This window comes from Pseudophryne corroboree, chromosome 7 (assembly GCF_028390025.1).
Source record: "Pseudophryne corroboree isolate aPseCor3 chromosome 7, aPseCor3.hap2, whole genome shotgun sequence".
Taxonomy (NCBI): Eukaryota; Metazoa; Chordata; class Amphibia; order Anura; family Myobatrachidae; genus Pseudophryne; species Pseudophryne corroboree.
The window spans coordinates 376271686-376560043 of NC_086450.1; the positions used below are offsets into that span (position 1 = coordinate 376271686).

General features: G+C 46.9%; 3 protein-coding genes across 3 annotated transcripts; 1 reads left to right on the forward strand and 2 right to left on the reverse strand.

Annotated features, from left to right (window-relative positions):
• The first annotated feature begins 18070 nt into the window (after positions 1-18070).
• On the forward strand, positions 18071-196123 carry LOC134945329 (cytochrome P450 2K1-like). Its single transcript, XM_063934533.1, has 9 exons — positions 18071-18334; positions 39397-39559; positions 42320-42469; positions 72695-72855; positions 126361-126534; positions 165841-165982; positions 174465-174652; positions 177610-177751; positions 193819-196123. Exons 1-9 carry the CDS (start codon positions 18146-18148, stop codon positions 194004-194006), a joined length of 1497 nt encoding a protein of 498 aa, XP_063790603.1. The 5' UTR covers positions 18071-18145; the 3' UTR covers positions 194007-196123.
• Positions 61920-69748, reverse strand: LOC134945328 (uncharacterized). Its single transcript, XM_063934532.1, has 2 exons — positions 69668-69748; positions 61920-69468 (listed from the first exon to the last, which is right to left on the reverse strand). The coding sequence occupies exon 2, from the start codon at positions 65542-65544 to the stop codon at positions 63286-63288; it is 2259 nt and encodes a 752-aa protein (XP_063790602.1). The 5' UTR covers positions 65545-69468; positions 69668-69748; the 3' UTR covers positions 61920-63285.
• A 7061-nt stretch (positions 196124-203184) lies between the features above and the next one.
• On the reverse strand, positions 203185-208320 carry LOC134943734 (putative nuclease HARBI1). The gene is made up of 7 exons (XM_063932409.1): positions 208213-208320; positions 208024-208130; positions 206791-207658; positions 206335-206707; positions 206042-206063; positions 204408-204986; positions 203185-203273 (listed from the first exon to the last, which is right to left on the reverse strand). The coding sequence occupies exons 3-5, from the start codon at positions 207533-207535 to the stop codon at positions 206060-206062; spliced, it is 1122 nt and encodes a 373-aa protein (XP_063788479.1). The 5' UTR covers positions 207536-207658; positions 208024-208130; positions 208213-208320; the 3' UTR covers positions 203185-203273; positions 204408-204986; positions 206042-206059.
• Between the last annotated feature and the right edge of the window lie 80038 nt (positions 208321-288358).

Below are 288358 nucleotides of genomic sequence, written 5' to 3' on the forward strand. Positions count from 1 at the left end.
AGGAGGCACATAGAGGGAGGAGCCAGTTCACACTCTAGAAAAGTCTTAAAGTGCGCATGGCTCCTGCGGAACCGTCTATACCCCATGGTACTGAAGTGGACCCCAGCATTCTCTAGGATGTATGAAAAAAAGCAACCAGTGTTTACCCTGCACAGAAACAAAATAAGCCACACAAATCTAAATCTCTCTGCACATGTTATCTGATCATTTTGACACCAAGCATGACATGTTTATCTTGTTCCGTTCCAATAATACATATATATCTGATGTTATAACTCTCTTATATAAATACATTATAATGTCTGGTGCTTGACATGTTTAATTTATGTGTTGTATGAAATATGTGTTGAATATATCTTTGTGGCTTGTCTGTGTGAATGCGTATGCTACCATATATCGCTATGCACGCTGCGTGTATGCAAACACACAGAGACTCATCTATTTGGAGTTTGTATGTGATGTGTATGTAATATTTTCTGACTTCGACAGTCCACTCTTTGACAGTAGACAATAACTGTCATAACTGTCACACTGAACATAATTACAAAAAAAATATTTAAAACACATAATCAGTGACCAAGACACATGTATGTATTAATTTCACAAATCAGACATTGACTATATTTGGGGAAGACAGGGAGGAGGACGGGACATCCTCTATATACACTCAGCGGTCACGAACGTTGTTGCACACATACATGCACCTACGTCTTTGTACACTAATGTTCGGATTCAATAGAGGTTTTGCTGGGTAGAGGGAGAAAACACAAACAAATCGTGAAAGAGACATATAAAATTTTCATGGTATATATTCCTATCACTCCCGGAACATTGTTTCCATTTCTGGATCGTATGCTAGGTCCATGTATGGACACTGAGGAAGCCGCTGAGCTGTATAACTAAGCGGGGAAACGTGTTTGTTGGACGTACTGCTAATGAGTTTATATGAGACATCTCTACCCTATTACTGGCTGGCCAGAGACAGCTGTACATGCGGATAATATCCGACACTATACCTGCCATCCACCAGACAGTGGACTCCGGATAAGGCTGTATTTGGAAGCGACAGCCGGGAGAGGTATCAATTTGACGCGTGTAAAGCTGAACACTCTTGCGCAGATAATTATCCTTACTAAAAGCCATAATCACGATATATTTTAAGTGGAGTTCACACTGGTTGACAACTTAATGGTGTGAGGAACTTTATCTGGAGAGTATATCTAATTGGCTGCATGCTAAAGAACCGTAACCTGTGAGATTAATCCAGGCTTGCTGAGTGACCGGACAATTTCCTATTATAACAATTAAAGAAACAGAGTCAGAAGTCGGACATATGCATTGAATGGTACCATTCAGCTTAAATACTCAGCTGCACATATATAAGTAACTAGTGAGGGGCAGTTTAAAGTTCTTTGGTTTGGTATATAAAGCAGGATTTATCCTGCAAGTTATATAGCTTAATTGTCATATACTTTAATTGTTTTATATGGTATGGGTGTGTGAGATGTATTTTTATATATGATATTAAATCAATAAGTTTGTAGTGTAAAAGTGCCAGCGCTGTTCTTTTTTGTGTTTCTTCTTTGTGTATTTTAAGGCTATGAACCAAGCCTTTGGAACGTAGCAGCAGGCACTCTTACAGTAACAATAGCGCCAGACTATCTCTATGTATGCTAGGTCTGTTTCATCATTGAACAAGGGTTATTATTTCAGGTAGTGTCCTTCCTAGAAAACATAAACCTTCAGAGTTCGGGGAGAGCCATTCGAAAACTTTTCTTCCACATATATTAATGAGCTCTTTATCTGCTATGTGTGAATAGCCATTGTCTGATTGTTCCTGAATTACCTCCCAATTTCCTGATTTCCTGAAATTGGTGAGATTTAAACATACCAGGGATTTATCTATGGTACTGGTGGATCTTAAGACGGGTGTAGCATTGTATGCCGGCGTCCGGGCTCCCGGTGACCAGCATACCGGCGCTGGAAACCCCTGGTATACTTTGCGCCGGGATCCCGACAGCCGGCAAACTGAAGACCACCCTCTTAAGACTAGGGGGTCTAGTTATATTATATTCCTTGTCCACCGGTCCCCCCCCCTCTTTCCGTGTCATTCAAGTACCTCAGCTAACTCTAAGGAGGGTGGCACTAGTCCTGCATTATTTTATCTTAGAGGTACATGTGAGCACATCCAACATTCCGTTTGGTTTAAGACCTTACCTACTAGTGAGTGGTAATCACTCAAGGGATGTCTGTCAAATGCTGCCTTATTGATAGACTGACATCTCTGGATGCACTCATCTTCAATTATAGGGTCCCAATAACTACAAAATGCAGTATTCCTCAGACAATAGCCTATCACATTACCTCCAAACTCAGTAACTACTAGACCTTTGATTTTCTCTGGCTTTAACAAAGTGATAGGCTGATCCTGGGATCCTATAAAGACATCACTCCTTTCTCCAGAACCAGTTCCAGTCCCACACTCGACTCCTCATGAAAACCTCACAAAAATAGAATGTCCTGAAAAAAAAAAATGTTTGTCAACGGGAAAAAGAAAGACAGAACAAAACAAATCTTGCCCATAGCAAATCCATTACAGCAACTAGTCTTTTTGTAATCCTTTAGTACGCTCAGGTAGTGTTCAACAGTGCCATCTCTCAGTCTTCACGGAACAGACTCTCGGGTGATACTTCTGCGATCTCACTTCATTTACGAGTTCCTTCAGGACTACAGACTTTCCTGCAATGGGAATCGTGGACCCAAGTCTCCCTCTCGGCTACTTTCACTGGGATCGTGTTGTTGACAAAACTTGGGGGGTCATTCCGACCTGTTCGCACGCAGCGGTTTTTCACTGCGGTGCGAACGGGTCCGGAATGCGCATGCGCGGCAGCCGCTGTGCGCGTGCGTGATGTTGCTCGGCGACAGAGGTCGCCGGGTTACATCGCGGCTACCGACGGAAGCGGTCGCAGAGGCGACCGCCAAGAAGATTGACAGGAAGGAGGCGTGGCAGGGCGGATTCAGACCGTTGGAGACCGTTTTCGGGGAGTGGTGAGTAAAACGCAGGCATGTCCAGGACAACGGAGGGTGGAGGTGTGACGTCAAAGCCGGGCCCATCATCGCTGGATCCATCGCACAGGGTAAGTATGTCCAGGGCTGGTCTACATATGCTTGAAATTTTTTTAGCTTAGCAGGGCTGCACAAGCGATCGCAGCCCTGCTAAGCTAAAATACACTCCCCCATAGGCGTGGACTATTGATCGCAGCAGCAGCTAAAAGTTGCTGGCTGCTATCAACTCAGAATGACCACCTTGGTACGGTCCTTCCCACCTGTTTGTTAGGCAACCTGAGCATAAGAACAATCACACAGTCTCTTGGTTCAATATATCACGCTCCTCTGCAGGTTTTTACCTTGAAAAAACACACACACACACTACGTGCCTCAATACCAATAAAACGTAAGGTCGCTAAACTTCACGCCACCAAGCCTTTGCTAACTCAGTGTCTCACCGACGAGATCCCGCTTTGTCCTGGTTCAATCCACTCACACTTACTTTCAACACCCCCACACTTTTAGATTTTCTGTACAGAAAAAAGTCATTTAACAGTGAGTGATAACATCCCCTTAAAGGTATTACACTTTAAACAAAGTATTATAGTAATGTGCTTTGAAGTCGGATAGTTACCTGTTAAAATGTGTTTTATCCCACCTTAACAATCAATTTCTATTATGCGGCTAACTTCCACTTGCGTAAATACGCACTCACGTTTCCCGCCTGTGCGTCGCTATATACTATTGTACTATGACACGTGTATACTTGCGTACGCAAATGTGTATCGCTGCGTACCTTTGCACGCAGCTTGCCACACTCTGTTACCCAACTCTAGTAATACAATAAAATAAAATAAAATAAAAACCACTATTTGTATTGTGTTGCAGTAGTTAGATAAATGCTTCCACGTTCCCTTAAAGCACCAGAAGTTCCCTCACGGAAAGCTTCCACTACGTGCTACCTAAACTTTTAGACAGGAACGGAATTTCACTTATGAAATGCAAATATTTTGCGAATTTTCGTTAACAATAACACTTTAACATTCAATTTTAAAACACTTCAGTATAATACGGCTATTGACTATAATTTAAATGCTATAATTCAGATTGTATAGCTATCTTGCAGAACATACGCTGATATAAATACCCATATAATAATAATTATAAATATATATATATATATATATATATATATATATATATATATACATATACATACACTGCTCAAAACAATAAAGGAAACACTTAAACAACACAATGTAACTCCAAGTCAATCACACTTCTGTGAAATCAAACTGTCCACTTAGGAAGCAACACTGATTGACAATCAATTTCACATGCTGTTGTGCAAATGGAATAGACAACAGGTGGAAATTATAGGCAATTAGCAAGACACCCCCAATAAAGGAGTTGTTCTGCAGGTGGTGACCACAGACCACTTCTCAGCTCCTATGCTTTCTGGCTGATGTTTTGGTCACTTTTGAAAGCTGGCGGTGCTTTCACTTGAGCATGAGACGGAGTCTACAACCCACACAAGTGGCTCAGGTAGTGCAGCTCATCCAGGATGGCACATCAATGCGAGCTGTGGCAAGAAGGTTTGCTGTGTCTGTCAGCGTAGTGTCCAGAGCATGTAGTACATCAGGAGACGTGGAGGAGGGCAACAACCCAGCAGCAGGACCGCTACCTCCGCCTTTGTGCAAGGAGGAACAGGAGGAGCACTGCCAGAGCACTGCAAAATGACCTCCAGCAAGCCACAAATGTGCATGTGTCTACTCAAACGATCAGAAACAGACTCCATGAGGGTGGTATGAGGGCCCGATGTCCACAGGTGGGTGTTGTGCTTACAGCCCAACACCGTGCAGGACGTTTGGCATTTGCCAGAGAACACCAAGATTGGCAAATTCGCCACTGGCGCCCTGTGCTCTTCACAGATGAAAGCAGGTTCTCACTGAGCACATGTGGCAGACGTGACAGAGTCTGGAGACGCCAAGGAGAATGTTCTGCTGCCTGCAACATCCTCCAGCATGACCGGTTTGGCAGTGGGTCAGTAATGGTGTGGGGTGGCATTTCTTTGGGGGGGCCGCCCAGCCCTCCATGTGCTCGCCAGAGGTTGCCGGACTGCCATTAGGTACCGAGATGAGATCCTCAGACCCCTTGTGAGACCATACGCTGGTGTGGTTGGCCCTGGGTTCCTCCTAATGCAAGACAATGCTAGACCTCATGTGGTTGGAGTGTGTCAGCAGTTCCTGCAAGACGAAGGCATTGATGCTATGGACTGGCCCGCCCGTTCCCCAGACCTGAATCCAATTGAGCACATCTGGGACATCATGTCTCGCTCCATCCACCAACGCCACATTGCACCACAGACTGTCCAGGAGTTGGCGGATGCTTTAGTCCAGGTCTGGGAGGAGATCCCTCAGGGGACCATCCGACACCTCATCAGGAGCATGCCCAAGCGTTGTAGGGAGGTCATACAGGCACGTGGAGGCCACAAACACTACTGAGCCTCATTTTGACTTGTTTTAAGGACATTACATCAAAGTTGGATCAGCCTGTAGTGTGGTTTTCCACTTTAATTTTGGGGGTGACTCCAAATCCAGACCTCCATGGGTTAATAAATTTGATTTCCATTGATAATTTGTGTGTGATTTTGTTGTCAGCACATTCAACTATGTAAAGAACAAAGTATTTAATAAGAATATTTCATTCATTCAGATCTAGGATGTGTTATTTTTGTGTTCCCTTAATTTTTTTGAGCAGTGTGTGTATATATATATATATATACACAGAGGCGGATCGGCCATAGGGCCTACAGGGAAGATCCCCGGTGGGCCGACACACCTGTGGGGCCTGTTTTGTTTGAGGACATGTGGTCCTTTTTATAGACATAATGAATAAGATGCTAAATAATTTGCATATATGAAAATTACTTTGCCACTTAGCCTGTAATTGCAGATGATCTAGTCTAGTGCATGCTCTGTCTGCCTGCTTGGCTGACATATAAGATTGAGTGAATAGTGATTGGGATACGGTAGGTGTAATAAGCAAGAAAATATATCTTTCTAAAGGATTATATAGTTTCCTAAATTCTAAAGGTGTATCATATAATGTGCTCATAACATTTAATTTTATTTCCTTTTAATTTCCCCTTGATGCTGGACATCCCCACTATCTGGAAAGTCTTGGGGGGAGGGTGCTGCTGCCATGGCCCATGGCTAGACCTTACACCTCTGGTGCTGCCCAAGTGGGGCCACTAGTACAAATTTTTCCAGGGCCGCTTTTTGTTCCCAATCCGCCCCTGTATATATATATATATATATATATATATATATATATTTATATACATATATATACACGGTGAAAACAGCACGGCACTCGGTCGTGAATCCAAAATTGCCCTGGTGCCCTCAGTGTGAAGTCCAATAGCATACAAAGAAATCTGCGGCACTCAAGGTCTTAGGTAAAGATCAATTGTATTTAGATGGTCTAAATACAATTGATCTTTACCTAAGACCTTGAGTGCCGCAGATTTCTTTGTATGCTATACATATATATATATATATATATATATATACACACACACATTATTTACTACTCTTCTATGAAACCCCTCACCCCTACAGAGCCTCTAATTTGCATATCAACAGATGTTCACCTGCTTGTTATACCAAAGTGGTTGAACAGGTTCATTAACATTTCAATAGCCTATCCTACCCTAGCAGAGGGTTAACAAATCCTGGAGAAGGAAAAAAAAAACTCTTCATCTGTTTGTAATTCTTACCTCAAGTATTCATCTCACTATTAACTCTCACTAGGCCCAATTGAAACACTATTTGTAATTGACTATGGCATGGGTTAGTTAAATTCATTGGTAGCTTTTAAATGCTGTTGGATTTGTACATATATATTGTTTATTTGTGACAAAGGAAACAGATTGTTTAAACACACTGAAAGTCAGCTGTTAGCTAAGTGGATAGAGAGTGGCCTTATGTAAAATGGGCACTGCTCCTCCCCCTTCCCAAGCCATGTGCATGGACAAAATGGTGGTCACACCATGCGGCCAGAAATACAAACACTAGCTCTTTTGTCACAAATAAATCCCAATTTATACAAGCACCGGAAGTTGCCCTAATAGACAATTCCCACTGCATGGTAACAACGCTTCTACACACTTTTTCAGCGCGAACAAAGCTTTGCTACTTTAGGCCTATGTTAGCAGTATGCGAATAGGCCTCAGCATGCTAACACAGCACAGTGTACCTATGCATCAACTTTTAAATGCACTTTAAATTTACTTAACAGATAAACAATCCAATCTGAATCAAACTCAATATGACTTATTTGAACCTTGTTTAGCAACAATAAAAATACGCTGTAGCATTTCAAATATTGTGCAGTTTTTTCCACACTCACACAACAAAGAAATATATTGTCCCTTGAATTTCATATCAGCGCCTTACTGATAACACAAAAAAACAAACAATCGGCATGCGGTTCAGCAGCCTCTAGATGCGTCCATCTTTAGGTGGTAGACCACAGCAGCGTCTGTACAGCGCATCATTAAGTACGTGATATCGCGGACGCAGCCCCAACTGAGAAGTTCAGATTATTTCTAATAAATATTTAAAATGCCAGCGTTAATATATGCTGCGGACGCACGGCACATCTTATTACCTTATACAATAAAAGTGCGCTGCACGTCGCAAACACCACATCCCTTAAGAGAAAACAAGTACTCGCACACATTGTAGATTGAGGTCCAACGCTCAGAGATGTATATATTTGATATTAAAAGGATGCATACAATATAACACATGTACAATATATATATATAGTTACAGAGTTACAATTACACAAGAAGCAGTTGTGGTTACCAAAGAATCCATTACAGCCAGCATACTTCACCCAATTTGCTCAATGCACAGTCCGCTCCATCTCTCCCTCTCAGCAAGCAACAGCAACTAACAGCAGCAAAAAAACAGACCTTCATGGGTGAGGTGAAATACCTATATACTGTGTATTGGGGGAAGTACATGTCTGGGACTGAGTCTTCTGTTATTGGTCCAGGGGATTAAATCTCTTATTCATGATGTGTTATTGGTCAGTTCATATGCAAGCAACGTCCAGCTTTGAAGATGACATTATAGGGATTAGCCATGCTGTCTTCCAGGGAGATTCTTTTGTTCGCTTTAGAATTGTGGCTTTATATTCCTACATTTAATCATAACTAATCGTTGCAATGTGCTACAATCTAACCACAGCTATCAAACCAACACACTCATTCCCCTGATCATTTTGACACCAAGCATTACATGTTTATCTTGTTCCGTTCCAATAATACATCTATATCTGATGTTATAACTATCTTATATAAAATAAATACATTATAATGTCTGGTGCTTGACATGTTTAATTTATGTGTTGTACGAAATATGTGTTGAATATATCTTTGTGGCTTGTCGGTGTGCATGCGTATGCTACCATATATCGCTGTGCACGCTGTGTGTATGCAAACGCACAGAGACCCATCTGTTTGGAGTTTGTATGTGATGTGTATGTAATATTTTTTGACTTCGACAGTGGATTTTCCAATTTTCTCTTATGCCCCCACCGTCTCCTCCGGCGCTGCTCTCCCCATGTGCCCCCACCATCTCCTCCGGCGCTGCTCTCCCCCTCTGCCCACATCTCAATTCAACTTTTTTAAAGTCGAATTGAGATTGCTTTGAATATCCCAAGTAGGATACATTCCGACAAATGAATGTCGGATTGGATCAGACTTCAATTGAATATACCCCTAAGTACCCTGATAGGGGACTAAGGGGTCTATTTACTAAGCCTTGGATGGAGATAAAGTCGCTGGAGATAAAGTACCAGCCAATCAGCTCCTAACTGTCATTTTTCAAACACAGCCTGTGACATGACAGGTAGGAGCCGATTGGCTGGTACTTTATCTCCAGCTACTTTATCTCCATCCAAGGCTTAGTAAATAGACCCCATAGTACACTAATAGTCGCTCCCCCCCCTGCTATGACCCCTGGTACCGCTGAGGTAATTTGGAGTCACATCGGAGGAGCTGCGCGTCCCTGTCAGTCAGCGTCTGTGTCCACTGCAGAGGGAAAATGGCGCTGGTGAGCTGCTGGATCCTCTCATAGTGAAGTCCCGCCCCTTCAATGCTGCTTTTTTATACTGGCTGAGGTAATTTTTGTGCTTATAATGGAGCAGAACTGTTTTAAGGCTGTATTTGCCAGGGGATCCGGACTGAAAGTCGACAGTAACTAGGTCGACAATGTCTAGGTCGACCACTTTTGGTCGACAGTAACTAGGTCGACAGGGTGTCTAGGTCGACAGGGTCTTCAGGTCGACATGTTCTAGGTCGACAGGTCAAAAGGTCAACATGAATTTTTCACAATTTTTTTCTTTTTTTGAACCTTTTCATACTTAACGATCCACGTGGACTACGATTGGAACGGTAATCTGTGCCGAGCGAAGCGGTAGCGGAGCGAAGGCACCATGCCCGAAGCATGGCGAGCGAAGCGAGCCATGCGAGGGGACGCGGTGCACTAATTGGGGTTCCCAGTCACTCTACGAAGAAAACGACACCAAAATAACATTAAAAACTCATGTCGACCTTTTGACCTGTCGACCTAGAACATGTCGACCTAAAGACCCTGTCGACCTAGACACCCTGTCGACCTAGTTACTGTCGACCAATAGTGGTCGACCTAGACATTGTCGACCTAGTTACTGTCGACTTTCGCTGTTGTGTACTGTGTCTGGAGACGCATTCCACCCCGTTTAGAAGCCGTGCATCTCCGTACCCTCATGCCGCTAACCGGGATGCTGGCTCAGTACTCACCACTCTTCTGGCTCTGTTATGGGTGGCGGCGTGCTGCGGGAATGTACGCTCGCTGTGGAGGGGCTTGCGAATAGTTCCCTCAGGAGCTCAGTGTCCTGTCAGCAGGGAACGGGACCATTAACCCTTCAAGAGGTTGGGCCGTTCCCCCCACCCCTAAGTCCCACGAACCAGGCAGGCTGGTGCCAAGCAGCCCTGCCTGAAAATAACAAACATAGAAAATAAATGCAGAAAACTCTTCAGGAGCTTCCTTCAGCGTGACCGGCTCCTCCATGCACATTTTCTAAACTGAGTCTGGTAGGAGGGGCATAGAGGGAGGAGCCGGCCCACACTATCAATTTCTTAAAGTGCCCATGGCTCCTAGTGGTCCCGTCTATATCCCATGGTACTAAATGGACCCCAGTATCCTCTAGGACGTAGTAGAAAGGGTGGTTACCACCTCTTGCTTCAGTTGGTAGCATGGCAAATGGAACTTTTCTTGCAGCAGCTGCAATCTTCTACATGCGGTTGCTGAATGCCAAAAAAGTCCAGTATTTTTTCAACCCACTGGCAGCATCCCCTGCACGCCTGTTATTTTGTTTTAGGAAATGCTGCCTCTTGAAAAATCTGCTGCTTGCAGTGAAACCTGTTGAGCTACACAGAGTACCATTCATGGGACACTTACCATTTGTTTGCCACATCCTTGTGCCTTCTAGCATCATCTTTGTGTAAGGAGACCTCCCAAAGGCACAGCAACTGAACTTGCGCAGACCGCTACCACGAACCAAACAGGAGCTCACAGTGGTAACACAGCCTGAATGCGGTGCTAGAGCTTTCCTGGCATATGAGATGGTCTCAGCGCTGCATTAATATTGTGATCTTGCTGTTAAATTCTGGCTCCTGATTGGGATTAATATGGACCTTGCCACCTTATCTGCATACCATGAGCAGACACCAGAAGAGTTACCTGCTTAACCAGTGGTGAGTTTCAGCTGCAGATTCGCCTACATTTACAGCCACTGTGTCTGTTTTTACGGGGAAGTACGGACGGTGTAATGGTTAGCATTACTGCCTCACAGCACTGAGGTCATGGGTTTGATTCCCACAATGGCCCTATCTGTGTGGAGTTTGTATATTTTCCCCGTACTTGTGTGGGTTTCCTCTGGGTGCTCTGGTTTCCTCTCACAATCCCAAAATATACTGGTAGGTTAATTGTCTCCCAACAAAATTAACCCTAGCATGAATGTGTTTGTGTGTACACGTATTAGGGAATATAGATTGTAAACTCCACTGGGGCAGGGACTGATGTGAATGGCCAAATAGATCCCATTCCTCTTTACACATTATTGCTAACCGCTCACTATCACCTACTAAGGTTATTTTTCAGCATGTGTCATATACTGTTATGTTTATAGGAAGCTAATATTCATCTTGAGTTTGTGCTGATGATTATATTTTTTATACTTTGAATTTAATACATTCCTGGAAGTGTTGTGTTGTTTTATACATATCTATATGTGCTTTTTAATAAATGTAAGCAAGTTATCTTGTTATTTTATTTTTATTTTGGCTGATGTGTGCAGTGCCACTCACTACCTATTTGTCTGTGTATTTTCTATGAGAGAAGTGGCAATTCTGTCAGCAGGTGTGCAGCAGCTACTACTTACATCTATCCTATTGGGACATCCATTGAAGTTTGGTGCCTGGATTATTTTTTCTGTTTCTCAGTAATTTTTCAACCCACAGACAGCATCTCCTGCATGCCCTTGTCCTGTTTTAGGAATCTCTGAACCATCAAGTTTATTGTGTGTGCAAAACATTGTACATGTTCAGATTCACTGATAATACTTCTACAATGTTACTTGTGTTTATCAGAAATCACAAATGCTGATGACAGGGGCATAACTGGAACTTTGTGGGCTCCTTAGCAAAATCCTGACAATGGCTCTGAGGGGAGCAGGAGAAAGAGTGAGGGGAGTGTGAGACAAAAAGGGTGTCAGGGGAGAGAGAGAGAGAGAGAGAGAGAGAGAGAGAGAGAGAGAGAGAGAGAGAAGCTAGAAGATAGGGCGGTCAGGGTGAGAGAGAGAGAGAGAGAGAGAGAGAGAGAGAGAGAGGGTGTTGGCTGGAAAAAGAGGGAACAAGAGAAAGAGAGAGAGGGTGTCGGAGAAAGAGAAAGGGAGAGAGGTCATCAGGGAGAGAGGGTGTTGGATAGAGAGAGGATGTCGAAGAGAGAGAGAGAGAGAAGGGGTAGGAACAAGAGAGGGTGGGGAGCGAGAGGCAGTGAGAGAGATATTAAGTGTAGGGGAGGGAGAGATAAAGAGGGGAACAAGAGAGAGTGTCAGGGAGAAAAGAGGGAAAGGGAGAGAGGGTGTCAGGGAGAGAGACAGTGCCAGGGGGAGAGAGAGGGAGAGAGAGACAGTGCCGGAGAGGGAGAGTGTGTCTGAGAGAGAGACCGTGTCAGGGGGAGAGAGAGACACAATGTTGGGCGGCCCGGGAGGGAAGGATACACACTGTGTGATATCGATCACGGAACGTACCCACCTTAAGTGTATGAATATGTGGAACTTACAATAGATCTGATCTCACAGATTTTTGTGTACAGCCTCATACAAAAATCTGCCAGTCTGAGGCAAGAACGAGGAGAGTTGATGCGCCATTGCTGGATCTCCATGACATTGCCCATTGCCCTGCTCATAATGGTGCGTACACACTAAGCGATCCGAATGATATTGTTTGGTCCTGAACGATATTGCATAATGTGTACACATGATCCGACACACGATGCGCGCTCCTGCGGGTCACATGTGACGTCGGACTGCATGCAGTCTAGCTCAGAACCGGCCTTAGGCATAGGCAAACTAGGCAAATGCCTAGGGCATTTGGTATGCTTAGGGGCACCAGCAGCTTCTGCTGATTAAAATGATATGCAGCATGCCTATATTCTGTGTGTGACTGCGGCTGTATCTGCATACAATATACTACATTGCAGTGTATTCCTGGAAATCACTGTAATGTAGCATTTCGTATGCAGATACAGCCACAGTCACACACAGAATATAGGCATGCTGCTTATTATTTTAATCAGCAGAAGCTGCTTGTGCATCCTAGCCACATAGTAATGCAAATAAGATGCATTTTTAGAAACAAAAGGCGCCAGATGTTAGCAGAGCTGCCAGATGACTCATGCCAGGCATCTCCTGCAGAACTAGAGGCGGTGCTAGGGGGCACCAGCCAAAATCTTGCCTAGGGCATCATATTGGTTAGGGCCGGCTCTGGTCTAGCGGAGGTGATATTGTGTGGTTTTTAACTCGAGTGGTGACTTAATTTTTAAACTTTGTTTGACATTGTTTGTAGTGTGTACCTCATTCCGAATTGATCGCTCGCCAGCTGCATTTAGCAGCATTGCACACGCTAGGTAGCCGCCCTCTGGTAGTGTATCTTAGCTTAGCAGAATAGCGAACGAAAGATTAGCAGAACTGCTAATAAATAATTCCTTGCAGTTTCTGAGTAGCTCCAGACCTACTCCTAGACTGTGATCACCTCAGTCCATTTAGTTCCTGGCTTGACGTCACAAACACGCCCTGCGTTCGGCCAGCCACTCCCCCGTTTCTCCAGCCACTCCTGCGTTTTTACCTGGCATGCCTGCGTTTTTTTAGCACACTCCCTGAAAACGGGCAGTTTCCGCCCAGAAACACCCACTTCCTGTCAATCACACTATGATCACTCGAGCGATGAAAAAAATGTCGCTCGAGCTTGTGTAAATCTACAAAGTTTTGTGTGAAAGTACTAAGCGCATGCGCGCTGCATACCATGCGCATTTTTGCCATTTTTTTTACTGCGAAAATAGGCAGTGAGCGATCAACTCGAAATGACCACCATGATCCGATCCGATATGAAATCGTATACGATATCATACAATATCGTATTGTATGGGATCGCATAATGGGGGTAATTCCAAGTTGATCGCAGCAGGATTTTTGATAGCAATTGGGCAAAACCATGTGCACTGCAGGGGAGGCAGATATAACATTTGCAGAGAGAGTTAGATTTGGGTGGGTTATTTTGTTTCTGTGCAGGGTAAATAATACTGGCTGCTTTATTTTTACACTGCAATTTAGATTGCAGATTGAACACACCACACCCAAATCTAACTCTCTCTGCACATGTTACATCTGCCTCCCCTGCAGTGCACATGGTTTTGCCCAATTGCTAACAAAAATCCTGCTGCGATCAACTTGGAATTACCCCCAATGTGTACATAGCAAAACTGATTGAATGAGCATTGCACAGCAATGCAGACATTAATAGCAAATATAAACTTACTGTATTTACAACAGGGGCATGTACAGCAAAATCCAGTAGCTGAACATAAGAATGAAACAAGCAAGATACTAAAAACAGGATGCGACCAGTCAGATAAACAGTGTTTGCAGCGGCAGGGAAGAGAAGGGTTCCTCTGCCTCCCTACTAGGGAGGCCAATCCCGGGGCATTTTTTCAATCCCGGGATTCGGGATTGAAAAATGCTCAATCCCGGGATTCCCGGGATTGCAGTAGGGATCAGTGTAGGGAGCAGAGAGAGTATATGTGGAGGGCAGCGATGGGTGGAAGGCAGCGAGGGAGGGAGGGTGGATGTAGGGAGCAAGGCAGGGTGGCAGTGGCGTAACTACTGCCCCCGCAGTCCTCGCGGTGGCTTGGGGGCGAGGGGCTGCGGGGGCGCCACTGATTACAGCAGACTGACATGCGGACGAGCGCCCGCATGTCAGTCTGCTTTTCCTTCCCGCCGCCGCTTGTTGGAGGGACACGGACGGCACAGCGTGTGCCTCTCCTGTGTCCCTCCTGCATCATCTCCGGCGGCCGCGGGTCTAATAGGGGGAAGTGCCGTCCGTGAGCTCTAATTGGCTCACGGACGGCACTTCCCCCTATTAGACCCGCGGCCGCCGGAGATAATGCAGCAGGAGGGACACAGGAGACGCTGTGCCCTCCGTGTCCCTCCAATAAGCGGCGACGGCGGCACTGGGGGGAATATCTGGTACTGGGGGGGGGGGATGTCTGGCACTGGGGCATATATGGCACTGGGGGGGAGATGTCTGGCACTAGGGGGGATATCTGGCACTGGGGCATATATGGCACTGGGGGGGGGGATGTCTGGCACTGGGGGGGATATCTGGCACTAGGGGGGATATCTGGCACTGGGGCATATATGGCACTGGGGGGGGGATGTCTGGCACTGGGGGGGATATCTGGCACTGGGGGGGGATGTCTGGCACTGGGGCATATATGGCACTGGGGGGGAGATGTCTGGCACTAGGGGGGATATCTGGCACTGGGGCATATATGGCACTGGGGGGGGGGGATATCTGGCACTGGGGGGGGGGATGTCTGGCACTGGGGGGGATATCTGGCACTGGGGGGGGGATGTCTGGCACTGGGGCATATATGGCACTGGGGGGGATGTCTGGCACTGGGGCATATATGGCACTGGGGGGGGATGTCTGGCACTGGGGGGGATATCTGGCACTGGGGGGGGGGATGTCTGGCACTGGGGCATATATGGCACTGGGGGGGGGGATGTCTGGCACTGGGGGGGGGATGTCTGGCACTAGGGGATATCTGGCACTGGGGGAATATCTGGCACTGGGGGCATATGTGGCACTGGGGGGGAATATATGGCACTGGCGGCATATCTGGCACGGGGGGAATATCTGTCACTGGGGGCATATGTGGCACTGGGGGGGAATATCTGTCACTGGGGGCATATGTGGCACTGGGGGGGGGTATATGTGTACCTGGCACATGGGGGGGGCTATATTTGGCACCGGGGGCATGTGAGTACCTGGCACCGTGGGGGAATATCTGGCACTGGGGTCATATGTGGCACTGGGAGCACAGCCCTAGCAACAAGGACTACCTCCTAGCAACGAGCATGACACCCAGTGCATGAAACACCTGACAACGAGCATGACACCCAGTGCATGAAACACCTGGCAACGAGCATGACACCCAGTGCATGAAACCCCTGACAACGAGAAGGTAAATGAAAAGTAATTAGAAGCCTTACTGTAGGACTTAATGTGTAATGGGCATTACGGTGTGTGGCATAATGTATCGCGGACATTGCGGTGTGTGTCATAATGTGTCACAGGCATTACGGTGTATGGTATACTATATCGCGGGCATTGTGATATGTGGTATAATGTCTCAGGGTCATTGCAGTGTGTGGCATAATGTATCACGGACATTGCGGTGTGTGTCATAATGTGTCAGGCATTACGGTGTGTGGTATACTATATCACGGGCATTGTGGTATGTGGTATAATGTCTCAGGGTCATTGCAGTGTGGCATAATACATAACGGGCATTGCGGTGTGTGGCATAGGGTATAACGGGCAGGGCATTGCGGTATGTGTCACAGGCATTACGGTGTATGGTATACTATATCACGGGCATTGTGGTATAATGTCTCAAGGTCATTGCGGTGTGTGTCATAATGTGTCACAGGCATTGTATGTGCTATAATGTATCAGGGGCATTGCAGTGCATAGCATAATGTATAACGGGCATTGCGATTCCTGTCATAATGTGTCGGGGGCATTACGGTGTGTGGCATAATGTGTCACAGGCATTACGGTGTGTGGCATAATGTGTCACAGGCATTACGGTGTGTGGCATAATGTGTCGGGGGCATTATGGTGTGTGGCATAATGTGTCATGTGCATTATTGTGTGTGGAATAATGTCTAAGGGCCATTGCAGTATGTGGCATAATGTATACTGGGCATTACTATAAGGAGGAAAAATGACAAATAATGTAAGGGGCATGAATCAGGATTATTTTTCTTTCCTGTGGTGGCTAACGTCTGGGCGTGCAGGTTGCAAAACTGGGGTATAAGGTAGTCTTTTCCTGCAATACCACGCCCCTTTATGAGAAACCACGCCCATCCCAACAAAACCACGCCCCTTTTTTTGCAGCGCGCGCCTTCGGCGCGCGCATATTTATCCCTTTCTTGCTCCCAATTATGCGGCGGGTGGGGGGGGGGGGGGGGCGCCAAAGAATTTTTTGGCTTGGGGGAGAAAAATTTCTAGTTACGCCACTGCAGGGTGGGTGTAGGGAGAATGTAAGGAGCAGGAAGGGAGGGTGGGTTTAGGGAGCAGCGGGACAGTGGGTGTGTAGGGAGCATGTGAGGAGCAGGAAGGGAAGGTGGGTGTAGCGAGCAGGGAGGATGTCAGGAGTAGAGAGAGAGAGGGAGGATGTCTGGAGCAGTGAGGGAGTGTGGCTGTAGGTAGCGATAGTACTTACTAATTGGGCGGGCCATGGACACACACACACACACTGACCGCGCTGGCCGCATTTCAAATGTAGCGCTGGCCGCCAGCCAGTCAGAACTGGCAGTCCGGCAGCCAATCAGGAGCCGCGGCCGCTGCCGCGCCCCTGTTTGGCTGCCGGTCTGCCAGCTCTGATTGGCTGGCAGCCGGCGCTACATTTGAAATGCAGCTAGCGCGGTCAGTGTGTGTGTGTGGAACTACCTCGCTGACAGCCGGGCAGCGCTGAGCTATAGTGCTCAGCGCTGTCCGGTAAAAACTGCGCATGCGCACTCTAATCCCGTGAATCCCGGGAATGGAAGCTCCAATCCCGGGATTCAAATCCCGGCATTTTTGGGCCCAAATCCCGGGATCCCGCCGATCCCGGGATTGGCCTCCCTACTCCCTACACACTCCCCCAGTGTTTGCCGTGCTGACGATCACTGCTGAAGGGAAGTGTAAATGACCCCCCCAAGTTCCCCCTGTGTACCTGGTGGCTGTCCAATGAAAGCCGCACTGGTCGCAATGTTTCCGATGGTCATGATTTTGGTGACTGAGTTTCCGATGTTAATGTGGAAAAACTTTTTTTTTTTTTAAATATAAAAATATATATATATATTTGTCATTATTTTTTAACTAAAACCATTTAGAATAAGGTCAAATACATGTTCTACAACTGATTCACTCATAACACCCCCAACTTGTTCTGAGCGTTTTTTTCGGAAAAAAAAATGTAAGTGGTTAAATTGCCAAGGTGAGTTACCTTAAAATACCCTAGGCGATACAGCAGATGAAAACAGCTTTGTGACCTCACAGTGAAGTTCAGCTAATTCTGTTTTATTGCAGCAAGCCAACCAGGAAATGGGTGTTTCCTAGTAAAGAGCAACATATTTTAGGAGAGCTAAGTCCAGTGTAAAAGTGTCTATATGACAGGAGAGTAGGAAAGCTCCATAACAGAGCTGCAGGATGACTTTTATAACTGACTCTCTGTCTAGGGCCGATGTGTTACTGTGCCTGACAGCCTGCATTGCATTCCTCATCTACTGGATCAATGGCTCTAAGAAGAGAAATATGCCTCCTGGACCTACCCCTCTCCCCCTCATTGGGAACCTCCACTCGATGGACATGAATAGACCCCACAAGTCATTGATGGAGGTAGGACACTGATCATCTCTCTCTCTCTCTCTCTCTCTCTCTCTCTCTCTATCTCTTTAATGCTTAGTATATATCAAAGCCTTTTTATTGGGGTGATGCTGTATACTACTATTGCCTAGGTCTAGGATGATTTTTATTCACTAATATTTTCATATGACTAAAATGTAGGTAATACCAATATATGTTTCTGAGTCCTACCTGTGTTACTATAACCTCATGTGACTTTAATCTATGAAATTAGCATACTATACATGTATCTGCAGTTTCTGCAGCGGGGTACACTGGTATTCCACAGGGAATAACATCGGGGTGTAGAGTTGGATCTTGATCCGAGGCACCAACAGGCTAAAGCTTTGACTGTTCCCAGGATGCACTGCACCGCCTCATCTATATCCCCGCCTCCAGGCACTGGATCTCAGTTTGTAAGTTGGTGCCTGCAGTGCAGGCAGCTAACAGGGAGGGCTGCATTAGGCAGCACTGAAAAGAGCTTTTCTGAGAAGAAAGAAGACTTCAAGGGCCGCAGCATAGGCACCTGGTGCTATATGTCATACTGACATATTGTGCTGCGGGTCCCCCACCTCCCCCAGCGGCACTGTATACTTCCACGCCGTGGTTGCCGGGTACTTACAGCGGAGGCGCTTCGGTCTTCTCAGGCACACACACCACCGCTGCTCTTCAGGATCGCGTGGCCGCACGATAGGGAGGAGGTAAGAGGGTCCCCCAGGTGGGACGCGGTTTCCGGAGACGGACCGTGCCGCTGGCATGGACACTGTGGGCGTGCAGGGCCCCACTATATCCACCAGGGCAGGGAGCACAGGTCGGATTTACTGAAAATCTGTTTATTACAGGCTCCATAGTACCCGGTGGTGAAGTCCAGCAGAGGGGATAAGGTGCTGATCTGTAGCCCCTCCCCCAGCCCCAGGCGCCAGCAGATGTTCCCGCCCTGGAGCTGCATCTCTCTCTCTCCGTCACTCCCTGTCAGCGTTTGGGCGCCATTACACAGAGATGCGCTGATTCTGGGACTGCTGGACACTGTCTCCTCTGTAAAGCCACCTGCCTCATCAGCGCAGAGCTTTTACAGGACACTTAAGTATTCTACATGTCATTTAGACCGTGTTAGTTAAGAACAAGTGCATACCTACAGGAATATTTAGTACAAGTATTCTGTGATATACATCCAGTATTTACTGTGCATTGTTGTATCTGTATACATACATAGTTTAATGTAGTATTACTAGTCCAGTGCAGACTTATTGTTGTGTGTTATAATTTCTGCATTGTACATGTGTACATGTGATATAGCTGCTGTGTGGTTTCCATTCCGTGTATCACATATTGCTATCACTATATTCTGTACCCTGAGGGGGCTAAGTGCGTCAGCAGGCCCGGCGTTACCCGCTCAGCAAAGGGATGCAGTGCAGGTAGGCGCTGGGTAGGAGAGGCGCTCTGCCTGCCCTGCATCCCCACTGCTGCACCGCCTGTCCCCCTGCTGCTGCCGGCTACTGTGCCTGTCACAGTGACAGGAAGTGGCGCCGGCAACTTGTAACCTCCTGCTCTCCCTCCCCTGTTACATCGGAAGTGTTGTCTGAAAAAGGGGTGGAGCTACACAGAGCTGAAGGGGCGGAGCTACATGGGACCAGGCTGCTACAGTACAGATCCTGCCTGCCAGACAGCTTGGTAAGTGAATGAAAAGTGAGGGCGAGAAAGAAAGTGTATGTATATGTGTGTGTGTGTGTGTGTGTGTGTGTATGTATGTATGTGAGCGTATGCATGTACATCTATATCTGTGTGTGTATGTATGTGTGTATGTATGTATGTATGTATGTACATCTATATCTGTGCATGTGTGTGTGTGTGTGTGTGTGTGTGTGTATGTATGTGTGTGTATGTATGTACATCTATATCTGTGTATGTGTATGTATATGCGTGTGTGGGCCAGTAGTGGAACTATAAAGGGGCCCATTACCAGCGGCATTACAATGAGTCAGATTGACTCATGACATGCCGTCCGTCTCTGATCCACTGGCCGCAAAAGAGAGTATCCCAGAGCCCAAGTAGAGTAGTTAAAGGGGGGTGGGGGAATGTGGGCCACAGCGCTTTTATCGCCCTTCAAGACAAGTCAGCACCACTTCACCTCTCTCAGCTGGCCGCTCACACACACTGCATGCTTGGAGGAGAGACACATTAATGGCATGAACAGCTGCAGGGAGATCCACTGTCTAGGGGCCCAAAGCCAGCGTGACATGTGCTGCGGGCCACCGCCGCCTGCCGAGGAGAGGAGCAGCAAGTATGCAGCAGCCACGGGAGGGAGGGAGGAGGAGGAGGGTGGTGGAGGAGGGAGCCGCATCAGCGCAGTGGAATTGGTGGAGGTGCTACTTCAGCTGTCCCTCTCCTTCCACATAGGCTGTCCTCCGCTGCTGTGAATGCTGGGATGCGCTTCCCTCATCACAGCAGCGGCGGGCAGCCTATGTGGAAGGAGAGAGACCGCTGCGGTGGCACCTCCACCAATTACACAGCGCTGCTGCGGCTCCCTCCTTATTCTTTTCCCCTGCCCAGGATCATCACCTGCCAGAAGCTGCTGCACCGCGGAGCCTGACTGCCAGCGGAGACAATAAGTATAATCTATTCTTTCTTTCTATCTATCTGTCTGTCTGTCTATCCTGTCTGTCTGCATTAATATGTAAAAAGGGGATGATGGCTGCCGTAATGTGTAAAAAGGGGACGCTGGCTGCCTTAATGTGTAAAAAGGGGACTCTGCCGCAATGTGTAAAAACGGGACGCTGTCTGCCGCAATGTGTAAAAAGGGGACGCTGTCTGCCGTAATGTGTAAAAAGGAAAAGCTGTCTGCTGTAATGTGTAAAAAAGGGGAACTGTCTGTCATAATGTGTAAAAAAGGGACGCTGTCTGCCGTAATGTGTAAAAAAGGGGACGCTGTCTGCCGCAATGTGTAAAGAGGGGACACTGTCTGCCATAATGTGTAAAAAGGGGACGCTGTCTGCCCTAATGTGTAAAAAAGGGACGCTGTCTGCCGCAATGTGTAAAGAGGAGACGCTGTCTGCCGTAATGTGTAAAAAGGGGACGCTGTCTGCCGTAATGTGTAAAAAGGGGACGCTGGCTGCCTTAATGTGTAAAAAAGGGACGCTACCTGACGCAATGTGTAAAAAGGGGACGCTGTCTGCCTTAATGTGTATAAAGAGGACGCTGTCTGCCTTAATGTGTAAAAAGGGGATGCTGTCTGCTGTAATGTGTAAAAAAGGAGACACTGACTGCCGTAATGTGTAAAAAAGGGGATGCTCACCCCTTTTGCGGACACGCGTCTTAGGCACACGCTATCACTTTGTAAAGTGTGAGAGGGCGCAAATTTATTGTTTGCAGGAGGGAGCCGAACACCCTAGCACCGGCCCTGTGCGTGCGGGTCCCATATATATATATATATATATATATATATATATATATATATATATATATATATATATATATATATATATAGTTTCACAGGATATACTGTTGTATTTTTCTCTGTGTATTTCAGTCACCATATACCACTTAAATCCTCTGTTTGTGTTCTGCATTTGCAGTCACACTCCACAGGGTTTTTTCGTCAGTTACGGTGTCTGGCTATATTGTACTGTTACGCCCTAAGGCTATCTTTCCATATAATGTCTGCTACACAGGTCGGGAGATCCGTGGCTGATCCTGCATCATGCAGTGCTGATGCCGCGGATTTATCTGAGGACATTATTCCAGCTGAGGGTCAAGGTATTGGGGGTTCTGTACCTCTCAGTCAGTCTGAATCATCGGGGGCACACCAAGACCCACCTTGGGCTGCTTTTTCTAATTTACTGACTACGCTTGTAATGAGACTTACGCCCCCTGTGGGACCTCCTGTGCCATTACAGCCACATATTGTCCTTGTAGTTAATCCACCATGGGCGGATACTCTGTCAACTCAGTTTCAGCAGTTAAATCAGTCTTTGGTTAAACAAAAACCTAACCCTCACCCTCTAAGACCAAAGGGTCATCTAAGCGGGCCATTTCTTCCTCACAATCCACTCATGTTTTGGATACTTCATCTGATGAAGATGGGGTGTATACTGACCCATCACTGATGCAGATGCTTCTGATGAGGAATCTACAAAGCAGGTTGATGTTCCTGACCTATTGGAGGCCATCAAACTGATTCTTCAGATTGATGATGAAACTGAACCTCCAGATACGTCTACAAAACCTGATAAGTTCAAACCTCAGAAGGTTACTAAATTAGTTTTGCACATTCTGACCATTTAGTTGACATATGTCAGGAATCCTGGGAGTCTCCAGGAAAGAAATTCTCCCTGTCTAAAAAGATGCTAGCTCGTTATCCCCTGTTTGCAGAGTTAAGTAAGAATTGGGAAACACCACCACCGGTGAACTCACATGTAGCGCATCTTGTGGTGTCTTCTATTCTGCCTGTCACTACCGTCACCTCTCTGAAGGAACCAATGGATAAGCGTATGGAGGGTTGCTTGAAGTCTATTTACACTCTTGTGGGTGCCGTACATAGACCCACTATAGCAGCTTCTTCGGCTGCAAAAGGTATTGAAGCCTGGGTTCAAGCTGTTGAGGCAGAGCTACCTCTAAATTTTTCTGATAATGACAGACAGTGTCTTTCATATATTACCACAGCTTCTCATTACATTCAGGAGGTGGGCCTATGATGCTGGTGTTCTGGCGGCCAAAGCGTCTACTACGTCCATTCTGGCTTGCCAGATTCTGTAGTTGCAGTCCTGGTCGGTGGACCTGGACTCTAAAAAGACCTTGGAGATAATCCCTTTTAAGGGAGACATACTATTCAGGGAAGATTTGAACAAGATTGTTGCTGACTTAGCGTCTGTTAAGACTGCATGTCTACCAAGTACTAATCCTATGGCTCCGAAGGCTAAAAGTACCTCCTTTCTTTCCTTTCGACCTCCAAGTAAAGCAAAGGGTCAGGCGTACCTGAAACAGGCTCACACTTCCAAAACCTCTAAGCCCAAGCCTAAACGTTCTTGGGCTGCCCATCAGCCTGCTTCCAAACCAGACAAGCCCGCTGCATGATGGGACATGCCTCCCCCTGGGGTACCCTAGGGTGGGAGACCGACTTCTGCGGTTCACCCAGGTATGGTTACAGACCACTTCAGATGCCTTGGTGAGGGAAGTTATCACTTTCAGATACGCCATCTCTTTCAAGACACGTCCCCCTCACCAGTTTTGCTCGACAGTTATCCCTTCAGATCCGTTAAAAGCAAAAACTCTACATTTGGTGGTACAATCCCTCCTGGACACAGGAGTGATATTGCCGGTGCCTCTGTCTCAGACATACCTCCCAACATGACCCTCTCCAGGAGGGACACAATGCTCTGCTCCTGGACTTTCCTCTTAATGTATGATTGCCAGCACCTGTGTTGAACAGGTTAATGGATAAGAAAGGCGTTTCACTACAGGTGATAGCAATCATAGATTAAGGGGGAAGTCCAGGAGCAGAGTATTCTGTCCCTCCTGGAGAGGGTCATGTTGGGAGGTATGGTCTCAGAGGGGCAGGGGGTACTATTCCACGATGTTCCTAGTTCTGAAGCCGAATGGATCCTCTCGGCCCATTCTCAACCTCAAGTCTTTGAACAAATTTGTGAAGGTATCCAAATTCCGTATGGAAACTCTATGCTCTATTATTCTGGCTTTGGAGCCCAGGGACTATATGGTATCCCAGGACAGAATGCTTACCTACACATACCTATTGCCATGTCACATCAGCGGTATCTGTGGTTTGGTATTATCCTACATTATCAATTCCAAGCCTTGCCTTTTGGACTGACCACAGCTTCTCAGATCTTCACCAAGGTCATGGCAGTTATGACGGCCGTTCTCCTTCATCAAGGCATCAGGATCCTGCCGTATCCGGACGACTTGCTGATCCTGGTGAACTCTCCAGAGGTCTTCCTCCGTCATCTGGATCTGATGGTCCAATTCCTACAAGCCCACGGATGGCTTATCAATTGGAAGAAATCCTCGCTGGTCCCTGCTCAGAATATGGTGCACCTGGGGGCACTCTTGGACACACACAACCAATGTTTGTTATTGTCTCCAGAGAAGGTCCTGAAACTTCAGGACAGGATAAGATGCTTCCTCTCTCGCCCGATAGTGTCGATACACTTGGTGATGCAAGTACTAGGCCTCATGGTGTCGGCTTTCGACATAGTAGAGTACGCTCAATTTCATTCCCGCCCTCTGCAGAGCTTAATCCTTTCCAAGTGGGACGGCCTGCCTCACCGGATCAGATCTCACATGATCTCCTTGACTCCGGAGGTTCGTCTGTCATTGAGCTGGTGGCTACAGGACCAACAATTGAACAAGGGTTGTCCCTTCTGGATCTCCAACTGGGTCCTCCTAACGACGGATGCCAGTCTGCGGGGTTGGGGCGCGGTGTTGGAGCAACACTCTCTTCAGAGTCGGTGGATCAGGGAGGAATCTCTCTTCCCGATAAATATTCTGGATTTGCGGGCAATGTTCAATGCTCTGAAACTTGCCCTGCCTCTGGTACAGAACAGGCCTGTTCAAGTACAGTCGGACAATGCCACCACAGTGGCGTACATAAATCATCAAGGCGGCACGCGAAGCATGGCTATGTTGGAAGTATCAAAGATTCTTCAATGGGCGGAACGCCATCTGACAGCCACATCGGCAGTGTTCATTCCGGTTGTCCTCAACTGGGAAGCGGACTTACTCAGGACATACACGCCGGAGAGTGGAGCCTTCATCCAGAAGTCTTTCAACTCCTAGTGGACAAGTGGGGCATACCAGATGTAGACCTGATGGCATCTCGACACATCACAAGGTTCCGGTCTTTGGAGCAAGGAAAAGAGATCCTCAAGCAGCGTTCGTGGATGCATTGGCAATTCCATGGAACTTTCGGCTGCCGTACGTGTTCCCTCTCGTGTCACTCCTGGCCAGGGTAATAAGGAAGTTCAAGTAAGAACAAGGAATACTACTTATAATCGCTCCAGCGTGGCCCAGACGGCATTAGTTCTCAGACCTACAGGATCTCTCGATAGAGCGTCCTCTTCTACTTCCGCAACACCCAGACCTCCTCGTTCAGGGCCCTTGTGTCTCCTCCCATGAAGAACTGCTTTAGGACATCCCCAGTGTTATTCCCTGTGGAATACCAGTGTACCCCACTGCAGAAAAAGAGATTTATGGTAACACTTACCATGGTTAAACCTCTTTCTGCGAGGTACACTGGATTCCACAGGGCACCCACCCTGACACACTTAGCTTCTTTGGGTTTGTATGGCATTAGCCGCTGGTACGTTCTCCTGTCGTGAGAATGTGGTTCTATGTGGCTAACTACTATCATCTCTTTTACCTGCTACTGCATTGGACTGGTTAACAAAACTGAGCTCCAGTGCCTGGAGGCGGGGATATAGAGGAGGCGGTGCAGTGCATCCTGGGAACAGTCAAAGTTTTAGCCTGTTGGTGCCTTGAATCAAGATCCAACTCTACTCCCTGATGTTATTCCCTGTGGAATCCAGTTTACCTCGCAGAAAGAGATTTAACCATAGTAAGTCTTAACATAAATCTCCTTTTTTCAGCAAATATTATTATATGTGGTAAACTTTTGATCAGTAACTTCTATGGCGCTATACTACCCAGATGGTTGCCCAGTCTATCTCTCAGCAAGGTAAAGTGCCTCTGGAAAAAACTGCTAAAGTGGCCTCAAGCTATAGGTGTGTTCAAATTGCCACTAGACTGGAACAGACCCACAGAGTGTGGCACAATCAGGGCTGGTTCTAGACCTTGTGGCGACATGGGTGAACGTTTCCTTTGGCGTCGCCCCTTCACCCCCCCCCCCCAATTTAAAACACGCATCACAAAATAGGGGTGTGGCCACAGAATAGTACCAATTCACATTAAACCGCACAGTTGTGTCCGTCAGTCACATTACACCACACATTAGTATCCCTTATACACATTATGCCATGTTATAGCCCTTTACACACATTACGCCAGGTAGCCCTTTATACTCATTGTACCAGTTAGAGCCTCTTATACACATTGTGACAGGTAGAGCCCCTTATACAAATTGCGCCAGGTAGAGTCTCTTAAACACACTGCACCAGGTAGAGCCTCCTAAACATATTGCACCAGGTAGAGCCTCTTATACACATTGCACCAGGTAGCCCCTTATCCACATTGCACACATTGTGCTTTTTTTGCACACTGCACTAGGCAGAGCCACTTATACACATTGCGACAGGTAGCCCCTTATACACATTGCACCCGGTAGCCCCTTATACACATTGCACCAGGTAGACGCTCTCTCTCTCTCTATCTATCTATCTATATATATATATATATATATATATATCTATCTTCTTAAGGTGCAGCATGTTATTTACAAGTGCATGGCCTACATCACAAAACATACTCAGAAATACTAAAATAATTTCAAAGTGTATAGTTTGGAGCAGAAAAAGGAAAGGGGGGACCTGATAGAAACTTTCAGATATAGCAAGGGTTTTAACAAAGTCCAGGAGGGAAACATTCTTCAAATGAAGAGAAGCAATAGGACACAAGGACATGCACTAAGACGGGAGAGAGGTAGGTTCAGGGGAAATTTGAGGAAAAATTACTTCACAGAAAGGGTAGTGGACAAGTGGAATAGCCTCCCATCAGAGGTGGTAGAGGCAAAGACAGTAGAGCAATTTAAACATGCATAGGATAGACATAAGGATATCCTTACAAAGAAATAAGGATCAAATAAGGTTTGAGATACAAAATATGGAAAAAAAGGGGCAGACTAGATGCGCTAAGTGGTTCTTGTCTGCCGTCAAATTCTATGTTTCTAAGGGGGACATTTACTAAGCAGTGATAAGAGCGGAGAAGTGAGCCAGTGGAGAAGTTGCCCCATCAACCAATCAGCAGCTCTGTATAATTTTATAGTATGCAAATTATAGATGTTACTTCAGTGATGACTGGTTGTCATGGGCAACTTCTCCACTGGCTTACTTCTCCGCTCTTATCACTGCTTAGTAAAGGTCCCCCTAAGTGAGGGCACTGGGCATATGCGATTTGGGACATATAACACTCTGGACAAAATAGTTAAAACTGGGGTGCCCCTCCTTGGATGAAATATACAGCACAATCTATCTGGTATGGAGCTACAGAACCCCTATAAAAAGAAGCAGGCAACACTTCTCGGATTTCCACAGAAAAAGTATATTAGAAATTACAGGTGAATGATCAATGTTTCAAGATCGTTCAGGACGTTTCATCAGGACATGTGGTGCGACCTCGAAACATTAACCAAGCACCTGTAATTTTAAATATACTTTTTCGTAGAAAATTCGAGAAGTGCTGCCTGCTTCTTTTTACAGGGGTTCTGTAGCTCCATACCAGATAGATTGTGCTGATACCCCACTCTATAAATCCTGAGGGATCCAGGAAACAATATGAATAGCGGGGACAAGAGGAGACTAGGAACCAGGTGCCGGGCACAGAAGTGGGCACAGGACACAGAAGAATGAGCCACGGTAAAGAGGAGAAGGCAAGGATAGGAGGAGGTGGTGGGGTGCCTCATTTTAGAGCCAGCGGAGGGGAGCTGGGGACAGGACAAAGCATGAGGTGAGCATTAAAGGCACTGGATTCATACCCTTTTCTCTAACGTCCTAGTGGATGCTGGGGACTCCGTAAGGACCATGGGGAATAGCGGGCTCCGCAGGAGACTGGGCACTCTAAAGAATTAAAGGGTAAAAAAGAGAGGGGGGGGGGCACATAAATTTAGGCACAGTATATATATTAACAGCAGCTACAGGGTAAACACTAAGGTACAGTGTAATCCCTGGGTTATATAGCGCTGGGGTGTGTGCTGGCATACTCTCTCTCTGTCTCCCCAAAAGCCTTTGTGGGGTCCTGTCCTCAGTCAGAGCATTCCCTGTGTGTGTGCTGTGTGTCGGTACGCCTGTGTCGACATGTTTGATGAGGAAGGATACGTGGAGGCAGAACAAGTGCAGCTGAGTGTGGTGTCGCCGCCGACGGTGGCGACACCTGATTGGATGGATATGTGGAAGGTGTTAAATGATAATGTAAACTTCTTGCATAACAGATTGGATAAAACTGTAACCGGGGGACAGTCAGGGTCACTCTCAACCCATGCCTGATCCTACAGCGCAGAGGCCGTCAGGGTCTCAAAAGCGCACACTATCCCAGATAGTTGACACAGATGTCGACACGGAATCTGACTCCAGTGTCGATGACGATGAGGCAAAGTTACAGCCTAAAATGACTAAAGCCATCCGCTACATGATTGTAGCTATGAAGGATGTATTACACATTTCTGAGGAAAATCCTGTCCCTGACAAGAGGATTTATATGTATGGGGAGAAAAAGCATGAAGTGACTTTTCCCCCTTCACATGAATTAAATGAATTATGTGAAAAAGCGTGGGATTCCCCTGACAGGAAGGTGATAGTTTCCAAGAGATTACTTATGGCGTATCCTTTCCCGCCAACGGACAGGTTACGCTGGGAATCCTCCCCTAGGGTAGACAAGGCGTTGACACGCTTGTCTAAGAAGGTGGCCCTGCCGTCTCCGGAAAGGATCCTGCGGATAGAAAGCAGGAAGCTATCCTGAAGTCTGTTTATACACATTCTGGCACACTGCTGAGGCCAGCAATTGCTTCGGCCTGGATGTGTAGTGCGGTAGCTGCATGGACGGATTCTCTGTCTGAGGAGTTAGATACCCTGGACAGGGACACTGTTCTACTGACCCTGGCACATATCAAGGACGCGGTCCTATATATGCGGGATGCCCAGAGGGACATTTGCCTGCTGGGCTCTAGAGTTAACGCAATGTCCATTTCTGCCAGAAGGGTCTTATGGACTCGGCAATGGACAGGGGATACCGACTCTAAAGAACACATGGAGGTTTTACCTTATAAGGGTGAGGAATTGTTTGGGGACGGTCTCTCGGACCTAGTTTCCACAGCTACGGCTGGGAAGTCAAATTTCTTGCCTTATGTCCCTCCACAACCTAAGAAAGCACTGTATTACCAAATGCAGTCCTTTAGTTATCAGAGGAGCAAGAAGGTCAGAGGTGCGTCCTTTCTTGCCAGAGGCAGGGGTAGAGGAAAAAAGCTACACCATGCAGCTAGTTCCCAGGAACAAAAGTCTTCCCCGGCTTCCACTAAATCCACCGCATGACGCTGGGGCTCCACTGGCAGAGCCAGGAGCTGTGGGGGCGCGTCTCCAACATTTCAGCCACCAGTGGGTTCGCTCACAGGTGGATCCTTGGGCTATACAAATTGTGTCTCAGGGATACAAGCTGGAATTCGAGGTGATGCCCCCTCACCGTTACCTAAAATCGGCCTTATCAACTTCCCCCATGGAAAGGGAGAAAGTGTTGGAGGCAATTCACAAACTTTTTCTCCAGAAAGTGGTGGTAGAGGTCCCCCCCCTTCAACGGGGAAGGGGCTACTATTCCACTATGTTTGTGGTACCGAAACCGGACGGTTCGGTCAGACCCATTTTAAATTTAAAATCCCTGAACATTTATCTGAAGAAATTCAAGTTCATAATGGAATCGCTCAGAGCGGTCATTGCAAGCCTGGAGTAAGGGGATTTTATGGTGTCTCTGGACATCAAGGATGCTTACTTGCATGTCCCCATTTATCCGCCTCATCAGGAGTACCTCAGGTTTGTGGTACGGGACTGTCATTACCAATTCCAGACGTTGCCGTTTGGCCTGTCCACGGCACCGAGAGTTTTTACCAAGGTGATGGCGGAAATGATGGTGCTCCTTCGGAAGCAAGGGGTTACAATTATCCCATACTTGGACGATCTCCTCGTAAAGGCGAGGTCCAGGGAGCAGTTGCTGATCAGCGTAGCACACTCTCAGGAAGTGTTGCGTCAGCATGGCTGGATTCTGAACATTCCAAAGTCGCAGCTGATTCCTGCGACGCGTCTGCCCTTCCTGGGCATGATTCTGGACACAGACCAGAAGAAGGTGTTTCTCCCGGAGGAGAAGGCTCAGGAGCTCGTGACTCTGGTCAGAGACCTCCTAAAGCCAAAACAGGTGTCGGTGCATCGCTGCACGCGAGTCCTGGGAAAGATGGTGGCGTCATACGAAGCCATTCCCTTCGGCAGGTTCCATGCGAGGATCTTTCAGTGGGATCTGCTGGACAAGTGGTCCGGATCGCATCTTCAGATGCATCGGATGATCACCCTGTCCCCCAGGGCCAGGGTGTCTCTTCTGTGGTGGCTACAAGGTGCTCACCTCTTCGAGGTCCGCAGATTCGGCATACAGGACTGGGTCCTGGTGACCACGGATGCAAGCCTCCGAGGGTGGGGGGCAGTCACTCAAGGAAGAAACTTCCAAGGGTTGCGGTCAAGTCAGGAGACTTGTCTACACATCAATATCCTGGAACTAAGGGCCATATACAACGCCCTGAGTCAAGCGGAGCCTCTGCTTCGAAACCAACCAGTGCTGATTCAGTCAGACAACATCACGGCAGTGGCCCATGTAAACCGCCAGGGCGGCACAAGAAGCAGGGTGGCAATGGCAAAAGCCACCAGGATTCTTCGGTGGGCGGAGAATCACGTACTAGCACTGTCAGCAGTGTTCATTCCGGGAGTGGACAACTGGGAAGCAGACTTCCTCAGCAGACTCGACCTCCACCCGGGAGAGTGGGGACTTCATCAAGAAGTCTTCACGCAGATTGCAAATCGATGGGAACTGCCACAGGTGGACATGATGGCGTCCCGTCTCAACAAAAAGCTAAAAAGATATTGCGCCAGGTCAAGGGACCCTCAGGCGATAGCTGTGGACGCACTAGTAACACCGTGGGTGTTCCAGTCGGTCTATGTGTTTCCTCCTCTTCCTCTCATACCAAAGGTGCTGAGAATTGTAAGAAAAAGAGGAGTGAGAACAATACTCATTGTTCCGGATTGGCCAAGAAGGACTTGGTACCCGGAATTGCAAGAAATGCTCACAGAGGACCCATGGCCTCTGCCTCTCAGACAGGACCTGTTACAACAAGGGCCCTGTCTGTTCCAAGACTTACCGCGGCTGCGTTTGACGGCATGGCGGTTGAACACCGGATCCTAGCAGAAAAGGGCATTCCGGAAGCAGTTATTCCTACGCTGACAAAGGCTAGGAAGGACGTGACAGCAAAACATTATCACCGTATTTGGCGAAAATATGTTGCTTGGTGTGAGGCCAGGAAGGCCCCTACAGAGGAATTCCAACTGGGTCGATTCCTGCACTTCCTACAGTCGGGTGTGACTATGGGCCTAAAATTAGGGTCCATAAAGGTCCAGATTTCGTCCCTATCCATTTTCTTTCAAAAAGAACTGGCTTTACTGCCTGAGGTTCAGACGTTTGTTAAGGGAGTGCTGCATATTCAGCCTCCTTTTGTGCCACCAGTGGCACCTTGGGATCTTAACGTGGTATTTGCTTTCCTGAAATCCCACTGGTTTGAGCCACTTAAGACGGTGAAGCTAAAGTATCTCACGTGGAAAGTGGTCATGCTGTTGGCCCTAGCCTCAGCTAGGCGTGTGTCAGAATTGGCGGCTTTGTCATGTAAAAGCCCCTATCTGGTTTTCCATATGGACAGGGCAGAATTGCGAACTCGTCCGCAGTTTCTGCCAAAGGTGGTGTCATCTTTTCATCTGAACCAACCCATTGTGGTGCCTGCGGCTACTCGTGACTTGGAGGATTCCAAGTTGCTTGATGTAGTCAGGGCTTTGAAGATCTATGTTGCCAGGACGGCTGGAGTCAGGAAGACTGACTCGCTGTTTATCCTGTATGCATCCAACAAGCTGGGTGCTCCTGCTTCAAAGCAAACCATTGCTCGCTGGATCTGTAACACGATTCAGCAGGCTCATTCTGCGGCTGGATTGCCGCATCCAAAATCAGTAAAAGCCCATTCCACAAGGAAGGTGGGCTCTTCTTGGGCGGCTGCCCGAGGGGTCTCGGCATTACAGCTTTGCCGAGCTGCTACTTGGTCGGGTTCAAACACATTTGCAAAGTTCTACAAGTTTGATACCCTGGCTGAGGAGGACCTGATGTTTGCCCATTCGGTGCTGCAGAGTCATCCGCACTCTCCCGCCCGTTTGGGAGCTTTGGTATAATCCCCATGGTCCTTATGGAGTCCCCAGCATCCACTAGGACGTTAGAGAAAATAAGAATTTACTTACCGGTAATTCTATTTCTCGTAGTCCGTAGTGGATGCTGGGCGCCCGTCCCAAGTGCGGACTTTCTGCAATACGTGTATATAGTTATTGCTTAATAAAGGGTTATGTTATGTTGGCATCCATTGGTTGATGCTCTGTTGTTTGTTCATACTGTTAACTGGGTAAGTTTATCACAAGTTATACGGTGTGATTGGTGTGGCTGGTATGAGTCTTACCCTGGATTCCAAAATCCTTTCCTTGTAATGTCAGCTCTTCCGGGCACAGTTTCCTTAACTGAGGTCTGGAGGAGGCGGCATAGAGGGAGGAGCCAGTGCACACCAGATAGTACTAAATCTTTCTTTAGAGTGCCCAGTCTCCTGCGGAGCCCGCTGTTCCCCATGGTCCTTACGGAGTCCCCAGCATCCACTACGGACTACGAGAAATAGAATTACCGGTGAGTAAATTCTTATTTTTTTTAAATAATAATTTCTATGTGGCGGAGTAGAACAGGCAAAGGTGGCCAACCCCCTAATACACCTATAGCAGTGGGGCATAAAGTACTGAGGGGGGCCTACCCCCTATCATAGTGAGGCAGAGTATGGCAGGGGAAGGGCTGATGGAAGCCCCCCTCCTTATTTTAGCACAGTCAGGGGCAGAGTATTGCTGTGGAAGGGTTTGCAGTGGGTACACGGTGTCTCACTCCTCACTGTGGCTCTTCTACCAACACCAATCCGGCTCCTTCGATCAGCACCACTACGGGCTGCGCTCTTTGCTGTGGGACGCCTGCGAAGTCCTCTCACCGCCCGGGGTCATCCTTGGCTCCGCTACAGGGGTCTTTTCCCTTCTCCGGGCAAATATGTCAGCATAGTCTTCTCTGGTGTCCGGTAGGGGTCCTCACCTCCGAGTAGGCAGGGCATCCTCCACGGTGGCTGCGCTGCCCCTCTCTGGCAAGCACTGCTCCTCAGCTTCTCCTGCTCAGGATGGGGGTGGGGGGTCTTCCGCAAAGTCCTGGTTCCCTGGCTGCTTCTCAGGTTCAGCGCTGCTGCAGCTCCTCTCCAACGATGTCCCCCCAGTCCTCTCTGTGCAGTCATGCAGTGATTCTGGCAGCTTTTTTCCTCACAGAGGTCCTCTGTGGTTGCTGGTTATCCCGGAGCCGCAGACTCCGGTCTCGGCTCTGGTAAGCATTCCTCCTCGCAATCCAGCTGCACACCATTCCCGTAGGGATCAGCTGCCCCTTTTCCCGCAGAAGTGAGTAGGTGGGGTGGTGAAGTCAGTGGGAGGTGAAAGTGAATAGGGGTAGGGGGTGGTAGCGAACTGCGGCCAGTGGGGATGCGGGTAGGTGCCCGCCCTGCTAGCCCACTAGTCCACACCTATAACTGGAACTGGGTGCAATGTATGTACTGACATGCCAATGGAGTGGGTGTGGCTATCACTTTAGACAACCTCCAACTCTTCCACTTCTTTAAACACACAGTCAGTGCTGTGAACATCACTCTCCAATGTATGCAGCTGCCCCCCTAGATGAGTGTTTCCCAACCTTGATTTTCAAGGCACAATAAGAGCCCAGGTTTTAGTAATATCCATGATTGATCTCAGATGGTTAAATCAAAATAACTTAGATACTAATTTAGTCAACTGTGCTTAAGTATGGCTGTTTTTAAAACCTGGACTGTTAGCAGCAGCAGCAGCTGCCTATAAGCTGCAGCACAAACCACATATTGCATGGCGGTGGGGGTGGGAGTGTTTGTCACATACAGTATAAACATACATTTAATGTTTTAGTGTTTCACAGCCACTGCACCTGGGAAGCAGCACTCAGCTTGTCCTTCCTGTATTAGCCCACCTCCACATACTCCCATTGGATAGTTCCACAGGAGTCTGTGGATGAGCTTATACAGGAAGGACAAGCAAAGTACTGTGTCCTGTGTGCAGTGGCGGCTATGTAGAACATCCCCAGGGTCAGGCAGCCAACACATATATTACATACAACACTACAACCAGGGCCGTCTTAACAGCAGTGTAGGCCCCGGGGAAAAGCAATGCACTAGGGCCCCTACCCATCCTCCAGCGGTAGGGATGGATGGTACTATCAGTGGCAGTTTTTATATCCCGCAGGCGGTAGGGGTTGTTCTGTCTGAATGAAGGGGCCCTGGTACGTTACTTCCAAGGAGGTAGGGGGTGTTTAATATGCAGGGGAGGGGTGGATAGTGGAGTGGGCCTAATATTCACCATTTTCTGGTAGGAGGGCAGCTTGCTTGACTGCAGATATCTCCAGTTCCTGGGAAAAGATTTCTTAGTTTATAATGGAATAAAAAAAACTAGAGAGTCTCACCTTTCAGGAGGTGCTGGGGACTCGGAGTTCAGGAGCCGCTGCAATCTACCGATGAAAATATAAAACTACTTACCAGGTGTGTGGAGCTGGAGCAGGGACCAGCTGCTGGAAGGCTGCTATATCTGGATCTGGGCATAGTAGAGACAAGCTGCCAGTGTTCCTCCAAAGGGGAGAGTCCCAGCTTGTGGAGTGTACCCTCAGAAATCTCTTAGTCAGGCAGAACCCAAGATATCTGGCTGGGAAGAGCAATTAACAGGCTTGGATGGAGACCACTGCTTTGAAGTCGGATATTTCCGGTTCCGCAGGGCCGATTTTAAAAAATATGGTAACCCTGGAAAGAGGGGACCCTCAGGTAATAGCCTAGGGCCCTTATACTTCTGGGGCCCTTGGGCAAGAGCCCACTGAGCCCATATGAAAGACGGCCCTGATTACAAGTATGATTATATGTGTTAAACACCTGCCTGCTTGCCCCCCCATGCAATGTATGGTCTGTGCTGCAGCCCACGGCCAGCAGCCACCACTGACTGTCGATGTGCCTTGAGACCGAGAGTGGGAAACAAAGCTCTAGACCAGTGGTTCATACACTCAGTCCTCAAACAGTTCACATTTTTTCAGGTCATCTAATAGCGACACAGGTGTATTCATTACTAAAGCTGAGTATACACTATACAATCATCTGCCAGGTCTGGCTGGTTGGAATGAAAATCTGGTAATGGATGAGAGCAAATGACAATATACCATTTTCTCCCAAACACTGGAAAATGGACAAAAACTATCATTCTTACAAATTGGTTTAATCCGTGATTTAACCAATTTGTCTGAGCGACGGGTTTTGTCCATTTTCCAATAATTGGGAGAAAATGGTTGATTGTCATTTGCTCGCATCCATTACCAGATTTTCAGTCCAACCAGCCAGACCTGGCAGATGATCTGCCAGATAATTGTATAATGCAGGGGTTGCTAAACTTGGTCCTCAAGGACCACCAACAGTTCATGTTTTCCAGGTCACCCAGCAGGTGTGTTCATTACTCACTGACACATTTTAAAAGATACACAGGTAAAGCTAATTATATCACTTGTGATTCTGTTGAGGGTCGAATTTGGGAACCACTGGTATAGTGTATGCCCAGCTTTACATTTATGCTAAATACATATTATTGGACTTATCCTAGTTAAAGTGAAGTACAATAATGCTAATGCTAGACTAATAATAGACTGAAAAAAAAGAGATGGCCATCGATAATTCAAAATCATCAATGGTTTATGACCTATGTTGAATACTTTTACCATCAATGCTGGAGAACCACATGGTTTCCAGCTATCAATGGTTCTGTAGCTGCATGCCCGATGCTTTTTCTCCATGGTAACCATCGATGGGTACCACACCGATGGCTATCCCTTCTGGAAAGTAACATGATTGTGTTAATGTTTATACACTGACTATTTGTAGATATAACTTATTCCCATAAACTTAATTGTTTTTAGGGCAAACTTTTCAATAACTTACTGAGTATTAAATAATCATAGCAAAATAATATTCACAGATTATTCAGTTCCTCCATACACCTGAGCAGCTCTTATTCAGTGATTTTGTGATATCTATAGCACTAGTACCTTTACATGTTGCTTATTATAGCAATCCTTCAGTGGTAACTTTATTTGTTGTAAGTAAATATAGGAGTCCAAAAAAACGAAAGACGTGTCGGTGGCACTATGGCCGTTACCTGGTCTCACTAATGTTTAATATATAAAAAATATATCTTGTTATGCAAACGAACTTATTATAATAATAATTTGTTATGCTGCTGTGAAATACTGCTGACAGGAGACAATAAGAGTGCTGCAGCAACAGTGATTCCCCTGAAAATTAATGAGAGAGCTGATTACTGATCCGAAGCTTACATCTGCTGATATACTGTGCTAACATTTGTTTGACTATGTATACTAGCAGCTCCATATAAATATGAGAATATGATTAATTTATATATGCAAACGAATTCAGTGGGGACACTTAACAGCTGCAGTGTCTATAAACTAGCAAGAGAGCTAACTAATATCTTGTATTTAATCATATGCTCTTACTTTACATAGCTGCCAATAATAGTATACAAGCAGCCTAATGATTATATATGAATCCAGGCATAGGGGAACATACTCAGTGATTCCATTCAACAGCTACATTGTATTCATTTGCGAGTTCTATAGCCACTTGCTGAAAGTTACATTTGTAGCCACCTGGAATAAATGAAGCTATTGCTGGGGCAATGATACAATGAGCAACATATAAAGACACAAGTGCTGCAGACATCATGAGATTATTATATAATTTGTAGCTGCAGTATCGACTCCACTCGGGTGGAAGTCATTGATAATGGAAGTTGGTTACCTAGGGTTTTCGGATTTTGGTAGGGGCGGAAGTTGCTGGGAAAATGTATTCTACGTGAAAAGGTATTGATTGCGAGTTGGTCTTCTAAGAGGCGATGCACTCTCCGAGCAATCCTTATTTCTTCTTACAATGCATGACCTGTTACTCACAGCACTGCCACGAATAGGTGAATATTTTCTCCTAGGCATTGTGAAATCCCAACAATAACTAACTGGTTAGTGCAGGAGACCCCTCCCAGCCGAGCCCCGCCCACAGCCCCCTGATGCCCATTTTTTATGATACCTAGCCTCAACCACTTAACTGACAAATTATTTTCCGAAAAAACGCTCAGAAAATGTTTTTTTTTAACGAGTGAATTAGTTCTAGAATGTGTATTTAACCTTATTCATAATCATATTAGTTAAAATGTATAATAAAATATATATAATTTTTTTATATTTTAACCCCCCCCCCAAAAAAACATCGGAACATCGATCACCAACATAGGAACATCGTGACCATCGGTAAAATCACGACCATCACGGCTTTCATTTTGAAAGTCGGGATAGCCATTAGGTACACAGGGGGAGCTTGGGGGGTTCATTTACACTTCCCCAGTGTCTGCTATTGTCTGGAGCCGCTGGGTGGGGGGTCCTGATGTGCTGACCGATCAGCAGTGATTGACAGCACGGCAAACACTGGGGGACGGTGCGGGGAGGCAGACAGCAGCAACAGAGAGAAGTTTCCCTTCCCTGATGCTGCAAACACTCTACCTGACTGGTCGCATCCTGTGCGACCAGGTCAGATAAGACATTTGCTGGTGTGGTCGTATCTGATGTGACCATGCCAGGCAAGTGGTTAAAACCTGCCTGGTAAAATTACCTAGAAACAATGCAAATGGGTAAACATATCTCACCATAAAGATGGGGTGCGGTGGGCTAAGTTTATTTAGCAAAGAAAAGGTCCCGGGCTTGAGAGCATGGCACCACCGCAGATGGTATATACGCCCCAAAGGTGAGTCTCTCCCGCGCAAATTCTTTTTGCTAAATAAGCTTAGCCCACCACACCCCATCTTTATGGTGAGATATTTTTACATCAAAACCTGCACTGATACTTTTATGGACTACATTGTGGTAGATATGTGTATTTTAAATGTTTTTGATGTTTGAGAATAAAATTAAGTGCGGGCACAGGCACTTTATCTCATATTTATTTTTGCACTAAATTCAATAAATTATTTGTGAATAACATTTATGGTTACTAGCACCTATTCCTTTACCCATTTGCATTGTTTCTATGATATCCCAGGAGATTGGTGTTTCTCCAATAAGGGTAGAGGAGGCTGCCATTAACCATTTAATTTGCGCAACCCAGAGTAGAAACACTATTAAGGAGTCTGGTAAAATTACCTACACAACAGGGCCGTAACTAGGTATGTGCCACCACACATAGCGCTGCAGGGTAGGGCGCGCCATTTCTCTTTTAGGCACCAAAAAGTCTACTTATGGCTCTGCTACACAAACATAACAGTGAAAAACGCATCGCAATCAGTTCAATGATTTTGGAGTTTATCGCAATCAAACAAACAAACAAACAAACAAACAAACAGACGTTCTCATTTGTAAAGCTGGGCATACACTATACAGTTATCTGGCAGATCATCTGCCAGATCTGGCTGGTTGGAATGAAAATCTGGTAATGGATATAAGCAAATGACATTCGACCATTTACTCCCAAACGCTGGAAAATTTACAAAACCTGTCGTTCAGACAAATTGGTTAAATCACGGATATTCTGGCAGGCAATATTATTTGGCTGTAACATGCTGCAGGTATGCACTATTTATGGAATACATAAGGACAGACAGACCGGCTACAACATGTTAAAACAGACTTAATCTATCGTCGTTTAAACATGCAAGTCAATTTGGACGATATAGATGTAATGTACTCTCAAATCATCCAAATCGACCATCGATATCGTCCAGTGTGTAGGCAAAATCGTCCATCGATAGTATCGTTGGGCGATTACATCGCCCAGTGTGTAGAGGGCTTTAGAAGCTGATGTGATCTCTAAGAATGAAATAGGGGTTTAAACTACCATATTCAGCACTGTACTGTATGTGGAAGAATGTGTTTGTCAAACGTAATATGATATAATGGAAAATGGTAATGTGTTGCAGCTTTCTGAGAAATATGGAGAAGTCTTTACTGTACAGTTTGGACCCAAGAAGGTGGTGGTAATTGCTGGGTACAAAGCTGTGAAGGACGCTCTCATCGCCCAAGCTGATGATTTTGGACATAGGGTGGAAATGCCCCTGTACAAGCTATACGGAGAAGAAAAGGGTAATTAGAACACAATTAATAAGGTGTATTCTGCCCATGTTACAATTCATCTATGGAGATGGCTGTGTAATGCCTGAGAACTTTTTGTAGAATATTTTAGTGTAATTCTGTCTCTTAGATCTTTTATTAACAATTGGGAGCATATTTACTAAAGGTCGAGTTTGATCGATTTAAAATAGCTGAAAATCGATGTTGTACGTCCAGGAATTAAACACACGTATTAATATTTAAAATTTAATATAAAAAAAAAATCAGCTGTTGGCAAATGTGTGTTTCAGCCTCTGCAACCCAACATCGACTGAGATAGATTATCATCGATTTTAAATCCCATGCTTTCTACTTTTCTTACCTTAATGAAGTAACGTCCTTTCTTCAATGGTCCAATATAACTAATTGATATGGCTGAAATATTAATAGCATCTTACAGTTGTACAATATGTTTATGTCTAGTATAGCAACAACTCTCTTGTGAGGGTACACTGCGATGTAAAGGGCACCATCTTTCTATTAATACTAAATAGGAATCAATGGCGCTAGAGGGTGTAGTGAGAAGTCTTAGATAATTAAAGACACAGATTAATAAACCAAGCAGCAGTCTCTATAAAGAAGCAACTGTGCAGCTACCAAAAATCATATTCAGGCGTGGCTCTTGCTGCTGCCGTTGCTACCTTTTGCCGTACGCAATTCCGACTATGGGGGTAATTCCGAGTTGATCGCTAGCAGAAAATGTTCGCTGCGCAGCGATGATGCAAAAAAAAAATGGCACTTCTGCGCATGCGTATGCGGCGCAATGCGCACGCGCAACATACTTTCACAACGGCCGATGTAGTTTCACACAAGGTCTAGCAAAGCTTTTCAGTCGCACTGCTGGCCGCAGAGTGATTGACAGGAAGTGGGTGTTTCTGGGTTTCAACTGATGGTTTTCAGGGAGTGTTCGGAAAAACGCAGGCGCGCCAGGAAAAACGCAGGCGTGGCTGGAAAAACGCAGGCGTGGCTGGGCGAACGCAGGGCGTGTTCGTGACGTCAAAACAGGAACTGTACAGTCTGAAGTGATCGCAAGCGCTGAGTAGGTCTGAAGCTACTCTGAAACTGCACAAATTTTTTTGTAGCCGCTCTGCGATCCTTTCGTTCGCACTTCTGCTAAGCTAAAATACACTCCCAGTGGGAGGCGGCATAGCGTTTGCACGGCTGCTAAAACAGCTAGCGAGCGATCAACTCGGAATGACCCCTATATACAGTACAGTACTAATATATGCAGAAGCTAGCTTGAGCATAAGAATGCCAATTGCTATTGCATCATTTCTGTCCGATGGCATATAATTGCAGTTACATTGGTACCATCGTCGCAAATCAGGTCATATCGCTGAGTCTTGTGTGCCTCTGAGGGTGCGCAGGCTAAGCAACTCTCCAATGATGCAGAGGTCTCTCCAGTAAAGAGGCATCAGAATGATGGGGAGGGGGGGGGGGGGGGCAAGGGGGCAGCATGCCCCACCCAAACATGTCAGGGGCGCAGGTGCTGGGGAGGGGGAGCACATACCTCCGGATCCCCGCTGAGACTCCTACTTTAAAAAGTCTGCCGGCGCCGCACCGTGCTGCCCCCTGTCCTGTCCTAGCCAGTTCTTCACTGATGCATTACTGGGAGGAGGCGGGTATGTCCCAGCAGGCTCAGCATGGCCACGCCTCCTCCCAGTAATGCATCCCTGGAGAGTGAAGAGCCAGCTAGGACAGGACATGGGGCAGAAGGCTGCGGCGCCGACGGCAGCTTTTTTGAAGTAGGAGTCGCCGCAGAGATCTAGAGGTAAGAGCTACCCACGCAGGGGGTGTGAATCGGGAGTGGGGAAGGGGGGGAGGATGTGTGAATCGATATAGATATATTGTAGGATGAAAGGCAAAAGTTTGTAAGGGCCCCTGTGTAACACCCAATAGAAATGAAAATGTATACAACACATGTAACTTTGACAGGGAAGGTGGCCCCCTCTCAACTCTGGGCCCCATAGCAGCTGAACTCCCTGCACCTATGGTAGCTACGCCCTTGGAGATAACCATTTTAGATGCCCAATGTCCAGTATCTACCGCGTTTCTAAACACAGTGTGGAGAAAGTGAAGATGATTTCCAAGGGATGAGAGACGATGGGGGTCCCTGTAGATAGAGAAGCTGTGAGAGTCTGTGCAGTACATTAAATCCACCGCAGATTGACAGCTGATTGCTGTTGGATTTGCTACGGAATGTGGGATTGAAAATTGATGGGTATCGATGGCAAATAACTGTCAAAACAGATGCATAGTAAATACCTGTTTTTTTTAAGACTGCAGTCCGCTGTCAAGGTATGTCGGTTTCAATTAGATAACAAATCCGACACTTAGTAAATTTACCCCTTTGAGTTTTCCTGCATATTTGTAAAAACGCTATCAGTGAGGTTTTTATTATCTATAAAATAAATGGGATAATATCTCCTAGAGATAATGAAAGCTGCTATCACATTTATTTTATCATATAACTGAAGTTTATGTCAAAGTGCATTATCAAAGGTAAAATTGACTCATTCTGTTAGCAGAATAGAATATCTTTCTCCCAGGACGTCTTCTACTGGAGCATAAATTTGGAGCAATACAACAGTCAGACAAAGTATAAATGATACACACTCAAGAAAAACTCCTTCCCCATTGGTTCTTTGTTTGAAATTAATACTTGACTTTTTCCTAGGAATTTTTGGTTTATTGTAACTATAGCAACCTCACTAACCTTTAACTGTATTTCAGGATTAGCATTTGCTAATGGAGAACTATGGAAATCTATGAGGAGGTTTGCACTGTCAACACTACGAGAATTTGGAATGGGAAAGAAAACAGTCCAAGAGAAAATTCAAGAAGAATTAATTCCTCTCATAGAAACCATCAAATCTCACAATAGTAAGTTAAGTTATTATGCACAGAGAAGGTTATAATTCAATTCTGTTGGTTTCCGCTAGACTGGCTTGCTTTCATCCAACCAAACCCTACCACTTACCAAGCTTACAACAATCATTTGGGTTTGGCTATGCCAAATTCACACAACCCATCCTCTACTCTCAATCTCCTACTCCTGTAGCGTCATAACAGCTAGAGATCCACAGGTTGCATTAAACAAGCCTATTGGATTAGTGATGTGATCTCGACAAAGACAAACACTAGTGACACCTCGCAAAAATAATAGAGAAAGCTGCAGAGTCAAACATCAGGATCAGACCACATTTATGGGAAAATGTTCTAAGCCTCAGAGAGAGGTAGAGTGGAGAGCGATTAAGTACTATCCAATCAGCTACTAACTGCCATGTTACAGGCTGTGTTTGAACAATGACAGAAGCTCGTTGGTTGGTAGTTTATCTCTCTCTGCTTTATCACTCTCGAGAGCATAGTATGTCTGCCCCTTATTGTTGATAGGTGATGTGCAATTATTAAAACAGTGATGTGTGATGAAGGTGCATGTAAGCAGTGCGTAAAGTGGTCCTAGAGAGGTGGTGGAACTCACCCCCTCCTCCCCACGGCGCCCATGCAATAAAGGTATTGTGTGCGCCTTAGGTGCGCGCCGCAAAAACAAGGGCGTGGTGTCAAAAAGGAAGAAGCGTGGTCACAGAATAGTAATAATGCCCACAGTAGTAGCACCCCATAATACACATAATGCCCACCGCAGTGGCGCTTCTTATACAATGTCCACAGTAGTAGTGCTCCTTATGCAATGTCCACTGCACTGGTAGTGCCCACAGTGGTAGTGCCCCTTATACAGAGCCCATAGTAGTGGTGCCCCTTATGCAATGCCCCCAGTAGTAGTGCCCCTTATGTCTCCAGGACTGTTGCCCCTTATGAAGTTCCCCCTTTACAATGACCTCATTAGTAGGGCCCCCAGTAGTAATGCCCTTAATGGTAATGCCCCTGTGTAGTATTGCCCCCATTAGTAATGTTGCCTGTAGTAATGCCCCCAGTCGTTTAGCCCCCTGTAGTTTAGCCCTAGTAGTTATGCCCCCAGTGGTAATGCCCCTGCAGTTATGACCCCAGTAGTTTACCCCTCCTTAAGTTTAGCTTCCCAGTGGTAATGCCCCTGTAGTTTAGTCCTCATGTAGTTTAGCCCCCAGTAGTTTAGCCCCTGTAGTTATGTCCCCTGTAGTTTGCCACCAAGTAGTAATGCCCTTGTAGTTACGCCCCAATAGTAATGCCCCTGTAGTTACGCCCCCAGTAGTAATGCCCCTGTAGTTACGCCCCCAGTAGTAATGCCCCTGTAGTTACGCCCCCAGTAGTTATGCCCCTGTAGTTACGCCCCCAGTAGTAATGCCCCTGCAGTTACGCCCCCAGTACTAATGCCCCTGTAGTTATGCCCCCAGTAGTAATGCCCTCCTGTAGTTTGCCCCCAGTAGTTAGTCCATTTGTAGTTTGCCCCCTTGTAGTTTGCCCCCTTGTAGCTTGTCACAGTAGCTTGCCCCCAGTAGCTTGCCCCCTTGTAGTTGGCCCCCAGTAATAATGTCCCCAGTAGTAATGCCCTCAGTAGTAATGCCCCCAGTAGATATGCACCCCAGGAGTTTGCCCCCAGTAAATGCCCCCCAGTAGTAATGCCCCCCAGTAGTTTGCCCCCAGTAGATGCCCCTTAGTAGTAATGACCCCCAGTAGTTTTCCCCAGTATATGCCCCCCAGTAGTAATGCCCTCAGTAGATGCCCCTTAGTAGTAATGCCCCCCAGTAGATGCGCAGCTACAAAGGAAAGAAACAGACAAAACACAGACCATACTCACCAAGCCCCGCTCCGTGTCCGGCCGCTGCAGTCCTCTGGGCGCTCACTCCTCGGCACTATGGGAGAGACGTCATGACGTCTCTTCCATAGCGCACAGTGACAGCGCCGGAAGCCGGAGCTCAGTACTGAGCTCCTGCCTCCGGCTACCGCTGTAGTGAGGGAGACGGGCACCCGCTGGTAACACAATCTCAGCGGGTGCCCGTCATCTCCCTGCAGCGATGGGGACACATCGCCGGGTTAAATGAGCCGGAGGAGGCGGAACTGCGTTCCGTCTCCAAGTGGAAGTGACGAAACGCAGTTCCGCCCCGTTCCGGCTCACTTTAACCCCTGCATGTAAGGTGACATTTCATAAGTGAACATGACAAGTGATGTGGTATGAGTGTGTGGAATGATCTGTTACCATTTTATGAGTTGTTTGGAAGGAGCAGACCTGAGCAGGTGATGAATTGTGTGAACCTGTGCTTGCAGTATGTTTGAGCTGAAGTCTCATACCGTGTTCTAATCATAATGCAAAGTGACAAAAATGTGCACAAAGGGGCTCACACTGAGTTGTATGGAAATTGCGTCTAAAGGTGGGTACACACTATTAGATATATCTGCAGATCAATTGATCTGCAGATATATCTATGTACGGATCGGGCAGTGTGCTGTGCATACACACAGCCCGATCCGTCGGGGGACTGACGTCATGAACTGGGCGGGCGATCGCGCCCGCCCAGTTCACCTGTCAATCACCGCCGGCCGCCGCAGCATTTGTACGGGCGGTCGGACGACCGCCCCGTACACACACAGCGACGGGCCAATATATCGTTAGATATATTGGCTGTCGGCTGTGCTGCGCGGCCGACGCGATACGTCTGTGAACGACGGAGTTCACAGACGTATCGCCCGTACACACTGGCCGACGGTCCCGCGATGTATCGGCCGTTCAAGAGAACGGCCGATACATCGACCAGTGTGTACGGGCCTTAATCTGCATGTGCAAAATCCGAAAGAAAAGCGCATCTTGCTAGACTTGCTGAGCAGGTCATAAAGACTAAATGTAGCCAATTCTGCAGGCCTAGCATACCTACCTCCTCTTTTCTTGCTGACAACAGAAGCAAATGCACCAGGGCTATATTAGGAGGTACAGTTTCACACTGGCCCAATTTGGATATGGAAGAAAAGCAAAAAAAAACAAGTAACTTTGTGTCTGGATCAAACCATGTTGCTATGCAAGGGGAGCAAATAAATGTATATTTTTTTTCTGTGCAGGGTAAATACTGACTGTTTTTGCATGTAGCCCACAAATGTTAGTTTTATTTTTACACTGCAATTTAAATTTCAGTTAGGAAACTCCCCACCCAAATCTAAATCTCTCTGCACATGTTACATCTGCCCCACCTGCAGTGGAGCATGGTTTTGCTCAGGTGTTACTTCTCTTGGAATGATTCATCATATCACTATAATACTGCAAATAGATAGCAGTAGTAACATTGCTATAAATGCATACTTGCCTACTCTCCAGGGACATCTAGTGGACTTCTGGGAATTTCTGGGAAGTCCTAATGACTAACTGTATAGTCTGTCACCTCCAGCATCCCATGTACTTCCTGATGAAATGCGCAGGACCTGTGGTGAGATAACACAATTCACAGAGTATAGCACCATCTTGGCCCTATTTCTCTTCACAGACCTGAATTTTACAGCACTATGCCGTGAGAGGTAGGGCCTAATGATGGAAAGTGCCCAGACTCACCTCCACAATCCATCATCTGCATCTCCCTCTCATGAGCTGTCCTGGAGGGGAAAATGTATTAGTTGGCAGGGATGCATAAATGGGGCAGACTGCATTCAGCCAAACAGATTCAGCTGCCGGGTATCATCCTCATTAGTTAATTTTATGCATTATATGTTGAGCAGCCAAACAGGTGCATATGCGGATATTTAGTGGTCAGGAGAGGATGTATTTTGGATGGCCACACCTTTACAGTACCATCTACCCGCCCTCTCCTAAACCAAATTTGGATAAGCAAGATAGGCGAAGAGATGTGTTTTGTTGTAGTTTGAAGGATAGTCTTATATGTAAGTAGAAGTATTTTATATTGAATTCAGAAAAATCCAGGCAATCTATGTAAGAACTGGCCAAGAGGAACAGCAGGACAATAATGTTTTACACGCAAGATCAATCTAGCTGCTGTGTTCAGCCTCTCACTAAGCTACAGTACTTGAAGCAAATTCGAAGCCTACAGTAAAACCACCTTTTACTTTTCCATAATCCTTTCAGAAGCGATGTCTGAAGAACGGTGTTTATTATTTAGTAAAAGAAATCATAAAAGTATGTGAAACGATGAGATGATGTAATACAATTGTGATGAATGTGGTAAACTGTGATTAAAAACAATAAGATGCAATTACGATATGCATGTGAAAAGAGCACTCAAGCATATACAGTACATGTGACAAGAATATACAAACCTAACTAGTATTACATGTACAAACATAAATTGCAGTGCTGCCGATATAACTAAGCATGCCTAGCTGACTAAACAAGCCTATGTCGATACAATTAAAGTCATTTGCTCACCATCTAGTATGACTGCCGGCTAGAGGATGAATATAGCATGTGCCTGTGTCCATGTGTGAATAGAAATGGCTACTCACAGCTCTCTTTACCCAGCATGCATAGCTAGCTAACTACGAGAATTTAGGAGGTACAAAAGAGAAACAGACAACTTTGATTTTTTTCTGTGCTGACCAGGACTTGGTTATACAGGTCACTATGACACAGAAACAAATGGATTTAAACAAACTATGCTGGAAAGCATGACACTCCCCGTCTGGTATCACTGATACCACATTTCAAGAAGATAACAGTAAGAACATTTCAGATACTGGTCCGAGGAACAACTTAGTTTCTCCTTGCTTACACATCTTGACCTCAACATTAAGAACTTTCCCATCCTTGCTTGGGAATGTCCTGGTGACAAGACTTAAAGGCCACTCATTGCGTTGTGATTGAAAATCTCTAACGAGGACAATGTCACCTGGTTTTAGATTAGCTTGGGCAACTTGCCACTTGCTTCTTGGCTGCAAGGTAGAGATATACTGTCTTTTCCACCTGTCCCAAAAGGTGTTTGCAAGGCTCTGAGCTTGTCTCCATTGATGTCTGAACAAGTCTTTGGTGTTGAATTCTCCAGAAGGAGCATAGTTAGTCCCAGTCTTTTGAGTAAGAAGAGTGGCAGGGGTAAGCAGAAATGGATCTTCTGGGTCATTAGAAACTGAAGTTAAGGGTCTGGCATTGACAATAGCTGAGACTTCAGCCATAAAGGTAGTTAAACTCTCGTGAGTAAGTCTTGTAGTTACTACTTGCAGAAAGATGGAATCAATTATTCTGCATATTATGCCGATCATCCTTTCCCAGGCTCCTCCCATATGAGAAGAATGAGGAGGGTTGAAAGTCCATGTACAACCTTGTTTTCTAAGGTATTTCTCTACACCTCTGGTGTCAATGTTTGAATGAATTTGTAATTCCTTGGCTGCTCCGACGAAGTTGGTACCCCTGTCAGAGCGGATGTGTTTAACAGGGCCGCGGATGGCAATGAAGCGTCTCAGGGCATTGATGAAACTTGAAGTGTCCATTGATTCTATAACCTCAATGTGAACTGCTCTGATGCTCATGCAGGTGAATACAACTGCCCAACATTTGCTGTTTGCATTCACTCCTCTCGTGTGTTGGGTGGTAACAGTCCAGGGACCAAATACATTGAGACCAATGTTGGAAAAGGGTGGGTCTGTACTAAGCTGTCTTCTGAGTTTGAGAAGTGCCACGAAGTCTGCGACAAGTAATACATTTGAAGATTGTGTTGCTTACACACCTTTTCACTCCAATAATCCAGAACCCAGCAGAACGTAGAGCTCCCTCGGTTAACAGTCATTCCTGGTGTTTGACTTCATTTTGGTAGTGTTGCACAATTAAAGAAGCAATGTGGTGACTTCCGGGAATGATTAAAGGATTTTTCTCATTTGCTCCTAAGTTAGCTTCTTGGAGGCGACCTGCTACTCTCAATAAATCATTCTCTCATTCTCATCGAGAAATGGGTCTAGCTTTTTCAAGGTGCTGTCTGTAGGAATAGGATTCCCACTGGTGATGTTATGAATTTCTCTAGCATAGGTTTGGTGCTGAACAGCATGAATAATGAGATTCTTAGATTGTTGCTTTTTTTTCTACTGTGTAAGTATGCTGACAGTCAGTGCTTAAAGTGGTCCTAGAGAGGTGGTGGAACTCACCCCCCTTCCCACGGTGGCAATTAAACAAAGATATTGCGCGCGTTGTAGGCGCGCGCCGCAAAAAGGGGCGTGGTCTCAAAAAAGGGGCGTGTTACACAATAGTAATAACGCCCACAGTAGTAGCACCCCATAATACACATAATGCCTACAGCAGTAGCGCCTCTTATACAATGCCCACAGTGGTAGCGCCCCTTATATAGAGCCCATAGTAGTGGTGCCCCTTATGCAATGCTCGCAATAGCAGTGCCCCTTATGACCCCAGGATTGATGCCCCTTATGAAGTGCCCCCTTTACAATGCCCTCATTAGTAGTGCCCCCAGTAGTAATGCCCTTAATGGTAATGCCCCCAGTCGTTTAGCCCCTGTAGTTATGCCCCCTTGTAGTTTAGCCCCCAGTAGTAATGCCTCCAAGTAGTAATGCCCCCAGTAGTTTAACCCCTGTAGTTACGCCCCCAGTAGTAATGCCACTGTAGTTATGCCCCCAGTAGTAATGCCCTCCTGTAGTTTGCCCCCTGTAGTTTGCACCCAGTAGTAATGTCTCCCAGTAGTAATGCCCCCAGTAGTAATGCCTCCAGTAGATGCCCCTCTGTAGTTTGCCCCCCAGTAGTAATGCCCCCCCAGTAGTAATACCCTCCTGTAGTAATGCCCCCCAGTAGTAATGCCCCCCAGTAGTAATGTCCCCCAGTAAATGCCCCCCAGTAGATGCCCCTCAGTAGTAATGCCCTCCTGTAGTTTGCCCCCTTGTAGTAATGTCCCCCAGTAGTACTGCCCCTCAGTAGTCTGTCCCCCAGTAGTAATGCCCTTCTGTAGTAATGTCCCCTAGTAGTAATGCCCCCCAGTAAATGCCCCCCAGTAGATGCCCCCCAGTAGTAATGCCCTCCTGTAGTTTGCCCCCTTGTAGTAATGTCCCCCAGTAGTACTGCCCCTCAGTAGTCTGTCCCCCAGTAGTAATGCCCTTCTGTAGTTTGCCCCCTGTAGTTTGCTCCCAGTAGTAATGTCCCCCAGTAAATGCCCCCCAGTAGTAATGACCCCAGTAGATGCCCCTCAGTAGTTTGCCCCCCCAGTAATAATGCCCCCGTAGTAATGACCTCTCAGTAGTTTGCCCCCCAGCTGCTACACAAATAAAAAAAATAAAAAAACACAGAACACACCATACTTACCAAGCCCCGCTCCGTGTCCGGCCGCTGCAGTCCTCTCGTCGCCCGCTCCCCTGCACTATGAGAGAGACGTCATGACGTCTCTCCCATAGCGCGCACTGACTGAGCCGGAAGGCGGAGCTCAGTGAGCTCCTGCCTCCGGCTGCCGCTGTGCGGGAAGCGGCGCCCGTCATCTCCCTGCAGCGACGGGGGACACATCGCCGGGTTAGGTGAGCCAGAGGAGGCGGAACTGCGTTCCGTCTCCAAGTGGAACTGACGGAACGCAGTTCCGCCCCGTTCCGGCTCACTTTAACCCCTGCTGACAGTGATGCCAACCTTTACATTTGTTCTCATTTGCAGCTGCAGTGCGTTTAAAGGAACAAGCTATGTGAGCTAGGCAGGTAATGGCTCTAACAAGTGACTTCCAAGTTGAGAATCTTTGGAATCTGTGAGGTTCAAGTTGATAATCTGAAAATAAGAATTTACTCACCGGTAATTCTATTTCTCGTAGTCCGTAGTGGATGCTGGGAACTCCGTAAGGACCATGGGGAATAGACGGCTCCGCAGGAGACTGGGCACATCTAAAGAAAGATTTAGGACTATCTGGTGTGCACTGGCTCCTCCCCCTATGACCCTCCTCCAAGCCTCAGTTAGGACACTGTGCCCGGAAGAGCTGACACAATAAGGAAGGATTTTGAATCCCGGGTAAGACTCATACCAGCCACACCAATCACACCGTATAACTCGTGATAGGAACCCCGGTTAACAGTATGATAACAAAAGGAGCCTCTGAACAGATGGCTCGCAATAACAACCCGATTTGTGTAACAATAACTATTTACAAGTATTGCAGACAATCCGCACTTGGGATGGGCGCCCAGCATCCACTACGGACTACGAGAAATAGAATTACCGGTGAGTAAATTCTTATTTTCTCTGACGTCCTAGTGGATGCTGGGAACTCCCTAAGGACCATGGGGATTATACCAAAGCTCCCAAACGGGCGGGAGAGTGCGGATGACTCTGCAGCACCGAAAGAGAGAACTCCAGGTCCTCCTCAGCCAGGGTATCAAATTTATAGAATTTTGCAAACGTGTTTGCCCCTGACCAAGTAGCAGCTCGGCAAAGTTGTAAAGCCGAGACCCCTCGGGCAGCCGCCCAAGATGAGCCCACCTTCCTTGTGGAATGGGCTTTTACAGATTTAGGCTGCGGTAGTCCCACCGCAGAATGCGCCAGCTGAATAGTGCTACAAATCCAGCGCGCGATAGTCTGCTTAGAAGCAGGAGCACCCAGTTTGTTGGGTGCATACAGGATAAACAGCGAGTCAGTTTTCCTGACTCCAGCCGTCCTGGAAACATAAATTTTCAGGGCCGTGACTACGTCCAGTAACTTGGAATCCTCCAAGTCCCTAGTAGCCGCAGGCACCACAATAGGCTGGTTCAAGTGAAACGCTGATACCACCTTCGGGAGAAACTGAGGACGAGTCCTCAACTCTGCCCTATCCACATGGAAAATCAGATAAGGGCTTTTATAGGACAAAACCGCCAATTCTGACACACGCCTGGCCGAAGCCAGGGCCAACAGCATGACCACTTTCCACGTGAGATATTTCAAATCCACAGTCTTAAGTGGTTCAAACCAATGTGATTTCAGGAACTCCAACACCACATTGAGATCCCAAGGTGCCACTGGGGGCACAAAAGGAGGCTGAATATGCAGTGAAGCCAGTTCTTTCTGGAAGAAAATCGACAGGGACGAAATCTGGACCTTAATGGACCCCAATTTGAGGCCCAACGTCACCCCTGCTTGCAGGAAATGCAGGAATCGACCCAGTTGAAATTCCTCCGTTGGGGCCTTCCTGGCCTCACACCAAGCAACATATTTCCGCCAAATGCGGTGATAATGTTTTGCGGTGACATCCTTCCTGGCTTTGATCAGGGTAGGGATGACTTCCTCCGGAATGCCCTTTTCCTTCAGGATCCGGCGTTCAACCTCCATGCCGTCAAACGTAGCCGCGGTAAGTCTTGGAACAGACAGGGCCCCTGCTGCAGCAGGTCCTGTCTGAGCGGCAGAGGCCAAGGGTCCTCTGAAAGCATCTCTTGAAGTTCCGGGTACCAAGCTCTTCTTGGCCAATCCGGAACCACGAGTATAGTTTTCACTCCTCGCCTTCGTATTATTCCCAGTACCTTGGGAATGAGAGGCAGAGGAGGAAACACATAAACCGACTGGTACACCCACGGTGTTACTAGAGCGTCCACAGCGATCGCCTGAGGGTCCCTTGACCTGGCGCAATATCTTTTTTGCTTTTTGTTGAGGCGGGACGCCATCATGTCCACCTGTGGTCTTTCCCAACGGTTTACCAGCATTTGGAAGACTTCTGGATGAAGTCCCCATTCTCCCGGGTGGAGGTCGTGCCTGCTGAGGAAGTCTGCTTCCCAGTTGTCCACTCCCGGAATGAACACTGCTGTCAGTGCTAACACATGATTTTCCGCCCATCGGAGAATCCTTGTGGCTTCTGCCATTGCCCTCCTGCTTCTTGTGCCGCCCTGTCTGTTTACATGGGCGACCGCCGTGATGTTGTCTGATTGGATCAGTACCGGCTGGTTCTGAAGCAGGGGCCTTGCTTGGCTTAGGGCATTGTAAATGGCCCTTAGCTCCAGAATATTTATGTGAAGCGAAATCTCCTGATTTGACCACAGTCCTTGGAAATTTCTTCCCTGTGTGACTGCACCCCAGCCCCGAAGGCTGGCATCCGTGGTCACCAGGAACCAGTCCTGTATTCCGAATCTGCGGCCCTCTAGTAGATGAGCCCTCTGCAGCCACCACAGCAGCGACACCCTGGTCCTTGCCGACAGGGTTATCCGCTGTTGCATCTGGAGATGGGACCCGGACCATTTGTCCAACAGGTCCCACTGGAAAGTCCTTGCGTGGAACCTTCCGAATGGAATTGCTTCGTACGAAGCTACCATTTTTCCCAGGACTCGTGTGCATTGATGTACCGACACCTGTCCCGGTTTTAGGAGGTCTCTGACCAGAGATGACAACTCCTCGGCTTTTTCCACTGGAAGAAACACTTTTTTCTGGTCTGTGTCCAGAATCATTCCCAGGAACAGAAGACGTGTCGTCGGGACCAGCTGTGACTTTGGAATATTGAGAATCCAGCCGTGCTGTTGTAGCACTTCCCAAGAAAGTGCTACCCCCACTACCAACTGTTCCTTGGACCTCGCCTTTATCAGGAGATCGTCCAAGTACGGGATAATTAAAACTCCCTTCTTGCGAAGGAGTATCATCATTTCGGCCATTACCTTGGTAAAGACCCTCGGTGTTGTGGATAACCCAAACGGCAGCGTCTGGAACTGATAGTGACAGTCCTGTACCACAAATCTGAGGTACTCCTGGTGAATGGGGTCATGCAGGTACGCATCCTTGATGTCCAGGGAGACCATGTAATCCCCCTCGTCCAGGCTCGCAATAACCGCCCTGAGCGATTCCATCTTGAACTTGAACCTTTTGATATAAGTGTTCAAGGATTTTAAATTTAAGATGGGTCTCACCGAACCGTCCGGTTTCGGTACCACAAACATTGTGGAATAGTAACCCGTTCCTTGCTGAAGGAGGGGTACCTTGACAATCACTTGCTGTGAATACAGTTTTTGAATAGCCACCAACACTGCCTCCCTGGCATAGGGAGTTGCCGGTAAGGCAGATTTTAGGAAACGGCGGGGGGGAGACGTCTCGAATTCCAGCCTGTACCCCTGAGATACTACTTGAAGGACCCAGGGACCCACCTGTGAGAGAGCCCACTGTGCGCTGAAATTTCTGAGACGGGCCCCCACCGTGTTAGGGTCTCCTGCCCTGTGCTGCCACGTCGTCATGGCAACCGGGAGACAAGTGCTAGCGGAGTAACCTGAGCGCAGCTGATACTCCGGTTCGGGTCTTTTGCTGTGCAGTGGTTACAGGCTCTGTGCACGGCAGGGGATCCGGTGCTGGTTTTTGTGCTCACAGTCTGTGAGGTCTGAGTGGGGCGTGGACAGCACCTGCTTTATAAGGCCTCTTCTCAGGTTAAGCAGATGCTGCTGAATCTTTGTTGGTTAGTCAGTTCCTGAAAGTTAGCCAGTACTGTGTAGCTTTGTATTTGTTGTTGCTTACTGCAAATAGGCCTGGGGATTTGGTACTACACTCTGCCAATCCAGACCTAGCAGTAAGACTGGAGTCAGTCGTTTAGCTTGCTGGGGTTCTTTTACTACTCTGTGAACATAGCAAGTTTGCGGCTGTATTCTAAGACTTGCCTGCCTAAATCCTGTCTCACTGTGCAAGGTGTCAGGTGTCAGTTTAGTGGCAGTAAGCTGAACCTGTGCACTGCAAGTGAGAATTAGGATTGTGGAGACTCTCCTTGTGTCTATCATTCCATCTCTGACCAAGGAGTTTACTGCCACACCCGTTGGTAACCCTTTAGGGTTTTGCTGTTGCCCTTAGCAACAGCATTTCGGGTTCTCTACGTATTAAAACACAACATCTTGCTTTTCCCATCTGAGCATTACTAATACTAGGGAGACACCCAGTTCCTTAGCCTCTGGGCTTCTCTGTTCACTTTGTGTGTATTTTGTTACCCTATCACCTTCTGTGTACGTAATGTCATATTCCCCAGTCTGTCTGTGAGTTCATTTGTTTTGCATACCTATCCGTTCAGACACCAGTACATTCCTGCAGGCACTGGTGTGCATAACAGTTCAAACACCAGTACATTCCTGCAGGCACTGGAGTGCATAACAGTTCTGACACCAGTACATTCCTGCAGGCACTGGTGTGCATAACACACCGTACCCGGGTCCGCCTGAGCAGCCCCAGCGTCATGCTGTGGACTTACCGGACGCAGGGGAGGACTTCTGCTCTTGGGAACTAGCTGTATGCTGCAGCTTTTTTCCTCTACCTTTGCCTCTCGGCAGAAAGGATGAGCCTCTAGCCCTCTTCTGGGGCCGAAAGGACTGTACCTGATAATACGGTGCTTTCCTTTGCTGTGGGGTAGCCTGTGGCAAAAAGGTCGATTTCCCAGAAGTAGCTGTGGAAACGAGGTCCGAAAGACCCTCCCCAAACAGTTCCACCCCCTTATAGGGCAAAACTTTCATGTGCCGTTTCGAGTCGGCATCGCCTGACCATTGCCGAGTCCATAACCCCCTTCTGGCGGCAATGGACATAGAGCTTATTTTTGATGCCAGCCGGCAAATATCCCTCTGTGCATCACGCATGTATAAGACAGCGTCTTTTATATGCTCTATCGTCAGCAAAATATTGTCCCTATCCATAGTATCAATATTATCCGACAGGGAATCTGACCACGCAGCCGCAGCACTGCACATCCATGCTGATGCAATAGCTGGTCTCAATATAATGCCCGTGTGTGTGTATATAGCTTTAAGGGTAGTTTCCTGCTTTCTATCAGCAGGTTCCTTTAGGGCGGCCGTATCTGGAGACGGTAGTGCCACCTTTTTTGATAAGCGTGTCAGCGCCTTATCTACCCTAGGGGGTGTTTCCCAACATGACCTATCCTCTGGCGGGAAAGGGTACGCTGCCAATAACCGTTTAGAAATTATCAATTTCTTATCGGGGGAAGTCCACGCTTCCTCACACACCTCATTTAATTCCTCAGATGCAGGAAAAACTACAGGTAGTTTTTTCTCACCAAACATAATACCCTTTTTTGTGGTACCTGGGGTATTATCAGAAATGTGTAATACATTTTTCATTGCCTCAATCATGTAACGGGTGGACCTATTGGAGGGTACACTAGTCTCATCGTCGTCGACACTGGAGTCGGTATCCGTGTCGACATCTGTGTCTGTCACCTGAGGTAGCGGGCGTTTTAAAGCCTCTGATGACATTTGAGACGCTGGAACAGGCACAAGCTGAGTAGCCGGCTGTCCTATGTCGTCAAACCTTTTGTGTAAGGAGTCGACACTGTCACGTAATTCCTTCCATAAGTCCATCCACCCAGGTGTCGACCCCGCAGGGGGTGACATCACATTCACAGGCATTTGCTCCGCCTCCACATCATTTTCCTCATCATACATGTCGACACAGCAGTACCGACACACAGCACACACACAGGGAATGCTCTGACAGAGGACAGGACCCCACAAAGCCCTTTGGGGAGACAGAGGGAGAGTATGCCAGCACACACCAGAGTGCTATATACCACAGGGATATCACCTATAAAGAGTGTTTTCCCTTATAGCTGCATATATATATTATACTGCGCCTAAATTTGTGCCCCCCCCTCTCTTTTTTACCCTTTCTGTAGTGCAGGACTGCAGGGGAGAGCCAGGGAGCGATCCTTCCAGCGGAGCTGTGAGGGAAAATGGCGCCAGTGTGCTGAGGGAGATGGCTCCGCCCCTTTTTCGGTGGGCTTTCTCCCGCTATTTTAATAATTCTGGCAGGGGTTAATATACACCTATATAGCCCCTGGGGCTATATATGGTGTCAGTTTGCCAGCCAAGGTGCTTTTTTATTGCTGCTCAGGGCGCCCCCCCCAGCACCCTGCACCCATCAGTGACCGCAGTGTGTGGTGTGCATGAGGAGCAATGGCGCACAGCTGCAGTGCTGTGCGCTACCTTGGAGAAGACAGAAGTCTTCAGCCGCCGATTTTCCGGACCTTCTTGCTTCTGGCTCTGTAAGGGGGACGGCGGCGCGGCTCCGGGAACGGACGACGAGGTCGGGTCCTGTGTGCGATCCCTCTGGAGCTAATGGTGTCCAGTAGCCTAAGAAGCCCAAGCTACCACCACTTAGGTAGGTTCGCTTCTTCTCCCCTTAGTCCCTCGGTGCAGTGAGCCTGTTGCCAGCAGGTCTCACTGTAAAATAAAAAACCTAAACTATACTTTCTTTCTAGGAGCTCAGGAGAGCCCCTAGTGTGCATCCAGCTCGGCCGGGCACAGAAATCTAACTGAGGCTTGGAGGAGGGTCATAGGGGGAGGAGCCAGTGCACACCAGATAGTCCTAAATCTTTCTTTAGATGTGCCCAGTCTCCTGCGGAGCCGTCTATTCCCCATGGTCCTTACGGAGTTCCCAGCATCCACTAGGACATCAGAGAAATCATGGTATGGATTGTAGTTACTTGTGGACGTATTTCAACATCTGAGTCTGCATCTACTAACTCAAATGTGTTACTTCCAGTATTGTTGCGATCTGTCTTGTACTGGAATTCAGGTCCTCTGAACCATGTGGTGTCTTTGAAGAGACTGGCTGGGATGTCTCTGTAGCATGATCTGCAGGGTTATGAGCAGTGGATACATAATGCCACTGTTTTGGATTGGTGGATCTCCTGATCCTTAGCACACGATTGCTGACATAAACATGGAATCGCCTAGTCTCATTGCAAATGTAGCCTAACACTACTTTACTATCTGTGTAGAATTCTGTTTCTGAGAGTTCAATGGTCAACTCTGATGAAATGAGCTCAGCTAGTTCTACAGCTAGTACTGCAGCACAAAGTTCTAGTCTGGGCACTGTGTGCTCTGGAAGTGGTGGTAGCTTTTCTTTGCGTATGACAAATCCGATTTTGCATTCACCTTTGTTGTCTATGGTTTTAAGATATGCAACGGTAGCGATCGCTTGGCCTGAAGCATCAGAGAATACACACAGTCTCTGGTTTCATACTTCTGTGGAAGGCACTGGAGCATATGGACGTGCAATATAAAGGTCGGTTAAGGCGGACAGAGAACTTTTCCACTCTTCCCACAATTCTCTTTTCTGTAAAGGCAGTGGAGCGTCCCAATCAGATGACTCACAGGTTAGGTCTCTGAGTAGGGCTTTACCTTGGATAGTGACAGGAGCTGCAAATCCTAAAGGGTCATACAAGCTGTTTATAGCAGACAAGACACCTCTGCGAGTGAAGGGTTTTTCCTCGCTGTTTACTTGGAAGGTGAAGGAGTCCGATTTCAGGTCAAATAGAAGTCCAAGGCTACGTTGGCCTGGTGGAGAATCGGTCCATAAATCCATGTCCCTTAAGTCAGTGGTATGATCTTGGGAAGGGAATGCTTCCATCACTCCTTTGCTGTTAGAGGCTATTTTGTGAAGTCTGAGATTAGAACCTGAGAGCATTTCCTGAGCTCTCTTGAGGAGATTGATTGCTGTCTCATCTGTTGGAGTAGATTTTTAATAGTCATCCACATAGAAATCCTTTTCTACAAGTTGTCTAACATTAGAACCATACTCTAGCTCACCCTCCTGAGCTGAACGTCTGAGTCCGTAGATGGCAATTGCTGGTGAAGGGCTGTTACCAAAGATGTGTACCCTCATGCGGTACTCTACAATATCTTTAGAGGAGTCATTATCTTTGAACCAAAGGAATCTTAGGAAATTCCTGTCTTTTTCTCAAACAAGGAAACAGTGAAACATTTGTTGAATGTCAGCTGGGAAGGCAATAGTGTCCCTTTGGAAACGTATGAGTACTCCAAGGAGTTTTTTGTTAAGGTTTGGTCCTGTCAGAAGCACATCATTTAAAGAGATTCCTTCAAACTTGGCACTAGAATCAAACACAACTTTGATCTGACCTGGTTTCTTTGGGTGGTATACTCCAAACATTGGCAGGTACCAGCATTCGTCTGTGGCTTTAAGAATGGGAGTTATCTCAGCGTGTTCGTTCTCAAATATTTTGGTCATGAAGGAGAAGAAATGATCTCTCATCTCTGGTTTCCTGTGAAAGTTGCATTTAAGTGAAGAAAAACGTTTAAGTACTTGTTCTCTGTTGTTAGGTAGGCGTCGCCTGGGTGTTCTAAAGGGTAGAGTGGCAACCCAGCTGTTGGTACCATCTTTGGTTAGTCCTTCCTCCATTATTTCCAAGAATAGTTTGTCCTCTATGGACATTGCTACCTGGTCATCCATTCTTGTTCGTTGGAAGACTGTGTACCCCAGATGATCTTGGTAGTTGTCACAGATGTGGTGGTTGTCGCTAGGAGAATCTATGGTAGTACAATGTGGTAATTCTTTTATGAGGAAGTGGTTGCAACATGGCTGAAAAAGAGAAGAGCGCCCGTTTTCTAACGTACAAGTAAGCATGCTGTTGACAGAAGCTGGCTTGTGCACATTTCCAAGACATACTTCTCCTATTATGACCCATCCTAGGTTTAGTTGCTGAGCATAAGGCGCATTGTGTGGACCATTAATCTGACTTCTGGCTTTGTGGACCCATAGGAAATCTCTTCCGATGAATAGAGTTATCTGGGCCTGTGTGTCCAGTTCTGGTACCAGATGTGCTATACGTTTCAAATGTGCATAGTGAATAACTGCGTCTGGTGTAGGAATTTCAGACCTATTATCTGGGATTTCATCGAATTCAGTGATGGGAGGTAAGGAAAGGCATGTCTTTCCATCTATAGACTCGATTTGATAACCAGTGGCTCTCCTTCCTGATGTCTCAAATCTCCCTCCACAGGTCCTTAAATATTAAAGGTCTCAAAGAAGTTCGATCTGGCTAGGGACCTGTTACTTTGGTCGTCTAGGATTGCATAAAGTTTAACAGCTTTATCTGGCTGGCCTTTTGGGTAGACCCTGACCAAACAGATTTTGGAGCAAGATCTATTGCTAATGGCATCTTTGCAGACTTCAGTACATTGTGAAGTTATCTCTGGTGTGGCTACAGTAGTGTCTATTTGTTCTGCATTGTGCTCCACGCCATGCTCGGTGTCACCGTGACTGTGTTGTAAAGTCCATGGGGGAGGCCCAGGGTGTAGAGCTGTGTTGTGATCTGTGCTGTGACATTCTGTGCAGTTAACCTTACAGTCTTTAGCGAGGTGAGATGTGGAAAAGCAGCACTTGTAGCAGATACCATTTTCTCTTAAGAAGACCTCGCGGTTCTCTAGAGACTTCTCTCTGAAGGCTCTGCATTTCAGGAGAGGATGTGGTTTGTGATGCAGAGGACACTGCTTGGCAGAATCTTTATCTCTGGTCTCTTGGTGAACAGAGCTGGTAAACCTATGGGAAGAATCTGAATAATGCACAATAGTCTTATGAACTGCGACTGATGTCTTGCGGGGGTTAGGTAGCATAGGGGCAGCACCTGTTAGGGTAAAAGCAAAACTAGGGTCATTCCTGGTCTTAGCTTGCTGATGTACAAAGTCCACAAAAACGGAGAATGGTGGAAATGCTACATTGTCCCGTTGTTTATATTTGAAGCCATGGGTGATCCATTGTTCCTGTAGATTATAAGGTAGCTTCTGCACTATGGGGTTGATACCTCTGGCCGTGTCAAGGAAGGAAAGTCCTGGTAAGTCTCCTTCACATTTGGCTACTTGAAGCTCCATTAGTAAATCAATTAATTCTCTAAGCCTCTGATAGCCTTTGTTAGGTAGCCTAGGGAATTCATCAATTCTTTTAAACAGTGCACTTTCTATTATCTCTGGTGAGCCATAGCATTTGTTAAGTCTATCCCAGATCATCTTAATGCCATTCTTAGGGTGTTTAATATTGATCACTCTTATCCTTCTTGCATGCTCAGCGGATTAATTCCCAATCCATTTAATTAGTAGGTCTATCTCTTCACTATGTGAAAGGCCTTACCCTGCATTTTGGAAGGAGGATTGCCAGGCTCTAAAACTCTCAGGGCGATCATTAAACTTTGGAATTCCGTTTGTGACCAGGTCACGCCGGGCAAGAAACTTAGCAAAGTCTAATGTGTCTTGATTGGCTCTAGGAGATGCTGTTGGTACATTAACATGGTGGGTAAGAGGTGTGTTGTCGTACCTGTTGGGATTGTCTGGTTTCTGTCGACTTGATACGTATCATTTTCAAGCGCGGGAGGCTGTGTCTCTGTTGCAGCTAGCAGATTCAGATATCTGACGTGAAGGAGAGTCGTCCCTCGTGAGCTCACTGTGTCCAGAGTTCTCCTTCTTGCAAGTTTGGAGTTTGTTGCTGACTTGTTCTGGCGCTGCATAACGTGTTTGGCTTATTTCACTGATGACATCTGATTTAATTTCCTGCACTGATGGAGAGTTGCTGCCATTTTTAGAGACTTGGTATACATATTCTGATGTGCATTGCATTGAATTCTGTGATCCAGGTTCTGCATCAAATTCATCAATAGTTCCCTCTGTGTCCTGCAGTTGTGCAGACTCTAAGAACTCTGCTTCAGCTAGGGAAGCTGCGGCTTCCTTTTCAGCAGTAAGTTTCTCGCTAATTGCTTCTAAGCATTTTTTTTCTCCATATCCTTTTCTGCTTCCAGACGTGCTTTTTCTGCTTCCAAACATGCTTTTTCAATTTTTAACTGCATTTATTGTTCAGCAAAGTTGGCCCATACTCTTGCTGCTTCAGCTTTTGCACGTGCAACGATGGCTGCATTACTGACAGATGCTGCTTTTGAGGAACCAGAGACTCGGGACCTTGTTTTGTTTGAAGATGTTGTTTTCTGAGACATAATGATGGGGTATAAATGCTTGACTGTGTAGAGACTGCTGTATTGCTGTGTGCAGATAACTGTTCTGACAGTGTAGCAGGTCTCTGGGATGTCAGGGTCTTGGAACTGTTGTTAAGCTGTTTGACTGTGCAGGGACTGTTGTATTGCCGTAAGCACGTGGCTGCGCTGACAGTGTGAGGTTTCTGTGAAGTCAAATGGCGGTACTCCTATTGCTGACTTGCCACGGTTAGTAGACTGTATAGAAACTTGTGCTGTCATATGCAGAGAGCTGTGGCTGGCAGTGTAACAGATCTGTAAGTCAGTATATGTGATTCACTTGCTGACAGACAATGTTGCTGACAAAGTCAGGGTATATGTGTCCCACTCACTGGCAGTATTAGATGTTTACTGTTCAGCCTCTCACTAAGCTACAGTACTTGAAGCAAATTCAAAGCCTACAGTATAACCGCCTTTTACTTTTCAATAATCCTTTCAGAAGCGATGTCTGAAGAACGGTGTTTATTATTTAGTAAAAGGAATCATAAAAGTATGTGAAACGATGAGATAATAATAATAATTTTATTCATATAGCGCTCTTTCTCCAATAGGACTCAAGGCGCTTAACAGATACATAGCATAATATAGTACAGAAAATAAGATTTTACTTACCGGTAAATCTATTTCTCGTAGTCCGTAGTGGATGCTGGGGACTCCGTAAGGACCATGGGGAATAGACGGGCTCCGCAGGAGACAGGGCACTTTAAGAAAGAATTTGGATACTGGTGTGCTCTGGCTCCTCCCTCTATGTCCCTCCTCCAGACCTCAGTTAGAGAACCCGGAAGAGCTGACAGTACAAGGAAAGGATTTTGGAATCCAGGGCAAGACTCATACCAGTCACACCAATCACACCGTATAACTTGTGATAAACTTACCCAGTTAACAGTATGAACAACAACGGAGCATCAGATCAACCCTGATGCAACCATAACATAACCCTTATTTAAGCAATAACTATATACAAGTATTGCAGAAGAAGTCCGCACTTGGGACGGGTGCCCAGCATCCACTACGGACTACGAGAAATAGATTTACCGGTAAGTAAAATCTTATTTTCTCTAACGTCCTAGTGGATGCTGGGGACTCCGTAAGGACCATGAGGATTATACCAAAGCTCCCAAACGGGCGGGAGAGTGCGGATGACTCTGCAGCACCGAATGAGCAAACACAAGGTCCTCCTCAGCCAGGGTATCAAACTTGTAATACTTTGCAAAAGTGTTTGAACCTGACCAAGTAGCTGCTCGGCAAAGCTGTAATGCCGAGACCCCTCGGGCAACCGCCCAAGAAGAGCCCACCTTCCTTGTGGAGTGGGCTTTTACTGATTTTGGTAGTGGCAATCCAGCCGCAGAATGAGCCTGCTGAATCGTGTTACAGATCCAGCGAGCAATAGTTTGCTTTGAAGCAGGAGCACCCAGCTTGTTGGATGCATACAGGATAAACAGCTACTCAGTTTTCCTGACTCTAGCCATCCTGGCTACATAAACCTTCAAAGCCCTGACCACATCTAGTAACTCGGAATCCTCCAAGTCACGAGTAGCCACAGGCACCACAATAGGTTGGTTCATATGAAAAGATGACACCACTTTTGGCAAAAATTGTGGACGGGTCCGCAATTCTGCCCTGTCCATATGGAAAACCAGATAGGGGCTTTTATGTGACAAAGCCGCTAATTCCGACACACGCCTAGCTGAAGCCAAGGCTAATAGCATGACCACCTTCCACGTGAGAAATTTTAACTCCACGGTTTTAAGTGGCTCAAACCAGTGTGACTTCAAGAAACTCAACCGTTAAGATCCCAAGGTGCCACTGGAGGCACAAAAGGGGGCTGAATATGCAGCACTCCCTTTACAAACGTCTGAACTTCAGGTAGAGTAGCCAGTTCTTTTTGAAAGAAAATGGATAGGGCCGAAATCTGGACCTTAATGGACCCCAATTTTAGGCCCAAAGTCACTCCCGACTGTAGGAAGTGAAGGAAACGGCCCAGCTGGAATTCCTCCGTAGGGGCATTCCTGGCCTCACACCAAGCCACATATTTTCGCCATATACGGTGATAATGTTTAGCCGTCACGTCCTTCCTAGCTTTTATCAGCGTAGAAATAACCTCATCCGGAATGCCTTTTTCTGCTAGGATCCGGCGTTCAACCGCCATGCCGTCAAACGCAGCCGCGGTAAGTCTTGGAACAGACAGGGCCCCTGTTGCAACAAGTCCTGTCTTAGAGGCAGAGGCCATGGGTCCTCTGTGAGCATTCCTTGCAGCTCTGGATACCAAGTCCTTCTTGGCCAATCCGGAACAATGAGTATTGTTCTCACTCCTCTTTTTCTTATGATTCTCAGCACCTTGGGTATGAGAGGAAGAGGAGGAAACACATAAACCGACTGGAACACCCACGTTGTCACTAGTGCGTCTACAGCTATCGCCTGAGGGTCTCTTGACCTGGCGCAATACCTCTGTAGCTTTGTGTTGAGGCGGGATGCCATCATGTCCACCTGTGGCAGTTCCCACCGACTTGCAATCTGCGCGAAGACTTCTTGATGAAGTCCCCACTCTCCCGGGTGGAGGTCGTGCCTGCTGAGGAAGTCTGCTTCCCAGTTGTCCACTCCCGGAATGAACACTGCTGACAGTGCTCTTACGTGATTCCCCGCCCAGCGAAGAATTCTGGTGGCTTCCGCCATCGCCACCCTGCTCCTTGTGCCACCTTGGCGGTTTACATGAGCCACTGCGGTGATGTTGTCTGACTGAATCAGCACCGATTTGTCGCGAAGCAGGGTCTCTGCTTGACTTAGGGCGTTGTATATGGCCCTTAGTTCCAGGATATTGATGTGAAGGCAAGTCTCCTGACATGACCACAGACCTTGGAAATTACTTCCCTGTGTGACTGCCCCCCACCCTCGGAGGCTTGCATTCGTGGTCACCAGGACCCAGTCCTGAATGCCGAATCTGCGGCCCTCGAGAAGGTGAGCACTCTGCAGCCACCACAGAAGAGACACCCTGGCCCTGGGGGAAAGGGTGATCAGCCGATGCATCTGTAGATGTGATCCGGACCACTTGTCCAACAGATCCCATTGAAAGGTCCTCGCATGGAACCTGCCGAAGGGAATGGCCTCGTATGATGCCACCATCTTTCCCAGGACTCGCGTGCAGTGATGCACCGACACCTGTTTTGGTTTTAAGAGGTCTCTGACCAGTGTCATAAGCTCCTGAGCCTTCTCCGTCGGGAGATAAACCCTCTTCTGGTCTGTGTCCAGAATCATGCCCAGGAAGGGCAGACGAGTCGTAGGAATCAACTGCGACTTTGGAATATTTAGAATCCAGCCGTGCTGTTGTAACACTTCCCGAGAGCGTGCTACGCTGATCAGCAACTGCTCTCTGGACCTCGCCTTTATGAGGAGATCGTCCAAGTATGGGATAACTGTGACCCCTTGCTTTCGCAGGAGCACCATCATTTCCGCCATTACCTTGGTAAATATTCTCGGTGCCGTGGAGAGACCAAACGGCAACGTCTGGAATTGGTAATGACAATCGTGTACCACAAATCTGAGGTACGCCTGATGAGGTGGATAAATGGGGACATGAAGGTATGCATCCTTTATGTCCAGAGACACCATAAAATCCCCCCCTTCCAGGCTTGTGATGACCTCTCTGAGCGATTCCATCTTGAACTTGAACCTTTTCAGGTATATGTTCAGGGATCTTAAATTCAATATTGGTCTGACCGAACGGTCCGGTTTCGGTACCACAAACATGGTCGAATAATAACCCTTTCCTTGTTGAAGGAGGGGAACCTTGACCACCACCTGCTGAAGATACAATTTGTGAATTGCAGCTAATACTATTTCCCTCTCTAAGGGGGAAGCTGGCAGGGCCGATTTGAGGTATCGGTGAGGGGGCATCTCTTCGAATTCCAGCTTGTATCCCTGAGACACAATCTCTATTGCCCAGGGATCCACCTGGGAGTGAACCCACTTGTGGCTGAATTTTCGGAGACGCGCCCCCACCGGGCCTAGCTCCGCCTGTGGAGCCCCAGCGTCATGCAGTGAATTTAGTAGAAGCCGGGGAGGACTTCTGTTCCTGGGAACTAGCTGTGTTGTGCAGCTTTTTTCCTCTACCCCTGCCTCTGGCAAGAAAGGACACACCTCGGACTTTTTTGCTTTTTTGTGATCGAAAGGACTGCATTTGGTAATACGGTGCTTTCTTAGGTTGTGAGGGAACATATGGCAAAAAATTTGACTTTCCAGCAGTAGCTGTGGAGACCAGGTCTGAGAGACCCTCCCCAAACAACTCCTCACCCTTGTAAGGTAAAACCTCCATGTGCCTTTTTGAGTCGGCATCGCCTGTCCATTGCCGAGTCCACAGGACCCTTCTGGCAGAAATCGACATTGCATTTATTCTAGAGCCCAGAAGGCTAATGTCTCTTTGAGCATCTCTCATATATAGGACAGCGTCTTTTATATGCCCCAGGGTCATTCATAGGCGTGCGCAGGGGGGGTGCCTGGTGCGCACAGGCACCCCCTAATGTCCGGCAATCCGATCTCACATGCCTGATGCAGTGATCGTTGAGCAGGCTCATTACTGTCCCCTCTGCGTTGCACCCTGTCAGGACTGCATTACTGACTGGACACCTGGGTTAATCAAGGGTGCCACTGCCACTGGCTTTCAAACTCCCGGCTCCACCTCAATGTACAAAAACAGCGTGATGTGATGTGATGACATCATGCTGCTCGCACGCCCACCCATCACACGCCCACCTCACTCCTTCTATTCTATGCCAACGCCAGCCACTGATGAGGAAGACAAATTCAATACTGGCAGGCGGTCGGCAGCAGCATTGACACATAACGCGTTTTTGTAGCAGTAACTAGTCTGCGACTGTCAGTGTCATTGAGTGACTGCAGCTTGCAGGGGAAAGAGAGGGTGAGCCAGACCAGGCTGAGGAGAAGCAGTGTAACTGCAGTGAGTGCAGCTTGGTGCACACCACAACATCTGACAATGCATCTGCATTATTAGGATTGGTACAAGGGTGGATATTTTATATTACGTTGACAGTCAATAGATGGTGCTAGACATGCCCAAAAGGCGGTGATAGACACACCCCTCCAATAGTGCACCCCCTAATAAAATGTGCTGCGCACGCCTATGAGGTCATTAATATAGTATCCTTGTCCAAGGTATCAAGTTCCTCAGATAAGATATCCGTCCATGCTGCTACAGCACTACACACCCAGGCCGACGCAATTGCCGGCCTTAGTAAGGTACCTGAATGTGTGTAAATGGACTTCAGGGTACCCTCTTGCTTTCTATCCGCAGGTGGCCGTATCCTGTGACGGCAGGGCTACCCTCTTGGATAAGCGTGTTAGAGCTTTGTCCACCCTAGGGGAGGATTCCCAGCGTAACCTGTCCGTTGGCGGGAAAGGATACGCCATAAGCATCCGTTTGGAAATCTGCAGTTTTTTATCTGGAGATTCCCAAGCCTTTTCACATAACTCATTTAGCTCATGTGACGGGGGAAAGGTCACCACCTGCCTTTTTCCCCCATACATATGAACCCTCTTGTCAGGGACTGGGGTTTCCTCTGTGATGTGCAACACATCCTATATTGCTATAATCATATAACGGATGGCTTTAGCCAATTTAGGCTGTAACTTTGCATCATCGCAATCGACACTGGAGTCAGAATCCGTGTCGATATCTGTGTCAACAATTTGGGATAGTGGGCGCTTCTGAGACCCTGACGGCCTCTGCGACATAGGATCAGGCATGGGCTGCGACCCTGACTGTCCTAAGGTTTCAGCTTTATCCAACCTTTTATGTAAGGAATTAACATTATCATTTAAAACCTTCCACATATCCATCCAATCAGGTGTCGGTGCCGTCGGCGGCGACCCCACATTCATTTGCTCCCGCTCTGCTTCCACATAGCCTTCCTCGTCAAACATGTCGACACAAGCATACCGACACACCACACATACAGGGGATGCTCTTTTTGAAGACAGTTCCCCCACAAGGCCCTTTGGAGAGACAGAGAGAGAGTATGCCAGCACACACCCCAGCGCTATATGTCCCAGGAATCACACAGTAACTTAGTGTTAACCCAGTAGCTGCTGTATATAATGTTTTTGCGCCTAATTTATGTTTTCCCCCCCCTCTCTTTTTACCCTCTTCTACCGTGAATCTGCAGGGGAGAGCCTGGGGAGCTTCCTCTCAGCGGAGCTGTGGAGAGAAAATGGCGCTGGTGAGTGCTGAGGAAGAAGCCCCGCCCCCTCAGCGGCGGGCTTCTGTCCCGCGTTTCTGTGTAAAATTATGGCGGGGGCTCATGCATATATACAGTGCCCAACTGTATATATGCCCACTTTGCCAAGAGGTCCTAACTGCTGCCCAGGGCGCCCCCCCCTGCGCCCTGCACCCTACAGTGACCGGAGTATGTGGGTGTAGTGTGGGAGCAATGGCGCACAGCTGCAGTGCTGTGCGCTACCTCAGTTTGAAGACTGGAGTCTTCTGCCGCCGATTTCGAAGTCTTCTTGCTTCTTTCACCCGGCTTCTGTCTTCCGGCTCTGCGAGGGGGACGGCGGCGCGGCTCCGGGATCGGACGACAAAGGGTGAGATCCTGTGTACGATCCCTCTGGAGCTAATGGTGTCCAGTAGCCTAAGAAGCAGGACCTATCTTCAGTGAGTAGGGCTGCTTCTCTCACCTCAGTCCCACGCTGCAGAGAGTCTGTTGCCAGCAGATCTCTCTGAAAATAAAAAAACCTAACAAAATACTTTCTTATAGCAAGCTCAGGAGAGCTCACTAAACAGCACCCAGCTCGTCCGGGCACAGATTCAAACTGGGGTCTGGAGGAGGGACATAGAGGGAGGAGCCAGAGCACACCAGTATCCAAATTCTTTCTTAAAGTGCCCTGTCTCCTGCGGAGCCCGTCTATTCCCCATGGTCCTTACGGAGTCCCCAGCATCCACTAGGACGTTAGAGAAAATAATGAAGTACAGAACAGATTTTCATAAAATACAGAGGCATGGAGATACTAAAGGGACAATTATGGGAATGCTTGAGTGAAAAGGAAAGCCTTGAGTCTACTTTTGAAGGATTCTATAGTTGGGGCCTCTCGCACTGTGCTGGGAAGTGAGTTCCATAGAGTCGGAGCCGCATGACTAAAAGCTCGACCCCCAGATGAATTACGGGAGATTCTAGGTACTGCTAAAAGTCCTTCATCTACAGATCGCAGTAATCGAGTGGGGCAGTATGGGGTCAGAAGCTGCTTCAGGTACCTTGGGCCCTGGTCATGTAATGCTTTGAAACTCAGTAAGCCAATCTTGAAGATGATTCGCCATCTTACAGGCAGCCAGTGAAGGGAGTAGAGTATGGGTGTTATGTGGCTAGAACGGGGCTGGTTGGTTAACAGCCTGGCAGCTGTATTTTGCACCTGCTGTAAGCGGTGCAATTCTTTTGCTGGGAGACCAAGGCAGAGGGCATTACAGTAATCTAATCGAGATGATACAAATGCGTGGATGACTATTGGCAGATCATCTCGGGGAATTAAGTGCTTGATTCTGGCTATGTTCCTCAGGTGAAAGAATGAGGATTTGATTGTGGCTGATATCTGATGTTTAAGTGTCAAGCCACCATCCAGGACAACGCCAAGATTCCGCACATGATCAGTGGTTTGTAATTCTGAATCCCCGAGTGTAAGTCCAGTTGGTTGGCTATGCTGCAGTCTTGTCCTTTGATAATTGCGGTCCTATCATAAGGACCTCTGTTTTATCCGGGTTCAGTCGCAGCCAACTAGCACTCATCCACTCCTGTAGCTCAGCTAGACAGCCATTTAGGGTTGCTATTGGGTTATCAGTGCCCGGAGCAAAGGACAAGTACAGTTGTGTATCATCTGCATAGCAGTGGTAGACCAGGCCATGGCGCCTGATTATTTCACCCAGTGGGAGCATGTATACTGCAAAAAGCATGGGGGATAGTATAGAACCTTGTGGGACACCACATGGCAATGGCACTGGTGGTGATGAGTATAATCCAGACGATACTCTCTGTGACCTGCCTGTGAGAAATTATTTGAACCAATTTAGGACTGTGCCATCCAGTCCACAAAAATGTATCAGACGCTCAATCAGAAGCCCATGGTCCATGGTATCAAATGCTGCCGAGAGATCCAGAAGGATTAATATTGAACAGTCGCCTCTGTCTCTTGCCATCAGAAGATCATTTAACACACACACACACCAGGGCTGTTTCAGTGCTATGTCTCCTGAATCGTGATTGGAATGGATCATAGATGATGTAATACAATTGTGATGAAAGTTTTAAACTGTGAATAAAAACAATAAGATGCAATTACGATATGCATGTGAAAAGGGCACTCAAGTATATACAGTACATGTGACATGAATATACAAACCTAACTAGTATTAAATGTACAAACATAAATTGCAGTGCTACCGATATAACTAAGCATGCCTAGCTGACTAACCAAGCCTATGTCGACACAATTAAAGTCATTTGCTCACCATCTAGTACGATTGCCAGCTAGAGGATGAATATAGCATGTGCCTGTGTCCATGTGTGAATAGAAATGGCTACTCACAGCTCTCTTTACCCAGCATGCATAGCTAGCTAACTACGAGAAGTTAGGAGGTAAAAAAAAGAAATAGACAACTTTGATTTTTTTCTGTGCTGACCACTAGAGGGAGTTGGTTATACAGGTCACTGTGACACAGAAACAAATGGATTTAAACAAACTATGCTGGAAGGCATGACATGCTGCATTCAAAATAGATTGCAGGGGTAACATTCTGTCTAGGTGAAGACCACTATGGACACTATTGCAATAACCAATGCAGGATGGAAAGTGTTAGATATGGGTGTGTCCTGGATCTTTTTCTTAGATGTTCGTAATACAATTTGGACACAGATTGCATGTGATCCCCAAAGGACAGTACAAGGACAAGGATGACACCAATGCAGTGAGCTTCAGAGCTATTGTTGTTTTGTCAACGGAAATAGGTAATAACTACTAGTGGCCGGTGGAAATATTATTAACTTTGTTTTTGAAAGATTGAGTTTGCGAGATGACATCCAAGGTGAAATTTCAGAAAAACATTAAGTATCGTGGGCTGACACTAACACAGCAGAGGACCTTAAACTGAGCCTTGCAGTACTCCAACTTATAGAGGAACCGAAGAGGACGTGGATCCAGAGAAGTGACACTGAAAGAAGTATTTGATAAATATGACGAGAACCTGGATAGGACAGTGTCCTGAAGGCTTAAAGACTGTAGCATTTGTATGAGAAGAGAGTGCTTATCAGTGTCACATTCTTCAGATGTCCAGGAGAATTAGTGAATATAAAACTTTAGACTTACAGTAGTATTGACCTAATTATTCACCATTTTAGTCAGTGGAGTGTCGGGAATGAAAGCCAGACTGAAGTGGGTTCTATCAGCTGCATGAGATGGCAAAGGAGCTTAGAGACAGGACAGTAATTTCAGAGAGAAAACTCGTGTAAGAATTGTGTCGTTTTTTTTTCTGAATAGGAGTAATCACTGGATGGAAAGATTCCGAGAGAGAGAGAGAGAGAGAGAGAGAGAGAGAGAGAGAGAGTGTATGAGAGAAAGAGCAATTACAGATGGAGTTTAACTGATTTGTGAGGGTACAGGATTAAAAGGAAAGGTAACAGAGTAGATAAGCGAAGGTAGATTCATTGTATGATCAAATGAAGAAGAAGTGTCAGAGGATTAATGGAAGGAATTGAGCAGGTTAAGGAAGACCATCAGATCTTCTCAGTCTGTCTTTGAAGTGGCAGTGGTGAATTTCCCATTAGACACGCGCCTAGGGTGGCTCTTGGGTGCTTGTGTTGGTACTGTCAGCCCAGAAATACCAATAACTGCAAAATATTTCCACTGTACTGTACCATATACCATCTTGAATGGAGTGTAAATGGGTAGGATACGCACATACTGCCCCTGTAAGCTGTCCTACTTAGTACATATGTATACATAATTAAAAAATAAATACATTCATAGTTATTGGCTTTTTCTTTATTATTCTATTACATTGAGTATCCTCAAATGAGGGCTTATCAATAAAAATGATAAAATTAGTGCGGTCTCACCTCTAGATCTCTAGGAAAGAAAATTGAAGTGGATGACCCCTTCGCCGCCGCTAACAATTAAAAGTTACTTTCCAAATACATGAGATCAATGTCCTTTATGAAATGCAGTACTTCCTGTCCAATTTTCACAATTCCTTTTCAAAGTATTCCACATATATTGTCTCAAATGGTTTACAGTAGTGTCTCATCAGTGTCCCATTTCATGCAAAAAAGCAAAAAAACAAAACGCGTGACATAACACTTTTTTAATGTTGGAACAAAGACACACTGAACAAATGACACACATTAAAATTAACACAAATAGCACTCAGTGTAGTGATATAGAATAGAGATGACTGTATGGAAATAAGTACCAGTAAAGAAAGGAACTGGTGGTTAGACAGTTCAAATGGGTGTGTGAGAGGTGATATTCACCCAGCAGTGTCCTGGGTCAGCTTACTGGTGCTCCACTCTCCTCTGGCAATGTCCTCCTTACAGCATCCACCCCATATATCCTGCTGATGCGTTTCTATCCCTACTGGGATCTTTATCAAGGCAAAGAGTGTCTGACTACAAATCCAAAAGTGCTTATATATCCATCTTTCCCAATTAGGGTGACCAATCCCAGGACATTTTTTCAAACACGGGTATCATGAAACCTGGAAGTGGGTTCCTTCCTTCGGTGAGGTCCATGCGGTGGGTGACAGGTGGCTGGCTGAGCAGGTCACCTCTGACATCACATCATACTGTGCAGGGGTAGTCGGGAGGAGGGAGCCGAGCAGTGTCTAAGCCTCCTGAGGGCGCTCAACGCTGCCCAGCATTAAAAGAAACAATGGGCCCCCTGATCCCGAAATCCCGGCCGCCTTTTTGCCTAAATCCCGCTGATCCTGATCCCAGGATTGGCCACCCTATTCCCAATCCAAAACCTTAATTTGAATTGAACAAACTATAACAGCTGTGTCCGGAGCCTGCTCCTATATCTGAGTTGTGAAGTGTGATTCAAAATCTTAAGTACTTACAGCATCCAGTGAGTTTGGTGTGGAAGGGGTGAGAAGAGATTTTAATGTATTTAAAAGTCACTTAGCTTTAGTAGAGATGAGATATTGGAAATATGGTATTGTCTAGAATCTTTCGATAGGAGTGGTAAATATTTTAATATTGTATTCTTCGACATTAAAACTATAAAATTTTTATGGTACTCTAGACTCAAGTAGTATTATTTAAAATCCAAGTGTCTACTCAAGTGCTGCTAACTTCAGATAGCTTTATGTAAGTGGAGGTCTTAGCGTGGCGGAAACAGCATTGCACCGGGCACTTTAGATGGGAGCTAATTCCCAGCGCTATTCAATCCACGCAAAATTGAATCGAGCCCATTGATTGTGTTATACTATTTTACCGGAGTACATTCATCCAGTCTTCTGTTTCTTTCTGTTTGCTTGTTTTAGACAAACCATTTGATAGCTACATTATACTGAACAGTGCGGTGGCCAATGTAATCTGCTCTATTATTTTTGGGAAAAGGTTTGAGTATGATGATGCAAAATTTAAACAAATATTCAGATTGATGGAAGAAAACAACCAGCTAGCTGGTGAATCAAAAGTGATGGTAAGAGACACTTTTATTATTTGGACATTATACTATACTATACTATACTATACTATACTATACTATTTGGAGAATTTCTAGAATTCCTAAATTAGTGTTGATTTTCTAAATGATTATTTCATAATTAATACACATTTTTTAAATGTAGTAGTCTATCTACGTAATAATGAATTTATTAGGGCACATAATCTATTAAGTGTAATATACGTAATGATATACCCAATATGTTAGTTGAAAAAAAGTTTTTCTTTGCAATTAGCAGTTATAAAAGAACTCCAGCTAACCAATAAAGGCAGATAAAACACCATTCCCCAAATTATAGAAATGCAGGGGTCATACAATTGACAAACCCTCCACTACCCCCATAAAAGACAACATTATAAATAAACATTTACATTTATTGTCAAGATTATTGTCTTTATTTTTTAAATTATTCATTTGTAAAGAACCAACATTTTCTGGTGGACACTGGGGGTGATTCACTAAGGATTTCAATTGCAAAGCTGTTTGTGCTTGCAGTCCTTAGCAATGCAAACACAGGAGGAGGTGCATATTCCCTCCTCCCTGCATATGCGACCGCATCTGTGACGGCAGACTGAATAAGCCTGGGCTTACTCAGACTTGCTGTTGCAGGGTGGCATTGCGAGGCCAAGGGAACTGCGTCCACGATGCAGGCAGAGGGGTCATTGGGGAAATGCAGTAAGGGTCCCATAAGCAATCCTTACTGAATCACCCCCAATATTTGGTAGCTATCAAACAGTCATTAATGTGCTGCTTCCAACCAATGGCATATTCTAGGCAGGGCCGAAACTAGGATTTCTGTCAGCTGGGGCAAGGCACCCCACCCGTCTTAAATAATATCAACAAGTATCCAAATCATTTTCTGAAAATCACATTATATATTGTGGTGAGGGTCTCTCTGATTTTAATGATTATATCACTGAGAGAGATATATATATATATATATATATATATATACACACTAGGTGATTCATCACGAACTACGGGCGCTCTTCACACCATGTAAGTGTTGATGTAACATGTGTATCCTTCTTAACTTTTATAGTTATGTTAATTGAAACTTTGTATGTAGACCATTTGTTATATTGTATTTTAGTATTTGCTCTGCTGAGTGAAATTAAGATGGTTGTATTTTGTCTGTATTTAGCAATGCATGAATGAACATGTTTAGTCATCGCAGGTGATAGTTAATGATTTGACAGGTAATGAATAGATGTATAACTAGGTGATTCATCGTGCCCTACAGGCGCTCTTCACACAGTCGCAAGGGGCTACGCCCCCTTAACCCTTGCACGCCCTTGGGGTGTGCAATATTTGTATTATATGGAGTATTACCTCCAATCATAAATTTGTGAGTGGTTAAATATTGCACGGACAAAAGGCGTGCGATGGTTAAGGGGCCGTAGCCCCTTCCGACGGCGTGAACACCACACGCAGGGCAGGGTGAATCACCCAGTAGGGTGCTGTGGCAGGGGGAGATGCGGATGGGGGAGGGGGTCCGGAGGTACTGCGGGTGGGGGAGGGGCGGTTGCAGGGGTGTTGCGGTTGGGGGAGGGGCGGGTGCGATGGTGCTGCGGGTGGGGGAAGGACGGGTGCGGGGGTGCCGCGGGTGGTGGAGGGAGTCCTGAGCCACCACGGGTGGGGAAGGGGCGGGTGCTGCGGGTGGGGGAGGGGTGATTGTGGGGGTGCCACGGATTGGGTGGTTGCAGGATGCAGCATGTGGAAGAGGGGCGGGTGCGGGTTTGCCGCTGGTGTGGGTGCGGGGATGCCGCAGGTGGGGGAGGGGGTCCAGAGCCTGACACTGGTGCAACATGGGATAACGCTGCAAATCCACCTTTCGCCACATCCCAAAGGCTGGCTATTATTATTATTATTATTATTATTATTCGCGGGGAATAATAATCCTTCTGGAATCAAGGCTGGGATTGTGGCCGAGAACGTACCTTTTTTTTAAGGGTTAGGGGGTCATTACCCCAACACACCCAGCCTCATTAACCTCCCGTGTCCCCGAATCATAGCATTTAGGGGGGAGAATGTGACATTTTGAAATACACTAAAAAACAGTGAGGACGGATGTGCAGTGATGGGGAAGAAGCTGGCCAGGAACACCCCGGATGTGCCGCCTGGGTGATTGCTGCACACTGGCACAGGACATGGGGGTTTCCCCAGCATGGAAGATGCCCCCCCCCCCTTAGGGCACAGGGCTGTGGGTGTCCTCCAGGGCTGAGTGATTGGGTTGACCTCAGTAATGCAGAATGTGAAATGAATGGAGGGGGCTGCAGGGATGAATGAAAAGGATGGGGGTTGCATTCAGGGCCTGAGGGAGGGGGGGGGGGGACGGTGCAGGGGGAGGACACCCTACCTTCCATCATGGTGGCACAATCTGATTCCTCAATCTCCCAGGAGGCGAGGGTCAGAATGTAGCTGGGCCCGGCTGTGGTTCTCACACACAGGACGGAGGAGGATCCTGAGACTGAGGCTGTGCTTAGGGAGAGTCACCCGGGAGCTGCCGCCACCACTGCCGCTGCTGCCAGGAGCCTGCCAATCCCCTCCCTCCCCTGCATCACGTGATGCGGCCCCCTCACACACAGTGCTGCACAGTGCTTAGTACACACATACACCATGCTTCTGCCGGTGATACATGGCAAGGGGCCCGGCCGGTGACGCAGGTGCCTCCTCCCTGCCTGGGGTAACAGTCCGGTGCACCGACTGACCACGCCTGCATACCACCTTAGTGCCGCACCAACACCGTTACCAGCTCCATCCCCATCATCCTGAGGGGAGTTTGCGGGGCGCAAGGCTGTACTGTAATAATATAACAGCTCAGAGTAAGGCTGGATCATCTAGTTATATATAAATATAATTTCACAGGACCATCTAATAATTCTATGGCATTAGACCTAAACATATGTGTGACTCCACTCGGCTGCAAAGAACACACAGCAGCCAAATGGCAGAGGCTCCCATTGGATGTAACCTGTGTGGGAGAGCATTTCTCGCCCAATCAACTGTGGGCTGGGTGTGATAGACCTGCCGTTAACCCAATGAGAGCTCCTAGCCACGCCCAGCGTTAGGAAATGAGTCACAGATCTGGGCTAATATATAGGAGATGTGTTTAGCATTGGGTATGAATTAAGAGCATTTTATTACATATAAGCATACATATAAACAGTCAGTAGACTTTTGGATAGTTAACAAATGAGGTATGTTAATGTATGGTTGCATTGCAGATTACAGTTGTATAATGAAAATGTGATGGGCATATGAAAATATGTTTTATCATGAAGAAATGTGATATGCATTGTAGTTTGCTCCTATTGAATTCACACACCTGCCCATTATGTGGTGCAGGATTGTCTCACATATGTGTTTAATTCTCCACACCTGTCTAAGGGCAGGTATGGGAGCGTTCACCTTTGGTGTGAGAGTGTTTTTAAGCATTGTTGGTGTCATTTGAATACTTCGTATCCTGACTTAAGGGTCTAAATAAATGATCCTGAAACGTTGAAATAATCCAGAGTGATAGCGTTTTAAATTTGTGAAGAAGTCGTAGCTGAGTGCGAACTGTGTGTGTGTATGTGTATATATATATTATATATATATATATATATATATCTATATCTATCTATCTATCTACATAAAGAAAATGTCTCTGTGGAGCGCACTTATTTTGTAAACTGATATAGTTAGATTGAGTTTAACGGATGATTTATAAAATGAGGATGACCTTACACATGTAAACACCCATATTTAAAACACATGTCTTTTTATTATAAGAACATTATAGTTTAAATTCACATTTGCATTAAATTGAATTAATGATGAACATTTCTTTTACATTGAAAATACAGTTAAATGTTTCAATATTATTCATGTAAAAAATATTGATAATAAAAGGATATAAAAGAGCTTTCACCCAACGCGTTTCGTCTTATAGCGACTTCTTCAGGGCTGTTTTCTAAATAACAGCTCTCTGTTTATTTTGAGAAAGTTGTATCATTGGTAAAAGATAAGGGCTTTTGATTGAGCCAATTATTGTGCTAAAAATTGTTTATAGACTAGAAAGCTTGAGGTAAAAGATTCCCAAAATATGACGACATTTAGTGGGGTTCCTTATTATAGGTCACCTAGTGAATTGTACTCTTCTCCCAAATGTAATTTGTTTAACCTGCTTCTTTAGATTAAAATCCCCGTAGTTTTTTTAAAAGTCTGTAAATCACAAAAGGATCCTCCTATGGACTGGATGTAAATAATTCCCTTTTGTTTTCCCACAGTGGTCTTATAGGTCTGCACACATAGGGATCCAATAGTCGTTTTATTGATCTCTATCGACAAGGGATCCGCTCTGTGTTGAAGCCTGCCCCCTTTGTTTATAGTAGTATCATTTTGGTTAATCGACATAGAGACTAACTGATATATATATATTTTTTTTTATATTTATATATATATATATATATATATATATATATAAAAACTTCAGTAGTATTTACTAAGAGCGCACTAAGGGATTATACTATTGTGTGTGTGTGTGTGTGTGTGTGTGTGTATATATATATATATATATATATATATGTATATATACACACATACATATACTGTGTGAAACAGAGCGCTTATAAAATGTGACCGTGTGCGTTTGAACACAATGGGGCCGATTCGGTTGTGGCGCACAGCACCTGCTGGCCATTTGAGGGAATGGGCGTCTATCGGAGCTATTTGAGTGTTGCACCGATAGATCCCCATTAGCTGGGGCACACACATTTTTTCTTGCATTCTGAGGAGGTGTAAGAAAAATGTGTTAAAAAGTCCGTAGTTTGGTCGCTTTGGTCGCTCATTCAAGCGTTTTAGATGGGTTTAGCTGCTTTCCGTGGCTAATACCGCAGCTGACAGCGTCCTTAACCAGTAACGGTGTTAGGATCTCCTGCTCTGTGCTGCCACGTCGCCATGGCAACCGGGAGGCAAGTGTTAGCGAAGTAACCTGAGCGCAGCTGATACTCCGGTCCGGGTTTTTACTGTGTAGTGGTTACAGGCTCTGTGCACGGCAGGGAATCCGGCGCTGGTTTTGTGCTCACAGTCTGTGAGGTCTGAGTGGGGCGTGGACAGCACCTGCTATATAAACCATCCTCTCAGGCTAGGCAAATGCTGCTGAATCTTTGTTTGTTAGTCAGTTCCAGAGAGTTAGCTAGTACTGTGTGACTTTGTATTTACTTGTTGCTTACTGCGAATAGGCCTTGGGATTCGGTACTTCATTCTGCCAATCCGGACCTAGCAGTAAGACTGGAGTCAGTTGTTTGACCTGCTGGGGTTCTTTTGCTATTCTGTGAACCCAGCAGGTTTGCGGCTGTACTCTCAGACCTGCTTGCTTAATCCTCCCTCACTGTGCAGGGCGTCCAGGTGTCAGTTTAGTGGCAGTAAGCTGAACCTGTGCCCTGCAAGTGGGGGTTAGGATTGTGGATACTCTCCTTGTGTCTATATTTCTATCTCTGATCAAGGAGTTTATTCCCACACCCGTTGGTAACCCTTTGGGGATTTTTCTGTTGCTCTTAGCAACATCATTTCAGGTGCTCCACATGTTAAATCACTACACATCGCTTCATTGTCCGCTCTATTCCATCTGAGCATTCCTGACACTAGGGAGACACCCAATTCCTGAGCCTTTGGGCTTCTCCGTTCACTTTGTGTTTATTAGTTATTCCATCACCTCCTGTGTATGTTATGTTATACTGTCTGTGAGTTCGTTTGCTTCGCTTCCCTCTCTGTTCATACACCGGTATACTCCTGTTAGCACTGGTGTGCGTAACATATTCAGCAGCCTTACTCCTGTTGAAATTTTGTGGGAATATGGAGCATACCCCTCAAAATACTTTGCAACAGGTGGTCGATCAGGTGCAGGTCCTGACTCGACAATTTAATGAGATGTCCATTAAAATGAACACCCCGCAGGCCGCTAGCGGAGCTCCCGCAGCAGCAGCGGCAAGTTCAGGGGTTAAAGAGCCGAAAGTAAATCTCCCGGATCGTTTTTCTGGAGATCGCTCGCAGTTCTTTTGTTTCAAGGAGAGCTGTAAGCTATATTTCAGGCTTAGGCCCCAGTCTTCTGGGTCGGAGATTCAGCGGGTGGGCATGGTGATTTCCTTGCTACAAGGAGACCCACAGGTCTGGGCATATGGGTTACAGCCTGACTGTCCGTCGCTTAAAAGTGTTGATGCTTTTTTTACGGCACTGGGCATTTTGTATGATGACCCTGACAAGATGGCTTCAGCCGAGGCTCAGATTACGGTTCTTAAGCAAGGGCGACGGCCAGCTGAGGTTTATAGTACGGAGTTTCGGAGGTTGGCTCATGATACCCAGTGGAATGACCCAGCCCTGAGAAACCAGTACCGAAGGGGCCTTTCTGACCAGATAAAGGACCAACTGGTACAATATCCCTCGCCTGATAGCTTAGATCAGCTCATGCAGTTATCCATCCGGGTGGATAGACGGCTGAGAGAGCGTAGGCTTGAAAGGGAGACCGCAGTTTCCTTTTTTCCCAAGGGAACCTCAGACTCTGAGGAATATTCCGAGGAGCCTATGCAGATTGGGGCTACCCGCCTCTCCTCGCGTGAGAAGACGCGGAGGAGACAGCAGGGTTTGTGTTTGTACTGTGGGAATAAAGGTCATGTTGTGGTATCATGCCCAGAAAAAACGGAAAACTTCAGGGCCTGAGGGTGATGGGAAATATCCTGTCAGGCCAGAAGTCAGAATTTCCCAAAAAGACTTTTCTCATTCCGGTGACTTTGGAGATCCTCGGTCAAACTGTCAAGACTGAGGCCTTTGTTGACAGTGGGGCCGATAGGGTTTTGCCCTGGAACACTCTGTTCCCTCAGTACCTTTGGCATCAGAGATTGAGATCTGTGGGTTAAACGGGGAACCATTGTCCCAGGGTAAAATTACCTCCTGCACCAGCCAAATTCCTTTGTTTATTGGAGCCACACACTCTGAAAAATTGTCTTTTTATGTGACTGTCAGTTCTTTTGCCCCATTGGTTTTGGGGTTACCCTGGTTAAGGGCCCATAACCCTCAATTTGACTGGGTCTCTGGGGAGATTCTTAGTTGGGGTAGTGATTGTTTCAGGAGTTGCTTGAGCCTTCCAGTCAGGCTCTCGCAGCTAAGTTTGCCAGGATTGCCAGGATGTTATGCAGATTTTGCGGATGTGTTCTCCAAAAAAGTTGCGGAGGTACTACCTCCCCATCGCCCCTATGACTGTGCCATTGATTTGTTGCCGGATGCTAAGCTTCCCAAGAGCAGGTTGTACTCCCTGTCACGTCCTGAGACTCAGGCTATGGCAGAGTACATTCAGGAGAATTTGGCTAAGGGATTTATCAGACCCTCACAGTCCCCAGTTGGCTCGGGGTTCTTTTTCGTGGGTAAAAAGGACGGTTCGTTGCGACCCTGCATCGACTTCAGGGAATTGAACCGTATCATGATTAAAAACTCGTACCCACTGCCTCTCATTTCGGTTTTGTTTGACCAGCTTTGTACTGCCACCATTTTTTCTAAGATTGACCTACACGGTGCTTACAATCTAATCCGAATAAGAGAGGGGGATGAATGGAAGACTGCCTTTAATACCCACTCAGGGCATTATGAATATTTGGTGATGCCTTTTGGGCTCTCTAATGCCCCGGCAGTCTTCCAGGAATTCATGAACGATGTGCTCAGGGAATATTTGGATAGATTCTTAGTTGTTTATCTAGATGACATCCTACTCTTCTCTCATTCCCTGGAGGAACATCGGAAGCATGTACGCTTAGTCCTCCAGAAACTCAGAGACCACCAGCTTGGGGCGAAGCTGGAGAAGTGCGAGTTTGAAGTCCAGCAAATCGCATTTCTAGGGTATATTATCTCCTCAGAAGGTTTCCAAATGGAGGGTTCTAAGGTACAGGCAGTCCTGGATTGGGTGCAGCCCACTAGTTTGAAGGCGCTTCAGCGTTTTCTGGACTTTGCGAATTTTTATAGACGGTTTATCGCTGGATTTTCGTCTATAGTGGCCCCCTTGGTGGCACTCACTAAGAAAGGGGCGGATGTTGCTCACTGGTCTTGTGAGGCCAAAGCGGCCTTTGCCCGTCTCAAAAGGGCATTTGTCTCGGCCAAGGTGCTGCGACACCCAGATCCAGAGCGTCCTTTTGTGGTAGAAGTGGATGCCTCTGAGATAGGTATTGGGGCAGTGCTCTCTCAGATGGGGGTGTCTGATAATCGCCTTCATCCCTGTGCTTACTTTTCCCGTAAATTTTCGTCTGCCGAGATGAATTATGATGTGGGTAACCGGGAATTGTTGGCTATAAAGGATGCACTCGGGGAGTGGAGACACTGGCTTGAGGGGGCTAAGTTTGTGGTCTCAATTCTCACCGACCATAAGAATCTGGCGGGGCTTTGTTTTTTGCTCGCTTTAATTTTTTGATAACATATCGCCCTGGGTCAAAAAACATCAAGCCTCATGCGCTCTCGCTGAGTTTTGCTCCAGTTCAAGAGACCACCGAGGAGCCATTGCCCATTGTGTCCCCATCATGTATTAAAGTGGGCATTACCCAGGACCTCTTGTCATTAGTCCTTAGAGCACAGGAGCAGGCTCCTCCAGACCTTCCGGTAGGTCTCTTGTTTGTGCCTCCTAGGTTAAGACAGCGAGTGTTCCTGGAATTCCATGCCAAGAGGTCGGCAGGGCATCCGGGTATTGCCAGAACTCGGGAGTTGCTGTCTAGGGCGGTGTGGTGGCCCTCGGTGGCTAGGGATGTGGATCAGTGGGTTCGGGCATGTGACGTTTGTGCCCGAAATAAAACTCCTAGAGGGGTTCCTGTCGGCCCATTACATCCACTCTCTATTCCGTCTAAGCCATGGACCCACATTTCCATGGATTTTGTGGTGGACTTGCCCAAATCCTCGGGGATGACAGCAGTTTGGGTTGTCGTTGACAGGTTTTCGAAGATGGCGCATTTCGTTCCACTGGTTGGGTTGCCATCGGCCAGACGCCTGTCTGAGTTATTTATGCAGCATGTCTTAATGGTTCAGCATTAAGACAGAGACTGACTCGTCCCATACAAAAACAAAGGTGTTGGATTTTAGGAAGGCTGATTTTGTAGGGATGGGAAAATGTGTAAGCGATTCTTTGGCAGAGTGGAGGAACTTGGAAACAGTGCAGGAGAGGTGGAAAACATTCAAATGTGCAATATTGAAGGCAACAGACCTTTGTATCAAAACTGTTAGGAAAAACACAAGGAAAAGGAAGCCAGTGTGGTTTGCAAAAGAAGTAGCAAATATTGTGAGAGCAAAAAAGATGGCTTTTAGGAAATATAAGCAGACACAAATTAATGAAGACAAAAAGATATATCTTGTTAGACAGAAGGAGACAAAGAAGGTAATCAGATGTGCAAAGGCACAAGCTGAGGAGAAAATGGCCCAGTCAGTGGGTAAAGGAGGCAAAACTTTTTTTAGGTATATAAGCGAAAAAAGAAAAACAAAAGGCGGAATTATAAAACTAAAGACGGACACTGGGAATCTTGTTGAGGGAGACAATTTAATAGCAGATCATCTTAATGATTATTTTTGCTCAGTATTTACTACTGAAAGAGAGGGGAAGGGGCCACAGTTAAGTTGCAGGGATATTCAGGAAAATGAAACAAGTACATTTACAGAGGAGAAGGTCCTAACAGAACTCTCAAAGCTGAAAGTGGACAAATCTATGGGGCCAGATGGGATACATCCAAGGATACTAAAAGAACTTAAAGAGGTGCTGGTAGCACCATTGACAGAATTATTCAACCAGTCATTAGCTACAGGAGAAATTCCAGGGGACTGGAAAAGAGCAAACGTAGTCCCACTGCACAAAAGTGGAAGCAAGGAAGAGGCAAACAACTACAGACCAGTGAGTCTTACATCAGTAGTAGGGAAATTGATGGAAACACTCTTAAAAGAAAGAGTTGTAGATCATCTCAAATCCGGCAATTTACTGGATCCCAAACAGCATGGATTCACTGGGGGAAGATCATGTCAAACAAATCTTATTGACTTTTTTGATTGTGTGACTAAAGTGATGGATAAAGGTGGAGCCATGGATATAGCTTATCTTGACTTTAGTAAGGCTTTTGACACAGTTCCACATCGCAGACTGCTAAATAAACTTGAAAGTTTGGGATTGGATATTAGGATTATTGAATGGATAAGATCTTGGTTGAAGGATAGAAAACAGAGAGTTGTGGTAAATGGAGTGCATTCACAGGAGGGAAATGTTACCAGTGGAGTACCCCAGGGATCTGTACTTGGACCAGTGCTTTTCAATATCTTTATTGGTGACATTGCAAATGGGATTAAAGGGAAAGTATGCCTTTTTGCAGATGACACAAAGGTATGCAACAGGGTAGACACACCAGGTGGGGTAAAACAAATGATTGAGGATCTAGGTAGACTAGAGGAATGGTCAAGAGTCTGGCAATTACAGTTTAATGCCAAAAAATGCAAAATCATGCACTTGGGTCTCAAAAATCCTAAAGCTAAATACAGTATTAATGGCACTATACTGGAAACTACTGAGGAGGAAAGGGATCTAGGAGTCACTATTTCAGATGACTTAAAGGCAGGTAAGCAATGTAACAAGGCAATGAGGAAGGCTAGTCAGATGCTTGGCTGCATTGGGAGAGGAATCAGCAGCAGAAAGAAAGAAGTAATAATGCCACTGTATAGGTCATTGGTACGGCCTCATCTAGAATACTGTATTCAGTTCTGGAGGCCATATCTTCAAAAGGATATTAATACATTAGAAACTGTACAAAGGAGGGCAACTAAAATGGTGCATGGCCTACATCACAAAACATACCCAGAAAGACTAAGAAATCTCAATATGTATAGTTTGGAGCAGAGAAGAGAAAGGGGGGACATGATAGAAACTTTCAAATATATGAAGGGTTTTAACAAAGTCCAGGAGGGAAACATTCTCCAAATGAAGAGAAGCAATAGGACACGAGGACATGCACTGAGACTGGAGGGGGGGAGGTTCAGGGGAAATTTGCGGAAAAATTATTTCACAGAAAGGGTAGTGGACAAGTGGAATAGCCTCCCATCAGAGGTGGTAGAGGCTAAGACAGTAGAGCAATTTAAACATGCATGGGATAGACATAAGGATATCCTTACAAAGAAATAAGGATCAAATAAGGTTAGTGATAAAAAAAAATAATATATAAAAAAAAAAAGGGGCAGACTAGATGGGCCAAGTGGTTCTTATCTGCCGACAAATTCTATGTTTCTATGTTTCTATGTTTCTATGTTGTGCGCCTCCACGGGTTGCCACTTGATGTGGTCTCTGACCGTGGATCCCAGTTTGTGGCCAAATTCTGGAGGGCATTTTGTTCTGATCTCCAGATTTCTGTGAGCTTGTCGTCAGGCTACCATCCACAGTCTAATGGGCAGACTGAGAGGGTGAACCAGTCCTTGGAGCAGTTCCTCAGGTGTTATGTCTCCAAGTGTCAGACTGACTGGGTTGCTCATCTGTCCATGGCGGAGTTTGCCTATAACAACGCGGCTCACTCTTCTACAGGGATCTCTCCCTTCCTTTGTGTGTATGGGCATCATCCTAAGGCCAATTCTTTTGACCCCCTGGATTCCACGCCTGGTGGTTCCTCTGTTGTTTCGGTCCTTAGGGGTATTTGGAGGAAAGTGAAGAAAGCCCTTGTGTCTGTGTCATTAGTGACCAAAAGGGTTTTTGATAAGCGGAGAAGACCCTGCAGCTTCAAATTAGGAGACTTCGTCTGGTTGTCCACCAAGAATTTGAAGTTGAGACAGCCATCTCATAAGTTAGGCCCCCGGTTCATCGGCCCTTATAAGATCACCAGGGTTATCAATCCGGTGGCATTTCAGTTAGATCTGCCCCGTTCATTGGGTATCAATAAAACATTTCATTGTTCCCTTTTAAAACTGGTGGTTAGTAATCCTTCTTCCAGTGGAAGACCTTCTCCTCTTCTGATACAGGGTCAGAGGGAGTTTGTGGTTGAAAGGGTTCTTGACTCCAAGATGGTTCGGGGTCGGCTGTCATTTTTGGTGCACTGGAAGGGGTATGGCCAGGAGGAGCGGTCGTGGGTGCGCAGTTGTGATCTTCATGCCCCCAGACTGATACGCTCTTTCTTCTCGCAGTTCCCCGATAAACCCGGTGGTAGGGGTTCTTTGACCCCTCGTCAGAGGGGGGGTACTGTTAGGATCTCCTGCTCTGTGCTGCCACGTCGCCATGGCAACCGGGAGGCAAGTGTTAGCGAAGTAACCTGAGCGCAGCTGATACTCCGGTCCGGGTTTTTACTGTGTAGTGGTTACAGGCTCTGTGCACGGCAGGGAATCCGGCGCTGGTTTTGTGCTCACAGTCTGTGAGGTCTGAGTGGGGCGTGGACAGCACCTGCTATATAAACCATCCTCTCAGGCTAGGCAAATGCTGCTGAATCTTTGTTTGTTAGTCAGTTCCAGAGAGTTAGCTAGTACTGTGTGACTTTGTATTTACTTGTTGCTTACTGCGAATAGGCCTTGGGATTCGGTACTTCATTCTGCCAATCCGGACCTAGCAGTAAGACTGGAGTCAGTTGTTTGACCTGCTGGGGTTCTTTTGCTATTCTGTGAACCCAGCAGGTTTGCGGCTGTACTCTCAGACCTGCTTGCTTAATCCTCCCTCACTGTGCAGGCCGTCCAGGTGTCAGTTTAGTGGCAGTAAGCTGAACCTGTGCCCTGCAAGTGGGGGTTAGGATTGTGGATACTCTCCTTGTGTCTATATTTCTATCTCTGACCAAGGAGTTTATTCCCACACCCGTTGGTAACCCTTTGGGGTTTTTTCTGTTGCTCTTAGCAACATAATTTCAGGTGCTCCACATGTTAAATCACTACACATCGCTTCATTGTCCGCTCTATTCCATCTGAGCATTCCTGACACTAGGGAGACACCCAATTCCTGAGCCTTTGGGCTTCTCCGTTCACTTTGTGTTTATTAGTTATTCCATCACCTCGAGTGTATGTTATGTTATACTGTCTGTGAGTTCGTTTGCTTCGCTTCCCTCTCTGTTCATACACCGGTATACTCCTGTTAGCACTGGTGTGCGTAACAAACGGGCGTCTGTTCGAAGCAGCAATTGAATAACTCCGATAGACACCCATCGCTAAAGACCCTCAGCAGGGGCGCAAAAAACAATTGAATCGGCTCCAGTAACGTACATTTAAAAAGTTTAAAAACAGTGAGCTAGTTGCTTAATGTTTATAGCTCTTTTTGCAGAGTGTATTTTGCGGTATCTGGAATGATCTAGTGGTCAACCCTGCTCGCAACCCGAGTTGGAATACCTGGATTATTACAACTGGGCCCTTTCAGACTGCACAGCAACACCGGTTATGCACGCTCTAGTGCAATAAGCCGTGTTCAAAGATGGCAGTATGAAAAGCGGTATTAGCTTAGTACCTGTCGGCCACCCAGCACGTTTCCTGAAGCTGCACTGAAGGAACCCAGCATAAAGAGATCAATAAACTCTGCAAAAAGAGCTATAAACATTAAGCAACTAGCTCACTGTTTCTAAATAGCAGCCTCAGGCTGACTGAGGTGGATGTGTACCTCTTTTTCTTTTTTTCGGTGTGCCCACATGCTGAAGTTGCAAAGCAGCAGCTGCCCAATAGTTGACAGCTAGCTGGGTGCCGGCTCCATTGACTTCCGATTCCTAGCTCCACTCTCCCTGCATGTAACATTGTCTGGCGTCATGACGCGGCAGAACCCGGAAGCGTGAGACCCTGAAGCCGACACTCGGCAGCCTGTCAGCTATTAGATAGCAGCAACTTCCAACTTCAGCCAGCAGAGTTTTCAGAGTACGGAGCTTGCGCACCAGAGGATTCCCTGGCGACCCCTCATTTCAGGGCACATGACCCCTTAGCCCGCCCTAGTTGTGGCCTTGGTCTAGGGATCTTCGAAAGTGGCTTTAATTATCAGGTTATTGGTGTACTTTCTTTCTTTGTAAACTCCCACACTTCTTAGATAATGGCTGGATGATTTAGAGTGCAGCGCAAATATTACTATCTCACATTGGGCCTGATTCATGTCTGGGAGTAATGCATAAGAAGCAAGTTACTTTATGTCTGGAACAAACCATGTTGCCATGCAAGGGAAGCAAAGATACTTATATTTTTTCTGTACATGGTAAATACTGGCTGTTAGACAGCTTCTTCTTTTTTTTTTTTTAAATCTTCTTATTGGGTTTTTGATTTTTACAAAAAGTATACTCAAAAGTCATTGAGTGGATAAGTGGAGAAAAAAAAAGTTTACAAAAATGACTGTCATATAAAGTTGGCGATTGAGACACACAATCCCATTACTTAATGTTCACATAAAATATCAATAGGGATCTGCAGCTTCGGTCCAAAGTTTGTCCAGGTATGATATAATCAACGAAATCAGCATATCCATTAATACTACGAGTGTGTTGAAAGAGTAGGAATAATTGGCAAAGGAATATATAGGAATAGTTGGCAAAAATACAATGTACGTATCGATAAAAGTATTTACTAATGTAAAATATCAACTAAGTTATAACATTAAAAGAAAGTGGGAAAAGAAAACACAGACAACAAGGGTAAACACAGAAGGAGGGGAAGAGGGGGGAAATGTTTTGCACATAGGCGTCATATTTGTATAATACATTAGAGCTGTTATTAAAGTAGTTAGACAATATGTTAAAGAAATGCATTTAGACTGTTATAGTTCAACAAGTGGTAGCAAGTCGGAGAATGGTGTGACTAGTTTCTACAATTCTCACTGGAAACTACAGCTACAATGTTCCCTGTATTTTGCGATATAAATACCATTCCGTATTTTCAAATATTTTAAAAATCTGTTCTTTGGCATGATCTGGCAGTGTATCAATAAAGGAGCCCCATTTACGGAGAAAGGTTATAATACCTTTTTCAGCAGTAGGGAGCATGGAGTATCTGTCTAAAATCATGGTTTGAAGAAGAATGCGGAGGACCATATCTAATCTGGGTGGTGAACGGTGTATCCACTGTGTCAATATTACTTTGTTGGCAATAGTGACCAGTACAATTAAGAAAGGGCTGAGCTTGGTGGTATCAGCACCTAGAGTCCAGTTTTTGAAATTAGCAAACAACAATGCTACAGGATCTAATGACACTTTTAAACTAAATGTGGTATTAATATATGAAATAATCTTTTTCCAAAACTTTTTTTTTGTATAATCTGTTTTTATTTAGGTACAACATAGCAATATAAAGATTGCAGCACATTTTAACAGATGAGGAAGAAAGACATCAGGGCACAAACGAAGGTCTAATACATCATAGCCTTGAAAAGTAGAGAGGCATAACATCCCCATCGCTGGGGGGTTAGTATAGGCATTAGCGTAAGTAAGTGTTTACATAACATTCGTCTGGTATCCTTTCGTCCCCTGTCCATACTATATTATAATTGCAATCTCCAATAGCATTGTATAGAAACTATAGAGAAAGGAGAGGGAAGAAATGAGGGAAATAGTAGAGAGAAAACAGAGTGTGACCAAACTAGGGGGGACAATTGAGTTGAGGAGGGGGTGGGGTGCAGACTATTCGTCCGATCAATTGTGCGTTGAGATCATTTGGCAGCGTAGACATAGTCCTTATAGTCCTTGGAGGACACATACTCTATCCAGGGCATCCACATGGTCATAAACTCTGTTAGTTTGTCTCTAGAGACCAGGAGAATGTTTTCCATATTCATGTAATGGTTGATTCTGTTAAACCACAGTTTCCTGGTGGGTGGGAGTTGTGATCTCCATAATGTGGGGATGACCGCCCTCGCTGCATTAGACAGGTGTCGGAGTAATGACGTGTTATGTTGAGCCAGTGAGATTGAGGAATGGGAAAGTAACCAGAATGCTGGGTCTGTGGGGACGGGTGTATGAAGTATAGCTTGGGAAGTGGATATAATATCCTTCCAGAATGGTTTTAGTAGGGGACAGTTCCACCAGATGTGCATCAGGGTGCCTGTAGCGCTGAGACATCTCCAGCATCTGTCAGTCACTCCAGGATACATGAAGTGGAGGAGAGAGGGATGCCTGTACCATCTCATTAAGAGCTTATATTGGGTTTCCCTGACTTGTATGCAGACTGAGCTTTTGTGGGATTTGATAAATATCGCCTCCCAGTCTTTGTCTGTCAGGGAGATCCCGAGATCTCTTTCCCAGGCCCGCTTGAAGGGTATGGGTGTCTGGGCGTTTGGGGTCTGTAGTAGTTTATAAAGTGAGGAAATAGTATGCTGGGGGGGGCATGCGGCGACACATCCTCTCAAACTGTGTTAACTCGCGCGAGGCTCGGAGATACCTACGCTCTGAATGCAAAAAGTGTCTAAGCTGTAGGTATTTCCAAAAGTCACGTTGTGGAACTTCCCATTTTAATCGTATGTCTGAGAATTGTTTGACTCCTGTGGAGGTTGTCATCTGACCCACTCTAAAGAGGCACTCAAGGGCCCATTCACGGAAGTGGGAGGGATTCAAACCGGGCTAAAAATCGGGATTTGCTAAAAAAGAGGTCAAAGGGTCAAAATCGGAAGAGAGAAAGGGCCAGCGGCGCGCCTTTTTCCAAAACGATAGGGTCGCCGTGATAGTTGGGTGGGGGGAAGGGGGTTTAGGCAGGGATGGGAGCCAGGGAAAGATCTCTGGGAATTGTTGCATATATAGCCCCTCTATATCCACCCATTGCTTCATTTCCCGACTCCTCGTCCAGTCCAGAATCCTATTGAGCATTATTGCCCAATAGTAGCCTCTTATGTCAGGCAATTGGAAACCACCGTTTCGGGTAGAGCGGATCATGATGGATCGGCTTATTCTTGGCCTTCTCCGGGACCAAATAAATTGCTGTATTAACAGTTGGATGGATCTGAACCAGGAGTCCGGAATCTGTATGGGAAGGGTCTGTAATTTGTAGAGTAGTTTGGGGAGGGTATTCATCTTTACAACGTTCACCCTTCCCAACCAAGAGAGTGGTTTGAGGTACCATCTGCTGTAGTCAGCTCTAAGTGTTCTAAGGAGGGGAGTAAAGTTTAAGGTGTATAGGTGAGATAGGTCATTTGGCAACTGTATTCCAAGGTAAGACAGATGGGAAGTGTTCCAATTAAAGGGGAAGGATCTTTTAAGTTCGGCTACGGTTTCGGGGGGAGAGGAGATATTCAAGGCGCATGATTTGGACATGTTGATTTTAAAGTTGGAGAGTGAACCGAAGTGGGAGAGCTCTCGCATAAAGTGGGGGAGGGAGGAGATCGGGTGCGTTATTGTGGCTAGCAGGTCGTCTGCGAATAGGGAAAGTTTGTGTTCTGTATCGCCAATCTTCAAGCCCGTAATACCGTTATTGGCCCTAATGGCTCTGGCGAAAGCCTCGATACAGAGAACAAACAATAGAGGGGATAGTGGGCATCCTTGTCGTGTCCCATTACCTATGGGAAAAGGATCAGACAATGATCCGTTTACTCGTACCCGTGCTGTGGGGGATCTATAGAGGCTCATTATCCTGTTGAACATCTGGGGACCCATTCCAATATGCTCCAGCACAGACCTCATAAAGCCCCAGCCAACTCGATCAAAAGCCTTTTCGGCGTCAGTGGACAATAACACTGTGGGCTGGCCGCCCCGGGACGCGATATGAATCAAGCTCAGCACCTTGGTGGTGTTATCTTTGGCCTCGCGACCCGGGACGAACCCCACCTGATCGCTGTGGATCAAGGAAGGCAGGAATGTGTTCAGTCTGTTTGCCATTAATTTTGCAAAGAGCTTGACATCGACATTTAGGAGCGATATGGGTCTGTAGCTGGAGCACAACGAGGGGTCCTTGCCAGGCTTAGGCACGGAGATATGCGCCTCCAAGGATTGGTTGGAGAAGTGGGTGCTTGCGGATATCGAATTAAAGGCCTGGAGGAGATAAGGGGATGTGAGGTCCCTGAATTGTTTATAGTAGGTGAGGGTGAAGCCATCCGGTCCTGGGCTCTTGCCAGACGGGGTCATGGCCAGGGCATTCTCCAGTTCTTGTTGGGTAAAAGGTAATTCCAGAGCCTCCCTATCCGAAGGGGACAGGACAGGGTAGGACACCTTTTCTAGGTACGCCTTTGCCCGCGACAAGTCGCACAGAGAGGCGGTTTTATCCGGTCAATTTTCTAGATTATATAAAAGGGAGTAGTATTGTTTGAAGCTTGCCGCTATTTCTGGGGTTTTGAATCGGAGAATGTTCCCATGGTCTTTGACGTTGTTAATAAACAGGGAGGTACGTTGGGCCTTAAGGGCTTGGGCCAATAGGCGACCAGGTTTATTACCCCACTGGTAGTATTTAGAGTTACATTTTCGGACGGATAATTGGATACTATCAGTAAGGGTTTTCTTTATTTGGGCCCGCGTTTCTAGGAGAGCTAGGTAATCAGACTCCGAAAGGGACGATTTATGTAGGGACTCAAGGTGGTGTAGTTTAGCTAGTAATTTGGTGAGTAGTGCGGATTTCTGTTTCTTCACAAATGTCCCCAACTGTATAAGTTTACCTCGTATGGTACATTTGTGTGCTTCCCATAGGGTAATTTTTGAGACATCTGCTGTGTCGTTAATGGTGAAGAATTCGGTCAGGGCTTTTTTTATTTCGCCCCTGCAATACTGGTCTTGCAGCAGTGATTCATTGAGACGCCAGGTCCATTGACCTGGGGTCGTCTGTGGGGTTGAAAGTGTCAGGTATACAGGGGCATGGTCGGACCAGGTTATCGGGCCTATAGAGGAGTCTATCAATAAGGGGAGATGTCTGTGATCTAGAAATAAATAATCGAGGCGGGAATATACTTTGTGTGGGGGGGAGTAGAAGGAGTAGTCTCTAGTTGAGGGGTGAAGAACCCGCCAGGAGTCAGCTAGTTGGAGGTCATGAAACAGTCGTCTAACCTGTCGGTATTGGCGCTGGGAGGTCCGCGGGGCGTTGGAAGATGAGTCCAATGATGGATCCATTATCCAGTTCAGGTCTCCGCCGAGGACGGTCACACCTGAAAGGAGTGATTCAATTCGGGAGAGTGCATTGCGGAAGAATGGGACCTGATCTTTGTTTGGGGCGTAAATTGCAATAAATGTGTATGGACAGGAGCCTATTTTACAACGCACCATCAGAAGACGGCCCGGGATCAGTTTATGGACTGACACATCTGACAGCTGGAGGGTCCTGGAGAACACTATCGCCACACCCTTTGATTTAGAGTCTGGGTTGTTATTGTAAAAAGCCTGGGGATACCGGTAGTTAGTCAAAGGGGGGTTCTTAGCTGAGATTTTAAAATGCGTCTCCTGTACCATTGCAACATCTACTCTATCAGCCCATAGGGACCTTAAAAAGGATGATCTTTTCTCCGGTACATTGAGGCCCTTCGCATTGATTGAGGCAACTTTAAGTTTGCCTGCGGACGTCATGGGGGATAAGTGCTACGGTGGAATGCGTTGAGTCCAGAATGGTCAGGGAAAGGGAAGAGAGAGGGAAAGGAAAGAAGAAAAGGAGGATAGGGCATGGAAAAAAAGAGATCAATGAGAACATTCAAAAAACATTCAAAAAAAACCCGCATTGGGATAACCATTCCGTCTAAGGGTTGGGTATCCAAAAGGCTAAACAGCCAGGGGCGGGTGTGGGGCGAGCAAGGGAGCCACCGCCAAAGGCATGAGAAATATGAAAGAAGACATCTTATTAAGCAAAATACTTATATAAGCTGAACTGAGTGTACATGATAAACTGTAAACCTTATACCTCGTCAACAAGAGGAAATTTTCAAATAGTGGAAACTGTAATAAATCTCGCATTAATTGAACAGAGAATAGTAACAATAGTCAAATGGCCCAAAACGTGTGGGGGAAGTGAGGCCGGAACCTCTGTTACAGCCGGAGGTCACGTGCAGGTTCTTCAGTGGCGTGTAATGAGATTGCGCTGTAGTCTATGAACAGTAACACTGTGTGACCTGTAATGGCATCTAAAGTAGGACTCGGACAAACAGAGGGTCTAGGTTAACCATTCAGGGGACAGGTGGTTCCTTGTTGGGGGAAGGACTTTTAACGTTCTTTCCTCCACCTCTCCGCACCTCCTGCCAAGGCGGTCCCAGGTTCAGGGGTTGGAAGGATGGTAACTCTGAAATAGGGAAGTCCCAATCGCGTAGATCGGGTTTTGGTATGCCAAGTCCCATGCAGAACTCTGGTAGGTACGAGTAGGAGTTGAGAGTGTGGGTTTTTCCAGAAGAGGAGACCTGTAGGCTGAAGGGGAAGCCCCACCGGTATTTCAATTGACGTTTGCGGAATTCTTCCGTCAGGGGTTTGAGGGCTTTCCGTTGTTGTAGTGTGTGCCAGGACAAATCTTGGTAAATTTGTATCACAGAGCCATTGAAGTCCACCCCATCAAGTTGACGGACTTTGCGCATGATATCCTCTTTTTGGGAGAAATAATGCAACCTGCATATGACATCGCGTGGTCTATCCGCGGAGAGGCCTCTTGGTTTCAGGGCACGGTGGGCCCTGTCAAAGGTGATGTTATCATTGGGATCGTTGCCCAGGATCTCGTTGAAGATCTTCGTAAGGGCGTCGATCAGCCCCGTTGGAGGAACCTCTTCCGGTAAGCCTCGTACGCGGATATTGTTTCGCCTCCCTCTGTTGTCCAAATCTGTCAACCGCAGCTGTAGGGAGCGGATCTCCGATGATTGTGTTTCGATAACAGTCGTCAGTGATTGCAGGAATGTATCTGAGGAGGTTTGGTGATCTTCCAGGCTCGATACTCGTTCAGATATGTGTGTGATGTCCTGTCTCATGGCAGCTAGTTCGCGTCTCACCGTATCTTGTAAATCTTGTTTAGTGGGTAGGGTCTTCATGTAAGCCAATATATCTTGCAGATCCTTGCTACCCGATGAAAGAGCTTGCGGTGCATCTGCGTTTAGGGGAGATGGGTGAGGGGCTGGTGAGAAAGATTGGGGAGTTGCTGCAGGGGGGTTATCAGTTGGAGCGGGAGAGGTAGGTTGTAGAAAGGGTCTCATTGCAGATTGCGACATGTTCCCCCGGGGAGTTGGTTTGCTTGTCTTCTGAGAAGATTTCTTATTCTTGGGCATTGCTTAAATAGCCTAATTTCCCTATGTCGAGTTGACGAGGTAACGCTTGATCACATGTTCAGTAGGAGAGTGCCTTCAGCGGTATGGCTCCCCGTGGGTTGGCTTCAACAGCACATTACGGCATTAATGGCCATGGCAGCTGGTTCAGGCGCATATCTTATAACGTCATAGGCTCTGAAATATCGAGGTGGGACCATGTAATATCTTTTATGTAGATAGAGATATTTTCCACCTTTAAATTATCTCAGGTTAACCACTAGGGGGAGCCCTTGGCTGGAGTTTTGCTGTGGAGCCTGTGGTTTGATGAGCCCTGATGTCTGCCGGGCAATGTGGCCGAAGGGAGTCCCTGGACCCTGGATGTGAACCAGGCCACAGCCTGCAGGAAGGGGGTGGGGGTCTCTTCTAGCTCCAAGAATCCGACCCCAGAAGCAGAGGTGTGTTTAAATCCCCCCTAGCAGGTAAGCAGAAGTGAGGTGATGGGGAGAGAGTGTGTACTCTCGTTTGTCCGGCGGGGCCGCGAGGCAGCGATCTCCGGCCAGAGCAGGCGCCCGGGGGTGCAGCGGGTCCCGAGGCCCGCGCGGCGTGTGGCAAGAGGAGGTGACGCGTCTCCTCCTAATGATGGTCCGGCGGCCTGGCGGTCCGGGCGTGTGAGGCCTACGCGTCTCGGAGCTGCGAGCGGGAGGCGGCGGGTCAGTGTGAGCGGCAGGGGTGACGACCGCAGGGCTTGCTCCGGCTATGGGGCAAACTCACCGCTGCAGGTAGGATCCGTCTCCAGGTCCTGTAAGCTGATCCCGATGGATGCAGGGAGGGATGTCCGGTCTCATCAGGATGCCCGTGTGTGCCGGGCGGGTCCGTCCGGCCTCCGCTCCACTCCAGGCCCCGGCTTCTGTTGGGGAGGTAGGCCGCAATCCGCAGGAGCGCTTATAAGCGCTCCCCCGACTCCGCGGGCTCCCCAGGTGTCAGCAGCAGGGTCAGGTAAGCCTATGGGGTGATTTTTGGCCAGATGGAGATGCCGAAATAGGGGGTAAGGAGGCTTTATAAGAGCCGTTCAGGGAGAGCTGAGGTGCTGCACTTCTCAGGTTGCCAGCCAAGCCACGCCCCTTTCCAAAACTTTTTAATTGTTCCACAAGACCATACATTATGAAAGAAGGTAGCCGATGATGCCTTGCGCTTAGGGCATTGCCCTGTTTCGGCGGGTACAAAGTGTTTGCGCTGAGCCTGCGAAATGCAAGCTCTATGAATTAATTTTATATGGGTTTCTTGTAAAGAAACAGAGTAAAGTGCTTTCAATGCAGTCTCATGGTTTTTAAACAAGATCGGTTCATTATTTAAGGAAGGAACATCATTCCTCCATAACACAGTGACATGAATCCACAGTTTGGGGGAGTTCAATTTGACTAAATCTTGATAAATGTATCTAATTTTATATTTAATTTGTTTAATGAAAGACAACAGAGATATCAGAACATTGTCTTCTTCAGGAGAAGACAAGGCTTTAGGAAGCGACTCCATGTAGTGCTTAATCTGAAGGTATGCAAAGAAATGGTGATTACATAGTTTATATTTAGTTTGCAATTCAGAAAAAGAAAGAATCTTGCCTCCAGGGTCAAAAACGTCAGCAGTGTTTCTGATGCCCTTTGTCTTCAGTCTAAGGTAAATTAGATATTCTAGCTCTGGTTTAAACAAAGGGTTGCCCCAAAGCGGGATCACGTCAGTGCGGCAAGGGTTTCTCTAGAACAGTTTATTAAGGGCCCACCATGTATGGTAGGTGTCTCTAAAGAAAATATTATTAAGTACAGAAGGTGGGAGAAGCTTTTTCGGGATATGTAGCAAGGCACCTGGGGAGAACGGGGCACAAGTAGCACAATCTAAGGCATACACAGAGTAGGTATCCCTATCCAGTAGCCAATCTGTAATATAACGGAAAAATATAGAATATGTGAATTTCAGTAGGTCTGGAAGTCCAAGGCCGCCATCCGAGCGCAACATGTGTAATTTGGCTCTTGAAATTATAGGGCGTCCATTTTTCCAGATTAATTTTTGAAATTCTCTGTATAATTTTTTCATATTATGGGTAGAGATAGAAATTGGGAGCATCTGCATCATATAAAATAGCTTCAAAAAAATGACAGACTTTAATACTGCTATCCTTCCCATTAGGGACAAGGGTAACGCATTCCAACTCTCTAATAAAGTGATAGAGTTTATCAGTGGAGTAAAATTATATGAGTATAGGTGAGATAAATGGCTCGGAATATTAATTCCTAAATATTTAAATTTGGATTTCACCACTTTAATTTCCTTGAGTAATGCTGATGACATGTCATATGATGTGTCGGTGCCCAACTGCAACATTTCTGATTTATTTATGTTTATTTTATATCCAGAAAAAGAGCCAAACTGTATTATTATAATATCTTAGATAATGGGTATAGAATAATTGGAGTGTGACATAAACAATAACATGTCATCAGCGAACAGAGATAGACGCAAGTCTTCTCCTCCTACCATGATTCCTTGATATAGGGGCGATTGAGTGCTATTGCAAGTGGTTCTAGGGCTACTGCAAAGAATAATGGTGAGAGTGGACATCCTTGTCTTGTCCCCTTATAAATTTGAAAAGAGTCAGAAAGATATCCATTATTACATAGAATCTTAGAATTTGAATAAGAATATAAAAGGTTAAGAATACTAACGAATCTGTCAGGGAAACCAAATTTCCAAAGCGATAGATACAGATGGTCCCAATGTATTCTATCAAATGCCTTTTCAGCATGTAGGGCAAGGATAGCTTCTGGTGTCTTCTTGTTAGAGTTCTGTGCATCTGAAATAGCTGCCAATATTCTTCAGATGTTTACTGTCGAGTTCCGGCCAATTAGAAACCCCGTCTGATCTTTATGAATTATATGCGGTAGGATATATTTTACCCTTTCTTCAAAAATTTTAGTAAGCATTTTATAATCGGCATTCAAAACTGATATTAGGCGATAGGAGCCCGGATCTTCCAGATCTCTACCTTGTTTGGGGATGATGTTTATAGTGGCTGAATTAAAATGATCTGGGACCTTTTCTAATGTCAAAAGTGAGTTATAAAATAGCGTTAATTGAGGGACAATTCTGGGTGCTAGTATCTTAAAATATTCTGCAGTATACCCGTCAGGGTCTGGTGCTTTGCCATTTTTTAAACGTTTAATAGCACAAGATACTTCTTCCTCAGTGATAGGGCCTATAAGGGGTTCTACTAATTGTTCCAGGATTCGAGGGATAGGTAAGTCTTCCCAGAACCTTGCAACTTCCGCTGCAGAAGAGGCGGGCGGTTGTGAGTACAATGAGGCGTAGAAGTTAGTCATAATATCAGCTATCTGCGCATTGGTAGTTGTGAAGGTACCATCTGACTTAACTAATGGTCTAACCACCATCAGCGGTTTTTGTCCTTTTAAAATGGTAGATTAAAGTTTACCACTTCTGTTGCCATATTTGTAGAATCTATGGTCTTTTTTAAAGGAAAAACATTCTTCCATCTTAATAAACATGCCATCATAATGTGATTTAGCTTCAAAATAAAAATTTTTAGTAGCTGAATTAGGGTGGGATTTATATGTTTGAAACGCATCTGTCAAGGCTTGTTGGGCCTTGACATGATCATCCTTCAGAGATTTCCTAGCTGATGACACATAAGAAATAATACTACCTAGGATTACGGCCTTGGACGCCTGCCAAAATAATACAGGATTATCTGATGCGAAGGGAAGGTTGTTTAATCTATACGACTCCCATGCGTCTTCTAATTTTTCTCTAAATTTTAGTGAATTAGAAAGAGTCGTGGGAAATTTCCACGATCTATGTTTGTATGTATTTCAAACCAAATCAGTGCGTGGTCTGAGAGGCTGATAGGTTCCATTTGGATATGAGGTATTTTATTGGTCAAAGTATGAGAACATAAGACATAGTCAATTCGGGACATCAGACCAGTTGCCGTAGATAGGCAGGAGAATTCCTTTTGTGTAGGGTTGTGTAACCTCCAAATATCTAGTAGTTGTAGTTGTTTGGGGGGTTTACGTCTGCCTACTGATGGCCTTTGTTTATCTAACTGGGTAGATGAGATCAAATTAAAGTCCCCACCAATAATCAGTGGGGTGTCCACTTTCGGTAAAAGTTTGGCTAATAATGTCTGGAAGAAGGACCTGGAATATATGTTAGGGGTGTATATATTACAGAGTCAACTTGAATTTGGCGATTAAAACTTCACATATAAGAATGCGACCATCCGGGTCAGCGTTAAAGGAGAATAACTCTATATCTAAGTGCTGTTTAACCAAACTAACCACCACTCTTGCCTTTGAATTAAATGGGGCAGATGCTAACACCTTCCATATCAAAGTGTTTAGTTTTAATATTTCTGATGGTATCAAATGTGTTTCTTGAAGGAGAAGCATACCTAATTTAATTTTATTAGCATAAATTAGAATTTTCTTGCGTTTCTGGGGGGAGTTAACACCTCCTATATTCCAGGATCCTATCTTCCAACAAGCTATTCTATATCACAGGAGAAAAATACAAATGTCAAAAACAGGAGCATCAGCATAATATACAGAGTAACGACGTACTGGTGCCCATGTGCAGTTGGGAGGGGGGGAGAGAACATGAGGGGAAAAACATGGAAGACATAACAGGAAAGTAAAAAGAAAGAAACCATAAGAAATAATGAAGAAAAAAAAAAAAACCACACTGTGGCAGTAGAAATACAATGAAGCTTTATTTTTACAGTACCAGTTAGATTTTAGTTTGAACATACTCCACCCAAATCAAAATCTCTCTGCACATGTTACATCTGCCCCACCTACAGTGCAACATGGTTTTGCCCAGTTGCTTTACTTACAAACATGAATCAGGCCAAATGATGGTATGTATGGTACAGTTTATCTAAACCTGCGTGTGACACAGTTTAGTTTAAAATGAGGTACACAGAGCTAACTATCTCAGAGAGCAGATCAGAGAGAGGAGCATGTAGGGACAGCAAGTGTAGATAATTCAAATAGGTCTAAAAACAATCAGTAACATTATTTATGATTCATGGTGTTTACTATGCTAATATAAGTCTATATATTGACTGCTTGACATGGCCACACCTCCCATTATTCTTGATGGGTAAATCAGGACCCCTGAGCACGCCCCTTGAAAAGGGGGTGTGGCCTTATCAAATGGGATGTGACTTTGAGGGAATGCAGCGATCGCAAGCCACGCCACCCGTTTTCATCACTGTGGGGGCATGCCTAGCGCTCTGGGAGCTACTGGCCATGCCCCCTCTCCCTCTTTCCCGTGAACAGTCGCACTGCGCATGCACGCAGCAACTATTCACCCAGGAGCCTTCCGACTCCCCCCCCAATGCGGAACACTGCAGCCTGTGGGTGGGACAATGGGCCAGTGCTCAAAAACTGGACCGCCCCGTGAAAATCGGGACAGTTGGGAGGTAAGCATGGCTCCTGAGTTTTGACAGGCAGCAGGATGGGCAGGTAGTTTTTAGACAAGCGATAAAAGTAATTTAAGCAAAAACTGCAAAACAAATGCTCCTTCTTTGACATCACATGCATACGTATGCAGGTTTGTACAGGCCAAAATGGTAGCAGTGCATGGAGGCAACAGTTTTCATAAACCAGTGTGAGGATTTGGGTGTATTTAGGTTGTTCATTGCTAAATTCATATTAGGTGCAAGAGTAAATAATTGCATTTTGCAGGACTAGTTTATTTAAATAAGAAAAAGGTGTGGCAAAGCTGTTTTTACATAAGCATTCTCTGTCTTGTGGGCCACAGTGTGAGTTATGCACAAATCTTGATAGAAAAACCTTTTGCAGATACTGGGAGTTATTCAGAGTTGTTAGCAATCCAGAAAAGTAAGCAATTGGGCAACAGCATGTTGCACTGCAGGAGGGGCAGACAGGGTCGGACTGACCCACAGGGGAACAGGGGAAACCACCGGAGGGCCCTACTGCCTGTGGGCCCTCCTCATCCTCTAGGGATCAGGTTCCAGACTCTATCCTAGTGCACTTCAATTATGCATTATCCATATGTTACATTATACTTCACAAGAATATGGTTTATTATATATTTACCAAGGGGCACAGAACATGTACTCTGTAATGGTTTGCCAAACCTCTGTGGTGGCTGGCCACGCCCCAGTGGAGCCTGGCCACACCCTTAAGCATGGGCCCCTACAACAGCATAACCCCGGTGGGCCCTTCATGCCCCAGTCCGACACTGGGGGCAGATGTAAAACGTGCAGAGATATTTAGATTTTGGTGGGATATATTGTTCTGTGCAGGGTAAATATGGGCTGCTTTATTTTTACACTGGAATTTAGATTTCAGTTTGAACACACCCCACCCAAATCTACCCTGCCCCCCCTGCAGTGCACATGGTTTTGCCCAATTGCTAACTTTTTTGGCTTGCTAACAACTCTGAATAACCTCCACTGTATTTACGCCACAAATCTCTAAATGATCTATTATGAAGTATAAATAAAATACATCTGACTTTAGATTTAGAACATATTTGTCAAATCTCTCAGAATGTCAGAGAGATTCCTGATTTACGGGGAGTTCTTCCGGAGAAGTCTTCCAGATCTTGCCTATTTTCCAATTAAATAGGGTAATACATGGGCTTGATGACAAAATGCATGGCGAAATGCATCATTATGGTCCAATGCACAACAGCTCAAATGACATTGCATAGCAAGTGGCTGAAGCCAAGGTGATAGTATTCACAGTCAGTATACCCCTAACCTGATATAAACAAAACTCAACAAGAGCAATTTAAAATTGCCAATAATGGTGGTCATTCCGAGTTGTTCGCTCGTTGACGATTTTCACTATGCTGCGATTTGTTGCTAAATGCGCATGGTACGCAGAGCACATGCGCTTAGTTATTTAACACAAAACTAAGTAGATTTGCTGGTGTTCGTGCAACGCTTTTCAGTCGCACTGCTGATTGTTGAGTGATTGACAGGAAAGGGGCGTTTCTGGGTGGTAACTGTGCGTTTTCCGGGAATGTGCTAAAAAAAGCAGGCGTGTCAGGGAAAAACGCGGGAGTGTCTGGAGAAACGGGGGAGTGGCTGGCCGAACGCAGGGCGTGTTTGTGATGTCAAACCAGGAGCTAAACGGACTGAGGTGATCGCAATCTAGGAGTGTCACGTCTGGCAGAGTTTGAGGATCCGGCAGCTGAGATTTGCCTGAGGAGGTAGCAGGCTGTGAATGAACCAGATGAGGGGGCTGGATATAGTTCCTTTGCATGGGACACAGAGCAATGAAGAACGTAAGCGGGGTTTGAGAATCAATGGAAAGTATTTATTATGTACAGGGCTGAGGTAGAAAACCGAGGCTGGAGCACGATGGTTAAAGACGTGGCTGGAGGCGAAGACCTGTGGACTGTGATTTGAAAGACGAGATTGTAGATGATGAACTGTGGAACTGTGGATGGTGGTTGAAGACGTGGCTGGAGACAAGGACTATGGACTGTGTTTGGAAAACGAGGCTGAAGATAATAATCTGCAGGCTGTGGTCGGTGGTGCAAAAGCGTGGCTGGTGAAGGAGATCTGTGGAGTGTGGCTTGAAAGACGAGGCAGAAGACCTGGGGCCGACTGTGCCCAAAGAGTCTTAATGGACCGGGTTTTCCAGGAGCGCTTCCACAGGCAGTAGCAGGCTAGAAACGGCAGAGCTGCAGCAGCAACAGAGAACTGACCAAGCAGGATCAGGAGGAACCAGAATACAGCAGGAATCCTGGGAGCACAGGCTAAAGCACCTACAACAGGGTTGTAACTTGAAGCACTGGTGTCCCTGTCCTAAACCAGCCCTCTTTTATAGGGAGAGCTTCCCCTGGATTGGCTGGAAGAAACAGGAAACAGGAACTATGCTTAAAACTTGGTCTCCAACATGGCGACGCCCAGTAATGCAGACCTTTTTTCAAAGCCACATTGCTCACTGCCCCTGGTCTCCAAGCAATGGCTCAGCAAGAGCAACCCGCTGTAGCGGCGTCCCGCCGCCACGAGCGGACCCCCTCACCGCCGCTACTGCTGCCCACGGATCCGGCGCAGCAGCCCACCTCCGCCGCTGCCCGCACATCGCCAAGGAAGCCAGCCCCGCGGCCCCAGCGTATCGGTAAGACTCCGGACGCTGACAAGGAGTAGGTCTGGAGCTACTCAGAAACTGCAAATAATTATTTAGTAGCAATTCTGCTAATCTTTCGTTCGCTATTCTGCTAGGCTAAGATAGACTCGCAGAGGGCGGCGGCTTAGCGTTTGCATGGCTGCTAAAAGCAGCTAGCGAGCGAACAACTCGGCATGAGGGCCAATGTCTTCAGAGCTAGAAAAAAAATCAAATGATGTTCAAATGCAATAATGCACCTAGAGTAGTCAAATTGCCAACAGAGGCAATGCTTAAACTTAAACAGGAATAAAGCCAACCCAAATAATGCAAGAAATAAATTGAAAAAACATTAGAAACATAGAAACATAGAATTTGTCGGCAGATAAGAACCACTTGGCCCATCTAGTCTGCCCCTTTTTTTTTTTTATATTATTTTTTATCTCTAACCTTATTTGATCCTTATTTCTTTGTAAGGATATCCTTATGTCTATCCCATGCATGTTTAAATTGCTCTACTGTCTTAGCCTCTACCACCTCTGATGGGAGGCTATTCCACTTGTCCACTACCCGTTCTGTGAAATAATTTTTCCGCAAATTTCCCCTGAACCTCCCCCCCTCCAGTCTCAGTGCATGTCCTCGTGTCCTTTTGCTTCTCTTCATTTGGAGAATGTTTCCCTCCTGGACTTTGTTGAAACCCTTGATATATTTGAAAGTTTCTATCATGTCCCCCCTTTCCCTTCTCTGCTCCAAACTATACATATTGAGATTTCTTAGTCTTTCTGGGTATGTTTTGTGATGTAGGCCATGCACCATTTTAGTTGCCCTCCTTTGTACAGTTTCTAATGTATTAATATCCTTTTGAAGATATGGCCTCCAGAACTGAATACAGTATTCTAGATGAGGCCGTACCAATGACCTATACAGTGGCATTATTACTTCTTGTCTTTCAAGTTCAGTTATTTCCATTCAGACTTGTTACATCTCAAGTCAATGCATTTTTCTGTGATTCAGTCAGTAAATAGAAGGTTTTTATATTCCACAAAGCCAGAGTTGTAGTAAGAGGCTCCAGGGGACTTGGGTAAAATACTGGTTTCAAAACTCCATACCCTTTTATCAACGCTGCCAAAATTCCCCTGCATTTATCCACCATACCACTCTACTGGCCATACACCTAAAGATTTATTGTCAGATCTGGCTGGTTGAAATAAAAATCTAGTAATGGATGAGAGCAAATGACAATTGATCATTTGCTCCCAAACACCAGAGAACAGACAAAAATGGTCTATCAGACAAATTGGTTAAATCCATTTGATTTAACCAATTTATCTGAACGACTGTTTTTGACAGTTTTACAGCATTTAGGAGCAAATGGGCAATTGTCATTTGTGCTCATCCATTACCAGGTTTTCCATCCAACTTGTCAGATCTGACACCAAGGGCCAATGTAATAGAGTGAGAGTTTCTAAAGTGAGAGATTTGGTAAGGTTTTTCAGTTTTTTTTAAAGTGGCAATCATTTACACTGCAAAACCAGGTTGATCTTGCTGTGTAAATGATTGCCACTTTAAAAAAAAACAACAACGGGAAAACCTTACCAAATCTCTCACTTTTTGAAACTCTCACTCTATTACGTTTGGCCCCATATCTTTAGGTGTATGTATGGGCAGCAAGAACCCTTGTGGGTCTTTACATTCCCAAACAATTTCCCTGATCCAACCAAGGAGGCTCCCGCATTCTAATCATGCTGAGGCTTGCAGTTCACAACACAGTAAGGGCATGTAGCGGTTAGATTTCAGGTGACCACTGGAGACAAGTAAGCTTTTTTTCCAGCAAAATGGCAGAGCCAGTGCAATGACTTCTTACGCATGAATACAAAAAGCAATTTCGGAACATATACCTAAATCAATTCCGGAACATATATCTAAAGCAATTCCAGAATATAAAGAACAGCTTTATAAGAAAACAGCAGTCACAGGAGTACAGCATTCACAGGAAAACAGATACTGTAGGTCGGGGTCTGTAGAATCCAACACCCCTCAGAGCAAACAGGTAACATCATGGTCTGTAGTGTCCAGCAGCCAGAGGGGATGTTAAAGGTACACATTCTCCTGTCTCTCCCCAGTACCTGCTCACACACAAGCAGGTACAGTATATATTCCTGAACTTCTCTTAATTGAGGAAAGGTTATGGTTCTTCTCTAAGCCATAGAAGGTTAACTCTATTCCCAAACAGGGCTGGACGAACGCATACGCTGGGTATGCGGCCTTGTAGAATGCCAGACTGAGGAGGGCGCTGCTGCAGACAGTAAGTGACCGTCACTCACTCTCTACACTGCCGCAGCCTCTCGCCCTGGACAAAGACTCCTTTCTGATAAACATGCAGCTGTGCGTCCTCTCGGCTTCCAGCCCTCCCGCGATGCCAGGGAACAGGGGGAGAGAGAGAGCCAGTGCAGCATCTGGTGACAAGGGGGAGCTGGAGCTGCACTATGACAGAGGTTGGAACAGTGGCGTAACTAGGGGCCCGCAGCCTCTGCGGTCGCTTGGAGGCGCAGGGCTGTGGGGGTGCCACCATCGCCGATTGCTACTGTTTTGGGAAGGACACGGAGTGCACAGTGCACGCCTCTCCTGTGTGTCCCTCTTGGGTCTCCGGCGGCAGCGGCGTGTCTGTTAAATGAAGTGCCAGATCGTGAGCTCTGATTGGCTCATGAACCGGCAGTTCATTTGACAGACATGCCGCTGGAGACACAAGAGGGACACACAGGAGAGGCGCGCACTGTGCCCTCTGTGTCCTTCCCAAAACTCACAGCAGCGGGTGAGCCCGGGGACTTGGGAGGGTGTGTACCTGGCACTGAGGTGGCATATTTGGCACTGGGGGGTATATGTGTACCTGGCACTGGGGGGTGGGGCATATTTGGCACTGAGGGGTATATGTGTACCTGACACTGGGGGGGGGGCATATTTGGCACTGGGGGTATATGTGTACCTGGCACTGGGGGGGCATATTTGGCACTGGGGGTATGTGTGTAGCTGGCACTGGGGGGGCATATGGGGCACTGGAGGCATATGTGTATCTGGCACTGTGGGGGAATATCTGGCACTGGGGGCATATTTGGCACTGGGAGTACTTCCCTAGCAACAAGCATTACCCCCTGGTTACAAGCACAACACCCAGCTCATAAAATCCCTGGCAACAAGCATTACCCCCTAGCAACGAGCATGACACCCAGTGCATGAAACCCCTGGCAACGAATATTACCCCCTGGCAACAAGCTTGAAACCGAGCACATGATACCTCTGGCAACGAGCATGACACCCTGAGCATGAAAACCCCTGGCACCGTGCATGGAACCAAGAGCATGAAACCCCTGGCAACAACCAGGCAATATAAAAGTAATTAGAAGCCTTACTGTAGGACTTAATGTGTAATGGGCATTGCGGTGTGTGGCATAATGTATCACGGACATTGCGGTGTGTGTCATAATGTGTCACAGGTATTAAGGTGAGTGGAATACTATATCACGGGCATTGTGGTATGTGGTATAATGTCTCGGGGCATTGCAGTGTGTGGCATAATGTATAACAGGCATTGTGGTGTGTGGCATAGGGTATAACGGGCATTGCAGTATGTGTCACAGGCATTACTGTGTGTGGTATACTATATCACGGGCATTGTGGTATGTGGTATAATGTCTCAGGGTCATTGCAGTGTGTGGCATAATGTATCACGGACATTGCGGTGTGTGTCATAATGTGTCACAGGCATTGTATGTGCTATAATGTATAAGGGGCATTGCAGTGTGTAACATAGGTGGTCATTCCGAGTTGATCACTAGCTGCATTCGTTCGCAGCGCAGCGATCAGGCAAAAAAATCGTCACTTCTGCGCATGCAGCGCAATGTGCACACGCGTCATACTATTACAAAGAACGATGTAGTTTCACACAAGATCTAGCGAAGCTTTTCAGTCGCACTGCTGGCCCCAGAGTGATTGACAGGAAGAGGGCGTTTCTGGGTGTCAAGTGACCGTTTTCAGGCAATATGCGGAAAAACGCAGGCGTGCCAGATAAAAACGCAGGCGTGGCTGGGGAAACGGAGGTGTGGCTGTTTGTGATGTCAAAACAGGAACTAAATAGTCTGAAGTGATCGCAAGCTAGGAGTAGGTCTGGAGCTACTCTGAAGCTGCACAAAATTATTTTGTAGTCGCTGTGCGATCCTTTCGTTCGCACTTCTGCTAAGCTAAGATACACTCCCAGAGGGCGGCGACTTAGCGTTTGCACAGCTGCTTAAAGCAGCTACCGAGCGAACAACTCGGAATAAGGGCCATAATGTATAATGGGCATTGCGATGCGTGTAATACTGTGTCACAGGCATTACGGTGTGTGGCATAATGTGTTGAAGGCATTATGGTGTGTGGCATATTGTGTCATGTGCATTATTGTGTGTGGCATAATGTCTAAGGGCCATTGCAGTATGTGGCATAATGTATAATGGGCATTACTATAAGGAGGAAAAATGACAAATAATGTAGGCGGCATGAATCAGGATTATTCTTTTTTCCTGTGGTGGCCAACGTCCGGGCGTGCAGGTTGCCAAACTGGGGTACAAGGTAGTCTTTTCCTGCAATGCCATTCCCATTTATGCAAAGCCACGCCCATTTCGACAAGGCCATGCCCCCTTTTTGAGGTGCGCGCATATTCATCACTTTGCTAGTGGCATTTGTGGGGGAGGGGGGCGCCAGAGAATGTTTTGGCTTGGGGGCGAAAAAGTTCTAGTTACGCCACTGTGTTGGAAGGTATGTGCCTCTGCATGGCTGCCAGCTCTCCCTGTACGAATTACTTTCCTACTTTTTTGGCTGCTCCCTCTGGGAGGGAGCAATCGAGTCACACAGGACGGGGGCTTGGAGAAGGCGGTACGGGGGCATGGCAACGCAATTGCGACATCGTTGCCCCGACCACCACTTTACAATGCCCACATTGTGAAGCGGGGTGGGGCCATGATAATGTGATTTAACGTGAAACGTGTCATCATCCCGCCCCCTTCTCCTGTGACTGGATGCCGATGGGGAGCAGGTGGCTGCTTCCCCGGGAGGCTTGGCTACTTCCCCGGGAGACTGGGAGTGTCACACAATTTTCGGGAGCCTCCTGGCCTTTCCGGAAGAGTAGGCAAGTATGCTGTACATTGTGTGTGTGTGTGTGTGTGTGTTAGTGTGCCCATATAGAATCTGTGTGCCAGTGTGCTCCTGGTCCCTGTGTGTGTGGTCAGTGTACCCCTGGGACCTGTACAATCTGTGTGTGTCAGTGTTCCCCTATATAATCTATATATTTGTGCACTAGCGGATCCAGGGATGGGGGAGGGCACGCGGGCCCATGTCCCCCCTGTTTGTTTTATTTATTATTTTAAACAAAGAGCAGCAGTGATGGAGGTGGTGTTATGCTGCAGCCTGCTGCAAGCTGCTGTAACAAAGTAGGAGGAGGCGGTCCATGGCTGGAGTATAGACGAGGAGCCCCTCACCTTCCCTACTCTCTGATACTGCTTGACTTGCCAGTGCTTCGTCACAGGGCAGGCTCGAGGGACATTCAAGTGCAGTGGCTGGGCGCAGTTACTACCACCAGTGCTGGGACCATGGGACTATGTTCTCCAGAGCTTTCCCCTTTGTCCAGAAGCAGCCTCAAGGAAATGAATGGCTTACTGCATGTCAGAGAAGGTCTCTCTTCCCTCTTCCCCTCCTTCTCTATCATGCCCCTCTATCCTCCCTCTTCCCCCTCTACTTTTTCTCTCATTCTCCCCTATCTCTCCCCCTCTCCTCCTTTCACTCTCCCACCCCTTCTATCTCCCCACTTTCTCTCTCCCCACTTTCTCTCTCTCCCCTCCCCCTCCTCTCCCTCTCTTTCCCTCTCTCTATCTTCCCCCTCCCTCCTTCTCCCTCTCAGCTCACTTGTTAAAAGCCCTTGTTTTTTTCTGCCTGTCTACCCCACTAATACTTTCCCTTCATGATCCAGTGAGCCAGTTCATCCACTGGCGTTTCTTTAATGGGTGCAGTTGTGCGGTGCACACGGGCCCCTGAGTCCAGAGGGGCCCCCCACCGCACACGCTGCACCCATTTTGTGAATACTCACCCCTCCAGAGTCCCACGGCGGTGTTAAAACTCCGTGAAAATGGCCCAGCGGCCATTTTCACGGAGTTCTGTGCATGCGCAGTAGAGAAATCTCAGGGAAAATGGCCACCGCGCCATTTTCCTGGGGATCTGCGCATGCGCAGTAGAGTCTGAGCGCTCTATTGTTCATAATGTCACAGCTGGCGGCAGAGAGGAGGGGGCCCGAACGGAGGAGGCTGCACCCGGGCCTCCTCCTCTCTTAAAACGTCGCTGAGTTCAACCCAATTTACCCCCTTTACTCACTCGTACAGAGACCTCAGATACCCACTCCCCATCTCCCTGTTGCCCTCTCCCTGTCATCATCTCCCCACCACCCACTGCTTCTCTGTCACTCTCTCTCTCCTCATCACCCGCTGTCTCTCCCAATCACCCACTGCCTACTATGAAAATTGTGTGAAGAGACACTGCTAATAAAAATGTCATTTTACATTTTTACTCTAAAAGTTGCATTTGTGGCCCACACACAGCACCACATGTGAGGCCATGCCCCTTGTAGTGGGACCACGCCCCTTTTCTGTACTTCTCACTGCTACACTACCCCTTCCTCTATCATGGTGCTCCCCCTGTCATTTTCTTCTGGATCCGCCCAGGGGCTGGCTGGCAACTTTCTGCCTGGGGGGCAGACCAGTGGCGTGCGGTGAGGTCAGTGGCTGGTGAGCCACTACAGCCATAATGTCTGCCGGATCCTGCCGATGACCCCTACCGCCGCCGAGCCAATGCCCGCTGCCACCGCCAATGGTTTACAAACTTGCCCACCATCAATTGACCCAGCCCTCCGCCACTAATTTGATTCTCAGTCCGATGCCGCCAATGCCCGCTGCCTGCCTGCCTGCTAATCATACTTGTGATATATTGTACATTTTTATAGAAAAAATAATAATAATTAGTGTTTGGTACTGGGAAGGTAGTGGGAGGAGGACACGTATGAAATTTTGTTGTCCAGGGCTTCCATTAACTTAATGGAGAAGAGCCTGAATGGGTTAAAAAATGTAAAAAAAAATGCGTGAGGTCCCCCCTCCTAAGTATAACCAGCCTCGGGCTCTTTGAGCCGGTCCTGATTGTTTAAATACTGGGGATAAATAATTGGACCGGGGTTCCCCGTATTTAGACAACCAGCACCGGGCTCTTAGACCGGTCCTGGTTCCAAAAATACGGGGGAGAAAAGATGTAGGGGTCCCACGTATTTTTAAAACCAGCTCCGGGCTCCACTAGCCAGGGACATAATGCCACAGCTGGGGGACACATTTATGTAGGTCCCTGCGGCCGTGGCATTACCCCCCCCAACTAGTCACCCCTGGCCGGGGTACCCTGGAGGAGTGGGGACACCTTAAATCAATGGGTCCCCACCTCCAGGCACCCAAGGGCCAGGTGTGAAGCCCGAGGCTGTCATCAGCACACCTGGGCGGTGGGTGCCGGGCTGATAGCCATGTGTGTAAAAAAAAGAATATTGTTTTTTGTTGTGGAACTACAAGGCTCAGCAAGCCTCCCCCGCTTGCTGGTACTTGGAGAACCTCAAGTACCAGCATGCGGGGAAATAACGGGCCCGCTGGTACCTGTAGTTCTACAACAACAAAAATACCCCAATAAAAACACAACACACACACACCGTGAAAGTAAAAATGTATTTAAACACACTTACACACTCACACATACTTACCTACATCCCACGCCGGTCACATCCACTTGTCCAGTAGAATCCAATTTGGTACCTGTAAAAATTAAAATTATACTTACAAAGTAATCCACAGGAGGAGAGAGAGAGAGAGAGAGAGAGAGAGAGAGAGAGAGAGAGAGAGAGAAAAATGAATGAATATTATGCACTCGCTGACGCAGGAAGACGTTAGCACAGACAGGGGATAGTGCTGCTACTGGCTGGGAGGATGGAGCAGGCGCCCCCAATAGTTGTGAGCCCAGTAGCTGTGCCCCCAGTAGTTGTGACCCCTCTAGCTGTGCCCCCCCAGTAGCTTTGCCCCCTGTAGCAGTGCCCCCAGTAGCAGTGCCCCCAGTAGTTGTGACCCCTGTAGCTGTGACCCCTGTAGCTTTGCCCCCAGTAGCTGTGCCCCTTGTGGCTGTGCCCCCAGTAGTTGTGACCCCTGTAGCTGTACCCCTTGTAGCTGTGCCCGCTGTAGCTTTGCCCCCAATAGCTGTGCCCCCTAGCTGTGCTTCTTGTAGCAGTGCCCCGAGTAGTTGTGACCCCTGTAGTTGTGCCCCGTCGCTGTGCCCCCAGTTGCTGTTCCCCCTGTAGCTTTGCCCCCTGTAGCTGTGACCCCTGTAGCTGTGACCCCAGTCGTTGTGCCCCCAATAGCTGTGACCCCAATAGCTGTGCTCCTTGTAGCAGTGCCCCGAGTAGTTGTGACCCCTGTAGTTGTGCCCCCGTCGCTGTGCCCCCAGTAGAAGTGCCCCTTGTAGCTGTGCCCCATGTAGCTGTTGATAAAGCTAACTATTTATCTTATTACATTCACTATAAAATGGGTAAGAGACTCAGTACGCGATTGGCGTATGGGGTACCGTAAGGGTACGCACTTAGCATAGCAGACGCTTAGACGCACATGCGACACGCTCGCTCACAACTTAACGCGTGGTGTCGAGCACGCTATAGGCGGCCGACTACAGTAATGCTACGCTACTAGCGTAGCGTACGCTCGTGACCACGAGGAGAACACGAGCGGCGCAGACGCTCACGGGATGACACTCAGTAAACCTTGTATGCAACACAGTGAAAGATTGAGTTTGTACTGTAAACCTTGGTTTTGTAATGTGAGCACAATGCAATGCTAATTAACCTCTATTGTATGAAAGCCTCTTGAGCGATTGAGACACTCTGAATACTCTCAGCAATGTAATAAACACACAATACCTTGCTAAGGTTCCAATACCTTTACTAACAATATCTAGCTATGTAAAAGTTAAAACAGTTAACAGTTCATACACTACAGGCTAACATCAATATCTAAGCAGGCTAACTACACATAAATATACAATATCGTCACAATCTTATACAATAACAGAGAGAGAGAATATGGCAAATACAAACAGAGATTTAGAATGGTCACAGAGAATAACTTACACACACTGGGGAATGATCGCTGCGCAGCTCTGGTACCAGCTCCGAGTTAGTCAAGATGAAAACCGTTTGTGGAGAGAAGACTGAGCTGGCCAGGCTGGCTGTCCTTATATACACTGCGTACAGTATACTACAAAGGGACCTACAATCTCATTGTTCATTGGACACAGGAATGTCTCCTCGCATCATAACAAAAGGTCATAGGTTAGCTTGAACAGGTGGGCTGTGACTATATCAAACTGCTCAGGTGGGAGGGAATCTGAGAATTCCCGCCGCATGGATAATGAACCGCAAATATAGTAAATGTCCAGAAACTACTAATAGACATAACTATACGCAGGAGCGATTAATCTTTACCTAACCAGCACCGGATTGTTTCTAATAAAATGTTCTTTAGTTAGGTACCAAACACAACTGCTCAAACCCTGTCTGACCCTTCGTACCATGCAAAGAGGAATTTCTCTGTCCAGCGACCAGTTACATTAAACAAACTTACAGTCATTATTAAGGGGAACATTATCTATAAAACATACTATTTGGTTTTATTATTTAACGTTTGAGTCGCCCGCTAGACGCACACAAACTCTACCGTAAATGCACATACCACGCGCTCGAGCGCATGGCCGAGGAGGCGCCATCACGCAGCTGCGAGTATCCGCACGCACGGGAGAGAATGTGCACGTGCAGCGGGCAAGCGCATGAGGTGAATATATGGCAACGTGTAGCATGATATTTTTTCGACTTTGACAGTCCACCCTTTGGCAGTCATCAATAACTGCCAATTCCTAAAACAGTTCAAAAAGAAAAATATATGTCATAATGTAAATACAATTTTATGATTGGGTATAGGGAGGAGAGGAGCAGGTGGGAAAAAGGTATGACCTAGTGGGATAGTAGAAGCATGTGTGTATGAATCCATGTTTGCGGGGTCATGTATCATCGTGCCGTACGTGTTTTAGATCAAGCTTCGAGGTATTGCGAAGTATACATTTGAATCCTTCTTATCCCGTATTACCGGTCTGTGGATGGGCTGTCAAACTTTACCGAGCTCTTTTCGGCTTTTGGTTGCAACAAATGGGGGAGCACATTTAGTTGATGATACATGAATGGGGGGGTATGTGAGTGCTGATATCTGTATCTCTATTCCCTATCGACTATGTGTGTCATTACTTGAAGGTTGTAGAGGTGAAGATAAGAAGCAATTATTATAAATGCAGTCGTAAACTATGTGAGTTTAATATGCATTCGCCGATTGAGGTCTTGTCTGATGTCTTGTCTTGATGTACATGTTGTCTGATGTCTCTCGGTGCTTTTGCTATAAATAACGAGCAAAAGTTGTTCCATTGTCCATAAAGTTACAGTCTCTAAAGTATTGGGCTATCGTAAAAGTTAAAGTCACTAGGGAAATTGGGGCTTGTAGCATAGTTCATCAATGATCTGTATAAAAGAGGTTGTCAAATTCTTCTTCCAAGCGGATGTCTTTGTACCTTGGAGGAAAACAAAGGAGAAACGGGTGAAAGAAACGGACCGTGGAATCACATTTTCATCACAACATTGGCCCTCATTCCGAGTCGTTCGCTCGGTATTTTTCATCGCATCGCAGTGAAATTCCGCTTAGTACGCATGCGCAATATTCGCACTGCGACTGCGCCAAGTAATTTTACAATGGAGATAGTATTTTTACTCACTGCTTTTTCATCGCTCCGGCGATCGTAGTGTGATTGACAGGAAATGGGTGTTACTGGGCGGAAACAGGCCGTTTTATGGGCGTGCGGGAAAAAACGCTACCGTTTCCGGAAAAAACGCAGGAGTGGCCGGGGAAACGGGGGAGTGTCTGGGCGAACGCTGGGTGTGTTTGTGACGTCAAACCAGGTGGAGCTACTCTGAAACTGCTAAGTAGTTTGTAATCGCAATATTGCGAATACATCGTTCGCAATTTTAAGATGCTAAGATACACTCCCAGTAGGCGGCGGCTTAGCGTGAGCAACTCTGCTAAAATCGCCTTGCGAACGATCAACTCGGAATGAGGGCCATTGTCTCTATCGTTGGGTCATAAATCAGATTAGTTGTTGTTAGTACAGTGTCCTCGCTCCTTAGACTCATCACCCTGGTATTACTTTTACTCTTCGTTAAAACCTGAACGCATCTAAATATCAGGCCAACCAATATGACGACTCCTAGAATACACAAAAGAAATTTCCCTACATCCATAATAATACCTTGGGCCCATTCTCCTAAGCCCGAGAACCAATTTCGTGGGTTCAACCATGACACCCAACTGGTCAGCTCATTACCCACAGCAGCGAGTGTGAGATTGTGTTTCCTTCGAAACTCCCACTTTAATTGTAAAATGTCATCCATCTTTTGGTCTATGTCCTCGGCTGGGTCCTCCGTGCTGTTTGTAATGTACGTGCAGCACTTTATTCCATTTTGAGTTGCTAGGGTAACACAATACCCGCCTGTCACAGCTGTGAGGTAATTGAGAATCATCCTATGCTGAACCAGTTCTGTTTTGTAGGCTTGTAACTCTTTCCCAGTGTACCTGAATGTGTCGTCATACATTTCGGTGATATTGTCTAATAAATTTGCAAGCGCAGATATATATTTATAATTTATCACTCCTCTGGTGGTACGAGTGATATCTAACGCGAGTAGGAATTGAATCCCGGTGGATTCATGGATCAGATCAGAGGCTGAATGCTCTGTCCTCTCTATCAGGTGCCGTTTAACGACGTGCTCGTAATGAGTGTGAGTATAAGGAGCTTGGGCACTGCGGTGAATATCTTTCATTTTGTTATGGGTTACAGTCATTACTTCAGGCAGTACTTTTCCAATATAGCACAATCCCTCTGAGTTTGGGGCAAGCCACATATACGCCTTCCTCTCGCATATGAAATATGCATCATCGGGGAGAACATATGGGACGGAGTATGACATTATCATGTTACAAATTTTCCATGTGAAATCTGCTAACCCTAATTCTCCCATCTGTTTAGTACACGTATCAGGTTGTACGATATGTGCACAGTATCCTGGTGATACTTCTCCAACTCGCATGGTCCTACTTCCTAGAGTGTACCTATACCGGAAATATTTTCCATGGTCTGCTATCTGGCGTATAAGTTCTGTGTCTATGGGCATTCTGTCGGGGCTGTATGAAAAGGTCATGGTTTGATTACTCCATGACACTCCCCAATTTCCCGGCTTTCGGGGATTGGAAATGTTAAAGCACACTAAGGACCTATCCACATGATATTGGTGGAGCTTCAAACTAGGAGGACTAGAGATATTAAACCTCTTGTCCACCGGCCTCCCACCCCTTAGCTCAAGTACCTCTCCTACAATTAAAGGGAATGGTACTAGTCCTGATTTGCTATGACCTTGAGGTACTTGAGAGCATACCCAACAGTCTGTCTGATTTAACACTTTACCCACTAAGGAGTGATAGTCACTCAATGGATGCCGGTCCATGTGAACATTAAAACTGGACTGACATTTCTTTATGCACCCATCCTCAACTATATTGTCACAATGCCTACAGATGCAGTTCTCTTCAGCTAACAATCCTTCACAATTCCTTCTATTGTCAATGCTACCAGATCGTTTTCTGATACTCGCCTTTACTCGGTGATTATGTTGCTCTTGGAAATTTACGCCTGCATCCTGGTCATCAGAACCCATTCCCGATCCTTTCTCGACCTCCATGGTACTCTCACCGAAACAGACTGCTCTGGTCAACATCATGGTCAACAGGAAAATCCGGATCACAGTCTCTTGGGGCAAGTCCATCTTAGAGGAGTAAAAGGAGAAAAATAAGAAGGGGGAAAGGAAATAGGAGGGAGGTGGGAACTGGAGAAAATAACAAATGGGAAAAAGAAATCTGGCTCGACAAGCTTCTGGTCTTATTATTCTCAGCGCTCAGGTGTCGTCTCAATCCTCCCTGAACAGACACTCTAGTGATACAACCTCTACCGTCTGTTCTTTATCACGGGACCTCTCTGGGTCAGTGACCTTTTTACAATGCGACGAATGGACCCAAGTCTCTCTCTCGGCAACCTTCAATGCTGTTGTGCTGGTCAATAAGACTTGATATGGTCCTTCCCATCTGTCAATAAGGCAACCTGAGCGTAGAAAATTCCGTATCATTACATAATCCCCAGGTTCAATGTCATGACAATTACTGTCTGGCAGATCAGGAATCATCAACTTTAGATTATCATTCTGATTTCTCAATTGCTTACTCATCTTAACCATGTACTTTACGGTTACTTCATTGTTACATTTCAAATCATCCTGGGGGTTAATCATAACATGGGGTTGTCGACCAAACAGAATTTCAAAAGGAGACAGATTAAGAGGGGACCTGGGAGTGGTTCTGATGCTGTATAATACGATTGGCAAAGCTTCAGGCCATAACAGTCCTGTTTCAGTCGTTACCTTGCTCAATTTATTTTTAATAGTGCTGTTTACTCTTTCCACCTTCGCACTCGCCTGGGGGCGGTACGGAGTGTGCAGCTTACTATTAATTCCCATCAATTTACACATTGTTTGAAAGACTTCACCTGTAAAATGGGTACCCCTATCACTTTCAATGATTCTAGGGATACCATACCTACACACAAATTCCTGCACAATTTTCTTTGCAGTAAATACAGCGGTATTTGTGGCCGCGGGAAATGCTTCAACCCAATTTGAGAACACATCAATACAGACCAATACATATTTTAAATTTCTACAAGGTGGCAATTGTATGAAATCAATTTGTATTACCTGGAAAGGACCATCTGTCGGAGGGATATGGGATGGCTCTGTTGGTATTGCCTTTCCGATATTCTTCCTCAAGCAGGTGAGACATGTCATCGCTCTTTTACCCGCATGGGAAGAAAATCCTGGGGCGCACCAATAAGCTCTTACCAACTTACACATTCCTTCTTTGCCTAGATGAGTCAGCCCATGTGCCGCTTCCGCTAGACTTGGAAGGTATGCTCTGGGTGCCACTGGCTTACCCTGTCCATCTGTCCAGAGTCCTGAGGACTCCTGGCCATATCCTTTTGACCTCCAAACTGCCCTTTCCTGTGGGGAACACAAATTTGCATTTCACACAATTTCTGTGTGTTTACAGTATTAAATACCATCAGTCGTGTACTATCTGTTTGTATGGGGTTACTAGCTGCTGATTTAGCAGCTTCGTCTGCTCGGCTGTTACCAAGTGATACCGGGTCTTGGCTATATGTGTGAGCTTTACACTTGATAACAGCCACTCTTTTGGGTTCCTGTATCGCTGTTAGAAGTCTTTTGATGTGGGCTGCATGCGCTACGGGTGTGCCAGCTGCCGTCATGAAATTTCTGAGGCGCCATAGGGCCCCGAAATCATGGACTACTCCGAAGGCGTACCTAGAATCTGTGTAAATATTGGCTGATTTGCCCTTAGCCAATTCACATGCTCTGGTTAGGGCAACCAGTTCAGCAACTTGTGCTGAGTGTGGTGGGCCTAGCGGTTCCGCTTCTATGGTACCTTGGTCATCTACGACTGCGTATCCAGTACACAAGTCTCCCGAGTCCGTCTGTCTGTGACAACTACCGTCAGTGTAGAAAGTAAAATCTACATCTTCCAGTGGGTTGTCACTGATGTCAGGCCTTGCCGTGAAATTTTGGGTCAAATATTCCATACAATCATGCGTGTCATCCCCTGTATTAAATCCTCCTTCACCATCACTCTCATCCTCCACCCTTTGTGCCTGTCCAGGCACACCTGGGAGATACGTTGCAGGATTTAATGCGCTGCATCTCCTTATGGTGATGTTTACGGGGGCCATCAATGCCAATTCCCATCTTGTAAACCGCGCTGATGAGACTTGTCTGGTTTGGGCCGAATTCAGTAAGGCTGACACTGCATGTGGTGTATGAATTGTGAGGTTGTGTCCTAGCACTACATCTTCGCTCTTTGTGACTAGCAATGCTATTGCTGCAACGCTTCGCAAGCATGTGGGGAGGGATCGCGCTACCGTATCTAGCTGAGCGCTATAGTAGGCTACTGGCCTGCTGGCATCACCATGCTTCTGGGTTAAGACACCTGCTGCGCACCCAGCACTCTCTGTTCCGTACAGCTCAAAGGGTTTCCCATAGTCAGGCATACCTAATGCTGGTGCCTGCGTTAGGCACTGTTTAAGTCTCTCAAATGCCATCTCAGATTCGTCTGTGTGCGAAATCCGATCAGGTTTGTTTGAGGAGACCATCTCCTGCAAAGGTAGGGCTAGTATGGAAAAACCTGGGATCCAGTTACGGCAATACCCACACATTCCTAAAAATGTTCTTATCTGTTGCTGGGTTTGTGGCAGGGTCATGTCACGAATTGCTTGAATTCTATCAGCGGTAAGGTGTCTCAGTCCTTGTGTTAGACAGTGTCCCAAATACTTCACACGGGTTTGGCATAATTGTAACTTGTCCTTGGAAACCTTGTGTCCTGTGTCTGAAAGATGAAACAGGAGTTGTTTCGTATCTCTCAGGGACGCTTCCAATGAATCTGAACACAGCAGTAAATCATCCACATACTGTATCAATATTGATCCACTCTCTGGTTGGAAAGACTGTAAACAATCATGCAGGGCCTGTGAGAAAATACTTGGACTGTCTATGAAACCTTGTGGTAATCGAGTCCAAGTGTACTGAACTCCTCTGTATGTGAATGCGAATAAGTATTGACTGTCAGGGTGCAGAGGTACCGAGAAGAAGGCGGAGCAGAGGTCAATCACAGTGAAAAATTTGGCAGTGGGAGGGATTTGCATACGGATGACAGCTGGATTTGGCACTACAGGGAATTGACTCTCAACTATTTTGTTGATCCCTCTTAGATCCTGCACTAATCTGTAACCCCTCCCCCCACTCTTTTCAACAGGGAAGATGGGACTATTGGCAGTTCTGGACGTTCTTACCAGAATGCCCTGTTGTAGCAAGCGCTCTATTACAGGGTAAACTCCTAACTCCACCTCTGGCTTCAGACGGTATTGTGGGATTTTTGGAGCTATCCTACCATCTTTTACTTGCACAACTACTGGGGCTACGTTTGCCATCAATCCAGTGTCTTGTCCATTTTTGGTCCAAAGTGATTCCGGTATCTGGGAAATCATTTCCTCTACCTTGGACGGACACCTATTTACAACAACAGTGTGTGACATTAATCTTGTTGGGGAGTCTAGCATATCCTGCGCTTCCTGAGCGTGGTTTTCGGGTATGTCCAAGAACACACCTTCAGGAGTACAGTATATGACGCATCCCATTTTGCACAGTAAATCTCTCCCTAGGAGATTAGTCGGAGCCGATGCAGCCAGCAGAAAAGAATGCTTGGTATGCCCTATCGTAATCTCTGCAGGTTTGCTTAAAGGGTAGTGCTGTACTACTCCTGTTACTCCCATGGCTGGAATTATTTTACCAGTGTTTCTCATGCCTACGGTCGAATTTATCACTGACTTGGCCGCCCCCGTATCTACAAGGAAATTTAGAGATTTACCAGCTACATCAATTGTGACCTCGGGTTCACTTCCAAGGCTCACAATTAATTTTACTGGCTGCAGATTACAGGTGTGGCCCCGCCCCTATGGTGCATGGTGACCTCCCTGCATTGCGCTGGCAGCTATTACCTGTGAAGGGGGTAAATGGGAACTATCAGTGACTTGCCAGTCTCTTTTTGGGGGATACCTTTTTGTTTCCCCTGCGTGTGGCTCATAACTCCGTCTCTGCGGTCCTTGATCCCAATTTCGTGTGTCATGTCGTTGTCTAGGGGGTTGATATGATTTTTGTGCATTTTTCGATCTACAGTCTCGTGCAAAATGTCCCTCTTTATGACAGTAATAACAAGTTACCACATTTGACTTACCCACAGGGGTCGGAGATTTATACAGAGGTGGCCTTGTGGTCAGGGCCTGTATACTTACGGCCGTTAACTTATCACTTTGTGACTCCCTGTGTCTGGTGATATTCCGATCATGATCAATAGCGGCCTCTCTCAAAGTAGCCACCGACAGACATCACCAACAAGGTTGGGTGGTCTGTACCCTCGTCCTCAATACTTCCTTTAAACCATCCATTAACACAGATACTGCTACTTCTCTATGATTCACATTTGTCTTAATGTCTTCTATGCCTGTGTACTTAGCCATATCCTGTAGTGCCCAATGAAAATAATCAGCAGCTGTTTCTCCCTCTTTTTGTTTGATGGAGAAAATTTTGTTCCATTTGGCAACAGCTGGAAAATACTCTTTTAACTGTAAATTTATTCTCTTTACATTATCTTGGTTGTACACGTCCGTAAGGGGTACCTCTTCATCTAATTTACAGTCAGCTATAAATCTCGCTGAGTCGACATTGGAGGGTAAACATGCCCTCAGCAATATCTGCCAGTCTTTGTTATTGGGCTCCACAGTATTTCCTAGCTCTCTAATGTATTTCTGGCTTGCAACTAGATCTTTCCTAGGATCAGGGAATTCAGACACCATTGATCTTAATTCCATTCGGGAAAAGGGGCAGTGCATGGCGATGTGTCTGACAGGAGTGACTCCTGAAGTGTCAGTTTTCCCATTTGGCACTGCAATTACCCTATGTTAAGTTCAATAACATCATTCTGAGTAGATTCTACAACATGTGGTGAAATGGTTTCAGCATAGTGTATGGTGCCGTACTTACCAGTTGATACGACCTCACCTGTCCCGCCACTAGGGTCCTTTGATACTGCTCTTACTGGTTGGGACGTGTCCACTGTTGTTTCTGCTATGGTGGCTGCTAGAGAGAGTGCCGATATTGTTGTTGGCTCATCCTCTTGGTCACAATCCTGGGGAAAGTTTAAAACAGGGTACAGCTTGCACGGGTTAATATTAGCATCAACAATCTTGGTTACATTATTCTTAACATTTATACAGTTACTAAGTGCATGTTTATCATTCACCAGTGTGCCATTCTCTGTAACCACCTTCTCTCCCGTTATGTATGGTGGTGGTGGCGCGGTGGCTATCAGTTTTCTGATAGGGTTAGATCAAGCCGCTTGAGCCAATCCTCTTTGTATTTCACCTTCCTGTTGCCATAACTGTAAATAATCATAATGTTTGATCCATCTCTTTGCAGATTTAATGATACATATCCTTCTCCTTAGATTTTGTAACACCTCGGGACTAAAACTGCCTACCCGTGGGAACTTTTCCCCATCATGCACAGTCATTCTTTCCCATTCATCGCACAAAACCTCTGTGTGTGAACCGTATTTCTCACACATGACATACCTTGGCGACCCGATTGGTCGGTTTACTAAGTCAACCCGAACCGAGGTTGATCGCCCCCTACCTGAACAACTGGCCCCCATCTTTGCAGGTGTTGCTTTCACTACCTCTGACCTTCAAATCAGGGTCTTCAGCGAACCCTTACAAAAACCAAGATGTCTGGGGTAGGCCGGCGGCGGAAGTTTACCGAGGACCTCAACTCACTCGCCCACGTCGACCAATACGCCCACACACTGCCCTAGCGCTGGCGTACTCGACCTAGGGCCCCTGCGACCTGAACCTCTATTTACTGGAACATGTGGGTGTGATCCGAAGAGCACTTAACCCTTCCCAGTAACTATTGGTTGTTAGAGAATTCCCGAGTGACCAGCGAACCTCCCTTAAAATAAAAAAAAATTACACAAATCACGTTAGAATGTACAAATAGCGTTTATGACCCCTCTAGCGTACGCAAATGGTACTGGGTCAAGTTACTAACTAATGCACACAATTACGTGCGGTACAATCGTTCTGCACATAAGCAACTAATCTTATGTGCGGAGCGACCAGTGGAATCGAAAATTGTGGCTGCGAATTCCTTCAGCCAGAGCTTAATGGCCTATATGGGTACCGCACCAACCCTTTCTGGTGTTGTGCTCCTTTACTCTTTATCTATAGCGGACTTCTTAGTCTGCTGTACCTAGACCTCCTGGTCTGTCTGGACCTCCTGGTCTGTGCTACAGTAGACCTCCTGGTCTGCTATACTCTAATGCTCTTTTTTTAAATGTTTAACAAGGGATGCCTCCCAAGCCACCGTGCCGTCACTTACACGTATGTACCTCATGAGAACTCGATGATTTCCTGTGGTTCAACCCCAAAATTTTAGAAACTTATATATATGTATACACACTCTTTCACCTCATATACTCTTTACTTTCGTTTCTGCGCAGAAATCCCTTTCATTCAGTATCGCAGGCTAATCCCGAGGAGTTGCAACTAGAGAAGGATCTATTAGCTTAAAATTTTGGACACTGAGATTGGTTTGCGCTATTATCGCGTTGCCTCCTTATCGCCTAACTAAAACAATACTATCGTGTTATTTGTATTATGTGGGCGTACCCAGACGCTCCGTTGCGTAATATACGCTCCGTGCGTCGGCCCTTGCGTCGTGTACGCTAGTCCCGCCCTTTGTTAGAGACACATGTACGCAAGCCAGGTATATCCACAGAAATACAATTAACACGTTTATATCAATGTAGATGATCTTTAACTGTAATCATCTACTGAACACCACACCGAACTTCCTTGTATCTTAGGCAAGCCGTGCGCGTGTTTTACAAATTATTCCTTAACGTATTAATATTACTTTTAACTACCAATAGCAACAAATCTTTCTCAGCACGTTATCAATTGTGAAATGGCAAACAGGAAAGTGAGGTGTGAAAATACACAAATGAAAAGAAATACAGGTGTGTGCGTGCGTGTGTGCGTACGCAAAACAGAAATAAACAGTTTTAAAAGACAATAGCGTACTGTTCTTACCTTCCGGTTCCGGATTCCACCAGCACTCCTACAGCGTAGCGAAACAGACGCTTATCTAGCCAGCACTACTGTATCCCGATACGAAGGGATACTGCCTTCCCGCCCGTGCTGACAGATAAAGTCTGTGTTCGCTGGTGCGGATATGTGGAGGACGGACGAGCCGCCAATTGATAAAGCTAACTATCTTATTACATTCACTATAAAATGGGTAAGAGACTCAGTACGCGATTGGCGTATGGGGTACTGTAAGGGTACGCACTTAGCGTAGCAGACGCTTAGCCGTGGTCGAGACGCACATGCGACACGCTCGCTCACAACTTAACGCGTGGTGTCGAGCACGCTATAGGCGGCCGACTAGCGTAGCGTACGCTCGTGACCACGAGGAGAACACGAGCGGCGCAGACACTCACGGGATGACACTCAGTAAACCTTGTATGCAACACAGTGAAAGATTGAGTTTGTACTGTAAACCTTGGTTTTGTAATGTGAGCACAATGCAATGCTAATTAACCTCTATTGTATGAAAGCCTCTTGAGCGATTGAGACACTCTGAATACTCTCAGCAATGTAATAAACACACAATATCTTGCTAAGGTTCCAACACCTTTACTAACAATATCTAGCTATGTAAAAGTTAAAACAGTTAACAGTTCATACACTACAGGCTAACATCAATATCTAAGCAGGCTAACTACACATAAATATACAATATCGTCACAATCTTATACAATAACAGAGAGAGAGAATATGGCAAATACAAACAGAGATTTAGAATGGTCACAGAGAATAACTTACACACACTGGGGAATGATCGCTGCGCAGCTCTGGTACCAGCTCCGAGTTAGTCAAGATGAAAACCGTTTGTGGAGAGAAGACTGAGCTGGCCAGGCTGGCTGTCCTTATATACACTGCGTACAGTATACTACAAAGGGACCTACAATCTCATTGTTCATTGGACACAGGAATGTCTCCTCGCATCATAACAAAAGGTCATAGGTTAGCTTGAACAGGTGGGCTGTGACTATATCAAACTGCTCAGGTGGGAGGGAATCTGAGAATTCCCGCCGCATGGATAATGAACCGCAAATATAGTAAATGTCCAGAAACTACTAATAGACATAACTATACGCAGGAGCGATTAATCTTTACCTAACCAGCACCGGATTGTTTCTAATAAAATGTTCTTTAGTTAGGTACCAAACACAACTGCTCAAACCCTGTCTGACCCTTCGTACCATGCAAAGAGGAATTTCTCTGTCCAGCGACCAGTTACATTAAACAAACTTACAGTCATTATTAAGGGGAACATTATCTATAAAACATACTATTTGGTTTTATTATTTAACGTTTGAGTCGCCTGCTAGACGCACACAAACTCTACCGTAAATGCACATACCACGCGCTCGAGCGCATGGCCGAGGAGGCGCCATCACGCAGCTGCGAGTATCCGCACGCACGGGAGAGAATGTGCACGTGCAGCGGGCAAGCGCATGAGGTGAATATATGGCAACGTGTAGCATGATATTTTTCCGACTTTGACACTGTGCCCCCAGTAGTTGTGACCCCTGTAATTTTGCCCCCAGTTGCTGTGCACCCTATAGCAGGCCCAGAGTAGTTGTGACCCCTGTAGTTGTGCCCCCAGTCGCGTGACCACTGTAGCTGTGCCCCCAGTAGTTGTGACCCCAGTAGCTGTGCCCCCTGTAGCTTTGCCCCCAGTAGCTGTGCCCCTTGTGGCTTTGCCCCTTGCGGCTGTGCACCTTGTAGCTGTGCCCCCAGGTGCTGTGCCCCTGATAGTTGTGCCCCAGTCGCTGTGCCCCCAGTTGCTGTGCCCCTTGTAGTTGTGCCCACAGTTGCTGTGCCCCTTGTAGTTGTGCCCCCAGTTGCTGTGCCCCCTGTAGCTGTGCCCCTTGCAGTTGTGCCCCCAGTTGCTGTTCCCCCTGTAGATGTGCCCCCTGTAATTGTGCCCCCAGTAGTTGTGACCCCTGTAATTGTGCCCCTTGTAGCTGTGCCCCCAGTCGCTGTGCCCCTTGTAGCTGTGTCCCCAGTTGCTGTGCCCCCTGTAGCTGTGCCCCCAGTAGTTGTGCCCCCTGTCGCTGGGCCCCTTGTAGTTGTACCCACAGTTACTGTGCCCCTTGTAGTTGTGCCCCCTGTTGCTGTGCCCCCAGGTGCTGTGCCCCTTGTAGTTGTGCCCCCAGTTGCTGTGCCCCCTGTAGCTGTGCCCCCAGGTGCTGTGCCGCCTGTAGCTGTGCCCCTTGTACTTGTGCCCCTGTAGCTGTGCCCCTTGACAGTAGTTGTGCCCCCTGTAGCTGTGCCAGTGCCCCAAACACACATAAAAAAAAATACACACACACACATACTTACCGCTCCTGCAGCGCTGCCTCCGTCTGCCAGCTCCTCTCTGCTGTACTATGGGAGAGACGTCATGACTCATGACGTCTCTCCCATAGTAGCGCCGCTCAGACACCAGGGGTCAATTATGACCTCTGGTGTCAGTCAGCGGCGCAGGCTGCAGTGGGCGCCCACACAGCCCACGGTGCCTGCTGCAGCCGGGAGGTGGCTCGCTACTGATTGGACAGCGGATCCAGCAGTGGATCCGTTGGGCCAATCACATCTGGGGGACTGACAGGGGCATGCACCTGTAGTGGTGCCGCTTCCCCATTGTTTTTCAATGGGCTTTCACAGCCCATTGCTGCGCCCCGCCCCCTGCCCGCCCCTCGCTGCCCGGACTTTAATGTTGGGTGCGGGAGGCACTTCTCCCGCTGCCTCCCACCCTAATATTTCCACAGGGGAAAAATATTAAGATAATAAAATAAGAAATTTATCACAATATCTTATTTTTATTATTTTAATCATTATGACAGGGGAGGCACTGCCTCCCCTGCCTGCACGTCCCTGGGGCAGACTCAGGCAATTGGCCTAGCTGCAGGAGCATCCTCTGCCTGTCTCCGGAGACAGGCGGCCCTGGAACACTTAAATTGCACTGGCCCAGGGGGCAGATGGCACCCTGCCCCCCTGCCCAGCCAGCCCCTGGATCCGCCCCTGTATGTATGTCAGTGTTGTTCTCAATAGTTATGCCATCTATAAACTAGTTTTTCTAGAGCCCTGTCTGAATTACATGTATAATCCAGCTGTAAAGCATCAGCAGCAGATCTGAGAAGTTGTGTATATGCAGCAGAAGGCGTATTTTGGTAAAAAGACACCCAATGCCAGCTTCTCAGATCTCCGATGCAGCATTGGATCACCGTGGCGTGGGCCATCGGATATCTGCGCAAACCTAAAGTTGCTCAGAATGTCCATATGTCAAGGTCAGTGAAGCTGTTGGTTTCGGCGCGCCCCAAATACAGAGGTGACATGCAGGGGCGTTTTAAGAGAGAAGGAGGCCCGTGTGCAGCCTTCTGCTTCAGGGGCCCCCTCCTCTCTGACTGATGTACAGGTATTTTAATACTTACCTCTCCTGGGTCCCCCGGCGGTGCCATCACTCTCCGCAGCGCAATAGAGTCTGAGAACAGACTCTATTGCGCATGCGCAAACCTCCGGGAACACGGCACGGTTCCCATTTTTCCAAAGATTTTGCTAATGCGCATGCGCGAAACTCCGAAAAAATGGCAGCAGTGCCATCTTTCCGGAGTTTCTTTTCAGCAAGCGCAATAGAGTTTGTTCCCCCTAGTGTTCAAGCTCTATTACGCTGCTGAGAAGGGATGGCACCGACGGGGAACTCCAGAGAGGTAAGTATTAAACAAATGGGTGCAGTGTGTGCGGGGAGGGTCTCGCACACACTGCACCCATTATAGATATGCCAATGGTGACATGTTTCCATTTTCTGAAACGAGTTCTCTTCCAGAACCCAAAAGCTTGTCAATTGAACTGCGGCTTGCCCCATGCTCAGGGCCAGCTCTACCATTACGCAGCTTTAGGTAGCTGCCTAGGGTGCCGGAATCTGAGGGGGCGCCAATGACTCTGCCTATCACCTTGTTGTACTTAATGTAAGTGGTGGCTGTGGAACGTATAAATAACACTTTCATGTGAAGGGCTGGGAAGTGGGCATTGGTGGTGGTTGGGGGCAGTAGACTGCAGTTTTGCCTATGGTGTCGAGAGAACTTGCACCCGCCCTGCTTATGCTGTGTCCAGAGCCGCAGCAGCATTGCGGCACTTGCGCACTCCCCCTCCGGCACATGCCCAGTATAGAAACCTTCGGACATCTGCGACTGAATCTAAACAAAAAGTTATTTGTTTCAACAGGTGTATAATTACTACCCTCTTATCGGATCTTTTCTTGGCCTACATAAGAAAATAGTGAAGAACACCCAAGAGCAACTTGATTTTGTTTTAGAGTATATCAAAATGCGAAGACGTGAGTTTGATGAAAATGACATCACTGGATATATTGATGCCTATCTTCTGAAGCAAAAACAGGTAACTCTTATTCGTGTTTTCCAACTGATTTATAAATCATTACCCCCTCTCCCCTAAATAGAGACAATCATTGTCAACTGTGTGCAATGCACATATACTGGAGTTCTTTATACAACTAAAGACTCACACAATGGATCATCCTCAGGATTCTCAAGGGGAGGGTGGGGGTCAGGGGTTCGCAGCTGCAACACATGCACACAGCTTGTTACATCCCTGGGGAGAAGATATACAATTAGATGACGAGACAAATACACCACTGTATTCATGTCTTAATATGTATGCGCATGTCTAATTGCATATGAATTGATCATCTAATCAATTAAACAGCATGTATTTTTTGGCAATTATAAAATAACTCACAAATTCAAGAATTACAATATAAATACTGACATCACGCCAGAGAGATTTTTCCACCAGAAATATTGCAGATATTTTTCAACTGTAATACAGGTTGAGTATCCCATATCCAAATATTCCGAAATACGGACTTTTTTGCATGAGAGTAAGATAGTGAAACCTTTGTTTTTTGATGGCTCAATGTACACAAACTTTGTTTAACACACAAAGTTATTAAAAATATTGTATTTAATGACCTTCAGGCTGTGTGTATAAGGTGTATATGAAACATAAATGAATTGTGTGAATGTACACACACATTGTTCAATGCACAAAGTTACAAAAAATATTGGCTAAAATGACCTTCAGGCTGTGTGTATAAGGTGTATATGACACATAAATGCATTCTGTGCTTAGAGTTAGGTCCCATCACCATGATATCTCATTATGGTATGCAATTATTCCAAAATACGGAAAAATCCGATATCCAAAATACCTCTGGTCCCAAGCATTTTGGATAAGGGATACTCAACCTGTATTTACTTATACATTCATATCCCCTTCAGGTCATTGTTGTAAGCAGTTATCTGCCAATCCTATGGCTCCTAAACTCCTCATTTAGGAACTGATTCCACAATACCAGTTTTTAATTTTTAAATTAACCCGAGTTTGCATCCGTCCTGTTGAATTCTCCTGCAAGATCAAATCTCCTCTGTCGTATGGCGTGTAATAGCGCTACACTGCCCAGCCGTCTCTGGATGTAACGGCAGATTGAAGAAAACTCTGTGCGCCGACCTCGGCGGGACCATTCCCAGAGTGCCTGGTAGAGTTCCCGATGACGGAAGTGCCCGGCTGCAGCTCCAAGCTCACCTCTGGAATTGTTGGCAATATGCGCCCAAGGCGAAGTTCTCATGGGACTCCATGCGGTGGCAGGAGAAACGGCAACACTCATAAATACAGCGGCAGGTGCAGGTTTAGTGGATGTCTCAGGTTTATATATACGTTATGGTAAGTACTTACCGTTGATAACGGCATTTCTCCTATGTCCACAGTTTCCACAGGATAACATTGGGATATGATGGAGAGACAGCGGATTGGCACCAAACGATCACAAGCTTTCTGGCCTCCCAGGATGCAACGGGCTCGTCCATATAATCCCACTCACCGACTCAAATCAGTTGTTTCCAAAGCATTTAGGCAGGAGCATTATGTAGAACCCTATTCAGGCGAGAAGAACACACATGCACACCCTTTCATGTAAGAGGGAAGAGGTTAGTGAGTATAAAGAGTCTCAAATCAGGTGTGTCAGGGTGGGATCCCTGTGGAAACCTGTGGACATAGGAGAAATACCGTTATCAACGGTAAGTTCTTACCATAACTTATATTTCTCCGGCAGGGTCCACAGGTTATCCACAGGATAACATTGGGACTTCCCAAAGCAATTTTTAGTGGTGGGGACGCTCCTGATTAGACAGGAGAACCTTTCACCCGAATTCAGCGTCATGAGAGGCAAAGGTATCCAAGGCATAATGGGGCAGATGTATTAACCTGGAGAAGGCATAAGGAAGTGATAAACCAGTGATATGTGCAAGGTGATAAAGGCACCAGCCAATCAGCTGCAATATGTAAATTAACAGTTAGGAACTGATTGGCTGCTGCCCATATCACCTTGCATATATCACTGGTTTATCACTTCCTTATGCCTTCTCCATGTTAATACATCTGCCCAAGTGTCTAATGAAAGTGTTAATGGAAGACCATGTGTCTGCCTTACATATCTGTTCTGCTGAATCACCATGTTGTGCTGTCCATGAAGGACCTACCTTACGTGTAGAGAGAGCAGAGACATTAGCCGTACAAGGGAGATCAGCTCGAGAGTATGCTTCTGAAATCGTCATTCAAAGCCATCTTGCTAGCGTCTGTTTAGTAGCAGGCCATCCTTTCTTGTGAAATCCGTAGAGAATAAAGAGAGAATCTGTCTTTCTGATGGCACTGGTACGTTCCACGTAGATTCTTAATGCACGGACTACGTCCAGCAACGCTTCTCCCGCAGAAAGTCCCGATATCTGAAAAGCCGGGACTACAATTTCTTCATTAAGGTTCTGAGAACTGCTTTATCTGGATAAAAAAAAATCAGAAAAGGGGATTTACATGACAGCGCTCCAAAATCTGACACTCTTCTAGCTGATGTCATAGTCAGTAGAAAGAGTACTCTAGCTGTCAACCATTTAAGATCCACTTTCTTAAGTGGTTTAAACGTAGCGCCTTGAAGGGCTTTGAGGACCAGACTTAAATCCCAAGGTACTGCAGGAGGAACAAAAGGTGGTTGAATGCGCAGCATTCCCTGGAAAAAAGTATGCACATCTAGTAAAGTAGCAATTTTCTTTTGAAACCATACAGTCAATGCTGAAACTTGAACTCTCAAGGAAGCCACCTTCAAACCCTTATCAATTCATGCCTGAAGGAAATCTAAGATTCTGGATACTCTGAAAGATTTTGGATCCATATTTCTTTCACTACACCAATGAATAGAGGCTTGCCATATTCGGTGATAAATGCGAGCAGAGGAGGGTTTCCTTGCTCTGAGCATTGTTTGAATTACCTGTTGTGAAAAACCTCTTAACTTCAGGATAGAGGTTTCAACAGCCACGCCATCAAAGACAGCCGATCCAGATGCCTGTGATAACAAGGACCCTGCATTAGTAGATCTGGACGTTGACGGAGCAGCATTAGAGCATCCATCGACATCCTCTGCAGATCTATGTAACAATGCCTTCTGGGCCAAGCCGGAGCTATTAGAATCGCGGCCCCCCTTTGCTTACTTTATTTTCAACACCACCCTGGGTATCAGGGAGATTGGAGGAAACAGATATGCCAGATGAAATTCTCATTTCACTGACAGTGCGTCCACAAGGATCGCTCCGGGGTCTTTTGCTCTTGACCCTTATGCCGGAACTTTGTTGTTCAGATGGTACGTCATGAGATCTCTCTCTGGCAACCCCCACTTGTCTACTAGAGTCTGAAATACTTCCGGGTGTAGAGCCCATTCGGTTACTCGAATGGTGTGTCGACAGAGAAAGTCTGCTTCCCAGTTTAGGACTCCTGGAACAAACACTGCGGACAATGCTGGAAGATGGAGTTCTGCCCACTTTAGTATGTGACTTACTTCCTTCATTGCTTTTTTGCTGCGAGTTCCTCCCTGATGGTTGAGGTACGCTACTGCCGTTGCATTGTCCGAGCGGATCTGCACTGGTTTTCCTTGGAGAATGTCCTTTGCCTGAATCAGTGCCATGTATATGGCCCGAATTTCTAACAGGTTTATTGGCAGGCAACTTTCTTCTATGGTCCATTGTCCCTGGAACCATATTTTTCCGGACACTGCTCCCCAGCCCTGAAGACTGGCATACGTTGTCAGGATCTCTCAATCTGATATCCAAAAGGGTATCCCCTTGTCTAGATGGGATGTCTGTAGCCACCAGGCTAATTAATTTTTTACCTTTACTGGAAGTACCATCATTTGTTTCTTTATTGTCTGATGTACTCCATTCCATCTGGTCAGAATCAGATGTTGCAACGGTCTTGAGTGGAATTGTGCATATTCCACCATGTCGAAAGTTGACACCATCAACCCCATCACTCGCATTGCCGTGTGAACAGATATTGTTTGACTGTGCAACAATTCCTGAATCATTAACTGTACCTTGGATATCTTTTCCACAGGTAAAAATATTTTCTGCAGACTTGAATCCAATATAGCCCCTAAGTGAATCATCCACTGTGACGGAATCAGAGACGACTTTGCCCAATTTATGAGCCATCCATGTTTCTGTAGACAAGTTATTGTCTGTTGGAGATGGCTCAAGAGCAATACCTGGGATTGTGCCAGGATTAAAAGATCGTCGAGGTATGGAAAAATTCTTATCCCCTGCTTGTGGAGATAAGCTGCCATAACCACCATGATCTTGGTAAATACTCTGGGGCTGTGGCTAACCCAAAGGGTAATGCCTGGAATTGAAAGTGTTGCTGGAGGATAGCGAAACTGAGGTAACACTGATGGGACAATGCTATAGGCACATGCAGGTAAGCATCCTGTATATCCAGAGATACCATGTAATCTCCTGGGTCCATGGCCAAAACTATGTAGCGTAACGTCTCCATGTGGAACCTTGTGACCCAAATGTATTTGTTTAACATTTTGAGATTGAGGAAGGGCCGAAATGACCCATTTGGCTTCTGGACCAAAAATAGGTTGGAGTAAAAGCCCTGCTCCCGTTGTGCCGGGGGTACTGGAATAATTACCCCGGACTGAAGCAATTTCTGAACTGCTCTGGCCTTCGACTCTATATGAGATGGGCTGGTGTAAAAAAACCTTCGAGGAGGCTGCTTCTTGAAAGGGAAAACATAACCCAGAGATACCACTTCTTGCACCCAAGCGTCTGTTGTCGACTGCTGCCATATGTGTGCAAACTGAAGAAGACAGCCCCCTACCTTGGAATCCCCCAGGTAGAGGCCCGAATCATCAGGCTGATGGTTTCTGTTCTGGTTTGGAAGCTGGCCCTCTAGTGGCCCAATGCTTCTTTGCTTTACCAGACTTATTGAACTGGGTTTGCTTTGATTCATTTTTACCTTTTGTTTTACCTTGCCACCGAAATGGACGAAATCCCGAGCCCTTAGGTTTAGGATTATAATTGGCAGGAAACCTGACCTTCTTGGATTCAGCTTCTAACTCCAGAATATCTGTCAGTTCCTTACCAAAAAGAATGTTCCCAACAAAAGGCAAAGCTTCCAGAACATTTTTGGATTCTGAATCAGCTTTCCATGTACGTAGCCAAATTGCTCTGCGAGCAGCTACCGTTAAGGCTGATGCTTTAGAAGCAATCATACCCATATCCATTGCTGCTTCTTCTAGAAATAGCGCAGCCTGTTTCATATGGGCTATATGGGACTCCTGCTCCCTAGTAGGTGCTGAGAGCCCATTTTCCAGTTCTTCAGCCCATTCAACTACCGCTTTTGCCATCCAGGCTGAGGCCATAGCAGGCCTTATGACTGCCCCTGACAGAGAAAATATGTTTTTCAAAAAACCATCAACTCTTCTGTCTGTGACATAATTTAATGAGGTAGATGGCAAAGGTAAAATAGATTTTTGCACTAGTCGAATGACGTGCGTATCTACCTTAGGAGGCACTTCTCTTTTTAAACAGTCCCCAGTTGGAAAAGGGTAGTAAGAATCCCACTTTTTTGGAATTCTATATTTCCTATTGGGCGTAGCCCACGGTTCCTCCATAATTTCCGTCAGTTCCTCTGACCCTGGAAACTCAACCCTAACTGTTTTGGGACATTTAAACACAGGTGCTTTAGTCTTAATTAATGCCTCAGCTGAATCCTCTAGAGACAGAATAGCTTTCATTGCTCCAATTAACTCCGCTATATCTTCTGAGCTGAAACCCTCTATTTGTTCTTCATATGGTGAAGTAGAGTACATGGAGTCATATAATAATAATAATAATAATTTTATTTATATAGCGCTCTTTCTCCAATAGGACTCAAGGCGCTTAACAGATACATTGCATAATATAGTACAGAAAATAATGAAGTACATTTTCATAAAATACAGAAGCATGAAGATACTAAAAGGGACACTATGGAAATGCTTTAGTAAACAGAAAAGTCTTGAGTCTACTTTTGAAGGATTCTATAGTTGGGGCCTCTCGCACTGTGCGGGGAAGTGAGTTCCATAGAGTCGGAGCCGCATGACTAAAAGCTCGACCCCCAGATGAATTACGGTAGATTCTAGGTACTGCTAAAAGTCCTTCATCTACAGATCGCAGTAATCGAGTGGGGCAGTATGGGGTCAGAAGCTGTTTCAGGTACCTTGGGCCTTGGTCATGTAATGCTTTGAAACTCAGTAAGCCAATCTTGAAGATGATTCGCCATCTTACAGGCAGCCAGTGAAGGGAGTAGAGGATGGGTGTTATGTGGCTAGAACGGGGCTGGTTGGTTAATAGCCTGGCAGCTGTGTTTTGCACCAGCTGTAAGCGTTGCAATTCTTTTGCTGGTAGACCAAGGTAGAGGGCATTACAGTAGTCTAAACGAGATGATACAAATGCATGTATGACTTTTGGCATGTCATCTGAGGGAATTAAGTGCTTGATTCTGGCTATGTTCCTCAGGTGAAAGAATGAGGATTTGATTGTGGCTGATATCTGATGTTTAAGTGTCAAGCCACCATCCAGGACAACGCCAAGATTCCGCACACGATCACTGGTCTGTAATTCTGAATCCCCCAGTGTAAGTCCAGTTGGTTGGCTATGCTGCAGTCTTGTCCTTTGATGTTGCGGTCGTATCAAAAGGACCTCTGTTTTATCCGGGTTCAGTCGCAGCCAACTGGCGCTCATCCACTCCTGTAGTTCAGCTAGACAGCCATTTAGGGTTGCTATTGGGTTATCAGTGCCCGGAGCAAAGGACAAGTACAGTTGTGTATCATCTGCATAGCAGTGGTAGACCAGGCCATGGCGCCTGATTATTTCGCCCAATGGGAGCATGTATACTGCAAAAAGCATGGGGGATAGTATAGAACCTTGTGGGACACCACATGGCAATGGCACTGGTGGTGATGAGTATAATCCAGATGATACTCTCTGTGACCTGCCTGTGAGAAATGATTTGAACCAGCTTAGGACTGTGCCATCCAGACCACAGAAATGTATCAGTCGCTCAATCAGAAGCCCATGGTCCACGGTATCAAATGCTGCCGAGAGATCCAGAAGGATTAATATTGAACAGTCACCTCTGTCTTTTGCCATCAGAAGATCATTTAACACACACCAGGGCTGTTTCAGTGCTATGTCTTCTCCTGAATCCTGATTGAAATGGATCATAAATATCATGGGTTGTCAGGCGGGTTTCCAGTTGATTTGCAACGACTTTCTCAATAACCTTTCCTAGGAAAGGAAGGTTCGATACCGGTCTGTAGTTGGTCATGCAGTCGGGATCTAAATTAGGTTTTTTAAGAAGCGGTCTAACAATTGCTTCCTTTAGGGGTCCAGGAAAAATGCCTGTCTGCAAAGAACATTGAACAATTTTTGTAAAGACAGGACCAATTATATCCATACAACCTATTAGAAGCTTGGTTGAGGCTGGGTCCAGATCACAGGTGGTGGGACGCAAAATTCGAGCAATTTCAGCAGTGTCCTTTACATCCACTGGGTCAAAGCTGGTCCATGAAAGCAGGTAGCTTATATTGGCAGGCTTTGTAGTTTGGCACTCCTTTGATGGCACTGTGGAGATTCCAGCCCGGATGGTGGATATTTTATCTGCAAAGAAGTTTGCAAACTCGTTGCATCTTGCCTGGGAGAGGGTCTCATCAGTCTGCAGGCATGCTGGCTTGCAAAGCATCTCCACTGTGCGGAAAAGCTGAGCTGGCCTATTGTTTGCTGCTGTGATCTCATTTGACAGGAACTGTGCCTTCTTACGAGTGATTGTCGATTGATATTCTTCGTTATGCTTTATTAGTTTTATTTTGTCATCCACTAGGTTAGTCTTCCTCCGTCGTCTTTCCAGTCTACGCCCCCTTTTCTTGAGCTCACTAACACTGTTGTCGAACCATGGAGCTTGACGTTGTGGTTTACGAGGTCTTAAACGCACAGGGGCGATAACATCAATTGCAGCCATAACATCCCTATTATAATAACGGACTAGGGAACAGGGATCTTCACAGGCACCCAGTATAGCAGAGAGATCCAGATTTGCTGCAAGAGCCTGGGGAGTCATACCCCTCCTTGGACGATACCTGGTCAACTCCACGGGCAGAGATCTTATTTGAGGGGTTGCAACTGAGAACCAGAGGGAGTAGTGGTCTGACCAGATGACTGGGTTTATTTTTAGGTCAGTGACTTCTAATCCAATCTGAAAGACAAGGTCGAGAGTGTGACCACTTTTATGTGTGGCAGAGGGAACGACCTGTGTGAAGCCCAGACCATTCATTGTGCCCAGGAGGTCTTGGCCAAGGCGTGAGAGCTCATCATCCACCCATGCATTGAAATCCCCGAGGATGAGCCATCTTTGATGTTCCAGAACCAGGCCAGCAACAGTGTCTGCAATTTCTTGTAGAAATATCTTTCCATCTCCAGGTGGCCGGTAAATGAGAAGTACTCTGAAACCTAATCCTGTCGAACTCCGGGCAGCAATGCACTCGAATGAGCGAGTAGTTTCAATAGGGTGGACCCTAAGTTTAAGTTCTTTTTTGAAGCAGATAGCCACCCCGCCACCCCTGCGGTCCAGTCTTGGGTTGTGGATGACAGAGTAGTTTGTTGGTACTGCAGCCTCCAATATAGGTGCTGCATTTTCATCTAGCCAGGTCTCTGTAATACAGGCTAGATCTGCAGATTCAATAAGGTCAGCAATTGTTGCAGTCTTGTTTCTTATAGTTCTGGCATTACAAAGGACTGACCTGATTGGGCATACCAGAGGGCCTTCAGTTTTCTTTATGTTAAGTGCAGGAGCTCTGGGTATGGGGTCACAAAGTGAGAGTTGACAGTTCTGTCCTTCCAAACACAGGGCCGTCTTTTGGGTATCACTTCTATTTGATTGTTCTTTGAGTATGAGGGTGAGCAGGTGGGCAAAGGACTTAGATGGTTACCGGGGGAAATACATTTCCGGCCTGCTCGCTTCCCACGAATGCGCCAGTGTTTTCTTTTTAAAATACCAAGGGATTGGAGAATAGAAGCCTGTGATGGTGTGATAGGAACTGCAGAACGTGGTGGGCGGAGTGAAAGAATGAAGCTGGAGCAATACGTATACATTTGGTCATCAATGACAGATTACTATAAGATTGAGCTGCATATGATGATGAGAGAGGGAGAGAAAGCAGTGTTTTTTTTTTTTTTTTTTTCCTTTTTGTGTTTTGTTTTCCCCCAATTCAGTATGTGATCCAAAATTATAATGGCATATGAACAAAGTTATTGCTATAACCTATTGGGTGTGTTTGAAGCAAGTAATAAATAAAATAACTGCTGATATAGTCAATTATCCTAGGATAGGCAGTCTTTTGGAAGGTGTTAGAAGCCAGTTCCTACTGTGTAGGTGTGAAAAGTCTCAGTGTGAGAGGCCTTTGAAGTAGAATTTTTTTTTTTTTTGTGGGGGTGGTAGTGATAACGTGTCCTGGGAATGGATCCTGATTTTAAACAGTGAGCCTTCAGCAATTCAGAGCCTGAATATACTGATATTAGTAGATTAATGCAATAAGTCAGTTATTTGTTGCTCAGAGAACAGAGGTGGATGATGTCTAAGTGAGGGGCTGGATGTAGCCAAAGATAGGTTGTAATCCACAGTACCTTATCTGGGTAATGTCCAATGCAGAGTACAGCAGCTGCTAAACTGAAGGATTTCTCAGTGGAGATATGCAGAGGATTCAGTCCAGGATTCAATCCAGTGTGTATCTCAGCGCAGGAATGCAATCCGTTGGTTTTGATGAAATGTCCGCGTAGAGTAGTACAAGTTAAAGGTAAGTCCATGGATATTTATGATGATTCATAGGTCAGTTGTGGTGAATTTAAGCTGTTTTATGGAGATGATCAGGAGCATACAAAAGGTGAGGCAGCCATCTTTGGCGCCAGTCAAATAAGCACACCATCTGTTGTATCATCCTGTGTAGCCTGTGAATTTTATGATCTATTTACCCTTGGTTTATCAGCTTGTTGACTTGTAGAAGCTGTAGGGGCTATACCATAGATGGGAGCTGCATGTATGGGTTAATAGTGTACCCTATTCCTGAGGTTGAAGCTGCAGGGACCAACCTGTCAGCTATACTAGATAAGGTTTTTGCAAACACGGCACAAGGTGGATCTACTTGTTGTTGAACAGGGATCTGCCTTGCAATCTGCTGAAACGCAAAACAATTTGTACATAACCCATTGTTTGTCAAAGTTTGAGTTAATAACCCCACCTTGCAGGATAAACATGTTTTAAGTGTTGGTGTTACTGTTAATGTAACCTCGTCACCTTTGCCGCTCTTAGAGATGATAAACAATCAGCTTTTCCACAGTATACTACACAATCTGTGACTGAAAACACTTTATATGCCTAAAAGTGATATCAATCTGACCCCAACCCAAGCACTAGCATTGAGGTTCAGAAGAAAACACTGACAAACATATATAAAGTCAGCAATCACACTAGTCAGTCACATGTTATATATTAGTCATACTGTATGAGCATATTATCAACTACGAACACATTTCAAGTATATAGGAGTACATTTACTGTATTCTGTTCTATACAGTTATTTTAATGTATTCAGACGCAATTGCAGAGAAAACTACAGTATTGTACAAAACTCATATGCAATAGGCACTAAACTTAACCATTATACTAACAAAAGTAGATAGAAATTTAGTGCTGTATAACCCTTACTCCGTAGAGTGGGATACAGGAAGACTCACCCCACTTCCAGGATCGATCAATATGTTAGCAACCGCTGAGTGGATCCAGACGCTACCAGTGTACACTGCCGCTCTGGTAATTTTTAGTGGACACAGACGCTCAGTGAACGTTAGTGCATGCAGACGCTCATGTCTGCGACCCAGTCTCTTAGCGGTAAACCTTAGGGTATACAGACGCAGCAGCCTATGCTGCGACCGAGTCCCCTCGTGGTAGCGTCTGAGACGGAAGTGAGGCAATCAGTTCATGGCGGGAGACGCACGGTAACTGGTCATGAACTGGGGGGAGGGGCGACCAGGAGAGCGTCTGACTCCCCACTGCTGACATCAACCCTAGGGATCGCAGCCTCAAACTAATCCTGGCGCCTTATGATCCCTAAAGCCTAGCGCCGGAGCACCCGTGGTGGCGGCGCGCCAGCTACTGTTTGGTAGTCTCCTCCCAAAACAGTGCGGCTGTGTCCATATTTCCCTTCTAAGCAGAACCAATGCCTTACCTTCTCCCCATGCTCCACCTAAAGCCTGGTAACGTCTGCTGGACCTGCTAGTAACATCCGACACAGACGCCCGTCGAGACAGCACTTGTACCGTGGGTAAGCGTTGTTGAGACCCGGCGGAGAGTTGTTGGAGCGACTCTTTCCAATATGCGTATAAGACGCTGTTAGGAAAGATCACTCAGAAAACATAGTAAGACTATAAAAATAAATAAAATAAAGCTTAGGGCTGCCAAACACAGCAGCCCTGTGACCATGGTCCGGCTCCTGCCGCTCCAAACAATAAACTGATTTGATTGAGTCGGTGGGCGGGATTATATGAACAAGCCCGTTGCATCCTGGGAGGCCAGAAAGCTTGTGATCGTTTGGTGCCAATCCGCTGTCGCTCCATCATATCCCAATGTTATCCTGTGGATAACCTGTGGACCCTGCCGGAGAAATCCACAATAAAATCCAAGCAGGTAGTCCCCTAACCGGTTTCGCTCCTATCAGGGAAATATTCTCATATACAATCTGAACAGTGTTACATTGTGTTTTTTCCCCATATCAGACTGCGTATATGATGAATTATAATAGCGCAAATCTCTAAATATTAAGTCTCTAAATATTTTTTTTTTTTGTGACCCATTTATAACTAACATATGTTCACAAGCATACATACAGTATATGGTTTTTTGCTGCTATGTTATCTTTTTCTTTATAACTTGTATCTATCTTCCTAAATCAATAGCGCCAGGCCATTACTAAGCCTTGGATGGAGATAAAGTGGACGGAGATAAATGACCAGTCAATCAGCTTCTAACTGCCATGTCACTGGCTGGGTTTGAAAAATGACAGTTAGGAGCTGATTGGCTGGTACTTTATCTCCATCCACTTTATCTCCATCCAAGGCTTAGTAAATAGATAGTCTTTTGTATTTATAATGGGTGCAGTGTGTGCGTTGCACAAGCTACACCCATTTTTTTTAATACTTACCCCTATGGAGTCCCGCGCCGATGGTAGCAGCGCTGCAGAAATCGATGGTAAAATGGCCGCCGCTCCATTTTCCTAGAGATCTGCGAATGTGCAGTAGGGTCTGAGCACTCTAGTGCTAATGCACGCTGACTCTCCTGTCTTCTGATTATGTCCTCCCACTCCTACGTCCAAGATTTTTCATGTGCTGCTCCCTTACTCTGGAATTCTCTACCTCTCCCCCTAAGACTCTCCACCTCTCTACAGAACTTCAAACGGGCTCTCAAGACCCACTTCTTACCCAAACCCAGCCAAATCTCATCCTAACCCTCTGTCCCATGCTCGGACTACCCCATCTGTGTCACCCCTGTCTGTCCCTCCCCTTTAGAATGTAAGCTCTCACGAGTAGGGCCCTCTTCCCTCATGTGATTTTCCTTTTCTTACTTTAATAATCCTCGACTGCCCAAATCCTGCAGTTCTCAGCCACCTTGATACTTGGCTCAGTGTCGTCTACTGATGCAGTTATGCTTAGTTACCCTGTACTTGTCCTATATTGTCTTCAACTGTAAGTCACTGTTTTCCTGTTTTGATTATGTGCATATGTACTGTGTAATTGGGCGCTGCGGAACCCGTGTGGCGCCATATAAATAAAGGATAATAATAATAATAATAATAATAATAATAATCACAACTGTGACTCACAGTCAGGAGGTATGAGCTGTGAAACTTAGATGCATGTACTGTGGCAAAATAATTTTTTTTAACTCCTTCATTATCAGCATTGCGTGTGACTCATAAGGGTGTGGATCATTGGGTCGACCAGAATTAGGTTGACAGTCAATAGGTCGACCCCATGTGGTCGACATGCAATATGTCGACAGGGTACGAAGGTCAACAGAGTCAGTAGGTTGACAAGTAAAAGGTAGGCACTAGAACAGGATGTCCGGTACAAAAGGTCGACACAGTGAAAAGGTGGACATGGAAATGGTGAACACAAAATAAGGCCGACAAATTTTGTTTGTTTTGTGGATGTCATTTTCTACGTTAAACCACAAGTGACCACAATTAGTGTACCGTGTCTGTTCGCTATGCTTTGGGCAAGGTGCCTCTCTCCCCGACTGCTGCGCTCAGCGCAGTTTACTAGTCCCAATTGTCGTCCACATGGATGACAAATGATGAAAAAGTTGGAAAAAAACTTGTCACCATATGTGTATCAACCATTGTCACGTCGACCATTTTAACCCGTACATTTTTGTACCTGTCAACCTTAAGCACTGTCGACCTTTACAAGTCGACCTTTTGTTCATGTTGACCTAATGCACGTCAACCATATGGGTTCGGCCTGTTGACTGTCGACCCATCATCCGGAACCTGACTGAATCAGGCCCATAGAGACATGTAAAACCTATTTATTGACATACTCACTATAGACACATATACTCACATCTACTGTCACGGGCGCAGCCTACCTTGTCTCTCTGTGATGAGAGTATGACCTCTGTGCATGTGAGCTAGGGGGCAGGCAGTAGAGGGAGGAATGAAATGGTGCACCATCAAAACACACTAGCCCTATGTGCACTCTCTGTGCGAGTAGGGCCTCCTGTGTAAGAGGTCAGTGCTTCTGTAAGCTACTGCAACATACCCGCAACACTACCATAACACTCCCCAAAACAGTTCTCAACAAAACTGTTAATAAAACTGTTTTTTTTCGTTTAATATAGTTTCAAAAGTATTTTTACAAATATTAATTAAATATTATATTATGCATATCTAAACAATGGATCACCATCACCTATTCAAAAACTGGGGGATGCAGTGGGGCGGTGCAGTCGCATATGATCTGACCTTGCCAGTTGAGTGGTTAAAAATGAAAAAAACAAAACAAACATTTAAAAAAAAATTAAAAAGACAAACAAAAAAAAAAAAAAACATTGATGCAAACATCGCGACTTCCGTTTGCAGGCATCAAGTCTCCTCAGCAGCCCCCAAAGCCCCTCGGAAAGGTGAGTGGCTGCTTTTTGTTCACATTTCCACAGCGGCTAGTGTCTGCAGCCACTGAGTGGGGGATGCTGCCGGACTGACCGATCAGCAATGATCGGCATCACGGCAGGCACTGTAAGGGATGGAATCTGGAAGTTTGGACCTGAGGCCATGTGTCTCCTGTGCACCGGCTCAATTGCAACTCCAACTCTGTGTGCACACTGGGGGTCATTCCGAACCATTCGCACGCTGTGGTTCATCGCTGCGGTGTAAATGGGTCGGGACTGCGCCTGTGCGGCGCCCGCAATGCACACACGCGTCATTGTCCAGCAACAGCCGTCACCGGGCAACGAGCAGAAGAAAGAAGAAAGTGATCGCTAGCGCAAGAATATTGTCATCGGTTGAGGCGTTACAGGGCGGATACTCACTGTTTTCCGCGCGTGCAGCAGCAAACACAGGCGTGTCCAGGTGTTTGGTAGGCGGATGTCTGACATCAATTCCGGGACCTTTCATCGCTGGATCCATCGCACAGGGTAAGTAACTACAGGGCTAGTCTTGTTTTACACAAAACTTTTTTAGCATAGCAGGGCTGCTCAAGCGATCGCAGCCTTGCTATGCTAAAATACACTTCCCCATAGGCGGTGTTAGTTGATCGCACGAGCAGCAAAAAGTTGCTACGTGCGATCTACTCGGAATGACCCCCTTTATCTGAACACACACGCAATGTGTCTTAGATGTAATTGCAGAAAAAAATTGCTCCTACATTGCAGCTGCATCCGATTTAGAATCAGTCGGATAGCCGCTACAATGCATTCACGCTGTCCCTGGACTTTGATAGAGGCTAGAGATGGTGAAGAAGTTCCACTACTAGGTAGACTTCAAAACAAATATAAACAGACCAGTAAACCTACTTTCTGGTAGTGCTGATTGTACTGATTCTCAATAAATTCCTTCTTAAAAATGATTGGTGTCTTAAAGTATTGTGACAAGAGTTAGGGGGATATTTAATTATCCGCAAATTCGCGGCAATTTTGCGCCCGAAAATTTTTCGCGGCAATCGGCCGAAAATTGCAGCGAAAACGCTCCGTTTTTCGACCTATTCAATTCCGACCGGGTTTCACGTGAAAATTCTTGCAGTGAAAAGTGCAGGTGAAAATGGGGAAATCAGCCTGTACCCCAAAAAATGCTAAACTAACATAGGAAAACAGAAGAGAAGTGTGTTAGAGATCACATTAGAGTGTTTTTGGGGACTTAAATTGTGTGAAATGGCTGTTATATGCATTTTTTTTAAAAATGCAAAAAAATGATAGAAAGCTATTTTTTTTTAGCAAAATAAATGCTCTCATTAAATTTGGGGTACATGAAAATGGGTATAAGTATATATTTGGGTCATTTTAGGGTACTTTAAAAAAAAGTGGAAACAGACTGATTACTCCCATCTGCAAGCCTAAAAAACACCTGTCCCACTCATAAAGCACCCCAATATACCTGTCCCATACCTTGAAGCCCAATTTCCATCACTTTGTACTTTTTCACCCCAAAAATGACATGTCATTATTGGCCAATTAAAAATAATTAAAAACTTCAACGTGCCTAATTAGTCATTAAGGGGGGTGTCCCAGGAGTTCTGTACCATATCCAACATTTTTACCTTAAAATATTGACTTTTCCCAACTTTTCACCTGCTTCAGAGAAGGTGAAGTGAAATTAGTGAAAAAATGATCACCGATAAATTTTCCAGGATAATTGAATAGCCTGTAATTGCGTTTCACGTGAAAAGTCCGTTTTTTCACCCGAAAACCGGACTTTTCACGTGAAAAGTCCGTTATCACTGCTAATTGAATATACCCCTTACTGTCTTGAGACAAAAGAGGGGCATCTGAGGATGGTTGGCACAAAGAGAACTCTGACCCATCCACTAAATATAGGTAAAACAGTGGTGTGCTTGAATTTAATGATTATTGCACCCCATATGATCCACCCACTTGTACATGGTTTGCAGTACAGAATGCATATCAATACTGGGTATTTTAGAGAATTTCAAATTGTGCCCCTCTATCTGAAATGATCTCCTCAGGGCAACCATGCATTAAGAACAGAACGGAGAAGTGAGACTCTAGTTCTGGGATATATAAAGTAACGGACCCATTCATTTTTAGGGGCCCAATAGGGCTGCCTAATATTCAACAACCTCGGAAAACTGAAAATTTTCGGAGTTTGTCTGCAGGAACCAATGCCATCTTCAGATGGGGTTGGTTCATGGTAGAGATGTGCAGCGGGCATTTTTCGGGTTTTGTGTTTTGGTTTTGGATTCGGTTCCGCGGTCGGGTTTTGGATTCGGATGCGTTTTGGTAAAACCTCCCTTAAGAATTTTTGTCGGATTCAGGTGTGTTTTGGATTCGGGTGTTTTTTTTTTCAAAAACAGCTTAAATCATAGAATTTGGGGGTAATTTTGATCCTATAGTATTATTAACCTCAATAACCATAATTTCCACTCATTTCCAGTCTATTCTGAACACCTCACAATATTATTTTTAGTCCTAAAATTTGCACTAAGGTTGCTGGATGACTAAGCTAAGCGACCCAAGTGGGCGGCACAAACACCTGGCCCATCTAGGAGTGGCACTGCAGTGTCAGACAGGATGGCACTTAAAAAAATAGTCCCCAAACAGCACATGATGCAAAGATAAATAATAAAAAAAAGAGGTGCAAGATGGAATTGTCCTTGGGCCCTCCCAAGCAGCCTTATGTTGTATAAACAGGACATGCACACTTTAACAAACCCATAATTTCAGCGACAGGGTCTGCCACACGACTGTGGCTGAAATGACTGGTTGGTTTGGACCCCCACCAAAAGAGAAACAATCAATCTCTCCTTGCACAAACTGGCTTTACAGAGGCAGGATGTCCACCTCCTCCTCATCGTCCGATTCCTCACCCCTTTCATTGTGTACATCCCTCTCCTCACAGATTATTAATTCGTCCCCACTGGAATCCACCATCTCAGGTCCCTGTGTACTTTCTGCAGGCAAATGCTGGTAAATGTCTCCACGGAGGAATTGATTATAATTCATTTTGATGAACATTATCTTCTCCATATTTTCTGGAAATAACCTCCATATGCCGATCGCTGACAAGGTTACCGGCTGCACTAAACACTCTTTCGGAGTACACACTGGAGGGGGGGCAACTTAGGTAAAATAAAGCCAGTTTGTGCAAGGGCCTCCAAATTGCCTCTTTTTCCTGCCAGTATACATACGGACTGTCTGACATGCCTACTTGGGTGCTGTCACTCATATAATCCTCCACCATTCTTTCAATGGTGACAGAATCATATGCAGTGACAGTAGACGACATGTCAGTAATCGTTGGCAGGTCCTTCAGTCCGGACCAGATGTCAGCTATCACTCCTGACTGCCCTGCATCACCGCCAGTGGGTGGTTTGGGAAATTTTATCCTTTTCTTGGCAGCTCCAGTTGCAGGAGAAAATGAAGGAGGAACTGTTGGCGGGTCACTTTCCACTTGACTTGACAATTGTCTCACCAGCAGGTCTTTGAACATCTGCAGACTTGTGTCTGCCGGAAAGAGAGATACAACGTAGGCTTTAAACCTAGGATCGAGCACGGTGGCCAAAATGTAGTGCTCTGATTTCAACAGATTGACCACCCGTGAATCCTGGTTAAGCGAATGGAGGGCTCCATCCACAAGTCCCACATGCCTAGCGGAATCGCTCCGTTTTAGCTCCTCCTTCAATCTCTCCAGCTGCTTCTGCAAAAGCCTGATGAGGGGAATGACCTGACTCAGGCTGGCAGTGTCTGAACTGACCTCACGTGTGGCAAGTTCAAAAGGTTGGAGAACCTTGCACAACGTTGAAATCATTCTCCACTGTGCTTGAGTCAGGTGCATTCCCCCTCCTTTGCCTATATCGTAGGCAGATGTATAGGCTTGAATGGCCTTTTGCTGCTCCTCCATCCTCTGAAGCATATAGAGGGTTGAATTCCACCTCATTACCACCTCTTGCTTCAGCTGATGGCAGGGCATGTTCAGGAGTGTTTGCTGGTGCTCCAGTCTTCGGCACGCGGTGGCTGAATGCCGAAAGTGGCCCGCAATTCTTCGGCCCACCGACAGCATCTCTTGCACGCCCCTGTTGTTTTTTTAAAAATTCTGCACCACCAAATTCATTGTATGTGCAAAACATGGGACGTGCTGGAATTTGCCCACATGTAATGCACGCACAATATTGGTGGCGTTGTCTGATGTCACAAATCCCCAGGAGAGTCCAATTGGGGTAAGCCAATCTGCGATGATGTTCCTCAGTTTCCGTAAGAGGTTGTCAGATGTGTGCCTCTTATGGAAAGCGGTGATACAAAGCGTAGCCTGCCTAGGAATGAGTTGGCGTTTGCGAGATGCTGCTACTGGTGCCGCCACTGCTGTTGTTGCTGTGGGAGGCAATAAATCTACCCAGTGGGCTGTCACAGTCATATAGTCCTGAGTCTGCCCTGCTCCACTTGTCCACATGTCCGTGATTAAGTGGACTGTGAGTACAACTGCATTTTTTAGGACACTGGTGACTCTTTTTCTGACGTCTGTGTACATTCTCGGTATCGCCTGCCTAGAAAAGTGGAACCTAGATGGTATTTGGTACCGGGAACACACTACCTCAAGCAATTCTCTAAGTCCCTGTGAACTAACGGCGGATACCGGACACACGTCTAACACCAACATAGTTGTCAAGGCCTGAGTTATGCGCTTTGCAACAGGATGACTGCTGTGATATTTCATCTTCCTCACAAAGGACTGTTGGACAGTCAATTGCTTACTGGAAGTAGTACAAGTAGTCTTCCGACTTCCCCTCTGGGATAACGATTGACTCCCAGCAGCATCAACAGCAGCACCAGCAGCAACAGAAGCAGTAGGCGTTAAACTCAAGGATCCATCGGAGGAATCCCAGTTAGGAGAGGACTCGTCAGACTTGCCATTGACATGGCCTGCAGGACTATTGGCATTCCTGTCTAAGGAGGAAATTGACATTGAGGGAGTTGGTGGGGTGGTTTGCAGGAGCTTGGTTTCAAGAGGATGAAGGGATTTAGTTGTCAGCGGACTGCTTCCGCTGTCACCCAAAGTATTTGAACTTGTCAATGACTTCTGATGAATGCGCTCCAGGTGACGTATAAGGGAGGATGTTCCTAGGTGGTTAACGTCCTTACCCCTACTTATTACAGTTTGACAAAGGCAACACACGGCTTGACACCAGTTGTCCGCATTTCTGTTGAAATAATTCCACACCGAAGAGGTGATTTTTTTTGTATTTTGACCAGGCATGTCAATGGCCTTATTCATCCCACGGACAACAGGTGTCTGCCCGGGTGCCTGACTTAAACAAACCACCTCACCATCAGAATCCTCCTTGTCAATTTCCTCCTCAGCGCCAGCAACACCTATATTCTCATCCTGGTGTACTTCAACAGTGACATCTTCAATTTGACTATCAGGAACTGGACTGTGGGTGCTCCTTCCAGCACTTGCAGGGGGTGTGCAGATGGTGGAAGGAGCCATCTCTACCCGTCCGGTGTTGGGAAGGTCAGGCATTGCAACCGCTGACACAATTGGACTCTGCTTGGGGATTTGTGATTTAGAAGAACGCACAGTTCTTTGCTGTGCTTTTGCCAGCTTAACTCTTCATTTTTTAGTGGGAGGATGAGTGCTTCCATCCTCATGTGAAGCTGAACCACTAGCCATGAACATACGCCAGGGCCCCAGCCGTACCTTGCCCACTCCGTGTCGTAAATGGCATATTGGCAAGTTTACGCTTCTCCTCAGACGCTTTTAATTTAGATTTTTGGGTCATTTTACTGAACTTTTGCTTTTTGGATTTTACATGCTCTCTACTATGACATTGGGCATTGGCCTTGGCAGACGACGTTGATGGCATTGAATCGTCTCTGCCATGACTAGTGGCAGCAGCTTCAGCACTAGGTGGAAGTGGATCTTGATCTTTCCCTATTTTACCCTCCACATTTTTGTTCTCCATTTTTTAATGTGTGGAATTATATGCCAGTAATATATCTGGAATTAGACGGCAGTAATGTCTGGAATTAGATACCACTAAATAGAGACCAGATACCACTGTGACTGGAATGATGATGACCTATGCACAGTGACAGGACACTGCCACAGCACTCTACAGCAGCAAGATGCAGCACAAGACACTGGACGTTAAATCACCACAATGCAGCACAAGACAATGAGTAGTGATACTGAGCACTGATGAGGATACTAGAACTGACACTGGACAGCGAGAACAGCACTGGACTATTGTACTGTAGTATTATATACTGGTCACCACAATGCAGCACTGATACTGAGCATAGATATTGAGCACTGATGAGGATACTAGAACTGTCACGGAGCAGCAAGATACAGCAATGGACTACTGTACTGTACTACTATATACTGGTCACCACAATGCAGCACTGATACTGAGCACGGATATTGAGCATTGATGAGGATACTAGAACTGACACGGAGCAGCAAGATACAGCAATGGACTACTGTACTGTACTACTATATACTGGTCACCACAATGCAGCACTGATACTGAGCACAGATATTGAGCACTGATGAGGATACTAGAACTGACACGGAGCAGCAAGATACAGCAATGGACTACTGTACTGTACTACTATATACTGGTCACCACAATGCAGCACTGATACTGATCACAGATAATGAGCACTGATGAGGATACTAGAACTGACACGGAGCAGCAAGATACAGCAATGGACTACTGTACTACTATATACTGGTCACCACAATGCAGCACTGATACTGAGCACAGATATTGAGCACTGATAAGGATACTAGAGCTGACACAGAGCAGCAAGATACAGCAATGGACTACTGTACTACTATATACTGGCCACCACAATGCAGCACTGATACTGAGCACAGATATTGAGCACTGATAAGGATACTAGAGCTGACACAGAGCAGCAAGATACAGCAATGGACTACTGTACTACTATATACTGGTCATCACAATGCTGCACTGATACTGAGCACTGATGAGGATACTAGAACTGACACAGAAAAGCAAGATACAGCAATGAACTACTGTACTGTACTACTATATACTGGTCACCACAATACAGCACTGATACTGAGCACAGATATTGAGCACTGATGAGGATACTAGAACTGACATGAAGCAGCAAGATACAGCAATGGACTACTGTACTGTAGTACTATATACTAGTCACCACAATGCAGCACTGATACTGAGCACAGATATTGAGCACTGACGAGGATACTAGAACTGACACGGAGCAGCAAGATACAGCAATGGACTACTGTACTGTACTACTATATTCTGGTCACCACAATGCAGCACTGATACTGGACACAGATATTGAGCACTGATGAGGATACTAGAACAGACACGGAGCAGCAAAAAACAGCAATGGACTACTGTACTACTATATACTGGTCACCACAATGCAGCACTGATACTGAGCACAGATATTGAGCACTGATGAGGATACTAGAGCTGACACGGAGCAGCAAAAAACAGCAATGGACTACTGTACTACTATATACTGGTCACCACAATGCAGCACTGATACTGAGCACAGATATTGAGCACTGATGAGGATACTAGAACTGACACGGAAAAGCAAGATACAGCAATGGACTACTGTACTGTACGACTATATACTGGTCACCACAATGCAGCACTGATACTGAGCACAGATATTGACACTGATGAGGATACTAGAACTGACACGGAGCAGCAAGATACAGCAATGGACTACTGTACTGTACTACTATATTCTGGTCACCACAATGCAGCACTGATACTGGACACAGATATTGAGCACTGATGAGGATACTAGAACAGACACGGAGCAGCAAAAAACAGCAATGGATTACTGTACTGTAGTATACTGGTCACCACAATGCAGCACTGATACTGAGCACTGATATTGAGCTGATATTTAGATGATATTGGGCTATTCAGGCAGAGAACGTAGCCACATCCTCTCCGCTCAATCTACAATGCACGAGTGAAAATGGCAGCGCACGGCTCTCTATATGGAATCCGAATCTCGGGAGAATCTGACAGCGGGATGATGACGTTTTGTCTCGTTCGGGTTTTGCGAGTAAGGTGGGAAGAACCGAGGCTGCCTCGGACCCGTGTAAACTACATGAAGTTCAGGGGGGTTCGGATCTCGACGAACCAAACCCACTCATCTCTAGTTCCTGGATCCCTGCTCCTTGCTATGGGAAGGAGGTCCACATGGTCTCGGCTTAGTCGGGTGTAGTGACTGACCATGATGCAGGTTAGACAGGGATACCTGCATCCACAGCTCGTCTATGATGGTCAGATGGTCATCAAAAGCAAAAGTCTGACAGGTTGCTCATGGTCTTTGACACAAATATCTTAATCAGATGATCTTAAAACTGTACAGTAGGTGAAGTGTGAATGTGACAGACTGACATAGAGCAGTAATCTGTGTGCATGTTGGAGATTTGTTACTTCACCAAACCTCAGTCTTATTCCAAAAAAACCCAAAAACGTGTAGAGGTTGATAATGTTGATATTATCTTAAACCATAAAGCTATACCTTTAAACACACCTTTACCATGGAGCTGCTGCGGTCGCTAGCTCGCGCTACGTACTTCGTACGCTATTTGCGCACAGAGTCCCGTACTGTATACGCACTCAGCGTACAAACGCCGCACTGTGGGTACAAAGCACACACAGCGTGCGCACACACAATTAATACACCTTAAAACCTTGTTAATGATACAATGTAATGATATGCTTATACTTTAAACCCTTAACAGCAAAGTACTGTAATGATGTAATACCTTTAAACCTTAAGTAGCACTAGCGATACAAAGTATCCGCAGTGCATACACCTTAACAATGCTTATACACCTTAAACAGGTTAATCTACTTTAAAGCCCAGGCAGGAAAGTGAAAACACAACACCGTTTGTAGTTGAAACCACAGGGTTCTAAGGCCTCCGTGGATTGATTCCAAAAAGGTAAAACAATACAAGTTATACACTACAGACTAACAAGTAAATCTAAACAGAATAATGGCTACAGAGAATGTACATACGTGAGAATGTTTCGCAAGCGCAACCCGAGTCGGTCCTCCACTGGTCATACAGATATCGTTCAGAGTCTTGTGTCCCCAAGCCTGCTGCAAGCTCTCTTTATTCACTTCATCCAAAACAATACAATGGTCACTGTAATCCCTTTGTCTATTGGACACAGAGATGTACCCTTTCATTACGGGAGGGGTCATAGGTTGATTTGAAAAGGTGGGCTATGTCTTTCTCAACTGCTCCTGTGGGTGGTCTCCTCTGGATTCCCCCCGCATACACAATACACAGCAAATTAAGTTTAAACCTATATTCTGCTTCTGCATCTAACTATCCTCAGGAACATGCGATTTTCCTCAAACCAACACCAGAATGTTTCCCTTAAAATACCCTACAGCTGGATACCAAACACCACCTTGTAACCTTGTTCTGTCCCCTCCTATCCTGTAAAGGTGAATCCCTTTGTTCTGTTATCATTTTAAACAGCTATTTCTTTCTGATGTGGTGCAGGGGGCTATGTGTACAATGTGCACTATTTGGGTTAAATATGCTATGTTCTAATAACACGCTACACGCTCACAAACTCCACCGTAAATACCCATATCATGCGCATGATCGCCGGAGCGATCTTACGCAAATTGCGGATATGTGCACGAACGGAGGACTGGGTGCATGAGCAGCGGGCATGTGCATGGGGTTAGTACATGGGGCATGTATTACAATATTTTTTGACTTTGACAGTCCACCCTTTGGCAGTCAACAATAACTGCCACTATCTAAACATTAAACGGAAAAATATACAATACAATCTACAAAATAATTGGATGGTAAGAGGAGAGGAGTAGGCGGGAAATGTATGGCCTAGTGGGATAGTAAAAGCATGTATGTATGAAATCCGTCTGAGGGGCATGTATCATCGTGCCGTACATGTTCTAGATAAGCTTTGAGGTATTGCGAAGTATACATTAAATCCTTCTTATCCCGTATTAAGGGTCTGTAAGTGGGCCAACAAACACTACCAAGCTCTTTTCGGCTTTTTGTTTCAACAAGTGGGGTGCACATTTAGTTGATGATACATTAAGGGGGGACACATGTGAATGCTAATATATATATGGATATTACCTATCGACTATGTGTGACACAGTGGCGTGCGGTGAGGTCAGTGGCTGGTGAGGCACTGCAGCCATAATGTCCGCCAAATCCCGCCGATGACCCCTACCGCCGCTGAGCCAATGCCCGCTACTGCCCCTGAGCCGATGCCCACTACCACCGCCACCGCCAATGGCTTACAAACTCACCCACCATCAACTACCCGGACCCTCCACCACTAATTCGCATCTCAGTCCGATGCCGCCACCGCCGCCAATGCCTGCTTATCAAACGTGATGAGCAGGCGGATAATATATTGTAAATTTTTTATAGGAAAAAAAAATTGTGTTTGGGACTGGGGAGGGAGTGGGAGGAGAACATGAATGCAATTTTGTTGTCCAAGGCTTCCATTAACTTAATAGCACTGTGGGTGTGGCACTATTAAGTTAATGGAAGTTCTGGACAACAAAATAGCCAGCAGTGGGTGACAGGGAGAGCGTGACACCAGAGAGAGGGTGACAGCTGTTGGTGACATGGAGTGGGTGACGCCAGGGAGAGGGTGTCAGGAAGAGTGTGACACCAGGGAGAGGGTGGCAGCAGTGGGTGACAGGGGCATGGCTTCATGGGGAAGGGTCGTGGACACAGAATAGTACCAATTCACATTACACCCCACAGTAGTGTCTGTCAGTCACATTACACCACACAGTAGTACCCCTTATACACATTACGCAAGGTAGAGCCCCCTATACAACACAGGAAAAATAAAACACAGGGAAAAACTATTCATGCCCTTTCCACATTATTTGTCATTTTTGCTCCTTATAGTAATGCCCTTTACACATTATGTCACACACCTTAATGCCCATTCCACATTATTCCACACACCGTAATGCCCATTCCACATTATTCCACACACCTTAATGCCCATTCCACATTATTCCACACACCGTAATGCCCATTCCACATTATTCCACACACCGTAATGCCCATTCCACATTATTCCACACACCGTAATGCCCTTTCCACACACCATAATGCCCATTCCACATTATTCCACACACCGTAATGCCCTTTCCACATTATTCCACACACCATAATGCCCATTCCACATTATTCCACACACCGTAATGCCCTTTCTACATTATTCCACAGACCATAATGCCCATTCCACATTATTCCACACACCGGAATGGCCATTCCACAGTATTCCACACACCATAATGCCCATTCCACATACCATAATGCCCATTCCACATTATGCCACATACCATTTTATGCTCCACACGCAATAATGTCCCATACAAATTATGCCACAGTAAGGCCTCTAATTATTTTTAAATTACCTGCTCATTGCCAGGGGTCTCATGCTCATTGCCAGGGGTCTCATGCTCGTGGCCAGGGGTCTCATGCTCGTTGCCAGGGGTCTCATGCTCGTTGCCAATGGTTTCATGTCCTGGGTTCCATTCTCATTGCCTGGGGTCTCATGATCGTTGCCAGGGGTCTCATGCTTGTTGCCAATGGTTTCATGTCCTGGGTTCCATGCTCATTGCCAGCGGTTTCATGTTCGTTGCCAGGGGTCTCATGCTCGTTACCAATGTTTTCATGCCATGGGTTCCATGCTAGTTGCCAGCGGTTTCATGATAGTTGCCATTGGTTTCATGCTCATTGTCAGGGGTTCCATGCAGGGAGCCCCAGCAGCACAAGGCAGCACTGCCCAGTGTTAACCCCTCGTGCGCTGAATGTACGGCAATAGTGTGGACACTTTAAATCGGTATAATTGTGTTTTAATTCAATCAATAAATAAAATGGAGAATCTTGCTTTATTAATAATAAGTTTACTAAATTGTGATTAAGATTAATACACTTAAAATAATCAGTTATACCAATTATTCAGACATATGTTTAAACATATGTCTGAATAATTGGTATAACTGATTATTTTAAGTGTATTCATTTTCATCATAATTTAGTAAACTTATTATTAATTAAGCAAGATTCTCATTTTTATTTTGTCCACACTTTTGTCTGTACATTCAAATTCAATGTGGCTGCGTCCACTCCAGCAACCACATACCTTGGCACCCGGGACTATTGAAATCAGAAGGCGCGGGGAGGACGGATCCGCGGCGGCCCGAGTGCGCGGCACACAGGGGGATTCGGCTACTCGGCTCCCTGATCAGGCATTTGCGGCGGCCCATGTGCAGCACACAGGGGGATCGGGCTACCCGCTCCCTGATCAGTGCAGGGTCCGCGGCGGCCCGAGTGTGCGGCACACAGGGGGATCGGGCTACCCGCTCCCTGAACAGTGCAGGGTGCTGAGGTCCGGGAGCTTAGCTCCCAGTGCCCCAGGCAGCGTCACATGCAGGCAGAGCAAGCGCTCACACGAAGCTTGTCTGCACGGCTGGGGACTGGGAGCTCAGCGTAGCACTGCACATTCCCACTGGCCAATCACCTCCTCAACAGTGACAGGGGCGTGCTTTCATATGGGCTGAAAGCACGCCCCTGTCAAAGCGGCACTTATACCAGTGCCGCTTATAGTGCTTTTTTTCAATGGTATTTTACTCCCTGCTGCTTGGCCCCGCCCCCCGCTTCCGGCCATTTTACATTGTCAGCGTGAGGCACCGACAGCGGTGCCTCTGTAACACAGATTTTTACAGAATAAAAATTATTAAAATAATACAAATATACTTATGACACAAAATCTGTGTCATAAGTATCTTCTTTGTATTATTTGAGTCATTAATGACAGGGGAGGCACTGCCTCCCCTGACTGCACGTCCCTGGTGTGACACTACCTGAAGGTTGTAGAGATGAAGATAAGACACGTATCACAAATACATTCACATAACATTTGTGCAATCGTTCTTGGGTGTTGATTGAAGTCTTGTCCGTGTGGGTGTATCTTTGCTGTGAGTGTCCATTAAAGTCTTTAGAGTGTCCATTAAAGTCTGTAGAATGTCCATCAAAGTCTGTAGAATGTCCATCAAAGTCTTCTTCCGAATGGATGTATTTTTGCTTGGGAGAAAAACAAAGGAGAAACGGGTGGAAGAAACGGACCGTGGAATCACGTCTTATCACAACATTGTCTCAATTGATGGGTCATAAATTAAACCAGTTTGTGTGACAATGCCCCCGCTCCTCAAACTCATCACTTTGGTACTGCGCTTGCGCCGCGTTAAAAATCGAACACATCTAAATATCAAACCAATCATTATGACAACTCCCAGGATACAAAGGAGAAACTTTCCTACACTCACGATAACATTTTGAGCCCATTCTCCTAAACCAGAGAACCAATTGCGTGGGTTCAACCATGAGACCCAGCCGGTCAGTTCATTACTCACAGCAGTAAGGGTAAGGTTGTGTCTCCTTCGGAACTCCCACTTCAATTGCAAGATATCGTCCATCTTTTGATCTATGACCTCGGTGGGGTCATCAGTGCTGTTTGTAATATACGTGCAGCACTTCACACCATACTGAGTTGCTAGGGTGACACAGTACCCGCCTGTCACTGCTGTGATGTGATTGAGAACCATCCTGTGCTGGATCAGTTCCGTTTTGTAAGCTTGCAATTCCCTCCCAGTATACCTGAAGGTGTCATCATACATCTCTGTGATATTATCTATCAGGTTCGCTAGCGCATGAATATACCTAAAATGTATAATTCCTCTGGCGGTACGGGTGATATCTAATGCGAGTAGGAATTGAATCCCGGTGGATTCGCGGATCAAATCAGAGGCTGCGTGCTCTGTCCTATCTATAAGGTGTCTCTTAACGATGTGTTCATAATGAGTGTGAGTGTAAGGAGCTTGAGCATTGCGGTGAACGTCTTTCATCTTGTTATGGGTTATGGTCATTACTTCTGGCAACACTCTTCCAATGTAACACAATCCCTCTGAGTTTGGGGCAAGCCACTTATACGCCTTCCTCCCGCATATGAAATATGCATCATCGGGGAGAACATATGGGACAGAATATGACATTACCATATTGCAAACCTTCCAGGTGAAAAATCCTATCCCTAACTCTCTCATCTGTTCAGTACACGTATCAGGCTGTATGATATGCGCACAGTATCCTGGTGATACTTCTCCAACCCGCATGGTTCTACTTCCTAGCGTATGCCTGTACCGAAAATACCTCCCACCGTTGGCTATTTGGCGTATAAGTTCTGAGTTTACGGGCATCCTATCGGCTCTGTGTGAAAATGCCATGGTTTGGTTATTCCATGTCACTTCCCAATTTCCCGGCTTTCGGGGATTGGAAATGTTGAAACATACTAAGGACCTATCCACATGATATTGGTGGAGCTTCAAACTAGGGGGCCTAGAAATATTAAATTTCTTGTCCACCGGTCTCCCACCCCTTAATTCAAGTACCTCATCTATTGTTAAGGGATACGGTACTAGTCCTGACTTGCTCTGACCTTGAGGTACTTGTGAGCACACCCAGCATTCTGTTTGGTTTAAAACCTTACTCACTAATGAGTGATAATCACTCAATGGATGACGGTCCATGTTGATATTAAGGCTGGACTGACATCTCTGGATGCACCCGTCCTCAACTATGTTTTCACAGTTTCTACAAATACAATTTTCCTCAGCCAATAACCCTTCACAGTGTCTCCTAGTTTCGTGACTACCAGATCGTTTTCTGATACTCGCCTTTGCTCGGTGAATGTGTTGCTCTTGGAATTCTACAAATCCGTCCTTGCCATCAGAACCCATTCCAGATCCTTTCTCGACCTCTCTGGTACTCTCACCGAAACAGACTGCTCTGGTCAACAACAGGGTCAACAGGAAAACCCGGAATGCAGTCTCTTGGGGTAAGTCCATCTTGTTAAGGGAAGAGGAAAAGAATGAGAAGGGGGGAGGAAAGGAGGGTGATGGGAGGTGGAGAAAATAATAAAAGGGAAAAAGAAAAACTGGTGCGACAACCGCCTCTGGTCTTATTGTTCTAAGTGCTCAGGTGCCGTCTCAACCTTCCCGGAACAGACACTCCAGTGATATGATTTCCTCTACCGAGTCAGCGACCTTTCTGTAGGGAACATAAATCTTGCATAACCATGTGTCTAACTGTTGTGTGAAATAAACCATCCGTAGAACATGAAAAAAAACAAAAAGAGAGAGAGAGTGATAAAAAGAAAATTTGTCAGATTTGCGTTCACCATCAGGCTGTCACACCATCATGTCTATCGGTATCTCTGCACAGTCTTCCTCCACCAGTATTTCCTCTCTCCACCCTCTGTGCATGGCCAGGCACAATGATGCTGGTGAGATATACTGGGGCTGTGCAGACCTCTGAAAAGACAGAGTAGACATGTGACGTTTGAGCTGTAGTTCTGTCGGTGAACGTCAGAGATGAAGAGGAAACATTTTTAAAGATAAATTACAGAGTTTACCTGGCCGCCCCTGTATCTACAAGGAATGATCTATCTACCAACTACATCAACTGTGACCTCAGGTTCACTTCCAAGGCTAGCAATTAACTTCACTGGCTGCAGACTACAGGTGCGGCCCAAAATTTTGCATATGTTATCCCTGATCCTAGTTACGTGTGTCATACTGTGAGTCATGTTCTGGTCTAGGGGGTCGATATACCTTATGTGGGTCTTTAAAATTACAGTTCCATGCGTAATGTCCTTCCTTCTGACATTTATAACATTTTACCACATATGACTAACCATCAGGGGTCTGGGGTTTAGGCTGATGTGGCTTCGTTGTCAGGGCTTTTATACTTACTGTCATCAGCTTATCCCCCTGTGACTCCCTGTGCCTAATGATGTTCCGATCATGCTCAGTAGCGGACTCTCTTAATGCAGCCACCGAGATACCTCTCCAGCTAGGTTGAGTGGTTTGTACCCTTGTTCTCAACGTTTCTTTTAAACCGTCCATTAATACGGACACCGCTACCTCCCTATGATGCACATTTTCCTTAATGTCCGCGACCCCTGTGTATCTAGCCATTTCCTGCAGTGCTCGATGGAAATAGTCAGAATCGTTTCACCTTCTTTTTGTCTAATGGAGAAGATTTTATTCCACTTGACAACAGTTGGGAAATATACTCCTAACTGTAGATTGATCTGTTTTACGTTCTCCTGATTGTATTCATCAGTGAGAGGTACCTCTGCATCTAATTAACAGTCAGCAATGAACTTCACAGGGTCAATATTAGAGGGCAAGCATGCCCGTAGCACTGTCTGCCAATCTTTGTTATTGGGTTCAGTGGCGTTACCTAGTTCTCTAATAAACCTCTGACATGCGGCTAGATCTTTCCTGGGATCGGGAAATTCAGACATAATTGTCCTCAATTCTGTCCGGGACCAGGGGCAATGCATAGCAATGTTCCTGACGGGAGTGATTCCCAGAGCGTCAGTCTTCCCATTGGGGACCGCGATCACCCTGACAGGATTCAGTTCAATTACATAATTCTGGGTTGCTTCTACAATGTGAGGTGCAATTGACTCTGCATAATGTACTGTACCGTACTTACCTGTGGACACGACCTCACCTGTCCCTCCGCTAGGGGCCTTTGCTACTGCTCTTACTGGTTGGGCCGTGCCCACTTGTGTGTCTTGTATGGTGGCTGCTAGAGAGAGTGCCGATATCGTGCTGGGTTCATCTTCTTGGTCGCAGTCCTGAGGGAAGTTTAAGATGGGATACAACTTGCACGGGTTAGTATTAATACATTTATTAAGTGCACTTATCATATTAGTACGCCATTCTCTGTAGCCACTTTCTCTCCTGTAATGTACGGTGGTGGTGGTGCAGTTGCTATCAGTTTCCTGCTAGGGTTGGAACCAGCTATTTGAGCCAATCCCCTTTGCATATCACCCTCCTGTTGCCATAAATGTAAACAATCATAATGTCTAATCCTTTGTTTTCTGGATTTTATTAGACATATCCTTCTCCTTAAATTTTGCAACACCTCAGGACTAAAACTGCCTACCCTAGGGAATGGTTCCCTATCTTCCGCAGTCATACGTTCCCATTCATTGCATAAAACCTCTGCGTGTGATCCATATTTCTCACACATTATGTACCTCGCCGACCCTTTGGGCCGCGGAATATCAACCTGAACCCTAGTTGATCGTCCCTTACTTGAGCAACTGGCCCCCATTCTTTGCAGGTGTTGCCATCTCAGCTAATTCCTACAAAAACCAAATTACTCAGAGGTAAGGCGATGGTGAAAGTTCTCCGAGCGCTCTCACCCACTCACGCCCACGTTGGCCAATACACCTACACACTGTCCTCAGCGCTGGTCGTACCCAACCTAGGGCCCTACGTAACCTCTATTTACTGAGAGTGTGTGGGAGTGACTTACCCTTCCCAGTAAATATCAGTCGTTGGAGATTTCCTGAGTGACCAGCGAAACTCCCTTAAAATAAAAAAACTGTTACACAAATCACGTTGCGTGTACAATTAGCGTCTATGATCCTGCGATTTTACGCAAATGGCGTAATGGATATCAAGTTGAACTAACTATTGCACACACTAACGCGCGGTACAATCGCACGGCGTATAAGTAACTATTACTTATCCGCTATACGACCAATGGAATCATTTTTCAGGCTGCGAAACCTCAGCCGGAGCGTATCTGAACGGGCCTATATGGGTACTACTGATTGGTAGACAGCAGAACTGGACAATTGTCACAGATCTGCTAATCCGGCGCTAATTATGAAGGATCAAAAATATATATAATATTAAGTGAATAAATAAAAAAATGTGAATAGGCAGCTGAGTAAGAGCAACTTGCTAGGTCGCTTATGGTTATATAAAACAAAAGAAGAAAAGATTTACTCTTCGCCAAAAAACACTTTGTGATACCAGTGTGCAGTCTGTCATGTATAATGATTGACTCAGTACAACTTCAATTATAAATAACCACTTTTATATTTGGTCTGTTAAGATTAGCAACATAAAACACATACATACATAAACTTTGTAGCAATAAATTACTCTCTAGACAGACAGTATAAACAATATACTATGTATTCTAAAAACAACTTATTGGCTCTGTTTAGGAAGGATTGAATTAATAAGCACTGGCGTCCCAGTATCAAAATAAATAAAAAATAAATAAATAAAAAAGTCCCGCAAATATGATAATGCAGTCTCTTAATGGATAATATGTATTAATTGTAATGACTTCCTCAAGACGGATCCGTCTTGAGGAAGTCTCCGGTTGCTTAGGAGACGAAACGCGTTGACGCCCACTCCACATTGGTCTCTGTCTGGTTTGATCTGTCCGAGGAACGGACCTACTGCTACACACAGCCACAGCTTTTCCCTGCACTCTGCACGCCGGGTGCTCCAGCTGATTGTCAGCCGCAGATCACATCCCGAGAGGCAGCAGTCCGGTGCTCAAAGCCGGCGGTATCCTGCAGTATTTCACGTCAAAGTTTCATATTACCATCAAAGCCGGAGAGTACCAGCCAATTACCGCACGCGGCTGCCCGCAGCGGCTTCAATTTCACCTGCCATTCCACTTGTTCTCACCTGGTGTCTTCTAATGTCCTCCGCAGTGGGGTCTATTGCCCGTGGTGTGGAATCAATTACAGAAACCGCCTGACAAAGCCATCAATCAGGGGAGCTTTTTGCGAATGGAACGGTAACTCTATTCTACTAATCACCTACACATGTGCAATTTATTATAAAACGGACCCTGTATCTAAACAATTCAGGAACCAGCACATTGGTAATTATTCATTACAATTAATACATATTATCCATTAAGAGACTGCATTATCATATTTGCAGGACTTTTTTATTTATTTATTTTTTATTTATTTTGATACTGGGACGCCAGTGCTTAATAATTCAATCCTTACCAAACAGAGCCAATAAGTTATTTTTAGAATACATAGTATATTGTTTATACTGTCTGTCTAGAGAGCAATTTATTGCTACAAAGTTTATGTATGTATGTGTTTTATGTTGCTAATCTTAACAGACCAAATATAAAAGTGGTTATTTATAATTGAAGTTGTACTGAGTCAATCATTATACATGACAGACCGCACACTGGTATCACAAAGTGTTTTTTGGAGCAGAGTAAATCTTTTCTTCTTTTGTTCTATATGGGTACTACGCAAACCCCCGGGGCTGCGCTCTCACCGCTGACCTTTCTCAGGCCACGGTATTCAGAGCTTCGCTTGACTTAGTCAGCGGATTTCTGACTTCGCTGACCTCTTGGTCTGCTGTTATACTAATTGCTCCTTTATACCTTAATCAATGTTAACGTGAGAAAGCCACTCCCACGCCACCAAGTGTCCACTCACCTGATGTGGTCTCCTACGGGATCCCGAATTCTGGGTTCACAAAACCTTTATTTGCACACTCACGCTCGTTCACTCATATACACTTTGATTTTTCTGTACAGAAAAGTAACTTTCATTCAGATAAAACAGTCTAGTCCCAGAGGTGACACAGTAAGAGAAGGTTTCTTTTAAACTAAATATTGGAAACTGAACAAATTTGTGCTATTATCGCGTGGCTACCATCTCGCGCTTAAACTAAAACAATGCTATTGTGTGATTTGTATTTTAGCGGTCGTACTGTTACGCATGTTGCGTAAACACACCACGTGCGTAGGCCTTTACGTTGCATACGCAGTCCCGCACGCTGTCCGAGAAACGTGTACAAAGGCCGTACATCCGCAGTACTACAAATCCCACACTTCTATAAATGTAAGCGATATTTAACTATAATCACACAGTTTCCTCTGTATCAACCTTTATAACTAGGCCAGGCTGTGTGTGCGTCTTACACTTACTTCCCTTAAATATTAACTCTATATTTTAACTAAATAGCAACAAATTTTCTCAGTACAGGTCAAAATGAATCTAGTAATCAATGCTTATGGCAATAATGCGAGCAGGTAAACAGAGTACAAAATACAGGACTAAATGAATCTAGTAATCAATGCTTCCAATAGTATGATTCATATTGGATAGCTATCTTGCAGAACATACATTGATACACACATAATTATAATATTATATATATGTACCATTCACTGGTCTCCTGAGACTCATTTACTCATTAAGTGCTTCTAATTTGCATAAAAACGCTGTTTTTTTGGCTGTCTGTAAAGGTGGTTTTTCACTGCTAGGAAAAAGCAGTTACACAGGTTAATTTGCATTTCAATGGCTATCTTACAACAAGCAGAGTTAACTGAATCCTAGAGGTAAAGAAAAAAACAACTTTGTTTATATCTGTGTGTGGTTCTTACATCACATATTCATCTTACTATTAACTTTTATTAAGCCCCATCTGAAACTATTTGTAATTGACTATGGCATGGGTTAAATAAATGCATTGGTAACTCATAAATGGTGATTTCTTTTTGACCAAGGACGGCTGATTATTCCGGGCAGTGAAAATCAGCCATTTAAAAAAAATGACCTTCCCAAAATGGCCGCTGCTCCTCCCCCTTCCACATCCATGAGGGTTACACAAAATGGTGGACAGGCCATGTGGTTAGTCCAAAATGGAGGACAAACCATGCGGCTTCCTTTGTCACAAAGAAATCACACACCATGCAAGCCCCTGAAGTTATTTTAGGCCTGAGTTAAAAAATAAAACTATATCAAAGCTATGCAAACTTTTAAATATACTTTTAAACCTACTTAAACAGACAAACAATCCAATCTGAGTCAAACACAATATGACCTTTGAACCTTGTTTTGCAACAATAAAAATACATTTTAGCATCTTAAATATTATGAGAAACGCCTTGTCCCTTAAAATTTCCTATCCGCGTCTTACTGATTACATTACATACAACACAATACATTAACGTGGATGTTTTTTTTCATCAGCATTTTGTGATGCGTCCATCATTAGCCGGTCAATTACAGCCGCGTTTGTAATGTACAGTGCATCATTAAGAACGTGATATCCCGTGAGAGCCGCCAATTGATAATGTTGATATTATCTTAAACCATAAAGCTATACCTTTAAACACACCTTTACCATGGAGCTGCTGCGGTCGCTAGCTCGCGCTACGAACTTCTACGTACGCTACGTACTTCGTACGCTATTTGCGCACAGAGTCCCGTACCGTAAACGCACTCAGCGTACAAACGCCGCACTGTGGGTACAAAGCACACACAGCGTGCGCACACACAATTAATTCACCTTAAAACCTTGTTAATGATACAATGTAATGATATGCTTATACTTTAAACCCTTAACAGCAAAGTACTGTAATGATGTAATACCTTTAAACCTTAAGTAGCACTAGCGATACAAAGTATCCGCAGTGCATACACCTTAACAATGCTTATACACCTTAAACAGGTTAATCTACTTTAAAGCCCAGGCAGGAAAGTGAAAACACAACACCGTTTGTAGTTGAAACCACAGGGTTCTAAGGCCTCCGTGGATTGATTCCAAAAAGGTAAAACAATACAAGTTATACACTACAGACTAACAAGTAAATCTAAACAGAATAATGGCTACAGAGAATGTACATACATGAGAATGTTTCGCAAGCGCAACCCGAGTCGGTCCTCCGCTGGTCATACAGATAGTGTTCAGAGTCTTGTGTCCCCAAGCCTGCTGCAAGCTCTCTTTATTCACTTCATCCAAAACAATACAATGGTCACTGTAATCCCTTTGTCTACTGGACACAGAGATGTACCTTTTCATTACGGGAGGGGTCATAGGTTGATTTGAAAAGGTGGGCTATATCTTTCTCAACTGCTCCTGTGGGTGGTCTCCTCTGGATTCCTCCCGCATACACAATACACAGCAAATTAAGTTTAAACCTATATTCTGCTTCTGCATCTAACTATCCTCAGGAACATGCGATTTTCCTCAAACCAACACCAGAATGTTTCCCTTAAAATACCCTACAGCTGGATACCAAACACCACCTTGTAACCTTGTTCTGTCCCCTCCTATCCTGTAAAGGTGAATCCCTTTGTTCTGTTATCATTTTTAAACAGCTATTTCTTTCTGATGTGGTGCATGGGGCTATGTGTACAATGTGCACTATTTGGGTTAAATATGCTATGTTCTAATAACACGCTACACGCTCACAAACTCCACCGTAAATACCCATATCATGCGCATGATCGCCGTAGCGATCTTACGCAAATTGCGGATATGTGCACGAACGGAGGACTGGGTGCACGAGCAGCGGGCATGTGCATGGGGTTAGTACATGGGGCATGTAGTACAATATTTTTCGACTTTGACAAGGTCATATTTGCTGACTCTCTGGTTGCCCCCTCTGGGCTTCACATTGGGGTGTGGGGTGCAGCATATATGGGCGGTGTGAGGTGTGATGACGCGACTACAGCATCATGGCCCTGCTCCTGCAGTACAGTGTCGAGACTACATGTGGTGAATCATGTAAACTGCTGCCTGGACCAGCCACTACACTCAGAGAAGTGGGCGGCGCTGGGGGACATGAGCAGCATCTTCAGCCCGGGAGACTTGAATACTATTCTGGGTGGCCAGGAGCAGCACCGATATTCAGGTCGTAGGCATATAAAAGCAGACAATGACAAATTGGGGTGTGATTTGAGACAGACTGATATAAAAACCCGGTTAACTAGAACAGTGGAGCCGAGGCGACTCAGCTGCACTGAGCATCTTTCTCACTCAAAATATGCGCCTTATTTGTACAGAAAAAACTTGAAGTGACAAAACTACTTTGCTGGATTACACTGATCAATGTGATGTGCGACATCTGTATATTTGTGTGTCTGAAGCTGCATACAGATTGCTATGGCTGCTTCTTTTTCTCATGCCAAGTTCTGTTGTGCTTCATCTGCGACTGTACGTATCTCTAGCACACTGTGAGTGGTGCTTTGCTGCGTCTGCAATGCGAATAAGAAGAAAAATTGAAAGAAAAGACGGCACACTACACTTCTCGGAGTGGCTCAGTCACACTAGGTGCCTTGTGCCCGATTACATATGCCTTACCGCAGTGGCGGATTTAGCGGGGGGCGATTAGGGCGAACGCCCCCCCTACACATACCGGCACCGGGATGGATGGCCGGGTCCCGCCACGGTGCCGGACTGGAGAGCGGTGCAGCGCGGCGGGAGAAGGTGAGACGAAGAGAGACAGTGTAGGCGTGCGCACGGGGGTTGCCTGGTGCGCACAGGCATCCCACCCTGCACACACGCTTGCTGCTGCCGCTGATTCCCGTCTCCTTGACACTGAAGCGAGGAGAGCGCTGCGCGCGCCTCTCCTGCCCACTGTGTCCCCGTCTCCGGCATTCATTTTAATTGTCTGTGGCTGTCATCCAATCATAGCTCACGGATCGGCTCTTGATTGGCTGCCGGCCCGTGAGCTTTGATTGGCTCACAAGCCGGCGCTATATTTCAAATGGCCGCCGGAGACATGGACTCAGTGAGGGGAGGCGCAGAAGAGACACGCGGTGCACTCGATCCCCCTCAGCATCAGAGACGGGAATCGGCGGCAGTGGCACTGGCAGCAGGAGGGTAAGCACCACTGGGGGCATTTGCATTCTGGCACCACTGGGGGCATGTGTATTCTGGCACCACGTGGGGCATTTATATTCTGGCACCCCTGGGAGCATTTGTATTCTGGCACCACTGGGGGCATTTGTATTCTGGCACCACGTGGGGCATTTATATTCTGGCACCCCTGGGAGCATTTGTATTCTGGCACCACTGGGGGAATTTTTATTCTGGCACCACTGGGGAATTTGTGTATCTGGCACCACTGGGGGCATTTGTGTATCTGGCACCGCTGGGGGCATATGTATCTGGCACCGCTGGGGTCATGTGTATCTGGCACCGCTGGGGGCATTTGTGTATCTGGCACCGCAGGTGGCATTTGAGTATCTGGCACCGCTGGGGTCATTTTTGGATCTGATGTGAATTTCGGCTCATTCTATGTGCTATAATGTAAATTTTGGCTCATTTTGTGTGCTATAATGTGAATTTCGGCTCATTTTGTGTGCTATAATTTGAATTTCGGCTCATTTTGTGTGCTATAATGTGAATTTCAGCTCATTCAATGTGCTATAATGTGAATTTTGGCTCATTTTGTGTGCTATAATGTGAATTTCGGCTCATTTTGTGTGCTATAATGTGAATTTCGGCTCATTCTGTGTGCTATAATGTGAATCTCAGCTCATTCTGTGTGGTATAATGTGAATTTTAGCTCATACTGTGTGGTATAATGTGATTTTCGTCTCATTCCGTGTGCTATAATGTAAATTTCGGCTCAAACAGTATGCTATAATGTGAATTTCGGCTCATACCGTCTGGTGTAATGTGAATTTCGGCTCATTCTGTGTGCTATAATGTGAGTTTCGGCTCATACCGTGTGGTATAATGTGAATTTCGGCTCATTCTGTGTGCTATAATGTGAATTTCGGCTCATACAGTATGCTATAATGGGAGTTTCGGCTCATACCATGTGGTATAATGGCAACAATAGGAAATTTTTGAAGCAAACGGGAAGGGCATCTCTAAGTGAGAGGAGCTATGATTAGGGGGAGGAGTCATAATTCTTAAACCGCCCCCCCTAAAAGTTAAGTCTAGATCCGCCACTGCCTTACCGGCAGACGGGATGCCGGCTGTAAATATTCCGACATTGGCATCTCATCCAACAGAATGCCGACAGCGGGGCGAGTGATGAGTCCCCTTGCGAGCTCACTGCGCTTGCCACGATGCGGGCTCGCTGCGCTCACCACGGGATCTATTCCCACTCTATGGGTGTTGTGGACCTGTTGTGCCGGGATTCTGGCTGTCGGTATAGGGCAACCCCTTGGCCCTATGGCATAAAGACGCTAGGTGTATCAGGACACATCTGTACAAGAAGACCCGATAGCGCTTGATTTGATAAACAGAACAGCATTGTATGAATGTATATGTATAGGGAAATGACATACTTACTATTTAACATTTGTGCTTTCAGGAATCCGTAGAATCTGAAACATACTTTAATGATGAAAACTTGGCCTACACAGTTCGGGATTTATTTTCAGCTGGAACCGAAACGACATCTGCATCGCTAGGCTGGGCCCTTTTACTGATGGCAAAGTATCCAGAAATTCAAAGTAATTTTATACTATGTGAGAATTATGACTGGGAGAGTTAAGAGGTTAATTGTTGACACATTCCATATTGGCTAATCATTGCGCTGTGTGACACTTTGCGCATTTACAATACAATCGGAATGGAAATTCAGGTCAGCAGATCACTTCATTAGCTGACCTTGAAGTAAAAGGTGAAACTGCATTCCAACCCATTTATTCAGTACATTACCTGAATGACTGGATCCGTGCAGTCACTAGAATGGATGGACCAAAGACTTTATAGTTATATAATCCCATTCACTCAATCTATATTTCATTTGTTTATAACTGTGCTATATGGCCATTAAAGGGTTTTCCTGTCTTTAACAGAAACACTACTTAGGATTAATGTTTACCACTAATGTGTGCTAACTCTTGTGGAAGAGATGTGCATGACCCCAGTGTGACATGAAATAGGTGTGTGGCGTGTGGCAATGCCCCCTTTTCATGTGCATGCTGAAAGCTTGCACACAAGGCCCCAACCGTCATATCCCAAATATTGTTCCTGAAGTCCCTCCAGTTTTAAGTGCCCTAGGTGCACCAAAGCCTTAATCCAGCACTGTCTACATGGCATGTTGTGGTACAATCATCATAAATAGAATGCCAAGACAAAGTTTCCTGGTATCAGGTAACTGTGCAGGGCTCCTAGATAGTGATAACAACATCTGTCTGTAATGGAAGCTTCTGAAGTTAGGAGTACAGTATGTACAGTGCATAGTATGTAACATTCCTGCATCTCACATACTACGTCTTGGACGTGAACTTTGGGAAGAAAATCCATTTCTTCATCCCTAGACATGTACACCAGTAATGCAGCAGTAAAAAGGTACCTAACTTTGAGCACTACATTTTTTTTTATTGTACATGAAATAGAAAAAATTAAAAATAAAAAGTCCAATGGTGAATCACCAGATAAAACAAAAGACTAAAAACTGAATGAATCCTCCTTAAAATGCCATCATTAGTGTTCCGATTGTGTGTACATTACGGTTAAACAGTTGTAGACAGAACCAGAAGTGATCTTACTCGGTTATTGGAAGTAGAGCCGCTGGTGGTAAAGCAGTGTGTGATCCGGAATATACACACCGCTGGGCTCCAAGGCTTCTAAACGGGCAGTCACTGGTGGTCCTTTGACAGTCAGATACCATCGCGTCTCGGACCTCTGTTGGGTCCTTTATCAATGCAGAATGATTGTTGTAATCTTAAGCATCCTTTTAAACACTTCAAACAAGCCACGCCTTCCTAAACCGGAAGTGCGCGGTACTAGCACTTCCGGTAATCATGGCTTGTCACTTCCATGGTTTGCAAACACGTGTCTCTCGGTTGGCGGAAGTGCGCTGCAAAGGTACTTCCGGTAAGTCGTCGTCGTGGTTGGCGGAAGTTCTAGTATTTAACACAATCAGTGTATCCTTTGGTTGGCGGAAGTTGTCCTTAATGGGGAATAGTCTTTCTATAGTTGTCGTGAAACGCCCATCAAAATATAATGTTAATAATTGAGCATTGTTTTTCATTCACAGTAGAAGGAGTAATAGACATGTTTTTTTTAACTGTTATTAGTGTATTTTGGATACTTTCATCCTTGGGACCAGTTCCGTTGACCATAAAAATTAAAATAATAATAATGAGAAAATCACACATTGGGATACACCCATTGTGTTAAATGCTAGAACGTCCGCCAACCACAACAACGAACAAACTGGACTTACCAGAAGTACCTTTGCCATGCACTTCTGCCAACTGAGAGACATGTGTTTGCCAACCACGGAAGTGCCAAGCCGTGTTTACCGGAAGTGCTAGTACAGCACACTTCCGGTATAGGAAGGTGCGGCTTGTTTGAAGTGTTTAAAAGGATGCTTAAGATTACAACAGTCATTCTGCCTTGATAAAGGACCCAACAGAGGTCCGAAATGCGTTGGAATCTGACTGTCAAAGGACCACCAGTGACTGCCCGTTTAGAAGCCTTGGAGCCCAGCGGTGTGTATATTCTGGATCACACACTGCTTTACCACCGGCGGCTCCATCTCCAATAACCGAGTAAGATCACTTCTGGTTCTGTCTACAACTGTTTAACCTCAATGCACATACAATCGGAGCACTAATGATGGCATTTTAACTTTTAAGGAGGATTCATTCAGTTTTTAGTCTTTTGTTTTATCTGGTGATTCACCATTGGACTTTTTATTTTTATTTTTATCTATTTAATGTACAATAAAAATTCCATTTTAAATAGCGCCCAAAGTTATGTACTTATTCACTGCTGCAATACAATCCCTTTGTCTCGTGGGGGACCTAGTACTTAATATAGGCTGCATAGGAGGGTTGCGCATTTGAACCATCCACTTTTCATTCCATGTACACCAGTAAGATTGACGTCACATACATGTACTTGAGATGTCACTGAAAACTTGCAGAGAACTCTATTACGTCTATGACAGGATGATAAAACATTTGAAACAAGGGTGGGTTCCTGATTGGATCAGCTCGTTCCACAGAACGCATATAATATACAGTAGCTGTCAATAGATTACTCTAAGACGAAAAACTTGTTAGAGGATCCGAAAGTTGCCTATATGATATATTCTCATCACTTTGCTCCTAAGTGTACAGTCCAGAGTTTCATACAAGTCTGCATAGTGGACAGATCTCTTTGACCAACTGCGCATGCATTTTAACCTGCATTCAGTTGCACCTAGGCTAAGGGTGGGAGGTACATAGTCACAATATATATATGGCTTGCCATATGTATTAAAAATGCGCAGAGATATATGCTGCTGCTGCAGATATGAAGCACAACAAACCCCATATGCAGCAAGCCCCAGAAAAAATAACTCCCCAGAGCTACTGCCCATTTGGCAAGGCCATCTATAGATGGCTTTGCCTATAAAAGCTTAAGTGCATCTTTATGCAAAAGAAAGCCAATGATGGATCCAATCGATCTATTCAATTGTTCCCCCTGTTGGGCAGGCATGCTGCATGTGCGCGCACATTAGTACTCGGTTTAGCCACACAAATCGGCTAAACCCGTTTAAAGTCCTGGTTAAGGGCGACTCCCATTTCAGCTCACACCTCAGGAGACTGTGAGTTGAAATGTATTGCACATGGCTGCATGCGCACCCGAACCGAGCAACACTTGAATTGCTCACTTGGGTGCCATCTAGTGGCAGCTGAGGCAAACAACAGTTAAATTCCTCCCATAGAATGAACATAATGCAATATAGAAACAATGAGATCCAGAAAAGCTATAAAATACAGAGCGCATGGAGATACTAAAGGGACATTAGTGAAATGCTGAGTAAACAGGAAGGTCTTGAGTTTATTTTTTAAGGATTATAGCGTGAAGGCCTTTTGAACTGTGCGGGGAAGCGAGTTCCATAGAGTTGGAGGTGCATGATTAAAAGCTCAACCCCCAGATGAATTCCAGGATATTCGAGGTACTGCTAATAGTCCTTCATCTACAGGTTGCAGTAATCGAGAGAGATAAAATGGATATGTTGCCTACAGTAACCAATTAGCTTCTCACTGTAATTTATCTAAGCACAGTCTATGAAATTACACAGTTGCTATGGGCAACTTCATTTTATGTCTATTTTAAAAGTTTGAAACATCTCCCTTTGAGTCCTTTTTCAGATCATCAAGCTCCTCCTAAACGGTAGTCGGTTATTCTGGCTGAGTGATTTCTGGATCCAATACCTCAAGCTGCCTGTCAGTCTCCAGCAATTAATAGTCTGCAGACTCTCTATTCAGAAGAGTGTGCTTTCACATCTTCTCAGTCTTATGAAAAGGATCCATTTAAGTCCTGGAAGTCTCTGAAATCACAACCAAGTGGGAACTCCAAAGCTGACTACAGCAATTTACACAATGAGAGCTAATCTCAAATATCCCATTTACAGGAATTAGAGAGACAACCACACGCAGACACAGAACTGGCAGCAGGCGTGGTTTAGGTGGAGTGGGTTGGGAGTACTGGGCACTGTGACTGACAGGGAAAGTTTCAGCAGCAGTGGTGTACTAAAAGGGAGGCCTGACTTCCTGGATACTCCCGGCCCCACCCGACTACTTTCACAGCAAGCCCCCCGGTACTGACCTACAGTATTTGCCTCCTCCGCCGCAGTTCAGACCCATGTGACCAGCTGCTGCCACACTGACCCTGAGCTGGCTACTGACACCACCTAGTCCCAGATAGAGGCCTGAGGACTTTGCATCTGACTGGGCCACAAGTTAGAAAGGTTCTCACTCGCCCCGAGAAGCAGCGGAAAGCGTATACCCAGATTATCTCAGATTTTACACTCCAACACCTGACTCAATCTCCTCTGAGGATATGGAAGGAGGTAGCCACTTGGGGGACATTAGAGGTGGGGAGTGCGCACAGGCTACCGGGTGATGTAACTCAAAGCAGCGGCTACAGCAAGCCAAGGGCTACAGTGGCACCTGGCTGTATGTAACTGTTATCCACCTGAGTTGTACCTTGCGTGTGCAGTGGCGCCTAATGGAGGTTGGGGAGGGGTGGTACAGATTTCTCAGGCCCGGGCATGCCAGGGTGCCCAGGCCAGAGCACACCAGTAGCCATGTTTCTTTCATTATTATAAATCAGCAGGCGGGCAAGTAGGCAGACATATGAGTGGCGGGTCGGGCCACCGGGGGGGGGGGGGGGGAGGGGGTTGTGTATCTGTGTTTCACCAGGCTGTGTCCCATGTTTGGGCACATCCTTCACAGCCATTTCCAGCCTCCACACTGCTGCTAAGATCTCGCAAGTCTATCTCCACAGCTGGCCTCGGAAGGCCTCCACCCCACCCCCCAACATGCCGTCCATCCCCCCAACATGCTGTGGCCACACACCCTCCAGAGAGATGGGGGGGGGGGTCCAGGAAGCTGTTGTGAGGATATGTGTGTACAGGGATGTAACTGGATAGGAAAGCTTATGAAGGTTGAGTGAGTGGTTCTGGAATGTGATAAGCTTTCCTGAAGTGTTAAGTTTTCAGGGAACGCTTGAAGGTTTGGAGACTAGATGAGAGTCTTATTGTGCATGGTAGGGCATTCCACAGAGTGGGTGCAGCCCAAAGAATGTCCTGCAGTCATAAATGGGAGTGAATAATGAGTGTGGATTAAAAAGGTAGATCTTGTGAAGAGCTAAGAGGCCAGGTGGGGAGATATTTTGAGATAAGGAAAGAGATGTATGTTGGCGTAGTTTGGTTAATGGCCTTGTGTGTGAGTAAAAGTATTTTATATTGAATGTGGTAGAATACAGGTAATCAATGTAGGGACTGAGAGTGGATCTGCAGATGTGGGATCTTTAGAACTTTTGTTGAGGAGAGAGTGGTAATGCCCCTGTATTTGGCCTTGCCCCTGGATTATTCATGCCCGCATGTGTCCTGGATTTTTAGTTTTTTTAAATATAGCAACTCTATTCATGTGGGCATTATACCAAGGTACAGCTGTATATACTGTTTGTTAAACCATGTAAATTCACACAATACTAAAGCATAGTAATACAATGTACATTTGTGACAATAGCTGTAAGGTTCTCGCTCCTGAGGTCATATTTTTTTTCCGGACCATCTCCGGGTACAGGTTCTTTTTACCCTATGCGTTTCATCTTCTTGTGAGACTTCATCAGGGGGTTAATCTCTGTACTAGCACAGACTTGGAACATTTATGACGTATCAAAAAGTCACATTGAACAATATAGTCAACCAAGTAGGATCAAGATGTATCATACACTTGGTCCACCAGACAAATCAGAGCCAATAAAATCAAGGAGTGAAGTCCTTATAGTTTTATAAGTACAACTGTGAGTAAACAATTCTATAGATGCGATTCAAATGGATAGAGCTCCAGAACTTCAGTCTGTATGAGTGCTATGTTATACATACAGTATATATAAGCAGACCAAGGGCAGAACTCTAGATGACTTGTCAAGTAAGGTACATTACCATCATGGTTATACTGACTTTTTAGAACTATTTTATTCAGCTCTTTCATCAGGATATAATAATATAAAATTCGCAACTTCCTTCAAATTGATTCAAACACCCGAAACTGAATGCCCCACATCCGGTCTGGATACAGGTGTGTGAAACAAAATTAACTGCAAAGTGAACAACCCTTCACCACATTGATACAATGGTCAAACTACGGAAGCCTAAAAAGACCATAGAAGTATAAATCACAAGATGCAAACTGCTGCATAAAATTGTAGAAATTCATATTAACTAAATATCACGCTGCTAGTCTTAAATATACTAAACTAGCTGTTCTAACCGTTCGCACAGGAGTTTCTGATTTTTACGGTTGTACATATAAATGAGTATTACAAATTTGGTAAATTTACAGAGAGGTACATTTGAGACATCTTAATGTAAGTAAATATTAATCCAAGATTCTTGGCATTACCCGAGTAGCACCCGTAGCAGATACGGTAAAAAGTGACAGGATCATTTTTGTCGTTTATTAAGTTCTGCGCACCAAATTTTAATCCGATTGTCTGTTTGAGCGTTATCATTCAAGCAATGCAAGTCATGCATCTGTAATGACATCATTATGTCAATCACCTTTTCATCCCCTTACGGGAGGTTTATTAAAATTCTGATAACGTCGTTTTCCTATTTCCCACCTGAAGAATACCTATGTTAAAATTTCAGCTTCCTAACATATCGGGAAGTAAGAGAATTAGTGATGAGTCAGTCAGTCAGTGAGGGCTTTTGCATTTATATATATGAAGATTGCAATAATATACAGTCCTGTGCAAAAGTTTTAGGCAGTTGTGGAAAAATGCTTTAAGTAAGAATGCTTTCAAAGCTAGAAGTGTTAATAGTTAATTTATCAACTAACAAACTGCAAAGTGATTGAACAGAAGAGAAATCTAAATCAAATCAATATGTGGTGTGACCACCCTTTGCTTTCAAAACAGCATCAATTTTTCTAGGTACACTTGCACACAGTTTTTGAAGGAATGTTGAATGAAAAGTTTTTAAAACCCAAAATACTGCACTAATCCCTTTGTCCTACAGGTTCTTACTCATGGTCCAAACACTGAAATCTTACACTTGCCCAGCCCCAGCAGCCACTCACCAGCACATTCTCCTGCATTTTAGCTCATACGTACCTACTTTTTATGTCTTCTCTCCGGGGAAAAGCGCGGAGAGGAGATGAAGCATGTTACTTCGGGGGGTGGGAGTGGACTATGATGTCATTAAGACCTGCCTCCAAGACGGGAAAATTCCCATAATTCACGGGAACCCAGGAAGGGCTAAATGGTGCGATTTGTGTCTTTAGCCCCTCCCCTTCACACAGCAACCGAGTTTTAGGGATTTTATCCCCATCCTGCCCGCTTTACGAGGAAGCGGCCGGGATGCGGGAGAGTCACCACCCGGGTCGGGGCTGCGGAGGACTACTCTAATGAATGGGGGGCTCCCTCAGCATCCGGGAGGGTAGGCAGGTATGTTTTAGGTGTCTTGATCATCAGCTTCGCCTTCATGTTGGCTGCTCCTTGTTAAGTGCTGGGGATCTTCCTGGATAGGTCACTTGACACTGCATCAAGCCACATCCCCCTTAGTGAGGCAGATCTTATGTGCTTTTAGTATTGCAGTATTATTATTGGCCAGTGGGCCTAATTCAGATCTGATCGTAGGTGTGCTAAATTTAGGACGCCCAGCACTGGGCTAATCCTCCCCGCATGTCAGGCCCTATCCCCCCCCACCACACACACATACACAGGTACAAAAGCATTGCACGGAGGCGATGCTTTTATACTTGACGAGTAGCTCCCTGTCAGCACAGCTCCTACGCGTTGGCAAGCCGCTACGCGCCGCGTCCCGGGACGCAGCGGCTGCGTGTGACGTCACACAGCCACCGTGGCCCGCCCCCCCAACAGTCCGGACATGCCTTCATTGTCCGTACCGCGCCCCGCCAACGGCATTCTAACACCGCTGGCACGCCCCCTCCCACCCCACGACCGCCTCTGCCTGTCAATCAGACAGAGGTGATCGTAGCCAGTGAGATGCTGATAGGATCTCACTGGGCTACCAGGGTGCACGAGCGAACTCCACAAAGTAATTCAGACTGTGATCGCTGCTGCTGCAGTCTGAATTACCCCCATAGTCTGTCCCCATCCCCAGGCAAAGTCTGTCACAGTGGGGAGGCCGAGCTCATAGCTCCCTGACAGTCTCTGTATTTCCAGCAGAGAGCTGCAAATATTTAGTGAGTTTTGACTTTAACAATTATTATACTAATATACAGATTATATTTATTAGTTAGAAATAGCTTCTTTGTATTATTCTAATCATTTGTATAGTGAAAACTCTGGAGAACACTGGAGTATGTCAGGTGAGGCTCTGCCTGCACGTTGCTGCTTTCACCTGCTGGGGTCTTTTACATAATTATTAATCCAACCCCTTCTTTGACAGTGATAAAAGTGCAAACATACAGTATATTGTATTGTGTTAAATAAATGTTTACTACTTTGTAGAAAGGGTGCAGGAGGAAATCAGGACACATATGAAGCCAGGACAGATGCCTACAGCCGATGATAGAAGGAATATGCCTTATACTGATGCAGTGATACATGAAGTACAGAGGTTCGCCAATATCGTTCCCCTGAACTTGTCTCACATGACTGTAAATGATGTGAATTTTCGTGGTTACAGTATTCCAAAGGTAATCCTGAGTCAGACGCTGCAGTGCCCTTGTCTGCTGCCTCTTTTACTATTACTGCTTCTGTGACTTTATGCATGTGCTGTGGAAAGAAAATGTTCAACATCCAACTCCAACATTGGGGGTAATTCCAAGTTGATCACAGCAGGAAATTTTTTAGCAGTTGGGCAAAACCATGTGCACTGCAGGGGGGGCAGATATAACATGTGCAGAGAGAGTTAGATTTGGGTGTGGTGAGTTCAATCTGCAATCTAAATTGTAGTGTAAAAATAAAGCAGCCAGTATTTACCCTGCACAGAAACAAAATAACCCCACCAAATCTGACTCTCTCTGCAAATGTTATATCTGCCCCCCCCCCCCCCCCCCCCTGCAGTGCACATGGTTTTGCCCAACTGCTAAAAAATGTCCTGCTGTGATCAACTTGGAATTACCCCCATTGTGTCTGAATTAGAATCATGCCCTACATGTGATACTTCCGTCGTGATTGTTGGGACCTTTGCAGAAAGCATGGGGTCCTGGGTGTTCAAGGGATTACACCAGGAAAAAAGGGAAGAGTTGAAATCACTTGTTGGCAGACAGAGCTTCTACCAGCCAGATAATAGTCGCTGGTAAAACTTTAGGGATGTAGTTAAATAGTCAACACTTCCGCTGTCGACAGTCAAAATGTCAACTGTGCAAAGTCAACAGGAGAATATAGACTCAGTAATAATGTTAAAGCTTTTTAACTGTGTCAGCATTATAACTTTAAACATGACGCTTTACTACTGTATCATGTTTTAAGTTAGAATCATATAGAATGTCAATATGGTTAACATGCTTTACGTACACGTTGGCATTCTCCCATTGACATGATACTGTTGACATCAGTGATGAAAAATCATACACAGCCCAATCCTTATCTTTATCTAATCCTTATCCTCTCTTACATTGAACGCTGCTGTTGAATTAGGAATCAGTGCAAGATAGGAAACCAATCCCTATCAGCCAGTAATACAGGTGGCTTATAGAAGATCCATCTCCCAACAATGTATGCAGAGGACTGTAAGCGTAGACTTTAGATTGCTAACAGGTATGCTTTGTATACTAGTGCTCTAGAAATCAAGGTCCCACTTCATCCCAAAGGACTCTCCAGACATACACCCTGTATTTTGTAGCACTGCCAGAGAGTGTGGGTGAGTCTGTACTATCTCCTGCCAGCAGCCCAGCCCCGTCCCGTCACATCACAGGTTCGAGGGCAGCACAGGGTGGCAGGGAGCGCTGCTTCACTGCTGAGAGCACAGAGTGGAATCTTGTGAAATGTGCAGAAGGTTCCAGGCTAAAATATTCACTGGGGCACTATAGAGGTTATTGAGCTTGTTTTCAGTGAGTATGAACATTGTGGTAACCATAGAGACATTCTAGCTGGGTCCACAATACACAAAGGACCTCATTCCGAGTTGTTCGCTCGCTAGCTGCTTTTAGCAGCAGTGCAAACGCTAGGCCGCCGCCCTCTGGGAGTGTATCTTAGCTTAGCAGAAGTGCGAACGAAAGGATCGCAGAACTGCTCCAAAAAAAGATTGTGCAGTTTCTGAGCAGCTCGAAACTTACTCCTAGCTAGCGATCACTTCAGACTGTTCAGTTCCTGTTTTGACGTCACAAACACGCCCTGCGTTCGGCCAGCCACTCTCCCGTTTCCCCAGCCACTCCTGCCTTTTTATCGGGCACGCCTGCATTTTTACACACACTCCCTGAAAACGCTCAGTTTCCGCCCAGAAACACCCACTTCCTGTCAATCACTCACCGATCAGCATGCGATTGAAAAGCGTCGCTAGACCTTGTGTGAAACTGCGACGCGCGGTGCGCAGTGCACACCATACACATGCGCAGAAATGCCGCTTTTTCAACTAATCGCCGCTGCGAACGAAAGCAGCTAGCGATCAACTCGGAATGAGGGCCAATGACCCAACTAATTGCACCATAGATAAGACACTGGCCATAAGCCTGATTTACCACATTAGTAAGGCTCACATTTTGGGCCACATAAGAAGAGCCATAGAAAAGTGTCAGCAATGTTGTAAATAATGTGTGTGCAGGTGTTGATATTGCAGAGTTATAGAGGTACACACCAGCGGATTACTCACACTACTGTATGAACAGCACAGTTACTTAACCAGTGGCAGTGTCGGACTGGGGCATGTAGGGCCCACCGGGGAAATGCAGTGGTAGGGGCCCATGTTACCATGTTAGGGGTGTGGCCTGCCACCCCCTGTGAAGAGGGGGTGTGGCCCGCCACCTCATTGGTTTGACTAACCATTAGAGAGTGCAACTTTTGGGCCCCTTCATATACAGTATATACAGTAAATTCAGCTGCTGTATGTATGACAGTGTACTAGATTAATAACAGAGTAATAACAGCAATGCACTGTAGCAGATACACCATAGTCCAGTATAAGGTAACATATGTATAATGTATAATTCAAATGCACAGTCTGGGACCTGGTGGGCTCCCAGGCAGTGGGTCCCACCAGTGTTTTCCCCTATACCCCTGTGGGCCAGTCCCAGCCTGACCAGTTGTGTTGGTTTATTGATAGCAGGTACAGCCATACACACTGGTGATGGAGTGGAGCTAGAACGGAGTGGGGTTTTATACAGCTCATCAGTTGGTTAATGTATGCGGCAATGGGTAGCTGAGCAAGGATGCTGGAACAGCTTTGTAGCAGGTATTAACCTTGTCTCTCATAGAACATGGGCAGGAGACCTCTGTCTACCACCATGTCACTCTACACAGTAAAGACAAGATGTTCCCTGCACATGCTCAGTAGAGATCTCGGCACCCATCTTGGGATAGGGCATGAAGCCTCCCTGGGGGGCAGGAAGACTGGAGTCTCAGTCTGCACAGTAGTGAACTTCTTTTTCAACAAGTTACACAAGCTATTAGTTTTAATAATATATTTACGCAAAGTACTGGTTTTTCATCGTAGGGAACAGAGGTCATTCCTTTCCTCACATCCGTTCTGTATGACAAGTCTCAGTGGAAAACTCCATATGAATTTAACCCAAACCACTTTCTGGATTCAAGTGGGAAGTTTGTACGACCCGAGGCATTTTTACCTTTCTCTGCAGGTTGGTGTTTTGAACTGTTAAAATGCTAAAGGTAATATCTATCTATCTATCTATCTATCTATCTATCTATCTATCTATCTATCTATCTATCTGTCTGTCTGTCTGTCTGTCTGTCTGTCTGTCTGTCTGTCTGTCTATCTATCTTTCTGTTTGTGAATGTATATGTATATTATATATACTGTATATATATACTCCATGACCACTTTATTAGGGGCCTAATTCAGACCTGATCGCAATTTTTTTATCTCTAATGGGCAAAACCATGTTGCACTGCTGGTGGGATAGATATAACATGTGCAGAGAGAGTTAAGGGCCCTGCACACTGGGCGATGTTGGCGATATTATTGATGGTCGATTTTTCACCAACGATTTAAAGCCTACACACTGGACTATATTGATGGGCAATTTGGATGATATGACAGTATAGACATCTATATCGTCCAAATTGACTGGCATGTTTAAACGATGATCGTTCAACGATGAACGATTGCGGGCATGCGTATCGTTGAAGCATCCACACTTTCAATATCTCACAAATATATCGACCAGTGCATAGGGCCCTTTAGATTTATGTGGGTTATTTTGTTTCTGTGCAGGGTAAATACTGTCTGCTTTATTTTTAGAGTGCGCAAACCCCCTGCAGTGCACATGGTTTTGTCCATTAGAGAAAAAGTTTGCTGTTGCGATCAGGTCTGACTTAAGCGTAGGTACATCTGCCCTCCTGCTCATTTATGTAACTATCTAATTAACCAATCATGTGTCAACTTGATTCATAAAAGCATGCAGACATGGGGGGTAATTCCAAGTTGATCGCAGCAGGACATTTTTTAGCAATTGGGTAAAACCATGTGCACTGCAGGGGAGGCAGATATAACATGTGCAGAAAGAGTTAGATTTGGGTGGGGTGTGTTCAAACTGAAATCTAAATTGCAGTGTAAAAACAAAGCAGCCAGTATTTATCCTGCACAGAAACAAAATAACCCACCCAAATCGAACTCTTTCTGCACATGTTAAATCTGCCTCCCCTGCACTGCACATGGTTTTGCCCAACTGCTAACAAAGTTCCTGCTGCGATCAACTCAGAATTACCCCCATGATTAAGAGTTTCAGTTGTTGTCAGACCAAAGACCAGAATGGGGAAGAAATGTGGTCTGAATGACTTTGACTGTAGAATGATGGTTGATACCAGATGGGGTGGTCCGACTATCTCAAAAACTGTGGCTCTCAAAGGATTTTTACACAGAACAGTCTCTAGAGTTTACAGACATAGTACAAAAAACAAAAACAACCAGTGGGCTGCAGTTATGAGGGTGAAAATGCCATGTTAAGGTTAGAGAAGAGTGGACAGACTGGTTCAAGCTGACTGGAAGGTAACAATCATGCATTACAACAATGGCATGCAGAAACGCATAGGGATATATTTACTAAAGTGCAGGTTTCTAAAAGTGAAGATGTTGAAAGGACTACCAGTTCTGACTTCATGTGGTGAGTAGCTTCGCTGTGCAGCTCCAGGGAAGCCTTGCTCATCATACCCTTTACAAGGCTTTTTTCAGCCTCCAACGGACTGGGAAGCCCCCGTCCTACTTTCCCAGCACATGGAGAAGTTTTAAGCCAGGCTCCCATGCCAGACCTCAAGCGCAGGAGAAATGAAGGATGGATTGCAATATGGCTCCCAGAACAGTTACACCTCCAGCATCACCAGCACCTAAGAAAGCAGCTTCTGACCCAGATGACTCTGACAACTCTCAGGTGCCCCCCTGACTTCCTCATCACTTATTCTGATGCCATGGATACAATCAAATCCACCATTGGACTTCTGCTGTCTCAAGTCATATCTAACATTACATCACAGCTCCAATACCTTACTCACAGAGAAAATACTACAGAAACTCGCATTGGGAGGGTTTGTCATGATATGGCTGATGCACAACAAGCTATTGAGAAGCTGGAAAAAGCTGGATGATACTGAAAACAGGTCACGTAGAAATAGCATCAGGGTTGTGGCTGTCTCTGAGACTATAAAACGTCCTGCATTGGAACTTTTTGTGAATACTACTCTCCCCTCTCTTTTGGGCATCACTTGGGAATGCAAGGATCTTGTAATTGAAAAAGTTTACAGACTGGGTCCTTCCCGCTCGCTCATCCGTTGTCCGTCCCAGGGTGGTCCTTTTCTGCTGCCTAAATTATCTCCACAAATTGGCCTTCTGGACTCCTAGAAAACAATATTACTATTTTGGAATGTATTCAAGTACCTGTCATATTTCTCTGAAAAGCAATACATGTTTTTTTTTTAAAAAAGCAACCAATTGGATTCTAGTTATCATTTATACAGTGGTGTCAGAACATTTATAGGTGGGGGGGGGGGGGGGGGGAGCATGAAAGAGCCTCATTTTGGTGTCCCTGGGGGCGGAACCACCGGGGAGGGGGAGGCAGTACTATGGGGATGAAAAGGTCGGGAGGAGATATCTCTGGGCAACCGCCCCACCTCGACCCCCACACCCGCACATCTCCCCCTGCTGCTGTCACCCCCTCGTTAGGGGAGCAGGAAAGAGAGTGAGAGAGAAACAAATAGGGTGTCAGGGGGTGGGATGTACTAAGCGGAAAATGCAATAAAGTTTACTGATGTTTCCTAATGTACAAAGCCCCAGTCGCTAGGTCAGCACCATGGAGGGGATCGTCAGCTTTTGCTGGCGATACCCCATAAAATCCTATGGGCTATTCTCTGCAGTGTGGTGTGAGGGATCCGATTGGATCCCTCCCAGCATGCCCTGCACACGCGCAGAATGACTCCTGGGGCCGAAACACAGAAGTGAGGGAGCTGCTGGGGATGGCGAAGGACAGCTCTTATCGGGAGAGCTGTCCTTTGCAATGCTAATTACACTAGCACTAGTAAGGTGGGGGGTAGTGTGCAGCCCCGTTCTGTCTTCTATGTGTTATGATTCCCGTACTCCAGACCAGATGAGATCTTATGGCAGAGGTCTGAGTACTGGAAAGATATGCTGGTTACGGGAACAGGGAAGCCTAGTAACCCCTGGCGCCCTAACTCCGTTGTCTCGCCCGTGTTATCAGAAATCCCCTGCGAGACTATGGTTGCTTGAGCCCATGGCAGCCGCGTTCGAAGGGCGGATTATGTCTGCCCAACCCCGATGCCCCCTCAGGTCTAAATGGGAGACAAAGGGAAATCCGAGACAGGGTGATAACAAGGGGCCCTCTGACTAAGCAACCAGGCCAGGGGTTACAAGCTATCTAACTTAACCAAAAGTATGTGCGGACAAACCGCCAGGGAAAAGGACAACCAAAGATCCACTGATCCGTTACTCCTATCCAGCACCGCTGGATACCAGAGTGGACTTGTGGGAGCGGAATCCTCCGCAAAAGCTCCGGAACACAATAAAACTAAATAATAAATAGTAAGTGGTCAAGCCGCAACACACGGCTACGCCGCGACTCACGAACACCACAGGATGTTAAAGGTGCTCGGTAGGACTCCAGGAATAGATGACAAATTCCGAGTACTGGATCACTGAGGACAGGAACAACCGAATTGAGCAGGACTGGAAACTCTCTGTAACTGACACAGCCAACAGGAAGCTAACACCGGCGTCTGTGAGAAGTCCTGAGAGTGCTTTTATTAGGAAACCCTCCAATCCGGATCCAGACAGGGTAATCATAATTATGCCGTGCAGCTGCATGCTGCACGGCCAGGATACAATTTGACCTGATTAATTAGACCTAGCAACGGGGAACGCGGTCCGACAGTGGCGTCCCCGTTGCTATGGTCTAAGCGGCTCCGTGCGCCCAGCGTCTAGCGTTGCTAGGGAGCCGGCGGCTGTCTGCCTGCGGCGTCCCTAGTTGCTAGGCGCCGGGCCGCACTGACGGGCGGACCCTCGGCGCCTAACAGTACCCCCCCCTTGAGGAGGGGTCAAGGAACCCCTAAGGCCAGGTTTTTGAGGAAATTCTCGAAAAAATGCCCTTTTGAGCCTCGGGGCATGGAGATCCTCGTCCAGGACCCAAGACCTTTCTTCTGGACCATAACCTCTCCAATGTACCAAAAAATAAAGCCGACCCCGGGACAACTTGGAATCGAGAACCTTCTCCACTAAGAACTCCTGCTGACCCTGTACGTCTATTGGTGATTTCCCCTGAGAGATCTTGCGAGGAAATTTACTGGACGAAACATATGGTTTTAACAAGGAGCAATGGAAGGTATTTCCGATCCGTAAAGTTTTTGGTAACCGTAACCGGAAAGCCACTGGATTGACTTTTTTGATAATATGAAATGGTCCAATAAATTTAGGACCCAATCTGGCTGAGGTTTGTCGAAGTTTAATGTTGCGAGTCGACAACCATACCCTATCTCCAACTTTAAAAGTGCACGGCCGCCGGAGCCTGTCAGAAAATTTTTTCTCCCGAAATGCCGCTTTTCTGAGAGCCAGGTGCACTTTTCTCCAAATGAGTTTGAGATGAGAGGTCAAGGTCAGTGAGGAGACAGAGGAATGTTGAAAAAAGGAATTAGCTCTGGGGTGAAAACCAAAAACTGTAAAAAATGGAGATACATTGGTGGAGGAATGACAGGCATTGTTGTAAGCAAACTCTGCTAACGGAAGAAACTCAGACCAGTCATTTTGGAGTTTGGCCGAGTACAAACGCAAATATTGTTTTAATGATTGATTGACTCGCTCAGTCTGCCCGTTGGATTGGGGATGGTAGCCAGACGTTAAAGATAATTTCATCTTCAATGAGGCACAAAAAGACTTCCAAAATTGTGCAATGAATTGTGGACCCCGATCAGAAACAATATCAGTGGGTAACCCATGGAGTCTGAAAACATGGAACAAGACTGCCAATCCCTGGGCAGATGGCAATCGGGGAAGAGCAATAAAATGGGCCATTTTGCTAAAACGGTCCACTACCACCCATATGACTCGGCATCCGGCTGACAGAGGAAGGTCCACCACAAAATCCATGGAAATATGAGACCATGGCCTAAGAGGAACATTCAAGGGCAAAAGTTGACCGATAGGCAAGGAACGGGGAACCTTATGCTGTGCACAGACCTGACAAGAAAAAACAAATTCCTTAATGTCTTTGGAAAGACCAGGCCACCATACCGAGCGGGAAACTAATTCAAAAGTTTTAGCGATCCCCGGATGCCCGGCAACTTTGCTATCGTGAAACTCCGTCAAAACCGTTGCTCTCAAAAACTCGGGGACAAAAAGACGACCAGCAGGAGTATTACCAGGAGCTTGATGTTGAAGCTGCTTCAACTGGGTAAATAAATCCTGTGTGAGGCCTGCCCGAATGACTGAAGACGGAAGTATGGGAGTAACAGGACTGTTGTCTTGTACTGGAAGAAAACTGCGTGACAGGGCATCTGCCTTGGTATTCTTGGAACCTGGCCTGAAGGTGATAATGAACTTGAAACGAGTAAAAAATAAAGCCCAACGAGCTTGCCGGGCATTCAGCCGTTTAGCTGATTCAATGTATTGAAGATTTTTGTGATCAGTCAAAACCGAAATGGTATGAGTGGCTCCTTCAAGCCAATGTCTCCACTCCTCGAAAGCCCATTTAATAGCCAGTAATTCCCGGTTACCAACATCGTAGTTGGATTCAGCAGATGAGAATTTCCTGGACATAAAGGCACAAGGATGTAATTCCAGGGAATCCGGATCCTTCTGAGACAGGATAGCCCCTACTCCAACCTCCGAGGCATCGACCTCAACAATGAAAGGCAATTCTGGGTTGGGATGTCTGAGGACAGGGGCAGAGACAAAGGCTTGTTTCAAGGCCTGAAAAGACAACTCCGTTTCACGTGACCAGTTGGTAGGATCTGCTCCCTTTTTAGTCAGTGCCACAATGGGAGCAACTAGGTCAGAGAAAGAGTGAATAAATCTTCTATAGTAATTCGCAAACCCTAAAAAGCGCTGAATTGCTTTTAAATTGGTGGGTTGCGCCCAACTAAGGATGGCTTGGAGCTTCTTTGGTTCCATACAGAATCCCCGAGGGGAAATAATGTACCCTAAAAAGGATACCTCCGTGACATGAAATTCACACTTCTCCAGCTTGGCATATAGGTGATTTTCACGTAATTTTTTTAGAACCTGACGCACCTGGGTAACATGTTGTTCTATAGAGTCAGAATATATAAAAATATCGTCTAAGTAGACTACAACGAATCTTCCAAGAAATTCACAGAGCACATCGTTAATGAGATCCTGGAAAACTGCCGGAGCGTTGGACAGGCCGAATGGCATAACCAGATACTCATAGTGGCCTGACTGAGTACTGAATGCCGTTTTCCACTCATCCCCTGACTTGATTCTGATGAGGTTATATGCTCCTCTTAGGTCAATCTTAGAAAAAATCACAGCCGAACGTAGCTGATCAAAGAGGACAGAAATCAGCGGCAAAGGGTAAGTATTCTTTACTGAGATTTTATTCAAGGCTCTAAAGTCAATGCAAGGTCTGAGTGATCCATCCTTCTTCTCCACGAAGAAGAAGCCTGCACTTAAAGGGGATTTAGATGGCCTGATAAATCCTTTCCCTAGGCTTTCTTTAACATACTCATTCATGGCCACAGTTTCAGGTCCGGACAATGCATATAACCTTCCCTTAGGCAAAGTGGCACCAGGAATTAACTCAATAGCACAATCATAAGGCCTATGGGGAGGCAGAATATCCGCATTGCCCTTGGAAAATACATCAACAAAATCCTGGTATTCCACAGGAATGGGTGCGGGAATGACAGCAGCAATTCTGATGGGAAGCGTAATACATTCTTTATTACAGATGGTACCCCATTGTAAGATCTCCCCCAACTGCCAATCAATGATGGGATTATGAAAGGCCAGCCAAGGGTGACCCAGAACCACAGGAACTGCTGGGCAATGGGTAAGGAAAAACTCAATCTTTTCAGAATGCAGAGCTCCTACCGAAAGAAGAACAGAAGGTGTACAGAGAGAAATAACCCCATTGGACAAGGGACTCCCATCTAAACCATGCATGGTGATACACCTACCCAAGGCTAACTGAGGAATACCTAAGGCCTTGGCCCATGTTAAATCCATAAAGTTCCCTGCAGCTCCACTGTCCACAAAAGCCGAGACCGAGGAACAGAGGCTGCCAAAGGAAACTTTAGCTGGAACTAACAGTGAATTATTTGAGGAGATAAGCTGTAAACCAAAGTGAACCCCCTCACAACTCACTTGGTCGAGGCGTTTCCCGACTTGTTCGGACAACTACGGGCAAAATGTCCCTTACCCCCACAGTATAAACAAAGACCAGAATTTTGCCTTCTGGTTCTTTCTTCAGGAGACAGTTTGGAGAGGCCTATCTGCATGGGCTCCTCAATGTCCACAGGAATGGAAAAAACACAAGGAGTAGACCCGACAGATGCTCCTTTTTCAGCCCTCCGCTCGGTGAGACGACGATCAATCTTAATAGAGAGCTCCATGAGTTTATCGAGAGTCTCAGGAGCGGGATACTGAAGGAGACTGTCTTTTATAGACTCAGATAAGCCGAGGCGAAACTGACTGCGCAGGGCTGGGTCATTCCATCCACAGTCGTTCGACCAACGGCGAAACTCCGTACAATAAATCTCTGCGGGATTCCTACCCTGTCTGAGAGCACGCAACTGACTCTCGGCGGATGCCTCTCTATCAGGGTCGTCATACAAAAGCCCTAAGGACCCCAGAAAGGCGTCTACAGACAATAAAGCTGGATCGTCTGTCTTTAAACCAAAAGCCCAGGTCTGAGGATCCCCCTGTAGCAGAGAAATAATAATTCCTACCCGCTGAGATTCCGTACCTGAGGAGACTGGTCTTAAACGAAAATACAGTTTACAAGACTCTTTAAAATTAAAAAACTGCTTTCTATCCCCAGAAAAACGGTCAGGCAGATGCATTTTTGGTTCAGGAATGACCCTCGGGGAAGTCCGTAACAGATCTTCCTGTGACCTCACCCGAAGGGACAGATCCTGAACCATCTGAGTAAGCTCTTGAATCTGGCTAACTAAAAGCTGGCCCGGATTTGGCCCAACACCGGTGGGATTCATGAGGTTGACAAATCTCCCAACTGAATAAGGGAAAAAATTAACTCCTGTTAATTTTAAATTTTAGTATGGCCGGTGTTAATGTTATGATTCCCGTACTCCAGACCAGATGAGATCTTATGGCAGAGGTCTGAGTACTGGAAAGATATGCTGGTTACGGGAACAGGGAAGCCTAGTAACCCCTGGCGCCCTAACTCCGTTGTCTCGCCCGTGTTATCAGAAATCCCCTGCGAGACTATGGTTGCTTGAGCCCATGGCAGCCGCGTTCGAAGGGCGGATTATGTCTGCCCAACCCCGATGCCCCCTCAGGTCTAAATGGGAGACAAAGGGAAATCCGAGACAGGGTGATAACAAGGGGCCCTCTGACTAAGCAACCAGGCCAGGGGTTACAAGCTATCTAACTTAACCAAAAGTATGTGCGGACAAACCGCCAGGGAAAAGGACAACCAAAGATCCACTGATCCGTTACTCCTATCCAGCACCGCTGGATACCAGAGTGGACTTGTGGGAGCGGAATCCTCCGCAAAAGCTCCGGAACACAATAAAACTAAATAATAAATAGTAAGCGGTCAAGCCGCAACACACGGCTACGCCGCGACTCACGAACACCACAGGATGTTAAAGGTGCTCGGTAGGACTCCAGGAATAGATGACAAATTCCGAGTACTGGATCACTGAGGACAGGAACAACCGAATTGAGCAGGACTGGAAACTCTCTGTAACTGACACAGCCAACAGGAAGCTAACACCGGCGTCTGTGAGAAGTCCTGAGAGTGCTTTTATTAGGAAACCCTCCAATCCGGATCCAGACAGGGTAATCATAATTATGCCGTGCAGCTGCATGCTGCACGGCCAGGATACAATTTGACCTGATTAATTAGACCTAGCAACGGGGAACGCGGTCCGACAGTGGCATCCCCATTGCTATGGTCTAAGCGGCTCCGTGCGCCCGGCGTCTAGCGTTGCTAGGGAGCCGGCGGCTGTCTGCCTGCGGCGTCCCTAGTTGCTAGGCGCCGGGCCGCACTGACGGGCGGACCCTCGGCGCCTAACACTATGCATATGAACTGGGACTGGGAGCAGGAGGGGCTGTACAGCCACATATTGCTACTGCTGCTCATCCCTATATTGCATGGAGGTTGTGATGTGCGGTCTTTCATCTGACTGCACATCGCTCCTCCTGTACGTTGGTGCCTGTCATGTTTTGTATTTGGGCGAGCTGCCCCCTGCCTACCGTTCCGACACCTCTACATTTATCTAACACAATCTAGAAGTTAATAGGCAGTACAGTATCTTATTGCTATGGGCAATATGTCCACTATTATAAACCCGCACTTTAGTAAATATACCTCATAATCTTGAGGAAGATGGGCTACAACAGCTGAAGATCTCACCAGGTTCCACTGCTTTCAGCTAAAAGCAGATGACAGTGAACACAGGCTCACCAAAACTGCACAAATGAATATTGGAATAAATGTTGATCTGACAAGCCTCGATTTCTGCTGTGACATGCAAATGGTAGGTCAAAATTAGGTGTAAACGATATGAATCCATTTATCCATTCTGCCTTGCGTCAACACTTCAGGTGGCTAGTGGTGATGTAGTGGTGTAGGGAATATTTTATTAGCATGTTTAAAACTAATTACCACAGCCTCACTGCATGAATGGAAGCGAGTAATAAGTGCTGATGAGAGACACAGATCTTGTGCAATTCCGAGACGTTTGTCAGGGGCGCCGACAGCTGTGTCGGGCCCAGATAATGGTAGGGGGTGTGGCCAACGCAGAAAAGTGTGGCCAGCCCCCTACACAAGAAATGTCAAAAATAATAGACTTATTGCAGCCGTGCGCTGTACAGGGAGAGAGCCTGCTGCAGCAGCAGTCACTGCTCTCTCTGCTTGCCCCAAGTGCTGGCAGTGTCTGCAAAGGGGGGGGAGGGGGGGCAGCAGGACCTGGGCCCCTCCTATAGGCTCGGGTAAAGCGTAAACCCCCCCCCCCATCCCCCTCTAAGTGCCACCTAATTGGGTGATATTTCGAATTAAAAGCGAGCACCATAGTAACTGGCTTAGAGGAATGCAAAAGGGACATTTCTTGTTCTAAAGGATGTGGTAAACTACAACTGCAAATCACATCATGATGAGGTTGGTGAGTGATGCTGCATTGCGCAGTGTTGGCAGGCATTTTAATGTGAACTGCATTATCCCACCCCCAAAACTTGCCCCTTGGAAGTTTTCCAGCAAATATAAATACAACATTTCTCTTACGTCCTAGAGGATGCTGGGGACTCCGTAAGGACCATGGGGTATAGACGGGGTCCGCAGGAGACATGGGCAGTATAAACAACTTTTAGTATGGGTGTGCACTGGCTCCTCCCTCTATGCCCCTCCTCCAGACCTCAGTTAGATCTTGTGCCCAGAGGAGATAAGGTGCATTACAGGGAGCTCTCCTGAGTTTCTCTGTTTAAAGAATTTTTGTTAGGTTTTTTATTTTCAGGGAGCACTGCTGGCAACAGGCTCTCTGCATCGTAGGACTGAGGAGAAAGAAGCAGACCTACTTAAATGATAGGCTCTGCTTCTTAGGCTACTGGACACCATTAGCTCCAGAGGGAGTCGGAACGCAAGTCTCACCCTGCAGTTCGTCCCGGAGCCGCGCCGCCGTCCTCCTCGCAGAGCCGGAAGATAGAAGCCAGGTGAGTATGAGAAGAAAAGAAGACTTCAAGGCGGCAGAAGACTTCAGATCTTCACTGAGGTAAGCGCGCAGCAGTAACGCTGCGCGCCATTGCTTCCACACAACACACATAGAAGCAGGCACAGATGGGTGCAGGGCGCAGGGGGGGCGCCCTGGGCAGCAAGAAACCTCAAGGATGGCATAATAGAGTTTATTGGGCTGCGGAGGCCGTAAATAGATTAACCCCCGCCATTTTTTGAAAATCAGAGAGGGACCGAAGCCCGCCGCTGGAGGGGGCGGAGCTTGATCCCTCAGCACTAACCAGCGCCATTTTCTCCACAGAAGCTGCAGAGACGCTGGCTCCCCGGACTCTCCCCTGCTGAACAAGGCTCAGAGGGCTGAAAAAGAGGAGTGGGACAATATTGGCGCAGTAAGTGGGAAAATTATTGTTATAATATAAAAGCGCTATCTGGGTTTATTCCAGTGTCAGTTTGGCGCTGGGTGTGTGCTGGCATACTCTCTCTCTGTTTCTCCAAAGGGCCTGGTTGGGGAATTGTCCCCTTAGAGTTATATCCCGGTGTGTGTGGGGTGTCATTACGTGCATGTCGGCATGTTTGAAGCGGAAGGCTCGTCCAAAGAGGAGGTGGAGTAGATGAGTGGTGAGTCCCCGTCGGTGGTGCCGACTCAGGAATGGATGGATATGTGGCATATGTTAAATACAAGTGTAGCATCCTTACATAAGAGACTGGACAAAGCAGAGTCCAGGGAGACAACAGGGGGTCAATCCATGGATTGGACCGACTCACAGGGCCCTTCGGGGTCTCAGAAGCGTCCCTTGCCACAAATAGTAGACACGGATACCGACACGGACTCTGACTCCAGTGTCGACTATGATGAAGCAAGATTGCACCCTAGGGTGACAAAAAGTGTATGATTATTGCAATAAAGGATGTTTTGCATATCACCGATGAACCCTCTGTTTCAGACACGAGGGTACACATGTTTAAGGGAAAGAAGCAGGTAGTAAACTTTCCCCCATCTCATGAACTTAACGAGTTATTTGAAAAAGCTTGGGAAACTCCAGATAAGAAACTGCATATTCCCAAAAGGGTTCTTATGGCGTATCCTTTCCATACACAGGACAGGGTAGGTTGGGAATCCTCTCCTAGCGTGGACAAGGCTTTAATACGCCTGTCCAAGAAGGTGGCGCTGCCGTCTCCTGACACGGCGGCCCTCAAGGATCCTGCGGACCGCAGGCAGGAGACTACATTAAAGTCTATTTATACACATACTGGTACTTTGCTCAGACCGGCAATTGCGTCGGCATGGGTATGTAGCGCTGTTGCAGCTTGGACAGATACCCTGTCAGCTGACATTGATACCCTAGATAGGGATACCATTTTGTTAACTTTAGCCCATATTAAGGACGCAGTCTTATATATGAGAGACGCTCAAAGAGACATTGGGTTGCTGGGTTCCAGAGCCAATGCCATGGCTATTTCTGCGAGCCGATCCTTATGGACCCGCCAATGGACGGGTGATGCGGACTCAAAAAAGCATATGGAGGTTTTACCTTACAAGGGTGAAGTGTTGTTTGGGGAGGGGCTCGCGGACCTGGTTTCCACAGCTACCGCGGGTAAATCTACTTTTTTACCTTTTGTTCCCCAACAGCAAAAGAAAGCTCCACAGTATCAGATGCACTCCTTTCGGTCGCATAAGTCCAGAAGAGGTCGGGGCTCTTCTTTCCTCGCCAGAGGTAAGGGTAGAGGTAAGAGAACACCTGCTTCGGCTAGTTCCCAGGAGCAGAAGTCCTCCCCGGCTTCCACTAAGTCCACCGCATGACGCTGGGGCTCCCCTACGGGAGTCCGCACCGGTGGGGGCACGCCTTCGAGTCTTCAGCCAAGTCTGGGTTCGGTCAGACGTGGATCCTTGGGCGAGGGAAATTGTTTCCCAGGGCTACAAGCTGGAATTCGAGGAGGTGCCCCCGTGCCGGTTTTTCAAGTCGGCCTTACCAGCTTCTTCCCCAGAGAGGGAAGTAGTGTTATCTGCAATTCAAACGCTGTGTCAACAGCAAGTGATTGTCAGGGTTCCCCTGAGCCAACAGGGAAGAGGATATTATTCGACCCTGTTTGTGGTCCCGAAGCCGGATGGTTCGGTCAGACCCATTTTAAATCTAAAATCCCTAAACCTGTACTTGAAAAGATTCAAATTCAAGATGAAATCGCTCCGAGCTGTAATATCCAGCCTGCAAGGGGGGGATTTTATGGTGTCGCTAGACATAAAGGATGCTTACCTTCATGTCCCTATATATCCCTCTCATCAGGAGTACCTGACATTCGCTGTACAGGATTGTCATTACCAGTTTCAGACGTTGCCGTTTGGGCTTTCCACGGCCCCAAGGATTTTCACCAAGGTAATGGCGGAAATGATGGTGATCCTGCGCAGGCAGGGAGTCACAATTATCCCATACTTGGACGATCTCCTGATAAAGGCGAGATCTAGAGATCAATTGCTGAAGAACGTGTCGCTCTCCCTGAGAGTGCTCCAACAGCACGGTTGGATTCTCAATCTGCCAAAGTCGAAATTGGTTCCAACAACTCGACTATCGTTCCCAGGCATGATACTGGACACGGAACGAAAGAAGGTTTTTCTCCCGTTGGAAAAAAGCCCAGGACCTCCAGAACATGGTCAGAGACCTGCTAAAGCCAAAAAGAGTGTCAGTTCATCAATGCACTCGAGTTCTGGGAAAAATGGTGGCCTCCTACGAGGCCATCCCCTTCGGCAGGTTTCATGCGAGGACGTTTCAATGGGACCTTCTGGACAAGTGGTCCGGGTCCCATCTACAAATACATAAAAAAAAGAACACTGTCCCCCAGGGCCAGGGTGTCTCTTCTATGGTGGCTGCAAAGTGCTCACCTTCTAGAGGGTCGCAGGTTCGGCATTCAGGACTGGGTTCTGGTAACCACGGACGCGAGCCTCCGAGGATGGGGAGCAGTCACCCAAGGAAGAAATTTTCAGGGACTATGGTCAAGCCAGGAGTCCTGTCTGCACATCAACGTGCTGGAATTAAGGGCCATATACAACGGCATTTGACGAGCGGAGAGTCTTCTTCGCAACCTACCGGTTCTGATTCAATCAGACAATGTCACAGCGGTGGCTCATGTGAACTGCCAAGGCGGGACAAGGAGCAGGGTCACGAAGGCGGAAGCCACCAGGATTCTTCGCTGGGCGGAAAATCACATAAGCGCTCTGTCAGCTGTCTTCATTCCGGGAGTGGACAACTGGGCAGCGGACTTCCTCAGCAGACACGATCTCCATCCAGGAGAGTGGGGACTTCATCAAGAAGTTTTTGCAGAGATAACGGGTCACTGGGGAATTCCTCAAATAGACATGATGGCGTCACGCCTCAACAAAAAGCTTCGGAGGTACTGTGCCAGGTCCCGGGACCCTCAGGCAGTAGCAGTAGACGCACCCTGGTGACACCATGGGTTTTTCAGTCGGTCTATGTGTTTCCTCCTCTTCCTCTCATCGCAAAACTTTTGAGGATAATAAGACAAAAAAGAGTACAGACAATACTCATTGCTCCAGACTGGCCTCGAAGGGCCTGGTACTCAGATCTTCAGGAAATGCTCACAGAAGATCCTTGGCCCCTTCCTCTAAGGGAGGACCTGTTGCAGCAGGGGCCCTGCGTGTTCCAAGACTTACCGCGGTTACATTTGACAGCATGGCGGTTGAACGCCGAATCCTAGCTGGAAAAGGTATTCCGGAGGAGGTCATACCTACTCTGATAAAGGCTAGGAAGGAGGTGACGGCGAAACATTATCACCGTATCTGGCGGAAATATGTCTCTTGGTGTGAAACCAAGAATGCTCCTACGGAAGATTTCCATCTGGGCCGTTTTCTCCACTTCCTACAGACAGGAGTGGATATGGGCCTGAAGTTAGGCTCTGTTAAGGTACAGATTTCGGCCCTATCTATATTCTTTCAGAAGGAATTGGCTTCTCTACCAGAAGTCCAGACTTTTGTAAAGGGAGTGCTGCACATCCAGCCTCCTTTCGTGCCCCAGTGACACCCTGGGACCTTAACGTGGTGTTACGGTTCCTTAAATCTCACTGGTTTGAGCCCCTTCAAACGGTTGAATTGAAATTTCTCACCTGGAAGGTGGTCATGTTATTGGCTTTGGCATCTGCAAGGCGTGTGTCAGAATTGGCGGCCTTGTCTCACAAGAGCCCCTACTTGATTTTTCATGTGGATAGAGCGGAATTGAGGACTCGTCCTCAATTTCTGCCTAAGGTGGTGTCTTCATTTCATATGAACCAACCTATCGTGGTGCCTGTGGCTACGAGTGACTTGGAGGACTCCAGGTCCTAGGATGTAGTCAGGGCCTTAAAAATGTATGTAGCTAGGACAGCTAGAGTGAGGAAAACAGAGGCCCTATTTGTCCTGTATGCGGCCAACAAGGTTGGCGCACCTGCTTCTAAGCAGACTATTGCTCGCTGGATCTGTAACACGATTCAGCAGGCTCATTCTACGGCTGGATTGCCGTTACCAACTTCGGTAAAGGCCCATTCCACTAGGAAAGTGGGCTCTTCTTGGGCGGCTGCCCGAGGCGTCTCGGCATTACAGCTTTGCCGAGCAGCTGCTTGGTTGGGTTCAAACACTTTTGCAAAATTCTACAAGTTTGATACCCTGGCTGACGAGGACCTCGCATTTGCTCAGTCGGTGCTGCAGAGTCATCCGCACTCTCCCGCCCGATCTGGAGCTTTGGTATAAACCCCATGGTCCTTACGGAGTCCCCAGCATCCTCTAGGACGTAAGAGAAAATAAGATTTTAAACCTACCGGTAAATCTTTTTCTCCTAGTCCGTAGAGGATGCTGGGCGCCCGTCCCAGTGCGGACTTACTCTGCAAGACTTGTATATAGTTGTTATAAGGGTTATGTTACAGTGGAAATCGGTCTTTGACTGATGCTGTTTTTTGTTCATACTGTTAACTGGTTGCATGTTTCCAGGTTATATGGTATGCTTGGTGTGGGCTGGTATGAATCTTGCCCTTAGATTAACAAAATCCTTTCCTCGTATTGTCCATCTCCTCTGGGCACAGTTCTCTAACTGAGGTCTGGAGGAGGGGCATAGAGGGAGGAGCCAGTGCACACCCATACTAAAAGTTCTTTATAGTGCCCATGTCTCCTGCGGAGTCCCCAGCATCCTCTACGGACTAGGCGAAAAAGATTTACCGGTAGGTTTAAAATCTTATTTTTTGTTCTGTTTATATCTCCCAACATTACAAAATACACAAGGACACCATAGGCTCTGCACCTGTATGTGATATATTGGTGTCTCTTCACATTCCTACAGGAAAAAGAGCTTGCGTTGGAGAAAGCTTGGCCAAGATGGAACTTTTCCTGTTCTTTACCGGACTTCTTCAAGCATTTACTTTCCACCCACCAGCTGGAGTCTCCAGGGAAGATCTAAGTCTTGATCCTGAAATTGGATTCTTTTTGAACCCTAAACCACATCTGATATGTGCAAAGCTCAACAACTAGTGTGCTGCCACCACAAATACCCAGTAACAAGGCAGATGTTTTTGTTGATTCATTTTGACTGATTACAAATGTCAATACAGGTTGAGTATCCATTAAGGATAGGCTTGGCAAAGGCTTGGGACCAGAAGTATTTTGGATATCGGATTATTACGTATTTTGGAATAATTGCATACCATAATGAGATATCATGGTGATAAGACCCAAGTCTGAGCACAGAGGCCCTCATTCCGAGTTGTTCGCTCGCTAGCTGCTTTTAGCAGCATTGCACATGCTAGGCCGCCGCCCTCTGGGAGTGTATCTTAGCTTAGCAGAATAGCGAACGAAAGATTAGCAGAACTGCTAATAAATAATTCTTTGCAATTTCTGAGTAGCTCCAGACCTACTCACAGATTGCGATCAGCTCAGTCCGTTTAGTTCCTGGTTTGAGGTCACAAACACGCCCTGCGTTCGGCCAGCCACTCCCCCGTTTCTTCAGACACTCCCGCGTTTTTCCCTGACACGCCTGCGTTTTTTAGCACACTCCTGGAAAACGCTCAGTTACCACCCAGAAACGCCCCTTTCCCGTCAATCATTCACCGATCAGCAGTGCGACTGAAAAGCGCCGCAGGATCCACAGCAAAACTGCTAAGTTTTTAGTTAAATAACTTAGCGTATGCGCCCTGCGTGCCTTGCGCATGCGCAGTTTGCAACAAATCGCAGCATCGCGAAAATCGGCAACGAGCGAACAACTCGGAATGAGGGCCAGAGTGTATTTATGTTTCATATACACCCACCCTGAAGGTAAGTTTAGCCAATATTTTTAATAACTTTGTGCATTAAACAAAGTTTGTGTACATACACACAATTCATTTAGGTTTCATATACACCTTATACACACACAGCCTGAAGGTCATTAAATACAATATTTTTAATAACTTTGTGTATTAAACAAAGTTTGTGTACAATGAGACATCTTAAACAAAAGGTGTGTACACACGGTGAGATACTTGCTATGCACGATTTTGACTATGCGATTTCCCTTGAACTCCCCCAGAGCCCAGATAGCACATATAGTACAGATTTTGACTATCTTTGCTTTAGATTTTGTCTATGTACGATTTTGACTAAGTGCCAATTTTGACTATACTTTGTACTAGATAGTACACTAGATAGTCAATATTGACTTAGCTGCACAGTCTATCTAGCCTTACGATACCGACCCCACGAGAGCGCTCATCGGGATCGAATCTGTATCGCAAGCTGCCTAACACCTTGAGATATGCACTAACTTTTCATAACTTTTTGCCAATATAGTCAAAATCTTACAGATTTATCTCACCGTGGGCGGGATGTACTAAGGGAAAAATGCGGTAAAACTCCCGTTTTCGGGGGTTTTACCGCATTTTGAAATATACTAAGACCCAGCCGCCCACATATCGGTGCGGAGGGTATCGCCATCTTTTTATGGCGATACCCTATAGAAGCCTATGGGCTTCTTTCCGCAAACCCGCCGCACTCACCGCCAAACGCTGACCCATCTCTCACCAGTGTCCTGGCAGCCTGCTTCAGGATCCTCAGCTGCCTCCGAGCTCCTGCAGCAGCTGGTGGGGTCCTCCTATTCCTCCTCCCCGTCCTCTGGAAGCCGGTGCACTCCGTGCTTCCTGCAGCTGCCCCGCACCCTGCCCCAGCTGCACAGCTGCTTGTTCCTGTATGAAGTGCCGGGGTTCCGGGTGCTGATGGTGGTAGCGACCGGACGCAGGAGCATATGACGGGAGACGGGCGGGTGCCGGCAGGGGGTCTCAGGCCGTACTCCATGCTGCAGGAGGTCAGGGTGCGGTGAGCGCGGAGCTGCAGGACTTCCTCTCGGGACTACCACTGACCGCAGGGCACCCCTGGCATCGCATTGCGATACTAATCACATATGTTAGTACATATGCGATTAGCATCATTGCGATGACCGGCGATGACCCGCGATCAGTGATAGTACATCCCGCCCCGTATGTACACACCTAAAGGTTTCACTATCTCAGTCCTACTCAAAAAATTCTGTATTTCGGAATATTTGGATATGGTATACTCAACCTGTATTACTTTTCCTGTGTTATTCTTCTATTCTAAAATAAACATTAAATTCACAATGGGGTAATCTCATGGTCACTGACATGAGGATCGATGATCTCTTTACTAACAGAAGAGAACATAGAAGTGTTCCAAAGCTACAGTTCATAACACACAGCACAGTAGAATTGGTCAGCACTGTCTATCATTTTTGTTTCCCTAAACACACCCAGAAAACGGTGGATACCCAGCTCTGTACTAGCAGGACATAAGCACTTCTTGATTTACACAGAAAAATACAATGATCAGGGCCGGTGTTAAGGTGTTCGGCGCCCTCCTGCAACCTACACTGCTCAAAAAAATAAAGGGAACACTAAAATAACACATCCTAGATCTGAATAAATGAAATATACTTATTAAATACTTTGTTCTTTACATAGTTGAATGTGCTGACAACAAAATCACACAAAAATTATCAATGGAAATCAAATTTATTAATCCATGGAGGTCTGGATTTGGAGTCACACTCAAAATTAAAGTGGAAAAACACACTACAGGCTGATCCAACTTTGATGTAATGTCCTTAAAACAAGTCAAAATGAGGCTCAGTAGTGTGTGTGGCCCCCACGTGCCTGTATGACCTCCCTACAACGCCTGGGCATGCTCCTGATGAGGTGGTGGATGGTTTCCTGAGGGATCTCCTCCCAGACCTGGACTAAAGCATCCGCCAACTCCTGGGCAGTCTGTGGATGGAGCGAGACATGATGTCCCAGATGTGCTCAATTGGATTCAGGTCTGGGGAACGGGCTGGCCAGTCCATAGCATCAATGCCTTCATCTTGCAGGAACTGCTGACACACTCCAGCCACATGAGGTCTAGCATTGTCTTGCATTAGGAGGAACCCAGGGCCAACCGCACCAGCATATGGTCTCACAAGGGGTCTGAGGATCTCATCTCGGTACCTAATGGCAGTCAGGCTACATCTGGCGAGCATATGGAGGGCTGTGCGGCCCCCCAAAGAAATGCCACCCCACACCATTACTGACCCACTGCCAAACCGGTCATGCTGGAGGATGTTGCAGGAAGCAGAACGTTCTCCTTGGCATCTCCAGACTCTGTCACGTCTGTCACATGTGCTCAGTGAGAACCTGCTTTCATCTGTGAAGAGCACAGGGCGCCAGTGGCGAATTTGCCAATCTTGGTGTTCTCTGGCAAATGCCAAACTTCCTGCACGGTGTTGGGCTGTAAGCACAACCCCCACCTGTGGACGTCGGGCCCTCATACCACCCTCATGGAGTCTGTTTCTGATCGTTTGAGTAGACGCATGCACATTTGTGGCTTGCTGGAGGTCATTTTGCAGGGCTCTGGCAGTGCTCCTCCTGTTCCTCCTTGCACAAAGGCGGAGGTAGCGGTCCTGCTGCTGGGTTGTTGCCCTCCTACAGCCTCCTCCATGTCTCCTGATTTACTGGCCTGTCTCCTGGTAGCGCCTCCATGCTCTGGACACTACGCTGACCAACACAGCAAACCTTCTTGCCACAGCTCGCATTGATGTGCCATCCTGGATGAGCTGCACTACCTGAGCCACTTGTGTGGGTTGTAGACTCCGTCTCATGCTACCACTAGAGAGAAAGCACCGCCAGCTTTCAAAAGTGACCAAAACATCAGCCAGAAAGCATAGGAGCTGAGAAGTGGTCTGTGGTCACCACCTGCAAAACAACAACTTTATTGGGGGTGCTTTGCTAATTGCCTATAATTTCCACCTGTTGTCTATTCCATTTGCACAACAGCATGTGAAATTGATTGTCAATCAGTGGCCCTCATTCCGAGTTGTTCGCTCGCTAGCTACTTTTTGCAGAAATGCACACGCTAAGCCGCCGCCTACTGGGAGTGAATCTTAGCTTTGCAGAATTGCGAACGAAAGATTAGCAGAATTGCGAATAGAAATTTCTGTGCAGTTTCTGAGTAGCTCGAGACTTACTCTGCCACTGCGATCAGTTCAGTCCTTTTCGTTCCTGGTTTGACGTTCGTCCAGACACTCCCCCGTTTCTCCAGCTACTCCCGCGTTTTTCCCTGCAACGCCTGCGTTTTTCCGCACACTCCCATAAAACGGCCAGTTTCCGCCCAGAAACACCCACTTCCTGTCAATCACACTACGATCAGCAGAACGATGAAAAAACTTTGTTAGGCCGTGAGTAAAGTACCAAACTTTTGTGCAAATTTACTTGGCGCAGACGCACTGCGAACATTGCGCATGCGCAGTTTGCGACTAATCGCTCGGATGCGAAGAAAAATAACGAGCGAACAACTCGGAATGAGGGCCAGTGTTGCTTCCTAAGTGGACAGTTTGATTTCACAGAAGTGTGATTGACTTGGAGTTACATTGTGTTGTTTAAGTGTTCCCTTTATTTTTTTGAGCAGTGTATAAATTTGGCGCCCTCCTACAAATACAGATGTGGCCACACTCATCTTACCTGCAAGCAGCCGCATTGTAAGCTGCGTCCTGTTTGAGGGAGCGTACACACCATGCGATCCTATGGATCACCGATGCGGCACAACCCACGGGCAGCACACACTAATATACCACCACCACCTCCCCCTCCCCAGCAGACACTAATATACCCCCCCTCCCCAGCACACAATAATATACCACCACCCCCTCCACAGCACACACTAATATACCACCACCCCTCCCCACCACACAATAATATACCACCCCCCATCCCCAGCACACAATAATATACCGCCCCTCCTCACCAGCACACAATATACCACCTCCCCTCCCAGCACACACTTATATACCACCTCCCCCTCCCCAGCACACACTAATATACCACCTCCTCCTCCCCAGCACACACTAATATACCCCCCCTCCCCAGCACACAATAATATACCACCACCCCCTCCACAGCACAAACTATTATACCACCACCCCTCCCCAGCACACAATAATATACCACCCCCCATCCCCAGCACACAATAATATACCGCCCCTCCTCACCAGCACACAATATACCACCTCCCCTCCCAGCACACACTTATATACCACCTCCCCCTCCCCAGCACACACTAATATACCACCTCCCCCTCCCCAGCACACACTAATATACCCCCCCTCCCCAGCACACAATAATATACCACCACCCCCTCCACAGCACAAACTATTATACCACCACCCCTCCCCAGCACACAATAATATACCACCCCCCCTCCCTAGCACACAATAATATACTGCCCCCCCTCCCCAGCACACAATGTACCACCTCCCCTCCCAGCACACACTTATATACCACCTGCCCCTCCCCAGCACATACAAATATACCACCTCCCCCTCCCCAGCACAGACTTATATACCACCCCCCTCCCGAGCACACACTTATATACCACCTCCCCCTCCCCAGCACACACTAATATACCACCTCCCCCTCCCCAGCACACACTAATATACCATCTCCCCCTCCCCAGCACACACAGATTGTACCTGAGTCTCTGCTTCTCTGAATGGGCTGGCTGCTAGATGGGCTGGGCTGCTCCTCTTACGTCTGAAGGCTCCTCTATTCGTGCACGTGCAGTCATATGTGCACCACATGACTTCCTGTTCCTGCCTAACGTCAGGAAGCAGGCTCAGCATCGGGAGTTGGCTGCCCAGGTCTGCTATGAGGCTGAGCACACAGTATAGTATTTGGCTGCAAATTAAAAAATAAAAGTGCCCAGGCCCCAAAAATTACATTGATGGGAGGGGAGAGAAGGGGGATAAGGGATGGGGCGGGCACTGCTGAGATTGCTGTGTCTGTACTGACAAGGGGAGGGAAGGGGGTGGGGGCGACACTGCTGCCTGCCTGTTATTCACAGACCCTCCAACATGACCCGCCCCACTAGGTACAAAATGCTCTGTTTCTGGACTTCCCTCTTCATTTATGATTTCCATCACCTGTGTTGGACTAGTTAAATGATAAGAAAGCTGTTTCTTCACAGGTGATGGCAATAATAAATTAAGAGGGAAGTCCAGAAACAGAGCATTTTGTACCTAGTGGGGCGGGTCATGTTGGAGGGTATGTATTCAGCTTTACAGAAGGTGCGGGGAGGAGCTGGAAGAGAGGGAAGAGGGGAGGTCCAGGAAAGAACAATGAAGAGCTTCTGTATATGCTGCCTGTCAGTGTGACAGGAGCGGGCAGCAGCAGCCGGCAGCAAGGTGTAGTAGCAGAGCAGGGAGAGCGCCTCATGAGTGCAGCGCCTCCCTGCTTTGCAGACTTTGCTGAGCGGCTAGCACCGGCACTGGGGAACATAATACTAATCTATTCTCTTTTCCCCCATAAAAGTATCAGCTGTCAGACACTGCACAAGGGATGGCGGTCATTAGGTCGCCATGAGTTAGGTCGACATACATTGGGTCAACCACGTTTGGTCGACATGATCACTAGTTTGACATGGTAATTAGGTCGACATGGGTTTTTCAATTTTTTTTCCATTTTTTGACCTTTTTCATGCTTAACGATCCACGTGGACTACAATTGGGAATGGTAACGTGTGCTGAGCGCAGCGGTAGAGGTTCGCTCACCATGCGATGGGCGCGGTGCACTAATTAGGGTTCCCAGTCACTTTACGAAGAAAAGAACACCAAAAAAAGTGAAACCCCCCCACTAATGTCGACCTTTTTCCATGTCGACATAATGCATGTCGACCAAACGTGGTCGACCCAATATATGTCGACCTAACTCATGTCGACCTAATGAACCACACCCCTGCACAAGTTAGTAAAGCAGCTGTAGATCATACAGTTCTCTCTATATGTGTAATGCTTTATTGCAGAGGTTCCCAAACGTGGTCCTTAAGGCACCCCAACAGTCCAGGTTTTAGCTATATCCATGGCTCAGCACAGATGGTTAAATCAAATTGACTAGGGCCTTGAGGACCGAGTTTGGGAACCTCTGCTTTAGTGGTAGAAAATATGGGTGTGATATGCTTTACAGGGCATTCAGGATGTCGACGGCCAAAGACGACACCTCAATTCTGAGAATCCCGACAGGGGTCGGGTAAGTATACATACGCTCCCTCCCTAACCCTCCCTCCCAGCAGCCTAACCCTAACCCTCCCCCTCCCCAGTGGTGCCTGAACCTATCCTTCCCCCCGCGGGCCAACACTAACAGTGGGCAGCATACTTACGATCGGATTTGTGGGTGTCTGTACTCTGGCATCGGCATTTTATCCACTGTCAGAGTTCTGGCATCTGCATTGTGGCGGCGTGGTGGGATTCCAGTGCCGGGATTCCGAGTGCCGGCATCCTGACCGTATCCTGAAAATATCTGTGCTCTGGCTTCTGAGTATGATTCGCCACCACTACTTACTGCCTTCTAACTATCATAGATGCTCTTACTGTATGGGACTCCAGCGCTTTCACACAAGGTGACTGGGGAAGTCTGTCTAGAAATCTATCTATCCGGGCATTAGGCCACCTAATACCCCACCTGTGTCTTGATATATGGATATCAAAAGGTTTCAGTGCCCTCCAGGATCTCCGTCAAGGTAATGTCCTGCTGAATTTCTCCTATCTCGAGTTGAAATATGGTTTCCCTGCTACCACTCAGTTGGCCTAATTCACTAAGGATTGCAGTTTCATTGCTGTTTGCAGCAGCTTCACAATTGCAATCCTTAGCAATGCAGGAGGAGGTGCATACCACCTCCTCCCTGCATTTGCGATGCAATCGCATCTGAGTTGACCATCGGTCGCAATGTTAGTCTGCAACGGCAGACTGAGTTAGCCTAAGCTTTTGCAGCCCTGCTGTCATAGGGTGGCTTGTGAGGCCAAGGAAACTACGTATTGCGATGCAGTCCTTGGTCTCGCCACGCCCCCTTTTCCCCAAACGCCTGGCTCCCGCCCCTACCCGCGAATGTCTCTGCCTGTCAATCAGCCGGACCTGTTCTTCACATGCATGTATTGCCTTATTGAGATTGCACCTTCTGATAAAGCTGTGACTCAACAGCGATGGGACTAAGATCTGCACTGCTCTTTTTCAGCTCTGCAGTCGGAAAGTATATATACACTATCTCATATATCTAGATCAGTGACGTGCGGTGGGGTGAGGCAGGTGAGGCAGAGCCTTTCCTGTCATACTAACGTTCGTGCCAGAGTTTTGACTGTATAAAGTATATAAAAACTACAAAGAATATGTTTGAAATATCTTCTTTGCATTATTCTAATCATTTTTATAGCCAAAACTCTGGAGTAAAAAGTCTATGGCAGATGAGACAGTGCCTCACCTGGCTAACTTTTCCACACAGCTCTGATGAAAACTCACCAAATTTCCAGGAGTTTATACTGCTGCACCTGTGTATAATGGAGGTCATTCCGAGTTGTTCGCTATTTTTTTCGTTCGCACAAGGTATGTGCAAAATTGCGAACATGTTGCAAAATTGCGAAAATCCGCCCCCAACGTATTTTTGCTCATTCGTACGCAGTATTACACAAAGTGGGCGTACGTGAGATGACATCGCAGCAATGCGAAACCATCGCAGCAATGCGAAACTATCGCATTAACACATACTTCTTCGTAAAAATACTAAGTTTTTGTAGATTTACACATCCATGTTAAAAGTGCACACTTTTGCTGAAAAACGCTCCACAATGGTTTTTTTCCCCCTATTCAGTGGAATTACACCTTTCTTTTAAAAGTCCACAAGCCCTCCTCAATTACGATCCCAATTACTGTAATTAATGACAATAGTCCTGACCAATTAAGTCTCCAAAGAATACCAGAATAACACTTTGTAGCCATAATTGTCCATAAACATTGTTGTTGTAAATTGACAAATCTAGATATGGGAATTAGTCACGCTCTAATGCAAATGTTTGAAGTATTGTGTATATGTGTAGTGTGTGAATAAATGTCTTTTCATGTATTTAGAATCCATAACCTCCAAACGTGTTTTTTTTTTGTTAAATTTTGTGTTCTATTTTTATGTTTTAAATCTTAAGTAAGATGTGTGAACTGTTTAAGGTCACCAATTTCTGCACGCCAATGTGCTGTTCCTTTATCGCAAAAAAAAACACAAAAACCACTTAACTTCAACAATTTTTTTTTTTTTTTTAATTTTAAAATAAAATGTAAACAAAATTAACAAAATAACATTAGAGGACTTTTTCAATTGCCTCTATATCGACTATAACCTCCCTTAAATGGGCTTTTAGCCGCCCTAAAAGTGCTGGCAAAGTGCTGGGATCTCCAACTGCAGCATCTGAAAAGAAGAGTCAAAGAAAACATTAATAACTTACTCACATTACCTATTATACAAGCAGGGCACAAAGCCCACTTTAATGCAGGCCTGTCCAAACTGAGGCCCTCCAGCTGTTGTGAAACTACATATACCAGCATGCCTTTACACAGTTTTGGGGTCAGAGAATGCAAAACTGTGTCAGGGCATGCTGGAATGTGTAGTTTTTCACCAGCTGGAGGGCCGCAGTTTGGACAGGCCTGCTTTAATGCCTAAGTGACTGCATCATGGCTGTTTTAAGGATAAATCAGTAGCAGAACAACACACAAGCCTGCTCAGCAATGTTTTTTTTTTTTATAACAAGAAAGTGTACCACACCATGGGGTACATTTACTACTACGGGAGTTCTATTTAAGATGGGACGTTGACCATAGCAACCAATCAAATTATACATGTTATCTTGTAAAAGTGGGCATAAAAATTACAAGTATAATCTTATTGGTTGCTATGGGCAACATCCCATGTTAAAGAGAACTACCATCTTAGTAAATGTAACACCATGTTGGCATTCATTCACATCTGGAGTGAAGAGAATTCAATTTTTGGAGGTTTGGTCCTGCATCATCACACTGCATATCAACATCTTCAGAAGGACAACATATCCTAGCATGCCCACACTCCCTGAAAACCGCCTTTACTAAACAAGGTCAAACAGGTTTTGAAAAATCCAATAAGCATTTTGTGAGTCTAATTTTCACACCACAAATCATTGTGTTGTTCGGCTGGCTAACAAAGTGAAGCATGTGATTTGAAAGTGCAAACATTATGAATACACAGGCACAAGTGTAAAAGACTAACAACATACTAAACTCCACTCAGGTAGAAATGTTAGGCTGAAAACTGAGCACATATAAACCATGTTGTCCTGGCAACCCTGTCGAACTAATGAGTGTCGACCTAGAGTGGACACACAAAACATTGCACACATAAACACTACATATAATGATACTCACAAAAATTTCAATGCAACATGAACACCATGAATAATAACTCAAAATGTTTTCCTTGCTAGCTGATTTTCAACAGTACAACAGTGCATGTTTTGACATTGTAAGTGTAAGTAGGTAATCATTATTTTACAAATGTTAAAACACTTACTTTCCTCTGCAACATGATGATCACCACTTAGTCCATCAGGGGCTTCTTCTGCCCATTCACTGGGTGGTGAAGGCAGCTGGATGGGGGAAGGAGGAGGGATTGGGGAAGGAGGAGGGATGGGGGAAGGAGGCTGGATGGGGGAAGGAGGAGGGATTGGGGAAGGAGGAGAGATGGGGGAAGGAGGAGGGATTGGGGATGTATTTTCTGAGGGTGGGTCTGATTGAGAGGGCGAGGGGGGCGGAGAGAATGTTTGTCCAATAGAGGGTGAGGGGGGCTGAGAAGGGGAGTTGGAAGGAGAAGGAGAAGGGGACTGGGAAGGAGGAGAAGGGGGCACAGAAAGAGGAGAGGTGGGCTGAGAAGGGGACTGGAAAGGGGAGGGGGACTGGGAAGCTGAGGGGGACTGGGAAGCTGAGGTGGACTGGGAAGCTGAGGGGGACTGGGAAGCTGAGGTGGACTGGGAAGCTGAGGGAGACTGGGAAGGGGAGGGGGAGTGAGAAGGGGAGGGTGGTTGAGAAGGGGAGGGGGGCTGAGAAGGGGCCTGATGTTGCCTCCCTGCATCAGCTTGCCGTTGTGGTCGTCCTATAATGATATATGTATTATATTTTGTATTGCATGTAAAATTTCAGAAACACCATTTGTCAATTACACTGTTCTGTCCCATGTAAAAGACACAGGGCTTGGTTTTTTTTTTATTCTTATGAGTTTTAAAACTGTTGATGTTGTCCACAGCAACCAAAATGATTATACTAAACATTTTTGATGCTCATTACTGAATCTATTCCATTGAGTCATATTGATTGGTATAGGCAACATCACCAGATCACTATTCAAGCCACCTTATTATATAGACACCACTGATCAAGTTATTTGGTACAGTTTCCAGCCTGTGTATTAATTCTGTACAACATGCACTTGTTTTGAATCACTTTGCTACAGTCAGTACTGTTTGCCCTAACCACACACACTGTCATATTTATTAAATTAGTTCAGTCAGTGTTGCAATTACAGACTACCACTTAGTGTAAATTTGCAAAGTTTATGCTAATAATCTCTGTTATGTAATGTAACTTACTGCGTGCACGCATTTGCCGGATTTGCTGGCGGATCTCCGCCAACAGGTCCGGAGTCCTCCTGCGTAGGTCACTCCATCTCCTTTCTAATTGTATGATGGTCCGCCTGCTGCGGACGCGAGTCCTCAGTAGGTGGCGGACCTCCGCGTAGGCCTCGCGCTTAACCCGATTTGGGATAAAGCGCCCAACGCGGCCTACGCGGCGGTCCATCACCGCAACCAGGACGCAGAGCTCCCGCCTGGTGAAAGGTGCTGCACGCATCATGGCAATGGCGTTTTCCTTATTTGGGCATATATTTATAGTGTGTGTTAGCATGTGATTGGTCTAAAATCTATGCTGTCATTACAATAAACTTTATTGATGTTTGCAATGCTGTGAAGAGCAGAGTGGTAATTTCGCTCGAGCGGAAATACGCAGTCGCGGAAGAGGAAAAATTAAACAAAAATTTTACACACAACCACCAACTAAAACATCCACACAAACACAGACACACACACACACACACACACACACACACACACACACACTTTGTTAAAAAGAAAAAAAAATACTCTGTGTACTCACCACATTTTGTGTGATAATTCAGCTGCACAGTCACAAAGTGGCCAACATTTATTTTCATTTGTTTGTGTTTTTTTCATTAAAAACAGGATTAGATGAAAGAAAACAAATAAGGACACTATTTAGCAACATCACATTATTAGATTCTAAAATAAAACATTGTAAGCTTAACCTGTTTAAGGTTATTTTTTTTAAAACATAATTAGATATTCCCACACACCCGAATAATTACAAAATGAGCATAAGCATACAGTGTTTTTTATTAATTTCGAAAAGTAAATAAAAAAACACTATACCTGAAATATTCTTCAACAATGCTTGCCCTGACTTGGCTTCTCCTCCGTGAAACACTCCCCCCACCGAATCGACGGACAACCCCTGGCTCCTCATCTGGCAATTCCTCTGTCTGAGGAAGCTCTACGCTACTCCTTACCGCGATGTTATGTAGTATAGCGCACAGGACCACTATTTTACTTGCCATCTCCGGCGAATACATGATGTCGCCACCAGTGCGGTGGAGCACACGAAAACGGCCTTTAAGGACCCCAATTGTTCGCTCCACCAGCTGTCTAGTGGCAGTAAGCGCGGAGTTAAATTCCGTCTGTGGTCCTGGCCTGGGATTACGGTAAGGAGTCATGAGCCAGGGGGTGCAAGGATATCCACGGTCTCCTGTTTGAGGAGAAGAAAAAATTAGAAAGAGTATATTCCTAAAATTGTAAAAAAATGGCAGGAAATTATGTTGGCCAACTCACCCAATAACCACATGTCTGCTCGTTGACTTGATCTTAATCTGTGCCATATCCCTGATTGTCTAATGACATAAGCATCATGCGAGTTTCCGGGAAACTTGGCATTCAGGGAAAGGATCTGGAGGGATGGCCCACAAACAACCATTACATTCAGAGAATGAAACAGTTTCCTGTTTCTATAAATTTCTTCATTATGTCTTGGTGGCACAATAGCTACATGTGTGCCATCCACAACCCCAATAACATGTGGGAAGCGACTACCACCTTCCTCAAATTGCCGCTTCACCACATCTAGGGCACCATCATCCAGAGGCATAGCAATAAATTGCTTCACACGCTTTATGAAAGCCTGGCTGACACGCCGCAGGACCTTACTGAACTGGCCCTGCGACATGCCAACCAGGTCTCCAACAACATGCTGAAATGACCCTGTGGCCAAAAAATGTAACACAGCAAGGAATTGTGTCAATGGTGGTATTGCTGTAGGATACCGAATTGAAGACTCCAGATCACTCTCTATTATGGAGAGAGTGTCTAGGATTAGATGTGGTGGCAGCCTGTATCTACGCACAACAACATCATCTGGCATCCCAAAAAGTAGGACACGGGTGCGGAAAATTGGTGGCCTAGCACGCCTCCATTGCCTTGGTTGATGAGGAGCCGGTTGTGGTTGGCGGGCTGGCGGTTGGGGTGGGAGTGCTTCCGTGGGTTGGGGTGGGAGGGCTCCAGCAGCCACAAAGACCGACATCACCAACTTAAAATAAAGGTAATAATATTGAGAATAAGACAATTTAAAAAATCAAATGTACAACCTTAATCCAAATTAAATTTTCTGTGTGTAAACTTACTGCAGGAGCATACGACATTTTTTCTGTATTCAATTACGGACCAATAAAAAATTGTGAAAAAAAAGGGAAAGCATAAATTAAAAGGTATGAACAAACATAGGTTAACCAAAAAAATTCACAATGTGTAAACCAACCAAACATACACATAATAAGAGCATAAAAAAAATTACCAACACCAACGTATAACTAATGATAATTATGTAAAAAATCTAAACTACATTCTACACAAAATTGAGTACTTTAGTAGCTATTACAGGCAAGACCAGCACTACTTTGCTGATCAATCCGGAAAAATAAAAGTAATTTTTAAAAAATGATTGATGACAAACATAAGCAAAACACTTTGAACACACACATACTCCACAACACACAGGCCTAGGGGACTCACCTGCTCCACAAAATAACACAGTTGATTTGTTATTGAAAATGGGCCAAATAATAAAGGAAAAATTGGCCTGAAAATTAAGTCGGATCACTTCTCCTGAAAATATACACCTACAAGAGACACAAAATGAGACTAAGAGCACATAGAGACCATTAGCACAAACAGACACAAACACAGGCCTAGGGGACTCACCTGCTCCACAAAATAACACAGTTGATTTGCTATTGAAAATGGGCCAAATAATAAAGGAAAAATTGGCCTGAAAATTAAGTCGGATCACTTCTCCTGAAAATATACACCTACAAGAGACACAAAATGAGACTAAGAGCAACATTTTTAAATGACTCCACAAAACAGAAACACTAAAGTACAGGTTAGTCCAAAAAATTAATAAACAAAAAAAAAAAAAAAAAGATATTCTTACTAAAACTGAAAAACACCTGCATTGCACCAACAAACATACTTGCATTTAACAACAAGACGATTGCACGACTACTCACAAACGGAACTTCGCAAAAAATACGCAATACGGTGTATATGCTAAAAGCTAAAAAAAACGGAAAACTGTATGCTTGACAATGCTAAAATTACACACTGCAAAGTCCAAAAGAGCACCTTCTCGCACGAGACAGAAACTCCATTCATCACCAGCACACTCACAGCGTGCAAACCAGGCCCTTAAATAAGCAGTACAATCAGTAGCAATATTAACATACCGTACACCTGTGTGAATGAGTGCGCCGCACGTAGGTATAAATCGCCACACACCTGGGCGTACAGACGTCATCTCCAACATGGCTACTCGTGAGGAATTAGCAGCAGAGATGGACCGCATTATGCAGCAGCAGATGGCATTGGCGAAAAAACGCATAGAGTGCCAGAGACGAATGATGGAATCCGCCTCTGCGGATTTGGAAGAGGCAGGACCCAGTACTCGGGAAATGTCAGCTTCTGAGAGCCAACAATTAAGTGGGGATACCCTGCCACACACACATACTGGCCAAACTGAGGGAGAATCATCATTAGCCACACAAGCACAACAGACAGAAGCTGCTAGTGACGAGGAAGATGGTGAGGAGCAACAGGAGGAAAGCTCACAGGCTACCTCCAGACGTAAAAAAAGACAGCCAGCATTCACTAAGAGGGAGTTGCGTGTTTTGGTCACGCAAGCCATGTCCAAAATACATAGAGGACCCAAAAACATGGGTGCTGCTACGAAAGATCGCATCTGGAGGGACATCACACATTCTGTGAATGAAGTTGGCTCTGTCGTCAGAACATCACAGGAAGTTAGACGACGGTAAGTGCATCTTGCCAGTCCATTCTCTGTGCTAAGTAGTCTTAAAAATGTAGTTACATGTGATGTTATGTATAGCAAACAAAAGCAGAACATGTGTCCTATATATTTATTTCCAGAAATAATAATACTCTACTTTGCCCCTATTTCCCCAAACATATGTAGTTGGGCCGACTTCAAATCCCGCCTGAAGGCAAAGAGGTCTGCGGAGTGGAATGCCTCAAGGGCTACAGGTGGAGGACCATCTGTCGCTGTGGAGTTTACAGACTTGGAGGAGATGGCGATGGCCTGTGTCAGTTATGAGGAGGGCCAAGGGGTGTCTAATATGGACACGGACCTGCCTGAGATCCTGACGGAACATAACTTGCCAGGTAAGTTTACACACTTATTTGTCTGCAATTTCAACTGTATTTATAAAATAATAACTAATTCTTTATTGTACTCTTTTCCCACACATTCTTCTATTTGCTTGCCACAAAACACAGCACAGGGGGGTGATCAGTTAGAGTCACAGGAAGGTTATGTGGCTGAGGCTGAGGTGGAGGGACCTAGTGGGTCTGGCAGTGTGGGACCACAAATCCCACCTCTGCAGGTTCCTACTGGCCCCCCCACCCAACCCTCTGCTATCCCGGAGATCCTGCTTGAAATTGCTAGGTATGGTGAGAGCCTAAATGCATTTCAAGACGGGGTCCTCCGGGAGGTAAGCCAGATAGCTGTCCGGCTCAGTGAGCACCGAACCAGTGTGGAGCAAGGTGTTGCTCAACTCTGCCAAGGTCTGGCAGAGATCAGGCAGGGACAAGAACAACTTGCCTCCTCATTCCAAAGCCTTGCAACTAACATCTTGCAAGGGCTCCAGGCCATCGCTGTCTCCCTTGCCCACAGTGGCAGAGAGCCACCCACATCGGCTCCCTCCCCTGCCCCTGCCCAGGAAGAACAGACCACTGGGCAGGCCCAACGAAGGTCGCTCCGCAGACCAAGCCAAGAAGAACAGCCTCAGGCGGGGAGAAAAAAAAGAAAGTGATGTCTCTCCAGATGGGCAGCACCCATGTTTTTCATGTTGCCTCTATGTTATTTTGGAGTTGGCTTGTGTGGCCAGAATGGATAACTCCCTCTTAGTGAAATGTATTATTAATGTTTGGAGGTATTGTAGCCTGTGAGCTTTTTTTCTGAAACACCAGAGCCATCTTCCTCTTACTAGTGTGCTATGTATTGCTGTGTTTGTGTGGTGGATCCTAATTCTTTCTCAGTTGGGTCCAAATGTTTGTGTGGCAGGGTGTGTAATATTTTATTTTGTTACTTTAATTTCTCAGTTTGTCAGAAGCTGCATTTTGCCGAGTACTGAGTTCTGCTATCTCATTTGTGTCAGTGTCATCTGCTTGCTGCTTGGTCCATCTCTGCCTGTGATACTCACGTGTAGCCATGTTGTTTTGATGTGTAAAAATATTACTACAGTAATAAACATATAATATTTTACCAACAATTGTGCACTTTATTCAAGGTAATGCATTATGTAAATCTTAGTTCCTGGAAGATTATGTAAGCATATAGACACTTGTGTAACCATAGGCGTGCGCAGCACATTTTATTAGGGGGTGCACTATTGGAGGGGTGTGTCTATCACCGCCTTTTGGGCATGTCTAGCACCATCTATTGACTGTCAACGTAATACAAAATATCCACCCTTGTACCAATCCTAATAATGCAGATGCATTGTCAGATGTTGTGGTGTGCACCAAGCTGCACTCACTGCAGTTACACTGCTTCTCCTCAGCCTGGTCTGGCTCACCCTCTCTTTCCCCTGCAAGCTGCAGTCACTCAATGACACTGACAGTCGCAGACTAGTTACTGCTACAAAAACGCGTTATGTGTCAATGCTGCTGCCGACCGCCTGCCAGTATTGAATTTGTCTTCCTCATCAGTGGCTGGCGTTGGCATAGAATAGAAGGAGTGAGGTGGGCGTGTGATGGGTGGGCGTGCGAGCAGCATGGTGTCATCACATCACATCACGCTGTTTTTGTACATTGAGGTGGAGCCGGGAGTTTGAAAGCCAGTGGCAGTGGCACCCTTGATTAACCCAGGTGTCCAGTCAGTAATGCAGTCCTGACAGGGTGCAACGCAGAGGGGACAGTAATCAGCCTGCTCAACGATCACTGCATCAGGCATGTGAGATCGGATTGCCGGACATTAGGGGGTGCCTGTGCGCACCAGGCACCCCCCCTGCGCACGCCTATGTGTGTAACGAGGGATCAATCTGCAAGTTTTTAAAACAATTGCATCTTCAAAAATACTACAGGTATGCCTTCACCACACTTTAATGTCCATATTAATTAAACTGACACAACACTTTTTTTAGTTTTATCTATGGTCAACAGGACATCATTTAAAACATTGTCAGATATTATTTAAAAAATTAAAAAATCATTTCTGGCCAAAATTAAGTGTATGCTGCATTATGTGGGTGTCTGTTTATTTAGGTAAAATGTTGCTGCTTGCAATTAACATTTTGTATAATTTCACTTGTTTGCAGTTAGTAGTCTTACACACATTAAAACATGCCCTTTACAAACATTTTACACACCAACTTTAACACAAACAACAACCTTATTTGGCAGTGTGTGAGATTTATATGTGAGTAGAATAAACATGTAAAGTGGGTTCAGACAATTGCTGTTTGCTAACTTTCATCTGTGCAGTATTTAACAAGTAATTGGCCAACAGATGAATGTGCTCTCCAATTAACTGCTAATTACTGCATACACACTTGTAACAGCACTTCGCAAATGCAGAGTAACTGCAGACCTACTCGGCTGCTGCGTGAAGATTGCTATGGATTCCTATGTTAGTTTTAACAGCGACAATGTTTTATTGCGAAAAACACGCCCATTGCGAGGTGCATACTCCCACACTATACGCCCACTTTCACGCCCATGTCGGACCATTGCGAAGTCTCGCCTTCGCCACGCCTCCGCCACACCTCGTTTTCGTTTGTGAGTAACGTGTGGGTTTTTTTGTAGTATTTTTGCACCGGTGTCGTACGATCAGGCTCGCGCATGCGTATTTTCGCATTTGCGCATGGGTAGTTAGTTAGGTTTTGCACATTTGCGATGTGATGTCTCTCTGCGATCAACTCGGAATGAGGGCCAATGCCCAGATGTACGCTTTGGCTCATATATTGCATGTAAATCTGGCTCTGGTGCTAGCCAGTGCCTCCTGAGCTATTTAGCTCACTGCACGTCCCAGATGTACTAACCATATTGAGATGCATTTTATATTACTTCACCGGCTCTACTTTACACCAGTTATGTTCATAAAAAGTGGACATCATGCTTGAAATATTGTGGGTGTCAGTCAGCCAGATGTACTAAGCTTGAAAAGTGATAAATATCACTGTGATAAAGCACCAGCCAATCGGCTCCTAACTGTCATTTTTCAAACACAGCCTGTGACATGGCAGTTAGGAGCCGATTGGCTGGTGCTTTATCACAGTGATATTTATCACTTTTCAACCTTAGTACATCTGGCCCAGTGTGCGGAGGAAGGTACACTCCTACATGTTTTAGGGGACTGTCCTTTCTCCAATTTTCTATTTTGGGTTGAGTTTTTCAACCTATTTTCTGAAAAAATAATTAAGATTGTTGTTACCTTTGACCCGGCTCTCGCTCTCTTTGTCCTCCAGTTATTCCTAATTCTGAACACTATTCAACTGGTGAAATTTAGCTACTGGCCAAAACTGTATTAGCCCAACTATACTTGTGCAGATATGTGCTTTGCATTGTGTTTTGTGCTTTTATGCATCTTTGATTGTATTTTAATGTTTTTGGCTGATTATTACCTAATTTTGGACTTAATATTATGTTTCCCCTTCCCTTTTTGATTTCTGTGCCCTTACCCTTTTTTTATTATGTATGGAAAAAAAATCCCCTAAATAAAAACTAATGCAGTAAAAAAAAGAAAAAATCTGATATAAAGTTACAGATTATTCAAAAAAGAATCCACCAACTTGATAGATAAAATAAGATTTTACTCACCGGTAAATCTATTTCTCGTAGTCCGTAGTGGATGCTGGGGACTCCGTAAGGACCATGGGGAATAGACGGGCTCCGCAGGAGACTGGGCACTCTAAAAGAAAGATAAGGTACTATCTGGTCTGCACTGGCTCCTCCCACTATGACCCTCCTCCAGACCTCAGTTAGGATACTGTGCCCGGAAGAGCTGACACAATAAGGAAGGATTTTGAATCCCGGGTAAGACTCATACCAGCCACACCAATCACACCGTATAACTCGTGATACTATACCCAGTTAACAGTATGAAATATAACTGAGCCTCTCAACAGATGGCTCAACAATAACCCTTTAGTTAGGCAATAACTATATACAAGTATTGCAGACAATCCGCACTTGGGATGGGCGCCCAGCATCCACTACGGACTACGAGAAATAGATTTACTGGTGAGTAAAATCTTATTTTCTCTGACGTCCTAGTGGATGCTGGGAACTCCGTAAGGACCATGGGGATTATACCAAAGCTCCCAAACGGGCGGGAGAGTGCGGATGACTCTGCAGCACCGAATGAGAGAACTCAAGGTCCTCCTCAGCCAGGGTATCAAATTTGTAGAATTTAGCAAACGTGTTTGCCCCTGACCAAGTTGCAGCTCGGCAAAGTTGTAAAGCCGAGACCCCTCGGGCAGCCGCCCAAGATGAGCCCCCCTTCCTCGTGGAATGGGCTTTTACTGATTTAGGATGCGGCAATCCAGCCGCAGAATGCGCCAGCTGAATTGTGCTACAAATCCAGCGAGCAATAGTCTGCTTAAAAGCAGGAGCACCTATTTTGTTGGGTTCATAAAGGATAAAAAGCGAGTCAGTTTTCCTGACTCCAGCCGTCCTGGAAACATAATTTTTCAAGGCCCTGACTACGTCCAGTAACTTGGAATCCTCCAAGTCCCTAGTAGCCGCAGGCACTACAGTAGGTTGGTTCAAGTGAAAAGCTGATACCACCTTAGGGAGAAACTGGGGACGAGTCCTCAATTCTGCCCTATCCATATGGAAAATCAGATAAGGGCTTTCACATGACAAAGCCGCCAATTCTGACACACGCCTGGCCGAAGCCAAGGCCAATAACATGACCACTTTCCACGTGAGATATTTCAGATCCACAGTCTTAAGTGGCTCAAACCAATGTGATTTTAGGAAACTCAACACCACGTTGAGATCCCAAGGTGCCACAGGAGGCACAAAAAGGGGGCTGAATATGTAGCACTCCCTTTACAAATGTCTGAACTTCAGGCAGTGAAGCCAGTTCTTTCTGGAAGAAAATCGACAGAACCGAAATCTGGACCTTAATGGAACCCAATTTTAGGCCCATAGTCACTCCCGACTGTAGGAAGTGCAGAAAACGACCCAGCTGAAATTCCTCTGTTGGGGCCTTCCTGGCCTCACACCACGCAACATATTTTCGCCAAATATGGTGATAATGGTTTGCGGTTACATCTTTCCTGGCTTTTATCAGCATAGGAATGACTTCTTCCGGAATGCCCTTTTCCTTTAGGATCCGGAATTCAACCGCCATGCCGTCAAACGCAGCCGCGGTAAGTCTTGGAACAGACAGGGCCCCTGCTGTAGCAGATCCTGTCTGAGCGGTAGAGGCCATGGGTCCTCTGATATCATTTCTTGAAGTTCTGGGTACCAAGCTCTTCTTGGCCAATCCGGAACCACGAGTATCGTTCTTACTCCTCGCCTTCTTATTATTCTCAGTACCTTTGGTATGAGAGGCAGAGGAGGGAACACAAACCGACTGGTACACCCACGGTGTCACTAGAGCGTCCACAGCTATTGCCTGAGGGTCCCTTGACCTTGCGCAATATCTCTTTAGCTTTTTGAAGAGGCGGGACGCCATCATGTCCACCTGTGGCCTTTCCCAACGGTTTACCAACAGTTGGAAGACTTCTGGATGATGTCCCCACTCTCCCGGGTGTAGGTCGTGTCTGCTGAGGAAGTCTGCTTCCCAGTTGTCCACTCCCGGAATGAACACTGCTGACAGTGCTAAGACTTGATTTTCCGCCCATCGGAGAATCCTTGTGGCTTCTGCCATCGCCATCCTGCTTCTCGTGCCGCCCTGTCGGTTTACATGGGCGACTGCCGTGATGTTGTCTGATTGGATCAGTATCGGCTGGTTTTGAAGCAGGGCCTTGCCTGACTTAGGGCATTGTAAATGGCCCTCAGTTCCAGAATATTTATGTGTAGGGACAACTCCTGACTTGACCAAAGTCCTTGGAAATTTCTTCCCTGTGTGACTGCCCCCCAGCCTCGAAGGCTGGCATCCGTGGTCACCAGGACCCAGTCCTGTATGCCGAATCTGCGGCCCTCTAGAAGATGAGCACTCTGCAGCCACCACAGCAGAGACACCCTGGTCCTTGGAGACAGGGTTATCAGCTGATGCATCTGAAGATGCGATCCCGACCACTTGTCCAAGAGGTCCCACTGAAGGTTCTTGCATGGAACCTGCCGAATGGAATTGCTTCGCATGAAGCTACCATTTTACCCAGGACTCGTGTGCAGTGATGCACTGATACCTGTTTTGGTTTCAGGAGGTCTCTGACTAGAGATGATAGCTCCTTGGCTTTCTCCTGCTGGAGAAACACTTTTTTCTGGTCTGTGTCCAGAACCATCCCCAGGAAACAGTAGGCGTGTGGAAGGAACCTGCTGTGACTTTGGAATGTTTAGAATCCATCCGTGCTGTTGTAGCACTTCCCGAGATAGTGCTACTCCGACCAACAACTGCGCCTTTATAAGGAGATCGTCCAAGTACGGGATAATTAAAACTCCCTTTTTTCGAAGGAGTATCATCATTTCTGCCATTACCTTGGTAACACCCTCGGTGCCGTGGACAGTCCAAACGGCAGTGTCTGGAATTGGTAATGGCAATCCTGTACCACAAATCTGAGGTACACCTGGTGAGGATGGTAACTGGGGACATGCAGGTAAGCATCCTTGATGTCCAGGGATACCATGTAATCCCTCTCGTCCAGGCTTGCAATAACCACCCTGAGCGATTACATCTTGAACTTGAATTTTTTTATGTATGTGTTCAAGGATTTCAAATTTAAAATGGGTCTCACCGAACCGTCCGGTCTCGGTACCCCAAATAGTGTGGAATAGTAACCCCGTCCTTGTTGAAGTAGGGGCACCTTGACTATCACCTGCTGGGAATACAGCTTGTGAATTGCCTCTAGCACAGCCTCCCTGCCCGAGGGAGTTGTCGGCAAGGCAGATTTGAGGAAACGGCGGGGGGGAGACGCCTCGAATTCCAGCTTGTACCCCTGAGATACTACTTGAAGGATCCAGGGATCCACCTGTGAGCGAGCCCACTGATCGCTGACATTTTTTTTTTTTTATGAGGCGGCCCCCCACCGTACCTGGCTTCGCCTGTGGAGCCCCACCGTCATGCGATGGACTCAGAGGAAGTGGGGGAAGAATTTTGATTCTGGGAACTGGCTGACTGGTGCAGCTTTTTCCCTCTTCCCTTGTCTCTGTGCAGAAAGGAAGCGCCTTTGACCCGCTTGCTTTTCTGAAGTTGAAAGGACTGTACCTGATAATACAGTGCTTTCTTAGGCTGTGAGGAAATCTGAGGTAAACATTTTTCTTCCCAGCTGTTGCTGTGGATAAGAGGTCCCAGAGACAATTTCCAAACAATTCCTCACCCTTATAAGGCAGAATCTCTATGCGCCTTTTAAAATCAGAATCACCTGTCCAGTGTCGGGTCTCTGACAGAATGGACATTACATTAATTCTGGATGCCAGCCGGCAAAATATCCCTCTGTGCATCCCTCATATATAAGACGACGTCTTTAATATGCTCTTATGTTAGCAAACTAGTATCCCTGTTTGACAGGGTCACAGACCACGCTGCAGCAGCCCTATCTGCAGGTCTCAGTCTAGAACCTGAGTGTGTAAATACAGACTTCAGGATAGCCTCCTGTTTTTTATCAACAGGTACCTTCAAAGTGGCCGTATCCTAAGACGGCAGTGCCACCTTTTTTGACAAACGTGTGAGCGCCTTATCCACCCTAGGGGATATCTCCCAGCGTAACTTATCCTCTGGCGGGAAAGGGTACGCCATCAGTAACTTTTTAGAAATTACCAGTTTCTTATCGGGGGAACCCACGCTTTTTCACACACTTCATTCACTCATCTGATGGGGGAACAAAACACTACCTGCTTTTTCTCCCCAAACATAAAACCCTTTTTTAGTGGTACTTGGGTTAATGTCAGAAATGTGTAACACATTTTTTATTGCCGGGATCAAGTCACGGATGTTCCTAGTGGATTGTGTATATGTCTCAACCTCGTCGACACTGGAGTCAGACTCCGTGTCGACATCTGTGTCTGCCATCTGAGGGAGCGGGCGTTTTTGAGCCCCTGATGGCCTTTGAGACGCCTGGGCAGGCGCGGGCTGAAAAGCCGGCTGTCCCATAGCTGTTACGTCATCCAGCCTTTTTTGTAAGGAGTTGACACTGTTAGTTAATACCTTCCACCTATCCATCCACTCTGGTGTCGGCCCCACAGGGGGCGACATCACATTTATCGGCATCTGCTCCGTCACCACATAAGCCTCCTCATCAAAACATGTCGACACAGCCGTACCGACACACCGCACACACACAGGGAATGCTCTGACTGAGGACAGGACCCCACAAAGCCCTTTGGGGAGACAGAGAGAGAGTATGCCAGCACACACCAGAGCGCTATATAATGTGGGGATTAACACTATAACTGATTGAATTTTCCCCAATAGCTGCTTGTATATACAATATTGCGCCTAAATTTAGTGCCCCCCCTCTCTTTTTAACCCTTTGAGCCTGAAAACTACAGGGGAGAGCCTGGGGAGCTGTCTTCCAGCTGCACTGTGAAGAGAAAATGGCGCCAGTGTGCTGAGGGAGATAGCTCCGCCCCTTTTTCGCGGACTTTTCTCCCGCTTTTTTATGGATTCTGGCAGGGGTATTTATCACATATATAGCCTCTGGGGCTATATATTGTGATTATTTTGCCAGCCAAGGTGTTTATATTGCCCTCAGGGCGCCCCCCCCCCCAGCGCCCTGCACCCATCAGTGACCGGAGTGTGAGGTGTACATGAGGAGCAATGGCGCACAGCTGCAGTGCTGTGCGCTACCTTGGTGAAGACTGAAGTCTTCTGCCGCCGATTTTCCGGACCATCTTCATGCTTCTGGCTCTGTAAGGGGGACGGCGGCGCGGCTCCGGGAACGAACACCAAGGACGGGTCCTGCGGTCAATCCCTCTGGAGCTAATGGTGTCCAGTAGCCTAAGAAGCCCAAGCTAGCTGCAAGCAGGTAGGTTCGCTTCTTCTCCCCTTAGTCCCTCGTTGCAGTGAGCCTGTTGCCAGCAGGTCTCACTGTAAAATAAAAAACCTAAAATATACTTTCTTTCTAGGAGCTCAGGAGAGCCCCTAGTGTGCATCCAGCTCGGCCGGGCACAGAAATCTAACTGAGGTCTGGAGGAGGGTCATAGTGGGAGGAGCCAGTGCACACCAGATAGTACCTAATCTTTCTTTTAGAGTGCCCAGTCTCCTGCGGAGCCCGTCTATTCCCCATGGTCCTTACGGAGTTCCCAGCATCCACTAGGACGTCAGAGAAATTCTAATTTTAATTGATATATGATTGTAGGCCTATAGCTTTCCCTGTGCATGATCTAATAATTATAGTGTAGCAAGGTTTAATTAATTGCAAGCAAATGTCATTTCACAATTATGTGGTAAGTGTACATTTGATATTCATACTCTCTATACAATCAAACTGTATTAACAAGATTATCATAGTGTCAACATTCTCTCAATGTCGACAGGGGGAGGATAGGGTTAGGACGTGGGTGGAGGTCAGAGTTAGGCTGCGGGGGGAGGTTAGGCATAGTCTGTGGGGGGGGCGATTAGGTTCAGGCTGCAGGGGGAGGTTAGGGCTAGGTACTGGAGGGAGGGTTAGGAGGATTAGTTATTAAAGTTAGGGTATAAATAATACTTAACGGAACCCCAGAGGATCACAGCTATAACTTCTTTTCTCTAACGTCCTAAGTGGATGCTGGGGACTCCGTAAGGACCATGGGGAATAGCGGCTCCGCAGGAGACTGGGCACATCTAAAGAAAGCTTTAGGACTAACTGGTGTGCACTGGCTCCTCCCCCTATGACCCTCCTCCAAGCCTCAGTTAGATTTCTGTGCCCGACGAGAAGGGTGCACACTAGGGGCTCTCCTGAGCTTCTTAGTGAAAGTTTTAGTTTAGGTTTGTTATTTTCAGTGAGACCTGCTGGCAACAGGCTCACTGCATCGAGGGACTAAGGGGAGAAGAAGCGAACTCACCTGCGTGCAGAGTGGATTGGGCTTCTTGGCTACTGGACATTAGCTCCAGAGGGACGATCACAGGTTCAGCCTGGATGGGTCCCGGAGCCGCGCCGCCGGCCCCCTTACAGAGCCAGAAGAGCGAAGAGGTCCGGAAAAATCGGCGGCAGAAGACGTTCCTGTCTTCAATAAGGTAGCGCACAGCACTGCAGCTGTGCGCCATTGCTCTCAGCACACTTCATACTCCGGTCACTGAGGGTGCAGGGCGCTGGGGGGGGCGCCCTGAGACGCAATAAAACACGATAAAAATACCTTACATGGCAAAAAAATGCATCACATATAGCTCTTGGGCTATATGGATGCATTTAACCCCTGCCAGTATATACAGAAAAACGGGTGATAAGGCCGCCGAAAAGGGGGCGGAGCCTATCTCCTCGGCACACTGGCGCCATTTTCCCTCACAGCTCAGTTGGAGGGAAGCTCCCTGGCTCTTCCCTGCACTACAGAAAGGGTTAAAAAAAGAGAGGGGGGCACTAATTAGGCGCAGTATTAAAACATACAGCAGCTATAAGGGGAAAAACACTTATATAAGGTTATCCCTGTATATATATATAGCGCTCTGGTGTGTGCTGGCATACTCTCCCTCTGTCTCCCCAAAGGGCTAGTGGGGTCCTGTCCTCTATCAGAGCATTCCCTGTGTGTGTGCTGTGTGTCGGTACGTTTGTGTCGACATGTATGAGGAGAAAAATGATGTGGAGACGGAGCAGAGTGTCTGTAACAGTGATGTCACCACCTAGGGGGTCGACACCTGAGTGGATGTACTGTTGAAAATTACGTGACAGTGTCAGCTCTGTATAAAAAAACAGTGGTTGACATGAGACAGCCGGCTACTCAGCTTGTGCCTGTCCAGACGTCTCATAGGCCGTCAGGGGCTCTACAGCGCCCGTTACCTCAGATGGCAGATACAGACGCCGACACGGATACTGACTCCTGTGTCGACGGTGAAGAGACAACCGTGATTTCCAGTAGGGCCACACGTTACATGATTGAGACAATGGAAAATGTTTTATACATTTCTGATAATACGAGTACCACCAAAAAGGGGTATTATGTTCGGTGAGGGAAAAACTACCTGTAGTTTTCCTGAATCTGAAAAATAAAATGAGGTGTGTGATGATACGTGGGTTTCCCCCCGATAACAATTGATAATTTCTTAAAAAGTATTGGCTGTATACCCTTTCCCGCCAGAGGTTAGGGTGCGTTGGGAAACACCCCCTAGGGGGGATAAGGCGCTCACACGCTTGTAAGAACAAGGGCTCTACCTTCTCATGAGATGGCCGCCCTTAAGGATCCTGCTGATAGAAAGCAGGAGGGTATCCAAAAATGTATTCACACACATACTGGTGTTATACTGCGACCAGCAATCGCCTCAGCCTGAAGGTGCAGTGCTGGGTTGGCATGGTCGGATTCCCTGACTGGAAATATTGATATCCTAGATAAGGATAGTATATTATTGCCTATAGAGCATTTAAAAGATGCATTTCTATATATGCATGATGCACAGCGGAATATTTGCCGACTGGCATCAAGTATAAGTGCGTTGTCCAATTCTACCAGTAAAATGGTCAGGTGATGCGGATTCCAGACGGCATTTGGAAGTATTGCCTTTAAAAGGGGACATTTGGGGTCGGTCTTTTAGACCTGGTGGCCACGGCAACAACTGGGAAATCCACGTTTGTACCCCTGGTCGCCTCTCAAAATAAGACGCCGTATTATCAGGCGCAGTCCTTTGTTGGCAAGCGGACAAAAGGTTCCTCTTTTCTGCTCGTGACAGAGGGAGAGGAAAAAGGCTGAAGAGATTACCCAGTTCCCAGGAACAGAAATCCTTTCCCGCCTCTGCAAAAGCCCTCAGTATGACGCTAGGGCCTTACAAACTCAGGCACGGTGGGGGCCCGTTCTCAATAAATTTCAGTGCGCAGTGGGCTCACTCGCAAGTAGACCCCTGGATCCTTCAGGTAATATCTCAAGGGTACATATTGAAATTCGAGACGTCTCCCCCTCGCCGTTTCCAAAAGTCGGCTTTACCGACGTCTCCCTCTGACAGGGAGGCAGTTTTGGAAGCCATTCACCCAGCAGGTGATAATCAAGGTACCCCTCCTGCAACAGGGAACGGGGTATTATTCCACACTATTGTGGTACCGAAGCCAGACGGCCCGGTGAAACCGATTCTAAATCTAAAATCTAAAATCTTTGAACACTTACATACAGAGGTTCAAATTCAAGATTGAGTCACTCAGAGCAGTGATTGCGAACCTGGAAGAAGGGGACTACATGATGTCTTGGGACATCAAGGATGCTTACCTTCATGTCAAAGTGTACCCTTCTCACCAAGGGTACCTCAGGTTATGGTACAGAACTGTCACTATCAGTTCAGACGCTGCCGTAGGGATGGTCCACGGCACCCCGGGTCTTTACCAAGGTAATGGCCGAAATGATATCCCTTCGAAGGAAGGGAATTTTAGTTATCCCTTACTTGGACGATTCCCTGATAAGGGTAAGATCCAGGGAACAGTTGGAAGTCGGTGTAGCACTATCTCAGGTAGTGTTGCGGCAGCACGATTGGATTCTCAATATTCCAAAATCGCAGCTGGTTCCGACGACTTGTCTTCTGTTTCCTAGGAATGTTCCTGGACACAGTCCAGAAAAAAGGTGTTTTTCCCGGAAGAGAAAACCAGGGAGTTATCCGAGCTAGTCAGGAACCTCCTAAAACCGAACCAAGTCTCAGTGCATCAATGCACAAGGGTTCTGGGTAAAAATGGTGGCTTCCTACGAAGCAATCCCATTCGTTAGATTCCACGCAAGAACTTTCCAGTGGAACCTACTGGACAAATGGTCCGGGTCGCATTTTCAGATGCATCAGCGGATAACCCTGTCACCAAGGACAAGGGTATCCATCATATGGTGGTTGCAGAGTGCTCATCTTCGAGAGGGTCGCAGATTCGGCATTCTGGACTGGGTCCTGGTGACCACGGATGCCAGCCTGCGAGGCTGGGGAGCAGTCACACAGGGAAGGAATATCCAGGGCTTAGGGTCAAGCCTGGATACATCACTTCACATAAATATCCTGAAGCTAAGGGCCAATTACAATGCTCTAAGCTTAGCAAGACCTCTGCTTCAAGGTCAGCCGGTGTTGATCCAGTCGGACAACATCATGGCAGTCACCCACGTAAACAGACAGGATGGCACAAGAAGCAGGAGGGCAATGGCAGAAGCTGCAGGGATTCTTCGCTGGGCGGAAAATCATGTGATAGCACTGTCAACAGTATTCATTCCGGGAGTGGACAACTGGGAAGCAGACTTCCTCAGCACGACCTCCACCCGGGAGAGTGGGGACTTCACCCAGAAGTCGTCCACATGATTAAAAAACTCGACAGGTATTGCGCCAGGTCAAGAGACCCTCAGGCAATAGTTGTAGACGCTCCGGTAACACCGTGGGTGTACCAGTCAGTGTATGTGTTCCCTCCTCTGCCTCTCATACCCAAGGTACTGAGATTGATAAGATGGAGAGGAGAAAGCACTATATTCGTGGCTCCGGATTGGCCAAGAAGGACTTGGTAACCGGAACTTCAAGAGATGCTCACGGAGGATCCGTGGCCTCTACCTCTAAGAAGGGACCTGCTCCAACAAGGACCCTGTCTGTTCCAAGACTTACCGCGGCTGCGTTTGACGGCATGGCGGTTGAACGCCGGATCCTGAAGGAAAGAAGGCTTTCCGGATGAAGTCATCCCTATCCTGATCAAAGCCAGGAAGGATGTAACCGCAAAAACATTATCACCGCAATTGGCGAAAATATGTTGCGTGGTGCGAGGCCAGTAAGGCCCGACGGAGGAAATTCAACTGGGTCGATTCCTACATTTCCTGCAAACAGGAGTGTCTATGGGCCTGAAATTGGGGTCCATTAAGGTTCAAATTTGCGGCCCTGTCAATTTTCTTCCAAAAAGAACTAGCTTCAGTCCCTGAAGTTCAGACGTTTGTAAAAGGGGTACTGCATATACAGCCTCCTTTTGTGCCTCCAGTGGCACTTTGGGATCTCAATGTAGTTTTGGGTTCCAAAAGTCACATTGGTTTGAACCACTTAAATCTGTGGAGTTAAAATATCTCACATGGAAAGTGGTCATGCTGTTGGCCCTGGCCTGGGCCAGGCGCGTGTCAGAATTGGCGGCTTTATCCTGAAAAAGCCCTTATCTGATTTTCCATTCGGACAGGGCGGAATTGAGGACTCGTCCTCAGTTTCTCCCCAAGGTGGTTTCAGCGTCTCACCTGAACCAACCTATTGGTGGTGCCTGCGGCTACTAGGGACTTGGAGGCCTCCAAGTTGCTAGACGTTGTCAGTGCCCTGAAAATATATGTTTCCAGGACGGCTGGAGTCAGAAAATCTGACTCGCTGTTTATCCTGTGTGTACCCAACAAGCTGGGTGCTCCTGCTTCTAAGCAGACTATTGCTCGTTGGATTTGTAGTACAATTCAGCTTGCACATTCTGTGGCAGGCCTGCCACAACCAAAAATCTGTAAATGCCCACTCCACAAGGAAGGTGGGCTCATCTTGGGCGGCTGCCCGAGGGGTCTCGGCTTTACAACTTTGCCGAGCAGCTACTTGGTCAGGAGCAAATACGTTTGTAAAATTCTACAAAATTAATATCCTGGCTGAGGAGGACCTGGAGTTCTCTCATTTGGTGCTGCAGAGTCATCCGCACTCTCCCGCCCGTTTGGGAGCTTTGGTATAATCCCCATGGTCCTTACGGAGTCCCCAGCATCCACTTAGGACGTTAGAGAAAATAAGAATTTACTTACCGATAATTCTATTTCTCATAGTCCGTAGTGGATGCTGGGCGCCCATCCCAAGTGCGGATTGTCTGCAATACTTGTACATAGTTATTGTTACAAAAATCGGGTTATTATTGTTGTGAGCCATCTTTCAGAGGCTCCTCTGTTATCATACTGTTAACTGGGTTCAGATCACAGGTTATACGGTGTGATTGGTGTGGCTGGTATGAGTCTTACCCGGGATTCAAAATCCTTCCTTATTGTGTACGCTCGTCCGGGCACAGTATCCTAACTGAGGCTTGGAGGAGGGTCATAGGGGGAGGAGCCAGTGCACACCAGTTAGTCCTAAAGCTTTCTTTAGATGTGCCCAGTCTCCTGCGGAGCCGCTATTCCCCATGGTCCTTACGGAGTCCCCAGCATCCACTACGGACTATGAGAAATAGAATTATCGGTAAGTAAATTCTTATTTTTTTTTTTTAAGAATGTTTATTGAATATAAACAATAGGTGGGGGGACTAGACAGAAGGGAAAAAAGGGATGGAAGGGAACAAAGGGAAGTGCAGCATTAAACAGCGGAATATCACACAATCAAACAGCGGTGACATCAGACCATCATAATATAAGTATAGAACTGCTGGTACCAGTATATCCCTGAAAACATCAATTCATTTCAGTAGCCGAATGTCAGAGGAGGAGGGGCACTATGATAAGCTAACCAGGGGGCCCATGATTCGGTGAAAGGTGCTGCGTTTTTGTCAGCTACACTGGACAGGAATTCCATATGATATGTGTCCCATATAGCAGCTGAAATAGCCGCCATAGAGGGAACTGTTGGGGATTTCCAATGGCGAGCGATTTTACACTTCGTTGCATTAATAATGTGCCAAATGAGTACATTCAGGCTCTTTTCAGTAAAAGGTGTGTGATGTACAGTATCTGCCAAACAGTAAGATTACAGTGATGTGGAATTACATCTATTAAAAGAATTACTTCTTTTTACAACAGATACAAATAAAAATAGTTGTAAATCTTAAACCTCCTCTAATTGAAGAATCAGACTCTCTGCCCTGTGCCCTGGAGTACTTGCCAGCTGATGTGCTACTTGCAGTAAAATATTTATTTGCAAAATAAAAGTGATTAGAGGAGCTGGAGAAATCCGTGTGTCCTGAGGAACAAAGGGCATGTTTCAGAGATGTATACAAATGCATACCCAGCTCAACTATAACGAGTTTTATGGTAAGAACTTACCTTTGTTAAAACTCTTTCTGCGAGGTACACTGGGCTCCACAAGGATAGATATAGGGGTGTAGAGTAGGATCTCGATCCGAGGCACCAACAGGCTGAAAAGCTTTGACTGTTCCCAGAATGCATAGCGCCGCCTCCTCTATAACCCCACCTCCCTGCACAGGAGCTCAGTTTTTAGTTAACCAGCCCAATGCAGTAGCAGGAAAAGAGACGACAACGGTTAGTAGCCACATACACCACACTCTCACGACAGGAGAAGTGTCAGCGGATAATGCCATACCAACCCACAGAAGCTAAGTGCATCAGGGTGGGCGCCTTGTGGAGCCCTGTGTACCTCGCAGAAAGAGTTTTAACAAAGGTAAATTCTTACCATAAAACTTGTTTTCTGCTGCGGGGCACACTGGGCTCCACAAGGAAAGACATTGGGGATGTCCTAAAGCAGTTCCTTATGGGAGGGGACGCACTGTAGCGGGCACAAGAACCCTGCGTCCAAAGGGAGCATCCTGGGAAGCGGCAGTATCGAATGCATAGAACCTTATGAACGTGTTCACAGAGGACCACGTAGCCACCTTGCACAATTGTTCAAGGGTCGCACCACGGCGGGCCGCCCAAGAAGGTCCAACAGACCGAGTAGAATGGGCCGTAATGTGAGCAGGAGCTGATAGATCAGCCTTCAAATAAGCATGTGCAATCACCATTCTAATCCATCTGGCCAAAGTCTGCTTGTGAGCAGGCCAGCCCCGTTTGTGAAATCCAAACAGCACAAAGAGAGAATCAGATTTTCTAATCGAAGCAGTTCTCTTCACATAGATACGGAGAGCCCGTACCTCATCCAAAGACCGCTCTTTGGAAGACAGATCAGGAGAAACAAGTGCCGGAACCACAATCTCCTGGTTAAGGTGGAACGAAGAAACCACCTTAGGTAAATATCCGGGACGAGTCCTAAGAACCGCCCGGTCATGGTGAAATATCAGATATGGGGTACTACAGGACAAGGCACCCAAATCCGACAATCTTCTAGCTGAAGCAATAGCCAGCAGAAACACCACCTTAAGGGAAAGCCACTTAAGATCAGCTGAACCAAGAGGTTCAAACGGAGACTCTTGTAACGCCTCCAAAACCACCGACAAGTCCCAAGGAGCCACAGGCGGGACATAGGGAGGTTGGATACGCAACACACCCTGAGTAAAGGTATGCACATCAGGTAAGGTCGCAATGTTTCTCTGAAACCACACCGACAAGGCAGACATTTGAACCTTGAGAGAGGCCATACGCAGGCCTAAGTCCAGGCCCTGCTGAAGAAAAGCCAACAACTTGGCTATACTAAACTTGGAAGCGTCATAATCGTTAGATGCGCACCAAACAAAGTAAGAATGCCAGACCTTATAGTACATCCGAGCCGAAGCCAGTTTCCGGGCCCGCAACATAGTTTGAATGAACGCCTCAGAAAACCCTTTAGCCCTCAAGACGGAAGCTTCAAGAGCCACGCCGTCAAAGACAGCCAGGCCAGGTCCTGGTAGACACAGGGGCCCTGAACGAGGAGGTATGGGCATTGTGGAAGTAGAAGTGGACGCTCTGACAATAGGCCTTGCAGGTCTGAGAACCAGTGCCTTCTGGGCCACGCTGGAGCTATGAGAAGCAGATTTCCTTTTTCTTGCTTGAACTTCCGAATTACCCTGGGCAGGAGTGACACCGGAGGGAACACGTACGGCAGTCGTAACCTCCACGGCACCGCCAGCGCAATCACGAATGCTGCTTGAGGATCCCTTGTCCATGCTCTGAAGACCGGAACCTTGTGATTGTGTCGAGACGCCATCAGTTCTACGTCTGGAAGGCCCCACTTTTCCACTAGCAGTTGAAACACTTCTGGATGGAGGCCCCACTCGCCGGCATGTACGTCCTGACGACTGAGAAAGTCCGCTTCCCAATTCAGGACTCCTGGAATGAATATTGCCAATATGGCCGGTAGATGGCGTTCCGCCCAATGTGTAATCCGTGAGACTTCCTTCATTGCCAAATGGCTTCGAGTGCCGCCTTGATGATTTATGTAAGCCACTGTGGTGGCATTGTCCAACTGTACTTGAACAGGACGGTTTTGAATTAAACGCTGGGCCAGGTTCAACGCATTGAAGACCGCCCGCAATTCCAGAATGTTGATCGAGAGGAGGGATTCCTCCTTGGTCCACCGACCCTGAAAGGAGTGTTGCTCCAGCACCGCGCCCCAACCTCTTAGACTGGCATCTGTCGTCAACAGGACCCAGTTGGATATCCAGAAGGGACGGCCCCTGCACAATTGTCGGTCCTGGAGCCACCAGAGCAGCGACAGACGGACCTCCGGAGTCAATGAGATCATGTGAGACCTGATCCGGGGAGGCAGGCCGTCCCACTTGGCTAGAATCAGCCTCTGGAGGGGGCGAGAATGGAATTGAGCATACTCCACCATGTCGAATGCTGACACCATGAGGCCCAGCACCTGCATCGCCGAATGTATCGACACTTGCGGACGAGAAAGGAAGCAATGAATCCTGTCCTGAAGCTTCAGGACTTTCTCCTGAGACAAGAACAACCTCTGGTTGTTAGTGTCCAATAGCGCTCCCAGGTGCACAATGCTCTGAGCTGGGACCAGGGAGGATTTCTTCCAGTTGATTATCCACCCGTGGGCTTGTAGAAACCGGACAGTTATTTACAGATGACGTAGGAGAAGTTCTGGGGAATTTGCCAGGATTAACAAGTCGTCCAGATATGGCAGTATCCTGACCCCTTGACAGCGGAGTACCACCGTCATCACCGCCATAACTTTGGTGAAGACTCGCGGAGCCGTAGTTAAACCAAAAGGTACCGCCCGAAACTGGTAATGGAGGTTGCCAATCGCAAACCTCAGGTATTGCTGATATGACACTGCTATAGGAATATGCAGGTAAGCATCCTGTATGTCCAGGGAGACCATGTAGTCCCCAGGTTCCAAGGCCAGAACTATAGAGCGAAGGGTTTCCATACGGAACTTGGAAACTTTCACAAACCTGTTCAATGCCTTGAGGTTGAGAATGGGCCGGGAAGACCCATTCGGTTTCGGGACTAGAAACAGCGGAGAATAGTACCCCCGGCCCCTCTGGTTATGAGGCACCTGTACTACGACTCCTGTATCCAGGAGGGTCTGTACCACCGACTGTAGAGTGTTTGCCTTTGTCTGGTCCAACGGGACGTCTGTCTGGCAAAATCGATGAGGGGACGGTTTTTGAAGGCTATGGCATAACCTCGAATGACGACTTCCCGTAGCCAAGCATCTGAAGTGGTCTTCAAGCATTCCTGGGTATACCCTAGAAGTCGGCCCCCCACCCTGGGATCCCCCAGGGGGAGGCCCACCCCGTCATGCGGCAGGCTTATCGGTCTTGGAATCTGGCTGATGGGCCGCCCAGGCTCTTTTGGGCTATGGCTTACCAGGTTTGGAAGTGCGGGCCTGCTTGTTGTACGCCTGACCTTTTGCTTTACCTGAAGGACGAAAGGGGCGAAAGGAAGTACCTTTAGCCTTCGACACAGAAGGAGCGGTACTTGGCAGACAGGCAGTTTTGGCAGTAGCCAACTCAGCCACAATCTTATTTAAGTCCTCCCCAAACAGAATATCTCCCTTGAAAGGGAGTACCTCCAGGGTTTTTCTAGAGTCCAGATCCACAGACCAGGATATCAGCCACAATATCTGGCGAGCCAGGACTGATGTAGTAGAGGCCTTGGTTGCTAGGATACCGGCATCAGAAGCTGCCTCTTTAATATAGTGAGAAGCTGTGACAATATATGACAATCATTGTCTAGCATGGTCAGAAGAGATTTCAGCTTCTAACTCCAAGGCCCATGCTTCAATAGCCTCTGCAGCCCATGTTGCTGCAATAGTGGGCCTTTGTGCAGCACCCATGAGGGTGTAAATCGCTTTCAGACAACCCTCCACACGTTTATATGTAGGCTCTTTTAGAGACGTGACAGTAGTGACAGGTAGAGCTGAAGAAACCACCATCCTAGCCACATGTGAGTCTACTGGAGGAGGCGTTTCCCAATTTTTAGACAGCTCTGGCGCGAGGGGATAGCGAGCCAGCATCTTCTTTTGAGGCACAAACTTCTTACCCGGGTTTTCCAAGGGTTCCTGACGTATATCCACTAGGTGGTCAGAGTGAGGTAAAACTTGTTTAACCACCTTCTGACGCTTGAACCTATCTGGTTTCTTAGGAGGGACGGATGGCTCGGGATCATCCGTAATCTGTAAAATCAACTTAATAGCCTCCAAAAGATCAGGAACATCCACATGTGAACTATCCTCCCCATCAGCAGTATCTGTGTCAGAATCTGTGGGGTCAGTGTAAGTGCCATCTTCATCAGACGAGGTGTCAGTGACAGCAGTGGATTGTGAGGAGATAAGAGCTCGCTTAGAGGACCCCTTGGGCTTGGGCGAGCGAGGGTCAGACTTTTTAGTAGTCAGGGACTCGTTCAACTTCTTCAATTGAGCAGATAAATTGTCCGCCCACGGCGGGTTAGCTGCAGGGACCACACACGGTTGCACCGGCATAGGGGGTGTTAGTTTATTAACTAGCGTATGCAGAAGCGTGGAAAAAGCAGCCCACGGTGGGTCATTATGTACCTTCGTTGCCACAGTCCCACTGGGGGGCAAGGAGCCCCCAGAACCAGAGCCCACAGGATCTGTGACTTCAGCAACACCTGCAGTGTGTTCTGACCTTCAGAAGCAGACATGATATAACTTGCAGTATCAGGTAACAATTGGCAGCAGCACAATACCTCTTACCCAAACCCCTGCGCAGTGTAGTCAGCACAAGCAGAGATATAGGAGAGATATGGTGACTTAAATCACAGAGAGAAATACGTATTAAAGTATATCTTGTGAAAATCCCATATAAAACCTGACGCACCAAGCCTCCTCAGGTTACAGAATATAGGGATAGCAAGTTGAGTGAGAGACACGAAATGGAAACCACTCAGCAAGCTAATGCACACACATATAGTCACAGTTGTACAATGCAGAGGTTATTACTAACAATAATACTGCACTGGACCAGCTTATATAGCTATGAAGTCAATAGATATAACACTGCACAGTAAGAACTGGATGTATATCACAGGGTAATTGTACTAGAAAACCCTGGTTAAATGCACTCTTTCTTAACGAACACTGTCTAATAGGCAGGTAGAATACTTAAGTGTCATGTAAAGTCACAGCGCTGACAACCAGGCGGCTTTACACAGGAGGATTTGCCCAAGCAGTCCCAGGAACAGTGTAGCTAAGAGAAATGGCGCCCAGACACTGACAGGGAGTGAGGGAGAGACAGATGTGCAGCTACAGGGCGGAAACATTTGTGGGAAATGGCGCCCTGGGGCTGGGGGAGGGGCTCCAGGTCTAAGCCTTATCCCCCTGCTGGCAAAACCACTGGGTACTGTGGGCTACTATTAAAATGGTTTTAAGGGAAAACCTGACCTGCACCCATGCCCTGGTGATCTAGTGGGATCGCCTGTACTGCCATAGTGTCCACCGCCAGCGCGCGCGGCCCGCCTCCCACTGATCGCGCCGGATCGCGCTAAAGTACGGGTCCCGCAAGCGGGACCCACTTACCACCTCCCGAAGCACGGCCACGCGATCCCAGAGAGCCCCCGTCGTGTGTGCCTGACCATGGAGGAAAACCGGAGCCTCCTGCTGTAGTTACCCGGCAACCAGGGCTCCGGAGTGTACAGCGCCGCTGGGGAGAGCTGGAGCTGCAGCAGTGAATGTCTCCTGACATTTACCACCGCTGCTGCCCTTGTAGTCTTCACTTTTTCTTCAAAAAAGCTCTTCTTAGGGCTGCCCAGAGCAGCCCCTCTGTTATGTGCCTGCTATCTGCGGCATCAACTACAAAACTGAGCTCCTGTGCAGGGAGGCGGGGTTATAGAGGAGGCGGCGCTATGCATTCTGGGAACAGTCAAAGCTTTTCAGCCTGTTGGTGCCTCGGATCAAGATCCTACTCTACACCCCTATGTCTATCCTTGTGGAGCCCAGTGTACCCCGCAGCATAAACGACTATATGCAGCCTGGATATGTAATGAGAAGCCCACGACCTGCATTGTGAGTCCTGTTGGCTTCGTACAAAGATGCAGCATCCGTCACAGATCAGTCGATTACGTATTTCTTCTTCTTTGGGTTTTATAGGGCTCCACAGGGAGAACATTGGGGTTGTACTGTAGGTGATGGATGAGAGTCCAGGCACCAAACAGTTAGAGGTATATTCAGTTGAAGTCGGATCTGACATTCATTTGTCGGAATGGATCCGACCTTGGCTATTCAATGCAATCTCAATTCGACTTTAAAAAAAGTCGAATTGAGATGCGGGAGCTGAGACGGGGGAGAGCCGCTGGCGGACGGGGGAGAGCAGTGCTACAGCAGCGGGCAGTGTAGTCAGAGGATGTCACAGCCGCCGCTCACGGCAGCGTCCACCCGGCTCCAGCAAGCGAGGTCTCGCTTGCCGGAGCTGGGTGGACGCTGCCGTAAGCGGTGGCTGTGACACCCTCCGGCGCTGCTCTCCCCCGTCTGCCCGCGTCTCTCCCCGTCTCTGCTCCCGCATCTCACTTCGACTTTTTTTAAAGTCGAATTGAGATGGTTGAAAAGGGGGCCAAAGCCGTTTTTGACACTAGCACGTGGATCGGCAGCTATTCCGCCCATCCACGTGCTTTTTGACAAGTCGAATTCCTTGACTTGTCGAATAATTTGGGATTACATTAAATATGTCAGAACCCCTTCCGACCTAAAAAAGTCGAAAACTGCCGTCTTTTTGACAGACAGCAGCTTTCGACTTCAATTGAATATACCCCTTAAGCTTTCAGGCTTTCCAGAATGCTCGGCTCCTCTACCCTATAACCCAGCCTCCATGCTCAGGCAGGTCAGTTTTTTGTTGGTGTCAGCAGGAAAGCTGGTTGCGCCTTTACAGGGGGGCTTGCCAGCGCTGTAAGTCTGTTAGACTTCAGCATATAGCTCCATCACCCCTGCTGGCACAGAAACTCTGACACGGCCAATGCCAAGACGAGTTCTTGCAGCAGGGGCCTCACACCACGTCTAGCACTGCTCACTGTGGGGACCCAAGGACTGCGTGGCTGGCATATGGGAGCAGGTAAGACGGTCCCATCTTAAAAGGACCCGCATTTAAATTGCAGTCCACTGCATGTCCCGGGAAACGGACCACGGCGCTGGCATGGACACTGGCTAGCAGTCAGGGATTCCACTAAACCACCTGGGCATAAAAGGCACAGGTTTTTAGTGAATACACTAAGGGGTCCAGGGCGGACTGGCCCACAGGGGTACAGGGGAAACCACCGGTAGTCCCCACTGCCTGGAGGCCCACATCCTCCTCTAGGGATCAGGTTCCAGACTGAACACTTGAATTATACACTATACATAGATTACCGTATACTGCACAGGACTATGTATTTACTCTATATATTTATCAAGGGGCCCAGACCATACACTAATAGTTTGCCAAGCCTCTAAACATGGGCCCCTACCATGGCATTTCCCGGTGGGCCCTCCATGGCCCAGTCCGACACGAAGGGATCTATTTACTAAGCCTTGGATGGAGATAAAGTCGCTGGAGATAAAGGGGGACATGTACTAAGCAGTGATAAAAGTGGAGAAGTGAGCCAGTGTAGAAATTGTCCATGACAAACAATCAGCTGCTGTGTATACTTTTATAGTATGCAAATTATAAATGTTACATCAATGCTGATTGGTTGCCATGGGCCACTTCGCCACTGGCTCACTTCTCCACTTTTATCACTGCTTAGTACATGTCCCCAAAGTACCAGCCAATCGGCTCCTAACTGCTATGCCACAGGCTGGGTTTGAAAAATGACAGTTAGGAGCCGATTGGCTGGTACTTTATCTCCAGCGACTTTATCTTCATCCAAGGCTTAGTAAATAGACCCCTATATTTATAAAGGCCTTTAGTATCTGGAGTGGAAGACCAGCAAGGGGAGGCAGTGCTTAACCTGTAGCCCCTCCCCCAGCTTTGGGTGTCAGTCTATTGCAGATTTCCCGCCCTTAAGCTGTAAACAACACTGCCTCCTTCCCTCAGAGACAAGGGCAGCCATCTTCAGCATGCAGAAACAGTGTCGGACTGGAGCATGAAGGGCCCACCGGGGTATGCAGTGGTAGGCGCCCATGATTAGAGGTGTGGCCAGCCTCCAAAGGGGGTGTGGCCAGCCACCACAGAGATTTGACTAACCATTATAGAGTACCTGGTCTGGACGCCTTGATAATTTATATAGTAATTTATGCTAGTGCATGCATGCTAATGTGCCAGATTAATGACAGCAATGTACTATAGAGAATAAGGTAACATATATAGAATATATAATTCAAGTGCACAGTCTAGAACCTGATCCCTAGAGGAGGAGGAGGGGCCCCAGGCAGTGGGGCCTACCGGTGGTTTCCCATGTACCCCTGTGGGCCAGTCCGAGCCTGTGCAGAAAGCAAGGTCTCTGGGAACGCTGGGCTCCGTCTCCCTGTACAAACGTCTCCAAGGAGCCAGGTTTTTACAAACACTTATATCCTACCTGCTTTCAAAAACAAGCTGAGTAGTTGATTCAAGTGCTCATTGCAGTTACATTATTGTGTATTTATCTGCATTGGTTCCGGTATGAATGGTCAACAATGTTAAGGTCAACAGTCATTAGGTCGACACTGTTGGTCGACACTGACATGGTCGACGTGGACAAATGGCTGGCACATGAAAGGTCGACACATGAAAAGGTTGACATGGATTTTTGGTCTGTTTTTGGTGTCATTTTTTCCGTAACATGACCAGGAACCCCAATTAGTGTACCGCGTCCCCTTGCATGGCTCACTTCACTCGCCATGCTGCGGGCAAGGTGCCCCGCTCCACTACCGCTGCACTCGGCACAGGTTACCGTTCCTAATCGTAGTCCACGTGGATGGTAAAGTTTGAAAAAGTAAAAAAAAATATATATTTTTTTAAAAAGCCATTTCGACCTTTTCATTTTAGACACCCTCCAATCCTTTCCCACTAGCAATACTGTACACACCACTGTTAAGTCACCGCAGCTTCTACTCTTCATGAAAAAAGCCACATGAAAGACAAACATCCTAAGAATATCCTGGCCTGTCTCCCCACAACAATCCCTGGCATTAAATAGCAACCACATTTAATAAACAGGCCTCTCTAGCCTAAAAAGTCCCCTCATTTAATACAGAGACCTCACATTATATTAACACCCCCTACAATAAATTAATGCACCCTATCAATTTATCAAACCTGCATTACATTACTAACCCCAAAATTACATCCATAGACTGACTCACAATCACTCACTCAGCTGCTCATCATTATGCTGGCCTCCCCTGCTCTGTGTGCTTCTCTAGTGTCTGTGCTGAGTCCTGCTGCTCAGAGAGGAAGGGAGCATCAGAGTCGCCTACCCCTCTGAGCAGGGTCATAATGCTGTATATGCTCACAGCTCACTGCCCTCAACATATCTGGGAGGGAGTGGGAATGCCAATGCCACCAGGAACAACCCCAATACAAGATCTGGTTCCATATAAGTTAGGACTGGCCCCTATGAGCCTGTGATGTCAATGCAGGTCACCTCACATTTTTAATTTGGAATTATAAGGAACTAGTAAGTTTAAAAACCACCCTAAGTTGGCCCATCATGGAGGCCACCATGGGGTAAATTTACTAAAGTTTCTAAAACAGAGAATTGGTGATGTTGCCCTTAGCAATCAATCAGATGCTGTCTATCATTTTCTAAAAGGCAATAGAGAGGCAACTCTCTGTTTAAAAAGCTTTATTATTATTAGTGATGTGCACCGGAAATTTTTCGGGTTTTGTGTTTTGGTTTTGGGTTCGGTTCCGCGGCCGTGTTTTGGGTTCGGACGCGTTTTGGCAAAACCTCACCGGAAATTTTTTGTCGGATTCGGGTGTGTTTTGGATTCGGGTGTTTTTTTCAAAAAACACTAAAAAACAGCTTAAATCATAGAATTTGGGGGTCATTTTGATCCCATAGTATTATTAACCTCAATAACCATAATTTCCACTCATTTCCAGTCTATTCTGAACACCTCACACCTCACAATATTATTTTTAGTCCTAAAATTTGCACCGAGGTCGCTGGATGGCTAAGCTAAGCGACACAAGTGGCCGACACAAACACCTGGCCCATCTAGGGGTGGCACTGCAGTGTCAGACAGGATGGCACTTCAAAAAAATTGTCCCCAAACAGCACATGATGCAAAGAAAAAAAGAGGCGCAATGAGGTAGCTGTGTGACTAAGCTAAGCGACCCTAGTGGCCGACACAAACACCTGGCCCATCTAGGAGTGGCACTGCAGTGTCAGACAGGATGGCCCTTCAAAAAAATACTCCCCAAACAGCACATGATGCAAAGAAAAAAAGAGGCGCAATGAGGTAGCTGTGTGACTAAGCTCAGTGACCCAAGTGGCCGACACAAACACCTGGCCCATCTAGGAGTGACATTGCAGTGTCAGGCAGGATGGCCCTTCAAAAAAATACTCCCCAAACAGCACATGATGCAAAGAAAAAAAGAGGCGCAATGAGGTAGCTGTGTGACTAAGCTAAGCGACCCTAGTGGCCGACACAAACACCTGGCCCATCTAGGAGTGGCACTGCAGTGTTAGACAGGATGGCACTTGAAAAAAAATAGTCCCCAAACAGCACATGATGTAAAGAAAAAAAGAGGCGCAATGAGGTAGCTGTGTGACTAAGCTAAGCGACCCTAGTGGCCGACACAAACACCTGGCCCATCTAGGAGTGGCACTGCAGTGTCAGACAGGATGGCCCTTCAAAAAAATACTCCCCAAACAGCACATGATGCAAAGAAAAATGAAAGAAAAAAGAGGTGCAAGATGGAATTGTCCTTGGGCCCTCCCACCCACCCTTATGTTGTATAAACAGGACATGCACACTTTAACGAACCCATCATTTCAGCGACAGGGTCTGCCACACGACTGTGACTGAAATGACTGGTTGGTTTGGGCCCCCACCAAAAAAGAAGCAATCAATCTCTCCTTGCACAAACTGGCTCTACAGAGGCAAGATGTCCACCTCATCATCATCGTCCGATTCATCACCCCTTTCACTGTGTACATCCCCCTACTCACAGATTATTAATTCGTCCCCACTGGAATCCACCATCTCAGGTCCCCGTTTACTTTCTGTAGGCAATTGCTGCTGGTGAATGTCTCCACGGAGGAATTGATTATTATTCATTTTAATGAACATCATCTTCTCCACATTTTCTGGAAGTAACCTCGTACGCCGATTGCTGACAAGGTGAGCGGCTGCACTAAACACTCTTTCGGAGTACACACTGGAGGGAGGGCAACTTAGGTAGAATAAAGCCAGTTTGTGCAAGGGCCTCCAAATTGCCTCTTTTTCCTGCCAGTATACGTACGGACTGTCTGACGTGCCTACTTGGATGCGGTCACTCATATAATCCTCCACTATTCTTTCATCATATGCAGTGACAGTAGACGACATGTCAGTAATCATTGGCAGGTCCTTCAGTCCGGACCAGATGTCAGCACTCGCTCCAGACTGCCCTGCATCACCGCCAGCGGGTGGGCTCGGAATTCTTAGCCTTTTCCTCGCACCCCCAGTTGCGGGAGAATGTGAAGGAGGAGCTGTTGACGGGTCACGTTCCGCTTGACTTGACAATTTTCTCACCAGCAGGTCTTTGAACCCCTGCAGACTTGTGTCTGCCGGAAAGAGAGATACAACGTAGGTTTTAAATCTAGGATCGAGCACGGTGGCCAAAATGTAGTGCTCTGATTTCAACAGATTGACCACCCGTGAATCCTGGTTAAGCGAATGAAGGGCTCCATCCACAAGTCCCACATGCCTAGCGGAATCGCTCTGTTTTAGCTCCTCCTTTAATCTCTCCAGCTTCTTCTGCAAAAGCCTGATGAGGGGAATGACCTGACTCAGGCTGGCAGTGTCTGAACTGACTTCACGTGTGGCAAGTTCAAAGGGTTGCAGAACCTTGCACAACGTTGAAATCATTCTCCACTGCGCTTGAGACAGGTGCATTCCACCTCCTTTGCCTATATCGTGGCCAGATGTATAGGCTTGAATGGCCTTTTGCTGCTCCTCCATCCTCTGAAGCATATAGAGGGTTGAATTCCACCTCGTTACCACCTCTTGCTTCAGATGATGGCAGGGCAGGTTCAGGTATTTTTGGTGATGATCCAGTCTTCTGTACGCGGTGCCTGAACGCCGAAAGTGGCCCGCAATTCTTCGGGCCACCGACAGCATCTCTTGCACTCCCCTGTCGTATTTTAAATAATTCTGCACCACCAAATTTAAGGTATGTGCAAAACATGGGACGTGCTGGAATTTGCCCAGATGTAATGCACGCACAATATTGCTGGCGTTGTCCGATGTCACAAATCCCCAGGAGAGTCCAATTGGGGTAAGCCATTCTGCGATGATCTTCCTCAGTTGCCGTAAGAGGTTTTCAGCTGTGTGCGTATTCTGGAAAGCGGTGATACAAAGCGTAGCCTGCCTAGGAACGAGTTGGCGTTTGCGAGATGCTGCTACTGGTGCCGCCGCTGCTATTCTTGCAGCGGGAGGCAATACATCTACCCAGTGGGCTGTCACAGTCATATAGTCCTGAGTCTGCCCTGCTCCACTTGTCCACATGTCCGTAGTTAAGTGGACATTGGGTACAACTGCATTTTTTAGGACACTGGTGAGTCTTTTTCTGAGGTCTGTGTACATTTTCGGTATCGCCTGCCTAGAGAAATGGAACCTAGATGGTATTTGGTACCCGGGACACAGTACCTCAATCAAGTCTATAGTTGGCTCTGAATTAACGATGGATACCGGAACCACGTTTCTCACTGCCCAGGCTGCCAAGGCCTCAGTTATCCGCTTTGCAGCAGGATGACTGCTGTGATATTTCATCTTCCTCGCAAAGGACTGTTGTACAGTCAATTGCTTACTGGAAGTAGTACAAGTGGTCTTCCGACTTCCCCTCTGGGATGACGATCGACTCCCAGCAGCAACAACAGCAGCGCCAGCAGCAGTAGGCGTTACACTCAAGGATGCATCAGAGGGATCCCAGGCAGGAGAGGACTCATCAGACTTGCCAGTGACATGGCCTGCAGGACTATTGGCTTTCCTGGGTAAGGAGAAAATTGACACTGAGGGAGTTGGTGGTGTGGTTTGCAGGAGCTTGGTTACAAGAGGAAGGGATTTACTGGTCAGTGGACTGCTTCCGCTGTCGCCCAAAGTTTTTGAACTTGTCACTGACTTATGATGAATGCGCTGCAGGTGACGTATAAGGGAGGATGTTCCGAGGTGGTTAACGTCCTTACCCCTACTTATTACAGCTTGACAAAGGCAACACACGGCTTGACACCTGTTGTCCGCATTTGTGTTGAAATAATTCCACACCGAAGAGCTGATTTTTTTTGTATTTTTGACCAGGCGTGTCAATGGTCATATTCCTCCCACGGACAACAGGTGTCTCCCCGGGTGCCTGACTTAAACAAACCACCTCACCATCAGAATCCTCCTTGTCAATTTCCTCCCCAGCGCCAGCAACACCCATATCCTCATCCTGGTGTACTTCAACACTGACATCTTCAATTTGACTATCAGGAACTGGACTGCGGGTGCTCCTTCCAGCACTTGCAGGGGGCGTGCAAATGGTGGAAGGCGCAAGCTCTTCCCGTCCAGTGTTGGGAAGGTCAGGCATCGCAACCGACACAATTGGACTCTCCTTGGGGATTTGTGATTTCGAAGAATGCACAGTTCTTTGCTGTGCTTTTGCCAGCTTAAGTCTTTTCTTTTTTCTAGCGAGAGGATGAGTGCTTCCATCCTCATGTGAAGCTGAACCACTAGCCATGAACATAGGCCAGGGCCTCAGCCGTTCCTTGCCACTCCGTGTCGTAAATGGCATATTGGCAAGTTTACGCTTCTCCTCAGATGCTTTTAATTTTGATTTTTGAGGCATTTTACTGATCTTTTGTGTTTTGGATTTTACATGCTCTGTACTATGACATTGGGCATCGGCCTTGGCAGACGACGTTGATGGCATTTCATCGTCTCGGCCATGACTAGTGGCAGCAGCTTCAGCACGAGGTGGAAGTGGATCTTGATCTTTCCCTATTTTTTTAACCTCCACATTTTTGTTCTCCATTTTTTAATGCACACAACTAAAAGGCACCACAGGTATACAATGTAGATGGATGGATAGTATACTTATTAATGGATGACGAGTGACGACACAGAGGTAGGTACAGCAGTGGCCTACCGTACTGCTATATACAGTATAATGGACCTGGTGGACACTGTCAGCAAACTGCTAAACTAGTATAAAAAAAAAAGCCACCACAGGTATACAATGTAGATGGATGGATAGTATACTTATTAATGGATGACGAGTGACGACACAGAGGTAGGTACAGCAGTGGACTACCGTACTGCTATATACAGTATAATAAATGGACCTGGTGGACACTGTCGGCAAACTGCTAAACTAGTATAAAAAAAAAGCCACCACAGGTATACAATGTAGATGGATGGATAGTATACTTATTAATGGATGACGAGTGACGACACAGAGGTAGGTACAGCAGTGGCCTACCGTACTGCTATATACAGTATAATGGACCTGGTGGACACTGCCAGAAAACTGCTAAACTAGTATATAAAAAAAGCCACCACAGGTATACAATGTAGATGGATGGATAGTATACTTATTAATGGATGACGAGTGATGACACAGAGGTAGGTACAGCAGTGGCCTACCGTACTGCTATATACAGTATAATGGACCTGGTGGACACTGTCAGCAAACTGCTAAACTAGTATAAAAAAAAAGCCACCACAGGTATACAATGTAGATGGATGGATAGTATACTTATTAATGGATGACGAATGACGACACAGAGGTAGGTACAGCAGTGGCCTACCGTACTGCTATATACAGTATAATGGACCTGGTGGACACTGTCAGCAAACTGCTAAACTAGTATAAAAAAAGCCACCACAGGAGTGTTTTTCAGGCAGACAAACGTATACTGGTGGTCACTGTCAGCAAAACTCTGCACTGTACTCCTGCTATAGCTGCTCCCCAGTCCCCACAATTAAGCAGTGTGAGCACTCAGCACAGATATATCATGCAGCACACTGAGCACAGATATGGTATGGAGCGTTTTTTTCAGGCAGAGAACGGATAAAAAACTGGTGGTCACGACTCACTTATCAGCAAAACTCTGCACTGTACTGTACTCCTCCTAACAGCTGCTCCCCAATCCTCCCCACAATTATAGTAAAATAAAACAAGCAATCAGATCAACCAACTGTCTCGTATTAGTAGTAGTACGGAGAGGACGCCAGCCACGTCCTCTCCCTATCAATCTCAATGCACGTGTGAAAATGGCGGCGACGCGCGGCTGCTTATATAGAATCCGAATCTCGCGAGAATCCAACAGCGGAAGATGACGTTCGGACCCGTGTAAAAAGGGTGACGTTCGGGGGGGTTCAGTTTCTCGGAACCCGCTCATCACTAATTATTATTATTATTATCCTTTATTTATATGGCGCCACAAGGGTTCCGCAGCGCCCAATTACAGAATACATAAACAAATAATCAAAACAGGAAAACAGCAACTTACATTTGACGTCAATATAGGACAAGTACAGGGTAGGTAAATAAATATAGCTACATTAGCAGATGTCCCTGAAATAAGTATCAGGTGGCAGAAGACTGCTGGATTTGGTGCAGTTGAAGATTATTAAAGTAAGAAAAAGGATAAGCACATAAGGGAAGTGGACCCTGCTCGTGAGAGCTTACATTCTAAAGGGGAGGGGTAGACAGACAGTGGTGACACAGATGGGGTACATAGAGAGCATGGAACAGAGGGTTAGGAAGATATTTGGCTGGGTTTGGTGAAGAAGTGGGTTTTGAAAGCCCATTTGAAGTTTTGTAGAAAGGTGGAGAGTCTGAGGGGGAGAGGTAGGGAATTCCTGAGAAGTGGTGCAGCACGTGAAAAATCTTGGAGGTAGGAGTGGGAGGAAGTAATCAGTAGGCAGGAGAGTCGGCGTGCATTAGCCGAGCGAAGAGGACAGATGGGAAGATAAGGTCAGAGATGTAGATGGGAGAGGAGTGGGTGAGTGCTTTGTAAGCGAGTGTGAGAAGCTTGAAATGGATTCTGAAAGCGAAGGGAAGCCAGTGAAGGTCTTGTAGGAGAGGAGAGGTGTACGTAGTGCGTTTGGTGAGGAAAATAAGCCGGGCAGCAGCACTGAGGATAAACTGGAGTGGAGAGAGGTATTTGTCAGGAATGCCAGTCAGGAGAAGGGGTCCCCCCCCCAGCCACCCAAGGGCCAGGGGTATTTTTTTAGTAGTAGTACTACAGGTACCAGCGGGCCCGGTTTTCCGCCGCATGCTGGTACTTGTGGTTCTCCAAGTACCAGCTTGCGGGGGAGGCTTGCTGGGACTTGTAGTACTGCTACTAAAAACAATATTCATTACTTTCAACAAAGGCTATCAGCCCCCCATCCGCAGCCCATTGGATGGGGGGAACAGCCTCGAGCTTCACCCCTGGCCCTTGGGTGGCTGGGGGGGACGACCCCTTGATTGAAGGGGTCCCCACTCCCCCAGGGTACCCCGGCCAGGGGTGACTAGTTGGATATTTGATGCCACGGCCGCAAGGCACTGTATAAAAGTGACCCCCGGCTGTGGCATTATCTGTCCAGCTAGTGGAGCCCGGTGCTGGTTTCAAAAATACGGGGGACCCCTACGCTTTTTGTCCCCCGTATTTTTGGAACCAGGACCAGGCGCAGAGCCCGGTGCTGGTTGCTTAAATATGGGGGAACCCCTGTCAATTTTTTCCCCATATTTTTGCAACCAGGGCCGGCTCAAAGAGCCCGAGGCTGGTTTGGTTTAGGAGGGGGGACCCCACGCATTTTTTTTTTTGAAAAATTATAACATTTCCCTCCCCTTCCCACTGAAAAACATGCACGGATCTCATGGATCCGTGCATGCCTATACAAACACGGGATAAAAAAGCAGGTCTGTTTTTTTTTAGCACTTTTTCACGATTTGTATTTCATCACGGCAGTGTTTGGCTATTGTCGGCAGTGTTTGTGTTTTGCACTTTTTAGTAAATTCCCGATTTCTACCAAATTGCAGGCGTATTTGACCGATGGTGTATTGATTCGTGATTTTTTCCTAGGACTTCCAAAATATTACGAATGCCCTCATCACTGCCGTGATTTTTGCTTAGTAAATTACCGAGATGACACTTTGAAGAAAAAACGGCATCTCGGTCAAAATCGGGACCTTAGTAAATATACCCCAATGAGTTGGATGTACAGTACATGTTTTTTTATTTTGGAGAACAATATACATTTTTGTGCATAAAAAAAGTATTACTCTATCATCCATATGCAGATTTGGTCACATCTCCTGCTAATGGCTCCATATATTTAGAGATGTGGAATGCCAAGTATAATTAGGACAAGTTCATTCAAATCTGGCATACGGTAGCCAGACCACAACAAAGAGGCAAGTGCACCTGTAAGGAGGCATACATCTTGTAAGTGCTTGAACACTGGTGCAAAATATGATGATGATGATGATCAGTAGTCATTTCTGATTGGCAGAGGCCATTCTGATACATGTGAAAAACACGTAAGAAACATTTACTTGCGTTCAACTCTGCATCAGCCCCAAATTGTCCACCTGTGTAGGGCAGTAAGTTATTGCCACAAAAAACTTCACCCAGTGGTAGAACTACCGTGTGGAAAGTTGATGCGACCACTAGTCAGGCAACGTCAGACAATGCCCCTACAGTGAACACTCAACCCTCCATTAGGGAGTAGCAGCACTCCCTGAAGGCTCCCTCAGACAAACCATATCCAAAAGAGGACCCTTCTCTGCTCTTTTCAAAGGTTACAGTGACATTGGGGGTCATTCCGAGTTGTTCACTCGTTATTTTTTTTAGCTACGGAGCGATTAGTCGCAAACTGCGCATGCGTAATGAACGCAGTGCGCCTGCGCCAAGTAAATCAGCACAAAAGTTTGGTATTTTACTCACGGCGTAACAAAGTTTTTTCATTGTTCTGGTGAACGTAGTGTGCTTGACAGGAAGTGGGTGATTCTGGGTGGAAACTGTCCGTTTTCTGGGAGTGTGCGGAAAAACGCGGGAGTGTCTGGAGAAACGGGGGAGTGGCTGGGCGAACGCTGGGTGTGTTTGTGACGTTAAACCAGGAACGAAACTGACTGAACTGATCGCTATTTGTGAGTAAGTCTGGACCTACTCAGAAACTGCTAATAAATTTCTATTCGCAATTCTGCTAATCTTTCGTTCGCAATTCTGCTATGCTAAGATACACTCCCAGAGGGCGGCGGCTTAGCATGTGCAATGCTGCTAAAAGCAGCTAGCGAGCGAACAACTCGGAATCATCCCCATTGTCTTGTATGGACTGCTACATAAACAGTGCTGAAAGTAGGATGGTACGTGGTGGGGCAGGGCTGTTTCTAGCCAATTTGGCTCCCAGTGCGAGATTTAAAAATGCGCCCCCCCATGACATAAAAAATGGGCCCCTCCCACACACACCTAGATAAAAAAAAAACTTGTGCGCGCACCCGGAAAGGGGGCGTGGCCTCATCTAAATGGGTGTGGCCTCATCTGAAAAGACTACCTCACAATCCAGTTTTTGACCCTGCTCCAACAGATCACGACCACCACAGGAAAAAAAAAATTCTACCATATTAAGCCCCACACAGTAATGCCCCCTGCACCATATTATGCCACACACCGCAATGCCCTTGATACATTAAATCCCCACACTACGGCAGGCAAGAGTCCCCATATCACACATTACGGCAGGTGTCCCCATTTTACACATTGAGAGAGAGAATACTTACAGAGGCGATTACCGCTCTTCGGCCTGCCTCACCAGTCGCTCCTCGCGCCGGCCGTTCCCTCTTCCTAACTTGGATCCCCCTCTGTACTCTGCTCTGGGGGAGTTTCGCGGAGTGACGAGGTTGCGTCGTGATGTAACGACGCAACCGCGTCATTCCGTGAAACTCCGCCCCCCGAGCCGGTTACTCGGGGAGAAATAGGAGGGGGAAGCAGGGAGCCACAGTTAGTGCCGCGGGGGGCACCCAGTGCGGTTGCACTGCTCGCCTGCCCCAAGAAACGGCCCTGCGTGGTGGTATGGAGTACCATTAAGAAATATGGTAAATATGGGGCTGCAGGGCGCAGGGTCTCTGTCTGCAATAAGCATGTAACCCCTGGCAACGAGCAAGAAACCCTGACAATGAGCATGTAACACCTGGCTATGAGCATGTAGGGCGGTAAGTCCCACTAGAGGCATTATGTGTGTAAGCGGCACTACAGGGGGGGCATTATACATGTAAACAGCAATGCAGGGAGTAGCTAGGCTGCGCAGGTAGAGGGCTACCCTTAATATGCGAGTGCTTCGCTGTTCATGTTAGTGCAATGAGTTGTAGTGGTGCAAATTTTCGCACCACTACATCTCATGCTAAATTAGGCCCTAAGGGCCTAATTCAGTAAGGATTGCAAATTCTGCCAATTAGCAGAATTTGCAGACCTTTTGTATGCAATGGTGGGGGCTGCCCATCGCAGGGCAAGGCCGCCCAGCATGCTGACCACCGCCTCCAGCCCTTGATGAAGCAGAAAATAGGATTTTAATTACCTACCGGTAAATCCTTTTCTCGTAGTCCGTAGAGGATGCTGGGGTACACATTAGTACCATGGGGTATAGACGGGTCCCTTGGGAGCCATGGGTACTTTAAGAGTTTAATACTGTGGGCTGGCTCCTCCTTCTATGCCCCTCCTACCAGACTCAGGGGTAAATTTACTAAGATGGAAGTTCTATTTAAGATGGGATGTTGCCCATAGCAACCAATCAGCTTCTACTTTCTCATTTATCTAGCATCTTCTAGAAGATAATTCCTGGAATCTGATTGGTTGCTATGGGCAACATCCCATCTCAAATAGAACTCCCATCTTAGTAAATTTACCCCTCAGTCTAGTAGAAACTGTGCCCGAGGAGACGGACATACTTCGAGAGAAGGAAATACACAGATAGTGGTGAGATTCACACCAGCTCACACATAACAACAGAAAACCAAGCTAACCAGCTTGAAACAATTCAGCAACAATTAAACAATAGTACTTAACCAAGTAACCATACATTACTTAACCAAGTAACAACGCAGTACTTAACTAAGTAACAATTGCGGGAAAACGAAGCGCTGGGCGCCCAGCATCCTCTACGGACTACGAGAAAAGGATTTACCGGTGGTAATTAAAATCCTATTTTCTGATACGTCCTAGAGGATGCTGGGGACGACATCAAGACCATGGGGTATAGATGGGATCCGCAGGAGACATGGGCACTCTAAAGATTTTTAATTGGGTGTGAACTGGCTCCTCCCTCTATGCCCCTCCTCCAGACCTCAGTTTTAGAAATGTGCCCAGGTCGACTGGATGCACTCTGAGGAGCTCTACTGAGTTTCTCTGAAAAGAGTTAGGTTTTTTATTTTCAGGGAGATCTGCTGGCATCAGACTCCCTGCTTCGTGGGACTGAGGGGGCAGAAGTAGGAACCAACTTCCTAAAGAGTTTCATGGCTCTGCTTCTGGCTGACAGGACACCATTAGCTCCTGAAGGGAACTGAACGCTAGCCGTGTCTAGATGCTCACTCCCACAGCACGCCGTCACCCCCCTCACAGAGCCAGAAGTCAGAAGACAGGTGAGTGTTAGAAGACAGATCTTCAATCAAGAAAGTGATGGCTAAAGGTACCGCGCGGCTGGCGGGAGCGCAGCGCGCCATGTTGCCCACACATACACAGACACTGCTAGGGAGGCCAATCCCGGGGCATTTTTTCAATCCCGGGATTCGGGATTGAAAAATGCTTAATCCCGGGATTGCAGTAGGGATCAGTGTAGGGAGCAGAGAGAGTATATGTGGAGGGCAGCGACGGGTGGAAGGCAGCGAGGGAGGAAGGGTGGATGTAGGGAGCAAGGCAGGGTGGGTGTAGGGAAAATGTAAGGAGCAGGAAGGGAGGGTGGGTGTAGGGAGCAGCGGGACAGTGGGTGTGTAGGGAGCATGTGAGGAGCAGGAAGGGAAGGTGGGTGTAGCGAGCAGGGAGGATGTCAGGAATAGAGAGAGAGATGGAGGATGTCTGGAGCAGTGAGGGAGTGTGGCTGTAGGTAGCGATAGTACTTTCTAATTGGGCGGGCCGCGGGCAGCAGCCATGGAGACACACACACACACACACACACACACTGACCGCGCTGGACGCATTTCAAATGTAGCGCTGGCCGCCAGCCAGTCAGAACTGGCAGTCCGGCAGCCAATCAGGAGCCGCGTCCGCTGCCGCGTCCGTGATTGGCTGCTGGTCTGCCAGCTCTGATTGGCTGGCAGCCGGCGCTACATTTGAAATGCAGCTAGCGCGGTCAGTGTGTGTGTGTGGAACTACCTCGCAGACAGCCAGGCAGCGCTGAGCTATAGTGCTCAGCGCTGTCCGGTAAAAACTGCGCATGCGCACTCTAATCCCGTGAATCCCAGGATTGGAAGCTCCAATCCCGGGATTCAAATCCCGGCATTTTTGGGCCCAAATCCCGGGATCCCGCCAATCCCGGGATTGGCCTCCCTAGGCACTGCAGGGTGCAGGGTGCGGGGGGGGGGGGGGGGGGGGGCCTGGGCAGCATGAAACCTATGGAAACTGGCATAAATAAGGGGTATAAATTGCTGAGGCACAGTCCTACCCCCACCAGTATAAAAAATGACCTCATAAAAGCTGAGGAGAAACACACCATTGAAGAGTGGAGCTTCCTCCTCAGCCAGCACACTGCTCAGCACCATTTTCTTTCTCTCTGAGAACTTTCAGGTCAGCGGTGAGGTCACTTTCGGTCAACCGCTGACCTGAAAGTTCCCACCATTGGTTACAATGGAGCGCATAGGCGCTACATTGTAACACTGCCGTGTGCTGCCTGTCAGACAGTACAGGAGCACACAGCCGATCAGGAGGGTGCCAAACGTGGCGCTCCCTGATTGGCTGAAGAAACCCACTTAGACATCAGTCAGAGGGGGTTTCTGGCATTCGGGGAAAGGGGGCCCATGTGAAAACATGGGTCCCCTTTCAGTTCGTGGTCGGGTAACCGTTTTTTTATTTTTTCAAGTACGTGGATTACAAAAGGATTTACCGAGGCGCCGAAAACACTGGATTATGTGAGTATAATTTTTTCTACAGGTACACCATGGATTCTACTGGAGAAGAGGACCGACCTGCGTGGGAACATAAGGTAAGTATGTGTATATGGAGGTGTGGATGGATGTATTAAAGTTATACTTTCAAGGTGTGTGTGTGTTGTCTTTATTGGGGTATTTTTTTAGTAGTAGTACTACAGGTACCAGCGGGCCCGATTTTCCGCCGCATGCTGGTACTTGTGGTTCTCCAAGTACCAGCTTGCGGGGGAGGCTTGCTGGGCCTTGTAGTACTGCTACTAAAAACAATATCAATCACTTTTCACAAAGGCTATCAGCCCCCCATCCGCAGCCTATTGGATGGGGGGGACAGCCTCGGGCTTCACCCCTGGCCCTTGGGTGGCTGGGGGGGGGACCCCTTGATTGAAGGGGTCCCCACTCCCCCAGGGTACCCCGGCCAGGGGTGACTAGTTGGATATTTGATGCCACGGCCGCAAGGCACTGTATAAAAGTGACCCCCGGCTGTGGCATTATCTGTCCAGCTAGTGGAGCCCGGTGCTGGTTTCAAAAATACGGGGGACCCCTACTCTTTTTGTCCCCCGTATTTTTGGAACCAGGACCAGGCGCAGAGCCCGATGCTGGTTGCTTAAATATGGGGGAACCCCTGTCCATTTTTTTCCCATATTTCTGCAACCAGGATCGGCTCAAAGAGCCCGAGGCTGGTTTGCCTTAGGAGGGGGGACCCCACGCAATTTTTTTCCAGAAAATTTATAACATTTCCCCCCCGTTCCCACTGAAAAACATGCACGGATCTCATGGATCCGTGCATGCCTATACAAACACGGGATAAAAAAGCAGGTCTGTTTTTTTTTAGCACTTTTTCACGATTTGTATTTTATCACGGCAGTGTTTGGCTATTGTCGGCAGTGTTTGTGTTTTGCACTTTTTAGTAAATTCCCGATTTCTAGCAAATTGCAGGCTTATTTGACCGATGGTGTATTGATTCGTGATTTTTTCCTAGGACTTCCAAAATATTACAAATGCCCTCATCACTGCCGTGATTTTTGCTTAGTAAATTACCGAGATGACACTTTGAAGAAAAAACGGCATCTCGGTCAAAATTGGGACCTTAGTAAATATACCCCATTGTGTTACTGGCGCTGGGTTGTGAATTGGCAAATCCCATCTGTGTCCCTCTGACAGATTTTACTGTGGGTCTGTCCCCCTATAAGTCCCGGAGTGTCTGTGGTGTGGTTCTGCAAGTGTGTGACATGTCTGTGGCAGGGAACTCTGTGGAGACATGTTAGGGACACAGAGGTGTAATATGACACCAAGAGCCTGACTGGGTGAAAGGTTACATGATGGTGTGAATCATATCTGTAAGAGGTTGTACTGAATCTCATACAGAAAATGAAAATAATCTGTTGAAGATGTGATTTTTAATAGTTCTGCCTTTCATCCACAGGGACCTTTCTGGGTCACATACAAATTTGCACAAGTAGTACAAACTGATACCGACACGGACTCTGATTCCTGTGTCGACACTAGTGATTCCAGGGGAATAGGTCCTAAGTTAGCAAAAAAGCATTCAAAACATGTTTTAGCTATAAAGGAGGTGTTAGAAGTTACGAAGCCCCCTCTTTTACCACAAGGAGAGGGTTTACTTTAGTAAAGAAGTAATGTAATTTTCCCTCCACCTCAGGTCTGATTTAACCTGAAAATAAATTTCTGATTCCCAAAAGGAATTCAGGCAGCTTACCTTTTTCCAAAAAAGGTGGGAGTCACCCCGCATTTTAGACAGGGCCCTGTCATAAAAGAGAAAAGGTGTTTCTCCCTGCGCCTGGAATGGCTTCACTTAAGGAGCTGACAGACCGCAAGTGAGTGAGGTGATTTATTGATATGGCCAATGGGACACTACTCAGGCCTACCATTGTCTGTGAGTGGGTGAGTAGTGCTATTGAAAAGTGGTCAGAAAACTTGTCATTAGACATTGACACAATAGATGGAGACAAGATACTCCTAGCGTTAGGTCATATCAAAGACGCTGCTGCATACATACTAGAATCCATGAAATATATTGGTTTCTTGGGATCAAGAACCGCTACCATGGCAGTATCGGCTCGGAGGGCGTTGTGGATTCGCCAGTGGAATGCTGATGTAGATTCCAAAATAAAATATGGAGGCTCTCCCGTATAAAGGTGAGGCCTTGTTTGGTGATGGGCTGGACGCGTTAGTCTCGGCGGCTACGGCAGGTAAGTCGACATTCTTGCCTTATGCTCCTACACCGGCGAAAAATACACATCACTCTCACATACAGTCCTTTCGGCCCAATAAATACAAAAGGGCCAAAGGTCTCCCCTTTTTTTGCAGGTAGGGGAAGGGGAAAAGGAAATAAATCTGCAGCGTCTCCTGGATCGCAGGTGCAGAAGTCCACCCCTGCTTCTGCCAAATCTGCATCATAATGCTGGTGCTCCCTTGCGGGAGTTCGCTCGGGTGGGAGCACGTCTGAAAATTTTCAGCCAAATCTGGATTCAATCTGGCCTGGACCAATGGGTCTTACAAATAGTGTCCCATGGGTACAATCTAGAGTTTCAAGACGTCCCCCCATACCGATTTTTCAAATCGACCTTGCCAGCTTCTCTTCCGGGAAGAGAGGCAGTAACAACGGCAATTAAAAAATTATGTCAGGATCAGGTCATTGTCCTGGTACCCTTGGCACAGTAAGGAGAAGGTTTTTTTATTCAAGCCTCTTCGTAGTTCCGAAGCCGGACAGCTCGGTCAGACCGATTTTAAACCTGAAAATCTGAATCCCTACCTGAAAAGGTTCAAGTTCAAGATGGAATCCCTGTGGGTAGAGATTTCCAGTCTGGAAGAGGGGGACTTCATGGTGTCAGTAGACATAAAAGATGCTTACTTGCATGTTCCCATTTTTCCTCCTCACCAAGCTTATCTGAGATTCACAGTACAGGATTGCCATTACCAGTTTCAGACGTTGCCGTTCGGACTCTCCACGGCACTGAGGGTATTCACCAAGGTGATGGCGGAGATGATGGTCCTCCTTCATTAAAAAGGAGTCAATATAATTCCTTATCTGGACGATCTCCTGATAAAAGCAAGATCCAGGGAACAGTTGGTACAGAACATCGCACTCTCCCTGTCAATACTCCAACAACACGGTTGGATCATGAATTTTCCAAAGTCGCAGTTGGAACCGACGACAAGATTTTCCTTTTTAGGGATGATTCTGGACACAGAAGTACGGAGAGTATTTCTTCCAGTGGAAAAGGCACTGGAAATCCAGAAAATGGTCAAACAAATATTGAAACCAACAAGCATCTTGATCCATCAATGCATTCGGTTGTTGGGGAAAATGGTAACGGCCTACGAGGCCATACAGTTTGGCCGATTTCATGCCAGAGTATTCCAGTGGGACCTGTTGGACAAGTGGTCCGGATGCCACCTACACATACACCGGAAAATAATCCTGTCCCCCAAAGCCAGGATTTCGCTCCTGTGGTGGCTGCACGGTTCTCACCTACTAGAGGGACGCAGGTTTGGGATTCACAATTGGGTCCTAATAACCACGGATGCAAGTCTCCGAAGCTGGAGAGCTGTCACACAGGGGGAAAGCTTCCAAGGAAAATGGTCAAGTCAGGAAGCCTGCCTTCACATAAACGTTCTGGAATTGAGAGCCATTTACAACGGCCTTCTACAAGCGGTACATCTTCTTCAAAATCTCGTGCAGATCCAGTCGGACAATGTAACAGCAGTTGCGTAAATAAACAGGCAAGGCGGAACGAAAAGCAGAGCAGCAATGGCAGATGTGATAAGGATTCTCCTCTGGGCAGAAAGACATGTTAGAGCTCTGTCAGCAATTTTCATTCCGGGAGTGGACAAATGGGAAGAAGACTTCCTCAGCAGACACGATCTCCATCCAGGAGAGTGGGGCCTCCACCAAGAAGTCTTCGCTGAGGTGACAAGTCTTTGGGGAGTTCCTCAAGTAGACATGATGGCATCTCGTCTAAACAAGAAGCTTCAGAGATATTGTTCCAGGTCGAAAGACCCTCAAGCAATGGCAGTGGATATACTGGTGACCCAGTGGGTGTTTCGGTCGGTATATGTTTTCCCTCCACTTCCACTGATTCCAAAAGCTCTCAAAATAATAATAAGAACAAGAGTTTGAGCAATCTTCATTGCCCCAGACTGGCCAAGGAGGGCTTGGTATCCAGATCTTCAGGAGTTGCTCATAGAAGATCCTCGGCCTCTTTCTCCTCGAGAGGACCTACTACAGCAGGGGCCGTGTGTGTATCAAGACATACCGCGGCTACGTTTGACGGCATGGCTGTTGAGCGTCGGATCCTAGCCCGAAAGGGTATTCCCAAGGAAGTCATCCCCACTCTTATTCAGGCCAGGAGAGGAGTAACGTCTAAACATTACCACCGTATTTGGAGAAAATATGTGTCTTGGTGTGAATCCAAGAAGGCTCCTACGGAAGAGTTTGAGTTGGGACGTTTTCTCCATTTTCTGCAGGCTGGTGTGGATGCGGGCCTTAGATTGGGGTCAATCAAGGTCCAGATTTCGGCCTTATAAGTTTTCTTTCAAAAACATTTGGCCTCCTTTCCAGAAGTTCAGGCGTTCGTGAAAAGGGGTCCTGCATATCCAGCCTCTATTTGTGCCTCCAGTGGCACCATAGGACCTTAATGTGGTGTTGCAGTTCCTTCAATCGGGTTGGTTTGCGCCTCTACAATAAATAGAGTTGAAGTTTCTCACTTGGAAAGTGGTGATGCTTTTGGCGTTGGCATCCGCAAAGCGGGTGTCTGAATTGGGGGCCTTGTCCCACAAGAGCCCTTACCTGATCTTCCATGAAGATAGGGCAGAGTTGAGAACTCGTCAACATTTTCTTCCAAAGGTGGTTTCCTCTTTCCACATAAACCAACCTATTGTGGTTCCAGTTGCTACTGACACGTTCGCTGAGTCAAAGTCTCTAGATGTGGTTAGAGCTTTGAAGATTTATGTCGCTAGAACAGCTTGAATACGGAAAACAGAGGTTTTGTTTGTCCTGTATGCTCCCAACAAGATTGGGTGTCCTGCTTCCAAGCAGACTTTTGCGCGCTGGATCAGAGGTACGATTCAGCAAGCTCATTCTACGGCAGGATTACCGTTACCGATGTCGGTGAAGGCCCATTCTACTAGGAAGGTGGGCTCCTCCTAGGCGGCTGCCCGGGGGGTCTCGGCATTACAACTTTGCCGAGCAGCTACTTGGTCAGGGTCAAACACATTTGCAAAATTCTACAAGTTTGACACCTTGGCCGATGAGGACCTTAAGTTTGGTCAATCGGTGCTGCAGGGTCATCCGCACTCTCCCGCCCGTACTGGAGCTTTGGAATTGACCCCATGGTCTTGATGTCATCCCCAGCATCCTCTAGGACGTATGAGAAAATAGGATTTTGATAACCTACCCCGGTAAATCCTTTTCTCCTAGTCCGTAGAGGATGCTGGGCGCCCGTCCCAGTATGTACTTTACCTGCAGTTTAGTTATTACAGTTACACAAGTTGTGTTATCTTGGTTTCAGCATGTTACTGAAATTAGTTCATGCCTGTTGGCGTGTGTTATGTTGAATGCCATGTGTGCGGCATGGTTGAGGGTGTGAGTTGGTAGATATCTCACCACTAGTTAAGTAATTACTTTCCTCGAAATGTCAGTCTCCCTGGGCACAGTTCCTACAACTGAGGTCTGGAGGAGGGGCATAGAGGGAGGAGCCAGTTCACACCCAATGAAAAGTCTTTAGAGTAACCATATCTCCTGCGGATCCCGTCTATACCCCTTGGTCTTGATGTCGTCCCCAGCATCCTCTACGGACTAGGAAAAGGATTTACCGGTAGGTTATCAAAATCCTATTTTCTCTTACGTCCTAGAGGATGCTGGGGTCCACATTAGTACCCTAGGGATGTGCCAAAGCTCCCAGATTGGGGGAGAGAGAGCGCGGAGGCTCCTGCAGCACCGATTGACCAAACTTAAGGTCCTCAGAGGCCAAAGTATTGAACTTGTAGAACTTAGCAAAGGTGTTCGATCCTGACCAAGTAGCCGCTCTGCAAAGTTGTAAAGCCAAGACACCCCAGGCAGCCGCCCAGGAAGAACCCACTTTACAAGTAGAGTGGGCCTTAACAGATTTTGGACACGGCAATCCTGCCGTAGAATAAGCATGCTGGATAGTGAACCTGATCCAGCGAGAGATCGTCTGCTTAGAAGCAGGACACCCAAGTTTCTTGGGATCATACAGGACAAACAGAGAGTCAGATTTTCTGACGAGCCATCCTCTTCACATAGATTCCATGTGAGAAACTTAACCTCAACCTCCAGTAGAGGCTCAAACCAATCCGATTGGAGAAACTGCAGCACCATTGTAAGATCCCATGGTGCCGCAGGCGGCACAAAGGGAGGCTGGATGTGCAGAACCCCTTTCAAAATGGCCCGAACCTCCAGGAGGGAAGCCAACTATTTCTGGAAGATAATGGATAGGACCGAAATCTGGACCTTTACGGATCCCAACCTCAGGCCCATATCCAGACCTGCTTGCAGGAAGAGGAGAAACCGTCCCAGTTGAAACTCCACCATAGGAAATTTCTTGGACTCACACCAAGATATGGATTTTTTCCAAATATGATGGTAATGTTTAGACGTTACTCCTGTCCTAGCCTATATCAGGGTGGGAATAACCTTGCTTGGAATGCCCTTCCGAGCTAATATCTGGCATTCAACTTCCATGCCGTCAAACGTAGCCGCGGTAAGTCTTGATAAGTGAGCGGCTACTGCTGCAGCAGGTCCTCCCTAAGAGGAAATGGACTCGGCTCTTCTAGCAGTAGATCCAGAAGATCCATGTACCAAGCCCTTCTTGGCCAGTCTGGAGCAATGAGGATCGCCTGAACTCTTGTTCTCCTTATGAGTTTTAGAACTCTTGGAATGAGTGAAAGTGGAGGAAACACGTATACCGACTGGAACACCAACGGAGTCGCTAGGGCGACCACCGCGACGGCTTGCAGGTCCCTCGACCTGGAACGATACCGCTGAAGCTTCTTGTTGAGACGAGAGGCCATCATGTCTATTTGAGGTACCCCCCAAAGATCTGTTACCTCCGTGAACACCTCCGGATGGAGTCCCCACTCTCCTGGATGGAGATCATGTCTGCTGAAGAAAAAGTCCGCTTCCCAGTTGTCTACTCCCAGAATGAAGATTGCTGACAGCGCCAACGCTTGTTTTTCTGCACAGAGGATGATTCTTGTTACCTCTGACATTGCAGCTCTGCACTTGTTCTGCCCGGTCAGTTTATGTAATCCACTGTCCTTACATTGTCCAACTGCACTTGAATGGCTCGATCTCGCAGAAGATGGGCCGCTTGGAGAAGACCGTTGTAGACGGCTTTTAGTTCCAGAATGTTGATTGGTAGGCTAAATTCCAGGCTTGACCACTTTCCTTGGAAGGTTTCCCCCTGAGTGACTACGCGCCAGCCCCGGAGACTTGCATCCATGGTTAGAAGGATCCAGTCCTGAATCCTAAACCTGCAGCCCTCCAGAAGTTGAGGTAGTTGTAGCCACCAGAGGAGTGAAATCCTGGCTTTCGGCAACAGACGAATTCTCAGGTGCATGTGTAGATGAGATCCTGATCACCTGTCCAGGAGATCCAGTTGGAAGGTCCAAGCATGAAACCTTCCGTACTGTAGAGCCTCATAGGAGGCCACCATCTTCCCCAGAAGGCGAATGCACTGATGAACTGAAACCCGGGCTGGCTTCAGGACATCCCGTCAAATTGTTTGTATCACCAACGCTTTCTCTTCTGGAAGAAACACCCTCTGCACTTCCGTGTCGAGGATCATTTCCAGAAAAGACCACCTCCAGGTCGGCTCCAAATGTGATTTTGGAAGATTCAGGATCCAACCGTGTTCCCTGAACAGATGAGTCATGAGAACAATGGACTGCAATAACCTCTCCCTGGACGATGCCTTTATCAGCAGATCGTCCAGATATGGGATTATGTTCACCCCCTTTCTGCGGAGGAGAACCATCATCTCTGCCATCACCTTGGAGAACACCCGCGGTGCTGTGGAGAGGCTGAATGGTAGTGCCTGGAATTGATAGTGACTGTCTAACAGTGCAAATCTGAGATAATACTGGTGAGGCGGCCAAATTGGAAAATGGAGGTACGCATCCTTGATATCCAGGGATACCAGAAACTCTCCCTCCTCCAGACATGAAATCACTGCTCTGAGAGACTCCATTTTGAACTTGAACACCCACAGATAAGGGTTCAACGATTTCAAGTTCAAAAGTGGCCTGACCGAACCATCCGGTTTTGTTACCACGAAAAGGTTTGAATAACAACCATTGTTGTGCATATGGGGTGGAACTGGGACAATGACCTGTGACTTTTCCAACTTGAGGATGGCTTCCTGTAGGATAGCCCTGTCTGTCAGCAAAGCTGACAAGCCTGATTTGAAGAATCGGTGAGGCGGGAGTTCTTGAAACTCCGGCCTGTACCCCTGGGACACAATATCCTGTATCCAGGGATACAGGCCGGACGACACCCAGACGTGCTTGAAACGTCTGAGTCTCGCACCCACCAGCCCGTCCTCCAGGCTTTGAGGTCTACCATCATGCTAAAGGATTTTTAGGGACCAGAAGCAGGTTTCTGGTCCTGGGAGCCTGCGGTTGCAGGCTTTTGGGATTTTTGACCGACCACCTCTAAAGAAAGTGGTAGAAGGCTTGGGCTTTTTATTAGCGGTCTGAAAGGACTGCATTATAGGTGAAGAAAATGGTTTCTTCATAGAAGGAGCAGCAGAGGGAAGGAAAGGTGACTTACCCGCGGTTGCCATGGAAACCCACGCATCTAACGCTTCCCAAAATAGAGCCTGACCTGTGTAGGGTAGGTTCTCCACACTTCTCCTGGATTCCGTGTCTGCAGACCATTGGCGTAGCCAGAGTCCCCTGCGAGCTGATAGCAACATGGAGGATATCCATGCAGTCAGCGTACCCAGGTATTTCGTGGATTCCACCATGAACCCCGCAGAATCCGGTATGTTACGTAAAAACAATTCAATGTCACTTCTATCCATTGTATCCAAATCCTCTAGTAATGTGCCTGACCACTTTATTATGGCTTTAGAAATCCATGCACAGGCAATAGTGGGCCTTAAGGCCACTCCTGAAGCATTGTATATGGATTTGAGCGTACTGTCAATCTTACGATCAGCTGGTTCTTTCCACGCAGTAGAACCAGGGACAGGTAATACCACCTTTTTTAGACAGTCTGGAGACAGATGCGTCAACAATTGGTGGGTTTTCCCATTTTTTCCTATCTTCCTCAGGGAAGGGAAAAGCAACCAGAACTCCTTTTTGGGATCTGGATTTTTTTCTCCGGGTTTTCCCAGGATTTTTCAAATATAGCGTTTAATTCTTTAGATGCGGGAAAGGTTAGCGGGCTTTCTTATTATCAGTGAAGTAAGCCTCCTCAACCTGCTCAGGTGTAGTGTCATTAATGTTTAACACATCTCTAATGGCCTCAATCATGAGCTGCACCCCCTTTGCAAGGGATGCCGTCCCCCTCAGCACGTCCCCATCACCGTCTGTAGTATCAGAATCGGTATCCGTGTCATCTTGCATAATTTTGGCAAGTGCATGTTTCTGTGGGAACATGCTAGGAAATTTTGCAGTAATAGGGATAGAGCCTGACCCAACTGTCATAGACTTCTTCAACACCTGAGTTTCGGTCTCAGTATTAGCTACCCTAGTAGAGATCTGAGAGATCATTCCTTTGATATAAGTTAATCACTCTGGTTCAACAATAGGGATAATAAGATTTTACTCACCGGTAAATCTATTTCTCGTAGTCCGTAGTGGATGCTGGGGACTCCGTAAGGACCATGGGGATTAGCGGCTCCGCAGGAGACTGGGCACAACTAAAGAAAGCTTTAGGACTACCTGGTGTGCACTGGCTCCTCCCACTAAGACCCTCCTCCAGACCTCAGTTAGGATACTGTGCCCGGAAGAGCTGACACAATAAGGAAGGATTTTGAATCCCGGGTAAGACTCATACCAGCCACACCAATCACACCGTATAACTCGTGATACTATACCCAGTTAACAGTATGATAACAACTGAGCCTCTCAACAGATGGCTCAACAATAACCCTTTAGTTAGGCAATAACTATATACAAGTATTGCAGACAATCCGCACTTGGGATGGGCGCCCAGCATCCACTACGGACTACGAGAAATAGATTTACCGGTGAGTAAAATCTTATTTTCTCTAACGTCCTAAGTGGATGCTGGGGACTCCGTAAGGACCATGGGGATTATACCAAAGCTCCCAAACGGGCGGGAGAGTGCGGATGACTCTGCAGCACCGAATGAGCAAACTCTAGGTCCTCCTCAGCCAGGGTATCAAACTTGTAGACTCTTGCAAGAGTGTTTGACCCCGACCAAGTAACAGCTCGGCAAATTTGTAAAGCCGAGACCCCTCGGGCAGCCGCCCAAGAAGAGCCCACTTTCCTCGTGGAATGGGCTTTTACAGATTTAGGGTGCGGCAGTCCAGCCGCAGAATGTGCAAGTTGAATCGTGCTACAGATCCAGCGAGCAATAGTCTGCTTAGAAGCAGGAGCACCCAGCTTGTTGGGTGCATACAGGATAAATAGCGAGTCAGTCTTTCTGACTTCAGCCGTCCTGGAAACATATATTTTTCAGGGCCCTGACTACGTCCTGAAACTTGGAATCCTCCAAGTCCCAAGTAGCCGCAGGCACCACAATAGGTTGGTTCACATGAAAAACTGATACCACCTTAAGAAGGAATTGGGAACGAGTCCTCAATTCCGCCTTATCCATATAAAATACAGATAAGGGCTTTTGCATGACAAAGCCGCCAATTCTGATACACGCCTGGCCGACGCCAAGGCCCACAGCATGACCACTTTCCACGTGAGGTATTGTAGCTCCACGGATTTAAGTGGCTCAACTCAATGTGACTTCAGGAAATCCAACACTACGTTGAGATCCCACGGTGCCACTGGAGGCACAAACGGGGGCTGACTATGCAGCACTCCCTTAACAAAAGTCTGAACTTCAGGCAGTGAAGCCAGTTCTATTTTGGAAGAAAATCGATAGAGCCGAAATCTGGACCTTAATGGAACCCAATTTTAGGCCCATAGTCACCTCTGACTTGTAGGAAGTGCAGAAATCGACCTAGCTGAATTTCCTCCTTTTGGGGCCTTACTGGCCTCACAGCACGCAACATATTTCCGCCATATGCGGTGATAATGGTTTGCGTTCACTTCTTTCCTAGCTTTAAATAGCGTAGGGATAACTTCCTCCGGAATGCCCTTTTCCTTCAGGATCCGGCGTTCAACCGCCATGCCGTCAAACGCAGCCGCGGTACGTCTTGGAACAGACAGGCCCCCTGCTGCAGCAGGTCCTGTCTGAGCGGCAGAGGCCATGGGTCCTCTGAGATCATTTCTTGGAGTTCTGGGTACCAAGCTCTTCTTGGCCAACCCGGAACAATGAGTATAGTTCTTACTCCTCTCCTTCTTATTATTCTCATTACCCTGGGTATGAGAGGCAGAGAAGGGAACACATACACCGACTGGTACACCCCCGGTGTTACCAGAGCGTCCACAGCTATCGCCTGAGGGTCCCTTGACCTGGCGCAATATCTTTGTAGCTTTTTGTTGAGGCGGGACGCCATCATGTCCACCTGTGGCCTTTCCCAACGGTGTACAATCATTTTGAAAGACTTCTGGATGAAGTCCCCACTCTCCCGGGTGGAGGTCGTGTCTGCTGAGAAAGTCTGCTTCTCAGTTGTCCACTCCTGGAATGAACACTGCTGACAGTGCTAACACATGATTTTCCGCCCATCGGAGAATCCTTGTGGCTTCTGCCATCGCCATCCTGCTTCTTGTGCCGCCCTGTCGGTTTCCCTGAGCGACCGCCGTGATGTTGTCTGACTGGATCAGCACCGGCCGGTGTTGAAGCAGGGGTCTAGCCTGACTTAGGGCATTGTAAATGGCCCATAGTTCCAGAACATTTATGTGTAGGGAATTCTCCTGACTTTTCCATAGGCCTTGGAAGTTTCTTCCCTGTGTGACTGCCCCCCAGCCTTGAAGGCTGGCATCCGTGGTCACCAGGACCCAGTCCTGTATGCCGAATCTGCGGCCCCCTAGAAGATGAGCACTTGCAGTTACCACCACAGCGACACCCTGGCCCTTGGAGACAGGGTTATCCGCCGATGCATCTGAAGATGCGACCCGGACCACTTGTCCAACAGATCCCACTGGAAGATCCTTGCATGGGACCTGGCGAATGGAATTTCTTCGAAAGAAGCTACCATCTTTCCCAAGGCTCGCGTGCATTGATGCACCGACACCTGTATTTGTATTAGGAGGTCTCCGTCTAGAGACGCCAACTCCTTGGACTTTTCCTCCGTGAGAAACCCTTTTTATCCTGTTCTGTGTCCAGAACCATACCCAGGAACAGTAGACGCGTCGTAGGAACCAGCTGCGACTTTGGAATATTCAGAATCCAGCCGTGCTGTTGTAGCACTTCCCGAGATAGTGCTACTCCGACGAACAACTGCTCCCTGGACCTCGCCTTTATAAGGAGATCGTCCAAGTACGGGATAAGTACTTCGGCCATTACCTTGGTAAATACCCTCAGTGCCGGGGACAGACCAACGGCAACGTCTGGAATTGGTAATGACAATCCTGTACCACAATTTTGAGGTACACCTGGTGAAGAGGGTAAATAGGGACATGCAGGTAAGCATCCTTGATGTCCAGTGATACCCTGAAATTCTCCAGGCTTGCAATAATCGCCCTGAGCGATTCCATTTTGAACTTGAACCTTCGTATATAAGTGTTCAAGGATTTCAATTTTAGAATGGGTCTCACCGAACCATCTGGTTTCGGTACCACAACTTTTTGGAATAGTAACCCCGGCCTTGTTGAAGGAGGGGTACCTTGATTTCACCTGCTGGAAGTACAGCTTGTGAATTGCCGCCAGTACTACCTTTCTCCGAGGGCAGCAGGCAAGGCTGATGTGAGGTAACGGCGAGGGGGAGTCGCCTCGAACTCCAGCCTGTATCCCTGTGATACTACTTGCAGAACCTAGGGATCCACCTGTGGGCAAGCCCACTGGTCCCTGAAGTTCCCGAGACGCGCCCCCACCGCACCTGTCTCCACCTGTGGAGCCCCAGCGTCATGCGGTGGACTCAGAGGAAGCGAGGGAAGATTTTTGATCCTGGGAACTGGCTGCCTGGAGCAGCTTTTTCCTTCTTCCCTTGTCTCTGTGCAGAAAGGAAGCGCCTTTGACCCGCTTGCTTTTCTGAAGCCGAAAGGACTGTACCTGAAAATACGGTGCTTTCTTAGGCTTTTGTGAGGAAACCTGAGGTAAAAATTTGTCTTCCCAGCTGTTGCTGTGGATACGAGGTCCCAGAGACCATCCCCAAACAATTCCTCACCCTTATAAGGCAGAATCTCCATGTGCCTTTTAAAGGCAGCATCACCTGTCCACTGCCGGGTTTCTAATACCCTCCGGGCAGAATGGACATTGCATTAATTCTGGATGCCAGCCGGTAAATATCCCTCTGTGCATCCTTCCTATATAAGACGACGTCTTTAAAATGCTCTATGTTAGCAAAATATTATCCCTGTCTAGGGTATTAATATCATCTGACAGGGTATCAGACCATGCTGCAGCAGCACTATTTTGCTGAGGCAATTGCAGGTCTCAGTATAGAACCTGAGTGTGTGTATATACAGACTTCAGGATAGCCTCCTGCTTTTTATCAGCAGGCTCCTTCAAGGTGGCCGTATCCTAAGACGGCAGTGCCACCTTTTTTGACAAACGTGTGAGCGCCTTATCCACCCTAGGGGATATCTCCCAGCGTGACCTATCCTCTGGCGGGAAAGGGTACGCCATCAGTAACTGTTTAGAAATTACCAGTTTCTTATCGGGGGAACCCACGCTTCTTTACACACTTCATTCATTCATCTGATGGGGAAACAAAACACTGGCTGCTTTTTCTCCCCAAAAATAAAACCCCTTTTATGTGGTACTTGGGTTCATGTCAGAAATGCGTAACACATTTTTCATTGCCGAGATCATGTAACCGATGTTCCTAGTGGATTGTGTATATGTCTCAACCTCGTCGACACTGGAGTCAGACTCCGTGTCGACATCTGTGTCTGCCATCTGAGGTAACGGGCGTTTTTTGAGCCCCTGATGGCCTTTGAGACGCCTGGGCAGGCGCGAGCTGAGAAGCCGGCTGTCCCACAGCTGCTACGTCATCCAGCCTTTTATGTAAGGAGTTGACATTGTCGGTTAATACCTTCCACCTATCCATCCACTCTGGTGTCGGCCCCACAGGGGGCGACATCCCATTTATCGGCCTCTGCTCCACCTCCACGTAACCTTCCTCATCCAACATGTCGACACAGCCGTACCGACACTCCGCACACACACAGGGAATGCTCTGACTGAGGACAGGACCCCACAAAGTCCATTGGGGGGACAGAGAGAGAGTATGCCAGCACACACCAGAGTGCTATATAATGCAGGGATTAACACTATAACTGAGTGATTTTTCCCCCAATAGCTGCTTGTATACATATATTGCGCCTAAATTTAGTGCCCCCCCTCTCTTTTTAACCCTTTGAGCCTGAAAACTACAGGGGAGAGCCTGGGGAGCTGTCTTCCAGCTGCACTGTGAAGAAAAAATGGCGCCAGTGTGCTGAGGGAGATGGCCCCGCCCCTTTTTCGGCGGACTTTCTCCCGCTTTTTCTGGAATACTGGCAGGGGTAATTTTACATCTATATAGCCTCTAGGACTATATATGATGTAGATTTGCCAGCCAAGGTGTCATATATTGCCCTCAGGGCGCCCCCCCCCAGCGCCCTGCACCCATCAGTGACCGGAGTGTGAGGTGTACATGAGGAGCAATGGCGCACAGCTGCAGTGCTGTGCGCTACCTTGGTGAAGACCGAAGTCTTCTGCCGCCGATTTTCCGGACCTCTTCGTTGCTTCTGGCTCTGTAAGGGGGCCGGCGGCGCGGCTCCGGGAACGAACACCAAGGTCGGGTCCTGCGGTCGATCCCTCTGGAGCTAATGGTGTCCAGTAGCCTAAGAAGCCCAAACTACCACCTGTTAGGTAGGTTCGCTTCTTCTCCCCTTAGTCCCTCGCTGCAGTGAGTCTGTTGCCAGCAGATCTCACTGTAAAATAAAAAACCTAAATATACTTTCTTTCTAGGAGCTCAGGAGAGCCCCTAGTGTGCATCCAGCTCAGCCGGGCACAAGATTCTAACTGAGGTCTGGAGGAGGGTCATAGTGGGAGGAGCCAGTGCACACCAGGTAGTCCTAAAGCTTTCTTTAGTTGTGCCCAGTCTCCTGCGGAGCCGCTAATCCCCATGGTCCTTACGGAGTCCCCAGCATCCACTTAGGACGTTAGAGAAATAAGACAAAGCATTACAATCCTGTGTACATTGAATGGATCTCTCCTGAGAGGAAACATCTTCTGCCACATATGACACAGAGGGGGTAATTCAGAGTTGAACGCAGCAGAAAATTTGTTAGCAGTTGGGCAAAACCATGGGGGTCATTCCGAGTTGATCGTAGCTGTGCTAAATTTAGCACAGCTAGGATCGTTAACTCAGACATGCGGGGGGACGCCCAGCAGAGGGCTAGTCCGCCCGGCATGTCAGTGCCGACCCCCTCGCACAAATACAAAAGCATCGCACAGAGGCGATGCCTTTGTATTTGAGGAGTAACTCCCGGCCAGCGCAGCTCCTGCGGCTGGACGGGAGTTGCTCGTTGCTCCCGCTGGCCGCAGCGGCCCGCCCCCCCCCCAATGGTCCGGCCACACCTGCATTGGCCGGACTGCTCCCCCTAAATGGCGGCTTAACTCCGCCGTGCAGCCCCCTCCCGCCTAGCAACCACCTCTGTATCAGAGGCAATCACTAGGTAACGAAAGCTGCCATGCACCGGCGCACGCGCAGTTCCAACCCAATCGCTGCGCTGCGACAAACTGCAGTGAGCGATCGGGTCGGAATGACCCCCCATGTGCACTGCAGGTGGAGCAGATATAACATGTGCAGAGAGAGTTAGATTTGGGTGGGGTGTGTTCAAACTGACAGTTAAATTGCAGCGCAAAAATAAAGCAGCCAGTATTTACCCTGCACAGAAACAATATACCCCACCCAAATCTAACTCTCTCTGCACATGTTATATCTGCTCATACTTGCCTACTTTTGAAAAGTAGTTTCAGGGAGATTGTAATCAGTAGCAGTATGTAGCGTGCGCCGCTGAGGGGGTATCATGTTCCGCCAAAAGTGCGTGTCTAGCTCCACCTATGGGCATATCTATTGCCACTTAGGGGTGTGTCCTGCACTGGCCGATGAAAACTATAGTATGAAGTTGCATATACAACTTGCAAATAACATTTGTTACTTTTAAGTGAGGCCAGTGAAAGAGATTGTCTTCCTTTTACACTAACCCAATGGTTCTCAAACTGTGTACCGTGGCACCCTGGGGTACCTCATGACACTTGCAGGGGTACCTTGGATTGGTGATCAAGGACTATTTCAAATTATTTATGGTCAATGTAATAGGCAAAACCAAAACCAAATATCTGGACAAACATAAGCAAGTTCTGTCCCCCACCACATAATTAAACCTAAAAAGGATATATAAACACAATTTACTTAATTTTATATTTCTTTCTAAATTTCTCAGTAATAAACTTATAGCCTAGGGGTGCCATGAAAAAAACTCAGATACTCTAGGGTTCCGTAATTTAAAAAAGCTTGGGGACCACTTCTCTTAACCAAGATCCATATGCTGACAGGAGAAAGGGGAGAAACTGGGTGCTGAGTGTCACAGGTATTACCTGCCCCCAGAGAGCGAACTCACTGACAGCCATGTCAAAATCCCCATCTCTCTTCTATTCCTCCTGTCTCCAACTATTCCTACCATCTTCCCCTATTTCCCCCTATTCATCCCATCTCAACATATTCTTCCTTTACTTTGCCCGTCTCCCCCTATTCTTCCCACTATTCCTCCCATCTCTAAACAAACAACCAAAGAGGCCGCACATGTGAATCAATTATACCGGTGGTTCAATTTCTAAAAATGGTTTTAATAAGCACAAATCACCATATTACATAAAAATTCAAACAATGCATCTACTTAATAAAAAACTGAATATTATATGCAGCTTAATATCTCTATTGAGTACTCGGAAACACAGTTATTACAACAGCATAAGCTGACTCCCAGAGACTGTTCAGAGAAGATATTAAGTAACATTCTAAATCACTATCAATTGCAACAATGTAAACCGCTGTTACTAGATAACTATTTGCATCCTTGCAAGTAAGGTTAGTACAATAATGAAGCTGGCAATCCTCCAAGTTTAGATGTAGTATACTGGATTACGATAATAAGTACTGGTGTTCTAGAGGTAGTTTAAACAAAGTGTTTCATTCGGTAATTCCATCTGGGATAAATAAAGCTGGTGACTGGGAAGTGAGGTTTTATATTAATTGATATTAGTTGTAATTGTTCCACCATTAATGTCACTCGTTCATACTCACTGCACACGGTCCAAAGCACTGTTGTGCCCGCGTACACATAAACTGTGTGCAATGGATGTAGGTGCACTTCCCCTTTTGGTGGCGTGTATTTTGATAATGCCGTGTAGATAAGGGTTATTTTACCGAGCCTCCTCGGGTGCCGAAGCTTAATCCACACTTGTGGCCACTCACTTTAACTGCAGCTACTCCGATGGCGTGGGGTGCAGAGCTCGGTAATGGTCAGGGTGAAGGCTTTTATTCTTCTGCTATATAAGGTACGATACTGCCTCTTATGTTTTATATGCTGACTAAATTTCATACAATGAAATGAAACGTTGATTGAGAAAAGTCATGCAGACTATGTGAATCCGCTCTACAAATTAATTAGACCTGTGAGTGCTGCAGCAATTTCTCTGAACATATATAAATATACTGCAGGGGAAAAAAAAGGATTTTTAGGGGGGGGGGGGGTTTCCAGATAGATATATATATATATATATATATATATATATATATCTCACAGAGCGAGAGAGGAAGGCAAGGGGGGACAGAGAGTGGGATGCATGGGGGAGAGAGCAGCATGGGCACAGAGAGTGGCATGGGGTAGAGACAGAGGCATGGGGGAGAGAGAGAGGGAACATGGGGTGTGAGACAGAGCAAGAGATGCATGGCAAGAGAGAGAGGGGAACAGAGAAGAGAGAGGGGGGCATGGGGAGATCGAGTAGTAGTGCAGAGCAGGGGGCAGGATGTAGGTAGTAGTGGGAAGTAAGGGTCAGGATGGGAACAGTAGTGCAGAGCAGGGGGTAGAATGTAGGTAGTAGTGGGAAGTAAGGGGTAGGATGGGAGTAGTAGTGCAGAGCAGGGGGCAGAATGTAGGTAGTAGTGGGAAGTAAGGGGTAGGATGGGAGTAGTAGTGCAGAGCAGGGGGCAGGATGTAGGTAGTAGTGGGATGTAAGGGTCAGGATGGGAGTAGTAGTGCAGAGCAGGGGGCAGGATGTAGGTAGTAGTGGGAAGTAAGGGGTAGGATGGGAGTAGTAGTGCAGAGCAGGGGGCAGAATGTAGGTAGTAGTGGGAAGTAAGGGGTAGGATGGGAGTAGTAGTGCAGAGCAGGGGGCAGGATGTAGGTAGTAGTGGGATGTAAGGGTCAGGATGGGAGTAGTAGTGCAGAGCAGGGGGCAGGATGTAGGTAGTAGTGGGAAGTAAGGGGTAGGATGGGAGTAGTAGTGCAGAGCAGGGGGCAGAATATAGGTAGTAGTGGGAAGTAAGGGGTAGGATGGGAGTAGTAGTGCAGAGCAGGGGGCAGAATGTAGGTAGTAGTGGGAAGTAAGGGGTAGGATGGGAGTAGTAGTGCAGAGCAGGGGGCAGGATGTAGGTAGTAGTGGGATGTAAGGGTCAGGATGGGAGTAGTAGTGCAGAGCAGGGGGCAGGATGTAGGTAGTAGTGGGAAGTAAGGGGTAGGATGGGAGTAGTAGTGCAGAGCAGGGGGCAGAATATAGGTAGTAGTGGGAAGTAAGGGGTAGGATGGGAGTAGTAGTGCAGAGCAGGGGGCAGAATGTAGGTAGTAGTGGGAAGTAAGGGGTAGGATGGGAGTAGTAGTGCAGAGCAGGGGGCAGGATGTAGGTAGTAGTGGGATGTAAGGGTCAGGATGGGAGTAGTAGTGCAGAGCAGGGGGCAGGATGTAGGTAGTAGTGGGAAGCAAGGGGTAGGATGGGAGTAGTAGTGCAGAGCAGGGGGCAGAATGTAGGTAGTAGTGGGAAGTAAGGGGTAGGATGGGAGTAGTAGTGCAGAGCAGGGGGCAGGATGTAGGTAGTAGTGGGATGTAAGGGTCAGGATGGGAGTAGTAGTGCAGAGCAGGGGGCAGGATGTAGGTAGTAGTGGGAAGTAAGGGGTAGGATGGGAGTAGTAGTGCAGAGCAGGGGGCAGAATATAGGTAGTAGTGGGAAGTAAGGGGTAGGATGGGAGTAGTAGTGCAGAACAGGGGGCAGAATGTAGGTAGTAGTGGGAAGTAAGGGGTAGGATGGGAGTAGTAGTGCAGAGCAGGGGGCAGGATGTAGGTAGTAGTGGGATGTAAGGGTCAGGATGGGAGTAGTAGTGCAGAGCAGGGGGCAGGATGTAGGTAGTAGTGGGAAGTAAGGGGTAGGATGGGAGTAGTAGTGCAGAGCAGGGGGCAGAATATAGGTAGTAGTGGGAAGTAAGGGTCAGGATGGGAGTAGTAGTGCAGAGCAGGGGGCAGGATGTAGGTAGTAGTGGGAAGTAAGGGTCAGGATTGGAGTAGTAGTGCAGAGCAGGGGGCAGGATGTAGGTAGTAGTGGGAAGTAAGGGGTAGGATGGGAGTAGTAGTGCAGAGCAGGGGGCAGAATGTAGGTAGTAGTGGGAAGTAAGGTGTAGGATGGGAGTAGTAGTGCAGAGCAGGGGGCAGGATGTAGGTAGTAGTGGGAAGTAAGGGTCAGGATGGGAACAGTAGTGCAGAGCAGGGGGTTGAATGTAGGTAGTAGTGGGAAGTAAGGGGTAGGATGGGAGTAGTAGTGCAGAGCAGGGGGCAGAATGTAGGTAGTAGTGGGAAGTAAGGGGTAGGATGGGAATAGTAGTGCAGAGCAGGGGGGAGGATGTAGGTAGTAGTGGGAAGTAAGGGTCAGGATGGGAGTAGTAGTGCAGAGCAGGGGGCAGGATGTAGGTAGTAGTGGGAAGTAAGGGGTAGGATGGGAGTAGTAGTGCAGAGCAGGGGGTAGAATGTAGGTAGTAGTAGGAAGTAAGGGGTAGGATGGGAGTAGTAGTGCAGAGCAGGGGGCAGGATGTAGGTAGTAGTGGAAAGTAAGGGGTAGGATGGGAGTAGTAGTGCAGAGCAGGGGGCAGGATGTAAATAGTTGTGGGAAGTAAGGGTCAGGATGGGAGTATTAGTGCAGAGCAGGGGGCAGGATGTAGGTAGTAGTGGGAAGTAAGGGGTAGGATGGGAGTAGTAGTGCAGAGCAGGGGGCAGAATGTAGGTAGTAGTGGGAAGTAAGGGGTAGGATGGGAGTAGTAGTGGGAAGCAGGGGGAAAGCTTGGTGTAGTAGTCATGAGGTACCGTAGGATGGGAGTAATAGTGCATAGAAGGCTGGAAGTAGCAGTGTGGGAGAACGAGAGATGTTGGGGTGAGAGAGACATGGAAAGAGAGCGAGATGTGGGAGAGAGAGAGTGGGAGGGGTAGAGTGAGATGACAGAGAGACACAAGGGACTGATAGGGATTGAAACCTGCAAGGCTGCATGCTGCTCCACAGTCACACAATTAGCTGCAATGTCCAGTTCTAGCCTCCTCTGCCTTCTGAGATGAGTTCCTTGTGCGGCCACACTGCTGTCACTCACTGTCTGACTGCGGGCCGCGCGGTGCTTTACTCTCTGACAGCGGCTACCCACCGGAAATCCCACTGCGCCAATTTGTCCCCAGGCTAGAGGGACATCAGAATTGAAGACACGACGCTGTGCCCGCCCACCTGCACCACCCAGCAGATCACACGCGGCTGTCAGCTACCGACTCTGAGTGGGAGCTGAGAGATGCGCGCTGCAGTTCCCCCAATGACGTTACCATGATTCGGGCATACACAGCTGCAGTGCCGACTCCTCCATTCAACAAATAAAAAATCAGTCAGCTGCGCCGATATATCGGTGTGCAGGGGGGGTTTCCAGGTACTCGGAAACCGCCCCTCCATGCGCGTATGTACTGTATATATTAGACACATTCTTTCCATATTAAAAATAATTGCCCCTGAAGGTGGAAATATCACACATTATATATATATATATATATATATATATTCCATAGACAAAAAACTTTACGGTTTCTCATGTCCCATTAAGGCTTCTTACACATGATCTGGCATTTCAGAAACCTGTTGTAACTCTTCCACTCAAACTCCAAAAAGCAATGAAATTCTGATCATTAAGGCTGACACCTTAATGGACGTGTTCCTTGCACAATACAGATATGGTATGCCATCACAGCCTGTGGGTAAGTGCAGATTCAGCACTCTCACAGAGTGAGATTGCTGTCACTCACACAATGGTGGAGCTGCTAATTCACAGATTTGTGTGCTCATTGGAATACACACATGCAGTCTATGCAACTGAAGGTCTGAGCAGTTATGTGGTGCTCCCATCCCACACAGTGCCCACAACCATCCCATTCGATCACCACAACAATCCCACCTTGTTACAACAACCTTCTCACTCCATACATCAATCTCACTTAGTATACACATTTCGCTCCCTCAAACATGGTTAATTGCTAAACTATAATACCCAATCTACGATCTATGCATCTACACTTACTTCCCCTATACACCCCCATGCTGCTCTGTCTTTCCCAATCCCTACTGCTGTGTTCTCCCATCTGTGCTAGTCTGTATAACTTATCTGTACCATCTGTCTTTCCCCACCTGTGCCTTGTCTGTACCACCGTTTCCTTCTCTCTGTGCTGCTCAGTGTTTCCCTCTTCAACGTCACTCTGCCTCCTCCAATACATGGCACACTGTCTTCTCTCCCATCTGCACCAGTTTTCTACCCATCCATGCCAGTGTTTTCAACCCATCTGCATCGTTGCCCCCATCCGCACCACTCTGTCTCACTTCCCATACTTGCTGCTTAATCTACCCCCTATCCACACCACTCTTACCCCATTCATGTAGCTGACATCCTGAAGGCAAGTTTCATGGGTCACTATTGGCGAGTGGGGGGGGGGGGTTGCCCTATCCATCCCACCCAAAGGATTAGGCCAGCTGCCACCCCCCAAGTTAAGGTAAAAATACTTATCCCCTCCGATGTTGGGACTGTATTCCCCTCATCCATGCTGCTCTGCCTTCCTCATCCGTGCCGTTTCTTTCCATCTGTACTGCTCTTGCCCCTCCCACATCTATGTTGCTCTTTCCCCCTCATCCACACGGCACTGTCCACCCATCCACACAGCTCTGTCTCCCCACCATCTGTGCCACTGTCTTTCATCCATCTGTTGCACTCTGTCTTACCTCACACCATCTGTGGGGGTAATACAGAGTTGATCGTAGATGTACTAAATTTAGTCAATTAGTCAATTTAGTAAATTTAGTCAATTAGTAAATTTCGGTCAACCGCTGACCGCAAAGTTCCCACCATTGGCTACAATGGAGCGCATAGGCGCTACATTGTATCTGTGCCGTGTGCTGCCTGACAGACACTATAGGAGCACACAGCCAATCAGGAGAGTGCCACGACGTGGCGCTCCCTGATTGGCTGAAGGGACCCTCTTTGACAGGAGTCAGGGGGGGGTCCTGGCAGTCGGGGAAAGGGGTCCCATGTGTAAACATGGGACCCCTTTCAGTGCGTGGTCGGGTTTCCGTTTTATTTTTTTGCCAAGTACATGGATTATTCAAAGGTCGGATTATACCCTGGATTATGTGAGTATAATTGTTTTCACAGGTACCCCAAGGATTCTACATGGAGAAGAGGACCGAGCCTTGTGGGAACATAGGTAAGTATGTGTGTATGGAGGTGTGCATGTATGTAATAAACTTATACTTTCACGGTGTGTGTGTCCTGTTTTTTATGGGGTATTTTTTTAGTAGTAGTACTACAGGTACCAGCAGGCCCGGTTTTCCACCGCATGCTGGTACTTGTGGTTCTCCAAGTACCAGCTTGCGGGGGAGGCTTGCTGGGACTTGTAGTACTGCTACTAAAAACAATATTCAGATTTTTTCAAAAGGCTATCAGCCCCCCATCCGACGCCCTTGGATGGGGGGGGGGGGGGCAGCCTTGGGCTTCACCCCTGGCCCTTGGGTGGCTGGAGGGGGGACCCCTTGATTTAAGGGGTTCCCACTCCTCCAGGGTACCCCGGCCAGAGGTGACTAGTTGGGTATGTAATGCCAGGGCCGCAGGGACCAGTATAAAAGTGTCCCCCGGCTGTGGCATTATGTACCTGGCTAGTGGAGCCCGGTGCTGGTTTCAAAAATACGGGGGACCCCTACGCTTTTTGTCCCCCGTATTTTTGGAACCAGGACCAGGCGCAGAGCCCGGTGCTGGTTGATGAAATATGGGGGAACCCCTGTCATTTTCCCCCCCATATTTTTTCAACCAGGACCGGCTCAAAGAGCCCGAGGCTGGTTATGCTTAGGAGGGGGGACCCCACGCAATTTTTTTTTACAGTTTTTACACTAAACAGACCCTTTCACATAGATAACCATGCACAGATCTCACTGATCCGTGCATGGTTATCCAAACTCGACTGGAAAAAGCAGGTCTATTTTTTTGCTGCTTTTTTTAACGAATCGGAAAAAAACAGACCCGCACTTGCGCACTCAGAAACTAACACCCAAATTCGAATGAATAGTGTATTCCCGTATTCTATGAAATAACAGCCGCGTTTGACCGATGGTCTATTCATTCGTATTTCTAAACGTCATTCAAACCATTACGAATAGTCCAAACACTGCCGAGATTGGTGCTCAGTGAATTCCCGGATTGGGACTTAGAAAAAAAAACACAAATCGGACTAACTCGAATTCTTAGTAAATATTGGCCCGTGAGTTTAGGGTAAGAAGGGGGCGGGGCCTAGTCCTACAGACAGGAGAGAGCACAGACAAGAGAGAGCAAGGTACAGGGGTAGAAGGGGACGGGCTGATGTGAAGAAGGGGGTGGGGCCTATTCTCACAGACAGGAGAGAGCAAGGTACATGGGAAGAAGGGGACGGGCTGATGTGAAGGAAGGGGGCGGGCTGATGTAAAGAAGGGGGCGGGGCCTATTCTCACAGACAGGAGAGAGCAAGGTACAGGGGAAGAAGGGGGCGGGCTGATGTGAAGAAGGGGCGGAGCCTATTCTCACAGACAGGAGAGCAAGGTACAGGGGATGAAGGGGGCGGGTTGATGTGAAGAAGGGGCGGGGCCTATTCTCAGACAGGAGAGAGCAAGGTACAGGGGAAGAAGGGGGCGGGCTGATGTGAAGCAGGGGGCAGGGCCTATTTTCAGACAGGAGAGAGCAAGGTACAGGGGAAGAAGGGGGTAGGCTGATGTGAAGGGGGTGGGGCCTATTCTCACAGACAGGAGAGAGCAAGGTCCAGGGGAAGAAGGGGACGGGCTGATGTGAAGGAAGAAGCGGGCGGGCTGATGTGAAGAAGGGGGCGGGGCCTATTCTCACAGACAGGAGAGAGCAAGGTACAGGGGAAGAAGGGGGCGGGCTGATGTGAAGAAGGGACGGGGCCTATTCTCAGACAGGAGAGAGCAAGGTACAGGGGAAGAAGGGGGCGTGCTGATGTGAAGCAGGGGGCAGGGCCTATTGTCAGACAGGAGAGAGCAAGGTACAGGGGAAGAAGGTGGCAGGCTGATGTGAAGAAGGGGGCGGGGCCTATTCTCACAGACAGGAGAGAGCAAGGTACAGGGGAAGGGTGCGGGCTGAGTGAAGAAGGGGGCGGGGCCTATTCCTACAGATGGGAGAGATCACGAATGGCAGAAACCAAGGTACAGGGGAGGAAGGGGGTGGGCTGAATAAAGAAGGGGGTGGGGCCTATTCCTGCAGACGGGAGAGACGGAGAGCACACTTGAGAGAGAGCAAGGTACAGGAGAAGAAAGGGGGCGGGGAAGGGGCGGGGCATGTTTATTGGTACTGCAATGTGTATCCCAGGCACCCCCACCCTTCCCCCTACTCTGTGGTTACGGGACCGCAGCGCGACTGCTCAGTGTACTATAATGAGTCACATAGACTCAATATTAGTACAGCCAATATCGCCAGCTGTGGGCCCTCTCGCTGCCACAGGCCTTGGTGCAATGCACCGATTTCTCTGCACTGGCTTGGAGCATAGAGAGGAGAGGCAGAGAATTGGGAGAGCAGAGAGGTGGGTTGGAGGGGGGATCGGAGTGCTCTTGCTGCTTGTGAACCTGTAGAGGAGGAGGATGGGGACCCAGAGTCTGGCTGCAGTGCTAGTCAGCCAGACTCTATGATGACAGCAGTATATGTAAACCAGCGGGGTAAATACTGCACAGTGCTAAGCACTTTTGATCTTCCCGCACCTGGCTGACTGTGCAGTGATCACGTGGTGTAGGAGCCGGCCCTGCCACCGTTCAAACTGAACAATAAAACTAATGTGAGCCGTGCCAGGGCTAATTATTGTCACAATGTGCCCCCAGTAACCCCAAAACACCCCCCTACCCCACTGTATCACCCAAGTGAAGGCCGTTCCTCTCCAGTTTACCAACAAAAACAAGAGGTGAGGAAAAAGTCGTCCATGTTAGTGCACCCAAGTGAAGCTGCCACTGTACACCCCCTGCTGGCGGCCACTGCGCAGGCGCAACAAATTGAAATTCCCTATCTCTATAATGGGGCATATTTTACTAAATTAAAAGAAACCTGTAACTTTCTGAAAAACCTTAACCCCAAAAGGCACTACACCGGGACAAGATCTATCTAATAAAACAAACCCTGAGTCTTAATTCGTCCTCTATCCTGAGTTATGCCTTCCCAAAAATCTTCTCATTCACTACATGGGAAAACGGTGCCAATAAGCCATACAGGAAGCAGCAGAAAAAAACTGACAGTTGAAACTTTAGATTACTCCCAAGTCCTCATTTTTTATTATTTTGCCCTGAAATTTGGCAGGAAGCACCGGGTGATGATTCTACGTGCCCATGCCAAATTTCAGCTCAGTACATCCAATCACTTTTGAGGTGTAGCCCCTCAAACACCATGCCCCCATCTCAGAAGTTCCCTATGGGAGAATTCCGTTTGTTCGATTCAGCCTTAATATAAGGGCACGACCGTGCCCTTATAATAAATATATATATATATATATATATATATATAATGTTGCAAATGCATTTACATGGTAGCAATGCTATTCCCAAATACATACAGTACTTTTACTTACTATGAACTTTGAGACTTGAATGCAGAACTTGCAGCAGGACTTCAAGTTGTTCAGTGGGACCAGGCACTTTGCATAATTAAGCCCCGCCCCCACCACATTTTGCAGCGATTCGCGGGCCTATAGGGCGGGGGTGGAGCCAAATAGGTTATATGGAAAATGCAATGCATTGCCTCTGCCACCTCCCCACAGGCCTGCGAATCGCGTCAAAATGCTGGAGGGGGGGGGGGGGGTGATGGGCCACGATCAAGGACAGTGGTCACTAGAGAAAAAACATATGGGGGAAGGGACCACTGGCAGAGTGTGCAGTTCGGGACCTTGCCGGTGATAGTTACATGCCTCAAGACAGAATACAATGCCGCGGCCTGATGCTCACACCGCTAGCGGCTCCAGGGGTATGGCTGCGTGCATGTTCCGGTTACCTGGGTGACGGCCCGTCTCCTTATCAGTCCCAGACCATTATGTGAATCTCAGCGGCTGGCTTTAGTGCCTTACAGGCGTCTGCAGCAGGTACCTGGGTCTTCACACTCCTCTATCTATCACACAGGGGTTGAAGCGCGCGGTTACTTTTTCCATGCATGGCCTGCCCCCCGGCTATTCAGGTCTCGCACATGTGCAGTCTGTAATCTCACGAGGGGCAGGGGAAAAAGCGGGATGACTAGCAGGGCTTCCGAGCAGCGGGAGGCTAAAGTAAAAATCGGGAGGGTAGGCAAGTCTGTATCTGCTTCACCTGCAGTGCACATGGTTTTGCCCAACTGCTAACAAATTTGCTGCTGCGATCAACTCTGAATTACCCCCAGAGTCCTTAGACATGGCTATGTAAACACAAACACACACACACACACACACACACACACACACACACGGAAATGTCAGACATAGTTTCCCCCCAAGTATGTCACAGAGAGACACAGAGATTGGAGCCAACCCACACACAGCGCTTTATAAGGTAGAACTAATGAAACTACCAGCTCTGTCTATTTACCTTAATAGACTACACAGACTTTACACAGCCCCCCCCCCCCCCCCCCACACTTCTACAACCCCCTGGTACCGCACAGGATAGCTGGAGTTGCTTGGAGGGACAGCTCTCCCTGTCAGCGTCTGTTACGCAGGAACTGCAGGCAGGAAAATGGTGCTGAACGCTGCTAGGTCCACTCTGAGGAGAAGCTCCGCCCCCTGAACATGGCGCTGCTTCTCACTCTTCATTGTATTATACTGGCCTGAGGATTTCTGCTGGCAGAGATCCAGGGACCCTGACAGGCTTGCTGACCAGTTTAGGGTATAGACGCTGGCTCAGGGCGCCCCTCACAGCGCCGTACTATGTACCGCTGAGCCCCGGAGCGCGGTTAGTACCACGCTCCCTACCCTGTTGCCGCCATCTTCACACCGGCTCCCCGCTTGCTAGGGGGCCGGTGACTCACTCGCCACAATTATCTTCTGGCTCTGTTAGGGGGTGGCGGCATGCTGCTGGGGTAAGCGGTCGCCTGGGGCGGCTCACGATCTATTCCCTCAGGAGCTCAGTGTCCTGTCAGCGGAGATAGTGGCTCACACCCCGTAGTGTAGGACACTACTCCCCCCTAAGTCCCACGAAGCAGGGAGGCTGTTGCCAGCAGCCTCCCTGTAAAATAATAAACTCTAAAAAAAAACTTTTACTAGAGAAACTCTGGAGGGCTCCCTTAGCTGTGACCGGCTCCTCCAGTCACATATTCTAAACTGAGTCTGGTAGGAGGGGCATAGAGGGAGGAGCCAGCCCACACTCTCAAACTCTAATGTGCCAGTGGTTCCTGGTGGACCCCTCTATACCCCATGGTACTAATGTGGACCCCAGCATCCTCTAGGACGTAAGAGAAATAAGATTGAATTGCAGCCAACCCTACATGAATCCATGCGTGTCTTCTCTATAATGTGTCTAACATTTGAATGATACTTCAGTGGAGATATATTACTTGACCAGTAGGGGGCATTGTTATACTAACTAACAGAGTCACTTTTCAGAAGTAATTTAGACTACTCCATCCTATACAAAGACCTCAGAGTGGGTGCACACAGAAACAGCAATGCTTATAGTAATCACAAACAAAATATACATATTTATAAAATGTGTTGTATAAAAGAGATTCCTATGGGTAATGCACAGAGCGGAAATAACACAGCATGGATGCAAGATAAAAGTTTATAATAAGATTTTACTCACCGGTAAATCTATTTCTCGTAGTCCGTAGTGGATGCTGGGACTCCGTAAGGACCATGGGAATAGCGGCTCCGCAGGAGACTGGGCACAACTAAAGAAAGCTTTAGGACTACCTGGTGTGCACTGGCTCCTCCCACTATGACCCTCCTCCAGACCTCAGTTAGGATACTGTGCCCGGAAGAGCTGACACAATAAGGAAGGATTTTGAATCCCGGGTAAGACTCATACCAGCCACACCAATCACACCGTATAACTCGTGATACTATACCCAGTTAACAGTATGAAATATAACTGAGCCTCTCAACAGATGGCTCAACAATAACCCTTTAGTTAGGCAATAACTATAAACAAGTATTGCAGACAATCCGCACTTGGGATGGGCGCCCAGCATCCACTACGGACTACGAGAAATAGATTTACCGGTGAGTAAAATCTTATTTTCTCTGACGTCCTAAGTGGATGCTGGGACTCCGTAAGGACCATGGGGATTATACCAAAGCTCCCAAACGGGCGGGAGAGTGCGGATGACTCTGCAGCACCGAATGAGCAAACTCTAGGTCCTCCTCAGCCAGGGTATCAAACTTGTAGACTCTTGCAAAAATGTTTGAACCCGACCAAGTAACAGCTCGGCAAAGTTGTAAAGCCGAGACCCCTCCGGCAGCCGCCCAAGAAGAGCCCACTTTCCTCGTGGAATGGGCTTTCACAGATTTAGGGTGCGGCAGTCCAGCCGCAGAATGTGCAAGTTGAATCGTGCTACAGATCCAGCGAGCAATAGTCTGCTTAGAAGCAGGAGCACCCAGCTTGTTGGGTGCATACAGGATAAATAGCGAGTCAGCCTTCCTGACTCCAGCCGTCCTGGAAACATCTACTTTTCAGGGCCCTGACTACGTCCAGTAACTTGGAATCCTCCAAGTCCCAAGTAGCCAAAGGCACCATAATAGGTTGGTTCACATGAAAAACTGATACCACCTTAGGAAGGAATTGGGAACGAGTCCTCAATTCCGCCTTATCCATATAAAATACAGATAAGGGCTTTTGTATGACAAAGCCGCCAATTCTGATACACGCCTGGCCGACGCCAAGGCCCACAGCATGACCACTTTCCACGTGAGGTATTGTAGCTCCACAGATTTAAGTGGCTCAACCCAATGCGACTTCAGGAAATCCAACACCACGTTGAGATCCCACGGTGCCACTTGAGGCACAAACGGGGGCTGACCATGCAGCACTCCCTTAACAAAAGTCTGAACTTCAGGCAGTGAAGCCAGTTCTATTTTGGAAGAAAATCGATAGAGCCGAAATCTGGACCCTAATGGAACCCAATTTTAGGCCCATAGTCACCTCTGACTGTAGGAAGTGCAGAAATCGACCTAGCTGAAATTCCTCCTTTGGGGCCTTCCTGGCCTCACAGCACACAACATATTTCCGCCATATGCGGTGATAATGGTTTGCGTTCACTTCTTTCCTAGCTTTAAATAGCGTAGGGATAACTTCCTCCGGAATGCCCTTTTCCTTCAGGATCCGGCGTTCAACCGCCATGCCGTCAAACGCAGCCGCGGTACGTCTTGGAACAGACAGGCCCCCTGCTGCAGCAGGTCCTGTCTGAGCGGCAGAGGCCATGGGTCCTCTGAGATCATTTCTTGGAGTTCTGGGTACCAAGCTCTTCTTGGCCAACCCGGAACAATGAGTATAGTTCTTACTCCTCTCCTTCTTATTAGAGAGGCAGAGAAGGGAACACATACACCGACTGGTACACCCACGGTGTTACCAGAGCTTCCACAGCTATCGCCTGAGGGTCCCTTGACCTGGCGCAATATCTTTGTAGCTTTTTGTTGAGGCGGGACGCCATCATGTCCACCTGTGGCCTTTCCCAGCGGTGTACAATCATTTGGAAGACTTCTGGATGAAGTCCCCACTCTCCCGGGTGGAGGTCGTGTCTTCTGAGAAAGTCTGCTTCTCAGTTGTCCACTCCGGGAATGAACACTGCTGACAGTGCTAACACATGATTTTCCGCCCATCGGAGAATCCTTGTGGCTTCTGCCATCGCCATCCTGCTTCTTGTGCCGCCCTGTCGGTTTATATGAGCGACCGCCGTGATGTTGTCTGACTGGATCAGCACCGGCCGGTGTTGAAGCAGGGGTCTAGCCTGACTTAGGGCCTTGTAAATGGCCCTTAGTTCCAGAATATTTATGTGTAGGGAAGTCTCCTGACTTTTCCATAGCCTTGGAAGTTTCTTCCCTGTGTGACTGCCCCCCAGCCTCGAAGGCTGGCATCCGTGGTCACCAGGATCCAGTCCTGTATGCCGAATCTGCGGCCCCCTAGAAGATGAGCACTCTGCAGCCACCACAACAGCGACACCCTGGCCCTTGGAGACAGGGTTATCCGCCGATGCATCTGAAGATGCGACCCGGACCACTTGTCCAACAGATCCCACTGGAAGATCCTTGCTTGGGACCTGGCGAATGGAATTTCTTTGTAAGAAGCTACCATCTTTCCCAGGGCTCGCGTGCATTGATGCACCGACACCTGTATTTGTATTAGGAGGTCTCTGTCTAGAGACGACAACTCCTTGGACTTCTCCGGGAGAAACCCTTTTTATCCTGTTCTGTGTCCAGAACCATACCCAGGAACAGTAGACGCGTCGTAGGAACCAGCTGCGACTTTGGAATATTCAGAATCCAGCCGTGCTGTTGTAGCACTTCCCGAGATAGTGCTACTCCGACGAACAACTGCTCCCTGGACCTCGCCTTTATAAGGAGATCGTCCAAGTACGGGATAATTATTTCGGCCATTACCTTGGTAAATACCTCGGTGCCGGGGACAGACCAACGGCAACGTCTGGAATTGGTAATGACAATCCTGTACCACAATTTTGAGGTACTCCTGGTGAAGAGGGTAAATAGGGACATGCAGGTAAGCATCCTTGATGTCCAGTGATACCATGAAATTCTCCAGGCTTGCAATAATCGCCCTGAGCGATTCCATTTTGAACTTGAACCTTCGTATATAAGTGTTCAAGGATTTCAATTTTAGAATGGGTCTCACCGAACCGTCTGGTTTCGGTACCACAATATTTTGGAATAGTAACCCCGGCCTTGTTGAAGGAGGGGTACCTTGATTTCACCTGCTGGAAGTACAGCTTGTGAATTGCCGCCAGTACTACCTTTCTCCGAGGGCAGCAGGCAAGGCTGATGTGAGGTAACGGCGAGGGGGAGTCGCCTCGAACTCCAGCCTGTATCCCTGTGATACTACTTGCAGAACCTAGGGATCCACCTGTGGGCAAGCCCACTGGTCCCTGAAGTTCCCGAGACACGCCCCCACCGCACCTGTCTCCACCTGTGGAGCCCCAGCGTCATGCGGTGGACTCAGAGGAAGCGGGGGAAGATTTTTGATCCTGGGAACTGGCTGTCTGGTGCAGCATTTTCCTTCTTCCCTTGTCTCTGTGCGGAAAGGAAGCGCCTTTGACCCGCTTGCTTTTCTGAAGCCGAAAGGACTGTACCTGAAAATACGGTGCTTTCTTAGGCTGTGAGGAAACCTGAGGTAAAAATTTTTCTTCCCAGCTGTTGCTGTGGATACGAGGTCCCAGAGACCATCCCCAAACAATTCCTCACCCTTATAAGGCAGAATCTCCATGTGCCTTTTAAAGGCAGCATCACCTGTCCACTGCTGTGTTTCTAATACCCTCCTGGCAGAATGGACATTGCATTAATTCTGGATGCCAGCCGGCAAATATCCCTCTGTGCATCCTTCATATATAAGACGACGTCTTTAATATGCTCTATGGTAGCAAAATATTATCCCTGTCTAGGGTATTAATATTATCTGACAGGGTATCAGACCACGCTGCAGCAGCACTATTTATGCTGAGGCAATTGCAGGTCTCAGTATAGAACCTGAGTGTGTATATACAGACTTCAGGACAGCCTCCTGCTTTTTATCAGCAGGCTCCTTTAAGGTGGCCGTATCCTAAGACGGCAGTGCCACCTTTTTTGACAAACGTGTGAGCGCCTTATCCACCCTAGGGAATATCTCCCAACGTGACCTATCCTCTGGCAGGAAAGGGTACGCCATCAGTAACTTTTTAGAAATTACCAGTTTCTTATCGGGGGAACCCACGCTTCTTTACACACTTCATTCACTCATCTGATGGGGGAACAAAACACTGGCTGCTTTTTCTCCCCAAAAATAAAACCCCTTTTATGTGGTACTTGGGTTCATGTCAGAAATGTGTAACACATTTTTCATTGCCGAGATCATGTAACGGATGTTCCTAGTGGATTGTGTATATGTCTCAACCTCGTCGACACTGGAGTCAGACTCCGTGTCGACATCTGTGTCTGCCATCTGAGGTAACGGGCGTTTTTTGAGCCCCTGATGGCCTTTGAGACGCCTGGGCAGGTGCGGGCTGAGAAGCCGGCTGTCCCACAGCTGTTAAGTCATCCAGCCTTTTATGTAAGGAGTTGACATTGTCGGTTAATACCTTCCACCTATCCATCCCATTTATCGGCCTCTGCTCCGCCTCCACGTAACCTTCCTCATCCAACATGTCGACACAGCCGTACCGACACACAGCACACACACAGGGAATGCTCTGACTGAGGACAGGACCCCACAAAGTCCTTTGGGGAGACAGAGAGAGACTATGCCAGCACACACCAGAGCGCTATATAATGCAGGGATTAACACTATAACTGAGTGATTTTTCCCCCAATAGCTGCTTGTATACATATATTTTGCCTAAATTTAGTGCCCCCCCTCTCTTTTTAACCCATTGAGCCTGAAAACTACAGGGGAGAGCCTGGGGAGCTGTCTTCCAGCTGCACTGTGAAGAAAAAATGGCGCCAGTGTGCTGAGGGAGATAGCCCCGCCCCTTTTTCGGCGGACTTTTCTCCCGCTTTTTTATGGATTCTGGCAGAGGTAATTTATCACATATATAGCCCTGGGACTATATATTGTGATGATTTGCCAGCCAAGGTGTCTTATATTGCCCTCAGGGCGCCCCCCCCCAGCGCCCTGCACCCATCAGTGACCGGAGTGTGAGGTGTGCATGAGGAGCAATGGCGCACAGCTGCAGTGCTGTGCGCTACCTTGTTGAAGACAGAAGTCTTCTGCCGCCGATTTTCCGGAACACTTCTTGCTTCTGGCTCTGTAAGGGGGCCGGCGGCGCGGCTCCGGGAACGAACACCAAGGTCGGGTCCTGCGGTCGATCCCTCTGGAGCTAATGGTGTCCAGTAGCCTAAGAAGCCCAAACTACCACCTGTTAGGTAGGTTCGCTTCTTCTCCCCTTAGTCCCTCGCTGCAGTGAGTCTGTTGCCAGCAGATCTCACTGTAAAATAAAAAACCTAAATATACTTTCTTTCTAGGAGCTCAGGAGAGCCCCTAGTGTGCATCCAGCTCGGCCGAGCACAAGATTCTAACTGAGGTCTGGAGGAGGGTCATAGTGGGAGGAGCCAGTGCACACCAGGTAGTCCTAAAGCTTTCTTTAGTTGTGCCCAGTCTCCTGCGGAGCCGCTATTCCCATGGTCCTTACGGAGTCCCAGCATCCACTTAGGACGTCAGAGAAATAATGTTACATACTGTGGAAAAGTAGCATGGGTTTGGTATAGAAGATCTACAGTGTCTAGGTAGACAATCATTAGGTCGGCTCCATATGGTCGACATGCATTAAGTCGACAGGGTACAAAAGGTCATCAGGGACAAAAGGTCAACGTGACAATGGTCGACACAAGTTGTATTCGTTTTCTGGGTGCCATTTTGTATGTTACATCATTTGTGATGACAATCAGTGGAAACGTGCACACTAGCAGGCTCGCTTTGCTCACCACACTTTGGGAAAGCAGTGTTCGCAAACATGCGCTATAGCGCATATTTTACCTGTTTTGATGACCAGGGACTCACATTTCAAAAACAGGAGGGTCCCTGGGACGCACTCCACTACAGCCAATCAGATACTCTATGGCTCGCAGCACGTTATAAAAATAGGAGGTATAGCCTTAGCAGTCCTCTTTGGCATCTCTCCTGACTCACATGCTTCGGGGTCCAGACCTGATGGCGCAGCTCTTCAGAGCCTCAGCATAAAGGACCTGCACTGGTGAGTTTGTGCAGTGACTGTTAATGCGCTGTTGGTGTAGCACCGGCGGGACTTTATGTGCTGGCGGGGACTGAGTGTTCGAGCAGTGGGGGCGGGTCCGATCGTGCACCAATCACCGCTCTGATCATAACAAGCAGCAGTTGTGTCAGTGCCGGCGACACCCAGGGAGTGCTCAGAGGGGGCCTGAGCAGAGAGACCGTTGCTGGTTGATAGGCAGCACCAGTCCCGCACAGTGCATAATTTTGCTGACCACCAGTATATAATATATAGCAGTACGGTACAGTAGGCCACTGCTCTACCTACCTCTGTGTCGTCAAGTATACTACCCATCTATACCTGTAGTGCATTTAAGTTTTTGTGCGCAGTATATATATAGTAGTAGGACAGTGCATAATTTTGCTGACCACCAGTATATAATATATAGCAGTACGGTACAGTAGGCCACTGCTCTACCTAACTCTGTGTCGTCAAGTATACCATCCATCCATACCTGTGGTGCATTTAAGTTTTTGTGTGCAGTATATATATAGTAGTAGGACAGTGAATAATTTTGTTGACCACCAGTATATAATATATAGCAGTACGGTACAGTAGGCCACTGCTCTACCTACCTGTGTCGTCAAGTATACTATCCATCCATACCTGTGGTGCATTTAAGTTTTTGTGCGCAGTATATATATAGTAGTAGGACAGTGCATAATTTTGCTGACCACCAGTATTTAATATATAGCAGTACGCAGGGCCGTTTCTAGCCAATTTAGCTCCCAGTGCGAGATTTAAAAATGCGCCCCCCTCGCCCATTCACCTAAGAAAAAAATGCGCCCCCCCCCCATAGATATAAAGAGGAAAAGTATGCGCGCGCCTCCGCTCCTGGCAAGGGGGCGTGACCTCGTTAAAATGGGTGTGGCTTTGTTAAGATGGGCGCGGCCTCATCTGATCTCATCATCACGGCCACCACAGGATAAAAAAAACAAAACAGTCCTCATTTTACACAGCACGGTAGGCAAGTGTCCCCATTTTACACAGCACGGTAGGCAAGTGCCCCTATTTTACACAGCACGGTAGGCAAGTGCCCCACTTTTACACATTGGGGCAGGCACATGCCCCCATTTTACACATTGTGGCAGGCACATGCCCCCATTTTACACATTGCGGCAGGAAAGTGTCCCCATTTTACACATTGCGGCAGGAAAGTGTCCCCATTTTACACATTGCGGCAGACAGGTGTCCCCATTTTACACAGTACGGCAGGTGGTGGTGATGGGGGGGAGGGAGAGAGAGAGAGAGGGAGAGGGGCTGACTTACATTTGAAGCGGTTCTTTCCGCTCTTCAGCCGCCTCTCCCTCGTCTGCGCAGCGCTGGCCGGCTTGGCTCCCCCTTCCAGGGGCAAAAGCAGGTTTTGTAGGGGGAGGTTTCCAGACATGATATATAGCAAAACATATGTCCTTACTTCAACATTTCGGAGTTTAATCTGTTATTAGGAAGGATACATAAACTCCGAAATGTTGAAAAAAGAATGTGTGATTTGTGCCATGTTTTCAAAATGCTGAATTGCAGCTCATTTCTGCCAAGTATTGTATTTCAGTGCTATGTACCATGGCAAGTAAAGTTTCTGGGGCTATCTGAGTGCCTTTTCTAATGGACTGTAATATGACATCAATGGAAACCCCCTATAAAAAAATAAATAATATATATCACACACACTTCAGGAGCTGCACCTGGAACTAGGGGCCTCCATGTCCACTCCACTGGCATACTCCTCCTGTATGAATAATCCAGTGCAGCCAACTGGACGCGGCTCCAGAGGAGGAGGCGCCATTTCAGACGTCTTCTGTCCCGGACCTGTACTCGAGGAATCCACTGACCTGGCTGCTCCTGCAACATGAGTGTGGTCTGCACCTGCTGTGCTGTGTACCATGCGCAGTGCAGCTGCTCTTCCTTCCTGGAGCGGCGGCAGTCGGCTGTGCTGTGTACCATGCGCAGTGCAGACCACACTTATGTTGCAGGAGCAGGTCAGTGGATTCCTCGAGTACAGGTCCGGGATCCAGGTGCAGCTCCTGAAGTGTGTGTCTTCGTACTGTGCATTTGTTAGGTTCCTGGTGCTCAGAACAAGGGAGATGTTATGAAGCGAGTCCAGAGCACCAGGACGGAATGCTGGGAAAGGGGAATGGAAAGGGAATAGCCCCTGGCGCCCTATCTCCGTTGTCTCACCCGTGCTGTCAGTACACTCTTGCGAGACTATGGTTGCTTGAGCCCATGGCAGCCGCGTTTGAAGGGCGGATTACGTCTGCCCAACTTCGATGCCCCCTCAGGTCTTAATGAGAGACAAAGAGTGAACCGAGACAGGGTGATAACAAGGGGCCCTCTGACTAAACAACAAGGCCAGGGGCTACTAACAAACCTAAAACCAAAGTATGTGCGGCTTGCCGCCAAAGGAAAAGAACAACAAAGGAAATGCTGACCACACACCGACAATACTCTTGTGTACCGGCGGTGACAGCATAAGCAGAACCCTCTGCAAAACACCAGTGACAGAAATAATAAGGGAATACAGCGGCCTACGCCAACGGACGCGGCCGTGCCGCTACTCACGGAACCGGTACGAATACTGGCAAACGGACAGGAACTCCCAATGCTGCTGACACAGACTCTCAGAACTGGAGGACAGGCAGAATCCCAAACGACAGACCGGTGGACACCAAGAAGCCAGAAACTTGCACAGGCAAAGGTACTGGACCTCAGGACAGGAACGCCTCACGGCAGGACACGGGATCAGACATAGGAATCGACACAGGGACTGACACAGGAAGCTCAGGAACTAGCAGGAACCAAGCTCAGAACTCAAGCAGACTGAAAACCCAGGAATATCACCAGCATCTGTGAATTGCAAACAGCCAGCATATAACAGAGAGGCCTAAATAATAATCCCATGCAGCTGCCTTGTTGCAAGTTTCCAAACTGACCAGATGCAATTAGCAGCCAGGTGAGGCTGAACACAAGGGAACAAGCTGCAATTACACAGACTCACCAGCGGCAGCAGACAAGAGTATTCTAAAACAGAGCAACAGGAAATCCTGGCATGCAAGACAACTTTATAAACATAAAATAGGAATGAACCACTACCTGTGGTTCATAACAGTATCCCCTCCTTAAGGGTGAGCTCCGAGCACCCCATGACACCCACGGGGAACATAAACAGAAGTATAACATGAAATACAGAACAAAACTGCAAAACAGGAATGAGCCACAGCCGTGGCTCATAACATTACCCCCCCCCTTGAGGAGGGGTCAAAAGACCCCAAAATTCAGACTATCCAGAACAAGGGATACAAAAAAAAACCTGACACACTGGTCTAACAGACAAGAAAACAAAAACAAGCTGTAGCAACAACTTGTAACAGTGCCCTCCCCTTGATGGTGGCCACTGGACACAAGACAAGGGGAAAAAACAAAAAAAAACCTTTTTTTTTTATCAAGGCAAGAGTCAAAAATTATTTCTTTTTCTTCTTCTTCTTTTTACAAAGCTCTTTAGGTCTGACCAAGGTAATTCCCCACACATTGTCTGAACTGATGGTACCACCCAGCAAGGCTGCGTTCAAATCAGAGACAGGTCTCTTACCCTTGGGAGCTGAACTTTCTGGTAAAGTACTATTATTAGAAGAAGAAGTCAGAAAAGCACATCCTGCAGTCAAAACAACGGGCTGAGACTCTTGTGCTGAGTTTACAGTATTTGGTGGACTCTCAGTATATAAGACGGGTGACCTAGAGGAACCTGAACCAATTTCTTTGGAACCATATCTTTTAATAATTGCATCACTGAATGCTAGGGGATCCTGAAGAATGGGATCTTCAGCTTTCATTAGGCTGGTCGCCCACTCAAAAGGCTCTCCTCTAAAAGAATAAATCAGATAAAGCACAATGTTCTCTGAAGTGATGCCCAGAAATGGTCTAGACAACATAATAATGTAATAGTGTTTGTAAAGTGTCAAAAATTGGGCTAAGTCCCCATCAAAGATTATGGATGTTGAGATATCAGAGTCAGGATCTGTTTCCTTCTCATCTGACTGACTGGAGTGCTTTGCTAGGACCTGGTCACTATTGACCTTACTCGAGGCTGAGACTCTCTGAACCCCACCCGGGGCAGTGACTTTCTGAACCCCACCCGGGGCAGTGACTTTCTGAACCCCACCCGGGGCAGTGACTTTCTGAACCCCACCCAGGGCAGTGACTTTCTGAACCCCACCCGGGGCAGTGACTTCCTGAACCCCACCCGGGGCAGTGACTTCCTGAACCCCACCCGGGGCAGAGACTTCCTGAACCCCACCCGGGGCAGAGACTTCCTGAACCCCACCCGGGGCAGAGACTTCCTGAACCCCACCCGGGGCAGTGGCCTCCAGGAACCCCGCTGGGGCAGTGGCCTCCGGGAACCCCGCTGGGGCAGTGGCCTCCGGGAACCCCGCTGGGGCAGTGGCCTCCGGGAACCCCGCTGGGGCAGTGGCCTCCGGGAACCCCGCTGGGGCCAGCACCTCGGATTCTTTTACTGGGACCGGGCCGTTGGCCTCCCTGACTGGGATCGGGCCATCGGCCTCCCTCTCTGAGTCGATAATTATCGAAAGTTCTCCCGGGACTATGACTTCCAGGACTTTTGCTGAAGCAATAAAGTTCAGATCCTCCACTAATGCTATGCTTCTTAAGTTCTTTCCTGGGGAAGCGACTTCTAGACCCTTCTTTGGGGCTGCGTCTCTCGAGACCCCACTTGGGGATATTACTTCAAAGATCCCTTCTGGGGTTTTGCTTCTCGAGTTCCCTTCAAGAACTATGGTTTTAGAGACCCTTTCTTGGGTTGCGCTTTTCAAGTCCCTACCTGGGGTGACAGCTTCTGAGACCCCTTCCGGTATGGACACCTGAACTATAATATTTGATGTCCCTCTATAAGCTAGGGCATCGGGTACCGCTCCAGCACTCTGGGCATCGGGTACCGCTCCAGCACTCTGAGCATCGGGCACCACTCCAGGACCCTGGGCTACGGGCACCACTCCAGGACCCTGGGCTACGGGCACCACTCCAGGACCCTGGGCTACGGGCACCACTCCAGGACCCTGGGCTACGGGCACCACTCCAGGACCCTGGGCTACGGGCACCACTCCAGGGGCTTGCAACTCCGCTTCCACAGGAACCTCAAGAGAGGAGAAAAACATTCTTTTTTGATTCCTGAATCTATAATGGGGCTCCCTTGCCCAAGGACCCCAATTATAGGACAGAGAGCTTTTTAGTGTGGGTTGTGTGACAAGTACCTCTGCCACAGTAGAGACAGGAGTAGGTCTTGTATCCCGACTCAACTTGGCCAGAGGGCAAGACTCGTCACCACACTTTGGCTTGCGCAACTCACAGGTCTGCAGATAGTGGCCTAAACCCCCACAATATAGGCACAAGTTTAAGTTTCTGCGACGCAGACGCTCCTCTTCTGAGAGCCTGGGCCGCAGAAAACTTTTAAATCTTTTCTCTTCAATTAAACCAGAGGATTCTCTTGTCACCATACTGTGAACAAGAGTCTCTTTAGAGATAGATGTACTCTCAACGACTTCTGGCAAGATGAGCAAGATTTTAGTCAGTAGGTTTTGCAGTTGCTTTAGG

Bases quoted from the DNA above. Each gene is read 5' to 3' on its own strand.
- LOC134945329 (XM_063934533.1), top strand. From the start codon at position 18,146: ATGACTTTTATAACTGACTCTCTGTCTAGGGCCGATGTGTTACTGTGC. The intron at 42,470-72,694 runs GTAAGTTAAGTT...TGCTTGTTTTAG, and splicing joins AACCATCAAATCTCACAATA to ACAAACCATTTGATAGCTAC. The intron at 72,856-126,360 runs GTAAGAGACACT...TTGTTTCAACAG, and splicing joins CTGGTGAATCAAAAGTGATG to GTGTATAATTACTACCCTCT.
- LOC134945328 (XM_063934532.1), bottom strand. From the start codon at position 65,544: ATGCAATGTCGATTTCTGCCAGAAGGGTCCTGTGGACTCGGCAATGGA.
- LOC134943734 (XM_063932409.1), bottom strand. From the start codon at position 207,535: ATGTCGGTCTTTGTGGCTGCTGGAGCCCTCCCACCCCAACCCACGGAA. The intron at 206,708-206,790 runs GTGAGTTGGCCA...CTCCTCAAACAG, and splicing joins AGCAGACATGTGGTTATTGG to GAGACCGTGGATATCCTTGC.